General features: G+C 44.2%; 3 protein-coding genes across 4 annotated transcripts in view; all 3 read left to right on the top strand.

Moving 5' to 3' along the window:
• The window catches only part of LOC311311422 (phosphofurin acidic cluster sorting protein 2), a gene marked incomplete at both ends in the record, with an annotated part of 86132 nt that extends 77914 nt beyond the window's left edge, over nucleotides 1–8218 (top strand). The window contains 5 exons of the mRNA XM_084441131.1: nucleotides 4453–4495; nucleotides 5566–5704; nucleotides 6371–6594; nucleotides 7442–7555; nucleotides 8103–8218. Coding sequence (XP_084297257.1) covers nucleotides 4453–4495; nucleotides 5566–5704; nucleotides 6371–6594; nucleotides 7442–7555; nucleotides 8103–8218 — 636 coding nt within the window. The remainder of the gene's footprint in view (nucleotides 1–4452; nucleotides 4496–5565; nucleotides 5705–6370; nucleotides 6595–7441; nucleotides 7556–8102) is intronic.
• Nucleotides 8219–120771: 112553 nt separating this feature from the next.
• klc4 (kinesin light chain 4) lies at nucleotides 120772–273090 on the top strand. Of its 2 annotated transcripts, XM_084440853.1 has the most exons (15): nucleotides 120825–120843; nucleotides 121043–121099; nucleotides 126962–127234; nucleotides 129029–129259; nucleotides 130235–130313; nucleotides 212413–212641; nucleotides 213007–213094; nucleotides 226388–226489; nucleotides 226861–227034; nucleotides 264041–264140; nucleotides 266958–267007; nucleotides 267189–267250; nucleotides 267538–267646; nucleotides 268813–268926; nucleotides 270754–273090. In XM_084440853.1, exons 3-15 carry the CDS (start codon nucleotides 126986–126988, stop codon nucleotides 270757–270759), a joined length of 1593 nt encoding a protein of 530 aa, XP_084296979.1. In that variant the 5' UTR covers nucleotides 120825–120843; nucleotides 121043–121099; nucleotides 126962–126985; the 3' UTR covers nucleotides 270760–273090. The 2 variants fall into 2 exon arrangements, with proteins under 2 accessions (XP_084296978.1, XP_084296979.1); XM_084440852.1 differs by lacking the exon at nucleotides 121043–121099 and having other exon boundaries at nucleotides 120772–120843.
• A 913-nt stretch (nucleotides 273091–274003) lies between these two features.
• LOC311311617 (kinesin light chain 2-like) lies at nucleotides 274004–275211 on the top strand (the record flags this gene model as incomplete). Its single annotated transcript, XM_084441367.1, has 3 exons — nucleotides 274004–274143; nucleotides 274266–274329; nucleotides 274638–275211. The coding sequence occupies 3 exons, from the start codon at nucleotides 274004–274006 to the stop codon at nucleotides 274710–274712; spliced, it is 279 nt and encodes a 92-aa protein (XP_084297493.1). The 3' UTR covers nucleotides 274713–275211.
• Nucleotides 275212–288358: the final 13147 nt, after the last annotated feature.

The raw sequence follows: 288358 nt of genomic DNA, 5'->3' as shown, positions 1-288358 counted from the left end.
TTTTGTTTCCGAGCCTTACCTTGTCTTCCCGTCTTCTGGTGAGCCTTGTATGCCTCAATCAGAATGCGCATGTTTTGAATGAGTCCTTCATCAAAGCTTCCTGAAGACGGCCAAGGCTGTGACAACTCAGACCATCTCCGTGCCCAGCTTTTAGATATATCACCAATGCCCTTCACTAGTGGATCATCGCGTTCGAGTTGTTCCACCGGTGTGAGCATGGGCACGTTAACACCTATTACAGATGGCATCTTGAAATCCTCACAAATTAATAAACTGTTAACAATTCAAACTATTAATAGACTTCTTAAGAATCCAATACTATAAAATGAAGCTTTATCAATTATGTAATTAATAAAGAAATGAACACTCAATCACTCACGGACATGGGAATCTTCTTGCTCTGACTAAACTTCCTATCCAGATCTAATCTTGCTCAATCTCGACCCTAGTCTTCAGCACAGGGAGCGATCGGTCCCATTTAAGCACTTTTAATTGCTACAAATTAAAAACCACAAAGCCTGGTTTGACGCAAGCTAAGGGTATTTTGCACCAGAGGACAATCCCCTCATTAATCGCTGTATGCCAGAAAATAATAAATTAAAATAAAAAAGATTTTGGCATACACATCAAAATGTATACGCCACTTTGCCTGTACGCAAGTTGAGGCCACTGTCCGTCCACTCACAGTCCTTTCACACCACAATATGCAAAGCATAATATGTGTATGTAGATATATATCACTCTACTTAAAGCAAACCCATAAACCAATGCTTATTCTATCAAAGACAACCAAGGCACCTCTAAACCAACTATCAAACAGACCATTAATCACTCAAAGACCACAAAAATCAACACCAAACCATCTACATCCATTTATAATTAAACACCATAAAAACCATGTATCCTTATTGCCAAATCAAGTAATCAAACCAAATTACATCACCATATCATACAACAGAAAGCCTCATGCATATCAACAACTCGAAACAATTAAATCAGGTGATCAGTCTAGTTCAATTAATGAGCATTAATCAGCAATCAAGCTTACTTTTTGATGGATGGTTTTTGCAAAGAAGTCCCTCTAAGACGGATGGATGGTCTGGGATTGGTGACTGGTAAGGACAAAAACTATTCCGGATATAACTGCAAACAGATTTACTCAAAGGGGAAAGAAAAATTAATCACAAAGCAATGATAATTTAAAAATATATTTGCTATTAACAACCCATTATTCTAAAAATCAAAAGACTGTCATGTATGATAGTAAACACTAGATGGCAGCACTAGACAACCTAATATATTATACCTGCCATATACTTATAACAACCACTAGTGGGCGACATTGGACCACAGAGGTGAGAAGGATGAAAGATTTATTTATATATCGCTAAAATATAGCTAATGCTACACCGCTCCTCAATTTATTAAGATTGAAGAAGGGTTTCATTAATAAAAGTTATAATTGACTAGTGGATTGCTGCTAGGGTTTGAGTGCTGAGTAACCGATGTCTCGATCAGTGTCCACCTGGCCCAGGTTCAGCATCCACTTATGAATTGATAAATTAATATTTAACCTAATCCAGTCGTCCCATACACCGCACGACCCACTGGATGAATTATCTTTCCCTAATTTCTAAAGAGAGGAAAGAGAGAGAAATTAATGTGAAAGAAAGAAAGAGAGAGACAGATAGATAGATAGATAGATAGATAGATAGATAGATAGATAGATAGATAGATAGATAGATAGATAGATAGATAGATAGAGAGAGAGAGAGAGAGACAGTTGGGTGACTTCACTCCGTCCGCACAAGACAGCACAACCCCCCCTAATAGGCCAGTGAACGCGTTTCACTGACCCCCCTTTCACAGCTGTTTTATGAGGGCTAGGAATTTTGCTGCATGAACGGACATACAGCCTCACCCATAGAGGACAATTAAACAGAAATACCAGCAAATTGTCTTTGCATTAACTCAACTTTCAAACATACAATGGATCCAACCAACAAACACCAAACCACAACTTTACTCAAAACACAAAACCGCAACACACGCTCTCCACACGCTCTCCTCACGCTCTCCTTTCACACCGACACAGCCCCTGTGTCTCCTCACACAAAAGATCAAAGGCTCCACACACGCAGCCACTTTTACACACGTGGAAGAGAGAACAAAGGATCTCCCTTCCCTCACACATTCATTCAGAACGTAAGAATATCAACAAATAGTATCTACATTAAACTAATCTCAAATATACAATGGACCTACTAAACAATTACAAGAAACACGAAAGACAGAATGTAGCAGACAGCCAGACACACTTTAAACAATAGACACACGCGGAATCTCCGGTTTAGCCGCGCACACACAGTACCTTAATTTCCTTTTCTCTATACTAATATGCAAACTTATGCATTTAATTTAACCGGCTTTCTTTATAGACATTGAACTTCACTAAGCTCAAGTCTTCACCAAACTTGCGCAAACTTATGCGTCTTTTCAAACCTGCCCATAACAAACCACGCACCATCAAATGTGCATTGGCTTTTGAACAGATTTCGCACAAACTTGTGTCTTTTTATCAGTTTCTTGACCTGAACTTACAAGTCAGCGCAAACTATGCGTCTTAATTAGCCTACACAATTTAAATCTATTCTCCTTATTTATTGGAAGTTCTTTATGGCAATAGCAATCAAATTTTTTGGCAAGACAATTTTACCTCGAAAAGGCAATGCAGTGTCCTTTTGTCCCTTGTCGTCCTCCGGCCGGTAGGTTCACAGGAGAAGCCGCGGTCCTGCGTATCTCTCGAAGGTCTTGACAAAAGATGCTATTATCACCATCCCGTCCCCCGTCGCCAGAAATGTGGTATATTTCAGTTGTACACTTTTGGGTAAAAAAGAACTTCAGGAGAAAAATGCGGTCAAATCAACAATTTATTGAGCAAGCCTTTCACACAGGGTCAAATCTTCGGCAATACTAAAGTTCACAAGGTGGTATCCAAGTTTATATGTCCTGGCTTCAGGCCAGGTTTCACAAGACAAACACATTTGCATACAAGGGATGTTCATTAACACAGATCTGATCAACTAGTCTTGTAATTGGTCAACAGGTCACTGAGCTCTGCCCCCCTTCGGACATGGGGCAATTTTTGGTTCTTCCTGTGTCCTCCTAAGATCACGTTACAACTGTAGACTTCAGAGCTGTTATCTGTATTGACTCAGGGACAAAGGAATGTTTACTCAGGACAGGGCATCTGTTGTCATCAACATGTTAAACTACTTAAGTTAACACAGTTCCTACTGAAGTGAAGTTTATTCATTATTCTTAATAAAATGATTACTACATGAGAGTAATACAAATGTATTGATGTAATACAGTATGTTACAGTATAGTACAGTATAAAAATATACTACAGGAGCAAGTGGGAAAGCTTTATTTCGTTTCTAAAGACGTTTCTAAAGATCATATTACAGGGGCATGTGAAAACCACAACAAGCCCTCGCTCTATGGAAGCACAACTAGTGATTCATAAAAATAGATTGATGAAAACAACCGTTTCGTGGCAGAAAATAAATTTTTTAGAAGCTGCATTCTCGGTGCCCCGTCCACCGCCATTACATGGATATACTTGGCTTGCGCTGGATTTTAAATTTCTTCGACAGGCCTCCAAATTACACCAAAGTTATCTCGGTGAGTCAAACGTCTTATAATATGCCGTAAAGAGGTTCAGGTTGTCGAAAAAGAGCATTCTCCTTTAACTCTGGTCTTTGATGGCCTCTTGATGTGATGGCCAATTTTGTAGCCTGGCAACAACATACCTGTTTTAATCAGCTGTTCATAGTATTAAACGGGTGACCAGGACAAATGGATTCAAGTGTGTTCATGCTGGATCAGCTCCTGCAGAACCAGGGCTGCATTCAACTTCGGCGAACAGAGGCAAACGTTTGTGGCCAACGTGTTTTCTTAAAACGGTTAAATTTGTATGATATTGTAAAGACCCTCTATAGGCTAAGGCTCGTTAATAGCTCCGTTTAAGGAGTTAACTTTCTGAGTGTTGTGGTTAGCGAGTCAGGTTGGGGAGTGTGGGATCGATCCGCGCTTGGGGCGAGTTCAGTATGCCCCCCCTCCCCTGTTTGCAATGTATTTTGGATTGAATCCCGCTAATTAGTACATAGCGTGCTGCAATTCAATGCATTCGTCCAATCGTCCAATTCAGCTTTTCCTCAATCCAGTGTCCATTTTTGTTCACCTTTTCAGACCATTCATTTATGTTCGCAAATGTTTGCGGCAACCACAACACAAAGCTAACTGGAAAAAAAAGTTTAAAACAGTTTCGCGAATGTTTGTCATGTTCACTGAGTTTGAACATAGTAGCTTCTCTTCTTCCTGGTGTGGCTGATGTCATATCCCTAACCCTGAGGGTTTGTTGTGTCCCCCCTCCCTCGCCCTCCACAGCTGGTGAAAGTAGGCATTGTGGAACACAATCTCTCAACTTCAGGTAAGCGCTCTCACTTCCTCACCTCTCCCCGTTATGTACTACTGACTGTGTGTGTGCGTGTGTGTGTGTGTACACACACTACTCTATATTAGCAGTGCAAATAGAGATGAGCAGCACCCATTCCAACTCGATTGGAACTTGACTCCTTTAAACGCTTTAGCTTCACATTCGTGCGGTGTAGTCCGTCAAGTCTTACTGTTCTCTGAGAGTTTGCGTTCCAGGGTGAGCATTCTGGCAATGTTGTTATCCTCTTTACTGGATAGTTTACTAAGGAGAGACTGTAAGTGTTTGTGGAGGGGGGTCAGTGAGAGACCTTGGGGTCTGGGTCAGATGGCCATGCAGCAGAGACAGGTGTGGAGGCCATTAACTCTTCTAACACCTGCAGCCAGCTCTGGGCTCCACTGTACTGTGAGTAACCCTTTATAGAAGGTATGCAGTTGCTCAACCATCTACCAGCCACTCAGATGATTTATCCTTTATCTAAGCAGGTAGAAATGCTGAAATAAATATAGATTTGAAACAATTTAACAATAGACAAAAATACACAAGAAAAGGTGCATTCTTCAGAAAAACAAGTACATTCTTCAGAAAGCAGTTCAGACAGCACCCTGTTGAAATTCCCCCTAGGGACTCTAGGGACTCTAAAGCCTTGGTTATACTCACAAGCGGACAGCGGCGGACACCACGGACATGTAGTACTGTAGTTCTGTTTACACTACTTCCTGGAGTCTTCTTGGAGGGGACATGTTCCAGCGCAGTAGATCGGTGGCAGTAGATTATAGCATCGTGGTCACAAAAAATAATTAAAAAAATGGAGGCATGCAGCTACGTGCACATGGGTACACCCTCTGAGGACCCAAGTGCACCCTCGCGTGAAGTATAACCAGGGCTTTACTCTAACCAATCAATCAATCAATCAATCAAAGCTTTATTTGTATAGCGCATTTCATACCCAGAGGCAACACAATGCGCTTTACAGAGAACAAGGGAGGTGGGTATACGACCCACCCCTACACATGTTATATTCCATATAACACCTTCTTCAACCTCTTCCCCGATTCTCTCACCAGTGGACTCGGACGACGCCACCATGGTTAGCGTCAGCATGCTGGGCTCCCCGCCCCCACAAACAGGCACGCCTTATGGGAAGGACCTGGCCGGCACCCCTCCCCCCTCCCCCTCGGTCTCTGCCTCCCTTTCTGCAGCTGGGTATGTACGGTCACAACAAAAGCACTTCACTAGCTAGAGAGTGGTAAAGCCTACATACAGTTTACATCAAGTACAAGCTAACGTCATGCCGTGTTGTTGTTGTTATTTGTTTATTGTTTATAATAAACATGAGATTCATTATGAGTGTCACAAATGTGTGTGTGTATACATGTACATATCATAGCTAGATGCATTATATGTTCAGAATCTATAGTTCATACATTCTATAAGTACTTTATTAGTGGTTTCTTCCTCCACTCTGCGGACCCTTTACCAACCTCTTTGTTGTCCACTGTCGGGGGGTGAGGTGATGGACTAGCCCTAGTCTGACTCAGCGGATGGAGATTTTTGGAGATGAGCCTTGTCATTGGGAAGGCGGGAGAATCTCCCTGTGCCTCCCAATCCATGGCGGTGGGGAGATTCCCCCCCCCCCTAGTCATCGCTGTATCCGGGGCTCAGCTCTGCCCAAGATCAGATTGTCAGATTGTGATTGGTTTAAAGAAATGCAGCATATGCCCCCCCCCCCCCCCCCATCTCTGAATGGTCATGAGTCCAGCCAGACCTTTCTCCAGCACTGGCACAGTGTAAACGAAGCGTGAAGATTGGTCTGGCTATGAGAGAATAGACTTAACCCTACCCTTGACCCTCTCTGTTCCCTGGCTCCAGCTCTCCGGGGTCGGGCGGTGAGGTGATGGGGCTCCAAGTGGACTACTGGACGTGTCAGGGCGTGGAGAGGAAGAAAGAGGGCGAGAGGAGGGACGCGGGCGTCAAGAACACCCTGAAGAGCAACTTCCGCTCCCTGCAGGTGTCGCGCATCCCCAGCGGGGGCGAGCTGGCGGCGCAGCCTGGCATGGCCATGACCGTGGTGGTGAAGGAGAAGAACAAGAAGGGTGAGTGGGCCGGGCCAGGCCAGGCTATACCAGAGCAGGCTATACCAGGTCAGGCCAGACTATACCATGCAATACCAGACCAGGCTATACCAGACCAGGCCAAGCTATACCAGGTCAGACCAAGCTATACCAGGCTATACCAGGTCAGGAGAGGCAGGCCAGGCTATTAGACCAGGCCAGGCTATACCAGGCCATGCCAGGCCAGGCTATACCAGGCCAAGTTATACCAGACCAGGCTATACCAGGCTATACCAGGTCAGGAGAGGCAGGCCAGGCTATACCAGGCCAAGCTATACCAGACCTGGCTATACCAGGCTGTACCAGGTCAGGCCAGACTATACCAGGCTATACCAGGTCAGGCCAGACTATACCAGGCTATACCAGGCCAGGCTATAACATGCAATACCAGACCAGGCCAGGCTATACCAGGTCAGACCAAGCTATACCAGGCTATACCAGGTCAGGCCAGACTATACCAGGCTATACCAGGTCAGGACAGGCTATACCAGGCCAGGCTATTAGACCAGGCCAGGCTATACCAGGCCAGGCTATACCAGACCAGGCCAGACTATACCAGACCAGGCCAGGCTATACTAGGTCAGGCCAGTCTATACCAAGCTAGGTCAGGCCATGCCAGACCAGGCTATGCCAGGTGGTCCTTTCAGCGAATGGGTTTTCTGTGGCGGACGTGACCTGTGAACTGTGATCTGTGTATGCCGAAAGCCTCTCATCCTAACTGTCTCTGTGTGCCTGTTCGAAAACGGTCACTCATTGTTCTATACTAAAGATACCTCTCTCTCTGTCTCTCTCTCCCTCTCTCTCTCTTTCTCTCCCATGTGAACAATAGTCATTTTTCTGAGTAAGAAGCTGAAGGAGAAGGAGGTGGACTCTAAGAGCCAGGTGATTGAGGGCATCAGCAGGCTGATCTGCACTGCCAAACACCAGCACACCATGCTGAGAGGTAACGGTTGCACGTGCACACACACACACACACACACACACACACAGCACTTGCCCTCACCTTCACATCACATTCCAGTTGTGTGAACAATCTGATCCGTCCCAATTATACAAGACGAAATTCACTGATCTTCAGAAAACGCAATGCAATATTTGTTTTCTATTTCTAGTTTTCTCTTCTGAAATGATATGTCCCATATCAAATGAACGTCTCTCTCTCTCCATCTCCCTCTGTCTCTCTCTCTCCATCTCTTTCTCTCTCTCTCTATCTGTCCCTCTGTCTCTCCCTGTCTCTCTATCTTTGTCTCTCTCTATCTCTCCATCTCTCCCTGTTTCTCTCCATCTCTCTGTTTCTCTCTGTCTCTCTCTCCGTCTCTCTCTCCATCTCTCTCTATCTCCATTTCTCTCTGTCTCTCTGTCTATCTCTCATCTCTCTCTGTCTCTCCATCTCTGGCTGTCTCCCTCTATCTCTCTCTCTGTCTCTATCTCTCTCTCCATCTCTCTGTCTCTCCATCTCTCTATCTCTCTCTCTCTGTCTTCTTCCATAGTCTCCATCGATGGGGTGGAGTGGAATGACGTCAAGTTTTTCCAGCTGGCCGCCCAGTGGCCCACGCACGTCAAGCACTTCCCCGTCGGCATCTTCGGCTACACCAAGCCCATGTGACCCTCCACACAGAGCTGGCCGCTCAACAGTTCACTGCCATCAACATCCAAGAGCTGCTGGCCCCTCAACGGTTCTTATACACAGACAGAGAGCCAGAGCGGGGTGGGGTCCATTCCATTCTGATAAGTTGCTCCCTTAATCTGTTGCCTACCATCTTAACTTGGTGGGAGTATGCCAATATGGGAATGGGTCCCTGAGTCTTCTGATACAGTAGGTCCAAGTGTAGTTTTAGCCGTTCGTTGAGCTTTACGCCCGGGTTCAGACCGGAATGCGAAAAAGCCGTGAAGCGCAGCCAAAGTCAACTGTATTTATATACTGTAGCGCATGTTCATACAAGCAAATGTAGCACACAGTGCTTTACAGAATGAATAAAAGCATTGCTTATTAGTAGATGGTATTTAAGAAAAATAAAATAAGAAAATAAGACAGGACGAAACATATATGGTTAAAGAGAAATAGTAAAAACAGTTAAAAAAATAAATGTTAAAAAATCACCGCACCGCAAAAATGCACACCACAGCGATAGTTTCGCCGTCTGGTCTGGTATTTTTTTCCTGTGCGCCGCGAGCATTTTTGTGTGAATAAAGTGCAGAGCAGCAGAATAGCTTGGGGACCTGCATGGAAAAACACACCTCTAGTGTGAACAGCCAGGCTCCTGCTCTTCTGTTCTGAACAGCCAGGCTCCTGCTCTTCTGTTCTGAACAGCCAGGCTCCTGCTCTTCTGTTCTGAACAAACAGGCTCCTGCTCTTCTGTTCTGAACAGCCAGGCTCCTGCTCGTGTGAGAACTGACGCTTCACGGCGCTTACGCGTCCAGTCTGAACGCGGCGTTGGGGTGTAGAAACAGGACATTTCGTCACATCTCTTGAGGTGTTCCAAATGTTTGCAGTGCTCCAATCTATCTAATGAGTTGAGATGACATCTAGAAGATGTGTGTGTGGTTCTTTATCCCATGAATATGAAGATTATGGTGAAAGTCACGTCAGTTTGGAGTTGGGGCTGGTAGGTTTCCACTACATACAGGAAGTACACATCTGGACCATTGTTGAGGTATGAAAGAAGCTGACAAGCTACATTTTAAAGCGAACTGTCTTTTAAAATGTAGTCCTCTGGCATTTCTGCCTGCTGCACTCTCTCCGTTGTCGCCTGCAGGTAGTTAAAAGCTGCGATCAGTGATTTTATTTTACCAACATTTCAGCTAGATGGCATTAAGAGACTTGTTTACAAACGAATTGCTAACGCAAAAGGCCAGAGCCATATAAGGCATGGGGGGGCGGAGCAAAGGCACAACATAGATTTTGACAACTTAGGCAGAAATGCTGAAATAACAACAGACAGGCGAAGGGTAGGGATGAGTCATTGAAGTAGGACTCTGTGGCTCCATGAGACAATCTGATCTCAGGTGGTTTTAATTAGTTTTGACCATGTGAATAAAATCAATGATTGCAGCTTCAATGAAACATAAACAGATAAAGATGCAGGTAGTTTAATGGAGTAGTAAAGGGAAAATGCATGTTTAGCCCTGTTTTAAGGTTACTTATGATCATATACAATGGTTCAGATCAAAACGTTGACAAAACTAGCAATTTTGAGAAAGTCTGATAATTGCTCTACCACTGTTTTGGTCATACAATGGATGTTGGTGGACACCGTGAAAAATCTTTCAAAAACATGTTAAACTCTCGATTTCAAAGACAAGAAACTCACCGAGGGGGTAATTGGTGTCCGTTGGTGTTCTGACATCAAATTCGCCGCAAAGTATGAATCCCGTAGGGTTTTATTGATCATTTTCTGAAATCCATTGACTTGTATTGAAGCGACCGTTGTAGATGTGTAGATCAATCCGCAGAGGGGATTCAGGAAGTGGAACTACTTACGGTAGCTATTGTTATTGTTTATGTTGCTAGGCTACCTAGTTTGCAGAAGTTTACACACGTATGTGCTGCGACTAAATAGTTCTATGCTAAATATTTTAAAAAGCCTTTCCAGATGAATTAGAATCTTACTTTATGGCGAATTATATGTCAGAACGCCAACTAACACCTCGGTGAGTTTCTTGTCTTTGAAAGTGAGAGTTTAACGTGTTTTTTTAATGATTTTTCACGGTGCCCACCCACATCCATTGTATGACCAAAACGGCGGTAGAGCAATTATCAGACTTTCTCAAAAGTGCTAGTTTTGTCAACATTTTGATTTGAACCATTGTATATGATCATAAGTAACCTTAAAACAGGGCTAAACATGCATTTTGCCTTCACTACTGAAACACCAGTAGATGAAGATGGGACAACTTTTCAGTTTAGACCCCACCCCCCGAATCAAGGCTGCTCTGACCAAGCAAAAAAAACACACACACCCTATTCCACTTCCTGTGGAAACCGTTGAATTTCAAGCCTGTGTTCTTAGATAAGATGAATGTCATTGTCAATGTAACTGTTTTACACACCAGCAAAAGGAGAAAGAAAAAAAGCAGTTTTTTGTTACAGTAATGCTGCCTTTTAATTATCATACTATATATTGTGATTAGACATTTACAGCCACCAGTAGGCTGTTTGTTTGCACTTTGGTTACTTTTTTATTTTTTATTTCTGTGAAATCCTATGTGGTTTAATTGTTGTGTACTGTACTGTATATATGATGTAAGGGATTGGGGTCTGTGTGTTTCAGTTTGTGTGTGTGTGTGTGTTGACGTGATACAGCTGTGGAGGCAGGTGTTGTGTGTTGGTGATCTCAAGGTAGTCAGATGGAATGGGATTAGCTGTGAAATTTGCAGAGGATCCCTTCCTGCCGTGGAGTGATGCGTCGGTTCTCTTTTTAGTTCACTCCAGTTTTTTGATACTGTACTTTCTAGCTAGCATACTGTACTTTCTAGCTAGCATACTTGCCTTTCTTCATTTACAAGCACAGTGTATGGACAGTGAGGAACGGTCACCTTTGTAGCACTGTATAATGTCCAGAGATGGGCTAATTGTGTGAGGGGCACTGGTCTCTTCCATCCTGTAGATTTGAAGGGTTGATTTAAGACCCCACTCTCTTACTCTCCCCTCCGGTATAAAGCATTGGTGCTGCATCTGAGTTATTTGAAAACTGTGGGTAATTAAGGGTGACCGCCTCTGAGGTGACTCGTAGAAAGGGAGGACACTTTTGAACGTATCGGGACGTGACCCGCAGAAATACAGGCAGCATCTCAATAATATAAAGTGTCTCCTTTTCATTTTATAGTACAATAATGTGAGAAAAGGGTACAGGATAGACTTGTGAAGACACGTCCAACTCCCTCCAGGAAACCATGTCTACCCCTCTGTCCTAACACACTAGAGCCAGTGAAGGACAGTGAGTTGACTATCGTTAGTACCCCCCAGGGCCACAGGCTCTGTCTAAGGTCTCTGAAAAGGGCTCAGTGTCAGGGACTTCTCCATCACAGTGCTCTGTACTCTACTCTTTACCGGTGACTCTGACGTGGTTTTTGTTTTTCTACTTCTTTAACTCTGACGGACAAATCCCTTTACTAACTAGCGTGCCGTATTCAACAAGGAATTGCTGTGTACTGTCCTCTGTAGCTGTTTTTCTACTGTCTTTTCAGATAGACACACTCATGATGTTGTGATGAAAAAGGCTTGTCGGACTTATTGGCTCTGCGTTGTCAGGATACTGGGTGCAGTATGAGGGACTATATTAATGTAAGCAATCTCTTTTCTCTTTTTTTTCCTCCTTGATAACATTTATTTGGGATTTGGGAAAGTCGTCCTCTATGATGGGGAGATGGTTTGTAGTGAGAAGCAACCGCTTGTTCTAGTTTTTACTTGATACCAAAATTGTTTTTTATTGCATCCAAAATGTGTCTCGGAGATATGGAATTGTGTGCGTGTCCAAGGGTGTATGTGCTGTTATGGGATACTATGTAGCCCAACTGTCCATTTAAACTATGGGGAAACTATGGTTTCTCTTGTTATGTCATATGGTGTTCAATTGTGTATGTCTGTTCAGTTGTTAATGTCTTCACCAGATTAGCTGAATATTATTACAACAGTGTATGTATGCGGGCATCTGGACAGTTTTCTATACATTGTTGATGGTCAAGGTTCTGTCTTGTCTCTCCAAAAAAAGGACTGTTCTTTTTTGGTCCCCTTCAATCATGTCCACTGTTTCATGAAGCATTTCTAAAGCACTAATTCCAGAAGTTGTCCCTTTACTCGCAACCAGGAGAAACTGGATCGTTAAATGACTAACCTTTAAGTATGATTTCAAGATGTTTTGCACAAATATTATTTCAAACAGTGACAGTATTCATTTCTAACAAACCACTAAAGAATACAAGGTAAAACCCTTTTTCGTTGTATGTAAGCACGTATGTACAGAATGTTACTTAGTTCATAGGAGTTTTTATCTGCTGGCTAACAAGATGTTTATAGAAATGTTAATCCCACTTAACCAAATTCCTACTTGAAATGCTTAATGAAGCCCCAGACTGTAAGCAGTTAAAAAGCATTAAATGTATGTTTTTTGTAGATTCTACAGGGCTATAGATACTTCTCAACAATTTTATTCTTACATAAAGGGTGTATAACAGGGGGTTATAACAGATTAGATAAAGGGTGTTATAACAGGCTCTCACATCTGGTGCTTGACCAAGATATCTTTAGCACCATTTATATAGCATTGCATTTGCTTACTGATAGTTTGTGAAGACATTGTAGGCCTTATAGAATATAGGCTTTATCAACATTTGAAGTTGTGATAGTTTTCAGTGGGGCCAACATTTTATAGTTTGATTCAAAGGACCATACCGGTCTAAAGGTGATTTGATCTCCTAAAACTAGTCACCCAACATATATTACATTACCGCAATCCATTTTCCAAAGTAAAGCTCACATTAAAAGATATTTACATTTTTGTGTTTGACTTACATTTCAAAAGTTGAATTTGATGGCTTCAAAACCTGTTTTTAAATTGTCCCCTCGTTGCGCTGACAAACCTGCCCCGGTTAGTTTCAATTAATTTTCAGTAATTATTATTTTCGTTTCAACCCTCCTGCGCCAACGGTCTGTCTTCTTCCTGTTTACATGCAGTTGCTAGGAACGCTGGGTATAGAATCTAGTGTATGTTGATTAGAGAAATAGCACAGGAGTGAACGGATTCAAATGGAAATAATACAAAATAAAAACTACAAAAAAATATTTGAAACTAACTGGGGTGAGTTTGTCAGCGCAAAAAGGGAACCATTTAAAAATATGTTTTAAAGCCATCACGTTCAACTTTTGAAATGTAAGTAAAACGCAAAAATGCAAAGGTCTTTTAATGTGAGCTTTGCTTTGGAAAATTGATTGCGATAATGTGATATACGTTGGGTGACTAGTTTAAGGAGATCAAATCATATTTAGACCAAAACGGTCCTTTAAATCTTGTTTTTGTGTGGTCATTTTATTATTGAAATTCATTTTGAAAAGAGTTGACCTCTTTTTTGTTTAAGAAATACCATTTGGAAATAGAATTTTGAAGAGTTGCAAATGTAAATGAAAATATGATATTAAAGAAGTGTGTTCTATTCTATACTGAGTCAGAGTATGAATTGTGTTTACTTAAGAGTGGACAGATACTCCTTCACAACACTACACCTAGTTAAAGTAATGTCCAGGTAAGTACTGTACATATACAGTTCTCAGATGAGTAGGGGTGTAGGCTACACATAGTCTTAATATGTGAATGTATTTTAGTATTTGAATCAGTCCTTGAGCGTTGTGGCAGGGTACAGATGAGTAATATGATTTGATTTGAACTAACTTCACATGCTGCTTCCCATTTTTCTGTGCAGATGGGAAATGAAAGATAGAATGATAGATAAAAGTAGACTGATCATCCGTTCACCACTGAAGCTGTGCTGACAGTTTGTTCCATGGGGATTGTGTCTGGTTTGCAAACACCAGATGCATAGCTATAATTATGACAGCTGTCCATGGTTACGGTAGTTCAAAGAGCAGCATCATCATGAGCTGATGATTAAGGGTGTAGTGGTGACTATAGAAGGGGGTATACTCTAATGCACATATGTCAATAACGAGGCTCGCAGGCCAGACACGGCTTCACAACTTTTAATCAGGTCCAATAAATTAAGGTAATCAATTTAATGCGGCCCGTTTGCTGGTGTTTAAATTGACGTCCGTGACACAGTAGGCTACAACATTGAGATGCAGGATGAGGTGCTGCCACACTCCACTTAAAGCTGCATGAGATCACTTTTAATAGTTAAATATTCCAGATGTTCTGCTAATAGTTTATGAATTGGCCTTAGAAAGACCCCAAAAACATTCTCATGACATGAGACGGCATGAGACCCTGTGAATCTAATATTTTAGAATTTTCTATGTACTGGACACTGTACTGCTAGTATACTGCAGTTTTTATCACGACCAGAGGGGCCGCCAAAGTGCCGAGTTATCTCATGTAGCTCTGAAGTTCCACAGTGAACTTTATTCATTCATGGGGCTTGAATCACCGGCAATTCAAGGCTCTTTTAGAGGAGGAGAAACTCTGCACGAGGAGGGTGACGATGAGGTGCGCTGGTTTAGTCAGGGGGATGTGTTGCAAAGATTTATGTTATGATACCCGTGTTGAGATCGCTCATTTCATGGAAAGCTAGGGTGTGTTCGAAATGGCATACTAACATACTATTCATACTATGCATGACGTCAGTTTGAGTATGTAGTGCGTTCCCACTACATAGTATGTGGAATTTGTGTACGCGAGAAATGCCCTGATGTATACTAGATTCGCCAGAATTCCTGAGTATGGTGCGTGAGGTTACTTCTCCTACTCAACTTACCCAAAATGCATCACGTTTCTTCAGACTGCGCAATGGCGGACGGCGGAGCAGACGGTCCTGGCACTAGTCAACAAATCACATACAAATGTGAGTAACCAAATGACTTGTGGTCCAATATTTTGTGTTTGAGTTGGCTAATAACCCCCCTCATCTTAGATCCATGCTACAGACCCCTTTGTTCTAATTAAAGTAATACAATTATTAGGCTTCCATGTACTTATTTATGTTAGGGCGTATATCTGTTGTTGAACAGTGTCACCTGGGGGATTAAAACAAATGGGCAGCACTGCAGGGTTTTTAATTTAAAAGGGTTCATGAAAATGAAGGAGACAGCCAGTGCAATCAGAAACAGGTTTATTATTATATAGCCAGGGTAAGCAGCACTTTTTCCCTACTCTAAAAATAATCATGTTCCTGCAGTACAGGGATCAGGACATTGGGAGCAGGCACTGCAGCTGCAAGCCTGTTTCAGAAGGTGTCCCCAGACTGCTGGAGTGGCTCGTTGACTTCTCCGTCGACGCCGTCATCCTCATCACCATCACTACCTTCATCAGGCTCCAAAATGTCCTAATAGCTGATGCAGAGGTACTGGAGGAACAGGCAGTCAATAATGACCTCCACCTTCACCTCTAGCGCCTTGAGGGAGATGGACCGCTACCTTGTCTTCAGCACCCCAAATGCCCTCTCCACCACACACCTTGCCCTGGACAGGCTTGTGTTGTACCTTCTCCCCACAGCATTCCGGACAGGCTCACGGAATGGGGTCCTCAGGAAAATGGGTTGGGCCAAGCAGGGATACCCTCCATCCCCTATGAGGCACCATCCTGGAGGTGGGTACAGCTGGTGCACATACAGGGGGCTGCACCTGAGGACCCGGGCGTCATGCACGGAGCCAGGGAAGCCCACATGGACATCCAGAAAGCGACCCTTGTGATCGCAGATGGCTTGGAACTGGATGGAGTGGAATAGCTTTCTGTTAAAGTACTCAGCTGCAAACTGGCCCGGTGGTACAATTCGTACATGGCACCCATCGATGCTCCCGGCCACTTTCCCAAAAGCTGGGAAACCAGACAGCTGCTGGAACCCAGCCCCGATTTCCTCCAGCTCATCCCTGTTCGGGAAGCGGATGAGCCTCCTGAACACCCCTTGGATGCCCTTGCTGACCATCAGCATCATAAGTTATTAAGTTAGATTGATTATTAAAGATGATTGATGATTAAAGATGAATTCATTCATGAGTCTGTCAGTATAACTTCTGTTTTTTTTTAGTTTTTTTTTTATTTAATCTTTATTTAACCAGGCAAGCATTTTATGAACACATTCTTATTTACACATGCAGCCTGACCAAAAAGCAATGGCTCTTTGGGGAGGTGTGTGTGCTAAGCCAATTGCCTAGTCAGCTCCACCTCTGGTAAAACTGCCACATCATACATTGAAAAGATCATGCTGTTTTTACCGCAGTACTATAATGGCCGAAATCAAAAATTTGAGTGACTAGGCCGTTTCATTATTCTGTCTCCTGAAACACTTGAAAATAATATGACCAGGGTTGGGAAGGTTACTTTTAAAAAGTAATCCCTTACAGTTACAAGTTACTTGTGAAAAATTGTAGTCAGTAACGTAATCTGATTACCACAATTTAAAAGTAAAGTAAGGGATTACTTTCAGTTACTTTTGGATTACTTTTAATAAAATGTACTGTGTATTTCACCAGATATAAAATGTACTGTGTATTTCACCAGAAATCCTACATTATTTATTATTTTTCTGTGTTCTAGAGCTGACAACATAGCTAAACAGCAGTTGCCCAGCGCCCGCCCAGTTAGAGCAAGTGTTAATGCCAAGAGGTTAGGGTGCGTGTCATCTTGCCTTGGCTAGTTAATTGCAGTCTGCAAAACACGACACTCGTTGCTAATGTAGCTAACGTTAGGTGTAAACGTCGGAGCCAGCTAAACTCCAGCTCTAATGCATTCTAAGCAGCTGTGATTGGCGCTGTACAGCTTGCCAGTGGACACACAGCCTTATATATTAGCAGTTAGTTATAGCTCTTGAATAATGGTGCATTTGTTTATAACTGGGAGGTGGCAAATTGCGACTTGCTACTAGGAATGATTAAATAAAACGCTGCATGAACTCGCACTTCCTCGTCGCAAATTCAGATATGTTTCTCAGCCTCCAGTTGCCGGCTGATGTCAATATCATATCATATCATCATCGTATCATTCGCTATAGCTCGAATGCACACAGGTCGGAGGTAGGTATTTTGCCACTTGCCACCTCCGACCACAAACGAACGCACCATAACACCGATAGGTACTATTGAGTGAAAATAATCTGAATGGGCGCTTGGGTCTGGTTTTCTGGTTGAACATTAGTGCTATACTGTAGAAGCCTACTGCTAGCTAATTTAGCTGTCAGTGGAAGTAAGGTTAACGTTAGCTACCCTAACGTTTGACATTAACTTACCGGCAAATGTTTTTTCAGGTTGGACATTGAGTCCTTGGCCGTCGAGGCAGGTGGCTGGGAGGCACAGTTTACACTGTGCTGTAATATTGTTGTGGTTCTGTGACAGGTAAATAAAAAAATAAAAAAATGCTGGTATTTCCAGGATTTTGATGCACATTGCGGTATTTCTGCCATGATGCCCGTGCTGCTCGCTGTCTGTCTGGCAGCTGTGGTCCAACTAGCACATCAGTGGGAATCTTGTTGGCGCGCTGCGCGCAATTGGTATTACTAGCCTACTTCTTTTATTTTTTTTAAGCTATTTTGTAAAACTGATGAGGAGGCGAGGGGTGATTGTAATCACGCCTGTAATCCCCGTTACTATGCAAATGTAACTAATCTAGATTACATATTTTAAATTGTACTGTAACGGATTACAGTTACTGTTTTTTTGTAATCTGATTACGTAACGGCGTTACATGTAATACGTTACTCCCCAACCCTGAATATGACTTAGGCAATTACTTTAGCAAGGTGATGATATAGCCTACTGGGAGCTAGTGAGCTAGATAAGTTCATGTTAGGCTACTTACTTCGAGGTGAAAAATCATGTAGGCCTACATCTCAATCAAGCACCGCAGGCGACGAGCTGACTGCCTCCATCGTCTGGCTCTGGTAAGAGGCATGTTTGTTGGATCAAGTATTAAATGATAAAAAGATGTTTGAAGCAGGAGCTGCTATCTCGATCCACCCTATTAACACATGCAGGTTGCGCAAACGTTCTACATACGGCCGCTATAGGTGACGATTCATCCGCTCCACGTGCGGAAATTACGCGGCCATTTACGGAAACGTGAGATCTGCCGATTAGTAGCCACTACGTAAAAACGTCACGTCGTTCATAAGTCGCGGCCGCGTGCTAAAGACGCACGTGATGACGTGGGCAGGAACTTCCGCCATAGACGTACTTGGCTGAGACTTGATCTACACGTGAGCAGCAAGTACCGTCGTAGACTGACTTGGCTGAGACTAGATCTACAGGTATTTATATGACTTGGTCTGCACGTCTTTTTTGCACGGTGCAGATATGGTCACTTACTTACTAAACCCTGACCACTGGCCACATTTAGCATTTGCAGTACAAAAACGAATTAATGCTATATGGGTATATGGCAGCAAGCATTATGATACAAACTAAGATGAGACTGAACACCATTAACAGTTTAGAACATTTTATTAGGCAAACAAAAGTACATTGCAAAACAGACGGGCTGAAGGGCCTGGCTCACAGGTCCATCGCTCACAGCGCCTTAGTTCTAAGGGCCTGGGTGATGAACATCTACTGCTGAGTAAAGTGAGATGAGTAAATTAGTGAGATTAGTAAATTAGTCTTCAAAAAGTCCTGAGTTAACTGTCAGTGTGCAAATATGCATAGACATTTCACCAACACAAACATGCATGCATACCAGCATTGATAACTGGCAAAGCAGGCCTTCCGGCTCTGGCACCTGGCATAGCTGGTCTGGTCTGAGTTCTGCCGACCGGCTCCCTGGGCTCTGGAACATATAGTAGTTAACTCAAGTAGTACTCTTTTGGGACTGTTGAATGCACTTTATTATATTACCTTCGTCACTGGAGTCATAGCGTGTGTTGCGCTGTCTCTTCCTTGTGTCTTGGGAGTTAATCCATTGACGACTGCTGCTCAAACACCTTCACCAAGGCCCTGGCTACTTCATAATGCTCTGTGTGTTCCTCAGCAGAGACAGAGGTTGTCATGGCTCCTCTTGATGTGCTTGTGGAGGTAGATTTGGGAGGTGTAGGAGAATGGGCACTCAGAGCAGGAGAACACCCAAGTCTTGCACAACTCTAACATCACAGCTAGGAGAGCGAACGAGAGAGACCATTAAAAAGGATTCTCTCACCTGTAGTACAAGTTCAAATATAGAGTGATTATACGTCATTGTAAATGAGAGCTTACTCTCAATTGATTCACAAGTTTAAATAAAGATTGAATGAATATGTAGCTAGTGGGGGGTAACAACCACACAACTGTGGAGAGAGAATGAGACACTTTGTTCCCTCCTCTACTGGTGTTCATGGCCATGGCCACACACCTGGAATACTGAATTAGAAGGCATAAAAGTGGGGAACACATTCTTGAGACGGTTCCTAAAACTGGAGAAAAAAAAACGAACTCTACCCTGACAATGAGCTCGGTCTTGGAGGGCCTGTGTTGTAAGACATCAGCCTTCTGAGCATGTGTGGACCAAGCATGTTGTGGAGCTTCCTGATCTGGTCCTCTTTGGTGATGTCCGCAAACTCCTCCAAGAAGCCCTCCAGGTTACTGGACAGAAGAGGGTAGAATGATTCAGTTTGTACATTATTAGATGTTGACATTCATGAAGTTGGATATGTTTGTGTTTGAAACAACATTCTCATACACAACACTTTTTCCATTCACATCTAATCCACTTTCTGCCAGCAGACAATTTCATACACAGCACTTTAATTCATGTCTAATTCATTTTACAATCACACACACACACACACACACACACACACACACACACACACACACACACACACACACACACACACACACAGGGGTGTACTGACTTCAATCTCTAGGGGGGGAGGAAGTTGAGCAGGTGGAAGAGCTCCACCAGTTTGGCTGTTCTGAAGAGGGCCAGTCAGCAGTGGCAATACATGGGGTAGTGGCTCAGCACACAGGAGAACTGTGCACAGAGAGGAAGGAGGAGAGAGAAAACCAACAACAAAAAAGGCAAGAAGGGTTAATAACTGAGCGGATCTTGCAAGTTTGCACTACAGGGAAGCAATTCCTCAATTTCCCTGATATTGTGGCGTCACTAATGTCTTATGAATCTCACATGTCTACCGCTAACATTAACTCAATATCAATATTCCCATTTGTTTATCCCGTCCATGGAAACGTATGTGCATTAGGGTGGTCCTATGTGAGGGGTACATTTTCAAATTCATTTATTTTAAGCTCTAACCCCCGGAATTCATTGGAATAGTGGAGAAAAGTCTCCTGGTGAATTCCTTTCTCAATCAGACAACATTTACCCCTCCCTCATCGACCTTGAAGTTTCACCCTGAGGATCCCCGAGAGATACTTTTTATCAGGGAATAAATTGAGCATATAAGGATTAAAATGAGAATGAAAATAAAAATGAATAAAAACAACAATCCTTGACAAATTTTTGTGCAATTTATTCCCAAAATGTTAGCTTATAACACACAACATACAGTGTTTTAGAAATGGTTACCTCATTAAACAGTTAAATGTATTAAACTATAACAAAAATCTTAAGCAAAATGTCTTTCTACCTCAAATACTACATAGTTTGTAGCAGCTGTAGCCCAATGTAAATCAAGTGTAACTGCAGTATATTTTAACACAACATGGAAGTACAGATGTGGGAAGTTAGAAATGTCACATGCTGCAGCATTTCACCTTCGCCGTATTTGGCAGGGAAATCCTGTTGGAAATCTCGTGGGATTTCAGACGGGTGTTATTTCGTTTTAGTGATGCACCACCGCCAGGTGGCGTCTTTGAGTAGATTTAGCAGGCTGGGCTCAGTGTTTTTCTCCTATAGTCTACGAATGAAGCATCATTAAATTTCACATTCTTTAATTTAAAAGCTATGTTGTAAAGCACTTTGAGCTGAATTTATCTGTATGAAAGGTGCTATACAAATAACGTTTAATTGTTATTATTACCTTGTTCTCAAACACGTTTTCTCCATCTGGATGTAATGTAATTATTACGAACAGCTATATCTAGGCCTACAGTAGCCTATCTATCTCGGTAACTGACGTCGGGTCAAGATGTGGTGGCTGTTAAGTCAAATGCCCAAAATAACCGTATTGTAAATATATTTATTAGTAAAGATGTGGTGAACGTGAGGGTTTTGCGTTTTGTTTCTGGAACGCATTCAACTGGTAGGCTACTCATAAACCCCGGAAGTAAATTTGAAGACGGGGCACCAGTGTAGCCAAGTCTGAGCACAGTATGGCTTCAGCACGATACAAAGAAAAAATAATCTTGATCGGAGGTGTGGATCCATACAAAATTGACATAGTCGCCATGAGTAAAGATCACTCATTGCCAATCATATCCGGACATTAACTATTTTGTGCATAGCGGCAGGTTTGACAGTGAGTGCGTTCACATGCACACTATACGCCGATCAACCGATAATTGTAATAATGCGATTATTGAAATGGTCTTGTGAACGTTATCTGATTTCCAAAATCGGGGTAAGGTCTTAACACTAGAACCGCCAAAGACGTCCATTGGACGATTGTGGGTTTTCATTTGCACATAACTATATTTTAATAAAACATTGAAGTCCGCCTGTCAATGACTTTACCTAAAATTGTGTTCTGTTGCACCCCCTATTGTTAAATTATAAATTAAAAAAACCTACACAATATTTTGTTATTTGAATGATCTTGAATATATATATATATATTCAAGATCATTCAAATAACAAAATATCGTGTATGTTTTTATTTATTTATACCGGCCGCCAGCCGTTCAATGAACGGCTATAGGGAATGCGCAGTTTCGCGCTGGCTACAGCCTATTATATGCACAGTTTCGTGCTATGTAGGCTATTATAAATAAGTATTATTCATTGGGGGAGCTTGGACTCGCTGGGACTGGTGGAGAGGCGCAGAGCCTCCCCAGACGCGACATCCTCCAGTTGGCTGAAGAGCTGCGCGCTCTGGCGTCCAAACAGCCACCGCGCCCCTCGCAGTGTCCACAGAAGAATACCCCCCCAAAAATACCTGCATGGTGAAGACAAGCTGCAGCAAGAACAGAACTGTCTACCAATGCATGAAGTGCACCATAGCTGTCTGTGGCAGTTGCACTGCCAAGGTGCAGAGGATATGTGCGAAGTGTATTTGAGCTGCCGCCTCAACAGAGCGCAGAGCGGATCAACTCGTGTATAGCTACAACTAGTAGCCCATAGCCATTAAAAGGGCTTATTGTTTTATTCATATATCAACTAGATAATTCGATAATAATGAGTAGCCTAGTAGGCTATAAAAGGAATTCAATAGGGCCTAATAAGTTGTAGCCTAGGCTACAATACAAACACAAGACGCATTCTAGCCTACCGTAAAAAGCGTTGCGTTCTCATAGGCCTATATTAACTTAGACAATTATTAATTAGATAAGTATTATGTATCTATGTTCTATGCTGCATCTGTACAGTAGACTACTGTTTTATTTGGATCCTTGGCCAAAATGCTGTTCTTGTAGTCGTTTCTTCGATTATTCTCCTTTTGTGAAGTGTAGGCTATATTCTTGTTAAAGTGCGGCCTAGGCTTTATTAAAAAAAATATGAGAAAGGCGTCATAGGCCTACAGACACATACAAATCATATATTGCTTTTAGTAACATTAAAAACAAATGCAAATCATGCAAAGTTGAAGGCCACGACTTCATCAGTTAGGCTAGTGTTGGCATGATGCTCAGGTCATAATGTCCGTTGAAAATAATTCCCTCTAAGCACAATTTGAATTGTATTAAAATAGGCTAAAATTAAATTTCCACATATTCTGATTCCTTCTATATATAAAAAAACATTTGGGCCTATTAGCCTAGGCTATAGGCTACTGCGATGAACAAAACAGCCACAATGTAGCCTGCTTAGCGAGCGAGAGGGCAGTCTACCATAAAGTGTAGGCTATAGCCTAACCATAATGTAATATATCTAGACTACATGCATTAATAAACAGTTATGTCATCCTCTGAGTCCGAATGTAGGCTAATAGACCGGCAGCTCTAAATGCCTTCCCAATCAATGAGATGTGGTTGTAAAAATGATGTTTTATAGATGAAATGGGTAAAACTGAAAAACATGGAAAGAGTCATTGCATTGATCGATGCAGTCCGTTCAAATAGCCATCAAAAGATAAAGTAGGCCCATTTAAAATGACCAATTACATCTTCAAATCCCTTCTTATCTTGGCTTTTGATAGGGTTTTTCCCCGCCCTACTGCCAATTATATCCGGACATTAACTATCTTGTGCATACAGAGCACAAACAATGAAACAAATAGATTTCCTCACTGTCTGTCTGTGGCATTCGCTACCAGCAAACACTGAAAATACAGGTCCTCAATTTATTTAGATTAGACTAGCCTACCTAACTGGACCACTCCAAGGAATGTTGAACGTAGCCTACTTTTATTCTTTAGGTTTTACAGAATATGTCTATGTCCACACATGCATGCGCCATCTGACTAGCTCGCCACTCGCCAGCGAACCTGGACTAGACTATTGTAACCCCCCCTTCAAATTCTTTTATATTCAAATAAACTGGATGGACCGGTTTCCTAGCCCTGGATCGTGGGGGAGGGGGGTAGCCTACGTTAGCGGGTGCTTTGCCATGACCGGCCATTCCACAGGTGTTGGATTGAATTCGCTAGTTTGATTGATGGATGGATTTAACGTCCAAAGTATTGTGCAAGTATTGTATAGGCCCATGTGTAAGAGATGAATGGTTGTAACCATGAACTCAGCCAGAGGTAGGCCCTACTGTAGATTATCAGCATTATCACCAGTCTCAATTGATGCTTTCCTCTAGGCTACGTGTTGCCATTCATTTAAACCACCATCTCATCTAGACTACTTCTGTTGCTGCATTTTTACATTTATGCTTTCATGATTTTAGAGCGCAATCAACATTATCCAGGATTCCAATAAGTCCATCCATTCATCCAACTTTGTGCTGAGCGCAGTGCAGGCTGGTAGCCTACTGTCAAGGATCACGACTGATGCACTCCCTTAACACGTCACGCAACTCCCCAGACCATCAAGAGAATTTCAATATGAAAGACCTTTAAGTGGGGTATTCCAGGAGGTAGCCTAATGTAGCAAGTCGTCGGTCTTCATGACGCACTGTTATGCTTGTTTGCTGTGTAGATCCAGTCATAGAAGCGGGCATCTCGTCCGGCGATTTGAAACAGCTGGTCAATTCACCCCAACAAGAATAGCCAAGAGAAGGACAAAAATTAAACCACAAATGTTACTGCTGGTCTTGAAACAACTGTGTTAGCCTAGTTCCATATGAGAACACTCCTCGGTCCAATTCCGTATAGTAGATCAGCCTGTGCCCACGTAGTTGCTAGCTAACTGGTGTGTTCATACCATGAATATCCGAAGCAATTATTCCCTATGTAGTTCACTATGGGTAACACTACATAGGGAGTAGGGAGTGAGTGAACCATTTCAAACACATCTCTAGTCAGCCCCTACTTTATTAAACCTCTACTTGTCCCGATACCTTGTTCCATATGAGTTAACAGATACAGACCCGACGACAGTTACAGAGATAGATACTATAGATAGATAGGATTTGTTCGTAATAATTAAAATTACAACCAGACAGAGAACAAGGAGTTTGAGTTCACATAGCTAACTGGTACAGTTAGCTAGCTAGCTGACGTCTGTCCCCTGTGTCACGTGAATGGTGGTTGTTTACGTTGCAGTCTAGCCATGAGTCTATCTTACAATAGCTTGTCACGCCGTTCACTACCATTCCATATTTTTTCTGATTTAAGGTCCCATGACGGGTTTCTCTTCCTGCTTCTGCCTAAGCACTCCACAATACCACAATACAACAGTGTCATGTTTTACCGAAGGAGAAGTGAAGAAGACGGTAGCTATCAGTGGCTAAAGCAGTTAGCTAATGTTAAGATCATTCCTGTAGCTGCTTTGCTGCTAATGCGAGTTCGTCTCCGTTCCTGCCCGAGAAACAGAAGTTGAACTAATAGCATCAAAATCAAAATAGCTATAGGAATCATCATTGTAAAGTTAGCTATCTGCTTTTTAGCCACCGACAGCTACCGTTAATATTATGGAAGCTGCTGTGGTGAGCCAACTTGCTATCACGGTCTTATCGTGCAGCTCCACAGCCTGCTATTAGCATAGCAGCACTAAAGTTGACAAAATCACACTTGCACATCATTAGAATTCCAAACATTTATATGGAATTTATCATTCAACTACACATGGAACCTGAATACTACCTGATATTTCAACCTGCTGCCATCAGTGATCGGCGCGTCTGTTTGTTTGCGTCCTGAGTATCCTACGCAATGACATTCCATGTAGTGTCCCAAAACTGTTAAATCATTCCCTATGTAGTTCACTATGAGTAGCACTCAATACATACATGGTATCATGGTACATAGGGAATAGGGAGTGAGTGAACCATTTCAAACACATCTCTGGTCAGCTCTGTTAGCCATCTTACTCGTCCTGATGCCAGGTTCCATATGAGAACACTCAGTTAGCCTACTGTATTAAACTTCTACTTGTCCCGACACGAGTTAACAGATATAGACCCGGCGACAGTTACAGAGATAGAAACTATAAATAGATAGGCTTTGTTCGTAATAATTAAATTACAACCAGACAGAGAACAAGGAGTTTGAGAACGGTAGGCTCATCTAATGTGTGAGATGAGCTACAGCAATGGGTCAATGAGTAGCCTAGTATTACTGCGCCCACTATGGGCATGCGAGCGGTGGTGCGGAATACCGTAAAGCGCCTGTTAGAATACCGCGGGTCAAGTTACATTCTTATGTTCTCACATCTGTATCATTTTGGTTCCATGAACACAATCTGAGTCTCTTTAGAAGACTCTAACAGACTAGACGATCCTCAAGGATCCACAAGACTCCTAGGCACGTCCGATTTAGTGCTCCTGCTGGGCCGCCACACCAGCAGCCACGGTCTTCTTTCTGGAGTCCGGGAACTCCGCACGATGACGAGCGACAACTTGGAGGAGAAATTGCAGTTGCTCCTCATCCTGAGTTGAGGCCGTTTCAGACGAGGAGCGATATCCGCGCATTGTAATTCATTTTCAATGAGAGAAGCGAGCGGACAATTTGGGAGCCGCGAACAATCTGGGGCGGAGCGGCAAGCGGGCGCGACCCCGTTTCGTGCACATGCCCGCCCGCAACAAGAGTTGAATTGTAGTCAGCTTTCCCCGCTGCGCACAGGACGCGTGCGTCCCCCGCTGATCAGAGCGAGAACGCAGGCGGAATATCGCTCCCCGTCTGAAACAGCCTTTAGTCTTCAGTTGTACTCCTGGATGAGGGCAACTCCTCGCTCTGCGTGGTCGTTGATGACCGCTATCCCCTGCACGAAGGCCGCCGCTATCCGGAAGTCTTCCCGCTCCAGCCAGGTCACGAATGGTCCCGGACCTTCATATGTAGGAACAAGTTAATTTTTTAATCCTGTTCTTTTGCCAACTGCTAAGACAACAATATAGTAAGCTACTTTCGCTGCGTAAAGATTTGGCCCCCAAATCATTTTATTATGAGGGGTGGAAGTAACAAAAATTAATAAATAAATATGTGGTCGATTAAAATGCATCGAATTAAATGTGTGAATGATTAAAATGCAATCAAATTAAATTATTAATTAAATTAATCGTTAAACTGCACTTTTATCATTAGAGTGCGCTTTTATCATAAGGAGTGTGCTTTTATCATTAGAGTGTGCTTTTATCATTAAACTGCACTTTGATCATTAGCGTGTGCTTTTATCATTGGAGTGTGCTTTTATCATTAGAGTGCGCGTTTATCATTACAGCGTGCTTGCACTTTTGTCATTAGACTGTGCTTTTGCCCTTTCCCAACACACACCACTCTAACGATAAAGCCTTTATCATTAGACTGGCGTGTGTTGTATGTGTCAATCAACTGACCACGCCCACAGGTGTACATCCAGGCTATCCCTGTCGATTGGACATGTCTGGTCTCGCGACCGCGACCAGACAGGCCATTCTAGGGGGTGGCCCAGGTGCCACCCCTGTGATTTTGTCTGTATTTGTGTCATTTCTAATGAATGAGTCAGTGTCATAACTAAATTAAAATTGATTGAAAATATAGTCAGAGAAACTGATCTTTAATCCCCTAAGTAGTTGAGCCTCCTACACACCCCTTAACAAAATGTACAAAATGGTTTAGTCCTCCACAGAAGCTCACGGACACTGCTTTCTGCAGGAGCAAGCAGTTAGCTAACTTTACTAGAAGGTATTTGAACTTGGCTGTCTCACATATTCTTTTACTCCCCCTCAGAAAGGTAACACGATTTAATGAAAGCTAGCTAGTGTCATCATCGTCTCTCCACTTTCTTGTAAATCTAAAGTCAGCTAGCTAGCGTTATGATAGCTAGCTAGCTAGCTGAAATGCACATTAGCCTTCATGAAAAACATGTTACAAAAAACGAAAGTTTTTCTGATTGCTAGGCTAAATTTAAGGTAATCTGCTGTCCTGTCATGGGAGTGGGACTAGAATTGAACTCGGAGTATGATAGTCCATTTTGTCATCAGGTTGATAGTAGTAGGTATGCAGCTGCTACTCACACTCAAAGGTGGGTGGAGGGGATGAATTGGCTGTTTTTTAATCCAAAATTGGTCATTTGTTTGATTTGTGTATGGGTTTGCTCTTTGTCACCTTTTTCATCCCAGATGAGTTATCATCCCTGAAATGTGTTATAAAGTGATGTGTGTCATGCAACTATTTACAGTATGAAAATAAATCAGAGCATTCAAATGTAAGACAGCAGCCAGAGCAGCCAGCACTGTTTGTAGTGATGATAAGGATGACAGCCAGAGCCAGCTTGGATGTGTAGCTGGAGTCTCCAGCCTTACACATGGGTAGGCAAAATCCTGCTAGTTCCAGACTTCCCATTGGTAAACATATTTAATTACCTTGATCATCTCAATGAGATTGTGGTTAGTTTAATTTCAGAAAATGAACAGTTTCATTTTAACATTTGCTTGTGGATGGAGATTGGTTTATGGTGTCATTCGGGCTTGTTCTGCAGCAGTGCCAGGTTCTGCAAAATCTGGTTCCCGTGGTCCCGAAGACAAGGGGAGGTTACCGACAACAGTGCTGGCAATGGTGACTCTTTACATGCAGGCTGTGCACATCACTGTATGTAGCCTAGAACCTACAGGAAGTGGCAGGGAGCAATGCAAGTTTTGTAAATAAAACTGCATTTCGGCACTCTTTGACCTTTTTCAATTAACTGCTGTCTAGTGTAAGACGTATTCAGCTGCTGCAGTATTGTTGTTCATAAACTGGCTGAATGACGTGATCTGATGATTTTTTTTCAGAATTTTGCCTAAATATGGAGGTGCCATGTTGAAATAATAAATTATGGACATTGGACACTTGATTACATTTGTTTGGTGTCATGATTTTGACATTTGACAAAGGTCTAGAATCGCCACTGTCTGATGGTATTGGGGTGTACTCCAAGGCACTCAGCTATTCCAAAGGCAGAATAGCCGCAATTGACAAACCACTCCAACGTTTCCTGAGAAATGTTTAAACGTGGTCTCCCTACTAAACCACGTCTGTGTGCATGTACGTCAATGGGAAAAACTGGCTTCAGTTAGCTGTAATGTTAGAAGTTCGCTTGTAGCATCAGCTACTAGCTCGACCACCCTTGGATTTATTTGAACTCCGCTAGCCTGTGCATTAACAAGAAAACATTTTAGCCATTCCAAGTTGAAAAGGAGGACGTCGTCGCTTGGGCCGCTGATAGCAAGATCTCGACAGACTCAAAGTTTATTAACAATAAAACCCTGCACATCAGAGGCTGCCTGTGCCATTTTTTTTTTTAAACTGCGGTCATGCGCATGACATTTTTGAACAAAAGACATGTCCAATCGACAAGGATAGCCTGGATGTACGCCTGTGGGCGTGGTCAGGTGATTGACACATACAACACACACCAGTCTAATGATAAAGGCTTTATCGTTAGAGTGGTGTGTGTTGGGAAAGGGCAAAAGCGCAGTCTAATGATAAAAGTGAAAGCACACTGTTATGATAAACGCACAATCTAATGATAAAAGCACACGCAATGATAAAAGTCTAGTTTACTGATAAAAGCACACTAATGATGAAAGCACACTTTTAAGGATAAAAGCGCACTCAAATGATAAAAGTGCAGTTTAACGATTAATTTAATGACTAATTGAATGATTAATTTAATGAATAATTGAATTTGATTGCATTTAAATCATTCACACATTTAATTCGATTGCATTTTAATCGATCACACATTTAATTCAATTGCATTTTAATCGACAACATATTTATTTATACATTTTTGTTACTTCCACCCCTCATATTTTATAACTTGTTTAGCTATTTGTTCCGACGTTTCTGTAGAACCCCGCAGTAATTTATCTAGACTAGCGTTAGTAGGCTACCTATCAAACTTAGCCTACAAAAGTGGAAAACAAATGTCAGATCATATATCAACAAGTTATTTTGATAAACTGGCCACATTTTACATGTAATATGGACCGCTCGATAACTGTAATCCAGTTGCCAGTGAGGAACGTTAGGCTCGACTGTTCTGGCTCGGATGTAGAACCAGTGTTGCCAACTCTTCAGTAAGGGAAGTAGCTATTGGCTGTCCCAGAAGTCGCTAGAAGTAGCTAGATGGCAGGGGGAAGGGTACAAACTAACTATTTACATATTTACAAACTTGTTTTTTTTGTTGCTGTATAAAATTCTTTTTATTTTTTTTCCAGTGCAACCCTAATAGCCTACATCAGCCATGTGATGATGATGGGCATGGAACAAACAATCAAACTATTGACTTATTTACAAACTTGTTTTTTTGTGGCTGTATAACATTAGCTTTTTTCTTTTAAACAACGTAGGTCTGTAAACCAAAAGAATAACGGAAAAATAATATAGCCTACAGGGCTTAATTAAAACTTAACCTAACGTCGCAGTATCTAGGTAAACTAGCCGTTTCTGACAATACGATTGGTTGTTGTGGTAGGGATCCCAGCGCGTGTGGTGAGTGTGTGTGGGCGAGCGAGGGAGAGAGGACGTGAAGGCAGCTAAAAAAGTTTTCTCATGTGACTCGTGAGCTGAGCTTGCTTCCTTGTCAACACAATCAATTCCCCAAATGACCAGAAAAAGTAGCTAGATTTGTCACTAGTCGCTTTTCATGAAATAAGTCACCAGGGGGGTCTGGAAAGTCGCTAAATCTAGCCACAAAGTCGCTAAGTTGGCATCACTGTGTAGAACACCTAGTACTACGCCTGGCAGCCAGCGCCACCCTGTGGTAAATCTATACCAAACTCTTAGGGTACTACACCCCCTCCCCTCTGATAATACTAGTCTCTAAATTATCAACAACTCTTAGGAACAATAACAGCGTGACTAATCTATAAATCTAATGGCCAGAAAAACAAAATACAGAGCAGGAACATAAAAACTAAAACTAACTAAATACTTTTCAGAAACCTAGTTTGATGTACTAAAAACAGTATTATTCAACAATGTCTCTTTCTTTCAGTTTTGCTATATCCTACGCTACAGAACTTTTACCTAACTAGGAATTCCTGGGTGGACTACCCTACCCTCCAGTTAGTTACAGGGCCTATTCTGACCGTGTGGCTGGTTAACTCCCCACTAACTAAAATCTTTTAAGTACCCTGGAGGTCTCCTAACCCGCTCTGATCTTTTCAACTGAGATTGGTCTACAGTCACAGCCTCGACTGACCGTGATGCACCTTCCTCCGGTAGGCTGGGATTCCCTGGATAGGGGTTCTCTTCCATCTCTTGTGACATGGGAGCCTCCGGCACACTCCTTGGAGGACTTCATGCTGCCGGTGAATCGATTGAGGGCCCCTCACTTTGCCCAGGGATGGAGACTGTGTGTCTGCGTCGTACTTGGTCGATGTGTCTCCTCACTACCTTGCCATTCCCCAGGACCACCGTACAGGATACCGGTCCGGTCCTCTTTTCCACCTCTCCTGGGACCCAGGTGGGCCCCCCACTGAAGTTCCGTGTGTAGTGTTAATATATTTTCAATATACTTGGATTAAGAATAAGAGCACGCGAGTGGTCGATTCAAGCTGGTTTAAAAACAATTGACAATACTTTATTCTTCAATACGTTTGCAAGCGGTCTCTCACAACAGGAAGTGAATTTGAGTCAGAGAGCCCCGTCAATGAGAAGGCGGAGCCCTTTTAAAGGGGTAGTGTCGTGACGGGGTTGTGCCAGTTGGTCTGGCACAACAGATGGCAGTGAGAATGTAGTTAACGTCTGCTTTCCACAAACATTGTAAAACAATAAACTCAGAGAAAACAGGAACATAAATAGAGTAAGATAACAGAAAAACTATCTTGGAGTGAACACATGGGTGATCAGTTGAAATTCTTTAACAATTCCCCAATCTTGTGGGTAAAACATCCACAACAATAAAAATATAATTGAAAGGATCAACCATGTGGAATCAAATTATAAAATATCATAAAAATAGTCAAACAGATTTGGTAAAAAACTAATTCTACACATATGGAAAGGAAGTAATCTATTCTCCACTAGGTGGAGCATAATAAAGATTAATAAACTCAAGGTTATTTAACACACCAAGATTAATTTCTTCCCATATGCAATCACGTACCAAAACTCCTCACTTCAATTTGGCATAAGCAAGGTAAAAAGATAACATGATACTAATCTAATACAGATTTCATATATTCATGAGTGGAAAAAAAAACCTCTTTCTTTTGAGAGGAAAAAAACCTCTTTCTTTTGAGAGGAAAAAAACGTAACCAAGTTTAAAAACAATTCAAAATCCTTATTTCCGATGGCACAGACTTGACTAAGTTCTTGAGTTGAATGAAGGTCTAATTCAACTTCTCCTTTGAACATTAATGCAGTAATGGGCATATCTGTAACAGTATTCAAACACTTTCCAATACACTTAAGAACAATGCCAATAATAATAATAATCAAAATAATAATCATAAAAATGATACCTAGAGATCTGAGAATATTTCCAGAACTTGAAAAAGCATTATCGAAAATTCCCCAAGCATTAAACCCATGGACAGTCTTTAAGATCTGAATACCTTTCATGTTTGATTCATGGAACTCTGTTAATGTGGCATTTGGATCTGAGATGAACGAACAGCATTCTGACCCTACAATCGCGCATGTTCCTCCTTTACTAGCAAGAATTATATCTAAGGCAAACCTATTTTGTAGCACAACTTTCTTCATTTCATTCACCTCCTTAGCTAAGGCTGAAATTACTCTGTCCGATGCATTCAAGTGATCCGCCAAGACAGCGGAGAGAGTCATGAGTTCAGTTTGGGTGTTATACATGCCATAGTTAGGAAAAAATACACCAAAAATAAACTGAAAGGGTGATATAGCACGACGATGTCTATAATTTGATTGATGATGAATTACCTGCATTTCAGCGTGATCCACCTTCCTAATCATGGGAATTAAATGAGCAAGATAGCATCTTCCTACACTGTTGCTATTTAGGGTTGAATAAGCTGTATCGCCGCAGACTAAAAATACACCTTTTGGAAGGCCTATCGCTGAACCTGGATATAAGAATTTGTAGATAGGAGCAACGCAGGAGCTAGTGCCTAGATCATTAATTTGTGTCCTAATTTGTGTGTTGTATCTGAAAAGATCAATACAGGCTGTAACCTGTTGAAGAGGTACTACTTTGAATTGGTCGACTTGATTTTTTGTTCCATTTCTTGAGGATGCAATTTTGTTTGTGCTTTAATGATGCAATCGATAATTTGACATTTTAATCCAGAAATGGTAATTGAATTTCGCCAATTTACTGTAGTAGATACAGCTGTGCAAGCTAACCTAGTACTCGGTGCATGATTGTCTATTTGGACTAATATAACTTGAATATTGTGAACCAATCCCTGTCCAGCTATTTCAGAAAAGTGTGTAACCTTGAACAGAATAAGGCGGGAGAAATTAGAAGGTCTATGATTCTCATTAACCTCTAGTGTTAATTTGCTTAGAATAACCTCTTCAATCCCTGTATAGGAGTTACCTAGTCTATCTAATCCTACATGAAAATGACAAGCAGAGGATTGTCCAGGAGCAGAGAAAACATGAGTAGCTAAACCCTGCCAGTCATAGTGTGACCATTCTGCTTGGGTTAAAGGAATTGGATAAAATATGGGTGCAGAAGTACTAAGAGGTACATTTTGACAAATCCAACAGTTAGCGTAGTTCATTCTATGTGCAAAGTCTCTGACTATACTAATAGCTTCATTAGGATGCTTCTTTTCCTGTCCAATTGACTTAGCTGATTTGGTTAGGTGCATAGAGCAGTTAAACACAGTACCTTGAGGATAATCTGGAACAGATCTACAAATGTCCACTCCATAATTCTTTGTTCTTGATACTCGCATAACATCTTTAGTTAAAACACACCAATAAGGAGAGTCTTTTTCTACATTAACTTCAGTCACAGTTACAACAGTAGAACCTGGGAATCGTTTGTTACTTTCAAATCTCACATAAGCAGTATGCAGCATCTTCCATCCATCTTCGTCTATCGTATAGATCCAACAGTCAAGTGGAGTGCAACGCTCAACGGGACAAACGAATACTGGAGTGTGTTCTTGTCTTTTCCTTCGTTCAATGGTTTCAGTTTCAGGAGAGAACTGGTCCGAGTTCTCTTTCAAGGGGGGTGCGAGTAGGTGCGTGAGGGGGAGTGTGGTTGGATTATGATTGGGCGTTGCTGGGGCAGTGGTCAAAGTTGTCATCATGACAGCAATGAGGAAAAGATAGGGTGTGTTATCCTTGGTCTGATTCCTCAGATGAGGAGACCAGAGAGTGAGCTTTCGCCCTGGTGGTGACACCGGGTAATGCATCTTGGTTGTTGGAATCTTTTGGCCGGCTGGCCTCGTCTTGGTTTGGAACCAGCCTGCAGTGGGTGGCGTGTACCCAAGACGTCCTCTCAGCTACTTTAATGGCCATCTGGGTTGTCAGCAAGATCTGGTATGGGCCCAGCCAACGAGCACTATTCCACGCCTTCCGTTTCAGGTCCCGGATCACCACCCATTGGCCTGGCTGGAGGTGATGCAAGAAACCCTCTCTGGCATCCGGGATGGTCGCCTTCACTCTGTTGAAGAGATCTTTTAGAATGTTGTTGAGTGCCAGACAATACTGTACCATGTCCTGTTCACAGGACATCAGAGTCAGCTTGTTCTGGGGAAAAGGTTTGTTAAACATTCTCATAGGTCTACCAGCAATGATTTCATATGGGGAGAGCCCCGTAGTTTGGTGGGGACGGCCCCTCATGAACATCAAAGCTAAAGGTAAAATTTTCATCCATGACAGATTTGTCTCTGCCATCAGTTTGGTGATCTTAACCTTCAATGTCTGGTTAGCTCTTTCTACAATCCCAGCTGATGCAGCATGGTAACTGCAGTGCGTTCGGAGGTCAATTTGCAAACTCTTACAAATCTCATTAATCACATTATTCACAAAATGGCTTCCTCTATCAGAGGAAAGTTTCAAAGGCAATCCCCATCTGGGGATTATCTCTCGGAGGAGACTCCTGGCCACAGCGATTGCTGAGGCATGCCTGCAAGGGAAAACTTCAGTCCACTTAGAAAAAACATCAGTTAAGACAAGGCAATATTTATACCCTTCGCATGGTGTAAGTTCAATAAAATCCATCATCACATGTTCCCACGGAGACTCTGGTCTCGGGTGAGCTGACATTTTCATTTTAATACCTTTCCCAATATTGTTTTGCATACAGACGATGCATTTGGCACACCTCTGCTCTGCAAACACAGTGAACCCTGGTGCATACCAATACCTGTTCACGTCATCCACAACTCCTATTTTTGAAATATGATCAGGACCATGCGCTAGTTTGAATGCATACTGGAAACAAGAACGAGGTAAGACTGGTTTGTTATTAGGTCCTAGCCATAACCTGCTTTCATCATTGAATGTGCATTTGGTTTTCCACTTCTTCTTCTCATCAGGAGGAGCAGATTCCTGTAGGTCGGCAATGTCTTTCAGAGACATAGGAGGAGAGACCTGTGAATCCACAGATGAGAGAGAGAGCATAGACAACACAGGAGCGCAAGAGGAGAGTGCCGCCGCTTTAGCAGCTGAGTCAGCAGCCGTATTACCTATGGACACAGGATCCGAGGTTTTAGCATGAGCTTTACATTTGCATACTGCTAAACTGGATGGCAACAACATTGCTTGCAATAAATGGTTAATCAAAGTATTATGAGCAATGGGTTTACCACTTGAGGTAAGGAACCCACGATTCCTCCATAGCATCGCAAAATCATGGACTGTGCTAAATGCATATGCACTGTCCGTGTGGATAGTAGCAGACTTACCCTTGGCTAAAATACATGCCCTGGTGAGCGCAAATAATTCAGCAGCCTGTGCAGAGAGATGGTTAGGAAGTCTGGCTGATTCCAGCGCTGTATCAGCAGTGGTAACCGCATAGGCAACAACAGGCTCACCAGCTTGTGATCGCTGGGCAGAACCATCCACAAAGAGTTCAAAATCAGGGTTAGACAAAGGAACATCAGTGAGGTCAGGGCGTGGCTTACTGACTAAGTCAATAACAGCCACACAATCATGTGGATCTCCGTCATCTGGTGTTGGCAACAGTGTCGCTGGATTCAGGACAGTACATCTCTGGAGAGTAACATTAGACATGGTTAGTAACACATTCTGATAGTGTAACAGTCTCGCTGGATGCAGGTGTGAGGTCTTTGCCTGTAAAAGTAAAGCAGAAACAGCATGTGGAACATTCACGATTAGTGGTCGCATGGCTACCACGTCGACACATCCCAATACTGCTTCAGTGGCCGCCGCCACTGATCTTAGACATGGGATTAACCCTCTAACTACACTATCAAGCCTTTTAGAGTAGTATGCTACCGGTCTGTACCGGTCCCCATGCTTTTGGGTTAAAACGGCGGACATATAACCGTCCTTTTCATTTGTGAAAAGGTGGAAAGGCTTTTCATAGTCAGGGAGACCTAAACAAGGGGCTGTAGACAGCCTCTGTTTAAGGGCCGTTAGAGTCAGTCGTGCTTCGTCAGTCCAGGTGATTCGGTCAGAGGGAGAAAGGTTGCGTCCGTGGGCCAGATCGGACAAGGGTTGTGTGAGCTCAGCGAAATCCGGGACCCAGGCCCGGCAATAGTTTGCAGTTCCTAACAGAGACATCATTTGTTTTTTGGTTGTAGGCATGGGCAGAGCAAGGATAGCCTCCACACGGCTGCTACCTAAAGATTTTCCATGTTTAGAAATAACGTGACCTAGGTATGTAACCTGTTCACGCACCAGCTGGATTTTGTGTTTGGAAACCTTATGGCCATTCTCTGCTAAATAGAACAACAATGCGTTTGTGTCTTTGATACATGACTCCTTGTCTGAGCTAGCAACAAGCAAATCATCCATATACTGGACAATGATGCTATTCTGTGGTGGAATAAACCCTTCTAGGCTGCGCGCGAGCTCTGCATTGTAGATAGAAGGACTATCAACAAATCCTTGAGGCATAACATTCCACACATATGTTTTGTTCTTGAACTGGAAAGCAAACCAATGTCTGCTATCAGGGTGTACAGGTACAGAAAAAAATGCATTACTGAGATCAATAACACTAAAGAAAGCAGCTGATGAAGGAATGGAGGCAAGGAGGGTTACAGGATTTGGACAAAGAGGAGTCCTAGCAATGACAGCTTCATTAACACAACGCAAATCTTGAACAAAACGCCATTCTCCTGAGGCTTTGCGCACAGGGAGGATTGGAGAATTGACAGGAGAGCTGTCAACCTCAGAAATGGCTCCACGCTCTAACAAAGATGCATGTACCTCTGCAATACCTTCTATAGCCTCTAGAGGGAGCGGGTACTGAGCGCGCTTCGGTCGGAATGAACTTTTAGGGGTAACCACAACAGGATTCACGTTTCGAATTTTCCCTATATCGAATTTGTCCTTTGCCCATAATGAATCTGGAAGTCCTCGTAACACAGATAAATCTTGTGTGTCATCAGATTGTGTCTGGAAGAAACATGATCCTTGGATTCCCCTAGTGACTGGAATAGCCCAGGTGTAAGGAAATGCTCTTACCCCCGTCTTGGCGGAATACCTCATTTGATGAGGATTTCCGACCCAGTCCGTTATTGTCATTATGTCCATCAGCCACGCATCAGCATCCCTCCTATTAACAAACTCAGAAACAGCAAGAGACACATGAGGCACAGAATGACCATCATACAGCTGTTTCTGTGTACCGTTAAGGTCGACAGAAAGAACTGCATGATCCGGTCCAACATACAACACATTACACATCAATGTTTCATCAACTTGAGGCAACATCCAAGTGTCCTCAAACCCATGGTCTTGGCTTAAAAAAGATGTTGATGCGGTACAGAGCAAGTTATCATGAGGGCTGAGCGGAGCATCGTAGCTATAACATGTCCGTACTTTTGAAAACAACTTTTCCAAATGTTGTGATGTATGAGTGTTACAATCAACATACCAATTATAAGACCAATCGGTAGGCGCGTCGTTGTACATGGTTGTCACCTCCGGAGGTGTCATTGTTGATGATCTGAGTATGGTGACACCTTCTGAGGAGCAGGTCATCTGGAAACCTAGCTTACATAACAAGTCACGCCCACAAAGATTCACTGGACAACATTCACTCAAAATGAACTGGTGTGTTAGCTGACAATCATCTACTTCCACTTTCAATGGAACAGTCACTCTTTCAGATTTCACAATGCCTGCAGCACCAACAGTTTTAGCAAGCTCCTCAGTCACTTGAGGACGCTGTGTCACGCTAGCAGTACTAATTACAGAAGAATGAGCACCTGTGTCAGCCAAAAAAAACAATTTTTCCCCATTAACAGTCATAGTTACAGTTGGATTATCAGATGGTTTGGTATGCAGATTAAGGTATTGATGAATATGAATGATTCTCTCCTCACGTACACACTCACTATCCCTAGCTTTCCCTACTGCACTGTCTACCTGTCCTACATCTAGTCAGAAACCACTTCCCTGTGGAGAACTGACAGAGACTCCAGGAGGGGGTGCAGATCCCCATTGGTTAGGAGAAGACTTTTGCTGTTTAGCGTATTCTCTACATGTTCTCTGGAAATGTCCTCTGCGGTTGCAGTAATAACAGCGATCATCTGAACTGTTAAACCTGCTGTTTTGTTGTGAATTACCCTGATTCCCTCTATTCTCCCTTGATTGTTGACGCTGTCCATTCCTCTGCTGTGGCTCTGTGCGAGCATTGGTGTTGAAGTACCTAACCTGTGCAGCCTGCAGCTTCACGTCAGAGTCCTTCTTTTCAGCAGCCTCCCTTTGTTCCTTTAGTAGAGTGAAACGTTCTGCAAATCTGAACACACCCACGACCTGTTCTAGCGGTTGTGTCTCCCAGTTTACACACGAAGTCCTGACTTGGTCACTAAGGGCAGGGAGAACATTGTTCATTAATTGTTGTTTCAACACAGTCTTGTAGTCATTGGCATGTTTGTTCATGCCCGAGTGGAGAGAAAAGGTTTTCTCCAGGCGTTCATAAAAATCATCGAAAGATTCATTCAGCTTCTGTTTACAGGAGGAGATCAGGTCCCAGTTAGTTTGCGGAGGGAACCGGAGCCTGATTCTCTGCAGCAGCTGTATCACCTGAGGAGCAAATCCAGGATCATCAAAAGGCAATTTATCATCAAAATTTCCCCTTATATCAGCCCATTTGAGACGTAGCGCAAGCCTCATTACAGCCTCAAGTTCCTCAGAGTGCGGTCTGTACATCTGAATGACAGCATTCACATCTCTCTCAAAACTGTCAATGTCCTTAGCAGGATCAGGTAATGAGGAAGCAAGCTCCCGCAGCTCATCACAACGGAAAGGTCTGTAGACATCAGAAAAAGGGCTCCATGTGGCGTGACCTATTTGGCCCGGAGGTGGTTGAGGTACAGGATTAATGCATCTAATCATTGGCAATAGCAGCTTGCCTAATGCAGAAGAGAGTTGTTGTTCTTGAACTTGACCAGTAGACCTAAGACTATAATGTGGATGGCCCTCTAATGTTTCAAGAGCAGGGGGAGAAATATCAAGAGCAGGGGGAGGAGTAGTATCAGGGGGAGTCAATAAAGAAGGTGAGACTTTGGCTGAGGTGTCATCAGGAGTCATAGAGTCAGTCAATGAAGGGGATGGGCCAGCAGAAAGGGAAGTTCCAGGGAAGGAAATAGCCAATTTAGACTGACTAAAAGAAGTCCCTGCAGGAGTATTGCTATGAGAATAATAACCTGGAGGGGGCGACACCTGAGACAACCAAGGAGTTTGGGAGTGAGCTCCAAAAGGAGTTCCAGTAGAGGGAGAGGGGAGATGTGAAACCTGAGAGGGGACAGGTGACGGACCAGCAATAGGGGTCGTAAACCGTAACAATGCAGGAGCAGGGGGGGTGTGGTGAACCATGGAAGTTGGCTGAAGTGTCGGCACTAGAAGAGGGGGGGGCAGCACATGGCCCTGAGGAGGGACGATGACCTGCTGACTAGGGGCAGGAACTAAACCTGGCTGAGCCTGAGGGCCTGGAATAGGGCCGGCCGCATTTGGATCAGGATATAAACGACCCGGTTCTAAAAGGTCGTCGTTGTCTGAAGGAGGAATTAATTTCTTAACATAAACAGCTTTAGCAGTGACAGAGTTCTTCCTAGCCTCCCTTTTGTTGCGGGCAGTTTCAGCTCTATCAATTGAGTCATTTGCAGTCGTCTCCCAGGCAAGAAAGTGAGACCAGTTAATGGCATTCTCTGGCTTTTTTCCTAGCTTAGTTAATTGAAACCTCGTAAGCTGTCCCTTTACTTTTCCTAGCAACTTAACAGACAGTGTACCAGAGACAGGAGGAAAATCACTATTTTTAGCCCATAAAGTAATTTGCTCACACACACTCGGATCATATTTTAATGCCACTATCTTGGCAGCGCCCAGTAAAGGTTCCCGTTTTGGTGTACTAGCAGTAGTTCCCATTTTACAAATACAAACAATGCCAAAAGTACAGTAAAAACCAATAACTGCTGTGTTGAGAGGTTGTTGTTTTTTGTTTTTTTTCCTGTTACCTTTTTTCTTTTTTTTTCTTTTTTTTCCAAAATGGCAGACTTCAGAAACCAAAATGGTGGATCCTCAAAATGGTTGAGGAAAAACAGGACCTCTCTCTCTTTTTTCTTTCTTTCTTTTTTTTCACAAGCAGCAAAACAGGAAGTCAACCATGTGTGCACAAAGTTAGCTAAGCACGTGGGCTAATCAACATGTGGATGAACTAGCCAGCACAGGGAAGCCAAGCATTGAAACAAAAGGACAAAAACCACAGCTAACAGAAATACAAGATACGTAGCTTGGAGCAGAATTAAAAGAACAAAGGATGAGCACAGAGTGCCGTAGAAATCCCAAAATAACCCCAAAACTTAACACAAAACAAAGCCAGCACAACAGACACTTAAATGCAAAACCAAACCGTAGCTAGCATGTACAGAAGTTCAACACTAAGCAAAACCCAGAAAACAGGATCTGAAATCCCAAGACAAGACAAACAAAATGAAACAACTTAGCTCACTTAGCAAAATCACCCGGGGCGTCAAATAACCTCTCGAACTATCACAGCCATCCCCGTTGTTGTGCCCTCACAACTGGAGTAAATAAAAAAACCACGTTGAGTCGCGCAACCCCACGACACAGAACCAGGCTTATCCGAGGTAACAGAAACACCTGAAAACCTGCCGGTTTTCGTAAACAGTCATGCGGCCAACAGCCTACGTAACCTCCTTGTATAATGCAGAACAAAACAACCCGATGTAGTGCAGAACACAGAATCACATAACCGGTGCGAATAAAACTATGGTCAATGTCTCCAGCTGAAAAACACAACGTACCACTACGATTTAGATTCACAACGTACCAGTCCTTTAGCGAGCTGCAGAGGTGAAGAGCTTCGAGAAAACCAGCCAACAGTCTACGCTGGCTGCTCGAAGTTGATTCCACAAGAATCAAACTTGCCGCGGATCCACGCTTCGTCTCCGGAGCACGCGAAAAAACTCGTAGTTGTCCCAAAGAAAAACCGCAATTCGGTCTAAAGACACGTCGCCATATTGTTAATATATTTTCAATATACTTGGATTAAGAATAAGAGCACGCGAGTGGTCGATTCAAGCTGGTTTGAAAACAATTGACAATACTTTATTCTTCAATACGTTTGCAAGCGGTCTCTCACAACAGGAAGTGAATTCGAGTCAGAGAGCCCCGTCAATGAGAAGGCGGAGCCCTTTTAAAGGGGTAGTGTCGTGACAGGAGGTTGTGCCAGTTGGTCTGGCACAACAGATGGCAGTGAGAATGTAGTTAACGTCTGCTTTCCACAAACATTGTAAAACAATAAACTCAGAGAAAACAGGAACATAAATAGAGTAAGATAACAGAAAAACTATCTTGGAGTGAACACATGGGTGATCAGTTGAAATTCTTTAACAGTAGACTGGATCACCTTCCATCACACTCCTCTCTCTGGCATGCAATGTCTGAGGGGCATCAGTCCCCCTACTCCTACATGACCCCGTTTGCCACACTTGTGACCCCGTTTGCCACACTTGTGACACTGTTCATTAGCAAACCTGCATTCCGCTGCCGAATGTTGGCCCCTGCATCTGTAACAGGCCTGCTCCCTCTGATTGTTCCATCGGTCCGTTAGCTATCGGTGGCAAAAGCAGTTAGCTAACGTTACAATGATTCCTGTATCTGTTAAGCTGCTAATGCGAGTTTGAGTTTGCCTGCCGCTTATGCCTGAGAAACAGAAGTTGAACCAATAGTATCAAAATAGCTACAGGAATCATCATTGTAATGTTACCTAACTGTTTAAACCACCGACAGCTACCGTTAATGTCTTGGAAGCTGCTGTTGTGAGCTAACTAGCTATCACGGTCTTATTGTGCAACTTTACAGCTTGCTATTAGCAGACAGCACCATAGTTGACAAAACCACACTTGCACAAAATTAAAATTTCAACAATTTATTTGGGATTCAACATTCAAAACTGAATACTACCCGAGTACATTTCAACCTGCTCAGTGCCATCAGTGCTCGGTTTGTTTACATTACGTGCGCTGCTTGCGTCCATGAATATCCGACAAAATGGCTTTCCATGTAGTGTTCGAAAACCGTTTAATCAATCCCTATGTAGAACCATATGGGGAACACTACATAGGGAATAGGGAATGAGTGAACGATTTCCAACACAGCTACTGTTTACTTCCTGTGTTTACCGTCACTCTGATGTCAAACAATGGAGACGAGCAATAAAAGACTGCGGTTATCATATCCACACGCAACCGCTGAAACCGGAATTGTCCAAAAACTTCACCCTGGACTCCGGTTTCAAACGAACACGGTTTCAGGGGCCCGAAAGCGCGGTTGCATGTGGACGATCAGTGCAACCATGGAGACAAATACACGGTTGCAAAAGTACATGGGCTTGTGTGTGGACAGGGCCTTAGGTTTTGCGCAATTCTAGGTGTAATGGAAATGCGACTTGTGTCAGCGATTCTCCGTAGTTGCAGTCCTGAGCTAGTCTTCTCAGTTCCGCCACTGTTGCGTTCACTAGGTCTCAGTTGGGAAGTGGGAGGTATTCAAGGCTCTGAGTCATTTAGTGGGTCTTAATACACTTATTCTGTTCTGTATGGGGACCTCATATTTGTTTGCTTACCTGATTTGAAGCACGGGTAGCGGCCAGTGAAGGGTTAAAATCCATCCGGTTACCTGACAATTAGGTGGGGCTTCGGGTCACGACGTAGATATAAGCGGAAGAGACCTGAATTTAGACACATCCTATCGATTGTCAGGAGAGTCACGCGCCACCGGTAAGAGACTACTGTTTATTGAATTGTTGGTTTGTGTTACTCTGTTAGCTTTGGCTAGCTAGGCTAGCGGCGTAATATGTAATGTAGCACTAATGTAATGACAGCGTCTGCACTCTAACCTGGTGGTAAGATAGTCCGGTGGCTGTTTATAGTTGCACTAGCAGGCAACAGTTATTTATCGCATAGGCTACGGCTTGTAATGTTAAGTTGTTAGCTTCCAATCTAGTAGCCGGCTGAAATGCTTGTTGACATAGCGGGTTGTTTCTAGCGCCTTTTGATTTGTATCGCGGTTACACTTCCTTCCCGCAGTGCAGGCTGGGAGATGTAGTTCGGTTGCATTTCATTGTTACGGTTTCTCTACTGCTATGAACATCCACACATGTTGCTCTGCATTATGAAGTGTTTACCGGATGTCTATTGAATGTGTAAATATGTAAAGGTTTATCGTTTAAATGCAAATTATATTTATTATTTAGATTGTTAATTTAGGATGATATGTATATTGCTGTGAGGTTATATGAATATAAGACTGCAATTTTACATCCAAGATTTTCTGTCCCACAGGTTTATAACCTGTGGTAATCTGTGGCAGCTCATGCATAGTGTGGTCACTGAATAAATTAACCAAACCCCGAGTTATAACAACGCGTGCTCTTCTTGATACCCCGTTCGGTGGGGGAAAACAAAAAGAAACCGAACAGTTATAAACCGAGGCCCACTGCACCGGATTAGTGCAGCGAAGAACAGCCACGGACTGCAAAAAATTGGGCTCCGTCTCACCAAGGAGGCACAACCAACCCAGCGCCGGCCAGCCTCACGCTCCAGCAACTGACTGGAACAGACCGGGCCCCCCTGGGCTAAGCGGGGACACTTTTAGTCCCCCACCAATCGAATAATCGAGTCAAGTGGCCGATGAATTAACTTGATGTCGACCAGGAGCTTGCCCATGTAAACCAGACGTCAAAGCCCGTTGACCAAGGATAAAGGAGCTTGCCACATAACGCCAAGAAAGTGGGATAAAGTCCCCATTAAAGGACCCCATTGGTAGTAACGGTTGGCTCTCCAGTCAACAGAAAGGGAGTTGCAAGATGGAGATGGACTTGGACAAACTTAAGGTTATGCGGTCAAGAGCACAGGCTTCATTCACCAAAAGGGGTAATGCTCTCACCAAAATCGGACTCTTGGAACCAAGCGAAATTCTGAGTGAATGGAGGAGCTTCAGGGCGGACTTCTCTAAAGTCACCGATGGGGGGCTCGAGTATGCCGAAGCCCTGAGGCAATCGAATAATGGAAAGGTCGTAGCGTCTGCGGATCAAGTTGACGCGAAGACAGCTGAGTGCGAGGAAAGGTTCCTCGAAGTGAAACGAGCCGCCCAAGAAGCCTTCTGGGACGGCTACGCTGAGGCGGCGTTTTCCATGCAGGCCAAAATTGCTGAGTCGGCTACTACTCAGGCTGAAGAGGATGAAGTCAGCCCTCAGCGATCACTCAAGGACCGCAGGCTGAGAAATAAAGGTCCGGACCGAGAGGTTGAACTCGGAGAGATGCTGGGAGAGTGGAGAGAGTTGATTCCTGGTCCTAAGGCAGTGGATCTAAGGGCACGCTACGGGACACTAAGGAAGCGGCTCCTGGCATTGTCAGACAAGCTGGCGGAGGATGAAAAGGAGCAAGTGAATTGTGCAGCAGGGAACCTGGAGGAGCAGGGCGACGAGGCTGGCGACCCGCCAACGATTGCTGCGGGAGAAACAGCTCCCCCGTCTCTCCCTAATAAGCCTACCGGTCCCAAGCCGGAACTCAACACCGGCGAAGCACTGACCTTCACACCCAGCAGGCCCTCCATTCCTGGGATGGGAGCTTCTAGCACAAACGCCCTGCCCCGCTCACTGCAAAGCAGCCCCAGTGTGATCCAAGGAGCATTTGACCACAGGCCTCAAATCAGCCTTGAAAGAGCATGGCTACCCACTTTCTCCGGTGATATGAGGGACTACTACCGGTGGAAGGCCGAGTGGGAGGACTTACAGCAATTGGGAAACCCACAAGGAGCGGAATGCGTGAGAAAGTTCCACCTTCTGAGCAGCCTAAACGAAAGGGTCAAGAAGGATCTCGTCCTATCCAGCTGCGGCTCCGCTGACGATGTGTTCAGGCTTCTAGATAATAAGTATGGGAATAATGCAGATTGTTTTGCTGATCACCAACGAGGTCCAGGCTCTTCCCCTCATCAAAGGGAACAACCCCAGAAGAACGATTGAACTCATTCAGGCTGTGGAAAGAGCGCTGTGTAACCTCCAGATCCTCGGAGAAGAAGACGCCGTGAAGAACCGAGTGGTCACTCAGTCTCTGGAAAGCAAGCTTCCCAGCTCACTTAAGGAGTGGATCACGTGTCGTGTATTAATTTGATTAAGCCCTAATTAGACCCAACCCTTTGTTCTAATTAAAGATGATATTACACATGTCAACTTTATCTCATAAGAGGCAGACAGTAGGAGAGTTCTCATGACGGGGCGAGCAGACAGGAATGTGCAGATGGTTTGATACAATGATGCAAACAGACTAGGCAAATGGACAGGAATGTGCGAGTGATCAGCAGAAAAGTAGGATCTGCACGGAAGGAGAACGTATTAGAGATTAAGCACCAGGTGTCTTGTCTAAATGAGTGTTGTTGCTTCCTCTATAAAAGATAAAGTTGACACATGTCAAGATTATGTGCTATTTAAGTAAGTCTTATCTACTGAGGACGGGGTTGTTTTGACAAAACAGATGCACACGCCGTGTAATATTATTGTCTTATGGATGCACATGCCGTGTAATATTATTGTCTTATCTACTGAAGGCGGGGTTGTTTTGACAACCGGGTGCACATGATTTACAATGTTTCACATGCCCGGAGAGGGTATATAAGTTGTAACAGCCAGTCTATCTGTGTGTGTCATCTCGAGAATCCACCGGTTTTGTTGCCTATTCTGCTGAACGAGCAATAAAACCTGTTCGAACCCAAGTGTTAACAGTGCCTTATTGATTTGACTTCAACTACTGAAGAAAGAACTTTGAAGATTTTAATAACCTAGCTAAGGCGTTCAGACACGTCAAGTGGCGAGCCAAGCCAGGAGGACGTGGCACCTGACGGGGGTCCTGTTTCGCTCCAGCACACAATGCGCCAAAATTACAAGGTCAGCAGAGCCATTTCAAATTCTGCTGATTTTATATGTGTGACTGAATTGATCAGGTTCGCTCAGGTGACAGGTACTCACGGCGCTCCTCTGAAGAACCTAGAAAGTTATATTAAAGTTGCTTAATGAAAAGTTTTACCAAATTCTAATCATAAAATGCACTGTTGAAATTTAAGGTCCTATGCAATATATTGTCTGTCTTCTCTGTCTTTAATGTAATGTTTTCAAACACCATGGTGCGGAAAGAATGAATGACTAATTGTGAGAGAGCTGCATGCCCAACCTAATGTATGCATGGTTTCTGGTCTCAGTAGTACCTGAACAAGGAACTGTAGTACGGCGTATACAGATTAGGTGTGTGGTAAAAACAACTGAGTGTAGTGGAGTAACAATGAGAAGGAGTGTTGTGTTTGATATATTTCTGGTTGTAAGACAAGTTCAGTTAGAGAGTACGTCCTCGAGGTAAATCGAGAAGAGCTTCTCCGGTGGTCAAGCAGTGAGGTTGCTATAAATCGCTGAGTGAAGAGCGATTGCGCGCTGCCAGGTAAGGGCAAGATGCCTGATGTTTGTAGATTAAATTGTAGATAAGTTTTAAAATTGCAATTGTTGCGGGTTTTCCTCGAGGTAAATCGAGAAGAGCTTCTCCTGTGGTCATACAGTGAGGTTGCTATAAATTGCTGAGTGTAGAGCGATTGCGCGCTGCCGGTAAAGGCAAAAAAGACGTCTGATGTTTGTAGATAAAATTGTAGATAAGTTTTAAAATTGCCTAGGCATTAGTGAGATAAGATATCAAGACCTCGTATAAGTACGGGTGAGAGAAGTATCAAGACCTAATTCAAGGTAATTATTGTGGTGTAAAGTTGTTCATATCAATGTGTGTATATTAGAACTTGTATATATCGTAGTATTTTTTATGTATTGTAATATTCTACATGTAGCCAAGTATAACAGTGTTGTCAGCATATAAGAGCAGACTACAGTGACAAAGTTACAGGTTCTCGAGAGTGGTGTCTGGGAGAGACGCCAAATAGATGGTCCAAGTGGAATTTTGGATAGAGGCCAAGAGCACAGTGTATCAAAAAAGTTTTTTTTCTTAAGAAAATAGAGCAGTGTTGACCAGAGAGCGGAGGGCCGTGTAGTCAGTAGGGACAGAGGCAGAGAAGAGAGGCATCACTCATGAAGAAGACTTTAAGAGGAGATATAAAATACATGCGGATAGGGGGGCAGTTTAGGAAAATCAGTAGAAAACAACAGAAACAGAGGAAAGTGTACAGCAGCTATAGGATAGTGGAAGTGTTGGCTCATCGTGGCAATTACGGCAGTATTGTGGGCCCTGATAATCCTGGGCCAGACCAGCTGGTTGCATATACATACGCGTGGTTAACTGCATTGCTCACTGAAGTATTTTTCACCATTCTATCCCTTATTCCCCACCACACACACACACACACCCATAAGTTATACCATACGCATCTCACCAGCCTGTCTTTTATCCCCAGCAACATATCCTCATAGGCACATAAGCCACACCCCACTCGCCTCTCTCACTAGCCTTTATCCCTTGCAGAGCCAAAAACACACACATATACCCACCTACACACACACCCACACACGCACACACACACCCCTCGTACACACACACACACACACACACCCCTCGTACACACACACCCACACACGCACACACACACACACACAACACATACACATCCTCTGTGCACACACATCCAACACACACACGCATCCAACACACCCACACAACCATACACACACACACAACACATACACACACACCCACATACCACACACACACACCCACACACCATCACACACACACTCATACACGCACACACATACACACACACACCATCACACACACACTCATACACACACACATATACAGATGTGGGAAGTCAGAAATGTCACATGCTGCAGCATTTCACGTCGCGGTATTTGGCAGGGAAATCCCGTTGGAAATCTCGTGGGATTTCAGACGGGTGTTATTTCGTTTTAGTGATGCACCACCGCCAGGTGGCGTCTTTGAGTAGATTTAGCAGGCTGGGCTCTGTTTTTCTCCTATAGTCTACGAATGAAGCATCATTAAGTTTCACATTCTTTAATTTAAATGCTCTGTTGTAAAGCACTTTGAGCTGAATTTATCTGTATGAAAGGTGCTATACAAATAACGTTTAATTGTTATTATTACCTTGTTCTCAAACATGTTTTCTCCATCTGGATGTAATTTAATTATTACGAACACCTATATCTAGGCCTACAGTAGCCTATCTATCTCGGTAACTGACGTCGGGTCAAGACGTGGTGGCTGTTAGGTCAAATGCGCAAAATAACAGTATTGTAAATATATTTGTAAGTAAAGATATGGTGAACGTGGGGGTTTCGCGTTTTGTTTCTGGAACGCATTCAACTGGTAGGCTACTCGCAAACCCCGGAAGTAAATTTGAAGACGGGGCACCAGCTAATGTAGCCAAGTCTGAGCGCAGTAGGCTATATGGCTTCAGCACGATACAAAGAAAAAATAAGCTTGATCGACTTGTGGATCCATACAAAATTGACATAGTCGCCATGAGTAAAGATCACTCATTGCCAATCATATCCGGACATTAACTATCTTGTGCATAGATAGCGGCAGGTTTGACAGTGAGTGCCTTCACATGCACAATATACACAATATTTTGTTATTTGAATGATCTTGAATATATATATATTCAAGATCATTCAAATAAGAAAATATCGTGTATGTTTTTATTTATTTATACCGGCCGCCAGTCGTTCCATGAACGGCTATAGGGAATGCGCAGTTTCGCGCTGGCTACAGCCTATTATATGCACAGTTTCGCGCTACGTAGGCTCTTATAAATAAGTATTATTCATTGGGGGAGCTTGGACTCGCTGGGGACTGGTGGAGAGACGCAGAGCCTCCCCAGACGCGACATCCTCCAGTTGGCTGAAGAGCTGCGCGCTCTGGCGTCCAAACAGCCACCGGCTGTTTGTCTTCACCTGCATGGTGAAGACAAGCTGCAGCAAGAACAGAACTGTCTTCCAATGCATGAAGTGCACCTAGCTGTCTGTGAGAGGCTATAGCAGAGGATATGTGCGAAGTGTATTTGAGCTGCCGCCTCAACCGTGCGTAAGAGCAGAGCGCATCAACTCGTGTATAGCTACAACTAGTAGCCCATAGCCATTAAAACGGCTTATTGTTTTATTCATATATCAACTAGATAATTCGATAATAATGGTTGAGACATGAATGTAAAAATGATGTTTTATTGATGAAAAGGGTAAAACTGAAAAACATGGACAGTCATTGCATTGATCGATGCAGTCCGTTCAAATAGGCATCAAAAGATAAAGTAGGCCCATTTAAAATGACCAATTACATCTTCAAATCCCTTCTAATCTTGGCCTTTGATAGGGTTTTTTCCCGCCCTACTGCCAATTATATCCAAACATTAACTATATTGTGCATACAGAGCACAAACAGTGAAACAATGAAACGAAAAGATTTCCTGTCTGTCTGTGGCATTCGCTACCAGCAAACACTGAAAATACAGGTCCTCAATTTATTTAGATTAGACTAGCCTATCCAACTGGACCACTCCAATGAATGTTGAACGTAGCCTACTTTTATTCTTTAGGTTTTACAGAATCGGCCTACAATGTCCACACATGCATGCGCCATCTGACTAGCTCGTCACTCGCCAGCGAACCTGGACTAGACTATTGTAACACCCCCCCCAAAATTCTTTTATATTCAAATAAACTGGATGAACCGGTTTCCTAGCCCTGGATCGTGGGGAGGGGGGTAGCCTGCGTTAGCGGGTGCTTTGCCATGACCGGCCAATGAATTCGCTAGTTTGATTGATAGATGGATTTAACGTCCAAAGTAGATTGTGCAAGTATTGTATAGGCCCATGTGTAAGAGATGAATGGTTGTAACCATGAACTCAGCCAGAGGTAGGCCCTACTGTAGATTGACAGCATTATCACCAGTCTCAATTTATGTTTTCCTCTAGGCTACGTGTTGCCATTCATTTAAACCACCATCTCATCTAGACTACTTCTGTTGCTGCATTTTTACATTTATGCTTTCATGATTTTAGAGCGCAATCAACATTTTCCAGGATTCCAATAAGTCCATCCATTCATCCAACTTTGTGCTGAGCGCAGCGCAGGCTGGTAGCCTACTGTCAAGGCTCACGACTGATGCACTCCCTTAACACGTCTCGCAACTTCCCACACCATCAAGAGAATTTCAATATGAAAGACCTTGGGGTTCCAGGAGTCAAGGCCGTTTCAGACGGGGGGCGACATTCCGCCTGCGTTCTCGCTCGGATCAGCGGGGGACGCACGCGTCCTGCGCGCAGCGGGGAAAGCTGACTACAATTCAGCTCTTGTCGCGGGCGGGCGTGTGCAGCCTAGTTCCATATGAGAACACTCCTCGGTCCAATTCCGTATAGTAGATCAGCCTGTGTACTTTCAACGAATGTATTATTAGACATAATATCATAATAATATATATAGCCTTCAACGACCTCCTGAGCTGCCTGCCTGATGGTCTCAGGGCTAAAGAGACCGCGCGTCGTTTTCCTCACCCTAACTATTGGCATGCTATCAATGAAAGAAAATACATTGTAAATAAACATGGTTTTAGGCTATTGTTTTTATGTAGGCCTATAGGTTAAGCTATTTGTGTTCATAAGGTAACGTCATTGTAAATGAAAGTAGCCTATAGCCTATAATCCAATTGACTGGAACCAGGGGGTTTGACAAAAGTTAAGGGGCAAAATAATTTGTCTTGACTGCATTCAAGATGTATCTTTCACATTAAAACTAAATACAAAGCTGACCAATAGCATTAGAAAGATCTCTTCTAGAGCTTTCATTTCACCTGTTCATTCTGCCCAAATGTCACTCGCGCACCCCTGCAGCTATCATGTAGCCAGTAGATATGCTTAGAAAATTGCATATGTTTGCAAACTAAACAAGTGAACACAATTTTACAATCGAAAAATGCTTATGAGACCATTATTTTACTTATATGGGGCAAAAGTGGTTTCTCTTCCTGCTTCTGCCTAAGCCCTCCACAATACCACAACACAACGGTGTCATGTTTTACCGAAGGAAAAGTGAAGAAGACGGTAGCTAGCAGTAGCTAAAGCAGTTAGCTAATGTTAAGATCATTCCTCTAGCTGCTTTGCTGCTAATGTGAGTTCGTCTCCGTTCCTGCCCGAGAAACAGAAGTTGAACTAATAGCATCAAAATCAAAATAGCTACAGGAATCAACGTTGTAAAGTTAGCTATCTGTTTTTTAGCCACCGACAGCTATCGTTAATATTATGGAAGCTGCTGTCGTGAGCTAACTTGCTATCACGGTCTTATCGTGCAGCTTCACAGCCTGCTATTACTAAAGTTGACAAAATCACACTTGCACATCATTAGAATTCCAACCATTTATATGGGATTTATCATTCAACTAAACATGGAACCTGAATACTACCGGATATTTCAACCTGCTGCCATCAGTGATCGGCGCATCTGCTTGTTTGAGTCATGAATATCTTACGCAGTTACATTCCATGTGTCCCAAAACTGTTAAATCATTCCCCATGTAGTTCACTATGAGTTGCACTCAATACATCCATGGTAATAGGGAATAGGGAGTGAGTGAACCATTTCAAACACATCTCTGGTCATCTCCGTTAGCCATCTTACTCGTCCTGATGCCATGTTCCATATGAGAACACTCAGCCTAATGTATTAAACTTCTACTTGTCCCGACAGTTAACAGATATAGACCCGGCGACATTTACAGAGATAGAAACTATAAATAGATAGGCTTTGTTCGTAATAATTAAATTACAACCAGACAGAGAACAAGGAGTTTGAGAACGGTAGGCTCATCTAATGTGCGAGATGAGCTACAGCAATGGGTCAATGAGTGGTATTACTGCGCCCCTATGGGCAGGCGAGCGGTGGTGCGGAATGCCGTAAAGGGCCTGTTAGAATACCGCGGGTCAAGTTACATTCTTATGTTCCCACATCTGTACACCCACACCCACACACCACACACACACACATATACACACACACCCACACACCACACCCACACACACTCATACACAAAAACATATACACACACACCCACACACCACACCCACACACCATCACACTCACATACACACATACACACACACCACACACATGCACGCATCCACACAAACGCACATACACATACACTCAACACATACACACACACCCACACACCACACACACGCACAACACATACACATCATAACACGAATACATGAACACACAATATACATATCCCTTCATTTTTAAAGAAACCCCTACACAGGTTCAATCACTTATATCGTATTTTCACCGGAAGGGCGACTCATAGGGGTCCAAACCACTCAGAGAATTGTGTGTATACATCCAGAGGTGTCGGTGACCACGTACACAACCTTCCACGAAAACATACAGACTTTGGCAACTACCACAGGCTTTTACCAGACAGATAGGGACGCACCTGTTTTCCCTCCACACACTTGTGTTTATGTAGAGCGAACAGTAACCAGGCGTGGTGGCATCCCAGTACAAGTCGATATAAGGCACATTTATGGATGTGAATGTAGACAGTGACAACGAGATACTTAATACAGATCATACCACTGAAGGTGACCCAGAGACCAAAGGCATACAAACACATTTCTGGTTAGAACGCACATACATTGACGAAGACGGTTTTGAAGTGTGGCAAACGGAAGACGAGATTAGATTAAAACTTTGGCGTATTACTAAGTTTCTCAATTTAACACAGGTAGAAGAAGAATTTCCAACTGCACCTTGGAGGCTGGTTTTGAGGGCACTGTGGGACCCCCTGTGCCTACATCGGGTTTTAAGTCAATTGTGTGATAACCCAGGATCAGAGGCTGAGATTTCTTTAAGGCCATATTTTAGAATACCTGAAGGTTACCTAATAGGAGTAGTACACCGGGAGGCAATAGATCCACGGATCTGCATCACGATCACCCTCAGGCGAGTCAAGTGGGATACAGGCAAGTTTGCTTACATAAAACAAACACCACAGGCAGACGGATGAACTAAATTAGAGTACAACCCATACCAGCGCCCGAAGTTTAAAGTAGGTGTAACAGTAGGAAAGATAATAGTGCTAATCAGAACAAACGAACCAGGAGTAGCTGAAATCCCTAGATCCCTAGCTAATCAAGCAAGACAGGGATACATGGGGGCGAGCCAAGGAACAGTGAATGGGAAGGCCAGGGGCATCAAGGGAACAACCCCAGTCGAGTTAGTCGTGAAGAAGCACCCGACACACAAAAAACAAATTCTAAAATACATGCGGAAATGGCATGCTAGAAATCCAGCGTGGCCGAAAGATGGTACCTTTACAGTGGCAGGTTGTGACGAGATGGCACAAAACATAAAACACCATAAAGCGAAAGACAATAGTGACAGGAGAGCAGGGAAAAGAACCAAAGAAAGGGAAGTGCTGCAATGGTTCAGGATGGAGGGAGGAGGAAAAAAGATGGAGCTGGTCAAGCAAGAAACGACAGCCAAAGCCACACCAAAAGCAGAAGAAGACAATAAAAAAAGGGAGTCCAGCGACAACTCCCACGACCCCCACGGCTCCCACGTGGTACGTCGAGCCTCCCCCATATCCATGCAGACTGAACCCATTCGGCCAACCAAACCCATTCAGAGCAGGGCTCTACCCAGTGGTATCAGCGGGAGAAGACGAGACCAGAGAAGTACTGAATTGTGCGATCAAAGGGGACTTCACCCTGATGATGAGAGAACCTACACCTGCTCCAGCAGAACCAACAAGAGCATCCACGCCAGCTGCTGCATCCACCCATCAAAGAGCTGAGGAAGGAGGACCCGAGGAGGAAGCGGACAAACAGATGTATTGATTGCTGCAGATGGAAGAACAGCAACAACACCGGAGAGAGAGAGAAAGAGAGTCTCAACAAACTCCACCAGAGACTCCATCACGACGTCCAGAAAGCAGCATGGGGCCCGATCCGCCAAACACGACCCCCACTGAGCAAAGACGAAATGACCCAGATGAGTTGAACCACATGCCACCATCAAACCAACGGGAAGATCAAGCTGCCCTGTACCTGGAGAGCTCAACGGGGACACCAGCAAACGACAGACAGCTGATTAACCTGAACGAAACAATGCAAGACCTCATCTCAGTAAACAAAAGAAGATTACAAGAAGCTGAGAGGCAATGTGACGAGTTGGAAGAATTGCTCACACCGTCATCCCCGACCACAAGCTCTCACAGACCTCATAGAGGAAAAAAGAAGCATCCCGACCATCATGGAGAAATGGAAGTAAGGCTGACAGGCATCATGAAGCCATTGCACTCAACAGAACAGCCACAGTTTGACTCCGAAGAGGGAGAACGCCAGAGAGTGCCCAAACCCTGGGGTAAGAGAATGGAGGGGAATAGGAGTTCAAGCTGGGAGAGAGACCAAGAGCGACGGCTGACGAGACGAAGAAGGAGTGTCTCTCTGTCCCCTTCACTGGAGGGGTTGGATGAGAGAATTTGCCCACTAGTGGTCAAAGGACATGGACAGGCTCCTGCATATGTGCCATGGTCATTCATGGATATGATAGGTCTGGTTGCCCGACTGCCAAACGTCACCGAAGGGGCCAATAAATGGATAACAGCGCTAGAAGAAAGCACGGCAGGAGTAACCCTGGCCCTGGGGGACATAAAAGCACTACTGATGAACATGGCAGGAAAACAAGCCACGGACGAGATCTTCGAAGGAGCCAACCTACAAGGAGTGACGGCCGGAGCCACCTACAATGGAGTGGGTTTCAGAGGACATCGCACAGTGGTATGGGCAGAGCTCAGAAAGAAATATCCAGAAAAGCTTGGATCCATCCAAGCTCGAGGGAGAGAAGCTAAAAGATGGCAAATGTCCAACCAAGTTCCTGCATGACTTCCAATGAAAATGGCTCGACGAGACAGGGAGTGCCTGGAACGCTAACAGCACCTGCCAGAGCCTGTTCAAGCTGATGGTAAAGAAGGCCATGCCAGGTGAAGTACAGAAGAAACTGGATGGAGTGGTAGGACTGGTGAAGATGGAGTGGCCAATGTTCTCAGAACACATCGTCCATCATGTGGACATGTACAGAAAAGAAAAGCAAGATGCAGAAGAACTGAGCAAAGTGTTGGCCAACAAACTCACAGCACTACAACTTGGAGAGCTAACTCAGAAACAAAAGAAAGAAAAAGCAAAGGCTCAAAGCCCACTGATGGTGGGCACACCGACTCTATCTGCAGAAGAAACCCTCACCCAGGCCCCAGTCATACCCCAAGTTCTAACCCAACCACAAATAGGCCCAGGACCCCCCACTCAGACGATGCCAGGCTGTCTGCCCACAACTCAATCTGCCTATCCCCCCATCCATGTGCATGTCAACCCAGCAGCAGAATACCGTCGCCAGGATCTGGGAGGCCGAGGCAGGCCAATGCAGCGAGGACGTGGAGGATGGAGAGGAGGCCAGCAGCAACGGTACGGCCAACGAAACTATGCCCCCCAAAGACAACAGCAAAATCCACAAGCACAAGCACAAGAGCAACAGGGTGATCAGCGTCAACAGCAAACCAGACGTGCGCAGACAACACCAAATCTGGCAGAAGAACCCCAAAGACCGTCAAGAGAATGCTGGCAGTGTGGAGAAGTGGGCCACTTCAGAAGAAACTGCCCAGCGAATCCATGGTTAGGCCCCGCGGCAGACTGGGATTAGGGGTGCCTAGAGAAACCGGAGGGGAACACCATGACACAAATCATCTTGTTAAAACCACATGACGAGCCCACCATACCAGTAACAATACTTGGTAAACAGCACACATTCATGGTAGACACAGGGGCAACATATTCGTGTATTGGAAGTGACGGATGTAAACTGCCCCTTTCTAGCTCATCAATAAGAACTGTAGGTTTCTCTGGGAAGACACAAATTCTACCCCTCACCAAGCCAATCACGATGCTCATTGCCGATAAAGAAGTAGTGGCACCCATACTATATGCAGCTCAAACACCCCTCAACCTGTTAGGAAGAGACATTTTGTGCCCTCTAGGGGCAAACATCACGTGTACACAAGATGGACTAAGTATCTCCTTCCCTGAAGAACCACTCACGCACATGATGACTTTGACAACAGGTCATGATTACAAATACAGGCCCGGTAGAATTGTACAGGGTCGCACAACCATACACAAAGGCAAACACCCATTAGTTTATTGGGTAAAATTGTGTAAGCACAACTAGCGATTCATCAAGACAGATTGATGAAAACAACCGTTTCGCGGCAGAAAATAGATTTTTAGAAGCTGCATCTCGTTGCCCCCCCCACCGCCATTACATGGATATACTGGCTCGCGCTGGATTTTAAATTTCTTCTACAGGCCTCCGAACTACACCAAAGTGATCTCGGTGAGTCAAAATGTCGTAAATAAGGTCCAGTTTGTCAAAAACGAGCATTGTCCTTTAACAGAGTGTTAGCACAGGATTTACAGGATTTGCATGTTTCAAGCACATTATTGCAGTATGTAGATGACCTAATGATATGTAGTACTACTAAAGAGCAGTGTGAAATGGACTCTGTAGCAATACTGACACGGCTAGCTGAAGGAGGACACAAGGTTAGTAAGGATAAGTTACAGTTTTGTCAGCCTAGTGTAGAATATCTAGGAATGCAGTTGTGTAGTAACAAGAGACATATAGCTCAGTCTCAGATAGAGGCCATAGTGAAGACTCCCAAACCACAAACAGTAGGGCATATGTTGTCTTTCCTGGGGATGGCTGGGTACAGTCGACCCTGGATTTGTGATTATGCATTTAAAACAGCACCACTTCGCGCTCTTATACGTGCTGCTGGTCAACAGGACCAAAAGAGTCAGTTACAGTGGACAGAAGAAGCAGAAGGGGCGTTCGTGGCCCTAAAAAGTGATATGCAGTCAGCACCAGCCTTGGGTAACCCAGTTTACTCTAAACCTTTTCATCTGTATGTGGCAGAAAGAGCAGGATATGCTAATGCAGTGTTAATGCAGGACACACCGATAGGGAAGCAGCCCATAGCATACTGTTCAGGAATTTACATCCAAACACCTTAAACCTTTGTCCTCTCACTTCTCTTGTAATTCATCACCTCCCCCCAAGTATTCATCAAGTCCCCTGCAACCTCTAGTTTCAATCTCCCTTTTTGTAATTGTAAACACCTCAACTCTCCCTTTTTGTAATTGTAAACACCTCAACTCTCCCTTTTGTAATTATAAACACCTCCTCTGCCTCGCTCTTCCTCATCTCTTTGTTTAAGTCAGAAGGGCCACACCTTCGTCTTCCCCGTCCTGGCTCAGACCTTTTGTTTTCTTTGTTTGTCACATGTCTGTACTCTTGGCCACGCCTGCCATTTCATGACATGCAATGAGTTAGCCAATCACATCCTCAAAGCGCCGTACCTGTGTTTTGCTTGAATATAAGACTGGGCATGACAAGCATTGAATTCACTTCGCTGACTAACCACTCGTTGTTCAGGAAGTCCTTGCGCTCGTATGTTTTTCACAATAAACCAGACTTAACCTTTTGAGCGAATCTTGGTAAATTATTTTTGACTAGATCAGTTAAAATACGATCACAGTTGGCGAACGGGGATGATAGGGAGGACTGCCTGCGTGTTGCTTCGGGATTCCAGTGGATGAACTGATCGGCAGACGTGTCGGTCCATTATAGTGGGCGTTGGAAAATCAATCTTCTCTCTTGCGCCAGAGCGCACGCCGAGATTATTTCCTCAGTTCTTCCACTGGATTCTTGAAGCTCACAGGTACGTTTAAACGAACCCTCTTATGGTTCTGAGTTGTATTTGCCTTGTTTTAGTTTCGGATTGTGATGGTCTGGCGTATTGTTGAAAGCAAAACTCCCCGGGGAAGGTGGTGGCGAAAGGCGTTGTTTTTAACAATGGCAGTTTAGGATTGGTGATATTGCATTGTTCTCTGACTTCGTCCTTGTTTAGGCTACCGGGGGTTCTCTTCAGAAGAGGTGTAATTTTGGGTTTGGGACTCGCTCCCTTACAGTTGATGTAGACTACAGTTTAGATTGTTTGTCGGCTCGGCTGTAGTTAAGAAGTGAGAGTGCACTTCTAGGATAACGTTTTGGGTTGCTTTAGCTCGATGTTCCAGAATTAGCACAGAAGGGAACCTATTGAAGTTCGCAGATAGTGCGATTTCCACAGGGTTGAAGTTCGCAGATAGTGCGATTCCCACAGGGTTGAAGTTCGCAGATAGTGCGATTCCCACAGGGTTGAAGTTCGCAGATAGTGCGATTCCCACAGGGTTGAAGTTCGCAGATAGTGCGATTCCCACAGGGTTGAAGTTCGCAGTGAGTGCGATTTCCAAATGGGTTGAAGTTCGCAGTGAGTGCGATTACCAGCTAATCTCCGGAGTGTCTGTTTTTGTCGTATGTTGTCTTTGTTTGTCTAGCGCTATTTTCGCCGGCTCAGTGGCATTTTTGAGCTTCGGCTCTTGCTTTATATCGTAAGTATTTTGTATACTTTTCCAGTAGGCTAGCTGGTTGTCTGGGAGACGCAGGAAAACAACTGTCCCGGTGATCCGCCATTGAGCCAGAGAACAAAGAATTTCCTGACTGGGTGAGTACTAAGCGAATTTAATGTGTCTTTGTTTCTTTCGAAATTGTATTCTTTCCCGCCGTGAGTTAACTATAAGGTTTCCTTTCATTGCTGTTTTGGGGTTTTAGGCTGCGTCGTGTTTATTAGGGATTTTCGCAGTATAGCCTTTATTAAACTCAATTCCCCGCGCTGCCAAAGACAACATCCGGGTCATACATGCAACATTTTGGGAGCACCACTAGGTGTCCCTGTAACACCGGCTACTAACATATGGCTAGAGGATGTAACAGGATTCTACTGCTAAACTTGTCTAGCCTGATGAGATTGTTGCGCTGAAGCATTATTCTGCGAGCGTTTGTTGGCAGATTTCGTTATGCGCTAAAGCATTTTCGATTCCTTACATCCCCATCTGACATTTTAGTGTTAAATTCTAAGATTCGGGCTCAGCTAGAGGTGGTTGAGATGTCTAGGTTAAGGGAAAAGCCTGTTAATTCTATAGACTGGTCTGTTTTTAAGATTTGGGAGAGAGTAGCACGAGAGCGGGTTTTTAGGTCAGGAAGGAAAGATAAGGAGGTTCCGCAAACAGTCTCTCCGCCATTTCCCCAGCAGAATAACTCTGATTTAAAATTAGATCCCCCCCCCCCCTCGACTCGTTGCTCCGTGCTCACACCCAACCAGGCTGTTGTTCTTCCCCATTTTCATGCTCCCGCCATTAGCCACGCCCCTTCTCTAATTTCGCCCCTTTCTACGAGGTATAAGGAAGAATTGGCTAGAGCTATATCTGAGGCTAAGTTTAATTTGGAACAACTGCAAATGGCTAGAGATAGTCTGGAGGGACCGCAAATACACGCGCCTCTGATACGCTGCCCAAACCCTGTTCCATGCAGCTGGTTATGCGGCCTGGACTCCAGAGATTACGGTTTATAGACCCTGGCGCTCTGATGAACTACGTGAAATAGCTAAAACCTTGCCCGATCCAACCAAAGACATTGACGAGTTTGAAAATCTTTTTAACAGTTTAGTTCGTATGTATGAGCCTCACGCAGAGGAAATCGCCATGATCATGAGACAATGCCTTGGGCTAAAATGGGTGGATGTGAAACATCCGTTTGACATTGCATTGCCTTTTAATCATGCCGATTTTTCTGACCAAAACACTGCGCTGTTGAACAGAATCAAAACTCGATTCCCTAAAAAGATGGATTGGGACCGTATCACATATTGCAAACAAAATTCCGATCAACAGTTCGAGAAATTTTGGGAACGACTAGAATCAGTTTTCGCCGCACACAGTGGCATGGACAAAGCGAACGCCGATTATAAAAAGATTTTGAAACAACAATTGATGAATAACTCTCTCTCCTCTTTGTCCGACCAAGTTAGGTTGATGTGCCACACCTGGGAATCGACTTCTCTCGAAGAAGTTGTTGATCATTTCCGCTATGCGGAGCGTCTTCGTGATCACATTGAAAAGAGGGAGTTGAAAGAAATGAAGCTAGGTGCAGCCAGATTACAAGCTGCTCAGTTACAACAGCTGGACAATCAAACTGCTGGTGCGAGGTGGAACCAACAACGACCACAGTGGCGACAGAGAAACAATAGGAAGCGTTCTGGTAGGGTTAGGCGAGGAAAAAGGTATAATCGAAGTGAAGATAGAGATGATTCATGCTTCCATTGTGGTCAGTATGGCCACTGGATTGAACGGTGTCACAGTTACCGCAAGCTGAATGAAAAGGAAGAGCCTCAAATTTGGGGTCGAGCGCCACCTGCTGGAGTTCCCTTGAACAACCCATAAGGGAGATTTTAACTAGCCAAGATAGAGAGATATTTTTTTAAGGTAAATAAACAGAAGAAGACAGATGTAGCTGAGGACGTAAGGATGTTCTGTTTCTGTGAAGTTCTGTGTTGATGTTTTCAGATTTTCCTGGAGTGCATTGTGTGGGCTACCAAGGAGTGGTTGCCCCTCGCCAGCATGAAGCTATGAACTGTGTGGAGTCACGAATGACTTGAGGGTCATTCTTGGTCCAGCATGGAAAGAGGATATGAGACAGCGCTGAGGGCTGTTCTCTTTCGATGGGGCTATCTCTCTGGCCCCCGATTTGCTTTGCTGCTGTGTGATGATTTGGTTATTTGTATGTGTTTAATGTTTTTTTAAATATCTCATGTTTATAGTTTGAGGCACATTCATCAGGCCTGAGTGTTTTTTCTGAGTGTTTTTTTACAGACAACTGTCGTTCCGGGAGTGATGGGTGAATGCCGAACCAGGAGACGGGCACAGGACCGGAGGTGGAGATGGAGGTTACTGGCCTGTTTCCCTACAGATGGGCGATCTGGGGTTCGTGAGATGCAAGGCCAACGCCATGTCACCGACTCACTGTGAGCGACAGATAAGTATGAAACAGGGAAGAGACCATTTTGTCCGAAGCGGGGCCCAATACTCTGTCCTCAAATGCAGAAGAGGGAGGTTTTAGATATACAAATTTTAGCTATACAAATGAAGCTTTGATGGATTTTTTTTTTGATTAGTTAATTGTAAATGAAGCCAGTTCATTTTAGTGTCATTTTTCTTTGCCCCATCTCTATTTTTTATCCTGACTTCAGGAAATTTTGGTTTCACCCTTAGGGGGTGTTGTTTTGTTGAGACGAGAATGTGGTTATTTTATTTTATTTTCATAAAATCGCGAGAGAAATTCTAGAGCCAAATCCAATTGCCTTGATCATGACTGGGGACTGGGCGTGTTAAAGTCATTCTAACACTGCCCCTGATGTCACTGTAGGCTACTGCAGACTGGCTCTAAATGACACTTGAACAGACACCCTGTTTAAGTTTTCCTGACTGAATAACAACATTTTTTCCCCAAAGCAGGAGCTTGCGCTTAACCATGTTTCTGAGTATCTCCAACAGACTGCTGATAACCGTTCCTGACCAAGGAGGGGAACAGGGAGACCAGAGGACTCTCCTTTTGCTCTTCTGTTTTGTCTCTGTTGTCTCTCTCATCTGTGGATCCACAGATGGAGCACTTCATCAGCCTGTACTGGGGGAGTGGGAGCGACGAGGTGGCCCTCCAGCAGCACGACCCGGGCCGACCCTACGTGGAGCAGTACAGGGATGGACCGGGTTCAATTCAAGAGCCTGTACGTGCTGCTGGCGCCCTGGCTGTGTGGCGTCCACACGGACACCGTGTCCCATCGCACCTTCACCCTGCTGAACCAGGAGAGGGACTCCCTCCTCACCCTCCGAGAGCTCGCTGCAAAAGCTGCGGCTGTCTCTGCTTCCTCCCCTGTGCTTTCTATGCTCTCTGTACCATCCACAGACCCTGACAAGATTCCTCCACTGTCCCTGGCAGACATTTCTGACCTACAAGCATCTGCTCCACCTGCGGAGAAAAAGAAATGGAGGAATAAGTGCACATTCCACCACCAAACTAACCTGTATCTAGGGCCTAATGACAAACCTGTACTACCTCGTTCATGTTTTCATTATGCTTTCAAACTAGCCCACGGGCCAGATCATGTTTCAAAAACAGGGGTGGCGGAGGATGTTAACAGGTATTGGTATGCACCAGGTTTCACGGTTTTTGCAGAACAAAACTGTGCCAAATGCATCATATGCATGCAAAACAATATTGGAAAAGGGATAAAAATGGAACTGTCAACATATCCCCGGCCAAGTGGGCCATGGGAACATGTTATGATGGATTTTATTTGAACTCTCTTCATGCCAGGGGTACAAATATTGCCTAGTGTTAACTGATGTTTTCTCCAAATGGACTGAGGTATTTCCTTGCAGGCATGCCTCAGCGTTGTCAGTGGCAAAGAGTCTCCTGAGAGAGATCATTCCAAGATGGGGCCTGCCAACCAAACTCTCTTCAAATCGAGGGAGCCATTTTGTAAATAGTGTCATTCAGGAAATCTGCAATAGCCTACAGATTGACCTTAGAACGCATTGTAGCTATCATTCAGCAAGTGCTGGAATAGTGGAGAGAGCTAATCAAACTTTGAAAGTAAAGCTCACCAAGCTGATGGCAGAGACAGGTCTGTCATGGATGAAAGTTCTACCTCTGGCACTCATGTACATGAGAGGGAGACCGCACCAGACCACAGGGCTGGCTCCATATGAAGTCCTTACTGGTTGACCTATGAAAATGTCTAACACACCGTTTTCCCCAAAATAAGATTAGTCTCATGTCATGTGAAGATGATATGATACAATATTGTCTTGCACTGAATAACATTCTAAAAGATGTCTTCAACAGAGTGAGGACCGCCATTCCTGAGGCTAAGGAGGGGTTCCTGCATCACATCTCTCCTGGGGATTGGGTCCTGGTCCACGACCACAGATGAAGGAGCTGGAACTCGCCGAGGTGGCTCGGGCCGTACCAGGTTCTACTCACCACGCAGACAGCGATCTGAGAGGACTTCGTGGATCCATGCAAGCCATTGCCGACGGGTCCAAGCAGCAGAGGACGGTCCACCAGGGGATCGCCAACACCAGGAGATCAAGGATGCAGCTGAACCAGAGGGCTCAGAGGCCAAAGCTATGAGCTGCCACAACTGTCCTCTCCTCTGACGAGGAATCGGAGGAAAAATGACCTTGCTGGTCACCTCTTTCTCATGATCGTTATGATGGCAACATGGAGAAACTCCACAGCCATGACCTCACAAGATGCACCACACATGCACACACACCTACACACACTGCAACTAACATTGAACATAACTGATTCAAACAACGCGACATTGAAGTTGCGATCTAGAAGAGAAGACGCCTTGCATTCCCCAATGACATTCTATTGCCCAAAAGAGAAGTGTCACCTAAATGACTGTTGGATATACACTGTGAACAAGAGTGACCTTGACAGTCACCGCCACACTCTCCTCTCCTCTGATGAGCAATCGGAGACTGACCTTGCCGGTCACCTCCTTCTTGTGGTTGTGGTATGACAACATGGACAATCTCAACAACAATGACTGCACCTCTAATCGCACACACTGGAACCTACATTAAACATTCAGAGACGCACACATGGAAGCTATGTTCCATAGGACATCACATGCGATTATTCACAACAAGAGTAAATGAACTTTGAAATAATCTGAAAAATATCATATTTGTTTACAAGAGTTACAATGGTTGAAACATGAGTTGATAAATAAGTTTGGGTTTTTCCTCTAAATTGACCAAGAGGTTTTTTGCCCTTCTTACACTGGTAACCATTTTTTTTTTTTGCCTTGTTAAATCAAGTTTTTTGGTGAATGGTTGTCCACTCTTAGACTATAAATAGTATATAATCATGTCATCTTTTTTATCTTGTTTCCTGTCAAATTGAAACAAGGGGTTTTGGTGCGTGATTTTGCACGTGGAAAGAAAATAAAAATAAAAAATAAAAGTTTTTTTTTGCTCCACCTAGTGGAGAGATTATTTCCTTTCCACATGTATAGCATAGCTGACTGTTTACACTGTGTTTGGATTTTATATTTTATTTTTGTGTACCTGTTCAGGCACAAATGGGGGATTGTTCAGGAATTTACATCCAAACACCTTAAACCTTTGTCCTCTCACTTCTCTTGTAATTCATCACCTCCCCCCAAGTATTCATCAAGTCCCCTGCAACCTCTAGTTTCAATCTCCCTTTTTGTAATTGTAAACACCTCAACTCTCCCTTTTTGTAATTGTAAACACCTCAACTCTCCCTTTTGTAATTATAAACACCTCCTCTGCCTCGCTCTTCCTCATCTCTTTGTTTAAGTCAGAAGGGCCACACCTTCGTCTTCCCCGTCCTGGCTCAGACCTTTTGTTTTCTTTGTTTGTCACATGTCTGTACTCTTGGCCACGCCTGCCATTTCATGACGTGCAATGAGTTAGCCAATCACATCCTCAAAGCGCCGTACCTGTGTTTTGCTTGAATATAAGACTGGGCATGACAAGCTTTAAATTCACTTCGCTGACTAACCACTCGTTGTTCAGGAAGTCCTTGCGCTCGTATGTTTTTCACAATAAACCAGACTTAACCTTTTGAGCGAATCTTGGTAAATTCTTTTTGACTAGATCAGTTAAAATACGATCACAATACTATAGTACTCAATTAGACAATGTAGAGGCAGGAATACCTCCATGCCATCAAGGGTTAGCAGTAGCCTCCTTTGCATTTCAAAAAGCCTCATCTGTTACACTGTTAAACTGTTATGGGACATCCAGTGATTTTATACACCTCACACCAGCTGCATGCTCTACTCACTAGCCAGCGATTTGTACTGACACATGCCAGACGCACTGGTTATGAGGTTATACTCTGCACCAGAATTGACAATTCAGCGATGTGGTACAGTGAATCCAGCCACTAGAAAGGTGCTGCCAACAGATGGTACACCACATGACTGCATTTCAGCAACAAACACATTAATGCGTGCCCGTGATGATTTACATAACACACCGATCCCAGCTGATCTTACTTTGTTTGTAGATGGATCATGTTTCCGTGATGCTATTGGAAATCACGCCGGTTACGGTGTGGTACAACTAGAAGATGATGGTGAATCAATCAGAGACATTCAGAGCTTACACGTAGCACAACCATGTTCTGCACAACTGGCAGAGATTAAGGCATTGACTGCTGCATGTAAACTAGGTGCTGCGAAGAGATTAAATGTATATACTGATTCAGCCTATGCATATGGTGTCTGTCACATTTATGGCAACATATGGAAACAGAGAGGTTTTCAAAGAGCTGATGGTACTTCCATCATTCACGGAGATGCCATTTCACATTTCTTAGAAGCAATGCTTTTACCCACTGCGTTAGCCGTTGTCAAATGCCCAGCGCATCAAAAAACAAACACAATCATTGCTTTAGGCAATAACAAGGCTGATGAAGCAGCCAGGCGAGCCGCAACTGGTAGTGGTGCCACAACCCCATTGTGGCACTGTCAGGCCAAAATGTGTCCGGGGGAAAAAATGTGTCCGGGTGACGTAATTGCTTATCGTTGCTGTGGAAACGCATGACGCGATCGCATTCCTCGCATTCCTCGCATTCCCGAGTTGCTAATGGAGCTCCTGCGGTCGCTGTTGACTATAAATAAATCTGTCCTTGTAAAAAATATTTTTCTCAGAGATATCTTAGTTAAAACATGATTGAACAAACAAGCTAATTTTATCTTTATAAGTGTAGTATTTAAATTCAGTTATATTCAAACTAGCTAGCTAAATAAGACGTTAGCTAGTGCTAGTCCGAGGATTTATTTTCATATTTTATTACAAATACATTAGAAACGTCCAATATTTGAGATCAATAACAAGATAGCTAGCAGAGGAATACAGCCATTTTACTCACTTTAGTCAACTGAATTGTATAAACCAGCTCCGTCTGGAGCTAGTGCTGCAGTGATAGTGGATACTAGCTAAAGGTAGCTATAATCTTAAATCTAGCAAAAAACAAGGGTCACAAAATATTATTTGTGAACTGAGAAGGCTAAAAACTGGACCCAAGTAAACTAGACATACACCAGTTACAGTACAGTTCACCTTAATCCCGAAAACCTATATAATTTGGTTTAGAATGTACATGAATGGCCCATTATCTGAAATGAACTCCTTGTACCCACATATTTAGATTATATTCAACTTTATTGTCATTGCACATGTCACAAGTGCAAAGCAACGAAATGCAGATCGAGTCTAACCAGAAGCGCTTAAGCAGTGATTAAACATATGACACAGTATGTACAGAGTGCAAGGTATAAAATATGTGTATATATGTGTCTACATGAATGTATATTGCTACAGGTATGCACAGGCTATGAACAATGGTAAATGGTAAATGGACTGCACTTATATAGCGCTTTTCCACCTTAGCGGCACTCAAAGCGCTTTACAATGGCCTCTCATTCACCCATTCACACACACATTCACACACCAATGGCGGTAGCTGCCATGCAAGGTGCTAACCTGCTCATTGGGAGCAATTTGGGGTTAGGTGTCTTGCTCAAGGACACTTTGACATGTGGACAATCGGAGCTGGGATTCGAACCACTGACCCTTCGATCATTGAAAGACCCGCTCTACCAACTGAGCTACAGCTGCTCCTGTAGGCGAGGTATGACTATTACTACAGGTAATGTACATGCTATAAACTAGGTTATGACTATGGAAATACAGTATGAATGACTGCAGTTATGTACAAGATAGTACAGGGGATTAAATGATATGTGTATATGATTGTCTGTGCTACAGGTATGTACAGGCTATGGTATAACCATTATTACAGGTACAGGCTATGAACAGGCTATGACTATAGAAGTACAGTATGGATAACTATGTAGTTATGTACAATGGTAGTGCAAGCGGGAATGATTTACACATACAGTACTGCAATGATGCACGCAGCTGAAGGTGCAGTTAATAGTGAGGTTAACAGCACAGTGGTGCATAGAGGCGGGTGTAGTGAAGTGTATCAGGGGGGCAGAGTCAGGTGGGGCGTCGGGGGGCAGAGTTCAGCAGGGACACAGCTGTGGGAAAAAAACAGTTCCAAATCCAACAGGTATAACTCATTTCAAAAAACTGTGCCATGCCTGACTGAAGGGCACGACAATGAGGGGAGACGAATGCCAGGGTAAAGGAGTAACAAATTATAATTTATTCAACTAAAGCCCAACATAATAAAAAACAGAAAGGAAGGATGAGGTTTGTCCATCCGTAATCAGTAGTGTAGGGAGGGTGAGTGGGTGTGTGACTAGTGTGTGTGAGGGTGTTGTAATGTGCAAACAAGCCTGCCTTGACTGATCTTACCCTGAAGCATGAATCTCTCTGCCCCTCTCCGGATGCAACGCTTCTTTCCCTCAGAGACACCCTCCTCATACTTCTCTGCTCTGGACAAATAAAAGAAAATCTCATTGAGTGATGCCATATTAGATAGATAGCTCGTATTAAATTAATTAAATAAAGTAAAGTAATTAAATAGTAAATTATCAATTATTTAGCCACTAGCTAGCTAAGCAATTTAAGCAACAGTTGTCTAAACCAGAAGCTACAAGCACTTCAAAATAAATCTAACAGACTAACAACTAACAATTATTTATTGCATTATTATTAATAACTAGCAAGCAAGCAATATACTGTGGGCTAACCTTATCTAAGGCAACTAGCTATCTAATAATGTTTGCTAGCTAGCTAATTTGCCTAGTTTGTTACAGTAGTCTAGCTATCTAGCTAACTATAAACTTCTAAATAAAACGAACACGATCTAAAATCTAAAACAATATAAAAGGAAAATGATATAGAAGTTATCTGCTGTAGAAGTAGTGATCTTGTCTCGAATTCTGTTGTGAAATGTGCGCAAAATGTCCGGAAAACTGTCAATGTCAAGAATCGCGTGCAATCCTGAGGTAAATGCCTGAGGAATGTCAGGAATGTAAACACAAGCACGTGAAAGAAGTCAGGAACGCGATCGCGTCACGTTTCCACAGCAACGATAAGCAATTACGTCACCCGGACACATTTTTTCCCCCGGACACATTTTGGCCTGACAGCACCACTACCAGTTGCGGCTCGCCTGGCTGCTTCATGGCCCATGGTAATGGCAGAAGACATAGAACCACTCATAACCATTCCATCTCTCATATTAGCACAAGGCAGGGCGTCTCCTCAGGAGAAATCCATGTGGGACAAAAGAGGGGCTTCATACAAAGCCTCACCTGGTCCTCTGAGAGGGCTATGGCGCAGTCATCAGGGACATTTTGTGCTGCCCATTTCGAAACTTCGATTTGCTATTAGGAATGCGCATGGCATTAGCCATTGCGGCAGGGGGGAAGTTATTAAACGTATGCAAGAGAACTGGTGGTCACCGTATTTAGCTGCTACGGTAGACAGAACTTTAGCACAATGTGACGTCTGTGCAAGATTAAATGTTAGAAAAACTTTTACAGCCCCAATAGCACACATTCCAGTCCCGGATGGACCATTTCGGCATTTAATGATTGATTACGTAGACATGACAATGCGAATACAGAAAATGAGATACATTCTTGTAGTGGTTTGTAGATTTAGTAGATGGGTAGAAGCAGTTTCAACAGCAGGACAAGATGCACGATCAGTGGCAACATTTTTGTGTAAAGAAGTCTTCCCCAGGTTTGGTATCCCAGACACAATAAGTTCAGACAATGGTTCAGCTTTGTGGCAGATATAGCCAGAATAGCTTTCAGGATGCTGGGAATCAAGCAGAGATATGGGTGTGTATATCACCCACAGAGCCAAGGTAGTGTGGAACATGCAAATGGCACGTTCAAAGCAAAGATAGCAAAATTATACAAGACAGCCAGCTGAACTGGTTGCAAGCTCTACCAATAGCACTAATGAGCATGAGATCAAGTACTAACAGAATCACACACTTAACCCCGCATGAAATGCTAACGGGTCGAACCATGCCAGTGCCGCACACAAGAGGTCCCATCGAGGGGCCCTCTCTTGAGAAATTGGAAAGGGAGCTGCAAAGCTACCTACAGCATCTAACTCAAATACATAAAGCTGTATTCCAACAGGTGAAAGGAGTCACAGAGGAGAGAGGCAGAGATCTCCGAGGAACTGCAGAGAATCTCTCCAGGTGACTGGGTATACGTGAAGGTGTTCAAAAGAAAGTGGAATGAGCCCAGACGAGACGGACCCTTCAAAGTCCGACTAGCAACCAGAACAGCCGTAAAAGTTGACGGTAAGAAGTTTTGGTTCCACCTAAATCATTGCTGCAGAGCAGAAGATCCCGAGAGGACACTTGAGGCTTTCAGAAGAAGAGCAACTGTTCCTGGGTTGGAAGGGGCAGGTGATACCGCCCCGCAGGAGCATGAACAACACCAGGATGGGGAAGGCGATGCCTCCCCTCAGGGAGTCAGACGATCTCAAAGACTGGCCGGACGAGGGAGTGGAGAAAGTGGAAGCGCTTCAACTGAAAGCACTTCAACCAACAGCCCCACCAGCAGTGAATCCACTAGCAGTGGTCCAGGAAGGCAACAAACAGCAGACACTTAAGATAGAGCTAAATATAATATCGAAACCAAAGCCAGGGATGATGCAGAACAGCCAGGATCCAACCAGTCCAGGCAAGCCGCAGAACAGCCAGAAACCTAACAGGCCAGGCAAGCCGCAGAACAGCCAGAAACCTAACAGGCCAGGGAAGAAGCAGAACAGCCAGGGTTCAAATGATGAAAAGAAGGGTGAAGGTGACCTATGGGTGCTAGGAGTTAGCCTTTTTATGATAATGTCGGCAGTCGTCGTGGGATGATGCCTGATAATACTAGCATTCAGAATGCACTTTTCTGATCACCGTCAGGGCAGCAGGCCATCCCAGGAACCCATTAAAAAACCCTTGCCTGAAAGATTTCAAAATGGCACCTACATTGAGGAGGAGAAAGAGACACTGGCAAAGTGTGCTTTAGCCACAGGGGTACTGGCTGCAGATCAAGGGAAAATGGTCATGGGGAAAAAGACAAATTTGACATACACGAAAGTTGTCCCAAGATATCTGGCGCTGACTGTAACCTCAGACAAAACCAAAATCTATAGTTGGGCAGTAGGGGACAAATGCCCCACAATAGGGACAATAACCATTACTGTCATCTGCCGCCTGCCAACACACTGTGAGGACACACTTAATGGGAGAATCATGATGCTAGTAAAAGCTAAGAGAGTAGTCAAGCTTACCGGGATATACAGGCAGAAAAGGGATGTGTCAGGGGGTATGGCTGTCACCATCAACAGACTGAAAACATCACAATGGGGAGCCAATATGTTCTACCAGTGGCTAAACTACTCTGCCAGGCAAGTGAGTAATGAAACATGTGTGGCGTGTTATAATGCTAAAAGGTTGCCTAGCCTAAGACCAATACCTGGAAGTCAAATAGGAGAATGTCCAAAAATCGAACAATGTTTTGCACCATGTGCTATGTTTTTGGCAGGACGCCACAATCAAAAGAGCTCTGGTTGGAGCAAAAACACACAAGTATGTCCGGTCAGATTAAACATATCTGCGGCCACAAAAGAGGAATTCCCATTACCTCCAGTGGTAAGAATTCCACCGGACCTACAGATGTGGGAACATAAGAATGTAACTTGACCCGCGGTATTCTAACAGGCGCTTTACGTCATTCCGCACCACCGCTCGCCTGCCCATAGGGGCGCAGTAATACCACTCATTGACTCATTGCTGTAGCTCATCTCGCACATTAGATGAGCCTACCGTTCTCAAACTCCTTGTTCTCTGTCTGGTTGTAATTTAATTATTATGAACAAAGCCTATCTATTTATAGTTTCTATCTCTGTAAATGTCGCCGGGTCTATATCTGTTAACTGTCGGGACAAGTAGAAGTTTAATACATTAGGCTGAGTGTTCTCATATGGAACATGGCATCAGGACGAGTAAGATGGCTAACGGAGATGACCAGAGATGTGTTTGAAATGGTTCACTCACTCCCTCCATATTACCATGGATGTATTGAGTGCGACTCATAGTGAACTACATGGGGAATAATTTAACAGTTTTGGGACACTACATGGAATATAACTGCGTAAGATATTCATGACTCAAACAAGCAGACGCGCCGATCACTGATGGCAGCAGGTTGAAATATCAGGTAGTATTCAGGTTCCATGTTTAGTTGAATGATAAATCCCATATAAATGGTTGGAATTCTAATAATGTGCAAGTGTGATTTTGTCAACTTTAGTGCTGTCTGCTAATAGCAGGCTGTGAAGCTGCACGATAGTACAGCTGTAGCTATTTTGATGCTATTAGTTCAACTTCTGTTTCTCGGGCAGGAACGGAGACGAACTCGCATTAGCAGCAAAGCAGCTAGAGGAATGATCTTAACATTAGCTAACTGCTTTAGCTACTGCTAGCTACCGTCTTCTTCACTTCTCCTTCGGTAAAACATGACACCGTTGTGTTGTGGTATTGTGGAGGGCTTAGGCAGAAGCAGGAAGAGAAACCACTTTTGCCCCATATAAGTAAAATAATGGTCTCAAGCATTTTCGATTGTAAAATTGTGTTCACTTGTTTTAGTTTGCAAACATATGCAATTTTCTTAGCATATCTACTGGCTACATGATAACATAGGTTTCAAGTTTCGTGCGAGCAAGTCGTGCCTGCAAGCCAGGGAGAAATGACAGGAGACCGTGGCGGGGCTTAGAACCAGAGGGGTGCGCGAGGGACATTTGGGCAGAATGAACAGGTGAAATGAAAGCTCTCGAAGAGATCTTTCTAATGCTATTGGTCAGCTTTGTATGTAGTTTTAATGTGAAAGATGCATTTTGAATGCAGTCAAGACAAATTATTTTGCCTCTTAACTTTTGTCAAACCCCCTGGTTCCAGTCAATTGGATTATAGGCTATAGGTACAATGACGTTACCTTATGAACATAAATAGCTTAACCTATAGGCCTACATAAAAACAATAGCCTAAAACCATGTTTATTTACAATGTATTTTCTTTCATTGATAGCATGCCAATATATTAGGGTGAGGAACGACGCGCGGTCTCTTTAGCCCTGAGACCATCATCAGGCAGGCAGCTCAGGAGGTCGTTGGCTATATATATTATTATGATATTATGTCTAATAATACATTCGTTGAAAGTACACAGGCTGGTCTACTATACGGAATTGGACCGAGGAGTGTTCTCATATGGAACTAGGCTGCACACGCCCGCCCGCGACAAGAGCTGAATTGTAGTCAGCTTTCCCCGCTGCGCGCAGGACGCGTGCGTCCCCCGCTCCGAGCGAGAACGCAGGCGGAATGTCGCTCCCCGTCTGAAACGGCCTTGACTCCTGGAATCCCAAGGTCTTTCATATTGAAATTCTCTTGATGGTCTGGTAAGTTGCGAGACGTGTTAAGGGAGTGCATCAGTCGTGATCCTTGACAGTAGGCTACCAGCCTGCGCTGCGCTCAGCACAAAGTTGGATGAATGGATGGACTTATTGGAATCGTGGAAAATGTTTATTGCGCTCTAAAATCATGAAAGCATAAATGTAAAAATGCAGCAACAGAAGTAGTCTAGATGAGATGGTGGTTTAAATGAATGGCAACACATAAATTGAGACATAAATTGAGACTGGTAATAATGCTGATAATCTACAGTAGGGCCTACCTCTGGCTGAGTTCATGGTTACAGCCATTCATCTCTTACACATGGGCCTATACAATACTTGCACAATGTACTTTGGACGTTAAATCCATCTATCAATCAAACTAGCGAATTCGATGGCCGGTCATGGCAAAGCACCCGCTAACGCAGGCTACCCCCCTCCCCACGATCCAGGGCTAGGAAACCGGTTCATCCAGTTTATTTGAATATAAAAGAATTGGGGGGGGGGGTTACAATAGTCTAGTCCAGGTTCGCTGGCGAGTGATGAGCTAGTCAGATGGCGCATGCATGTGTGGACATTGTAGGCCGATTCTGTGAAACCTAAAGAATAACAGTAGGCTACGTTCAACATTCATTGGAGTGGTCCAGTTGGATAGGCTAGTCTAATCTAAATAAATTGAGGACCTGTATTTTCAGTGTTTGCTGGTAGCGAATGAATGCCACAGACAGACAGGGAGGAAATCTATTCGTTTCATTGTTTCATTGTTTGTGCTCTGTATGCACAAGATAGTTAATGTTCGGATATAAATGGCAGTATAGCGGGAAAAAACCCTATCAAAGGCCAAGATTAGAAGGGATTTGAAGATGTAATTGGTCATTTTAAATGGGCCTACTTTATCTTTTGATGCCTATTTGAACGGACTGCATCGATCAATGCAATGACTCTCCATGTTTTTAAGTTTTACCCTTTTCATCAATAAAACATCATTTTTACAACCATGTCTCATTGATTGGGAAGGCATTTAGAGCTGCCGGTCTATTAGCCTACATTCGGACTCAGAGGATGACATAACTGTTTATTGAGAAACAATTGCAGGCTGGGCTATATAAAGAAATACCACAATGCATGTAGTCTAGATATATTACATTATGGTTAGGCTATAGCCTACACTTTATGGTAGACTGCCCTCTCGCTCACTAAGCAGGCTACATTGTGGCTGTTTTGTTCATCGCAGAAGCCTATAGCCTAGGCTACACATTAAAAAAATGTTTTTTTTTAATATAGACCTAGAAGGAATCAGAATATGTGGAAATTTAATTTTAGCCTATTTTAATACAATTCAAATTCTGCTTAGAGGGAATTATTTTCAACGGACATTATGACCTGAGCATAATTAATAATTATCTAAGTTAATATAGGCCTATGAGAACGCTTTTTACGATAGGCTAGGCCTATGCGTCTTGTGATTGTTCTGTAGCCTAGGCTACAACTTAAGGCTTATTTGGCCCTATTGAATTAATTTAAGCCTACTAGGCTACTCATTATTATCGAATTATCTAGTTGATATATGAATAAAACAATAAGCCGTTTTAATGGCCATGGGCTACTAGTTGTAGCTATACACGAGTTGATGCGCTCTGCTCTTACGCACGGTTGAGGCGGCAGCTCAAATACACTTCGCACATATCCTCTGCTATAGCCTCTCACAGACAGCTAGGTGCACTTCATGCATTGGTAGACAGTTCTGCAGCTTGTCTTCACCATGCAGGTATTTTGGTGGGGGTATTCTTCTGTGGACACTGCGAGGGGCGCCGCAGGTGGCTGTTTGGACGCCAGAGCGCGCAGCTCTTCAGCCAACTGGAGGATGTCGCGTCTGGGGAGGCTCTGCGTCTCTCCACCAGTCCCCAGCGAGTCCAAGCTCCCCCATATTTATAATAGCCTACGTAGCGCGAAACTGTGCATATAATAGGCTGTAGCCAGCGCGAAACTGCGCATTCCCTATAGCCGTTCATGGAACGACTGGCGGCCGGTATAAATAAATAAAAACATACACGATATTTTCTTATTTGAATGATCTTGAATATATATATATTCAAGATCATTCAAATAACAAAATATTGTGTATATTGTGCATGTGAAGGCACTCACTGTCAAACCTGCCGCTATCTATGCACAAGATAGTTAATGTCCGGATATGATTGGCAATGAGTGATCTTTACTCATGGCGACTATGTCAATTTTGTATGGATCACAAGTCAATCGAGCTTATTTTTTCTTTGTATCGTGCTGAAGCCATATAGCCTACTGCGCTCAGACTTGGCTACATTAGCTGGTGCCCCGTCTTCAAATTTACTTCCGGGGTTTACGAGTAGCCTACCAGTTGAATGCGTTCCAGAAACAAAACGCAAAACCCCCACGTTCACCACATCTTTACTAACAAATATATTTACAATACTGTTATTTTGCGCATTTGACCTAACAGCCACCACGTCTTGACCCGACGTCAGTTACCGAGATAGATAGGCTACTGTAGGCCTAGATATAGGTGTTCGTAATAATTAAATTACATCCAGATGGCGAAAACATGTGTTTGAGAACAAGGTAATAATAACAATTAAACGTTATTTGTATAGCACCTTTCATACAGATAAATTCAGCTCAAAGTGCTTTACAACAGAGCATTTAAATTAAAGAATGTGAAACTTAATGATGCTTCATTCGTAGACTATAGGAGAAAAACAGAGCCCAGCCTGCTAAATCTACTCAAAGATGCCACCTGGCGGTGGTGCATCACTAAAACGAAATAACACCCGTCTGAAATCCCACGAGATTTCCAACGGGATTTCCCTGCCAAATACCGCGACGTGAAATGCTGCAGCATGTGACATTTCTAACTTCCCACATCTGTAGTATTTCCTTTCTGTATAATGAGAGGTGAAAACCTACGACAAGCAGTAACACGTACAACTCCAAAACTAACCGACCGAAAGAGTTTAGTACAGTGTAGAAACATAACATGGGTTTGGAACAAAAATGGGAATGGAAACAAAACAGAGTATCTCAAGGTATGTAATACCACGAAGAAGGCACAATTCCAATGTCAACAACTAGCAGTGAATGGGAAAAAGGTTATCTATCAGCTAGAGGACACGCAAATCTCACAGTATGCTATTCCAGATTATTCTGGGGGTACCGTTCCAATAGGGGACATGTTTTGGATATGTGAGAAAGATGAACAACTTCGAACTCACCTCCCAAATAATTGGGAAGGAATCTGTGCACCTACAATGTTAACAGGGAAGATAACCATTTTGGCCCCATCAACATTATCAGGCGATAGGAGAAGAAGAGACATTAGCCAACAGTGGAAGACAGATGATAAGGTCTACATTGCGTGGAATCAAGAACCGTTTGGTATGCCTGATGACCACAAAGCCATAAGCAAGTCGTGGATAGTTTCAGGACATATTGCAGGGTCAAAACCGTTATACGGACAAGCAGTTAATGCACAGTACCTCGCACGTACAGTAGGTGGATTAATTACATGTGGTACAACCAACAAAGATTTATTTATTTCACCATACGCGCACTTGAGGGGGTAAGAGAACAACTGCATGCTGTATCACTTATGGCTCTGCAAAATAGGTTTGAAATTGCAACACTTCTAGCCGAAGATCAGGGTGTGTGCCAACAAATAGGTGAGGAATACTGTTCAGTAATACCTATGCACACTGGAGAAGGAGGGAACCTCACAATGGCGTTGTCCAAACTCAAACTGCTACGAGATGAACATGTGATGAATTCCAATTGGAACACCAAAACTGAACAGTGGTGGGAATGGCTTAAAAATCTGTCATGGAGCAAGGTCTTAAGGGGTGTAGGGATAGTGGTAGTCTGTATCCTTTTGATTATATTAGTGACAGCATGTTGCGTAGTGCCTGTTGCTAGCCTAGCGTTAAAACAAGTATCAAAAATAACCATCGGACAATTTATGATACAGGTCCAACAGCGAAGATTCAAGTTGGAGGAAGTAAGCCAAATAGATCAAATGTCAATCTTACAATCAGACGATGCTATAGTCCAACCTCAAGCATGTGACAATTTGTATTCCAACATGGAAGAGCTTGACCAATGGTGGGCTTAGATTGATGGTTCAGAATGATTGATATCTCTGTGTATGACCAATGACTGCCAATCTAACTTTGAGAAATTGTTTGATAGAAAATCATGGACCAGGGCAACTACTGGAAGAACACCGGTGACCAACCCCATCAGTCCTATGACCAGGCCATGCAGTCCCAATCCATGCATTCCCAGCCCATGCCATCGCCCAGGGTAGATCTCAATCCGACCATATCCCAAACTGTATCCTTGACACCTGCTGTCTACCACAACCTGCAGCCAATAGAAAACCCCCCTTCTACGTCTAGCTTCGCTCCCCAGGGAGATCCACAGTTCTGGGCAATCCCCACATTTCCTAATCTAGGCCAATACCTGCCAGACATGAGTAATCTCCAGACCCGTATTCAGGGTTCCAGGGGTCAGTATGCCCCAGTCCAGGGAGAATTCATTCCACACTCACCAGCACCTGTCGGTCCTGGTGAAACGCCCCCAGTCCAGGTAGAAGCAGTGTATTCCCTAGGTAGGCGTTCCTACACCTTTACAGGGCGTACCACATGGAGCACTGGTGGCGCCGGTCCAGCCAACCAAGGATCTGCACCAGGTCGATCAAGGGCGGCCCCTTACCCGTCCCATCCAGCTACGCCATGGTCAACTGATCCTCCACCCTATCCAACACGCCCGACGACTCCCAGGCTGTCGGATGGACCACCGCGTCGCCAGCCCGCCAGAGAGAGACAGAGTCCATTCTTTACCGACTGTTGACTGATGATGCCCCAACCGCTGGGAGCGCTTCAACTCAACAGAGCGTTCGTGACAACATTACGCTGGGGGGGGGAGGGTACAGCCTCAGGAGTACCTCTGAGAGAAGGGTTCGCCCCGTGACCCCAGCAACACCTGGGGCCCTTACCTCTCCCATCTGTACCCCTACCAGCCCCGTCACTTCACCAGTCACCACATCTCCAGACCACTCTGATACAGATGAGGAGGCTGAGTCTGGAGTGAATGTGGTGATTCCATCAGAAGGGGAAGTGGATATGAATTACTTTCCTGACACCTGGCCAGTCAAAGAAGCCTTGGCCAAGCTGACACGATCCCAGTTCATCATGTTCACTAAGAGAATCCCTGCTTACAAAGACAAGGAAAAGGTGCGTTATATGCGTGTCTGAGGGAGGGCTCGTCTGAGGTACTACTAATCACATCCAGTCAGTGAGACCCCCACAGTGCTACAAGTCGTCAGAGAGCACCAGGGCGACATACGCTCTCTCGCCGTCAAGATAAACACGCTCAGGCAGGTCATCCAGAAGCTGTCTGATCGGGTGATGGGTGCTCTCGGCCCCGTCTGAAGAAAATCACCCAGTTAGGGGAAACTGTGGGACTATATTCATGTATCCTCACTTCACCCCACACTAGTATTCAATGTGTACTATAGCGTGTCAGGTCCACCACCACACATTTGAGTCATTATTAGTGCACTATGGCTTTAAGTTGTTCACGATATTTTTGTCAATCATTAAGTGAAACACTGCCAATGATGTCGTGCTCACTATAAGACATGTCATTCATTAAGAGCATACTGTGATTGCCATTAAGGCTATTTGGTATTACACTGTTTAATCTTGTATTCACACTGGTTATTACAATGTAAGCACTGGAACCTCAGTTACTTTGTGGTTTACAAGGCTTTTCGTTGGAAGGTTGCCGTAGTTGGCGGGGGTTTTCCAGGCAATGGGGGGTTTCTAGGAATCAAACCCGCGTGGCTCCGCCAGTGAAAGCTTGATGGTAAAGGGTGATTGTCATTGGGTAAAGGAGAGTCACTTGTCTGCCTGATGGCAAAAGCGTGGCTGGAAGACTAGTGCTACAGTAAACTATTTGCCTACAGGGTAACTGATGAAAATCTGAGTAAGCTATATCATATTAGTCTGTAACTCTGTACTTTTGAGGCCAATATGATTACTGTGTGATTACATTTGGTAGATGAGTATCATTGAAAATTGAGTTTTATCTGGCCTCTAGTTTGGTAACTTTTATGCTTAACTTTGGTTCTTTATGTGTTTTTGTGTTGTTTTTGTTTCATTCTGTTGTAATGATTTGTGACTTTTCAGTCACACAGGGGGGAAATATAGTGTATTCATTTGATTAAGCCCTAATTAGACCCAACCATTTGTTCTAATTAAAGATGATATTACACATGTCAACTTTATCTCATGAGAGGCAGACAGTAGGAGAGTTCTCATGACAGGGCGAGCAGACAGGAATGTGCAGATGGTTTGATACAATGATGCAAACAGACTAGGCAAATGGACAGGAATGTGTGAGTGATCAGCAGAAAAGTAGGATCTGCATGGAAGGAGAACGTATTAGAGATTAAGCACCAGGTGTCTTGTCTAAAAGAGTGTTGTTGCTTCCTCTATAAAAGATAAAGTTGACACATGTCAAGATTATGTGCTATTTAAGTAAGTCTTATCTACTGAGGGCGGGGTTGTTTTGACAAAACAGATGCACACGCCGTGTAATATTATTGTCTTATGGATGCACATGCCGTGTAATATTATTGTCTTATCTACTGAAGGTGGGGTTGTTTTGACAACCGGGTGCACATGATTTACAATGTTTCACATGCCCGGAGAGGGTATATAAGGAGTTGTAACAGCCAGTCTATCTGTGTGTGTCATCTCGAGAACCCACCGGTTTTGTTGCCTATTCTGCTGAACGAGCAATAAAACCTGTTGCATCGGACCCAAGTGTTACCAGTGCCTTATTGATTTGACTTCAACTACTGAACAAAGAACTTTGAAGATTTTAATTACCTAGCTAAGGCGTTCAGACACGTCACACGCACAAAACCGACCCTGCTGTTCTCTCCACTCAACCACTTTGACTGCCTCCTGAAATTTCTGAAGAGGCAGGAGGACATCCTCAAGGAATTGGACCAGTTGGAGCCGAGCCCTGCGGAGAAAGGCCCTGCAGAGAAAGGCCCTGCGGAGAAAGGCCTGGCAGACTATCCAGAAAGGAGGGTGAAGAAGGCTTTCACTAAGTCCACAGTGGGCCAGAAGGACGATCATCCAGGCTGCACTGTGTATGGAGATGATACGCATGCCGGCAGGCTGTTTGCATACGAGACCTTCAGGGAGCAAGACCTCTCAAGTAAAAGAGCCCATCTAAAGAAGATAGGGTCGTGCTCCAAGTGCTTGCGGCCTCACGCCAAGGATGGCAAAGGATGTACTCCAAGATACCTCTGCCCAAAAGTAGACTGTCGGAGAGGAGGGGTTTCAGATCACAACTATCTTCTCTGTCCCAAGCCACCTACCCCGAAGAAGGACTACGGCAGTGAGGAGCAGAGCACCACAAAGGTTGGAGGGAATAAACCTGGCCTAACCGACAAGCAAGAGGAATTCCTGGCTGAACTAGAGAAGCAGCAGCTTACTCCAGAACTGAGAGCAAAGTATAAGAAAGCATTCTCGAACAAAGTCTCGTCGACAGTATGCACCAATGCTGGAGATGGACTGAAGGAGCACCCAGTGGTGATGATGCTGCTGAAAGTGACGAACAACTCAGGCTGTCTAATCGGCACCCTAATCGATTTCGCTTCAGATACCAACTACATCACCAACGAAGCAGCCGAGCGCCTTGGACTATGCGGCGAGAGTATCAAGCTGATCGTCCAAGGAATCGGGGGGGGTGAGGAAGACAGTCGTGACAAAAAGATACACCCTGCTTCTGAAGGTGAAAACACCCAAGGGAAAGGTGGCAGAGCACAAAATTCTCTGCTATGGCCTGGAGAGCATCGCGGAGGTGAACCAATCAGTCTCACCCAAGCAACTGCAGAAGTTCTTTCCCGACGTTGCCACAGATGAGCTGGTCCGTCCCAAGAAAATCGACCTCCTTATCAGTCACAGGGAAGGTCGCCTGGTTCCCCAGCCAACTAAGGTTGTGGGAGACCTTGTCCTCTGGGACGGCCCACTGGGCAAGACTGTCGGCGGAACCCATCCCAACCTCATTGAGGTAGTCGACCTAGCTATGCACCGCTCTGACACTCACTTCGCAAGGTGTATGAGATCAGCCTCAAGGGCCTACAAATAAATCATCATAGCTCAAGCGGAGGAGGAAAATGCGCTTGTCCGGAGCACTGCGACCGCTAACAAAGAGATATTCGAGTGGTTCGGGTGGGACAGCATCGGAGCGGCCTGCAGTCCCCAATGTGGCGGCTGCAAGTGTGGCAGGTGTCCCCCCGGAGGGAAAGACATGACCCTCAGGGAAGAAAGAGACCTGGAGAAGATAAAAGATTGCCTCACCTATGTGCTGGCAGACAAGGACAGCGATTCCCCTCACTGGGACGCAGCGTATCCTTGGAAAGGAGACCCCGCAACACTGCCGGACAACCAGCGAGCAGTGGAAGCGACCTTCTGGAACACTGAGAAACATCTGGAGAAGGAACCTGTGTGGAAGGCTGCGTACGGAGAACAGATCCATGAAATCGTCTTAAGAGGAGCTGCCGCCAAACCCACAAAGGAGGAGATCGACAGCTGAAAAGGACCGAAATGGTACATTAGTCATCTGGTCGCGCCTAACCCTCACTCCACCTCAACCCCTGTGAGAATCGTGTGGAACAGCAGCCAAGAGTTCCGAGGGATAAGTCTAAACGATCTCCTTCACAAGGGTCTCGACGTCCTCAACCAAATCAGAGGAGTCCTTCTGAGGTTCAGGAGTGGATTGCATGCCGCACTAGGTGATGTAAAGAAGATGTATAAGTCAGTGTGGCTGAAGGATGAAGAAGTCCACCTCCACCGCTTTCTCTGGAGAGACAACCCTGAGGACGAGATTGAGGTCTTTGTGGTCATCAGGGTCAATATCGGCGATAAACCTGCAGGATGTATTGCCCAAGTCGCCATGAGAGAGACGGCAAACCTTCCCCAGTTCACTGACATGGTCGAAGAACGCCGAGCTCTGACTGAGGACAGTTACGTGGACGACATCCTGACGTCGCACAATGACCTTGAGACCCTGGAAAGGATCACCAAAGGGGTGGAGGAAATCTTGAAAGCGGGAGGCTTCTTCCTCAAACCATGGGTCCTGTCACACCAAAGTGGGAGGAGTGGAGCCCCTGCTGACACTAGCAGCGGCAAAACAACTGCACCCAGGACCTTGGTGCTGCCCAACCAGATGCAGGATGAGGAGAATAAAGCACTGGGAGTCGGCTACGGCTAGGGCTGAGACGGACAAGCTTCAGGTACTTACTTCTATCAACTTCTCAAAGAAAAGAGGTAAAATGAGGACGGGACTTGATCTGAGCGTGAAGGAGGTCAGAGAAGGCACCCCAAACCCCCTGACCCGGCGCATGCTGCTAAGTCAGGCACTGGATTCACTTCGTGGACAGTCAAACGATCCTAGGAGCCATCCAAAAGGACAGTTATGGCTACCAAACCTTTTTTGCAAACCGAATCGGTGAAATTCAGAAAGCTGGACCAGCTTGGAGGTGGATCGAAGGCAACCAAAACATCGCCGACATACTCACCAGGGGAGCGACCCCCAAGGAACTCGGCGAGGGGTTGGAGTGGCAGAAAGGCCCTGAGTTCCTGAAATGGCCGGACTCCGACTGGCCTATGAAGATGGCCAGCGAGATAACACACTCTGTCGCTGAAGACATCGGAAAACTTCAGCGGAAAGCGTTCCTGTCAGTGGTCACCAGGGCCCAGTTCAAAAGACATGACTGACCCCAGCGAGTCTGACATCAAGGCAGACTTCAAGGATGGAAGAGGCCCCCATGGCCCATGGTTGCCAGAAGGCCCAGGTCCAACGTCAGCGGCAGGCAGACGGAGAAGACCCTGGGGCGTTGGACTTGTGCACATTGTGGAGCCTCAATGGTTTAGTTCTCTGTCAAAGCTATGTGAAACCATCGCCTGGACTTGACGAGCCGCAGAGGCCTGGCTGAGAAGGAGGCGCAAGGCTCCGGACCTACTAGAGTGGGAGGCAAACGGCTCCATGCTGTCTGCTGAGGAAAGATCAGAAGCCTCCAAGACCTGGCCCTCGCAGCCCAGGACGGTGTTAAGTTCCACGACTCGACCCTGGACCGCTTGGTGGTCCACAGGGATGAGAAGACGGGACTCCTACTCTGTGGAGGCAGAGTCCAGTCCTGGAATGAAGATGGGACAGCTGTACCCTTAATCCCATTCCATTCGTGGCTAGTGACCCTACTGGCAAGAGAAGCCCACAAAGGGAACCACGAAGGTGTCGCTGCCACATTGCTGCGCACAAGGAGGAAGGCATGGATAGTACAAGGTCGGAGGACAGTAAAGAAAACTGTGAACAACTGCATCGCATGCCGTAAACAGAAAGGGAGGATGTGCCAGCAGATGATGAGTGACCTGCCGCCAGAGCGCTCACAGCGTGCTAACCCATTCAAATACACATCACTCGATCTCTTTGGTCCCTTCGAAATCAAGGACGCCGTCAAGAAGAGAACGGGAAAGAAGGTCTGGGGCATAGTATTCTGTTGCATGGCATCAAGAGCAGTCCATGCAGATCTTGTTGACAACCAGTCGTCTGAAAGTTTCCTCCAAGCTTACTCTCGCTTCGTAGCATTGAGAGGCCATCCAAAGAGATTGTGGTCAGACAGAGGAACTAACTTAATTGGAGCTAAACCTACTCTGCGCGAACTGCACAGACATTTAGCTAGCTTACAGAAAGCATCAATAGAAAACGAAGCCGCCAAAAATGGAAAAGAGTGGGCATGGGACTTTCACCCGGCAGACGCACCTCATCGCAATGGGGCCGCAGAAGCTGCGGTTAAGCTCATAAAGAGAGCACTCACAAGCCTTGGAGGGACGATGGGCTCGCTCACCTGGGGAGAACTCCAAACCCTCTTCTACCAGGCAGCCAACCTAACAAATGAAAGACCGATTGACGCTAGGGCACAAGAACAAGAAGACTCTGTCGAGTATTTGACCCCCAACTCTCTACTCCTCGGACGAGCCGGATTAGGAGGAGATACAAGCGGGCTTGACTTGTGCACCCATCCCTGGCGCCGACTCAGGGCCATCCAGATCAGCGTGGATAGGTTCTGGGCGAAATGGAGTGAACTTGCCGGACCTAATCTATTCGTTCGGCCGAAATGGCATCGGACAGAAAGGAATGTTGAAATCGTCAACAACGTATGGATTGCCGACCAAAACGCCCTGCGGGGGCAGTTCCGGCTCGGCCGGATCCAGGTGGTGTACCCAGACAAGAAAGGAATTGTAAGGGACGCAGCGGCAAGACGTGTGCCGGCCTCCCTGCCTCGCTGGCAGTCGGGCAACATAAGAGGAACTCCCAGCTGCTGACAACCGTCATACTGCGGAGAGACGTGAGGAGACTGTTGGTCCTCATCCCCGTGGTGGACCAGTGTCATCCTCCTAGGCATGACACTGCCCTCGTCGGCTGACACCGTCCAATCCCCCTGGTTCTGTAGGCACTGCCTCAGGACGTCACCGCCCTACCCCCTCTTTGGCTGGTTGGTATGTGTCTATGCTGCCTCCGCCACCATTTGCACCCAGTCTCACGAAGAAGGAAGATGAATACACAACCCCATAACTAAACCTGACAGAACACTACACCTCTGTCAGGGGAGGTGCCCGAACATTGACAATGACATCCTATTCTTCGTGATCAGCAAGTAGGGCTGGACTTTGGGCTGGACTGTATGTTTACAAAAAAAAAGACACTGGTGACTTGTGTTGTTGTGGTCTGTGACCTCCCTGAATCTTGTGATCAGTCGGTCAAGTGGGAGGTGTTGCGTTCACTAGGTCTCAGTTGGAAAGTGGGAGGTATTCAAGGCTCCGAGTCATTTAGTGGGTCTTAATACACTTATTCTGTTCTGTATGGGGACCTCATGTTTGTTTGCTTACCTGATTTGAAGCACGGGTAGCGGCCAGTGAAGGGTTAAAATCCATCCGGTTACCTGACAATTAGGTGGAGCTTCGGGTCACGACGTAGATATAAGCGGAAGAGACCTGAGTTTAGACACATCCTATCGATTGTCAGGAGAGTCACGCGCCACCGGTAAGAGACTACTGTTTATTGAATTGTTGGTTTGTGTTACTCTGTTAGCTTTGGCTAGCTAGGCTAGCGGCGTTATATGTAATGTAGCACTAATGTAATGACAGCGTCTGCACTCTAACCTGGTGGTAAGATAGTCCGGTGGCTGTTTATAGTTGCACTAGCAGGCAACAGTTATTTATCGCATAGGCTACGGCTTGTAATGTTAAGATGTTAGCTTCCAATCTAGTAGCCGGCTGAAATGCTTGTTGACATAGCGTGTTGTTTCTAGCGCCTTTTGATTTGTATCGCGGTTACACTTCCTGCCCGCAGTGCAGGCTGGGAGATGTAGTTCGGTTGCATTTCATTATTACGGTTTCTCTACTGCTATGAAGATCCACACATGTTGCTCTGCATTATGAAGTGTTTACCGGATGTCTATTGAATGTGTAAATATGTAAAGGTTTATTGTTTAAATGCAAATTATATGTATTATTTAGATTGTTAATTTAGGATGATATGTATATTGCTGTGAGGTTATATGAATATAAGACTGCAATTTTACATCCAAGATTTTCTGTCCCACAGGTTTATAACCTGTGGTAAACTGTGGCAGCTCATGCATAGTGTGGTCACTGAATAAATGAACCAAACCACGAGTTATAACAATGCAAGCTCTTCTTGATACCCCGTTCGGTGGGGGAAAACCAAAATAACCGAACAGCCACATAGGCAGCCATGTCCTCATCAGCCTTGCGCACCCTGGAATTAAACCTGAAGCGCTGCACGATTTCGCTGGGTTTTGGATTGAAATGTGCTTTCATCAGTTCAACCAGTTCCTCAAAAGTCTTTTCACCAGGCTTTTGCGGGCTCAGCAGACTCCTCATCAAGCAATAAGTGGTTGCCCCAACCCCACTCAGTAGAATCTTTCGGTCTTCCTCCTCAATCCCATTAGCCACAAAAAAGTAATCCAACATATCACAATATTCTTCCCAATTCTGTACCTGACAATCAAAGGGTGTTACTGCCCCCATGGTCGCCATGGCGATGGTAATGTTACCGCCCTCGACTGCTCTCCAAAACTGCGCAAGTCCTTCCAGTTTATCGCACTGCTCGCTAGTACACGTTAGCTTAGCTTTGTTCCACCGTCATGCACGCGACTTCCACAGCAATCTCGCCAAAGTCCATGTTAATCCTCGTCGCCAATATGTAATATTGTGGCGTTGTGGTGTGCTAGCAGACAAAAAATGGAGAATAGACGATAGTAGGAAAATAGCCGACCGGCCTGAATGTTTATTTCCCTGCCTCCTGGGCTCACAACTAACCGGGGTTGAGATATGTCCACAGCTACATTAACTTAGTCCTCCAAATATCATTCCCCTCGCTCTCCAAAACTACCCAACCAGTCGCTCTCCTTCTCACGGCTTCAGCTCCCCCAAAACCAAAACTCCCTCGCGTCTCATGCGCTCGCCCTCTCCCCCCCATCTAAACCACCACCACCCCCTAGTGGACTCCCCCCCCCCACAACAAACCTAACTAAACCCACTACCCATAATTAGACACAGCGTTACACTGCCCCCTCCTCTAAATCTCCTCGTCCCCGAGTTCATAGTCCTGATAACGCTGTGGGGGCCTACGTCTCCTCACAGGCCGGCTTGGCCTACCAGTGGCCCCATCCCCCTGTCCCTTGAGGAGGAACCACAGGCCCCAAAAGGCGTGACTTGCACATCACTAAACGGTGCCGGTGAGTGTTGTGGGGTCGCTGGAAAGTCCTGTGGCGGATCCACCCCCCTCCGAATAGGCAACTGGACTGATGATGGAGACTGGGACACTCGGCCGAACGACGGCTGAGCTGTGCCATGGTACGGGGCCAGGCGATCACGGTGCAACACCACAACTCGCCCCCTTGGCGCCAACTTCACTCTGTAGACCACCTCACCGACACGCTCCATGACCCGACAGGGTCCGATCCAGTTACTCTGCAGTTTGGGTGACTTCCCTTTTGTCCTCTTTGGTCCATAAACCCACACCAGGTCCCCCACCTGGAAGTGCGTCCCCTTGGTGTGCTGGTCATAAGCCCTCTTTTGCCGAGCTCCCACCCCCTCCGAGTTCCTCCTCGCAAACTCATGTGCAACTGCCAGCCTTTCACTTAACTGCGCCGCGTATTCTGGACTAGCCGGGCGCCTGTGGGGTGTCTGGAGGTTGACCGTAAGCCAACGCCGGTGGTGTTCTGAGTTCCCTACCGAGCATCAGCAGTGCAGGGGTGCAACCGGTAGTCTCCTGTGCTGTTGACCGACAGACCAGTAGGACCAGTGGCAGCTGCAGATCCCAGTCCTTCTGGTCCTTGGCAACCACCAGAATGAGTTGGGCCCCCAGAGTCCGATTGAATCTCTCCACCAACCCGTCACTCTGGGGGTGGAGTGGAGTGGTGCGTGTTTTGTGTATTGCCAGCTGCTTGCACATTTCCGCAAAGAGTTGGGCCTCAAAGTTCCTCAAAGGAAGGACTGCAGCTCCGACACAGTCCTGGGGACCGGCCAGTCTCAGACCGTAGCGACCTTTCCATCTTCAGTGGCGATCCCATCCCCACTCACTCGATGGCCCAAGGAGGTAAGCTCCCTTTGCATCAGTTTAAACTTGTCTGGGTTGAGCTTGAGGCCCGCCTGCTGATCTTTGGAGAGGGCCAGACGCAGTGCTGCCAAAGCAGTGTCAAAGTCCGCCCCATGGACAAGCACATCATCCAGATAAACTTGCCTGTTCTTTGCTGGGACCTCAGCCAACACCTTCTCCATGAGCCTCTCAAATGTAGCTGGAGCATTACACAGTCCGAAAGGCATGGTGGTGAACTGCCATAAACCGGAGCCAGTGGTGAAGGCTGTTTTGGGCCGTGCCTCAGCAGACAGTGGCACCTGCCAATAGCCACTCCTTAAGTCAAGGGACGAGAACCAGGCGGAGCCCTTAATCCCGTCCAGGGACTCGTCGACACGGGGTAGGGGATACGAGTCCTTGACCGTAATGTCGTTCAGCCTCCGAAAGTCCACGCAAAAACGCCATGAGCCGTCTTTCTTGGGCACCAGGACCATCGGTGACACCCATGGGCTCTCTGACGGCTATATGACCCCTGCTGCTCGCATCTCTTCCAGACATTGTTCTGCCACCGCTTGTCTCTGCATAGGTAGGTGGCGCGGGCGTTGATGGATGGGGTGAGCTGACCCTGTGTCGATATCATGCTCCACTACTTGAGTGCGGCCGACGTCACCACGGGAAGTGGCAAAAGCCGACTGGTACTCGTACAGCACATCCCATAGCTTCTGCTGCTGCTCCACAGACAAGCCCTCTCTATTCTGCTCCAGCACATCCCTAAGTCTCTTCTGTCGCAAGCTTCGCAGTTCCTCCATCCATAGCCACAGTGTTAGCTGCCAGATGACTGGACAACCGGGGATGATGCTCAGGGAGGTCTTGTGGCGGTGAAAGCTGCATCCCCGGCACCGAGTTCACTAGTGGGGGGTCAGGGACAGACACAGAGACGACAGTAGACTCCGACAGAGAGGGTTGGGGACTCACTCTTTGTTGTGGTTCTGAGGGAACTGTAGGCTTGAGGGGCTGATGAGAGACATCCAGTCCATCCTCTCGCTGTAGTAGTCCAGGCGTAGATTGTTATAGTAACTCGGTCGTGGCGTCCGCGCTCGCACCCTGCCCATCCAAAGCACTGAGCTCCTCAGCTGGCTCCAGGGCAAGTTTGCCACATGCCAGGGCCAAGGGGGGCCCGCCCCCCAAAGACACTGTGTTCTTTGTCAGGTCCAACACGCACCCGACAGCCCTGAGAAAATCTAGGCTCAACAGACATGGCTCAGCGATCTCCGCCACCCAGACCGGCTGCTGAAAGGTCTGGTCACCAACCTGGATAGTAACTTGGCAGCAGCCCAGTATGGCTGCTTTGTCGCCAGTCACTGTGAAGAGAGGGAGGTTGGTAGGGGACAGTGGCAGCTTCTCCGTTAACAGTTCTGGCCTTATGAGAGTCACAGTGGATCCTGTTGTAGAAGTTTTGATCTTAAGTCAAAAATAAAGTATTTGCCCAGGTTCGCACAAAAAGGTTCAGTCAGATTTATTAAGAAAACAATACGATTGCAAAAGGACCTCAAGATAAAACACAGAGTGGTTCATCAGAAAAGAAGTGAGCCCAAGCTCGTCTGTATGGAGGTAGATTTATATCATAAATACACACGTACGGAAGTATAATACGCAACCGTGTTTTGCTATCCATCCGCACACATCTCTCGAGTCGTGTGTCGTAAAAAGAATTCATGCGTGCGTAAACAGATCCACGCGCAAAACCCCCTTGTCATACGTGCATAAACAGATCCACACGCAAGCGTGTTTTGCTATCGACCCGCAAATATCTCTCCATTCGTGAACCGTGTTTTGCTATACACCCGTAAACATCTTTCGATTCGTGCTCAACACCCCTCTTCGTACATATGCAAAGAGAATCCGCACGCAAACACCCCAAACGCTTTGCTTGCAAACTGGCAAGACACGCTTGCTCTGCTTGGATTTACATATGTATTTTTGAGAGAAACATTTCCCTGTTTGTCCGTCTCGATTCGTAACTCGTAATATTCATTAGCTGATTATAAGGCGCTATCTGATTGGCCGGTGACTGCCAATCATTCTAGGCTGGAAGTGGAGGTTGTTTGAAAAGTTATCAAGGGTACGCCGGTCTGCTGAATAACTTTTGCTAGCCGCTAACTGGTGTGAATGACATTACGTTTGCCATCTTTACATCAACCAGATGATCGGTAGCCTACTGTAACTGGGAAAGACATGTATTGATTTGTGAGTAACGTTGTGTTGTGAGCTGGTTCTCTCTATCTTTATGTTAGGCTAACTAACGTCAGCTAAACCTGTTTACCAGAGCTGTCGGCATTGAATAGGATCATGACGTTGAACCAGCTTTGGGAGTATTTTGAATGGGCAATAGCATGTTAACGTTAGCATATTAGCTGACTAGAAAGCATTACATTCCAGATAATAGTTGATCTTTAAGCTTGATTAGCAATCAGCACCCCCCTGTGTTAGGGTACATTGTGCTAACGCGGTGCCCTCTCCAGTTCCGACTGCTGTCTGTTGAGATAACGCTGCCGACAGATTTCCACCCGGTCTGTCCATTGATAAGGTGTTGTTTTTCTCTGTCTCTTTCGCCTGGAAATGTAATTAAAGAAATCTTCTTACATTAATTTAGAGTGACTAGACCATGAAGTGTAATTTCATTTTGCAGGCTATTCCATGCAGATGGTGCCGCAAACATGATGGCCTACTTGACCAGTTCAACCCACACTGTCAGAACTCATAAGCATAGTATGTGGAAACAAAGTGAAACCATAACCCATAAGGTTTTCACATGTTCTAGTTCCCGCTGGCCACCTGTTCCCCCTGGCCACCTTATTCTATGCTTTTTCTAATGCATAGAATAATAATGCTTGTTTTCTTTATTCCACTTAGAAAAAACCTTGGTGTCATATAGGCTATAGCATAGCATCATACCATCAGCACATTGAGGGTTGTCAGGTGCTCTGTTGAATATTGAAAGCGGGTTAATGCAACTCACAAACAGACTGAGCAGAGCCAGGAGAGGTGAAGTATCAAGTGTCCCGTTTCAGCATGCCTTTACATTCATTTAGAGTGACTAGATCGTGGAGTTTAATTTAATTTTGCAGATGGCGCAGAAAACATGAAGGCCTACTCTCCCAAATCAGTCCAAACTAGTATCTTGACACCATAACCCATAATTGCCATGTTTTCTTTCTAGAAAGACATGACGTCTACCCAGAATGACCTTATAGATCACGCATACCAATGGCCAAGCCGAGGTATGGACAGAGCAGGCCATTGATTTTGGAATGCTACAGTAGAATACTAGACAGTATGGATTGAGGGCTCGACAGTTGAAACAACTTGAATGAAATTGGGGGAAAAAGCCATCTAGTAGCCTATACAACTCGGGGAGACAAGTGATGCATTGTAGGCTATAGCAGATCACCAGGCAAGGCCATTGATTCAAATGTCTGACATCAGGAGAAAAACGAGACTTAAATTACAACTTTTTCACCAGAATCGGTATGGTTTAAAAGAGGTGGACATTTAGGCCCACCTAACGTTAGCTGGTTGTGCTGGACACATTAGTAGACTATACCAGCGATTTAAATTAGCTGTCACAGAAAGTAGACACAGCTGTTCAATTTGCTTGACTGACTTACCTCACTAGGTTATACAGGACTCCATGCAACTCTACCTACAGTAAAGGATTTACACTGTAATCATTATCTTGTACAGTCATTCGTTTCGTAGACCTTCCAACAATGGACCTTTAAAATAACAGGTCAGCTGGCTCTCAATTATGTAGGCCTATGTTAATATACAAGTAGCCTATTGTCAATGCATATGGTGGGCTAGTAATCAGCAAATGTAGGCCTACCCAAACAACTAACAATTAAAAAGCAAACAATCATTGAGTGAAGATTTCTTTAATTATATTTCCAGGCGAAAGAGACAGAGAAAAACAACCCCTTATCAATGGACAGACCGGGTGGAAATCTGTCGGCAGCGTTATCTCAACAGACAGCAGTCGGAACTGGAGAGGGCACCGCGTTAGCACAATGTACCCTAACACAGGGGGGTGCTGATTGCTAATCAAGCTTAAAGATCAACTATTATCTGGAATGTAATGCTTTCTAGTCAGCTAATATGCTAACGTTAACATGCTATTGCCCATTCAAAATACTCCCAAAGCTGGTTCAACGTCATGATCCTATTCAATGCCGACAGCTCTGGTAAACAGGTTTAGCTGACGTTAGTTAGCCTAACGTAAAGATAGAGAGAACCAGCTCACAACACAACGTTACTCACAAATCAATACATGTCTTTCCCAGTTACAGTAGGCTACCGATCATCTGGTTGATGTAAAGATGGCAAACGTAATGTCATTCACCGCAGATAGCGGCTAGCAAAAGTTATTCAGCAGACCGGCGTACCCTTGATAACTTTTCAAACAACCTCCACTTCCAGCCTAGAATGATTGGCAGTCACCGGCCAATCAGATATCGCCTTATAATCAGCTAATGAATATTACGAGTAACGAATCGAGACGGCCAAACAGGGAAATGTTTCTCTCAAAAATACATATGTAAATCCAAGCAGAGCAAGCGTGTCTTGCCAGTTTGCAAGCAAAGCGTTTGGGGTGTTTGCGTGCGGATTCTCTTTGCATATGTACGAAGAGGGGTGTTGAGCACGAATCGAAAGATGTTTACGGGTGTATAGCAAAACACGGTTCACGAATAGAGAGATATTTGCGGGTCGATAGAAAAACACGCTTGCGTGTGGATCTGTTTATGCACGTATGACAAGGGGGTTTTGCGCGTGGATCTGTTCACGCACGCATGAATTCTTTTTACGACACACGACTCGAGAGATGTGTGCGGATGGATAGCAAAACACGGTTGCGTATTATACTTTCGTACGTGTGTATTTATGATATGAATCTACCTCCATACGTCTGGTACCGCCTTATATGTGCTCAAAACAAGGATGTGATGCTAGCAGACATTTAGTTGGCTGACTCATCTATATACGTCATAGTAAGGTGACGGATATCAAACAGTGGTCGAGGGATGCAAAGAAAAGCGCGGTACACTTTGAATATAGACAAAGGAACAAAAGGCCTGAGCCAGGACGGAAGGGTTGAAGTGTGAGGCCTTTCCTGTCCTGGTGAGGATACAACAACAGGGCTCTCTGTCTTAAAAGAGAAGTGAGGAAGACAGAGGTTCAGGAGGTGTTTGGAATTACAAAAGAGAGAGGGAACAAAGGTTTAAAGTGTTAACAATAGCAAAAGGCAGGGGACTGGATCAATAGGTTTTTAAGAACAGAAAGCTATCTGAATAGTCTTAAGACTAGTTGTAAAATTGACAATGACAATCCCGTATCCACAAGGGCATGGACCTGAGTTCCCTTCTACATTCACCAGCAACCGGCATCCATAAGGTAACTGTCTGTGTCACCAGGCAAGACTCCAGAACACACCTACTCAGTGCAGGAAAGCGGGGGGGGGGGGGGGGGTGGTCAGTGGTTGGGACAGAAATATTCCCCTCTACTCTGTCCCCGCTCCGTTTCCCGACAGCATTTGGGGGCTGAGGTTGCTGCTGGGGAAACTGGGGCAGTGGAATGTCCAGCAGGTCTGGTGCTGTGGGTCTTTGGGTGGACTGATAAGGGCTGCTGGGGTCCTAACCCCGTCCCTTCTCCAAGAATCTGCTCCACCTCCTGTGCTCTCTCCAGCGCATCCTCCCAGGTGAGCGGGTTACTGAGGCGGACCTGCAGATGAAGGGTGTGGGGGATCAGCCCACTGATGAAAGCCTCCTTGGCGAGGATGAACCGCTGCTCTTCATTGAACTCAGGGAAAGCTTTACGGCCCATGCGGCGTAGCTCTGCTGCATAGACCCCTAGCTTCTCTCCACTCAGGCGCACTCTACTGTTGAACTGTCGTCTAGCAGCTGCCTGAGAAGTTGGGTCACCAAACTGCCTCTCCACTGCTCGTGCTATGGTATGCGGGTCAGCCATATCCATGGAGGAGAGATCAAGCAGCACCCTTCTAGCCTCTCCATCCAGGGCAGCGGCCAACTGAACTGCACTTTCAGTCTTGTCCCACTGATTAGCTTTGGCTATGAGCTGGAATTGAGTCCAGTATGTTTCCCACCCCGTTTTTCCATCGTAGTGACCTACCTTGATCCGTGCCTTTCTCTGATGGGGCGCGCCTGCGGTCATCGAAGTAATCCCCGCCAGGGCAGCAGTAAATGCGTCAGCCAGGGTAGCTGCCAATATCTCTGTGAGGCTTACAGGAGCATGAGGGGCCTGAACTGGAACAGAGCTGGTTAGATTTAACCCTAAACTAGGAGAAGCTGGTTGCACACCTGGCTCTATCATGCTCTCTCCAGCACTGTTGGCATGAGACCCAGCAACATTTCTCACAGCACTGTCATTAAAAACCAATTGCTGTACAGCTGCGGGGGTACTGGGGGAGAGACCACGCCGAGTAACGTCAACTCTATGGGTATGGTACAAAAGCGAGGCTGCAGGTTCTGGCTCAGCATATATCATTAGGTTAACAGAGCTAGGTGGATTAGCCCCTGAGCTGCCAACAGTAGGCTGGGGCATGCTAGCATAGCTCATGCTAGCAGGGTCAATGGCAGGGACAGCTATACCACCGTCAACTGGGAACATAGTCTCCTCATCACACATCATCACTGGCAAGTTAGACACGAGCCTGCCTATGTCACGCGAGCTACTATTCGGATTCAGCCCCTCCCTTACTATTTCACGGTACCTTCTCTTCAGCCACATTTCCCGCTCACATTTTGCTGCTGCGGCCGAGCTCCACTGGGCAGCCGCGTCTGTGACATGAAAGCAGCTCCCCTACTAACACAGTACGTAAAACTGACGGGACACATTGGTGTAATTGTGGTAACTTTGCGATGGTACCAGCAGCGGACCTAGCTGACACCTAGCTGACACTTGCCTTTTCAGTCGCAAAATAACCAAAATAGCCGTCCTCAAGGACACTGTAAGGGAACGTAGCCGGCACTGCTGCTTAAATCCGTAACTACCCCTACTAACACAGTACGTAAAACTGACGGGACACATTGGTGTAATTGTGGTAACTTTGCGACGGTACCAGCAGCGGACCTAGCTGACACCTAGCTGACACTTGCCTTTTCAGTCGCAAAATAACCAAAATAGTCGTCCTCAAGGACACTGTAAGGGAACGTAGCCGCCACTGCTGCTTAAATCCGTAACTACGATGTAATTAAATAACGTGACAATGTGGTTACATCACAGTCCCAATCTGACTTTATTGGAAATGTGTCACAGTGGGTCAGAACATTTGTAAATTACTTAGGTTTTAAAATAAATTTTGAAGTCATACAGTTACAGAATTGTAATAATGAGGAGAAATCCTGCATGTCTGTTTTGTGTGTCATTTCTCATTTACAGTTAATATTAACACTAAAGATTTGCAGTCTAGGCCTAATAAAAATAATGATAAAAAATATGCCTATGAATAAACTCCTAATTTTGTAACCTAAATGTGAGCAATGAACGCTGAGCAGTGAACGTAGAATGCAAGGCATTGGGCTACTTTCTTAGGTGACACAATTGAAGAACTAGACAAACAAGTTACACACTCTGTGCCAGTAGGTGGCTGTATGCACATTAAAGTTGTTTGCGATCCGCCACTAAACCCAGCGAAGAAGAAGAAGAACGAGGACGGGTGAAACTTCCGCTCCGTTTGAAACAGAAACGATGGAGAAAGACCAACACGCTGTCTTTGTCCCCGCGACAACACAGATCCTGTAAGTATCTCAATTTCAATGTATACATACATACTATGTATTTTGGTATCGTCCCAGATAAAACACCAACGTTATGTGCAAGCTACCCTTTTGTAATGATTATCTATATGCAGATGCTCTCTTTCCAATGTTAGCTAACTAGCTAGCCAGCTAACGTGATTAGCCTATTATTTCTGTACATCATGGCTAGCTAAGTAGCCTACGTAAAATTACTCTCGCAATTATTGTTATAACTAGCTTTTGTGTAATTGTAGCTTAAATTATAATGTTGGCTTGGTAACTTGAGAATATTTCAGTTGTGTACACTATAACTTTTATGAAGTGTTGTCATTGGCCATTGTTTCCTAATTACGGGCAATGGTGGAGTCTTCTCAAGTCTAGCAGGCTCGCGCGAGCTCCTGCACGTTCGTACTGTTTCATCGCTTGGAATAAAATGCGATAATTAGCTTACTCATTGATTTCGCATTAACCCACGACACCGTTAGTATGTGTTTGTTTTTAGGCATTCATTTTTCCGAAGTTAACGTTAACAGAATACTAGAAGCCCCAACAACGGAGCTAGGCTAGCTAGCAGGATTTGTTATAGCAGCCATCTTGGCTCATTTGGTTACAGCAGCCATCTTGGTGGATTTCATGTTACTCTTAACTGTTGAAATGGTTGCTCATTCTGTCAAACGGGTAAAGAATTGTGTACTACGTTTTCACTCACATACAAATCCAAATTTTGCATAATAGGTACTCATGATGTGGACTACTAATATAGTGTCTTGCAAAATCTATTTAATTACCGAGTGTGAAGGGTGGTAGACATGTTGCCCTGTTCCTCTAAACGTGTCCTGTGGAGTGTGCATGTCAGCCTACGAGAGGGTCACCCCCCCACTCTCTCTCTCTCTCCCTCTCTCCCCTCCCATGCTCTCAGTTGCCAACCTCCCAGTTCTTGTTTGAACTGAGCAAGAAGCAGGTGAGCGGGACAGGAAGAGGCGCTAAGACGGGGACAGGCGTGGCCAGGGGCAGTCCTGGGACAGCACCACAGGCTCTGTGAGTCTTGTTCAGTTGAATGCCCTCATGAGTATTAACAGAAGAGCACCATAAACATATGCACACATACACTCTAACATGTCGCTCTCTCCTCAGCTCAGCCCAGTGGTCTCTGATGGTTCTGTCTGGCCAGCCCTTAGGTGGAGAAACACCTGATCATCAATATAGGCAGGCACACGTAAGTACAAATGCACATACGTTTCCATAGACGGGATAAACAAATGGGAATATTGATATTGAGTTAATGTTAGCGGTAGACATGTGAGATTCATAAGACGCATCACTGACGCCAGTGACGCCACAATATCAGGGAAATTGAGCAATTGCTTCCCTGTAGTGCAAACTTGCAAGATTCGCTCAGTTATTAACCCTTCTTGCCTTTTTTGTTGTTGGTTTTCTCTCTCCTCCTTCCTCTCTGTGCAGTTCTCCTGTGTGCTGAGCCGCTATCCCATGTATTGCCACTGCTGACAGGGTAGAGCTCAGCCCCATGCAGAAGTGAGTGATGAGGAGAGGGAAGATCATTTTCCCGTTTTTTTTCCCTCCAGTTTTAGGAACCGTCTCAAGAATGTGTTCCCCACTTTTATGCCTTTAAATCAGGGTTGGAGTATTCCAGGTGTGTGGCCATGGCCATGAACACCAGTAGAGGAGGGAACCAAGTGTCTCATTCTCTCTCCACAGTTGTGTGGTTGTAACCCCCCACTAGCTACATATTCATTCAATCTTTATTTAACCTCGTGAATCAATTGAGAGTAAGCTCTCATTTACAATGACGTATAATCACTCTATATTGAACTTGTACTACAGGTGAGATAATCCTTTTTAATGGTCTCTCTCATTCGCTCTCCTAGCTGTGATGTTAGAGTTGTGCAAGACTTGGGTGTTCTCCTGCTCTGAGTGCGCATTCTCCTATACCTCCCAGATCTACCTCCACAAGCACATCAAGAGGAGCCATGACAACCTCTGTCTCTGCTGAGGAACACAGAGAGCATTATGAAGAAGCCAGTGCCTTGGCGAAGGTGTTTGAGCAGCAGTCATCAATGGATTAACTCCCAAGACACAAGGAAGAGACAGCGCAACACGCGCTATGACTCCAGTGACGAAGGTAATATAATAAAGTGCATTCAACAGTCCCAAAAGAGTACTACTTGAGTTGACTAATCTGAGCTAATTTACCTCTACTATATGTTCCAGTGCCCAGGCAGCCGGTCGGCAGAACTCAGACCAGCTATGCCAGGTGCCAGAGCCGGAAGGCCTGCTCTGCCAGTTATCAATGCAGGTGTCCATGCATGTTTGTGTTGGTGAAATGTCTATGCATATTTGCACACTGACAGTTAACTCAGGACTTTCTGAAGACTCATGTACTCAGTTCACTAATTCGCTCATCTCACATCTCACTACTCGGCAGTAGATGTTCATCGCCCGGGTCCTTTGAGCCAAGGCGCTGTGAGCCCAGGCCCTTCAGCCCTTCAGACGTCCAGGCACGAGCAGCATGCATCAGCGATTAGCACCCCGGCCAGACCAGGTCAGGGTCTGACATGTCTCATGTCGAGTTGATTCTTCCCCTTATGCCAGAATCACTACGCCGCCAGCACCATAGTTTCCTGCTCATCCCTTTATCCTCTGGTTTTCAGGTAGTTCTCTGATGCCATCGCCTGTGAGACCAACAGCTCCAGCAGTGTTGCCATCAAGCTCTGCAGATGCTGGTATGCTGAATTTTGTGAACTACTTCATGCTGCATGTAGGGATATACTTTGAGTTGAATATCCATTATGGGACCGTACAATTACTTATAGCCACATCTGTGTTTAATATCCAGACTTCCAGAGGATGATGTGTCAGCAGTTCTCCAGCGTCATGCAGAGTCTGAGGGAGATGGCACAGACAATGATGAGGCTGGAGCAGAGGCTGGAGCAGAGACTGTCCGGCGAGTCTGCAGACAGCTATCGGGGAGCAGTACTGGATGACCTGCACCCTGCTAAAACGGAGGAGGAGCTGCTGGTCTTGGAGGAGCAGCTGAAGGACAAGGATCATCAAAGGAAGATGGTGAGTAACTTCAGGGCAGAACTTTGTTCCTTATTTTTGCAGGGAAGTGTTAAGGAAATGTAAAAGTAAATGATTGTCTTTATGTTTTGCAGACACGATATCCGAGTTCCATTGGCGGCAAAGATCTGCCAGATGTGGTCCGGCGGGTGCTGTCAGCCATTGCCATACACAGAGTGTGGTGTGTCTACAGCGTCCATGGGAAGAGGGGGAAGAAGCCTCTGAAGAATATGACCCTCTACAATGTCATATTACGTAAGGGATTGTTCATATTTTCGCAAAATAATACATTCTTTGCTTCATGCCATGTGCATTGAAACCATTCCCTTTTTGGTTAAAAGGTGCAGTTATGGCCTGTAAGCCAAGCACCACTGTGACGGAGGTGTCTGCCCAGCTGCAGGAGATGCTGAAACATGCCCCTGCTTGATTCAAAAAGGTATGTGATGTCAGGCAGTTAATTTTCTCATATCCAGTGACATGGCACGCTTCCAATGAACGTATGCGACTTGCTTTTACAGCCATTTCATTATGTCCTTAGGCATCTGCTCCAGCCCAGCTGACCTCCCCAGCCCAGCCCCTGACCGCAGCTCCAGCCCTGACCACAGTGGAGTATTCAGATGAGGATGACCTCTTCTGCCCAGACCCTCGATTCAGATGTGGGTGACCCCCAGCCCGTCTCCCTAAACCTGCCTTTCCAGCCTGCCAGGATGGATGCCTTTTTTGTAAATAGTTTTTGTAAATTGTAACCTTTTTTTTGTGGGATACAACGGTCTGTTCCCGGGCCTGCCACAGAATGCGCACTGTTTCATTTTTGTTTTTAGAACTTTTGCAATTGTCAGATAATGGGTTGCTAGCCAGAGCTTGTACATGCTTTTTTTTGCTTTTCTGGCTATGCGTAATGTGACAGACCGTAAACCTCATCCTTGTAAATATGTATACTTTTAATTTGTAATGTACTTTGTGTAATAAAATGTTCTAAACTGTTAATGGTGTTCAGTCTTATATTGGTTTGTATCATAATGCTTGCTGCTATATCCCCATATAGCATTAATTCGTTTTTGTACTGGTAAATGCTAAATATAGCCAGTGGTACTGCAAATGCTAAATATAGCCAGTGGTACTGCAAATGCTAAATATAGCCAGTGGTCAGTAAGTGACCATATTTGCACCGTGCAAAAAAGACGTGCAGACCAAGTCATATAAATACCTGTAAATCTAGTGTCAGCCAAGTGAGTTTATTACGGAAGTTCCTGCCCACGTTTTTTGCACGCGGCCGCACCATATTTGCACCGTGCGAAAAAGACGTGCAGACCAAGTCATATAAATACCTGTAAATCTAGTGTCAGCCAAGTGAGTTTATAACGGAGGTTCCTGCCCACGTGATCACGTGCGTTCTTTGCACGCGGCCGCAACTTCTGAATGACGTGTCGTTCTAACGTAGCGTCTACTAATCGGCAGATCTCGCGTTTCCGTAAATGGCCGCGTAATTTCCGCACGCGGCGCAGATGAATCGTCACCTATAGCGGCCGTATGTAGAACGTTTGCGCAACCTGCGTGTTAGTAGGGACGATGTAATTAAATAACGTGACAATGTGGTTATATCACAGTCCCAATCTGACTTTATTGGAAATGTGTCACAGTGGGTCAGAACATTTGTAAATTACTTAGGTTTTAAAATAAATTTTTGAAGTCATACAGTTACAGAATTGTAATAATGAGGAGAAATCCTGCATGTCTGTTTTGTGTGTAATTTCTCATTTACAGTTGATATTAACACTAAAGATTTGCAGTCTAGGCCTAATAAAAATAATGATAAAAAATATGCCTATGAATAAAGTCCTAATTTTGCAACCTAAATGTGAGCAATGAACGCTGAGCAGTGAACGTAGAATGCAAGGCATTGGGCTACTTTCTTAGGTGACACAATTGAAGAACTAGACAAACAAGTTACACACTCTGGTACAGTAGGTGGCTGTATGCACATTAAAGTTGTTTGCGATCCGCCACTAAACTCAGCAAAGTAGAAGAAGACGACGACGGGTTAAACTTACGCTCCGTTTGAAACAGAAACGATTGAGAAAGACCAACACGCTGTCTGTGTCCCCGCGACAACACAGATCCTGTTAGTATCTCAATTTCAATGTATACATAGCTAGCTATGTATTTTGGTATCGTCCCAGATAAAACACCAACGTTATGTGCAAGCTACCCTTTTGTAATGATTATCTATATGGAGATGCTCTCTTTCCAATGTTAGCTAACTAGCTAGCCAGCTAACGTGATTAGCCTTTTTCTGTACATCATGGCTAGCTAAGTAGCCTACGTAAAATTACTCTGTCGCAATTATTGTTATAACTTTCGCTTTTGTGTAATTGTAGCTTAAATTATAATGTTGGCTTGGCAACGTAAGAATATTTCAGTTGTGTACACTATAACCTTTATGAAGTGTTGTCGTTGGCCATTGTTTCCTAATTACGGGCAATGGTGGAGTCTTCTCAAGTCTAGCAGGCTCGCGCGAGCTCCTGCACGTTCGTACTGTTTCATCGCTTGGAATAAAATGCGATAATTAGCTTACTCATTGATTTCGCATTAACCCACGACACCGTTAGTATGTGTTTGTTTTTAGGCATTCATTTTTTCCGAAGTTAACGTTAACAGAATACTAGAAGCCCCAACAACGGAGCTAGGCTAGCTAGCAGGATTTGTTATAGCAGCCATCTTGGCTTTTTTGTTACAGCAGCCATCTTGGTGATTTTGGGATGTGATTTCATGTTACTCTTAACTGTTGAAATGGTTGCTCATGCTGTCAAACGGGTAAAGAATTGTGTACTACGTTTTCACTCACATACAAATCCAAATTTTGCATAATAGGTACTCATGATGTGGACTACTAATATAGTGTCTTGCAAAATCTATTTAATTACTGAGTGTGAAGGGTGGTAGACATGTTGCCCTGTTCCTCTAAATGTGTCAGAAATCACGTGGTCCTGTGGAGTGTGCATGTCAGCCAACGAGAGGGTCACCCACCCACTCTCTCTCTCCCTCTCTCCCCTCCCATGCTCTCAGTTGCCAACCTCCCAGTTCTTGTTTGAACTGAGCAAGAAGCAGGTGAGCGGGACAGGAAGAGGCGCTAAGACGGGGACAGGCGTGGCCAGGGGCAGTCCTGGGACAGCACCACAGGCTCTGTGAGTCTTGTTCAGTTGAATGCCCTCATGAGTATTAACAGAAGAGCACCATAAACATATGCACACATACACTCTAACATGTCGCTCTCTCCTCAGCTCAGCCCAATGGTCTCTGATGGTTCTGTCTGGCCAGCCCTTAGGTGGAGAAACACCTGATCATCAATATAGGCAGGCACACGTAAGTACAAATGCACATACGTTTCCATAGACGGGATAAACAAATGGGAATATTGATATTGAGTTAATGTTAGCGGTAGACATGTGAGATTCATAAGACGCATCACTGACGCCAGTGACGCCACAATATCAGGGAAATTGAGCAATTGCTTCCCTGTAGTGCAAACTTGCAAGATTCGCTCAGTTATTAACCCTTCTTGCCTTTTTTGTTGTTGGTTTTCTCTCTCCTCCTTCCTCTCTGTGCAGTTCTCCTGTGTACTGAGCCGCTATCCCATGTATTGCCACTGCTGACAGGGTAGAGCTCAGCCCCATGCAGAAGTGAGTGATGAGGAGAGGGAAGATAATTTTCCCATTTTTTTTCCCTCCAGTTTTAGGAACCGTCTCAAGAATGTGTTCCCCACTTTTATGCCTTTAAATCAGGGTTGGAGTATTCCAGGTGTGTGGCCATGGCCATGAACACCAGTAGAGGAGGGAACCAAGTGTCTCATTCTCTCTCCACAGTTGTGTGGTTGTAACCCCCCACTAGCTACATATTCATTCAATCTTTATTTAACCTCGTGAATCAATTGAGAGTAAGCTCTCATTTACAATGACGTATAATCACTCTATATTGAACTTGTGCTACAGGTGAGATAATCCTTTTTAATGGTCTCTCTCATTCGCTCTCCTAGCTGTGATGTTAGAGTTGTGCAAGACTTGGGTGTTCTCCTGCTCTGAGTGCCCATTCTCCTATACCTCCCAGATCTACCTCCACAAGCACATCAAGAGGAGCCATGACAACCTCTGTCTCTGCTGAGGAACACAGAGAGCATTATGAAGAAGCCAGTGCCTTGGCGAAGGTGTTTGAGCAGCAGTCATCAATGGATTAACTCCCAAGACACAAGGAAGAGACAGTGCAACACGCGCTATGACTCCAGTGACGAAGGTAATATAATAAAGTGCATTCAACAGTCCCAAAAGAGTACTACTTGAGTTGACTAATCTGAGCTAATTTACCTCTACTATATGTTCCAGTGCCCAGGCAGCCGGTCGGCAGAACTCAGACCAGACCAGCTATGCCAGGTGCCAGAGCCGGAAGGCATGCTCTGCCAGTTATCAATGCAGGTATCCATGCATGTTTGTGTTGGTGAAATGTCTATGCATATTTGCACACTTACAGTTAACTCAGGACTTTCTGAAGACTCATGTACTCAGTTCACTAATTCGCTCATCTCACATCTCACTACTCGGCAGTAGATGTTCATCGCCCGGGTCCTTTGAGCCAAGGCGCTGTGAGCCCAGGCCCTTCAGCCCTTCAGACGTCCAGGCACGAGCAGCATGCATCAGCGATTAGCACCCCGGCCAGACCAGGTCAGGGTCTGACATGTCTCATGTCGAGTTGATTCTTCCCCTTATGCCAGAATCACTACGCCGCCAGCACCATAGTTTCCTGCTCATCCCTTTATCCTCTGGTTTTCAGGTAGTTCTCTGATGCCATCGCCTGTGAGACCAACAGCTCCAGCAGTGTTGCCATCAAGCTCTGCAGATGCTGGTATGCTGAATTTTGTGAACTACTTCATGCTGCATGTAGGGATATACTTTGAGTTGAATATCCATTATGGGACCGTACAATTACTTATAGCCACATCTGTGTTTAATATCCAGACTTCCAGAGGATGATGTGTCAGCAGTTCTCCAGCGTCATGCAGAGTCTGAGGGAGATGGCACAGACAATGATGAGGCTGGAGCAGAGGCTGGAGCAGAGACTGTCCGGCGAGTCTGCAGACAGCTATCGGGGAGCAGTACTGGTAGACCTGCACCCTGCTAAAACGGAGGAGGAGCTGCTGGTCTTGGAGGAGCAGCTGAAGGACAAGGATCATCAAAGGAAGATGGTGAGTAACTTCAGGGCAGAACTTTGTTCCTTATTTTTGCAGGGAAGTGTTAAGGAAATGTAAAAGTAAATGATTGTCTTTATGTTTTGCAGACACGATATCCGAGTTCCATTGGCGGCAAAGATCTGCCAGATGTGGTCCGGCGGGTGCTGTCAGCCATTGCCATACACAGAGTGTGGTGTGTCTACAGCGTCCATGGGAAGAGGGGGAAGAAGCCTCTGAAGAATATGACCCTCTACAATGTCATATTACGTAAGGGATTGTTCATATTTTCGCAAAATAATACATTCTTTGCTTCATGCCATGTGCATTGAAACCATTCCCTTTTTGGTTAAAAGGTGCAGTTATGGCCTGTAAGCCAAGCACCACTGTGACGGAGGTGTCTGCCCAGCTGCAGGAGATGCTGAAACATGCCCCTGCTCGATTCAAAAAGGTATGTGATGTCAGGCAGTTAATTTTCTCGTATCCAGTGACATGGCACGCTTCCAATGAACGTATGCGACTTACTTTTACAGCCATTTCATTATGTCCTTAGGCATCTGCTCCAGCCCAGCTGACCTCCCCAGCCCAGCCCCTGACCGCAGCTCCAGCCCTGACCACAGTGGAGTATTCAGATGAGGATGACCTCTTCTGCCCAGACCCTCGATTCAGATGTGGGTGACCCCCAGCCCGTCTCCCTAAACCTGCCTTTCCAGCCTGCCAGGATGGATGCCTTTTTTGTAAATAGTTTTTGTAAATTTTAAGCTTTTTTTTGTGGGATACAACGGTCTGTTCCCGGTCTGCCTGCCACAGAATGCGCACTTTGTTTCATTTTTGTTTTTAGAACTTTTGCAATTGTCAGATAATGGGTTGCTAGCCAGAGCTTGTCCATACTTTTTTTTGCTTTTCTGGCTATGCGTAATGTGACAGACCGTAAACCTCATCCTTGTAAATATGTATACTTTTAATTTGTAATGTACTTTGTGTAATAAAATGTTCTAAACTGTTAATGGTGTTCAGTCTTATATTGGTTTCTATCATAATGCTTGCTGCTATATCCCCATATAGCATTAATTCGTTGTTGTACTGGTAAATGCTAAATATAGCCAGTGGTACTGCAAATGCTAAATATAGCCAGTGGTACTGCAAATGCTAAATATAGCCAATGGTCAGTAAGTGACCATATTTGCACCGTGCGAAAAAGACGTGCAGACCAAGTCATATAAATACCTGTTAATCTAGTGTCAGCCAAGTGAGTTTATTACGGAAGTTCCTGCCCACGTTTTTTGCACGCGGCCGCAACCATATTTGCACCGTGCGAAAAAGACGTGCAGACCAAGTCATATAAATACCTGTAAATCTAGTGTCAGCCAAGTGAGTTTATAACGGAAGTTCCTGCCCACATGATCACGTGCGTTCTTTGCACGCGGCCGCAACTTCTGAATGACGTGTCGTTCTAACGTAGCGGCTACTAATCGGCAGATCTCGCGTTTCCGTAAATGGCCGCGTAATTTCCGCACGTGGCGCAGATTAATCGTCACCTATAGCGGCCGTATGTAGAACGTTTGCGCAACCTGCGTGTGTTAGTAGGGTCCCGCCTCTCCTTCCCCCTCGTCAACTTCGGATTCGCCTTTCCACTCTCCCGACCGTTCCATCTCCTTCACCGGTCCACCGTGTCCCCAGCCCACGTTTCCAGTCGGCGCCTTCACTCTCCCTCCCGATTCCGGAGGGGTGAGCATTCCACTCAGATAATCATCCATGGCTAATGTCTCGGCTAGCTAGCTATCGGCAACGTAGGTTAAATCCAGAGCTTCTGATACCAATGTGGCATTGCGGTGTGCTAGAAGACAAAAAATGGAGAATAGACGATAGTAGGAAAATAGCCAACTGGCTTGAATGTTTATTTCCCTGCCTCTAACTAACCGGGGTTGAGATATGTCCACAGCTACATTAACTTAGTCCTCCAAAAATCATTCCCCTCGCTCTCCAAAACTACCCAACCAGTCGTTCTCCTTCTCACGGCTCCAGCTCCCCCAAAACCAAAACTCCCTCGCGTCTCACACGCTCGCCCCCCCCCCCCCCTCTAAACCACCACCACCCCCTAGTGGACACTCCCCCCCACAACAAACCTAACTAAACCCAATTAGACACAGCGTTACAATTAGACACAGCGTTACAATATCTTCCCTAGGAAGGAACCGCTCGATAACTGTAATCCAGTTATAATCTTTATTCCAGGTGTTAACAGTTAACTCCACAAAACTGGCCAGTGGGAACGTTAGTGCTAGGCTCGACTGTTCTGGCTCTGCCTAGGCCTGGATGTAGAACACCTAGTACTACGCCTGGCAGCCAGCGCCACCCTGTGGTAAATCTATACCAAACTCTTAGGTTACTACACTAAATGACTACTTTCTTGCCTGAAAAACTTAACAAAACTACATATCAACACTTGTAGACCCAAAATTACAACAGCTTTTAGCCTAATCTTTAAAATCCCCGCTATCACTGCCGGCCGGTGAGAAATGCATTCCGGGATACCTAGCTGCATACTTCAGTGTGAACAGTCTGCTGGTAATGGCATACTTATTATGAATTCAGTATGCAGTCCATACTCATTGAGTATGTAGTAGTAGGCAGTATGTTAATATGTAGCCTCGCGTCACCAGTCTCTCCTCGGGGAGAAGAGCCTGGTATCTATTTACTTCACTGCCTTAAAGGATTAACATGGTAATTCAATATAACACTTTCCAGATATCTTTAGGCAACAACAAAACAAATGTGTTTAACTATTTCAGAATTCATCCATAAAAATACTTTTAAAATATGTTTTTATAGGTCTGAATCTGCCACTCAAAAAGTTCACTCACTCAAAACTGGGCGTGATTCATAACAACTGATTGACAGTTCTCTGAGCAAATGACCAACTGGAATCATTATGATTGACAGGCGTGTGCCCCGTTACCATAGCTACCACCGCTCCGAGCTAGACAACACAAGAGCTAGATCGCGCAACAGCTCGATCAATAGCCATTTTTCTAGCTGCTAACCAGGGGCATTCACAAAGTCCTTAATATTATATTAACCCCCAAACATTATAAAGATACACGCTATCTAACAGGTCGTATCCTCGAATTTGCATTAGGCCTATTTGGGAAAAGTACGATAAAGGTATAACGACGACACGTCTCCCCCGCGACACCGAGGAAAAGCACCCTGCAGCCGGCCACGCAAGCTTGGAGGCTTGGGCTATTAGACTAGCGTTATAGCTTTCAGCCAGCTACGAACAGTACCTATTTAGTCAAATAATTGCATAAAATCATTTGCGCTGTGAAACCGACATAACATCCGCATTGTTCACCAGTCTAACGTTATTTATCTTAGTAGGTGTCCAACAAAGCCAGTTGAACACTGAAACGTTACTGTTCTGGGTTCAACATCTGTCAGTTGGGGTTATATAGGGAATCGAGCGGAATACCACTGCAATAACTGATTATTAGTCAGATCAATTAAATCAGTATAGCTCATTTCACATACAAAGGCAACACAATACATTTTGCAGAAAGGGGCTGGGGATGTAGCCTACATATAGGCTAGCCTACTGATCCTACTAATATGTGGCAGACTGCATGCGTAGCGCAGCGATTCAACATAATCGATGAGTTTGGAGACAGAGGGCCGTGCACCACGACTCCGTGAGCGCAGCGGTCAAGTTGTATAGCCTACTCCGGAGTCTGGAGACTAACAGGTCATGCAGTCAATAGATCTCGTTTTGAATGGTATTGTAATGCCCTCTGGTTATAATAGAATATCGCTACTGGAGCTGTTTAATCCCAAAATGCGCAATGCTTCCTGAAGTTGGGTCGGATCGAGATGCTGGGATGATCAACATTATGTGGAGCAGATGCCACAGTGATGATTAGGCTTGCACAACTTTCAGAATGTTTTGCAGAATTATAATTATTTGGAGTTGTAAATTATGAAAGGAACATAATAACTTGACTTAATATCTTCACCTCCACCCACCCTGAAATGCAATCATAATTTTAGCACAATAGCCTCTAGATGCGCATCACAACTGTTACGGCTCGCATGCCCTCGCCTCCACAACCGCCTCCCTCTCTCCCCTCTGGGCCCGCTGCGCGCTCGGGGCGTCCTACGCGCTCTACCGCACGTCGCATCGGCCCGGGCATACAACGCTCTGACTCTCCGGAGTTTCCCCCCACTGCCGGGCGTTCCCCGTCTCCGGCCAGCTCCGCGGACTCGGCAGTCTCCTCCCTCTCCGGTGACGAAGAGTCGGATCCCGACATGCCCAGCACATCGGCCCGTGCGCAAAGACAAGAACGGCGCGCTCGTCTCCGACGATGACGCGGGCGCGGCTCTACTCACCGGTTTCCATTTATCATCACCACACCTGTCCCTCGTTCTGCAATCACCTTCAACCTCTACAAGAACCTGGTCTACACTCCACTCATCGCCAGATCTTACCATAACCCACATGTGGTAAAGTATAGCCTAGCCTACAATCTCCTTACCCGTATTTTGTAGTGTTTTTTACCGTTCCCCGTTTGTGATTACTATCACTCACCCTACCTCTCCTCCTCGTCTCTCCAGTTCCTGCCTGACCCACGCCTGTACGATTACCCTGCTCCTGCCTGACCCACGCCTGTACGACAACCACGCTCCTGCCTGACCATCGCCTGTACGACAACCCCGCTCCTGCCTGACCATCGCCTGTACGACTACCACGCTCCTGCCTGACCATCGGCTGTACGACTACCACGTCCCCCTTTGTGTTATCTCATTAAATCGCCCCTCCGGGCTTTACCGTCCCTTGCCTCCTCCTTTCCTGTTGCGCCTGGGTCCCTAACCAAACCCTCACAACAACGCTGCAATACAAGACCTTAGGACAAACGATTCAGTACACAGCAGGTGTGTTTGATCAAGTTAAGATCTCAATGTGAGAATAAATAAATGATTATTTTCCGAGGTAATTGTTGCGCATACATCATGGCATTAAATTAAGACATAGGCTACTTTCTCATAAAACAGGGCGGTGTTGTAACATATTTATAATATCATTAGGTGACATTGGCTGCAATCTGTCCTCCAGGACCTGCACACCTCCAGAGCCCTGAAGCGCGGGACCTGGACCTCCCGAGTCCCAGTATTGGAAATGTAGTGATCGGGCTACAAGAAAAGGGGGCAAATTATAAAAGCGATTAGTAATAGCATCGTTATTTTGCATATGTAAAACAGCATAAATTAAAACAATAGGCTATTTATCAGTAAATCTAAATTATATCGAATTAAGTTTGAGCAAGTGATAATCGGGAGATTCTTGTGGAGACAAACTGATTTATATCCAACTTTGACTTCGTAACGTTGCCTATTGTATTGGCCTATACAACAAAGCACGCTCACAACAGTTATGGTAGGATATCGCTTCGGAAACCTGACAGCACAGTTTGCACCTGGTGCAAGTAGATTTTATGCCAGGGAAGAGTACAGTATGGGGCGCTGTGTTTCTGCCATTGCACAGGAGGGCTAACGTTACCAAAAGCAAATGCATTGAGAGCTAACGTTAGCATGCTAGGATAATTAACACAGCTAGCTGACATTCCAAACATTTGGCTAGCTAACGTCAACATGCTGGATAAAGACAGATAGCTAGCTGGATCAGACAGCTTTTTAAAAAATGTTGCCAATTACAGCTAACGTTATGGTTCGTTTATCTAACATTAGCTAGGTTGGCTACTATCAGACACGGAGATCATGGTAAAAACTTCCCAATATGTATGACAACCACAAATACAATTAGGCCTATAAAACGTACAAATTATATTAAAATAAGAGGTGGTCATATCATTGAGACTGCAACTATTCAATTATTCTCAAGATGAGAAAGGGTTCAGAGCGGCCTTAATTACCATGTTGGATAGATGGTGAAACGAGAAGGGTATCTCTGCAGGCCCGGAGACTTCGAGGGGGCGGGTCAACTGTCAATCAATTTCTACTTTGGCCAATCAGAGGCTGACAATCGTCTTGTCAATCAAAAACTAATTTCGCCTGAAACGGTTGTCAATCACTATTTATTTGGCGAATCGCCTTTCTCTTAGGAGAAAGGGTGTGAGACGCAAAGCTAATTTGTCATTAATAAGTGTCAGCTGCGGACGATCAAGCGAACATATTGGACGTCTTTCGAGGTAAGGGAGATTGACACAAGTAACATAACAATAAGCAGTTATTTTAACGTATTTTCAATTAGTTATAACATTGACAGCGCCTAAATGCTCACATTTAAGAACGTAGACGAAGATGCTGAGATGCCTAACGTTAGCTAAATAGCTAAGTTAGTGTATACATCCATGATCCTAGCCGTCACAACGTGGCTAGCTAGGTGTAGGCTATTCTCGACCCAAGTTAACATTAGCAAAGCGGTGTACCTGCGCACATGCACAAACAGAGCAGTGCTAATACAAAGAAATCTATCATGTTTATTTTCTCATGTAAACACTTGGCGTTTGGTGTTGCCAAGCAATTAGGCTCTTTGCACAAGCTCCACTACTTCCTGAAATTCTACAGGCATCCTTATTTCCTGTCCTATACCATTGGATGGAAGTTATTAATCAGGTGTGCCGCTTATATAGATAAACAAATGCCCAGCACATCGGCCCGTGCGCAAAGACAAGAACGGCGCGCTCGTCTCCGACGATGACGCGGGCGCGGCTCTACTCACCGGTTTCCATTTATCATCACCACACCTGTCCCTCGTTCTGCAATCACCTTCAACCTCTACAAGAACCTGGTCTACACTCCACTCATCGCCAGATCTTACCATAACCCACATGTGGTAAAGTATAGCCTAGCCTACAATCTCCTTACCCGTATTTTGTAGTGTTTTTTACCGTTCCCCGTTTGTGATTACTATCACTCACCCTACCTCTCCTCCTCGTCTCTCCAGTTCCTGCCTGACCCACGCCTGTACGATTACCCTGCTCCTGCCTGACCCACGCCTGTACGACAACCACGCTCCTGCCTGACCATCGCCTGTACGACAACCCCGCTCCTGCCTGACCATCGCCTGTACGACTACCACGCTCCTGCCTGACCATCGGCTGTACGACTACCACGTCCCCCTTTGTGTTATCTCATTAAATCGCCCCTCCGGGCTTTACCGTCCCTTGCCTCCTCCTTTCCTGTTGCGCCTGGGTCCCTAACCAAACCCTCACAACAACGCTGCAATACAAGACCTTAGGACAAACGATTCAGTACACAGCAGGTGTGTTTGATCAAGTTAAGATCTCAATGTGAGAATAAATAAATGATTATTTTCCGAGGTAATTGTTGCGCATACATCATGGCATTAAATTAAGACATAGGCTACTTTCTCATAAAACAGGGCGGTGTTGTAACATATTTATAATATCATTAGGTGACATTGGCTGCAATCTGTCCTCCAGGACCTGCACACCTCCAGAGCCCTGAAGCGCGGGACCTGGACCTCCCGAGTCCCAGTATTGGAAATGTAGTGATCGGTATCGCTTCGGAAACCTGACAGCACAGTTTGCACCTGGTGCAAGTAGATTTTATGCCAGGGAAGAGTACAGTATGGGGCGCTGTGTTTCTGCCATTGCACAGGAGGGCTAACGTTACCAAAAGCAAATGCATTGAGAGCTAACGTTAGCATGCTAGGATAATTAACACAGCTAGCTGACATTCCAAACATTTGGCTAGCTAACGTCAACATGCTGGATAAAGACAGATAGCTAGCTGGATCAGACAGCTTTTTAAAAAATGTTGCCAATTACAGCTAACGTTATGGTTCGTTTATCTAACATTAGCTAGGTTGGCTACTATCAGACACGGAGATCATGGTAAAAACTTCCCAATATGTATGACAACCACAAATACAATTAGGCCTATAAAACGTACAAATTATATTAAAATAAGAGGTGGTCATATCATTGAGACTGCAACTATTCAATTATTCTCAAGATGAGAAAGGGTTCAGAGCGGCCTTAATTACCATGTTGGATAGATGGTGAAACGAGAAGGGTATCTCTGCAGGCCCGGAGACTTCGAGGGGGCGGGTCAACTGTCAATCAATTTCTACTTTGGCCAATCAGAGGCTGACAATCGTCTTGTCAATCAAAAACTAATTTCGCCTGAAACGGTTGTCAATCACTATTTATTTGGCGAATCGCCTTTCTCTTAGGAGAAAGGGTGTGAGACGCAAAGCTAATTTGTCATTAATAAGTGTCAGCTGCGGACGATCAAGCGAACATATTGGACGTCTTTCGAGGTAAGGGAGATTGACACAAGTAACATAACAATAAGCAGTTATTTTAACGTATTTTCAATTAGTTATAACATTGACAGCGCCTAAATGCTCACATTTAAGAACGTAGACGAAGATGCTGAGATGCCTAACGTTAGCTAAATAGCTAAGTTAGTGTATACATCCATGATCCTAGCCGTCACAACGTGGCTAGCTAGGTGTAGGCTATTCTCGACCCAAGTTAACATTAGCAAAGCGGTGTACCTGCGCACATGCACAAACAGAGCAGTGCTAATACAAAGAAATCTATCATGTTTATTTTCTCATGTAAACACTTGGCGTTTGGTGTTGCCAAGCAATTAGGCTCTTTGCACAAGCTCCACTACTTCCTGAAATTCTACAGGCATCCTTATTTCCTGTCCTATACCATTGGATGGAAGTTATTAATCAGGTGTGCCGCTTATATAGATAAACAAATAGACAGGTAGGTGTGTATATATATACACAGTATGCATGATTATGTTCTGTTAAAAATATATAATTTGTTGACAGGAAACCAAGAGGTACAAGAGAGTGGAAGAGAGGGGACAGGAGGAGAGGACATAGAGATGAGAGTTGAGATACCTGATGTTAGCCAAAGAGACACTACATTAATTAGATCCTGGCAAGTTTCAAAAATAATGTGGATGGATGGGTGGGTGGGGGTGTGTGTGTGTTTATAGCTTATGTTTATGTTCTGTTAATTTGTGGACAGGAGATGAAAATGGACAACACAGTGGAGGAGAGGTGACAGGAGGAGACCAGCATGGACAAAAGACAGGAGGAGAGGTGACAGGAGGAGACCAACATGGACACCAAGGTGGAAGAGAGGTGACAGGAGGAGACCAACATGGACACCACAGTGGAAGAGAGGTGACAGGAGGAGACCAACATGGACAAGAGTGGAAGAGAGGTGACAGGAGGAGACCAACATGGACACCACAGTGGAAGAGAGGTGACAGGAGGAGACCAACATGGACATCAGAGTGGAGGAGGCCAGGCTGGGAGAGAGGTGACAGGAGGAGCTAGTCTCATGTTTCTAATAGATGGTGTGTTCTCATCAACATTCACTTAAGTTGTGTCCTCTCTGGATGACCTCCACTGCTCTCAGTTAAAGATGATATTAATCCAATATGATGCGTGTTGTTCTTTATAGATCTAGCCTCTTCATTTTGCTCTCAAAGTGCACCAGATTGAAGCACCACCTCTAAATGACCTCGGTATTACAAAAATCCTGCGTACAGCCCTGGTCCTGAATGTTTCAGAGGGCAGATGATAACCTCCTTCTAATCAAGGAGCAGGTGTTCATAACTCTGTCTGCATCACTACACTATGGTGACATTTTGGTTGTACCGTCTGATCACAACACTAAGAGTTCTAATCTAATTTTTTAACCTAATTTTTTAACCTATCTGTCTACATGTCTGTCTGTCCATCTCTATCTTTCATTGTCTGCCCCTGTTTTATTATTGTATCTGAGGCTTCACGTTTGGTGATGGGACCTCAGTGGGTGAGAACAGACATGCTGAATAGACATAAAGATCTAGGCATGGGCAGCATCTTTCCATCCGTTAAAATAATACATATTATTTTTAATGCCAACCTACATTCAGTCTAGCCCTAACCCTAACCTCTTAGAGTGCAGGAAGTGTCGGCCAGCTGTGTCGTGTGTCTCCATTCTCAGCGTCAGTACATCCAGTTTGATGGTTCACCTGGGCCAGTAGACTAAGCAGAGCCTCGACCCAAACAAGGTGTCCTGAATGGTCTCCCAGGTCCGCCTTGTACAACTGAACTGTCAGCCCAGTGTTTCAGTGTGGTCTACAAGCTATTCAATAAAACCTGGAGAAAATGATCTGTATCTTGTCTTTACACTTACAGCACACATGCTGCACAAATGATAACCTTAATTGTATGACACTTGTTTTGTCAAATGCACAAGGGTATCTCTGACTTGGCTAGACTGTGGATGTGGCGACTAGTCCAGGCCAGTCAGCATGGTATAAGCGTCATACAGGTGAGCGGAAGCTGAAACGCTTGTTCCTTGGCTAGGCCCAAGGCAGCTTGCCAGCAGGGTCAGGCCTGTGCCGGGAGGTCAGTACATTAGAACCCCCTTAGGCGGGCTGTATGTATCCTAGGTTCTCAAACTTATATTTGTGGTATAGAAAGGTAGAACTTGCTTGGTTGATTATGTAAGTGTGTGTGTGTGTGGGGTGCTGTTGATTTTCCTCCACACATCTCTCAGCCATATGTTTCCCCTATGTGGATCTGAAAACAGTGATGGGGATTAAATTAGGTTGCTAAGAGAACTGCTAGTCACCAGAAGCATTCAAGAACATAACCTGTGCTGGAATACTAGTGTATGAACAAATCAATCAATACAAGTAGAGCACATCTACTGACAGGCTGGCTGAATGACTAGAAGACTGACTTGGGACCTCCACTGAGGACATCCCAAACTGGCTATGGATCAGTAGTGATGCTCCCCTGCCCCTGTAGTCCAGGCATTTTATGACATAACCTTGAACAAATTGCAACAGAAATAATTTCAACTGTTGTAGTGTCATACATATGTTCTTTATAACATATCAGTTAGTCCCCCCAAATCCCAGTGGTGGAAAGTAATGAAAAATGCAGATGGAAGGTATGTGACAAATATACCAATTTCCAATTTTCGCCTATGTAAAAGAAAATGGTTTATGCATGTTTTCTTGTCTGATGTCCACACAACACTGTCCCCAATCAACCAGAAACTTTATAGGATGCATCACAGTGCATAAACAGAAATATATTTTTAATTCTATTGGCATTTGGTGAAGAGAAAAGGGGTGAATCTCACACATATTGCAACAGAAAATCTGACGTGTATTAATCAAATAGCTCAAGAGTCTAGAACCCTGGAGAGGACAGTCTACAACCCTGGAGAACAGTCTACAGCCCTGTAGAGAACAGTAGAACCCTGGAGAACAGTCTACAGCCCTGTAGAGAACAGTAGAACCCTGGAGAGGACAGTCTGAGACGTAGAACCGTCCATAGCAGAGCAGCCAGCACACACACACACACACACACACACACACACACACACACGATTAGAGGGTCCACTTCAGGAGAGAAGAGAACATGAGCAGGATGATAATAATAATAACTTGCATTCATCATCATCTTCATCATCACATGCCGCCTGATGTGAATTTGCACACCCTGATCCTTTACAGCTGCTACATGCAACAGAACACTCAAGGCCATGTTTCTTGCATGTGCACCTCAGGCTGCTGCAGTCTGTCTTGCAGGTGCATCTGAAGACCTTAAGAAGTTCTTATGGAGCTGGTGGTAAGTCCGTCTGGACAGGGACAAGCCTCCCATCATTCTCTTACTCTTTTTTTTACTCCATTATTCTTTTACATAGGCAAAAATTGGAAATTGGTATACTTTATCTGCATTTTTCATTACTTTCCACCACTGGGATTTTGGGGGACTTTTGATATGTTATAAAGAACATATGTATGACACTAAAACAGTTGAAATAATTTCTGTTGCAAATGTTTCCATATTGACCCCTTTTGTCTCATAAAATGCCTGGACTACTGGGCTAGTGTAGGCCATTGCTACACTCTACCCACAAGCCTCCATTACATTGATCATAAGCCTACTAAGAGAATACCAAGGGGAGTCTTGGTAAGGCTTTTATCATCATGATTTATTAAGTCTTTCAAGATACATGATTTGCATTAAAAATATAATCTCTCTCACACACAGTCATGTAATCCAGTAAATCTAACTCCATAACAAATTGCATTAGGCCTACGTAACTAGCAAGCTAACTATAGCAAACGAAGTAAATGTAGATAGCTAGCTACGTTATTAATTAGCTTAGCTAGCTACGTAACTAGCAAATGTAAATAGCTAGCGAACTAGCTATAGCGTAATTTCTACCACGCCCTTAGAGAAAGGCGATTCGCCAAATAGAAAGTGATTGACAACCGTTTCAGGCGAAATGAGTTTTTGATTGACAAGACGATTGTCAGCCTGTGATTGGCCAAAGTAAAAATTGATTGACAGTTGACCCGCCCCCTCGAAGTCTCCGGCCTGCAGAGATACACACTTGGGTGAAACGGCGCAAAGACAGCAGGTGCGCGAGCCACAGATTTCTGTTGGAGGCGGGTGCAGGGGAGTGGAGGCGGGTTTTTCAAACTTTAGGGTGACGTCAACAAAGTGAAAAACGTCACGAATTTGGAGCATTTTCACCCCGAGTCAAATTGGACTGAAAATGTTAAGCTTTCAGTTTCTTCAAAACTACAAAACGGATATATTTAATGTTTTTATTGTGTTCCTTCAATGTCCTATTGTGTAAATAGCACTTACAAACTCAAAAAAAGTGAAAATGACCATGTAATACCTTTAAGCCCGCACCATCATCCGGCTCGAGCCTGTTGAGCCCGCCTCCAACATCCGCTTGCTTTATTTTTCCTTAACCGGTAGTCGCATCTTCTTTTACAATTTTCGTCGGTGTTTTGCCTGGTGATGCCATCGTGAATGTTAAATACTCGAAACTTCACAATGTGCAGCCTACAGTAAAAACATTACAACAACTGTTCGTCTTCCGGTCCAGACCGGATGATTATGCGATGCGTCATCGCGCTTCCGCTCTAGACCCGCGAAACAACACCGAACGAGAAAGGCCCCTAGGCAAGGCAAGTTTATTTGTATAGCACATTTCAGCAACAAGGCAATTCAAAGTGGTTTACATAAGACATTAAAAGCATCAAGACAAAGTGCAACACATAAAAGGTCATATAAAATGAAATGCAGAAAAGTACATTTAAAACAAAATACAGGAAAAATCAAATACAGGAATAAAAGTTACAGTGCAGTGTATGAATAAATAACAACAACTGCATTGCAGAACCAATCCAAAGTATTTTGTTCTGCCACCCGATATGACTGACTGAGTCACATTCATACAGACAGGCAGACAGACCGGCAGTCAGGTAGAAGCATGGATGTATTAATAGAACTGGATACAGCCACTCCATTCACTGACCGCTATCAACAATGAAGCCCTATTGAACCGCGCCATCTTGGCAAATTTGTAGTCATTTGACTATTTCCGGTGACTTTTGTACTTGCGCAGTTGTGCTTTTCTGGCCTTCCGGTGACTTTTGTACTTGCGCAGTTGAGCTTTTCTGTCCGACGCGCGTCCACGAAAAAGTTCACCTTTATGTGAAATGTAGACGCACGTTCCCGGCTCTCTCGGCTCTCCCCGCTTTGATTTAGCAATGAAAACCGGCTTGCATATTAACCTGTTTTTGTCAAATATATCCATTGGAGAAATTATTTTTTCATCCAGGCATCTTATTTTAACAGGTTAAATATAACTGAACATGTTTTGTTTGCTAGTAGATGGTATTCATTCCGTTCGCGATAACGTTATTGCAGCCAGGCTAAATTCCTCCAGGGAGCCAGTGACCGGCGAGTTGAAGAGCTTCACTCCCCGCCAGCAGGAGCTTTGGCCGCTGCTACCGCATCTCGGATAACCCGCTGAGTTCGTGGCTGCTATTTCACATTCGCCCTTGATCAATCCCAATACCGATCCATGGTAATAATGAATCAATCGTTCAGATCGGCAGTGCTGCATGCATGTTACAACATCATTGTTAGCTTTATTAACATAACCATAGCCTACATTTATCTCTCTAACGTTAGGCTATCCATCTTACACCAGTCGGCCATTCGATAGCTAGAAGCGGTCAACGCCAACGTTGACTGAAAACACCCAAACTCAGTGTATCGTTTCATCTTTATGCCTACACATCAACTCCTTTCCATTGTATGTGAATAAATTACTGTTATTCTAAAAATATCCCATTTCTGTCCATTCCTGGAAAAGGCTAATAATTGCTGTCAAATGATCACTCCAGTTTATCACCGTATCCCACTACCATTTCAACTATGCACAAGAGGTTGTCTTGTGGTCATTTTCATTAAAAAATGATTAGCCTGATCAGTTTGTTGTATGTATTAAGCCCTTTTTGAGCGGTGTGCTTTGACTACTCTCCTTTTTTGTGGTCATTTTCATTAACACATTTGATTAAACATCCGCACTGGCGTATGAACGGCTAAAGATTCCCCAGGCAGAACTGGTTGATGCTGCTAGGGAAAGGGATGTCTGGGGCTCCCTGCTGGAACTGCTGCCTCTGCGAGCCGACCCCGGATAAGCGGATGACAATGGATGGTATTAAAAGACTTTAGCCGGGACCCCGTTGATGTTAGAATTAATAGGCTACCTTTATTTGTGGTACTTGAACTTGTGTCTGCGTTTCTGGCTTGCCATCATGGATGTATTGTTCATAGGCTATGTTTATCGGATGAGATGCAGTTGTCCGGGCAGGTCAGCTAATGTGATTTACGAATGGAAATACATGCTTGGGAATATTTAGACATTTCAAACTTCCTCTGTTAAGGTGGTGCTGGGGACAGCGCAGACAGCCTGCATGGCAGTAAATTATCAAAAATTAGGCAAAATCTATCTATGAAAATAACCTCAGATTGAAACATATTTTGTGGTGAATAAGGCGATATAGGCTTAATGTGTATTTATACGGAGATAAGATTCGATTGATCAAGGGCGAATGTGAAATAGCAGCCACGAACTCAGCGGGTTATCCGAGATGCGGTAGCAGCGGCCAAAGCTCCTGCTGGCGGGGAGTGAAGCTCTTCAACTCGCCGGTCACTGGCTCCCTGGAGGAATTTAGCCTGGCTGCAATAACGTTATCGCGAACGGAATGAATACCATCTACTAGCAAACAAAACATGTTCAGTTATATTTAACCTGTTAAAACTAAGATGCCTGGATGAAAAAATAATTTCTCCAATGGATATATTTGACAAAAACAGGTTAATATGCAAGCCGGTTTTCATTGCTAAATCAAAGCGGGGAGAGCCGAGAACATGCGTCTACATTTCACATAAAGGTGAACTTTTTCGTGGACGCGCGTCGGTCACCGGAAATAGCCAAATGACTACAAATCTAGCCAAGATGGCGCGGTTCAATAGGCCTTCACTTTAGATTTCGAATCCTGGGGGCTTGGGTAGAAGACAGGCAGGCAGGCAGGCACATAGACATTATAAAGAACTAGACTGGCCACGCCCCCTTTAGACTCGTCCGACGAGACCGCCATGTTATGCAGGGCATCATTTTGAACATGTTACTGTTGGGCTTCAGAGCTGCTTGTCATTTTGTTCGGTAAGTGACTAGTGACTCTTATTATATTTTAGTATCAGCCTAAATACAGTTAGACTAGCCTTTTAAGGTTTTATGAATACTCAGGCGTTTGCGGGAAGAGAATGGTAGCCTAATATGGGTATTGTAATGGTAATTATTTACTTATCTCACAATTAGTCTAGCTGCCCTAAGCTAACATTACACGGATAACATAATTTATTCCACAAACATCGACTATCAACACAGTTTTATATAATGTAGTTTATTGACTTGTTTTATGAGGGTATATAGAGATAGTCCCTCATATAGCTAATTGTCAAACTTGTATTTTGCGGCTTAACAGAATTTATTAATATTTAGGTAAAATGTCCAGTTGGACTCAAGGATTAACTGATTACATTGTGGGGGTCAAAGGTCAAGGGTCACTGACATCACAAAAGGTGTTTTTGGCCTGCTGAACATGATATCTCAAGAACGGCTTGACAGAATTTGTACATATTTGGCCAAAATGTCCAGTTGGATTTAATTAGATTATTTGGATTAGATTTTGGTATTCAAATGTCAAAGGTCAAACAAAAGGCACTTTTGAACCCTAACACTAGCTAGCTAATGCTAACAATAAAGCTAGCGCTAGCTAGCTAATGCTAGCTATCTAATGCTAATTCTAACATATAAGCATTAGCGTAAGCATTAGCGTTAGTGTTTGCTAGCGTTAGCTAGCATTAGCGTTAGTGTTTGCTAGCGTTAGCTAGCATTAGCTATTCTAGCTGTAATGCTAGCTAGCATTAGTGTTAGCTAGCATTACAGCTAGAATACCAGCAAGCTAGCGTACACAAGCACCATCCACATCAACACAGGGGCCCTCTCTCAAGACCAACTGAATGTTAAATGCAACTTGCATTGTTGGGCGGAGGCATTTAGCCGCTACGTGGTTTTTCTAGTTGATACTGATGCTAGTGAGAATCAGGGTTCCCATGGTCATCAAGACGTTATGGAAAAATCATGGAAAAGTTGTAATTTTTATTGGTAAAAATGAGTGGGAACCCTGGAGAATACACCAGATACAGAGTAGACATTAACAGTATACTGGCAGGGGAGGGGGGGCTGCATCTATAATCTCTTGGCAAGTCACAATAAAACATTTTTGTCACAATATAAATATACAAGCATTCCAGCTAATCCCAGTGATAGGAAATGCCACTTATGCACAATTACAGGGACTTTCTCCCAGATGATCTAACATCTACCATTTAAAATATACACAGTGAATCTGTGGGATCATTGACGTCACATAGTGGGATGCCCTGCACAAGATGGTTGCCACGTCGGACGTGAGTCCATTGGAATTCTACAGCACAATGTCCAGTCTAGTTCTTTATAATGTCTATGGGCAGGCAGGCAGGCAGGGTCAGCCACGCCCAGATGCCGGAAACGTCATGCAGAGTGACCGCTGGCGATGCCGGGAAGGACTGCTGATCAACGGAAGACATTTTGGTTTTAAAGGATCCCCCTGTTCCCCGGTAGAGCCGCATCTCTGCTCGTCGGTAGGTAGTGATAGACTCTACTGGTCAGTAGGTAGACTAGCTAATAAATATTAATTTCTATCGTCGTGTTCGTTCCGACATGCTAGTTTATAGACAGTCAGAGAACTCGTTCGTCAGTCGCGCCCGACGACATAGCGCTCGCCCGACTGGGCTTAGAAAAAAAAAAAGAAGCTGCTATAAAGTGTTTATTTTGTTCCAGCTAGCTAACGCTAGCGCTGGCCTAGCTGGTGCTGCCTGTGTGGAGGTTCTTCTCCGGGTGGGTTCGCCGCTGCCTGGCTGGCTCCTTGCTCCGCTAGAAAGCGGGGTGTAGTTGTCAACCAGCAAAGGAGAGATCTGTGTGTGTGCGTGTGCGTGTGTGTGCGTGCGCGTGCGCATGTATGTATGTATGTATGTATGTATGTATATATGTATGTAGTAAGCACTATCAACTTCACCGATCGTTGTGATGTTCATCTAGCAGGCTGGCTAGACCCAGCACACCGTAGCGCGTAGTGTCTTAAAGTGGATTTGCTGTGTTGTTGAGCCGTGATTGATGCGTGTTGCTGTTTGCTAGCGTTAGCGTAGCTAGCCAGTGCTACTGTATCTGTTGATGTGTCAGTTCCACATCCATTGATTCCGTGGGTTACTGTTGATCCACACTGAACACATTTTCTTTTCTGGATTGATTGTTTGGTACATAGATCTGACATAGACCTTAGTGGTTCCACTTTTCTTTTTATCTTTGGTTTTTATACTGGTTATAAATTTGAGACAGTCATGCGTATGACCTATGGACTGGTGACGTCTCCAGATATAACTAGGGTCGGAAGAGACAGAAAATTACATTTACTTTGTTACTGTTTCACTAGCTGCTAAGGAATTAGAACACACCCAGGCACAGTAACAGAGAAACACACACACACACACACACACACACACACACACACACACACACACACACACACACACACAGTGAATGGTTAAATGGTAATGCATTTACCATTTACACAGTAACATACATACCCCCCTCCCCCCCACAAACACACATCTATCACACATTTATCACACAGAGACACACTCAGGCTACAGTGTTGTGTTTGAATTCCATGATTGGCTGATGGTTTGCAGAGTCAGATGTCAGCTCATTTGCTGCTAATTGGTTTTACAAACAACTTTTATTATCATAGTGAAACGCATCACATGGTGATGAGGCAGCAACCTCAGTCTAGGCCTACTGTGTCCAGGGTTTAGGGTCTATACTGTGTCCAGGCCAGGGTATAGGGTCTAGGCCTGCTGTGTTCAGGGTGTAGGGTCTAGGCCTACTGTGTCCAGCGTGTAGGGTCTAGGCCTACTGTGTCCAGCATGTAGGGTCTAGGCCTACTGTGTCCAGGGTGTAGGGTCTAGGCCTACTGTGTTCAGTTTGTAGGGTCTATACTGTGTCCAGGGTAGGGATGAGACGGTATACCGTAAAACCGTGAACCGTGGTATAAAATGTCCACGGTATTAGAACCGTGACATTCCCTGTGTTTACGGTATTACGTTTACGGTATTACACAATAATGCACTGCTGAAACTTCACATTTCAAATTGTTTGCAACAGTTAATTTTGTAATTTAATATAAGCTTGCTATTAATAAACTGAGCTTAATTACAATAGTGTGTATTTTCCATCATGTGTTGCACTGTAGTTCCTTCAAAGTAAAATACTTGTTTTTTTTATGTGTTGGGGAGGTGAAATACCGTGAAATACCGTAAACCGTACCGTGTAACTAGATACCTTATCGTACCGTACCGTAATGCAAAAATCCATACCGTCTCATCCCTAGTCCAGGGTGTAGGGTCTAGGCCTACTGTGTTCAGTTTGTAGGGTCTGTACTGTGTCCCTAGTGTAGGGTCTAGGCCTACTGTGTCCAGAGTGTATGGTCTAGGCCTACTGTGTCCAGGGTATAATAATGTTTCACATTATACAGTGGTACATGTAAAACTAAACAACACTCTTATCAAGGACTTCAGTGTCTGTATTGCTATCATGCTATATACTATGATTCATATTGACAGAGACTCTCAAGACAGACACTTCCAAATTGATACACAAGAGCCATGTTGTAAAACTCTAGGCCTGGTATCATTAGTGGTCAAAGTTGAATTGCCGTTTGTGTCCCTTTCTCTCTGAGCACTGTGAGTTGTGTAGCCTCAGCCCTGTTGTCGTCTTCTACTTCAAGCTTTTTAGTAGGCATCATTTGGCGTCGAGTCAAAACCAGACCATGAAAAAAAAGCTTGGAGGTGTGGCCACTGGCTTTAGCCACGTCTAGTTTAAAGCGTGCTGAGAGTCAGCAACACAATGCATTCTCCTATGGCCTGGCTGTACCAAACCCACAAACCCTGAGATTGAAGCCGACTGAATTCTACTTGGCAGACTGACTTTCCCCTCATTGCCACAGCTCGCAGCCATCCTAGTGCAGAAGTTACAAGCTACTGCTTTAATGGTATAGTTAATTTAAGGGTGTCTGTAGGGCTGTAACGATTATGAATTTTGCTTAACGATTAATTGTCAGAAAAATAATTGCGATTATTACAATAATTGTCAGAGTTGTTGACCGGGGGGGTGGCTCGCATTACACCACTAGGGCCCCTTGCCAGTCTGGCACCCTAGGCGTCCGCCTACTTCGCCCATGCCACGGGCCGGCCCTGGCACTGATGCTCATGTCCGCATGATTTGAGTGAGAGTGTGTGTGTTTGAGAGAGAGAGAGAGAGAGAGAGAAAGACAGACACAGAGGGAGTGAGTGAGGGTGGGTGGGTTCCGGGTTCTGACAATTTTTTACCAGATAATGTAGGCCTAATAACACAAGTACTCAGCCTATGAAGTAAACCTGTGGTTTAAAACCACGCCTCTTTAATATCATGAATTTTAACATTTACATAGAACATATATCCTCAATAAAAAAAGCATTGAAAAACTAAGATTAAATTAAATTTGGAGTATACAAATAGCACATGAAGTGGACAATGCATCAGTGCTTCTTTACTTCTTTAATACAGTGTCTCTTGTCATTAGTTGCTATGAACGTATAGGACAAGTGCCAACAAGTTGAAGAATTCCATTGAACTAGGGTTGCTACCATATTAACTCTGCAACAGATTTGTATTTTATAAAAAAAAAAATATTGTGTCCGACCACAAGGCCATTTCAATGGAGCTGCCATTCCTGTCCCCCCTCGACAAACCCAAACGACAAATCAGTTTCAGGAACCTAAAAAACATCAATCCGGATACTCTGGCCGTGGACCTCCAGCATCTCTCCTCGGTCAATTTCCCATCAGTCATCGAGTCAGTGGACTTCTACAACACATCGCTGAGCGGCCTCCTGAACCTCCATGCCCCTGCCAAAACCAGAACAGTCACCTTCACATGCTCTGCCCCCTGGTTCACCACCGAGCTACGGAAAATGAAGAGAGCGGGGCGTGTCCTTGAACAACGTTTCATGGACTCAGGACTCACTGTTCACAAAATAGCCTATAGAGAACACCAGAAGGCCTACTCAAAGTCTCTGTGACGCAAGGTCCCGGTTCTACTCCAATATCATCAACAATAGCCCTGGAAACTCAAAGCAACTCCATCATAAATCATCTCCTCAAACCCCAAACTCCCCTACAATCGGACACCACACAGGAGCAGTGCAACAACTACATCTCTTTCTTTAGGAAGAAAGTAGATAACATCCGCTCCTCTCTCCAGCACCCCTGCCCCTCCAGTCCCAACTGTCGACTCGCAGCCTGGGACTTCCCAGCCTCTGTGTGAGGTTGAGGACATCATGAGGAAGATGAAACCCTCCACCTGTGTCCTGGACCCCTTTCCCTCAGCCCTGATAAAAACTCACTCTGCCATAAGTCCTATGATTACCAAAATCATAAACCACTCCCTCCAGGCTGGTCATGTTCCCACTGCCCTGAAAATTGCAGTCATCAAACCACTCTTTAAAAAGACCAACCTAGACCCAGAAGTGTTTGCCAACTACCAGCCTATGTCCAACCTCCCATTCCTATCTAAGGTGCTGGAAAAGGCAGTTGCTGCCCAACTTCATGACCATCTAAAAACCAATAACTTGTTTGAGAAGTTCCAGTCTGGTTTTCGCTCTGGCCACAGCACGGAAACTGCTCTAGTTAGGGTCACCAACGACCTGCTGATGACGGCTGACGCTGGCTCACCATCCCTTCTCATCCTCCTTGACCTCACTGCAGCATTTGATGCCGTTGACCACCGCATCCTCTTACATCGCCTTCACTCCATTGGACTCACTGACACTGCCCTAAACTGGTTCACGTCCTATCTCACCAAGAGAACGGCGTATGTCTCCCTGGGAGAGGCAAAGTCGGACACACTCTCTGTCACCTGTGGTGTCCCTCAAGGATCAGTCCTCGGCCCCACCCTTTTTACGCTCTACATGCTCCCCCTTGGCCGTATCATCAGCCGACATGGAATATCATTACATTGCTACGCTGATGACACCCAACTCTACCTGAAAACAAATCCAACCCCCTCTGCAGCCCTGCCATCATCCACACTAACCACCTGCCTAGAGGAGATAAAGGCATGGATGAAGCACAACTTTCTGCACCTCAACAGCTCAAAAACGGAAGCCATTCTCATTGGCACCCCACAACAGACCCGGACATCCACCATCACCAGCATTACCTTCTCTGGTCATGGCATCCACCTCTCATCATCATTTACTAACCTGCGTGTTAGAATGGACCCTCACCTGACCTTTGAGGCTCACATCATACATCTCTGCAAGACCTCCTTCTTCCACCTCAGGAACATTGCAAAACTCCACCCCACGCCCACTCTCTCAGATGCTGAAAAGCTTGTCCACGCCTTTGTCTCCTCCAGGCTGGACTACTGCAATGCTCTTCTCATCGGGATCCCTAGCAAGAACATCCAGAAGCTGCAGTACATTCAAAACAGCGCTGCTAGGATCCTGATGAAAGTGCGAAAATACCACCACATCACACCTGTCCTCAAATCCCTTCATTGGCTTCCTGTCCCACTCAGGATTGAGTACAAAGGTCTTTCAACTTGCAATACCCTCGTGGCCCACCAGAAAGGTATTTCTGGAGTTTATAGTTTTATTATGAACTTGATGTAGGTCTACTCTGTCTTTTGGTTTTGCAGTGGTGAGGTCCATTAATGATAGTCTGAAGGTTTTAAAGAAAAAATACATTACTGTGAAATTATTTATTTTTACATTTAAAACGTTTGTGTAAAACCTTTTTTTCTCTATAAAATCTATAATTTTTTTTGCCTATGTTTTGGCGGCCCACTTGCAATACCCTCGCGGTCCATAGGTTGAGAATCGCTGGGTTAGAGTGTCCGCCCTGAGATTGGAAGGTTGGGGGATTGATCCTCGGCCGAGTCATATCAAAGACTATAAAAATGGTACCGAATGCCACCCTGTTTGGCACTCGGCATCAAGGATTGGATTGGGGGGTAAGTCCCTGCGACATACTAGCATCATGTCCAGGGGGTGTACTTGTACATCAAGCCGCCTTACGCTAAGGACATAGGCTCCTGCCCTATGAGCCACTACGCTCGAGATCCATTGGTTCTCAAGGCTACTTACTTTTATTTTTAAAATAATTTTCTCATACATTGATATTCAAACCATGTAGCACAAGCAGTGACCATTCAAGTACTTCAAGGAATTATGTTTGTCCTTTGGATTTCGGCTTAGGCTACTGGTTGTGGTAGTTGACACCTCATGTTGGACATCGGTAAGCACACACTTGTCCAAATGCTGTGGATTTATTGAGAAGGCCGATGTTTCGGTCACAAGGACCTTTCTCAAGGTTGCCTGTCTTGAGAAAGGTAGCGGCAGCGGATGTCTATAATTAGCCTACTCACTTTTACTCTGCCTTTGTATCACCACACCCTGAAGAAGGCGCAGGCCGATGTGCGGTGGTTTGTTTTAAATTTCTCTACCCTATGAATTAAAGCCTTTTTACATTTTTGAAATCCACCTAGAGTGCCTAGACCTGGATTATATATGCCATTTTGGGGTCATAACTTCTCCTCTTCACGGTGTTGTTTATAGAAACCTTCTTCTTTGCCTACATTGTAAAGCAACTCTCTGTCCCCCAGGCTGGCAGTGTAGGCTGCAGGGCGATGTCCACCATGGTGTATCCCAGAGAGGAGCGTCTGGAGAAGCTCTCCCAGGAGGAGATTATCTCCAGCACCAAGCTGGTGATCCAGGGCCTGGAGGCCCTGAAGTGCGAGCACAACTCCATCCTGCACAGCCTGCTGGAGACCATCCGCTGCCTGAAGAAGGACGAAGAGGCCAGCCTGGTGCACGAGAAGTCCAGCCTGCTGCGGAGGTCGGTGGAGATGATCGAGCTGGGGCTGGGCGAGGCTCAGGTGAGACCCTGGATGGGTGGAGAGATCACTGTCAGGTGAGACTCTGGAGGGGTGGAGAAACCAGTGTCAGGTGAGACTCTGGATGTATGGAGAGATCAGTGTCAGATGAGAGGGGTTACGGGTTTATTATTATTTTTATTTTTTATTTTTATGAAACCTTTATTTTACCAGGTAAGACATGAAGAACAGTTTCTTATTTACAATGACGACCTGGCAAAAGGCACAGCCTTTTGAGGGGAAAGGGGTAGGGGAAAACAAGAAATACAAAGTTAAAAACAAGTAAAAAAAAATTAAAAATTAAGACAAAACATGATTAAACATGACTGGACAAACAGAACAAGAAACAGATTAAACATGACAGGACAAGGAACAAAAACAGCGCTCACATCAGTCTGAGAAGCAGTTGCATGTTTCGTTTAGAATGTCCATGAGAGAGAACTTGAAGGCAGACTTGGAGATGAAATTGTCCAGCTTTTTTGTGATTTGTTCCAGTCTGTGGGCATGACAGACTGAAATGACGATTGACCAATTGCAGAGTGTGTTTTGGGGATTTTTAGCATGATGAGATGTGCAGAGTGGGTGTTGTATGCAGCAGGTGCAGATTGCAACAGACTACACAGGTAGGGGGGTGACAGTCCAAGGAAAGTTTTGTAGATCAGCATGAACCAGTCTATTTCACGATGGGTGTGTAGAGATGGCCAGTTCACAGAGGAGTATAAAGTGCAGTGGTGAGTCCTGAATGGGACATTTGTAGCGAAACGGATGGCGGAGTGATAGAGCACATCAAGCTTCTGCAGAGTAGTTTTGCAGGCAGATCGGTAGATGGTGTCGCCATAGTCGAACATGGGTAGAATTGTCATTTTAACCAGGGTGAGTCTTCCAGGAAGTGTGAAAGAGGAGCGCACTCTGTACAGGAACCCAATTTTTGATTTTACCTTGGATTGTAATTTGTTGATATGCTGAGACAAGGACAAGGTGCAGTCCAGCTAAATACCCAGGTATTTATATTCGGAAACTTGCTCTGGAGTTGTACCACTGAGGGTTCTGATATGGGGAGGTGAAATGGGCACAGAGCTCTTTTTACTGAACCACATGACCTTGGTTTTAGAGCTGTTCAACATAAGACGTAGGGAAGAGAAGGCCTTTTGAATGCTGTCGAAACTAGACTGGAGTAACTTGAGTACGGCATCAGGGGAGGGGCCAGAGGTGTACAGAATAGTGTCATCTGCATAAAGATGGATGGCTGAGTCTCCAACAATACAGGCTAAATCAATATAAACAGAGAAAAGTGTTGGACCTAATACGGAGCCCTGGGGAACCCCCTTAGTGACAGGGAGGGGTTGTGGACAGGTGTTGTTCTGAGACACTCTGCACCCTATCAGAGAGGTAGTTGGTGAACCATGCCAGGGAGAGACCAGAAACGCTGATGCTGTGGAGTCTGTCGACAAGGATAGGATGATCAACTGTGTCAACCTTGGCTAGGTCAATAAAGATAGCTGCGCAGTGTTGTTTACGGTCCAGGGCAGATGAGATATCATTGATGACTTTATGAGTTGCCGTGACACAGCCAACGTCAGATCGGAAACCAGACTGAACACCAGAAAGAATGTCATGAACACTGAGAAATTCAGTATTCAGGGTTGTGGCATTCGTACAAGAACAGAGCTGTGTTGGGGTGAGTGTTAGAATAGAGCTGTGTTGGTGGTATTTTGTTTGGATTATAATGTAGATGTCACCACTTTTGCATGCGTGTTCAGTTGTGTTCAGTTCCCCTTGGCTCCTCCCGGTGTCCAGGTGATGATGGCGCTGTCGGCCCACCTGAATGCGGTGGAGTCTGAGAAGCAGAAGCTGCGTGCTCAGGTGCGGCGTCTCTGCCAGGAGAACCAGTGGCTGCGTGATGAGCTGGCCAACACCCAGCAGAAATTACAGAAGAGCGAGCAGAGCGTGGCCCAGCTGGAGGAGGAGAAGAAGCACCTGGACTTCATGAACCAGCTGAAGAAGTACGACGACGACGCCTCCCCCACTGTGAGTTATACTAACCCTAGTACCTGAGCATGCACACACGAGGATGTCTCTACCACTCTAATCTCAGTATCTGAACACACACACAAGGACGTCTCTCCCACTCTAATCTCAGTATCTGAACACACACACTCTCCATCTGAACAAACTCAAAAAGGCTATAGTGGAGATAGGGCTGGGTATCGATTAGAATTTGAAACTAAACTAACTAAATTAAATTAAATTTCAAGAATCGATTTGATTCCGATTCACAAGGTTTAGAATCAATTATCACAATTCGATTCGATTCAATATCGATTCGGTTAGTGTTACTAAAACCAGTTTGCTGTAACTTTAATTACATGACTGCAAAGTTATGCAACACATCAACAGGCCTACTACAGCTGGGTATCGATACTGATTTCCAAAAATGAATGAATGAATGAATCATTGAATGAATGAATGAACTATTCATTCCTTCATTTATTAATTCATTCATGAAATAAAAGATCGATTTTGGGATTCATGAATTAACGATTAATGGATTTTTTTTTTAACCCAGCCCTAAGTGGAGAGCATTTCCCCTTCCCCCCCTATACTGCACTGTAACTTTTATTCCTGTATTCTATTTGTCCTGCTGTTTGTTTAAATATCTATAATGACTTGCTTTTTGTTTTAATGCTTTTAATTTGTCCTGCCTTTTGTTTTAAATGTCTATAATGTCTTGCTTTTTGTTTTAATGCTTTTAATGTCTCATGTAAAGCACCTTGAATTGCCCTGTGGCTGAAATGTGCTATATAAATAAACTTGCCTTGCCTTGCCTTGCCTTGCCTTGCCTTGCCTTGCCTTGCCTTGCCTTGCCTTTGGTTCTACCCTATAATCCACTCACAAATATTTTGACATGATGACTTTATGAAGTGACTTAAGCTTCAGCTGCTGCCAGGAGGTCGCATCAAAGTGTGCCTACTGACCTTGGACCGATGTTGTTGTTCTATCCAGGAAGAGAAAGACGGGGAGCCTCCTAAAGACACGTTGGATGACCTCTTCCCCAACAACGAGGAGGAGCAGGTTCAAGGCAGTAAGCAGTAGGGCTGTATATCATCTTGGATTTCGCGATACGATACGCATCACGATACACAGGTCACGATTCGATACGTATCACGATACAGAGGTCACGATACAATACGATACGATACGTATTGCGATACACACATCATTTACTGAAAGATTTTAAGTGTTCAAGACTGAAAACTGAATGGCTCAAATGCACTATATAGATAACTCAAACTCAATGACTGGACAGAGAGCTAGCCAATAAATATTTTACATTTGATATCTTTGCTTTTTAAACTGTCAACATTGTAGTATTTATGGTTTTTCAAAATTATTTATATGTATGCTTTTTTAACTTAATATTGAAGAATATGCTTTTTAAACTGGATTTAAAAATTTAAATAAAAAAAATAAATATATATATATATGAAGAGTTTCTTTCCAAAACGAGATATATCCATTTGGAGAAATGTTGGTTATTTGACATTATTATTTAAGACATCAGCAATCAAATTCATTCACAATTTTTGTTAATTAAACTATGACTTGAACTAATTAAAGGCCAAGGACACATTTTTTTCAAATCCAGAATAAATATTTTTATTTTATAACCACAACTAGTTAATAAATAGGTCAAAAACATATCCATCTTAACACTGTCAACCATCTTAAATGGGTTAATATCTTAAATATATGGAATAGTATATACAATGATTGAATAATAATAATCATACAGACACATTAAATAATTAAATTTGGAGTTAGTGTTGGTCAGAACCTACACAATACAACCTTTTTTTTGCAAAACGCTATATATCCACCTTATACTGTAACACCATTAAGAAAAGCTAGTGGAGCAATGGTGTGTGTGTGTGTGTGCGTGTGTGCGTGTGTGTGACTGACTGTGTGTGTGTACGTGTGTGTGTTCAAACACATTCATAAAAGCATAGTTAACACCTATACATTAATGTCATTCACAAAATCCATTAAAAAAGCAGTGTACTATTTAAAAAGTGGAGTTATATAATAATAATTATTATAATAATATAATATAAAAGGCCATTCTGGTTATAGCATTAACCAGAGGCAATCCAATTAGATTGTCTACTCAGGTAGGGGATGGTAGAGTTGTGAATTTGTTTAGCTCATGTTTCCATCGACTGGACTGTGTGTGTGTGTGCGTGTGTGCGTGCGTGCATGAGTGTCAGCTGGGCTTCAGATGGCAGTGTGTGCCTTTTACTCTACTCTTCCTCACTGTGGACATCACTGGTCACAGCCAAGGCATGGTCGTAGAAGGCCTTGACGTGTGCTGGGGCACCAATGGCTTCCAGCAGGCTGATGATGTCCCTCTTCTTTACAGCCTTCACGGTGGTCATCATGGGCAGGGGGGCTGCTTTATACATGCCCCAGTTCTTGCCTCTCTTCAGGAGAGTGTGCTGGTAGGTGGGACCGTGGAAGGTGGTTCTCATCCCCAACCCTTTTCCATCGATCTCCAACACCCGGGCGTCGCTGATCTTGTACGACCTGGTGGACTGCATGAGAGCCTTTGTTGCAGCTTTGTGGTCACAACTCTCCCAATCCTTCCCATACACATAGACAGAGCCATGCTTCCTCAGGATGTTGGTGTACTCTTCCGGCAGGAGGATGGTGTCCTGCTTGCGAATATCCTGCTCAATTCTTCCGAAGACTCTATCAGCAGGCAGAAAACTATGGCCACGTACAGGGAAGTAGTACTCCATCTTCACGTCTTTGAAGATGGTGCTTCGTAGACTGGACAGCATGCCAACCATGTTGACGTTCTTATTCTGTCCGTAGCAGGAATCACTGAACAGCCTCAAATGGCCAGCCCGCTGGACATCTTCAGCTAGACTGGATCTCAGGCAGTGGTCCAGAGCAGATGCAGTCATGTTGCTGTCTTTTCTGTTTTAATTCTCAAGCCACACATAGAGATGTCGGTCACTCAGTGCCTGCTGGCTCCTCTCTCCATGGTGGACCACAACACCAAACACATACATGTAGAGCTGCCTGGAGTAATAGGTCTGGCCGATGGGAGACTTGGGCAGAGAGAGGTTCTGCATCATGTCAAAGCAGACTGTGACTGAATCCTCCACTGCATTCAGCAGGTTGTAGAATACCCGGGCTCTGCGTCGGTGGAGCATGAATGACACAATCTCTCTCTTCCTCTCTTCCTCAGTCAAGTTGGGATCCTTCATACGCAGCTTCGAGCTCATGCAGGTGGCACAGCAGTCTTTTGCCGGATGCCCAAACCCCAGGTTGAACCGGTGGCAGAACACGTTGTAGTACAGGGAGTAGCTGATGTCCCTGTGCTTCTGATCCTGGAACAGCTGGTGCATCTTGGCCACTGACAGCTCACTCGGCAGGTACTTCCGGCCAGGTGTGCCACGACGAGCATAGTGGCTGGCCTTGCACATGAAGGAGGACACATGCTGCACTACTGCCTCTCTCTTCTCCATGTTCTCATCCACTTTTCTGGCTCCACCCCTGCGCTCCGGTCTGGCTTCCCCATGTTCACTGAAATACTTCACCACCCTGGAGACTCTGTCTTTACTAACACCTATGGAGTATTTAAGAAAAAGGTGGTTTATTCAGTTAACAATCTGTCAATAGCAAGCTAGTAGTCACTACAAGCTAGTAGTCAGTATTCAGTCTGGTATTCTCTACCAGTTTATCATATTGGTACAGGGCTACACACTGTGGTAACCATCTGATAACCCAAACGCTACATTCTAAATAAAGAACCAACATAACCAAATTAGCATTATGAAAATCATTGTAGGCTTTGTCTTTTGTCTGACTGAAGTTTTTACGCAGCACCAATAATGCCATTTGGCATATGCCTAAATTGTGGGACAGTGTGTTGTGCAGCTGGGAAAAGACTGACAGCTGATTGGCATGATTTAAAACACACTTTTTTTTAATTATTCCTTTTATTTATGAGTGTTTCTGTGTTGTTGTTTTTTTTCCGTTATCTGAAAATCGGCATTCTAGGCTATACGTCTATCCTGGGCCTAGGCCTACATTGACAGCGGTCAACCGGCCCCCTCTGCCCCTATAAAATATTCTATTGTAGGATTTTGTCTACACTCTAGCCAAGGACACACTTTTGACAGCAATAATAATTAATTCAGAATAAAAAAAAACTAAATAGATAACAATGTATACTATTTTGTTTCAAAGACGTTATTTGTCCAAGAGAATCTCCTCAGACTCGGTGAATTCGCCAGCTGCCTGTGCGTAAAGTTGCGCACGGATGTTAACTAAGTCTACAGGCTATAGAGACTAAATAAATCTAAGTTTGCCCAAGATTACACAGGCCATTGATTTCTCATGGCACCGAAATGACTAGTGAATTTATTTGAAAAATAATCTTACCAAGGACACTTTGGAATGTCGCCTTGCAGACAGGTATCTTGGAGTGGGGAGGAGCGCTGGACAGGAGGCTGTATTTCGCGGTGACATCCCTGGGCTTCTGCCTGTCCTCGTCGGAGACTCGTTGCCTACTGACCTTATTTACAGTAGTCAGACGAAGGAGTATTTTGTCCTGCTCCACTTTTGTCTCGCTTTTGTAGAGTGTGGCGAAGTTGAAGGCCACATCTTCATTAGACAGTTTGTCGGCATGACAAAGACCAAAATTAGCTGCTGCACGGTGACCACAATTAACTCCAGGATGTTTCCCCTCTCCTGAATGCCTTATGATCTTGGCCTTCTCTTTTTGGTGGCTTGCCTTCGATGGCTTTCTCTTTCTCCCAACAACAGCTGGAATGACCGGCTCCGATCCATCATCGAAATCCATTGCTAGCTGGCGTTAGACCTGACTCGACTTGACTGACTTGATCGCTGACCTGATCGCTACGTTGCTAGCTATAGCCTACTTGACTTGACTCGACTCGACCGCAGCCGACAAAAACAATGAAACCTTACTGATGGATCTAGTTATTATTTCGTCCTCCTTTTATAATAGCCTATTAACCGATTGTTATTTTGTAGTAGTGTAGGCCTAGCCTAATCAGTGTCACTTCAGAGGTGCGCTTCTCAGTGACAGGAGACGCTCTTCTCAGGAGATGCTCAGATGCGCTCGTGCGCAGCGCTCTGAACGTTCTATTCCAGCTATATCGCGCTTTGAAAAGAAACTGGTCTGTCGGATATAGCGTTTTGTGGAAAAAATACATTTTAAAGTAGGCCTAAAATGTATAATCTTAAAATTCGTTAATGGCAATAATTCACACATACATTAAGGTACCTCTGAAGGACCATTTCCAGTAGTAAAATGCAAATGTCAAAAAATGGCGTTTATCGCGTTTTGGAACCAAACTCTTCATATATATATATATATTTTTTTTTTTAAATTTTACAGCGCCCGGCTGTATCGATACTCCGGGCTGAAAGATCGATACAGTATCGCGAGACTACGTACCTCGATGCATCGTTGTATCGATACAATCCTACAGCCCTAGTAAGCAGACTCTCGACCACATCCTGGGTTAGGGTTAGGTCATGGTTAGGTCAACGATGACAAGGAGCATGGTCAAGGTAGTAAGCAGACTCTTACTATCTTATATATATTTTTAAATTTTACAATACTTCTATATTGCTATGATAAATCGAGAGGGATAAGTGATTCAGCTCCTCTGTGAAAACCATGTCTTTGTAGACTGCTGTTTGGCTCTGCTTCAGCAATATACAACAATAATTATTGTAATTTGGTATCGGTTGACACCAGAGCATAAAATAAATAAAAATAAAAAAGCTTGGAGAGGCAAGGCCACACCTGGTTCAAAATGTGCGTGCGTGATGAGATCCAATCAGAAACGGCGTGGGCACCCCCAAACCTACAGATGGGGGAACTTGGCAGTAGTAACCTTACCCGCGGAATCTCAACGCACCGTCTGCGGCATTCCGCACCACCGTTCGCATTCCCATAGAGGGAGAAGTAATACTACTCATTGACCCATTGCTGTAGCCTCATCTGGCACATTAGATGAGCTTACCTTATTCTCAAACTCCTTGTTCTCAGTCTGGTTGTAATTTAATTATTACGCGCATAGCCTATCTATCTATAGTATCTATCTCTGTAACTGACGTTGGGTCTACAGTGGTGGCCAAAATTATTAGAACACCTGATGGATCTGAATATATTGACCTTTTTTGCCTCCAAAACATGATTTCATTCAATAATGTTCATGAAACATGTAGATGGTTGCTGTGAGCACAACAAATATCAGATGAAGTGAGTCCTACTGTTTTTATCCACTTTTAACTTTAATATTTGGTATGTCCACCTTTTGCAGCAATTACAGCAGCACATTTCTTTGGCATAGTGTCAATATATTTCCTGAGAACATCAACACCAATGTAATCCCATGCCTTCTGCAACTCAAGCCAAACAGTATAAAAATGAGTGTCTGTTGCCAACAGTTAAACACAGAGGGGGTAGTATTATGGTGTGGGGTGCCATTTCAGCCTCAGGAACAGGTGACTTAGTAAAAATTGATGGCATCATGGATAAGAAAGTATACCACAACATTCTGGTGAGGCATGGAGTACCATCTGGGAGTCATCTTATTGGGCCTGGATTTATTTTCCAAGAGGACAATGACCCTAAACATTCTTCTAACTATTGCCGGAACTACCTGCGATGGAAGGAATCTGCTGGACCATTGACGATGATGGACTGGCCCCCTCAAAGTCTGGACCTCAACCCCATAGAGCAAATTTGGGGCGAGTTGGAAAATAAAACTGGACAGATCTATTGTACATTCAAAGGAAAGCCTTTGGCTCGAGTTGCAGAAGGCATGGGATAACATTGGTGTTGATGTTCTCAGGAAATATATTCACTATTCACTCAGTCCAGTCCGTAGGCTATGCTTAACCACAGGCGACTCCATTTCTGAAAAGGCCGGTTTCCTCTTGAAACAAATAAAGTTTGTCACTAGAGCGCCGATTTGTAGCCTACACCCGTAGACGCAACAGCCAGACATATTGATGGTATATAAAATACTAGTCTTGCATTAAAATACGGCTCGCTCTGAACTCGTCTGTCTCCACCTGCTTCTGTTTCAAAAATGCCCGCGCATACATAGCTGGGTCTATAATGAACAAATATGACCCACGCTCTATTTGAACAAATGCTGGGTTTTGAAGCCTCAGCGCTACCAATAAATAACTTATTTAGACGTGTTCTGTCCGAGTGAAATAATTTTTCCGAGGTAGTCTTCTTCTGTGGTGGTGGCGGTGCTTTGAAGCTTCAACCCAGCATTTGTTAAAATAGACCCTTTTGCTTAGGTAAGTGAAGTTTCATGTTTATCTGACACTTGTAGGCTAAATATGAGCGCCTCTCCTAACTAGGCCGACACCGATTTATTTTGACGGAAAAGTGAATGGACCAGAAAAGGACTGTTGTCTGGCATGAGCGAGCGGAATGTGACAACGGGACTGAGAAGGGCTGCATTTGAACCAGACATTCCAGTGAAACCAGGTAGTCAAAATAACTTACCTGATATAAAATGGGCACCGCAAATGCAGGCATTTCTGATGATTTCCTCAGTCCAGTCCTTACGCTTAATAATGGCGATTTCGTCTGTCTTCAAGTCTGTTGTGTTTCAAGAATGCGCGCACATAGGCTACTTATGCTGACTAGGCTGTAAAAGGGTCTATAATTAACAAATTTGACCCACGCTCGTTACATAACTTCTACAACATCCAGTGACAAAATATGTCATGGTACCTTGGTATGTCCACACCAAGGATTGAACTCACAACCTTCCGGTGATAGGCAGCGCACTATCCACTCGGCCACCGCTGACCTGGGAATTCTGTGGAGTCTTTTGGTTTTGATGTTCTGGGACCACTGCCTCTTGTGGTAGCAACAATAGAACTGCAGGTCAACAACACCACGGAAAGAGGAAGGGAGCGACAAATAGGATTCCCTCTTCTTGGTGTGTCGGCTTACAGCCAACACACAAAAATGCAGCAACACAAAGTAGCCTAGATGAGATGGTGGTTTAAATGAATGGCAACACTGAGGAAAGTCCTCACGTGAACATCAATTGAGGCTGGTGATAAATGCTGATAATCTACCTGGCTGAGTTCATGGTTACAACCATTCATCTCTTACACATAGGCCTACACAATACTTTGGATGTTAAATCCATCCATCAATCAAACTAGCGAATGCAGCCCAACACCTGCGGCATGCCGGCAAAAAATGTAAATGGAATGAAGCGGTCATGGCCATGAAGCACCCGCTAACATGCCCCCCCACACACACAATCTATTAGCCCACTGAAGATTGGTGGGGCTAGGAAACCATCCGTCCATCCAGTTTATTTGAATATAAAATAATTTGTAACAGGGGGAGGGGTGTTGCAATAGTCTAGTCCAGGTTCGTTGCTGGCGAGTGGCGAGCTAGTGTAACATGTCAAGCCATGGATGAGCTAGTTGATTTATCAAACTCTCTGACACCCTAGCCAATGTCATTTAGAAGCTAGAATCCTAACCTAGAGAGACAATCAATAATTCACTACCGTCAAAATAACCCTGCAATATCAGAGACCAATGTAATTCCAAATAAGTAATGTATTTGTTTTGATGCATATTTTTCTTATTGACATAATTATATAATTATTATATAATATATATTATGTCTGAAGTCAAAAATCAATCCTATCAGAAAAATATAGGCCCTATCTTTTCACAATGAAAGTCATTCAGCCAACAGACACAAGTCAAAGTTACTTACAAACTTATTGTATTTTGTGTGTGACATCATTCTCACCAGGGCCAGTTGTTGATCGCTGCGTGTTAGGCTTTTTCAGTAGGCCTATTTCTTGTCGGATGGCACATACATGTGTGGACACTATAATTGTACAATAAAAGTACATTCAACATTCATTGGATTGGTCCAGTTGGATAGGCTAGCCTAATATAAATTAATTGAGGACCTGTATTTTTAGTGTTTGCTGGTAGTGAATGCCACAGAAAGACAGGAAGGAAATCTATTTGTTTGCGATGATTTAGTTGTTCAATGAATATCATTCAGTCCGTGGTCGCCAAAAGCCTATTAGATAACGACGCACATTCTCTCCTACTCCACTAGGCTAGCTATCCGAAATAGCACTCTAAATTACTTGCTTTTTAAACAGTAGGAAAATAAAAGCGTCACAATGTAAGAGGCTACATTTTAATAAATGCTATTTTAGCGAAATTGAAAGTAGGCTGTGGGCTATACCAGTAGCGAAAGAAAGACAGGTACAGTCTACTGTAGATAGCAAAATATGAATGAATGATTTGGTTTATTTCAGACATTCTTAATGGACCATAAATAAGCTATTTCAAATTGTGTGAAAGTACAGCAAAGAAAAACTAAACAAGAACAAAAACGGCACAACAACAACAACAACAAAAACATATCAAATGCATTTCACACAATGAAAATGTAAACAATTCTATGTCCTTAAGGGGAGACACCCCAGGTGAATAGGAAAAAAAAAAGCCTTAATAGGTATCACCATCAAACTCCCCCAGTTTGTTAGGTACATTAAGGAGCATCTTTTTTGTATTACAAGTTTTCTGAAATCTTATGGATTAATATGCAAATTAGGCATTATATGCGCTAAATATGCGCTAATTTGCATAATTTCGGGACATCAATTTTTTAAATTGGTTCAAGCCAGATTCAAAATTCTTGTTTCATTTTGTTCACATATCCCTATTCAAAACTTTGGCCAGGGGGATTTTTGATATCTCTTTTCTTCACTTCAGAAATCAGAAAATACTGTCAACAGTCATAAAAAGACCAATTTTCGCCATGTTTTAGGGATAAACTGTTATATAAATCAGGCTATGAATTAAATTTAAAAAATCCCCCTTGGACAAACCCTTCAGAATATGGATTGGAACAAAACTGGAAAGTTAGGTGTATGTAGGTGCTACTCAAGTGGTGGTTTTGATGTCCCTAAGATGAGAAATAACTCATTTTGAGAAAACGGGCTTTGAAAATTTGTATTGTAAAAAACCATACATTTGCATTGTAAACCAATATTTACAAACATAATATCCAATCACATCATTAGTAAAAACATTACACAACATCTGAAAACACATAGAAACTGAAAACTGAATAACACAGCATGTTGTGGATTCAAAATAGTCCAGGAGTAGACATTTTGTATAGAGAAGCAAGACCTGTTTAGTTGGAAGCCCACTCACCACGTCAAGGTACAGCCCACGAGTGGGGTGTTAGTAAGACGAGACTAGAGACGAGACAATGTAAGTAGGGAAGAGAACATTCCCTTTTAGAAAGCTTGTATTATTTTGTTAAACAGATCATGGACAAAGATAGACACATTTGACGAGGACATGCATGAGAAAACAGATTATCTAGCTTTTTGTGTTTTTTTTAAGCGTTTTACATGGAGAAAACATGAATGAATGAATGAATGAACATGAAGAGTAAGCTGATTCATAAATACACAGGACAAGATGTGGTAAACAATGCAGGGTAAACACCAATAGAAGCTAAATATAGATTGCCAAACAAACAAGTGATATAACCATCGTCAAAAGCAACACCATAGGAGACATCAAGCTACGCCGTCATAGGTCTACAGAGTCAGTCCTCAGATGGCACCACACTAGCTATCCACAAAACTTTTGTAGGCAGCTAGTTTGTAGAACCCACTCAGCTGGAGTTCACAAAACTGTCCTAAAACCACAATATGTTGCTTGTGCGCATGGGGTTGTCATCAGTGAAGCAGACTACCCCATATTGCCGCCCACTGAACGCTGGTTATTGAGAATTATTGTAATAATAATTGTGTAACATTTTGCATTTATTGGCAGTCAGTTTACCTACCTCTGGGTCCACATCTGCATATGCCTGCCTAATCTGCTCTCTGCTTCTGTGCAAGGACTCCAGACCTCTCTCTATTTCAGCAACTGAAATTAAAACAGTTTATTTGGTCAGTTTATGGATGCATGTAGAAATGCCACAGGTAGAGAGAGGGAGACTACTGTGCATATGTATAGGCTTCTGATATTGGCGAGAGAGAGAGAGAGAGAGAGAGAGAGAGAGAGAGAGAGAAAGAGGGAACACGTTTCAATAGCCTACCTGTCACCCTCTTGTCATGTTTCTGATACGTTTTCAGATGAAGCCCTGGGATCCCTAACACTTTACTAATCTTTTGGAGAGCTGCATACCCCAATCCTTACTCGTGCGCTAAGAGGACCATCCTCACATTAACATCAAATGCAACATCATTCCTAGTTGTATCATGAAGCCGAGTCGATGTGTAGACACTTTTGCGATAGCCATTTCTCACAAAGACTGCACTCTAAGAGCAAAGTACTACTTCTATTCTGAGGATCTATGTTAATTTTAAGACAAGTCCCTGCACAATTAGGACAAATCAACCCAGTTATCAGCTCATTCAAACACGCTGCATCTCTCTGCTGCTCACTGGACATGCTAACGCTAGCCTCATCTCCCTGCTGCTCACTGGACATGCTAGCACCGGCTAATGGCAACTTGCGCGAATAGGCACTTTATATCTCATAAATGTAAACCTTTCCATTTAGTTTATCTTGTTTTCTGTTCAACCTTGCGGGCAAACACTGTTGTCGTTGTTGCTTATTACGTTTAGAACGCTTTACAGACGGCATTGTTTGGATTAGATATCAGGAAATGGAAACGTGTCACATGACGTGCTGAACCAATCACATTCTCAAATCAACAACAGCCAATGAGATTTCACGCTTAGCATCAAACCCGCCTTTGTATTTCCACGATTGGTTGCTGATACAAATGAAACTATCAGGTTTGGTTGCGATAACATAACGCTCGAGAGCCAGATCTCTCTAATGATATCACATGACCGGGTCCAAATAACGCCCGCGGTTCGGCTCGTTTCGAAAGAAGGCTAACTTTTGGTGATTTTCGGTAGAATCTACAGACGCAAACGGACTAAATGAAGTAAAATAAACATCTAAATGCGTATTTTTGATGTTTTATTTCCACTAGTATGAAAGAAGACATGTTATGGAAGCAAACTAGCACAAAATCTCAAATTTGACCAGGGCGTTGAAAAACGATGTTTTCACCTACCGTGTCTCCCCTTAAAAGGAATAGGCAGAAGCCAAAGGCTTATTTAAGCCTCTCCTTTGCAATACAATAAAACACCCAGAGTATCTGCAACAAAAAGGAAAAATATATAAATAAGGCATTTAGGCTAAATTATAAAGTAGCATTATTTTGCTTTTTAGGGCTTTTCTAAATTTCAGTAGAGCTACACAATTTCAGGTCATCACAAAGGTTATTCCATAGTTTAACTCCTAGAACTGAGACACATCTGGCTTTAACATTAATGCAATACATTGCAATATTTGGACCTTTACAAACATGTCTGGTGCTAATTCTCCAATTAGATTTACTAAAAGTAAGCTGAATCGTCCAAACAATCTACTCAGAAAGATAATACATTGACATTTATTACCTTTTAAAACTTGCGCCCCCGAGACGCAGCATTCAGTCGAAGTGCGCATGCGCAACGTCATGCTTAAACAACACAGTAGTAGCTAACTATTCCGGAGTCTATGGATATCATGCGTTTTTTAGTTCAATGATATCATGGCGGAGGTGAGAAAACCGAATCGAAACATCACGGAGGAAGCCAGAAAAGGAAAAAGACAATCGGATAACTTTACAAAAGTGCACTTACTCGCAGAGCCTGTGGGGGCGCAGTTCCGAGAAAACCGGAGAAAACGCTATGTATTGCTTTAATCCTCGCTTTACCTGCTTTAACCCTCTTGGCTGTAAATGAAAATCTTACTTGGTTTAGTTTAGATTTCAAAGAACACGCTGAGTGGTCGGTCAAGCTGGTTTTAAACAAAGGCAATAGTTTTATTCTGTTACGATTCTGCAGAGTCGGACTCTAGCACAGGAAGTGAATCCGGGCAGAGCGAGTCAGATGTGGACGAGGTCGATAGGTTATACAGTGAAAAAGGAAGTGACATAGTTTCAGGATGAAGAGGACAGGGAAGTGATGTCACACAGGAAGAATTTGTAGTTTTAACAGACTGATCTATGAGAACGAACTACAAAGTTAGAACAACAGTCAAGTAGGAAAACAGAACACTTTGGTGAGACTTGAATTTCATTCACATGGCGCTTGTTTTTTTTTTTAAAATTCTATCATCTATTATATTTACATTTCAAGAGTGTGGCTTGAAAGTGGTTAGAGATAGAGACTCACTGTAAATGAGACAATTTTGAGAATGACCCAAAGTTTATGTTGGGTCTAAATTGATCCAACTAATTTGCATATTGTGATTTCATAGGGTGGCGGCCATCTTAAATTATGATTATTTTTTAAGGAAATATCTGATATTTTGAATCAATTTGAACTTATTTCAACATTTTTCCCCACGTCTGTCCATTGTTTTTTTTGGTATGTTATCCAAATATCAAATGAACAGGAAAACAGTAAATGGTAAGCCTACAGTAGTAAACAAACAAATGACTATGCCACATAGTAGCATCACTCACGTTATCAGAAGGCATCTCTTAGCCGCAGAGGCCTGTGTACCTATCAAGCCAGTGTACCTATCTATCATGTGACACTTTGAGTGTGGTACAACTCATTGCAAGGCATGCTCCATGCTAGCCCTAGCTACGCTGGGCAAAGGGTAGCTTTGGGTAGCTGCGCCATTGCTATGTGAGCTATCATCGTGACTGTAATCACTAGTCGTCTTCGACGACTGATCATTATCACAAAAGGCTAAAGGTACATTTTCCCCTTCAGAATCAGGATCTGCAAATATCATATCCAAAACCTGCTCACAATTGAACCTTCTGGCAGCCATTTGGCGTTTTTCCAACTCAATAATCTACTCAGACAATTCTGCTGACTCGCTCTCTCAATAACTGCTCCGCTCCGCTCAACCCACAACTGAATGAACCGTCATTGTGTGTATTTAAAGTAAACGTGAGAGAGAAGCAGGGTACAAGGACAAAAACATATCTATTATACTGTGCTTATTGTAACTGTACAAAATCATTGTTGTGATTGGTCATTAGTTGCGCACGCGTGATTCATTTGCAGGCTGTTCTTGCTCAGAGCGGTCACGGTGTCTGAGCTGGAAATTACGCTACTACAGTATCTAGTCAGACTGGCCGAGAGTGCTGTGTCATGGAGAGGATGAGTAGACTTGCCCTCAGCTCTGGTGAAGTCGGTTGTAACGTGAACCACGCAATGTGCAGGGCTTTGTCATCTCAATCATTCCCAAATGACCAGGAAAAGTCGCTAGATTTGTCAAGATTATTTTATTGTATGTGGGATGTGATTGTGAAAACTCAACTTTAGACGGTATCTTGCAATCGAACTCTCAGCTATGGCTGTCCTTTTTGAGTAGTTGTATATCCACAGGGATAGACGAAGTACTCCACCAGGCAAAGCAAATAACCTATCCGCATAGTTTACAACTTTGTGGTTGGACGTAATTACGGAAGTCGGCCACACATATGGATAAACCGAAGCTTGCCAGATAGCTCAATTTGTCTACTTTTACAGGTAAAAAAAACGCTTGTCTCTAGGTCAAACTATTTCAGAAATATGCCGTCCTAAAGAACATATGGTATTTAGGAGCGCTGGCGCGCCCCGTGTATATAAGAGGGAACTCGTAACGAGATTTTCTCAAATATATTGCATTGGAAGATGATGTCATACTGAATCGAGACCAAAGCTATACATGTCTGCCATCTAGTGGGGGCGGGAAAATCAAGGTTTCAGAGTGTAAATATTACAAAATGGCTGTTTAACTCAGTAACGCAGTTTGTCGCACAGCTGCGACTTTGGCGCCAAGAGGGTTAAAGACATATAAACCTCTTAAATTATAATTGCCTTTCCTTAACATAAACATATTTAGAATACAAACAGGCAGGCTTTGCCAATCAAAATACATTGATTGCATTGATTGGTTAGCTTACTGTAGATCTCTACAGTGACTGGTTCATCTAGCTAGCTAACCTCGCTAGTGGTGGTAGTAACCTAGCTAAAAGATGTATAGCCCGACTTCCGGTATGGCGTCTAGGCAAATGGCAGTGTAAAGTGAGAGCTCCTAGACAGGTCTTTTTATTCCCTACTTTAGTTCAATTTTCAACCCATTGGAATTTGAAAGTGATGATGTAGGGGGAAATGCATCGAAAGAATAGAGGAAAATCGTCCCAGAAATCTGAGAAAAGTGACAGACAGACATTGGGGAAAAATAACGACAGCGTCATGGATGAACACGAGGCCTATGGCTAGCATAAGCGCCATACATGCTGAGATAAAGGCTATCCGATCAGATGTGAAGACGGAGTTAGGCAGTTTTCAAGAGGCCTTCTCTAAAGACATCAGGGAAGACTTGGCGAATTTTAGAGATGACATCAATCGCAAATTAACTGAAATTGCCACCGATTTAAAGGATACGGTTGGAAGAGTGGAGGAAACAGAAGAGCGTGTGGCGGATATGGAGGAGTGGAGCACCACAGCAACCGAGGCGCTACGCCAAGCCTTAGATACCCAGGAAAATCTCCAAGCAAAACTGATAGACCTCGAGGCACGCTCCCGGAGGAACAACATACGCATATACGGCGTCCCAGAGGGTGCCGAAGGAGACGACATGGAGCAGTTCATTGGTGATTTCATCAAGACGGAGTTGGCCCTCACCGATACTGAACTTGGCATACAGCGCTGCCATAGGGCGCTTGGCTCCAAACCACCGCAAGGTGCTAATCCTCGGTCTATTGTGATTTATAGGTATAGGTACTGCATTTGTAATGCGCTCCCCATCCAGTTGTTACACTGGCCCGGAGCGCAGCCCGAGGGCAGAACGAAAGGGAGAGGAAAGATTGCACAAAAAAAAGGGAGGACAGTACACAGGGACAGTCTAGCACTCAAGCACACAGTGTGGGGGGAAAAATTTCACACAAACAACTCTCACACAACACAACAGAAAGTGAACCTAGGAGTCCGTTTTGGTGAACAAATGTGACCGCCGCTGGTAATTTGGTCCTCAACTAGGCATTTTCATTTTTCATTTTTTTACAGATTATGAAAGTGCAGATTGTAAGCTTTCAAATGAGGTCTCATACATTGAAATCTGAACATATTTGAAGAAGATATGCTTACTTGAATGCTAGTACTGCCAAATCAACTTAGCTGAGAAATCTCCCTCCAAAGTTCTCCAACATTTTCACACCTCTGACTGCCAGGTAATGGGCGTGAACAATAGCCTGGTAACCCCTCCCCCAGCCACTCCCCCACTGGGCGATCTGTCATTATCTGTCAGAGTGGCTGTCAACTTGGGGTATTACCTGAGAGTGGCTGCCAAGTGAGGTGCTCTCTCACTGATGACCCCACACTCTGAGTCAGTATTAATCTTGTGTTGTGAATGCAGTTAAGAACAATATAAGATGAAGTTCAAATTTAACGTTCTTTATTGTCACATACATGATATAAAGTACAAGCATAAGTAGTTAAGTGTACAAAAAAAGGCAACAGTCTAAGTGTTAAAGTGTACAGTCAGTTGTCTGTTTTATAGACAAGGTGCATAGTGTTCATTGTGATCAAGTGTACAACAAAGTAATAACAGTCCCCAGCTCAATACTCAAGGTAATAACAACAGTACTCAGCTCAGTATTCAATATTCTAACAATGCAGTCTGTGCAAGTGTGGGCAAGTCTGTGCAAGAGAACAAGCAACGCTTCAGTATACAAACAGGAAAACAGGAAAGGCTGTGGCCTTTCTCCTGCAGTGCTGTCCGTCCTGATGATCTGCAGTGAATCTACAAGCGGACAGTCTTGTTCTGAGCTGCTGTGGAGTTTGGCGGGGGACATGTGACGTCTCGTCCCTCATCAGAACAGAACTCTCTGATCTTGTCAAAGAGATACGTCTGTCTGGCCATGTCCAGTCCGGGTGGGGCTTGCACAAGAAGACCTTCTCTGGGGGGCAGGACATCAGGCTTGCGCAGCAGCTGAAACTCGACTGCCGGTGCATCACGGTGTTCTCTGGCCACAACCATGCCAGGTCTCTCAGCATCAAAACTGCAATAGAATAGAAGGAAGAAAGTACATGAAACTATTGCCCACAGTACTGGCAGTCCATATAGATAAAATAGTACCAGAATGTGTTGATTAAATAGACTAGCTAATGCATGATAGGATGAACGTATTCTCACCTGTTGTGCAAAATCAAAGCTGTAGTGCATAGTGATCTTCTTGCTGGCTGGTATGGAGGGGCCAAGGGAGAGCTGCAAATCCTCACCTTTTTGCTCATCCTGTAACCAAAACAAAAAACAAAGGTGTCAGACTACCATACCTCTCATGCTCTCATTCTGTTTCTCTCTATAATATAGCTACCTAGCTAGATATTAGCTGCCTCGCTGGCTAGTTTAGGAACAAAGGGCTAGCTCAGCTAACTAGCATTTTAGCTAACGTTAGCTAGCTAGCCTTTGTTAGTTAGTGCTAGTGCCTTTGTTATGCTAGCTAGACTTAGTCACTTGTTTAGAAAGGAGCTTCTGCTAAACGACTAACGTTAATGTAATGTAAACAGCACAGATAGTATAAAGATCAGCTTACCCCAAAGCAAAGCAGAATGCTTGGCGGTGGTGTGAATCTGGTACGTCGTTCGACGTTTCGCTTGGGCAACTTGGTAGCAACAAGTTGATACAGTCATCTCTGTATCACAGGTCATCAAGAATAAAACTCCGTATACGAACGAGTCCTGCTCTGCTGGAGTTTTAGCTGCTCTTAAAACTCTTTCCATGCCCTGGATGCCATCCCCGTCTTCTCTTTAGCAAAAGCTGGAGCATCCATGGTTAACTTGGGACTGAATGTAAACAAAGCCGGCGTGTTGGGGAAGGGTGGGGGGCGGAGAACCCGGAAGCAATAGCCAATGAAACCAAATCATGCTAATCGATCTGCCCGCCCCCAAGCCCGGCTCGAAATCAGCTAAAAACGAGCTTAGTTTGCAGACTAATTAAACGTATTTCGTGAACCTAAAACTGTTGTCTGTTATAGTAAGTGGGTTCTTCACAACTTCAACTTTGGTAATACACAAAAAAACAAAAAACGAAAAAAAACATTTTTTTTAAGTTATTTTGCCCCCTAGCGCATTTCGGGGTTTGCCGAGTTGCGGACCAAATCACCAGCCGCTGTCACAAATGGGTTTTTAACAATCCTTTAAAAGTCCCTATGGTGGGAGCAGACTTTATGTGATTGGGGAGCTTGTTCCACACTTTTGGAGCCAACACAGCAAAGGCGCGATCTCCCAGCCTTACTGTGTTGGATCGTGGAGGTCTCAGCCACATTTGGTGGTCTGAGTCCCCGCGAGCTGGAGGTTTTGTCCAGCAAATCCACGATGTAGGCTGGGGCAAGGCCGTTCAGTGCTTTGTAGACAAAGAGGAGGATCTTAAAAGATACTCTGTCTCACTGGAAGCCAGTGGAGGGAGACAAGGACCGGTGAAATATGGTCCCTCAACTTAGTCCCAGTCACAAGCCTAGCTGCCGCGTTTGGGACCAGCTGGAGGCGTTTGATGGTCCCATCAGCAAGTCCAGCATAGAGGGTATTGCAATAATCCAGTCGGGAGAAGATTAACATGAGCACTACTCTCACCAGGTCACTAGGAGAGAGAAAGGCTTAATCTTGGCGATGGTGCGTAGCTGGTAGAAACAAGACTGTACTGTGGCAAAAACCTAGACTATGGAAGTCATTTCCTTTGAGTGTATATTTTTGGTTTTTATGTTTGATCTTACTGTTTATAGTTATGTTTTCAGGTCATGGGTGTATTGTGGGATGAGATTCACAGTAGCATTACATGCTTCAGCAAGAATATAGTATAATCACACTTAACGTTAACGGGTTACAGAATCCCATTAAAAGAGGGAACTTCATAACTAAAATGAAAAGAGAGAATCAGCATATAATCTTTTGGCAAGAAACTCATATGGTACGAGAGGAACATGAAAAACTGAAAAAAATGGGATTTAGAAATACTTTTTATTCCTCTTATTCCCCAAAAAATGCAAGGGGTGTTGAAATACTGATTTCGAACAAGATAGCTTTCCAGTCCTCTGCACAGATAAGTGATAAGGAAGGTTGTTTTGTTCTGGTGAAGGGGACTCTTGATTCTAAGGAAGTGACACTGCTTAATGTTTACAGACCACCGGGACGGGATGACCCATTCATTAAGAAAATATTTGATATAATTGCCACAGAAGTTTCGGGTACTCTGATTTGTGGGGGGTACTGGAATGTACAGCTGCACACCACCTTAGATTCAACGAATCCGATGAAAAAGATTAACCCTGAGTCAATACACGTAAAAAGTTGCTTAAGGGGAGACACGGTAGGTGAAAACATTTCAACGCCCTGGTCAAATTTGAGATTTTGTGCTTGTTTGCTTCCATAACATGTCTTCTTTCATACTAGTGGAAATAAAACATAAAAAATATGCATTTAGATGTTTATTTTACTTCATTTAGTCTGTTTGCGTCTGTAGATTCTTCCTAAAATCACCAAAAGTTAGCCTTTTTTCGCAACGTCTCGCAGCGTTTCTTTCGTCGGGACCCAGTCATCCCAGGTATCATTGGAAAGCTCTCTCTCTCGAGCGCAATGTTATCGCAACCAAACCTGATAGTTTAATTTGTATCAGCAACCAATCGTGGAAATACAAAGGCGGGTTTGATGCTAAGCGTGAAATCTCATTGGCTGTTGTTGATTTCTGAGAACGTGAATGGTTCAGCGCGTCATGTGACACGTTTCCACTTCCTGATATCTAATCCAAACAATGCCATCTGTGAAGCGTTCTAAACGTAATAAGCAACAACGACAACAGTGTTTGCCCGCAAGGTTGAACAGAAAACAAGAGAAACTAAATGGAAAGGATTACATTTATGAGACAAAAAGTGCCTATTCGCGCAAGTTGTCATTAGCCGGTGCTAGCATGTCCAGTGAGCAGCAGGGAGATGAGGCTAGCGTTAGCATGTCCAGAAAGCAGCAGAGAGATGCGGCGCGTTTGAATGAGCTGATAACTGGGTTGATTTGTCCTAATTGTGCAGGAACTGGTCTTAAAAATAATATAGATCCTCAGAATAGTGGGTTCTGTAGTACTTTGCTCTTAGAGTGCAGTCTTTGTGAGAAATGGTTATCGCAAAAGTGTCTACACATCGACTCGGCTTCATGATACAACTAGGAATGATATTGCATTTGATGTCAATGTGAGGATGGTCCTCTTAGCGCACGAGTTAGGGTTAGGGTATGCAGCTCTTCAAAAGATTAGTAAAGTGTTAGGGATCCCAGGGCTTCATCTGAAAACGTATCAGAAACATGACAAGAGGGTGACAGGTAGGCTATTGAAACATGTTCCCTCTCTCTCTCTCTCTCTCTCTCTCTCTAGCCAATATCAGAAGCCTATACATACACAGTAGTCTCCCTCTCTCTACCTGTGGCATTTCTACATGCATCCATAAACTGACCAAATAAACCGTTTTAATTTCAGTTGCTGAAATAGAGAGAGGTCTGGAGTCCTTGCACAGAAGCAGAGGGCAGATTAGGCAGGCATATGTGGACCCAGAGGTAGGTAAGCTGACTGCCAATAAATGCAAAATGTTACAAAATGATTACAGTTATTGAGAATTATTACAATCATTCTCAATAACCAGCTTTCAGTGGACAACATGAAGGCGGCAATATGGGGTAGTCTGCTTCACTGATGAAAACCCCATGCGCACCAGGAACATATTGTGGTTTTAGGACAGTTTTGTGGACTGCAGCTGAGTGGGTTCTACAGACCAGGGGCCTCATTTATAAACGTTGCGTAAGTACAAAAGCGTGCGTAACCCATGCTGAGTAATTTTCTACGCAACTTTCAGTATTAATAAAAAACGAGCTGAGCGATAATTTGGCGGAAGGTGTGCGTAACTCTACGCACACTTCGACCCTCCTTTAACTACGATAAGCACGTTTCTGGAGAAAGGGGAAAACGCGACTCCGATGGCAGAGGGAGGAAACTCGGGAAAGTCTGCGAAACACATGACATATTGAATAATAAATACATCGGTCGCTGCAAGAAACCCTCCAATGTGTCACACAGTTTAAACGGAATCAATCGCAACCATAGCCTAATCACGAAATAATGTCGGCATTGCTTTGGATGTGTCTGTGAATTGACCCATTTGTGTCATTATGTTGTAGGCCTATTCATTTATAGGCTATCCCGAGAAGCATCACGGGCAGTAGCCTATGAAGAAAAGCCACATTACGTTGATAACACAACACGACACGAGCCTATAGGCTTATCATAGTAATGATTCCGTATATCGATAGCCTACAACTATAAGGCCTATACCGCACCAAACAAATGTTGCATTCGGCGTTAGAGTATATTTATTCAGTTAATCATTTATTTAGTTAATTATTTGTATGTTTAATTATCCACCTATTCATTCGTTAATGTATTTATGTATTTATAGCCGTTATTTGATTAGGCTTTTATGTAAACCCGAATGACCACTGAGGCAAGCCGCAATTACAATGATGTTGAGCGCTGAATGGAAATGTCCTACTTGAGGCAACTGTAGGCTACATTAGGCTATATTGTACATCATCATATATCCTCATATTGTCTTATGATTGTCATGTAGCAGGCATACGAGGAATGTGGGCCTAAAAACGCATGTCATCCCAATGCTCACATGCCGCTTTGGTAGAATTAGCTGTGCGCAAAACAGCGCATGGAGGTGATGCGTCTCCAAGTTGTAAGAACACAAGGGAGCAAGTTAGATTATTAATTTGCCGAATCGTCATGTGTGTAGCTATAATTACGCTTTATAGAATCACATGAAACTCATCCATGGACCCCATATATTTACAAGACCTCGATACAGGCACTGATATAGCTGGATTATAGTAGGCCATGACGCACGGGGCCTTGGATATGCCGGGACTTGGCACAGATGTTCTAATATGTGCTTGGCTATCCCGCAACATCCATTAGAACACGCAGCTTCTATATGCCTACAGAATGTTTTGAGAAAGTATGTGAAATGCATGATATCCCGTAAAATACACAAATTGGCTGCTGCAAAGAACCCTCAGATCTGTCGTACAGTTAAATTGGGGATACTTGCCTTAAGTAGTCACTATAGGCCTACATGTTTGCATTGTTATGGATGTCATTGTAAATTGACCCGTTTATACGTTGATAAGTTAGGCATTTTATTCATGTGCCACCCTGTGAAGCATTACGTGCAATATAGATCCAAACCCCATTACCCATGCAACAACACTATAGGCTTATAATGAGTCAGTTTGGACATAAGCAGCCACCTAATAAGGCCTACCGCACTAAACGAATGCCAATATAACCTGCATGATAGATAATTCATTATAATCTAAATGGGACCACTCAGGCCTAACAGGTGTTCTTATCAGTCGTGCACATGTGAAATCATCGTTCCGAAAAGATCCTTTTGCGGCGTCTCTACCTCGTTGACCAATACCTCCAACTCGCATCAGTAAAATGCATCTTTCTCTTTCTGCCTTTTGCACTCGGCTCCATTGTCGTTGCATATGTATAGGCGTATCACTGACCATTTATAGGCAATTGTGGGCGTTAATTGGGGTGTGATCAGAACGCGCGTTCACGTGCGCCAAGTTAAGTGTTGATTGTGATTTATAAAGGGCAGCTGGCATAGGCATGCCTGAGTGAACATGGGTTGTGATACGCAGCGTTTTATAAATCGGAGATTTTTTGTGCGTATATTTTAGTACTCACTTAGCTAAGCTAACTTAGTTACGTGGATTCTACGCAATGTTTATAAATGAGGCCCCAGCTGCTTAGAACAGTTTTGTGAACTGCAGCTGAGTGGGTTCTACAAACTAGCTGCCTAGAACAGTTTTGTGGATAGCTAGTGTGGTGCCATCTGAGGAGTGACTCTGTAGACCTATGACGGCGTAGCTTGATGTCTCCTATGGTGTTGCTTTTGACGATGGTTATATCACTTGTTTGTTTGTCAATCTATATTTAGCTTCTATTGGTGTTTACCCTGCATTGTTTACCACATCTTGTCCTGTGTATTTATGAATCAGCTTACTCTTCATGTTCATTTATTCATTCATGTTTTTTCCATGTAAAACGCTTAAAAAAACACAAAAAGTTAGATAATCTGTTTTCTCATGCATGTCCTCGTCAAATGTGTCTATCTTTGTCCATGATGAGCGAGCGACGCGCGAAGCAGAGAACGAGCAGAGTGAGAGAGAACGACATTTGATAGCTTATTTTGTTCAAAATGGAAAGAAGCAGGTCAGGAAGAACAATTAGGCTACCCCAGCGTTTTCTGGAGATGGACACGGATGAGGATGACAGCCAGTTGCCTGAGCTGGGAGAACAACAGGCAACTGCTCCGAGTCTGTTGTCAAGGTAAATGACTGGATATTAGCTGTATTGTGACGGATGAATGCAGACGGATGTATCTAGCTATATTTAGCCATATCATGTCTTAAATGCTATGTCACCTAACGTTAGGCTAGCCTGTACATACTTTGTATGCATCATGTTTGACGTTTATGAGGTAACTTTTGAGTGTAAGTTTTTTTTTTTGTGGTGACAAGTCAACATTGCTGCTGTGGGCTTGTAGCGCCTATGCGCTAACCGATAGCTAGCTGCATGATTAGAATACCACCTCAACATGTCTTGCACTGTGTGCGTGTGTGTGTGTGTGTGTGTGTGTGTGTGTGTGTGTGTGTGTGTGTGAAAGCAGGGATACATCTGTGATTTCTAGCAACTATTAGTTCTTTTGACCCTCTACAGTGAATGTAGGCCTAGTTATTGTAAGGCACTTTGGATAAGTGTCTGCTAAATGACTGTAATATAGTAGTAAATGAAAATATGTATGTGTGTGTGTTCAGAATCATAACAATTAGAGTAGATTTCACTTGTCTATGGTTTTCTCTATTACTTTCAGTGTGGTTTCTGAGGAGGAGGATCCATCCCTCTGTGGTCCCAGCCAGGGTCAGAGCCGGGGGCGTGGGCTCCGTCGTGGGAGAGGGAGAGGTGGTGCTGGCCGTGCTGGAGATGCTGGAGATGCATGCCGAAGCCACTCATGTTCAGGATGGAAGACGGAGGCAGATCCAGACGATCGGGTCCCTCAACGTCAGAGGTTCAACCCCAAGCGTACCACAGGCGTGCAGCCCCCTCTCACTGTGGGGAAGCCAACACCTGATGAGATCTTCTCCAGGTTCTTTGACGCTGAGGTTCTCCAGGCCATGTGTGCTAACACCAACCACTATGCAGCTAAGAGGCTGGAGGCTGGGAACAAGTTCATGTGGATGGATGTCACCCCAAAGGAGATGAGGCGCTACATAGGTCTGCTGCTCTACATGTCTGTGGTCCATCTCCCGAAGATCTCTGACTATTGGCGGCAGAACAATATCTTCAGCGTGCCCTTCCCTGTCACCATCATGCCCCGGGAGCGGTTCCAGGCCATCTCCTCCACCATCAAGATCAGCAATCCAGAAGAGGATGCCGTGAATGACCAGTGTAGGGGCACTTACGACCATGACCTCCTCCAGCGGGTCAGACCTCTTCTGGAGATGCTGAGGATCCGGTGCATGTCTCTGTACCACCCCAGACAGCACATCTCGGTGGATGAGAGGATGGTTCCCACCAAGGCTAGGATCCGGATCAAGCAGTACATGAGGGCCAAGCCAACTAAGTGGGGGCTGAAGTTTTTTGTGCTGGCAGATGCCAACGGCTACACAATTGACTTCAAGCTGTACCAAGGGAAGTCGGCGGAGGCGTCGGGGAAGGGGCTGTCCTTTGATGTGGTGTCACAGCTCGTCAACAAGGACTTCCTCGGGTCTGGGTACATTGTCTACTGTGACAACTTTTACACCTCTCCACAGCTCTTCCGTCATCTGAGCGAGCAGGGTTTCGGGGCCTGTGGCACCTACAGGCAGGGGAGAGTCGGCGTCCCTACCACGCAGGAGAACGCACTGCACAAAAGGTCACCAAGGGGCTCCATCCGGTGGATTAGAGAGGATGACCTTCTGTTTGGGAAGTGGATGGACACAAAGGAGGTCTCCCTGTGCACCACCGTTCACTCTGTCTACAGTGGTGAGACAGTGCTGCGCTGGAGGAAGACAGGTGAGGGATACCAGAGGATCCCTGTCCCCAGACCAACGGTTGTGTCAGAGTACAATAAGTACATGGGCGGCGTCGATACATCCGACCAAATGCTGGGCACCAACTCCGTCCACAGGAAGACCATGAGATGGCCAGTCACCGTCTTCCAGCACTGTGTGGACATCGCTGTGACCAACAGCTACATCCTCTACAGAAAGTTATATCCTGAGCCGTGGCACACGCGTCAGGCCTTCCAGGAGGAGCTCTCTGCCCAGCTCCTCGGAGTTCCCCTCCACAGCACGCCTCTGACCACCCCCAGCCGGGACCACCTCGCTATCCCCATCAGTACTGGACAGCCAAGTTCTATGGCAGCCACTGAAGGGCGACACCCTGGAAGTGCGAGGCATGGAACTGTTTTAGGGACTATCACAAGGGTGCAGCTGTGTGACTGAGTCCAATCCCCCCCATCTCCCCACCCCACCCCCCCAAAAATGTTTATATTAGTATATAGTTTGTACATAGTTATCATATATAGTTTGTATATAGTTCTCATTTTGGCTCAAACTTTAGTTTGTTTATAGTTTGTACATTGTTCTCATATATAGTTTGTATATAGTTTGTACATAGTTTTCATATATAGTTTGTACATAGTTCTCATATATAGTTTGTACATAGTTCTCATATAAAGTTTGTACATAGTTCTCATATATAGTTTGTACATAGTTCTCATATATAGTTTGTACATAGTTCTCATATATAGTTTGTACATAGTTCTCATTTTGGATCGAACCTTTTTGCACTGATGTTTCATTTACATTACATTACAGTCATTTAGCAGACGCTTTTATCCAAAGCGACTAACAATAATTGCATTTAACATAGAAAAAGCCAATGTACTACTACTTGCCAGAACTCACAAGTGCATCTCCTTTCTAAAACAAGTGACTGAGAGCATAATCTAGTGCTGGGCAAAGTGCAAGAATAGCAATCTCAAATGCAATAGTTGCATAAGAGGGAGGATCGTTGTAGTACTTCTTGAAGAGATGAGTTTTGAGCCTGCGACGAAAGATGGGCAGCGACTGCTGTCCTGTTTCATTATTTTCATTGTTCATCATTGTTTCATAATTTTACCTGTAAATCCTGTTTAAAAAAAACAACTTTATTGAAAACTAAAACTTCAAATCCAATTCCGTTTGTGTCATTTTCTTGTTATTACACTGTTATTACACATTGATTATACATACACTAGAGGTGTATTATAGCAAACAACTGCCATATATTGAAAGCTGAAGTCTTCTTGGTAAAATATGCAAAAGAAATTAGTCCTGAAACACGTTCTGCCCCTTTCATAGCCAAAGCAGTAATGCAAATCCAGACCATTGAAATTGTTTGTTTTGTTCCGCTTTCCCCACTTATCACTATAATGGTCATAACTTTTGAACAAAGGATGATATTTCTAATCAGTTTTTTATTCTGAATAGCCCACATAATTGTGCACATCTCATACAAGTTTAGATCTAGCTTGTTAGTAAAATTGTTAAAAATGCAGTTGTTTGATGAAATATGACAGCCGAAAATGATTTTGGTCAAAATTGCTGTGTGAAATCATATTAGTCATATATAATAATAATATATATTAAAAGATATGTTTTATATCATTTGAAAGCCCAAAGTCTTACCTTTCATATGGTATATAAAGTTCATATGTGGGACGTAATATGAACACACTACAAACAGGTTATATATTGGAAATCCATATTCATAATTCATATTCGGAATGTTGGGCACTGGACTTACTGTACTAAAAGGGTTAAAGAATATAATAAAAAGGAAATTGAGGAGTACTTCGAATTCAATACTAAGGAGGATATATCACCAAGCGTTTTATGGGATGCAGCGAAAGCAGTGTTGAGAGGGAAACTTATAATGTGGTCTGCCAGAAATAAAAGAAACTAGTGCTGCGAGCAGCAGTGAGCGGGCCCTCGCACCCCACGCGGGTCGGGGTGTGGCGCCGTTAAAGGGTGTGCTATTTCGGTGTCCAGTACTGACAGAAACTTCCTGTCACCAGTAGGTGGCGCTCTAAGCGTGACTCAATACCGACGCATAGATGTGTTCAGGACAGTACCTTCATGAAGCGTGAGAAATGTTGTGTAAATCGGACAAAGTATGTAGGAGTTATGAGGACTTCCTGTAAGCAGTAGGTGGCGCTGTAGGTATGACGCAATACTGACCTACAGATGTGTTCAAGATGCGACCTTCATCAAGCATGAGCAATTTGGAGTAAATCGGATAATGTATGTAGGAGTTATGAGTACTTCCTGTTTCACCAGTAGGTGGCGCTGTAAGTGTAACTCAATACCGACGCATAGATGTGTTCAGTGACCTTCATGAAGCGTCAGCAATTTGGTGCAAATCGGATGATGTATGCAGGAGTTATGAGGACTTCCTGTTTCACCAATAGGTGGCGCTATAAGTATGACGCAATACTGACACATAGATGTGTTCAGGACAGAACCGTCATGAAGCGTGAGATAAATCGGACAAATCGGATAATGTATGGAGGAGTTATGAGGACTTCCTGTTTCACCAATAGGTGGCGCTATAAGTATGACGCAATACTGACACATAGATGTGTTCAGGACAGAACCGTCATGAAGCGTGAGATATATCGGACAAATTGGATAATGTATGGAGGAGTTATGAGGACTTCCTGTTTCACCAATAGGTGGCGCTATAAGTATGACGCAATACTGACACATAGATGTGTTCAGGACAGAACCGTCATGAAGCATGAGATATATCGGACAAATTGGATAATGTATGGAGGAGTTATGAGGACTTCCTGTTTCACCAATAGGTGGCGCTATAAGTATGACGCAATACTGACACATAGATGTGTTCAGGACAGAACCGTCATGAAGCGTGAGATATATCGGACAAATTGGATAATGTATGGAGGAGTTATGAGGACTTCCTGTTTCACCAATAGGTGGCGCTATAAGTATGACGCAATACTGACACATAGATGTGTTCAGGACAGAACCGTCATGAAGCGTGAGAAATATCGGACAAATCGGATAATGTATGGAGGAGTTATGAGGACTTCCTGTTTCACCAATAGGTGGCGCTATAAGTATGATGCAATACTGACACATAGATGTGTTCAGGACAGAACCGTCATGAAGCGTGAGAAATATCGGACAAATCGGATAATGTATGGAGGAGTTATGAGGACTTCCTCTTTCACCAATAGGTGGCGCTATAAGTATGACGCAATACTGACACATAGATGTGTTCAGGACAGAACCGTCATGAAGCGTGAGATATATCGGACAAATTGGATAATGTATGGAGGAGTTATGAGGACTTCCTGTTTCACCAATAGGTGGCGCTATAAGTATGACGCAATACTGACACATAGATGTGTTCAGGACAGAACCGTCATGAAGCGTGAGATATATCGGACAAATCCGATAATGTATGGAGGAGTTATGAGGACATCGTGTTTTATGGCGAAATGTCAAACTTTGGCGGGGCGCCACGGCAAGGGTGTTTGGTGAAAACTCAATTTTTTTGATAACTTTTGATCACAAAGGTCTTAAGATGAAGCTGACCCGATATGAAGTTGATCGGATGAAATCTGTAGGAGGAGTTCGTCGAAGTACGAGGCATGGAAATGGTCAAAACAAGGACAAAATGGCACATTAAGAGCAAAATGGCGGACTTCCTGTTGCATGTTGGGTATAGCTCCAAGAGACATTTTAGTGTGTCTCGATGAAATACATGTGCCCTCCGAATTTCGTTCCCCTACATCAAACTGAAAGGTGGGGCTCGCCATTTTAAATTTTCCAGGGGGCGCTCTTGAGCCGTTTTGCCACGCCCATTTCCGTCACCCATGAATTATCAAATTTTTCACCGGGACTGACGTATCTGCAAAGTTTCATCCGTTTTCATCGATGTTTAGGCTGCCAAAAAGGCATTTGTTTTGGAAGAAGAAGGAGGAGAAGAAGGAGAAGGAGAATAATCCTTCGAAATACAATAGGGCCTCGCACCGCCAGTGTGCTCGGGCCCTAATAAACAGAAACATGTCGAGTCAAATAACCCCACAATATTAGAACAAATACAATTAACTAAACAAAGATTAAATAGGATACTTGATGAACAAATTGAGATTAAACTCAAATATATTAAACAGAGATACTATGAGGTTGGGCCTAGAGCTAAAAAAATGCTGCCGTGGAAATTGCGTAAACAGCAGACTGAAAGATCATTTTTTAAAACTAGAAAGTACATTTCCTGGAAAAAATGTGAGGTGGGCTAGCTGCTGCAGCTGTATGTAACAGCTACTGCTAGAACTACTATGGACCAGGCAATCTCCATGCACCCACCGGCGAAGACCGTGCGTCTCCAGCCCACTCAGGGGCTGAGTTGTGGGGTCTGTGGCGTGGAAAGTGGCATGGTGGTGAGACTCCACCCCCTCAGGTCAGAGCTGGTCGAGGACAGTGTACCCCTCTCTGGACCACCTATCCGCCCGCACTGGTGAAGACCATGTGTCTCTAGCCCAATCAGGGGCTGAGTTGTGGGGCCCGTGGCGTAGATAGTGGCATGGTGGTGAGACTCCGCCCCCTCAGGTCAGAGCTGGTCGTGGACAGTGTAGGCCATGCCGGGCTACGCACCTGCCTTCACCAGTGAAGATTGTGTGTCTCTAGCCACCTCAGAGGCTCTGTTGTGAGGTTCGTGGCGTGATGGCGAGACTCCGCCCCCTTGGGTCAGAGCAGGTCGCGGGCAGTGCAGTGACGTCCGGGAAAATATATTAATATGAGTTTGCAGCCTGAAAAAGAGTGTCATTCTGAATATTTCTTTGAATATAAGGAAGGAAAGAAAGAAAGAAAGAAAGATGGATGGATGGATGAAAGGAAGATAGAAAGAAAGAAAGATGGATGGATGGATGGATGAAAGAGAGAGAGGGAAGGAAGGAAGGAAGGAAGGAAGGAAGGAAGGAAAGAAGGAAGGAAGGAAGGAAATGAAGGAAGGAAAGATGGATGGATGGAAGTAAGGAAGGAAGGAAGGAAGGATGGAAGGAAGGAAGGAAGGATGGAAGGATGGATGGAAGGAAGGAAAGGAAGAAAGGATGGAAGGAAGGAAGGAAAGAAAGAAAGGAAGGAAGGAAGGAAGGAAGGAAGGAAGGAAGGAAGGAAGGAAGGAAGGAAGGAAGGAAGGAAGGAAGGAAAGATGGATGGAAAGAAGGATGGATGGAAGGAAGGAAGGAAGGAAAGAAACAAGGAAGGAAGGATGGATGGATGGATGGATGGATGGAAGGAAGGAAAGGAAGGATGGATGGATGGATGGATGGAAGGAAGGAAGGAAGGAAAGAAAGAAAGAAAGAAAGAAAGAAAGAAAGAAAGAAAGAAAGAAAGAAAGGCAGGCAGGCAGGCAGGCAGGCAGGCAGGCAGGCAGGCAAGAAAGGCAGGCAGGCAGGCAGGCAGGAAGGAAAGATGGATGGAAGGAAGGAAGGAAGGAAGGAATGAATGAATATGAATGCTACCACAATAGTCATAAAAGGGTGCCTGTACAGAGAGCCTGCACGTGTCCCCAAATTCAAATCCCAACTGACACTATGAGCATCCTCTCATTCACTTCAATGGAAAGGCATGTCCGATTCAGACAGCTCTCTCTCAAAAAGTATAAATGTCACAGCCTAGATATTGACACCGTAGAAATCCTGAGAAAATGCTGAACATTTTAGGATGTGATATGTCCGTGTAGCTTAAAAACTAGGCATGGCGACAAGTTAGAAAAAGGGTAAAAATGTAAAATTAGCAGCTCAAAAGGTAGAGTGTACAGCGAAAACTATAAGTCACACGGCTTAGATACTTTCATTGTACGAATCAGCACAGTTATGGGAACGTTTCGATATATAATATGTGTATGAGCTGTTGAAACTGTAGGCATAGCGACAAGTTAGAAAAAGAGTAAAAATGCAAAATTAGCAGCTCAAAAGCTAGAGTGCGGTGCCATACGTTTCAATGAGGAGCGTAGTTGCCGAACAAATCGTCATACAGCGAAAACTATAAGTCACACTGCTGAGATACTTACATTGTACGAATCAGCACAGTTGTGTGAATGTTTTGATGTTTAATATGTGTGAGCTTTCAAAACTGTAGGAGTGCCAGCTGTTTACAAAATGTGTGAATATTTTCAAAGCAACTGCTGCCACCACTCTAAAAACATAAAGATTCTGAACATTCCAAAAGCAGTTTCAAGCAGTTTCAATGGGACAAAAAATTGTTTTAAAAGTTACATTTCTAAGAAACTATAAAAAACATCAAAAATCTGAAGGGATTCGTTCAAGAGCTAAACATTATGAACATTTTAAAGTTTAAATGAAGTTTCTAGGACAAAGTATGAAGAACTAGTTAAGGTTCAAAAAAGTGGGAAGAATAATAATAACTAGAAAATTGCATTTCCTGCAGAAAATGCGTGTAAATGCTGAGCAGCTGAACGGAATAGCACAAGCATTGCTGAAAATGCATGAATGTGAAAAATCTGAAATGTCAAATGAATCACACCTGAATGGTTGAAAATCCTGGAAGCTGAAAAGCCTGGAAGCTGAAAAACCTTGAAGCTTAGCTGAACAGTGAAACTGGCAGAATTGGAAGCTGAAGTGCATTACATAAAGAAGCTAAGAACTTAAATACATTGCTATAAAATCTGGAAGATAAACTGTTACACTGTAATGATGGAATGTATTGCTAAAAAGATTGGAAGCTGAAAAACATGGAACCTGAAATGTGAAACTGGCAGAATTGGAAGCTGAATTGCATTGCCTAAAGAAGCTAAAAACTTAAATACATTGCTACAAAAGCTGGAAGAGAAACTGTAATACTGTCAAAGCTAAAACATGGAATAAATGATGGAATGTATTGCAAAAAAGCTTGTAGGCAGGAAAACCTGGAAGCTTAGCTGAAATGTGAAATTGGCAGAATTGGCACTGCATTACCTAAAGAAGCTAAGAACTTAAATACTTTTAAACTTTTCAACCTGAGTAGTTTAAGCCTTGAACTGAGCCTTTAGCTTGAAAGATGAGTAATAGAGTAATACTGTCAAAGCTGAAACATGGAATAAATGATGGAATGTATAGCTTAAAAGCTTGGAAGCCTGTCGGGGACAGTACAGTGACCTCTGGGCAATCTCTATGCACACAACGGTGAAGACCGTGTGTCTCTAGCTTACATGGGCTGAGTTCTGTGGTCCATGGCGTGGATAGTGGCGTGGTGGAAAGACTCCGCCCCCTCGCGTGAGAGCCGGTCGGGGGCAGTGCATTGACCTCTGGGCAATCTCCTTGCACCCACTGGTGAAGCCCGTTTGTCTCTAGCTCACTCAGGGGCTGAGTTGTGGGGTCTGTGGCGTGGATAGTGGCGAGGTGGCAAGACTCCGCCTCCTTGGGTCACAACCCGTCGGGGACAGTACAGTGACCTCTTGGCAATCTCCATGCACCCTCCAGCAAAGTCCATGTGTCTCTAGCCCACTCAAAGGCTGAGTTGTGGTGTCCGTGGCATGTACAGTGGCGTGGTGGTGAGACTCCGCCCCTTTGGGTCAGAGCCAGTAGTGGACAGTGTAGGCAGTGTCGGGCTACCCACCTGCCTTCATCAGTGAAGACCGTGTGTCTCTAGCTGCCTCAGAGGCTGTGTTGTGAGGTCCGTGGCGTGTTAGTGGCATGATGGCGAGACTCCGCCCCCTTGGGTCAGAGCCGGTCTTGGACAGTGTACGTCGCTCTGGGCCTCCCACCTGCCCCCACCGGCGATGACCCTGTGTCCTTAGCCCACTCAGGGTCGGAGTTGCGGGGTGCGTGGCGTGGTGGCGAGACTCCGCCCCCTTGGGTCAGAGCCGGTTGTGAACAGTGTAGGTCGCGCCAGGCTACCCACCGGCCTTCACCAGTGAAGACCGTGTGTCTCTATCCGCCTCAGAGGCTGTGTTGTGAGGTCCGTGGCATGATAGTGGTATGGTGGCGAGACTCCGCCCCCTTGGATCAGAGCCAGTCGTGAGCATTGTAGGCCGTGCCAGGCTACGCACCTGCCTTCACCAGTGAAGACCGTGTGTCTCTAGCCACCTCAGAGGCTGTGTTGTGAGGTCCGTGGCGTGGTAGTGGCGTGATGGCGAGACTCCGCCCCCTAGGGTCAGGACAGTGAACTGCTCCCCGGACCACCCACATGCACCCAACCGTGAAAACTGCGTCTTTAGCCAACTCAGGGTCTGAGATGTGGGGACGGTGGCGTGGATAGTGGCGTGGTGGCGAGACTCCACCCCCTCAGGTCAGAGGTTGTGGGGGGCAGGGCAGTGATTGCCAGGCCATCCCCATGCACCCCTCATTGGAGACCATGTGTCTATAGCACACCCCGGGTGGAGCAGTAGCTGTGGAGGTGTTGCAGTAGGTGTTTGTTATAAGTACTGCTAGTACTACACTCAAAAATAGATTAGACCACTCATCATAACTCATAGTTTTATTGAGTTCAATAGCTGAAAGAGGAGAAAATATATTAATATGAGTTTGCAGCCTGAAAAAGTGTCATTCTGAATATTTCTTTGAATATAAGGAAGGAAGGAAGGAAGGAAGGAAGGAAGTAAGGAAGTAAGGAAGTAAGTAAGAAAGTAAGAAAGAGAAAGAAGGAAGGAAGGAAGGAAGGAAGGAAGGATGGATGGATGGAAGGATGGATGGAAGGAAGGAAGGAAGGAAGGAAGGAAGGAAGGAAAGGAAGGAAGGAAGGGAAGGAAGGAAGGAAGGAAGGATGGAAGGAAAGAAAGAAAGGAGGATGGAAGGATGGAAGGATGGAAGGATGGAAGGAAGGAAGGATGGAAGGAAATGAAGGATGGAAGGAAGGAAAGGATGGAAGGAAGGGAAGGAAGGAAGGAAGGAAGGAAGGAAGGAAGAATGGAAGGAAAGAAAGAAAGAAAGAGGAGGAAGGAAGGAAGGATGGATGGATGGATGGATGGATGGATGGATGGAAGGATGGAAGGAAGGAAGGAAGGAAGGAAAGAAAGAAGGAAGGAAGGAAGGATGGAAGGAAGGGAAGGGAAGGGAAGGGAAGGGAAGGGAAGGATGGAATGGATGGAAGGATGGAAGGATGGAAGGAAGGATGGATGGATGGATGGATGGATGGATGGATGGAAAGAAAGAAAGAAAGAAAGAAAGAAAGGAGGAAGGATGGATGGATGGAAGGAAGGATGGAAGGAAGGAAATAAAGAAGGAAGGATGGAAGGAAGGGAAGGAAGGAAGGAAAGAAAGAAAGAGAAAGAAAGAAGGAAGGATGGAAGGAAGGAAGGGAAGGATGGAAGGAAGGAAGGGGGGAAGGGAATGAAGGAAAGAAAGAAAGAAACAAAGAAGGAAGGATAGGAAGGAAAGAAAGAAAGCAAGAATGAAGGAAGGAAGGAAGGAATGGAAGGAAGAATGGATGGAAGGATGGAAGGAAGGAAGGAATGGAAGGGAAGGAAAGGAAAGGAAAGGAAAGGAAAGGAAAGGAAAGGAAGGATGGATGGAAGGAAGGAAGGAAGGAAGGAAGGAAGGAAGGAAGGAAGGAAGGAAGGAAAGAAAGAAAGAAAGAAGGAAGGAAGGAAGGATGGAAGGAAGGAAAGGAAGGAAGGAAGGATGGAAGGGAAGGATGGAAGGAAGGAAGGAAAGAAAGAAAGAAAGAAAGAAAGAAAGAAAGAAGGAAGGATGGAAGGAAGGAAGGAAGGAAGGAAGGATGGAAGGAAGGATGGAAGGAAGGAAGGAAAGAAAGAAGGATGGAAGGGAAGGAAGGATGGAAGGAAGGAAGGGAAGGAAGGAAGGAAGGAAGGAAAGAAAGAAAGAAAGAAGGAAGGAAAGGAAGGATGGAAGGAAGGAAAGAAAGCAAGAAGGAAGGAAGGTGGAGTGGATAGTGGCGTGGTGGCGAGACTCCGCCCCCTCAGGTCAGAGGTTGTGGGGGGCAGGTCAGTGATTGCCAGGCCATCCCCATGCACCCCTCATTGGAGACCATGTGTCTATAGCCCACCCCGGGTGGAGCAGTAGCTGTGGAGGTGTTGCAGTAGGTGTTTGTTATAAGTACTGCTAGTACTACACTCAAAAATAGACTAGACCACTCATCATAACTCATAGTTTTATTGAGTTCAATAGCAGAAAATATATTAATATGAGTTTGCAGCCTGAAAAAGTGTCATTCTGAATATTTCTTTGATTATAAGGAAGAAAGAAAAGAAAGGAAGGAAGGAAGGAAGGAAGGAAGGAAGGAAGGAAGGAAGGGAAGAAGGAAAGAAAGGAAGAAGGAAGGAAGGAAGGAAGGATGGAAGGGAAGGATGGAAGGAAGGAAGGATGGGATGGAAGGAAGGAAGGATGGAAGGATGGAAGGAAGGAAGGAAGGAAGGAAAGAAAAAAAGAAAGAAGGAAGGATGGAAGGAAGGAAGGAGGGATGGAAGGAAGGAATGAAGGAAAGAAAGAAAGCAGGAAGGAAGGATGGAAGGCAGGGAAGGAAGGATGGAAGGATGGAAGGAAGGAAGGAAGGAAAGAAGGAAGGAAGGGAAGGATGGAAGGAAGGAAGGAAAGGAAGGAAGGAAGGAAAGAAACAAAGAAAGAAAGCAAGACGGAAGGAAGGAATGGAAGGAGGGAAGGATGGAAGGAAGGAAGGAAGGAAGGATGGATGGATGGAAGGAAGGAAGGAAGGAAGGATGGAAGGAAGGAAGGAAGGAAGGAAGGAAGGAAGGAAGGAAGGAAGGACAGAAGGAAGGAAGGAAGGAAGGAAGGAAGGAAGGAAGGAAGGAAGGAAGGAAAGAAAGGAAGGAAGGAAGGAAGGATGGATGGATGGATGGATGGATGGTTGGTTGGATGAAAGGAAGGAAGGAAGGAAGGAAGGAAGAAATGAATATGAATGCTACCACAGAAGTCATAAAAGGGTGCCTGTACAGAGAGCCTGCACGTGTCCCCAAATTCAAATCCCAACTGACACTGTGAGCATCCTCTCATTTACTTCAATGGAAAGGCATGTTGGCTTCAGACAGCTCTCTCTCAAAAAGTATAAAGGTCACAGCTTAGATATTGACACCGTAGGAATCCTGAGAAAATGCTGAACATTTTAGGCTATGATATAGCCTTTTGCAAGCTAGCCCACCTAATAAAGAAAGAAATAGTGGGAATATCACAAGTTGGGCTAGCTTCTGCAAGCTAGCCCACCTAATAAGAAAGAAAGAATGAAAGAATGAAAGAATGAAAGAATGAAAGAATGAAAGAAATAGTGGGAATGTCACAAGTTGGGCTAGCTTCTGCAAGCTAGCCCACCTAATAAGGGAACCCAATACCAATGTAATGTGTTACACCACAGAGGATATACAGCAGTCTTTTGAAAAATATTATAAGGAATTGTACTCTCAACCTGATGTGGCGGAACCTTCGATTATAGAACACTTCTTGGAATCCCTTGATTTGCCATCTATAGGTTTGGAACAAAATAAATTGATAACGAAGGAGATCTCATTAACAGAAATAGACAGTGCCATATCTAGACTGAAAACCAATACAGTATCAGGAGGAGGCGGCTTCCCGGCCGAATGGTACGAGACATTTAGAGAATTACTGTTAGTTGAAACACTTTTGAAGTGTAGCTATGTTCTTCTGGGTGGAGAGACCCCTGTGTCATGGAAACAGGCCATAATATCAGTGATTCCAAAGGCAGGAAAAGATAGGACAGAATGTAGTTCTTATTAGACCTATTTCTGTCTTGAATATAGACTACAGATTGTTTGCATCAATAATAGCGAAACGACTAGAAGACATACTTCCTGACCTGATTGACACAGATCAGACAGGTTTTATTAAAAACAGGCAGACGCAGGATAATGTGAGACGTGCTTTGTATTTGGTAGATAGTATGAGTAATAGCAATACGCAGTCTTTGGCCATTAGTCTAGATGCAGAAAAAGCCTTCGACTCACGATGGGAATTCCTATATCTGGTGTTACAGCGTTTTGGTTTTGATGACACAGTTATTAGGTGTCTTAAATCTTTATATTATTTACGACTGCCCAGATCAAAATGAATGGCAGTTTATCTGGAGTAGTTCATCTGGAACGCAGGTGCCGCCAGGGATGTAATTTGAGTCCCGCCCTCTTGACGTTATTCATAGAAGCACTTGCTCAAGCCATAAGAGAAGATGTCTCCATAACAGGAATTTCAGTTAAAGGAATGGAACATAAGATATCTTTGTACGCGGATGACGTGCTGGTGACTCTCTCCAACCCAGAATCCAGCCTGCCTATTCTCATGTCTTGTCTGGAGAAATATGGTTCGTATTCAGGATACAAGTTGAACATACAAAAAACCCAAGCCCTTTCTTTTAATTACTCACCACCAGAGAAAGTACGTAAACAGTACAATTTTAAATGGAACACTGCTGTTATTAAATATCTTGGGGTTAATATACCAAAGAAACTAACTGACATTTACAATGTAAACTACAGCCCTGTCACAAAGGAGATTAATATAGATTTGGATAGATGGGCACCCTTAACACTTAGTATGTACAGTATGACTGAATAGAGACTATAAAAATGAACATTCTACCACGGCTACTGTTCCTTTTTCAATCTTTACCAGTAGAGATCCCAAAGAAACAGTTCAATGACTGGAACCGACTGATCTCTAGGTTTGTGTGGAGAGGTCAGAAGCCTAGGGTGCGATTCAGTACGTTACAGTTACCAAAAGAACAGGGGGGAATGTCCCTCCCATGCCTGGAGGATTATTATAAAGCCGCCCAGCTAAGATATTTGGTATGCTGGTGCAATGATGATTACAATGCAAAATGGAAAGATATAGAACTGAGTCAATTGGATGTCCCCCTTCAATCAGTACTGGGTGATGTATCTTCTGAGATTGTACATTCAGATAAATTAAGTAATTGGACAAAGGTAGTTCTTAATATTTGGGTCAGAGAATGCAAAAACTTAAAATTGGAGAGAGACGCACAGCTTTTAAAATAGGTGGCATATGATAGAGATTTTAAACCAGGACAGATGGACTCCAGATTTATAAAATGGATTAGGAAGGGCATCACAGCATATTGTTTGATCTTATCCAGTACTGGTTTGAGGAGTTTCCAATTTCTTATTGATAATCACAACCTAGAGAAACAGGATTTCTACAAGTACTTACAGCTTAGGCATCACTTCGATAGAAACATAGAGAACAAAAAGGTATCTGAAATGAATGTCATCAACATCTTTATTGATGCGTACAAGGGAAGCACCCATAAGAAACTGGTGTCAAGAATCTACTCATGTTTACAATCCTCCAAGAACCACTCCACCTTATATGTTAGAGATAAATGGGAGAAGGAAGCAAACATAACCATAACAGAGGAAGAATGGTTGAATATATGTTATACACAATCCACCACCTCTAGTTCTGGGCAATGGAGAGAATTTTCTTGGAAGAACATTATCAGATTTTATGTTACCCCGAGAAGGATGTATTTACAGAGCGGTAGACCGGGAGCAGGGAATTGCTGAAGGAAGCAAACATAGCCATAACAGAGGAAGAATGGTTGAATATATGTGATACACAATCCACCACCTCTAGTTCTGGGCAATGGAGAGAATTTTCTTGGAAGAACATTATCAGATTTTTTGTTACCCCGAGAAGGACGTATTTACAGAGCGGTAGACCGGGAGCAGGGAATTGCTGGAGAGAGTAAAAATTCTATGGCTGATTGCTATCACATTTTTTTGGGTTGTCCAGCAATCTGATCCTATTGGCTAGAGGTTATATTGGAAATACATTTGATTATGGGGCTGGAGATTGGGGGTAGTTTTGACAATGTGTATCTAGGAAATATGCTACCCACATTTAACACTCAGGATAGGTACCTCCTTAAAATATTGCTGGTGGCTAGCAAAAAAGCAGTGACTAAGAAATAGTTGAACAAGGAACCCCCTACAAAAGGAGAATGGAAAGCAATAGTCCAGGGGATATTTGACATGGAGAGACTAACCTTCTCTCAGACTCAGAATAACTGTTGGTAAATTCTGTAAACTTTGGTCGAAATGGTTGCTATACAAGAAGATGGATACTGTCCCCACCCCTCCCATTTAGCTTTGTATTGATGGCTCATTGGTATTATCATAGGCAATAGGTCTCCATACGCTTTTGTTTTTATCATGCAGTTTTTTATTTACTATATTAATTCTGTCTTTGTGTTTTATTAGGGGGACACAGGGTTTTGTATGGATCCGCTAAGTGACTGTTGTTGAACAATAATCTTATTGACCACCTCTGAGGACAATTTGGGCTTAGATTGATATGGACTGGAGAACCACCTTGAAGCTATGTTACTGTGTTCCACAGTAGCACTTCTCCCCCTCTGAGGTTAATGGACAAAGTATGGATAGAGTAACCCACAAAGCAAAGCTAATTGCCCAGGATTGAAGTTAAAACTGTGATACCCATGATGACCTGTATGTTTGTTTTTGTTTTTTTGATGACCTGTCAGTGTTGTTGTTGTTGTCTTTTACTGTTTATGTAAAAGCTATTCCCAAAAAAATAAAGTATAAAAAAAAAAAAAAGAAGATGTATAGCCCGAATAAACTCAGCCATCCATCTTCCATCCATCTTCATCCGCTTATCCGAGGTCGGGTCGCGGAGGCAGCAGTTCCAGCAGGGGGCCCCAGACATCCCTTTTCCTGGCAGCATCAACCAGCTCTGCCTGGGGAATCTTTAGCCGCTACCAGGCCAGTGCGGAGATGTAATCCCGCCACCTAGTCCTGGGCCTCCTCCCAGCTGGACACGCCTGGAACACCTCCCTAGGGAGGCGCCCAGGAGGCATCCTCACTAGATACCCGAACCACCTCAACTGGTTCCTTTCGACGCAAAGGAGCAGCGGCTCTACTCCGAGTCTCTCCCGGATGACTGAACTTCTCACCCGATCTCTCAGGGAGACCCCAGCCACCCTCCGGAGAAAACTCATTTTTGCCGCTTGTATCCGTGATCTCGTTCTTTCGGTCATGACCCATCCTTCATGACCAGAGGTGAGGGTGGGGACGAAGATAGACCGGTAGATCGAGAGCTTTGCCTTTTGGCTCAGCTCTCTTTTCATCACAACAGTGCGGTAAAGCGACTGCAGAACCGCACCAGCTGCTCCGATTCTCCGGCCAAGCTCCCTCTCCATGGTTCCCTCACTCGTGAACAAGACCCCCAGATACTTGAACTCCTTCACTTGGGGTAAGGACTCATTTCCTACTCAGAGCGGACAGACCACCGGTTTCCTGCAGAGAACCATGGCCTCAGACTTAGAACCATCAATCAATCAATCAAAGCTTTATTTGTATAGCGCATTTCATACCCAGAGGCAACACAATGCGCTTTACAGAGAACAAGGGAGGTGGGCATACGACCCACTCTCTACATATTCCAGAGGGAAGCAAAAAAACAGTAATCACCCGGGGGCCAGATAAGTGAGCTGTAAAAATTATTCCCTGACCCCTCTCAACAAGGCGATCGAGCAAGCTCCAGGAGTATGTTTGTCTACCGGCTAAGAACATTTATAAAGCAATACATTACATAAAATTACATTTCAGAGTGAGAGAGGCTAAAAGCATCATAGGAGAGAGAAAATTCTACGGACATGCTACAACATCCACAGCAGACACAGGGGTATCTATCGGACTTCGGGAGGTCTGCTGGTAACAGTGGGGCATCCACTGGACCTGGTTAGAAGATAGGAGGGAGAGAGAGAGGCACTAGGGAGAGGGAAGGCAGAGGGAAGGCAGAACAGGGTTAGTAGCACATAGAGCCATACAGACCACGCAGATATTGAAACAGGCAACCTGGGGCAAGCTCCTGGAATATATTTGTCTAATGGCTAAGAACATTTAAAGAACAATAAATAACATTAAATTAAATTTTCGGAGCAAGAAAGGCTAAGAGCATCAGGTCCAGGCCTAAGCCGGATGTGGACTGATGTGTGTCTGTGTGTACGTGTGTGTGTGTGTGTACTAAATACTACGATATCCACAGCTCCGCAGCTGACACTGGACCTGGTTAGAGGATAGGAGGGAGAGAGAGAGGCACTAGGGGAGACAGAAAACGGTTAGTAGCACACTGATTCATTGAAGCAACACAGCAGTCAGAACAGAACAAGCCTGTTTCAGGATAACCAGCTTCTGTACACTACTTGATATACATACATTGCATAGCAGGATAAATACCAATATATACAGAGGATTCACAGGTAGGTTTGAGGCTGCCTTTCTGTGTCTCAAGGTCCTAGCTAGTGATTGTAGGCTAGGTCGAAAAGGTACGTCTTGAGGTCTCGCTTGAAGACCTCCGTTGTTTCGGCCCTTCTTAGGCACTCCGGTAGGGTGTTCCAGAGGTTGGGGGCATAGAAACTAAAAGCTGCCTCTCCGTGTTTCTTGGTCCTGGCTTTTGGAACTGTTAAAAGTTCAGTGCCTGAGGATCTAAGTGGTCTGTTGGGCATGTACTTAAAAAGCATGTCTGAAATATATTCTGGTAAGTGACTGTGGAGAGATTTATAGACTACACTGTAAAAACAAATCTGTAAATTTTACGGAAAAAAACTGGCAGCTGAGTTGCCAGAATATTTCCGTAAAAAATACAGTAAAAATGTAAACATCTTTACAGAACACCCTGTAAATTGTACATTATAAAAATGTAAAAAATAACATTTTAAAGTGGTAAATTCAACAGCCCTTTTCTGCTGAATGAGCCTGACCATGCTGCTAATTAAACTAATTATTTCAGTAAGATTTACATGCAGTTGTTGCTTATTGTACATTGAATCCCATTCAATTTCACTGAAAAATACAGACCAAAAAACATTAAATTCTGTAGTTTTTACAGAAAAAAGGAAAAAAATACAGTAAACATGTAAACATCTTTACAGAACACCCTGTACATTTTACAGTATAAAACTGTTGTGGTTTACAAAAAAAGATGCTAATTAAACTAATTATTTCAGTAAGATTTACATGCAGTTGTTGCTTATTGTACATTGAATCCCATTCAATTTCACTGAAATATTACGACCAAAATATTGTTTCACTGTTAAAGCCCCATCATATGGCTGTCATTTAACAGATTTTTTCTGCACATTTTCCTGAAAAGTTGTTTATAATATACTGTCATTTGCAGTATTATTGACAAGAGTTTCACAGTGAAAACAACATACAGATGTGGGAAGTTAGAAATGTCACATGCTGCAGCATTTCACCTCGCGGTATTTGGCAGGGAAATCCCGTTGGAAATCTCGTGGGATTTCAGACGGGTGTTATTTCGTTTTAGTGATGCACCACCGCCAGGTGGCGTCTTTGAGTAGATTTAGCAGGCTGGGCTCAGTGTTTTTCTCCTATAGTCTACGAATGAAGCATCATTAAATTTCACATTCTTTAATTTAAATGCTCTGTTGTAAAGCACTTTGAGCTGAATTTATCTGTATGAAAGGGGCTATACAAATAACGTTTAATTGTTATTATTACCTTGTTCTCAAACCCATGTTTTCTCCATCTCGATGTAATTTAATTATTACGAACACCTATAATATATCTAGGCCTACAGTAGCCTATCTATCTCGGCAACTGACGTCGGGTCAAGACGTGGTGTCTGTTAAGTCAAATGCGCAAAATAACAGTATTGTAAATATATTTGTTAGTAAAGATATGGTGAACGTGGGGGTTTTGCGTTTTGTTTCTGGAACGCATTCAACTGGTAGGCTACTCGTAAACCCCGGAAGTACATTTGAAGACAGGGCACAAGCTAATGTAGCCAAGTCTGAGCGCAGTAGGCTATATGGCTTCAGCACGATACAAAGAAAAAATAATCTTGATCGGGGGTGTGGATCCATACAAAATTGAAATAGTCGCCATGAGTAAAGATCACTCATTGCCAATAATATCCGGACATTAACTATCTTGTGCATAGCGGCAGGTTTGACAGTGAGACATCAACCGATAATTGTAATAATGCGATTATTGAAATGGTCTTGTGAACGCCTTTATCTGATTTCCAAAATCGGGGTAAGGTCCATAGGACGATTGTGGGTTTTCATTTGCACATAACTATATTTTAATAAAACATTGAAGTCCGCCTGTCAATGACTTTCCCTAAAATTGTGTTCTGTTGCACCCCCTATTGTTAAATTATAAATGAAAAAAACATACACAATATTTTGTTATTTGAATGATCTTGAATATATATATATATATATTCAAGATCATTCAAATAACAAAATATCGTGTATGTTTTTATTTATTTATACCGGCCGCCAGCTGTTCAATGAACGGCTATAGGGAATGCGCAGTTTCGCGCTGGCTACAGCCTATTATATGCACAGTTTTGCGCTATGTAGGCTATTATAAATAAGTATTATTCATTGAGGGAGCTTGGACTCGCTGGGGAATGGTGGAGAGACGCAGAGCCTCCCCAGACGCGACATCTCCAGTTGGCTGAAGAGCTGCGCGCTCCGGCGGCGCCCCTCGCAGTGTCCACAGAAGAATACCCCCCAAAAAATACTTGCATGGTGAAGAACAGAACTGTCTACTAATGCATGAAGTGCACCTAGCTGTCTGTGAGAGGCTATAGCAGAGGATATGTGCGAAGTGTATTTGAGCTGCCGCCTCAACCGTGCGTATAAGAGCAGAGCGCATCATATAGCTACAACTAGTAGCCCATAGGCATTAAAACGGCTTATTGTTTTATTCATATATCAACTAGATAATTCGATAATAATGAGTAGCCTAGTAGGCTATAAAATGAATTCAATAGGGCAAGCCTTAAGTTGTAGCCTAGGCTACAGTACAATCACAAGACGCATAGGCCTAGCCTATGTAAAAAGCGTTGCGTTCTCATAGGCCTATATTAACTTAGATAATTATTAATTATGCTCAGGTCATAATGTCCGTTGAAAATAATTCCCTCTAAGCAGAATTTGAATTGTATTAAAATAGGCTAAAATTAAATTTCCACATATTCTGATTCCTTCTAGGTCTATATAAAAAAAAACATTTTTCTAATGTGTAGCCTATAGGCGATGAACAAAACAGCCACAATGTAGCCTGCTTAGCGAGCGAGAGGGCAGTCTACCATAAAGTGTATAACCATAATGTAATATATCTAGACTACATGCATTGTGGTATTTCTTTATATAGCCAATTGTTTCTCAATAAACAGTTATGTCATATTCTGAGTCCGAATGTAGGCTAATAGACCGGCAGCTCTAAATGCCTTCCCAATCAATGAGACATGGTTGTAAAAATTATGTTTTATTGATGAAAAGGGTAAAACTGAAAAACATGGAGAGTCATTGCATTGATCGATGCAGTCCGCTACCATCAAACACTGAAAATACAGGTCCTCCAGCGAACCTGGACTAGACTATTGTAACCCCCCCCCCAAATTCTTTTATATTCAAATAAACTGGATGAACCGGTTTCCTAGCCCTGGATCGTGGGGAGGGGGGTAGCCTGCGTTAGCGGGTGCTTTGCCATGACCGGCCATTGAATTCGCTAGTTTGATTGATAGATGGATGGATTAACGTCCAAAGTAGATTGTGCAAGTATTGTATAGTCCCATGTGTAAGAGATGAATGGCTGTAACCATGAACTCAGCCAGAGGTAGGCCCTACTGTAGATTATCAGCATTATCACCAGTCTCAATTTATGTCTCAATTTATGTGTTGCCATTCATTTAAACCACCATCTCATCTAGACTAGGCCTACTTCTGTTGCTGCATTTTTACATTTATGCTTTCATGATTTTAGAGCGCAATAAACATTTTCCAGGATTCCAAAAAGTCCATCCATTCATCCAACTTTGTTCTGAGCGCAGCGCAGGCTGGTAGCCTACTGTCAAGGCTCACGACTGATGCACTCCCTTAACACGTCTCGCATCCCCAGACCATCAAGAGAATTTCAATATGAAAGACCTTGGGATTCCAGGAGTCAAGGCCGTTTCAGACGGGGAGCGACATTCCGCCTGCGTTCTCGCTCGGATCAGCGGGGGACGCACGCGTCCTGCGCGCAGCAGGGAAAGCTGACTACAATTCAGCTCTTGTCGCGGGCGGGCGTGTGCAGCCTAGTTCCATATGAGAACACTCCTCGGTCCAATTCCGTATAGTAGATCAGCCTGTGTACTTTCAACGAATGTATTATTAGACATAATATCATAATAATATATAAAGCCTTCAACGACCTCCTGCTGCCTGCCTGATGGTCTCAGGGCTAAAGAGACCGCGCGTCGTTTTCCTCACCCTATTGGCATGCTATCAATGAAAGAAAAAACATTGTAAACTAGGGCTGCGAGCAGCAGTGAGCGGGCCCTCGCACCCCATGCGTGTCGGGGTGTGGCGCCGTTAAAGGGTGTGCTATTTCGGTGTGCAGTACTGAGAGAAACTTTCTGTCGCCAGTAGGTGGCGCTCTAAGCGTGACTCAATACCGAAGAATAGATGTGTTCAGGACGGTACCTTGATGAAGCGTGAGAAATGTTGAGTAAATTGGATAACGTATGTAGGAGTTATGAGGACTTCCTTTTTCACCAGTAGGTGGTGCTGTAGGTATGACGCAATACTGACTTACAGAAGTGTTCAAGATGCGACCTTCATCAAGCATGAGCAATTTGGAGTAAATGGGATAAAATATGTAGGAGTTATGAGTACTTCCTGTTTCACCAGTAGGTGGCGCTGTAAGTGTGACTCAATACCGACGCAAAGATGTGTTCAGAAGGTGACCTTCACGAAGCGTCAGCAATTTGGTGCAAATCGGATGATGTATGCAGGAGCTATGAGGACTTCCTGTTTCACCAATAGGTGGCGCTATACGTATGACGCAATACTGACACATAGATGTGTTCAGGACAGAACCGTCATGAAGCGTGAGATATATCAGACAAATTGGATAATGTATGTAGTAGTTATGAAGACTTCCTGTTTCACCAATAGGTGGCGCTATAAGTATGATGCAATACTGACACATAGATGTGTTCAGGACAGAACCGTCATGAAGCGTGAGATATATCGGACAAATCCTATAATGTATGGAGGAGTTATGAGGACTTCCTGTTTCACCAATAGGTGGCGCTATAAGTATGACGCAATACTGACACATCGATGTGTTCAGGACAGAACCGTCATGAAGCGTGAGATATATCGGACAAATCCGATAATGTATGGAGGAGTTATGGGGACTTCCTGTTTCATCAATAGGTGGCGCTATAAGTATGATGCAATACTGACACATAGATGTGTTCAGGACAGAACCGTCATGAAGCGTGAGATATATCGGACAAATCCGATAATGTATGGAGGAGTTATGGGGACTTCCTGTTTCACCAATAGGTGGCGCTATAAGTATGATGCAATACTGACACATAGATGTGTTCAGGACAGAACCGTCATGAAGCGTGAGTTATATCGGACAAATTGGATAATGTTTGGAGGAGTTATGAGGACTTCCTGTTTCACCAATAGGTGGCGCTATAAGTATGACGCAATACTGACACATAGATGTGTTCAGGACAGAACCGTCATGAAGCGTGAGATAAATCGGACAAATCGGATAATGTATGGAGGAGTTATGAGGACTTCCTGTTTTACCAATAGGTGGCGCTATAAGTATGACGTAATACTGACACAGATGTGTTCAGGACAGAACCTTCATGAAGCGTGAGATATATTGGACGAATTGGATAATGTATGGAGGAGTAATGAGGACTACCTGTTTCACCAATAGGTGGCGCTATAAGTATGATGCAATACTGACACATAGATGTGTTCAGGACAGAACCGTCATGAAGCGTGAGATATATCGGACGAATTGGATAATGTATGTAGGAGTTATGAGGACTTCCTGTTTCACCAATAGGTGGCGCTATAAGTATGACGCAATACTGACACATAGATGTGTTCAGGACAGAACCGTCATGAAGCGTGAGATATATCGGACAAATCCGATAATGTATGGAGGAGTTATGGGGACTCTCTGTTTCACCAATAGGTGGCGCTATAAGTATGACTCAATACCGACACATAGATGGGTTCAGAAGGCCACCTTCATGAAGCGTCAGCAATTTGGTGCAAATCGGATGATGTATGCAGGAGTTATGAGGACTTCCTGTTTCACCAATAGGTGGCGCTATTAGTATGACGCAATACTGACACATAGATGTGTTCAGGACAGAACTGTCATGAAGCGTGAGACATATCGGACAAATGGGATAATGTATGGAGGAGTTATGAGGACGTACTGTTTCACCAATAGGTGGCGCTATAAGTATGACGCAATACTGACACATAGATGTGTTCAGGACAGAACCGTCATGAAGCGTGAGATATATCGGACAAATTGGATAATGTATGGAGGAGTTATGAGGACTTCCTGTTTCACCAATAGGTGGCGCTATAAGTATGACGCAATACTGACACATAGATGTGTTCAGGACAGAACCGTCATGAAGCGTGAGATATATCGGACAAATTGGATAATGTATGGAGGAGTTATGAGTACTTCCTGTTTCACCAGTAGGTGGCGCTGTAAGTGTGACTCAATATCGACGCATAGATGTGTTCAGAAGGTGACCTTCACGAAGCGTCAGTAATTTGGTGCAAATCGGATGATGTATGCAGGAGTTATGAGGACTTCCTGTTTCACCAATAGGTGGCGCTATAAGTATGACGCAATACTGACACATAGATGTGTTCAGGACAGAACCGTCATGAAGCGTGAGATATATCGGACAAATTGGATAATGTATGGAGGAGTTATGAGGACTTCCTGTTTCACCAGTAGGTGGCGCTGTAAGTGTGACTCAATACCGACACATAGATGGGTTCAGAAGGCCACCTTCATGAAGCATCAGCAATTTGGTGCAAATCGGATGATGTATGCAGGAGTTATGAGGACTTCCTGTTTCACCAATAGGTGGCGCTATACGTATGACGCAATACTGACACATAGATGTGTTCAGGACAGAACCGTCATGAAGCGTGAGCTATATCGGACAAATGGGATAATGTATGGAGGAGTTATGAGGACTTCCTGTTTCACCAATAGGTGGCGCTATAAGTATGACGCAATACTGACACATAGATGTGTTCAGGACAGAACCGTCATGAAGCGTGAGATATATCGGACAAATTGGATAATGTATGGAGGAGTTATGAGGACTTCGTGTTTTATGGCGAAATGTCAAACTTTGGCGGGGCGCCACGGCAAGGGTGTTTGGTGAAAACTAAATTTTTTTGATAACTTTTGATCACAAAGGTCTTAAGATGAAGCTGACCCGATATGAAGTTGATCGGATGAAATCTGTAGGAGGAGTTCGTCGAAGTACGAGGCATGGAAATGGTCAAAACAAGGACAAAATGGCACATTAAGAGCAAAATGGCGGACTTCCTGTTGCATGTTGGGTATAGCTCCAAGAGACATTTAAGTGTGGCTCGATGAAATACATATGCCCACCGAATTTCGTTCGCCTACATCAAACTGAAAGGTGGGGCTCGCCATTTTAAACTTTCCAGGGGGCGCTCTTGAGCCGTTTTGCTACGCCCATTTCCGTCACCAATGAAATATCCGTTTTTCAGCGGGTCTGATGTATCTGCAAAGTTTCATCCGTTTTCATCGATGTTTAGGCCGCCTAAAAGGCATTTGTTTGGAGTAAAGGAGAAGAAGGAGAAGGAGAATAATAATCCTTCGAGTTTCAATAGGGCCTCGCACCGCCAGTGCTCGGGCCCTAATAATCTTTCGAATTTCAATAGGGCCTCGCACCGCCAGTGCTCGGGCCCTAACTAGTGCTGCGAGCAGCAGTGAGCGGGCCCTCGCACCCCACGCGGGTCGGGGTGTGGCGCCATTAAAGGGTGTGCTATTTCGGTGTCCAGTACTGACAGAAACTTCCTGTCACCAGTAGGTGGCGCTCTAAGCGTGACTCAATACCGACGCATAGATGTGTTCAGGACAGTACCTTGATGAAGCGTGAGAAATGTTGTGTAAATCGGACAAAGTATGTAGGAGTTATGAGGACTTCCTGTAAGCAGTAGGTGGCGCTGTAGGTATGACGCAATACTGACCTACAGATGTGTTCAAGATGCGACCTTCATCAGGCATGAGCAATTTGGAGTAAATCGGATAATGTATGTAGGAGTTCAGTACTTCCTGTTTCACCAGTAGGTGGCGCTGTAAGTGTAACTCAATACCGACGCATAGATGTGTTCAGAAGGTGACCTTCATGAAGCGTCAGCAATTTGGTGCAAATCGGATGATGTATGCAGGAGTTATGAGGACTTCCTGTTTCACCAATAGGTGGCGCTATAAGTATGATGCAATACTGACACATAGATGTGTTCAGGACAGAACCGTCATGAAGCGTGAGATAAATCGGACAAATCGGATAATGTATGGAGGAGTTATGAGGACTTCCTGTTTCACCAATAGGTGGCGCTATAAGTATGACGCAATACTGACACATAGATGTGTTCAGGACAGAACTGTCATGAAGCGTGAGACATATCGGACAAATCGGATAATGTATGGAGGAGTTATGAGGACGTACTGTTTCACCAATAGGTGGCGCTATAAGTATGACGCAATACTGACACATAGATGTGTTCAGGACAGAACAGTCATGAAGCGTGAGACATATCGGACAAATCGGATAATGTATAGAGGAGTTATGAGGACGTACTGTTTCACCAATAGGTGGCGCTATAAGTATGACGCAATACTGACACATAGATGTGTTCAGGACAGAACCGTCATGAAGCGTGAGACATATCGGACAAATCGGATAATGTATGGAGGAGTTATGAGGACGTACTGTTTCACCAATAGGTGGCGCTATAAATATGACGCAATACTGACACATAGATGTGTTCAGGACAGAACCGTCATGAAGCGTGAGATATATCGGACAAATCGGATAATGTATGGAGGAGTTATGAGGACATCGTGTTTTATGGCGAAATGTCAAACTTTGGCGGGGCGCCGCGGCAAGGGTGTTTGGTGAAAACTCAATTTTTTTGATAACTTTTGATCACAAAGGTCTTAAGATGAAGCTGACCGAATATGAAGTTGATCGGATGAAATCTGTAGGAGGAGTTCGTTGAAATACGAGGCATGGAAATGGTCAAAACAAGGACAAAATGACACATTAAAAGCAAAATGGCGGCCTTCCTGTTGCATGTTGGGTACAGCTCCAAGAGACATTTTAGTGTGGCTCGATGAAATACATATGCCCACCGAATTTCGTTCGCCTACATCAAACCGAAAGGTGGGGCTCACCATTTTAAATTTTCCAGGGGGCGCTCTTGAGCCGTTTTGCCACGCCTATTTCCCTCACCCATGAATTATCAAATTTTTCACCGGGACTGACGTATCTGCAAAGTTTTATCCGTTTTCATCGATGTTTAGGCCGCCAAAAAGGCATTTGTTTTGGAAGAAGGAGAAGGTAGAATAATAACTAGTGCTGCGAGCAGCAGTGAGCGGGCCCTCGCACCCCACGCGGGTCGGGGTGTGGCGCCGTTAAAGGGTGTGCTATTTCGGTGTCCAGTACTGACAGAAACGTCCAGTCACCAGTAGGTGGCGCTCTAAGCGTGACTCAATACCGACGCATAGATGTGTTCAGGACGGTACCTTGATGAAGCGTGAGAAATGTTGTGTAAATCGGACAAAGTATGTAGGAGCTTTGAGGACTTCCTGTAAGCAGTAGGTGGCGCTGTAGGTATGACGCAATACTGACCTACAGATGTGTTCAAGATGCGACCTTAATCAAGCATGAGCAATTTGGAGTAAATCGGATAATGTATGTAGGAGTTATGAGTACTTCCTTTTTCACCAGTAGGTGGCGCTGTAAGTGTAACTCAATACCGACGCATAGATGTGTTCAGAAGGTGACCTTCATGAAGCGTCAGCAATTTGGTGCAAATCGGATGATGTATGCAGGAGTTATGAGGACTTCCTGTTTCACCAATAGGTGGCGCTATAAGTATGACGCAATACTGACACATAGATGTGTTCAGGACAGAACCGTCATGAAGCGTGAGATATATCGGACAAATCGGATAATGTATGGATGAGTTATGAGGACTTCCTGTTTCACCAATAGGTGGCGCTATAAGTATGACGCAATACTGACACATAGATGTGTTCAGGACAGAACCGTCATGAAGCGTGAGATATATCGGACAAATTGGATAATGTATGGAGGAGTTATGAGGACTTCCTGTTTCACCAATAGGTGGCGCTATAAGTATGACGCAATACTGACACATAGATGTGTTCAGGACAGAACCGTCATGAAGCGTGAGATATATCGGACAAATTGGATAATGTATGGAGGAGTTATGAGGACTTCGTGTTTTATGGCGAAATGTCAAACTTTGGCGGGGCGCCACGGCAAGGGTGTTTGGTGAAAACTCAATTTTTTTGATAACTTTTGATCACAAAGGTCTTAAGATGAAGCTGACCCGATATGAAGTTGATCGGATGAAATCTGTAGGAGGAGTTCGTCGAAGTACGAGGCATGGAAATGGTCAAAACAAGGACAAAATGGCACATTAAAAGCAAAATGGCGGCCGTCCTGTTGCATGTTGGGTATAGCTCCAAGAGACATTTTAGTGCGTCTCGATGAACTACATATGCCCTCCGAATTTCGTTCGCCTACATCAAACTGAAAGGTGGGGCTCGCCATTTTAGATTTTCCAGGGGGCGCTCTTGAGCCGTTTTGCCACGCCCATTTCCGTCACCCATGAATTATCAAATTTTTTACCGGGACTGACGTATGTGCAAAGTTTCATCCGTTTTCATCGATGTTAAGGCCGCCAAAAAGGCATTTGTTTGGGGAGAAGAAGAAGGAGAAGGAGAAGAATAATAATAACTAGTGCTGCGAGCAGCAGTGAGCGGGCCCTCGCACCCCACGCGGGTCGGGGTGTGGCGCCGTTAAAGGGTGTGCTATTTCGGTGTCCAGTACTGACAGAAACTTCCTGTCACCAGTAGGTGGCGCTCTAAGTGTGACTCAATACCGACGCATAGATGTGTTCAGGACAGTACCTTGATGAAGCGTGAGAAATGTTGTGTAAATCGGACAAAGTATGTAGGAGTTATGAGGACTTCCTGTAAGCAGTAGGTGGCGCTGTAGGTATGATGCAATACTGACCTACAGATGTGTTCAAGATGCAACCTTCATCAAGCATGAGCAATTTGGAGTAAATCGGATAATGTATGTAGGAGTTATGAGTACTTCCTGTTTCACCAGTAGGTGGCGCTGTAAGTGTAACTCAATACCGATGCATAGATGTGTTCAGAAGGTGACCTTCATGAAGCGTCAGCAATTTGGTGCAAATCGGATGATGTATGCAGGAGTTATGAGGACTTCCTGTTTCACCAATAGGTGGCGCTATAAGTATGACGCAATACTGAGACATAGATGTGTTCAGGACAGAACCTCATGAAGCGTGAGATAAATCGGACAAATCGGATAATGTATGGAGGAGTTATGAGGACTTCCTGTTTCACCAATAGGTGGCGCTATAAGTATGACGCAATACTGACACATAGATGTGTTCAGGACAGAACCGTCATGAAGCGTGAGATATATCGGACAAATCGGATAATGTATGGAGGAGTTATGAGGACTTCCTGTTTTACCAATAGGTGGCGCTATAAGTTTGACGCAATACTGACACATAAATGTGTTCAGGACAGAACCTTCATGAAGCGTGAGATATATCGGACAAATTGGATAATGTATGGAGGAGTTATGAGGACTTCCTGTTTCACCAATAGGTGGCGCTATAAGTATGACGCAATACTGACACATAGATGTGTTCAGGACAGAACCGTCATGAAGCGTGAGATATATCGGACAAATTGGATAATGTATGGAGGAGTTATGAGGACTTCCTGTTTCACCAATAGGTGGCGCTATAAGTATGACGCAATCCTGACACAAAGATGTGTTCAGGACAGAACCGTCATGAAGCGTGAGATATATCGGACAAATTGGATAATGTATGGAGGAGTTATGAGGACTTCCTGTTTCACCAATAGGTGGCGCTATAAGTATGACGCAATACTGACACATAGATGTGTTCAGGACAGAACCGTCATGAAGCGTGAGATATATCGGACAAATTGGATAATGTATGGAGGAGTTATGAGGACTTCCTGTTTCACCAATAGGTGGCGCTATAAGTATGACGCAATACTGACACATAGATGTGTTCGGGACAGAACCGTCATGAAGCGTGAGATATATCGGACAAATTGGATAATGTATGGAGGAGTTATGAGGACTTCCTGTTTCACCAATAGGTGGCGCTATAAATATGACGCAATACTGACACATAGATGTGTTCAGGACAGAACCGTCATGAAGCGTGAGATATATCGGACAAATTGAATAATGTATGGAGGAGTTATGAGGACTTCCTGTTTCACCAATAGGTGGCGCTATAAGTATGACGCAATACTGACACATAGATGTGTTCAGGACAGAACCGTCATGAAGCGTGAGATATATCGGACAAATTGGATAATGTATGGAGGAGTTATGAGGACTTCCTGTTTCACCAATAGGTGGCGCTATAAGTATGACGCAATACTGACACATAGATGTGTTCAGGACAGAACCGTCATGAAGCGTGAGATATATCGGACAAATTGGATAATGTATGTAGGAGTTATGAGGACTTCGTGTTTTATGGCGAAATGTCAAACTTTGGCGGGGCGCCACGGCAAGGGTGTTTGGTGAAAACTCAATTTTTTTGATAACTTTTGATCACAAAGGTCTTAAGATGAAGCTGATCCGATATGAAGTTGATCGGATGAAATCTGTAGGAGAAGTTCGTCGAAGTACGAGGCATGGAAATGGTCAAAACAAGGACAAAATGGCACATTAAGAGCAAAATGGCGGACTTCCTGTTGCATGTTGGGTATAGCTCCAAGAGACATTTAAGTGTGGCTCGATGAAATACATATGCCCACCGAATTTCGTTCGCCTACATCAAACTGAAAGGTGGGGCTCGCCATTTGAAACTTTCCAGGGGGCGCTCTTGAGCCGTTTTGCCACGCCCATTTCCGTCACCAATGATATATCCGATTTTCACCGGGACTGATGTATCTGCAAAGTTTCATCCGTTTTCATCGATGTGTAGGCCGCCAAAAAGGCATTTGTTTGGGGAGAAGAAGGAGAATAATAATAATCCTTCGAAATACAATAGGGCCTCGCACCGCCAGTGCTCGGGCCCTAACTAGTGCTGCGAGCAGCAGTGAGCGGGCCCTCGCACCCCACGCGTGTCGGGGTGCTGCGCCGTTAAAGGCTGTGCTATTTCGGTGTGCAGTACTGAGAGAAACTTCCTGTCACCAGTAGGTGGCGCTCTAGGTGTGACTCAATACCGAAGCATAGATGTGTTCAGGACGGTACCTTGATGAAGCGTGAGAAATGTTGAGTAAATCGGATAACGTATGTAGGAGTTATGAGGACTTCCTGTTTCACCAGTAGGTGGCGCTGTAAGTGTGACTCAATACCGACACATAGATGGGTTCAGAAGGCCACCTTCATGAAGCGTCAGCAATTTGGTGCAAATCGGATGATGTATGCAGGAGTTATGAGGACTTCCTGTTTCACCAATAGGTGGCGCTATACGTATGACGCAATACTGACACATAGATGTGTTCAGGACAGAACCGTCATGAAGCGTGAGCTATATCGGACAAATTGGATAATGTATGGAGGACTTATGAGTACTTCCTGTTTCACCAATAGGTGGCGCTATAAGTATGACGCAATACTGAAACATAGATGTGTTCAGGACAGAACCGTCATGAAGCGTGAGATATATCGGACAAATTGGATAATGTATGGAGGAGTTATGAGGACTTCCTGTTTCACCAATAGGTGGCGCTATAAGTATGACGCAATACTGACACATAGATGTGTTCAGGACAGAACCGTCATGAAGCGTGAGATATATCGGACAAATTGGATAATGTATGTAGGAGTTATAAGGACTTCGTGTTTTATGGCGAAATGTCAAACTTTGGCGGGGCGCCACGGCAAGGGTGTTTGGTGAAAACTCAATTTTTTTGATAACTTTTGATCACAAAGGTCTTAAGATGAAGCTGACCCGATATGAAGTTGATCGGATGAAATCTGTAGGAGGAGTTCGTCGAAGTACGAGGCATGGAAATGGTCAAAACAAGGACAAAATGGCACATTTAAAGCAAAATGGCGGCCTTCCTGTTGCATGTTGGGTATAGCTTTAAGAGACATTTTAGTGCGTCTCGATGAACTACATATGCCCTCCGAATTTCGTTCGCCTACATCAAACTGAAAGGTGGGGCTCGCCATTTTAGATTTTCCAGGGGGCGCTCTTGAGCCGTTTTGCCACGCCCATTTCCGTCACCCATGAATTATCAAAATTTTCACCGGGACTGACGTATCTGCAAAGTTTCATCCGTTTTCATCGATGTTTAGGCCGCCAAAAAGGCATTTGTTTGGGGAGAAGGAGAAGAAGGTAGGAGAATAATAATAATAATCCTTCGAAATTCAATAGGGCCTCGCACCGCCAGTGCTCGGGCCCTAACTAGTGCTGCGAGCAGCAGTGAGCGGGCCCTCGCACCCCACGCGGGTCGGGGTTTGGCGCCGTTAAAGGGTGTGCTATTTCGGTGTCCAGTACTGACAGAAACTTCCTGTCACCAGTAGGTGGCGCTATAAGTATGACGCAATACTGACACATAGATGTGTTCAGGACAGAACCTTCATGAAGCGTGAGATATATCGGACGAATTGGATAATGTATGGAGGAGTTATGAGGACTTCCTGTTTCACCAATAGGTGGCGCTATAAGTATGACGCAATACTGAAACATAGATGTGTTCAGGACAGAACCGTCATGAAGCGTGAGATATATCGGACAAATTGGATAATGTATGGAGGAGTTATGAGGACTTCCTGTTTCACCAATAGGTGGCGCTATAAGTATGACGCAATACTGACACATAGATGTGTTCAGGACAGAACCTTCATGAAGCGTGAGATATATCGGACGAATTGGATAATGTATGGAGGAGTTATGAGGACTTCCTGTTTCACCAATAGGTGGCGCTATAAGTATGATGCAATACTGACACATAGATGTGTTCAGGACAGAACAGTCATGAAGCGTGAGATATATCGGACGAATTGGATAATGTATGTAGGAGTTATGAGGACTTCCTGTTTCACCAATAGGTGGCGCTATAAGTATGACGCAATACTGACAAATAGATGTGTTCAGGACAGAACCCTCATGAAGCGTGAGATATATCGGAGAAATCCGATAATGTATGGAGGAGTTATGGGGACTTCCTGTTTCACCAATAGGTGGCGCTATAAGTATGACGCAATACTGACACATAGATGTGTTCAGGACAGAACCGTCATGAAGCGTGAGATATATCGGACAAATCCGATAATGTATGGAGGAGTTATGGGGACTTCCTGTTTCACCAATAGGTGGCGCTATAAGTATGACTCAATACCGACACATAGATGGGTTCAGAAGGCCACCTTCATGAAGCGTCAGCAATTTGGTGCAAATCGGATGATGTATGCAGGAGTTATGAGGACTTCCTGTTTCACCAATAGGTGGCGCTATTAGTATGACGCAATACTGACACATAGATGTGTTCAGGACAGAACTGTCATGAAGCGTGAGACATATCGGACAAATGGGATAATGTATGGAGGAGTTATGAGGACGTACTGTTTCACCAATAGGTGGCGCTATAAGTATGACGCATTACTGACACATAGATGTGTTCAGGACAGAACCGTCATGAAGCGTGAGATATATCGGACAAATTGGATAATGTATGGAGGAGTTATGAGGACTTCCTGTTTCACCAATAGGTGGCGCTATAAGTATGACGCAATACTGACACATAGATGTGTTCAGGACAGAACCGTCATGAAGCGTGAGATATATCGGACAAATTGGATAATGTATGGAGGAGTTATGAGTACTTCCTGTTTCACCAGTAGGTGGCGCTGTAAGTGTGACTCAATATCGACGCATAGATGTGTTCAGAAGGTGACCTTCACGAAGCGTCAGTAATTTGGTGCAAATCGGATGATGTATGCAGGAGTTATGAGGACTTCCTGTTTCACCAATAGGTGGCGCTATAAGTATGACGCAATACTGACACATAGATGTGTTCAGGACAGAACCGTCATGAAGCGTGAGATATATCAGACAAATTGGATAATGTATGGAGGAGTTATGAGGACTTCCTGTTTCACCAGTAGGTGGCGCTGTAAGTGTGACTCAATACCGACACATAGATGGGTTCAGAAGGCCACCTTCATGAAGCATCAGCAATTTGGTGCAAATCGGATGATGTATGCAGGAGTTATGAGGACTTCCTGTTTCACCAATAGGTGGCGCTATACGTATGACGCAATACTGACACATAGATGTGTTCAGGACAGAACCGTCATGAAGCGTGAGCTATATCGGACAAATGGGATAATGTATGGAGGAGTTATGAGGACTTCCTGTTTCACCAATAGGTGGCGCTATAAGTATGACGCAATACTGACACATAGATGTGTTCAGGACAGAACCGTCATGAAGCGTGAGATATATCGGACAAATTGGATAATGTATGGAGGAGTTATGAGGACTTCGTGTTTTATGGCGAAATGTCAAACTTTGGCGGGGCGCCACGGCAAGGGTGTTTGGTGAAAACTAAATTTTTTTGATAACTTTTGATCACAAAGGTCTTAAGATGAAGCTGACCCGATATGAAGTTGATCGGATGAAATCTGTAGGAGGAGTTCGTCGAAGTACGAGGCATGGAAATGGTCAAAACAAGGACAAAATGGCACATTAAGAGCAAAATGGCGGACTTCCTGTTGCATGTTGGGTATAGCTCCAAGAGACATTTAAGTGTGGCTCGATGAAATACATATGCCCACCGAATTTCGTTCGCCTACATCAAACTGAAAGGTGGGGCTCGCCATTTTAAACTTTCCAGGGGGCGCTCTTGAGCCGTTTTGCCACGCCCATTTCCGTCACCCATGAATTATCAAATTTTTCACCGGGACTGACGTATCTGCAAAGTTTCATCCGTTTTCATCGATGTTCAGGCCGCCTAAAAGGCATTTGTTTGGAGTAAAGGAGAAGAAGGAGAATAATAATAATCCTTCGAGTTTCAATAGGGCCTCGCACCGCCAGTGCTCGGGCCCTAACTAGTGCTGCGAGCAGCAGTGAGCGGGCCCTCGCACCCCACGCGTGTCGGGGTGCCACGCCGTTAAAGGGTGTGCTATTTCGGTGTGCAGTACTGCGAGAAACTTCCTGTCACCAGTAGGTGGCGCTCTAAGCGTGACTCAATACCGACGCATAGATGTGTTCAGGACGGTACCTTGATGAAGCGTGAGAAATGTTGTGTAAATCGGACAAAGTATGTAGGAGTTATGAGGACTTCCTGTAAGCAGTAGGTGGCGCTGTAGGTATGAAGCAATACTGACCTACAGATGTGTTCAAGATGCGACCTTCATCAAGCATGAGCAATTTTGAGTAAATCGGATAACGTATGTAGGAGTTATGAGGACTTCCTGTTTCACCAGTAGGTGGCGCTGTAAGTGTGACTCAATACCGACACATAGATGGGTTCAGAAGGCCACCTTCATGAAGCGTCAGCAATTTGGTGCAAATCGGATGATGTATGCAGGAGTTATGAGGACTTCCTGTTTCACCAATAGGTGGCGCTATACGTATGACGCAATACTGACACATAGATGTGTTCAGGACAGAACCGTCATGAAGCGTGAGTTATATCGGACAAATTGGATAATGTACGGAGGAGTTATGAGGACTTCCTGTTTCACCAATAGGTGGCGCTATAAGTATGACGCAATACTGAAACATAGATGTGTTCAGGACAGAACCGTCATGAAGCGTGAGATATATCGGACAAATTGGATAATGTATGGAGGAGTTATGAGGACTTCCTGTTTCACCAATAGGTGGCGCTATAAGTATGACGCAATACTGACACATAGATGTGTTCAGGACAGAACCGTCATGAAGCGTGAGATATATAGGACAAATTGGATAATATATGGAGGAGTTATGAGGACTTCCTGTTTCACCAATAGGTGGCGCTATAAGTATGACGCAATACTGACACATAGATGTGTTCAGGACAGAACCGTCATGAAGCGTGAGATATATCGGACGAATTGGATAATGTATGTAGGAGTTATGAGGACTTCCTGTTTCACCAATAGGTGGCGCTATAAGTATGATGCAATACTGACACAGATGTGTTCAGGACAGAACCGTCATGAAGCGTGAGATATATCGGACGAATTGGATAATGTATGTAGGAGTTATGAGGACTTCCTGTTTCACCAATAGGTGGCGCTATAAGTATGACGCAATACTGACACATAGATGTGTTCAGGACAGAACCGTCATGAAGCGTGAGATATATCGGACAAATTGGATAATGTATGGAGGAGTTATGAGGACTTCCTGTTTCACCAATAGGTGGCGCTATAAGTATGACGCAATACTGACACATAGATGTGTTCAGGACAGAACCGTCATGAAGCGTGAGATATATCGGACAAATTGGATAATGTATGGAGGAGTTATGAGGACTTCGTGTTTTATGGCGAAATGTCAAACTTTGGCGGGGCGCCACGGCAAGGGTGTTTGGTGAAAACTCAATTTTTTTGATAACTTTTGATCACAAAGGTCTTAAGATGAAGCTGACCCGATATGAAGTTGATCGGATGAAATCTGTAGGAGGAGTTCGTCGAAGTACGAGGCATGGAAATGGTCAAAACAAGGACAAAATGGCACATTAAGAGCAAAATGGCGGACTTCCTGTTGCATGTTGGGTATAGCTCCAAGAGACATTTAAGTGTGGCTCGATGAAATACATATGCCCTCCGAATTTCGTTCGCCTACATCAAACTGAAAGGTGGGGCTCGCCATTTGAAACTTTCCAGGGGGCGCTCTTGAGCTGTTTTGCCACGCCCATTTCCGTCACCCATGAATTATCAAATTTTTCACCGGGACTGACGTATCTGCAAAGTTTCATCCGTTTTCATCGATGTTCAGGCCGCCTAAAAGGCATTTGTTTGGAGTAAAGAAGAAGGAGAATAATAATAAATATAGCTGCAAGCAGCGATGTGGGGGCCAAGCGGGACGCACGACCAGCGCATCAAAGACAACAAGCAAAACATGTCAAAAGCCAGACATGGTTGAACAGGATTCGATCTCTGTACCTGCGGCTTGCAAGGCCGACACGCTAACCACTGTGCTACGCAGGATGTTGCGAAAGTGAACCACCCTAGTCCACAAGGCATGTGAGCCTTCCCTAACCCCGTGAGTCTGAGTCCTGAGCACTTAATTAATATCACCTGGCAGGGTTGCTTCCTCTCGGTAGAGTGAGAGGGGGGGGTGTCGTTGTTTAAATTGGCACACAGCGAAAAGTATACATAGCATAGCTCAACTATTTACTTCTTCAGAATCCAGACAATCACGCGAACATTTCCATGTATAAAATGTCCTTCGGTCTTCAGAAGTGTAGGAGAGGTGAAGAGTTAGAAACAGTTAGAGATTCTAGAGCGAAGAGAGATTTTCTAGAGCGTGGCTCCATTGATTTCAATGGAGGGGGGGGAGTCATTATTCGAACTGTCCCAGAGTGAAAAATATACATCGAAGAGCTTAGCTTTTTTGATTTTATGAATCCCAAGAGTCGTGTGAACGTTTTGATATATAAAATGTGTATGAGCTGTGAGATTTAGAAGAGGGATGGCAGTTTAGAAAATGTGTGACTTTTTCCAAAAACCTCTGAAACTGGTGAAATTGTGCAGAGGACAAAAAGTGTTTCTTTCATTCTGCAATCAAACAAATGAAGTAATAATGAAACCATGGGGTGTTTTGAACTCGGCATGAGCCAGGGAATCCATTGCTACCATCATTTTGAAGATTGGACATACAGTTCAAAAGTTACTGGCATAAACGCAACTCCAACTTTGACACGCTGGTGGCGCTAGAGTGCACGAGATGTCAACGTAAGGCTTGGTGACAGATGTCATGGGTGTGTCCCGGATGAGTGTGCCAAATGTGGTTTTGATAGATTAAAACATTACTGAGATATGACCCCAGTTCCTGTTTTGCAGCTTTTCGGCCAATTTTGATTGGCTGTCACGAGGGAACGCAATGGACAATCAAAAATCCCTGTAAGACTTTTGTGGACATCGGTCTATAGATTGTGCATACTGCGTGTGGTGCAGAATGGTGAAAAAACCTAGGAGGAGATACATTTTGAGTGTTTTACACTAAATCCAATATGGCGGGAAATCCAATATGGTGGAAAATGATGTCATAGGGTGCGTTGAACTTGGCTTGAGCGAAGGAATCCAACGCTGCCTCGTTTTTGAAAATCAGGCTTACAGGTCAAAAGTTGCATGCACAAATGCACCTCCAACTTTGACACGTTGGTGGCGCTAGAGCGTTCAAGCTGTGGACATGGGTCTTGGTGAGAAGACTTTGGGGACTGTCATGAATGAGTGTGCCAATTTTCCCAACTTTTTACCATACGGTTCTATGGGCTGCCATAGACTCCAATGGCAGAAGAATAATAATAAATAAATATAGCTGCAAGCAGCGATGTGGGGGCCAAGCGGGACGCACGACCAGCGCATCAAAGACAACAAGCAAAACATGTCAAAAGCCAGACATGGTTGAACAGGATTCGATCTCTGTACCTGCTGCTTGCAAGGCCTACACGCTAACCACTGTGCTATGCAGGATGTTGCGAAAGTGAACCACCCTAGTCCACAAGGCATGTGAGCCTTCCCTAACCCCGTGAGTCTGAGTCCTGAGCACTTAATTAATATCACCTGGCAGGGTTGCTTCCTCTCGGTAGAGTGAGAGGGGGGGGTGTTGTTGTTTAAATTGTCACACAGCGAAAAGTATACATAGCATAGCTCAACTATTTACTTCTTCAGAATCCAGACAATCACGCGAACATTTCCATGTATAAAATGTCCTTCGGTCTTCAGAAGTGTAGGAGAGGTGAAGAGTTAGAAACAGTTAGAGATTCTAGAGCGAAGAGAGATTTTCTAGAGCGTGGCTCCATTGATTTCAATGGAGGGGGGGGAGTCATTATTCGAACTGTCCCAGAGTGAAAAATATACATCGAAAAGCTTAGCTTTTTTGATTTTATGAATCCCAAGAGTCGTGTGAACGTTTTGATATATAAAATGTGTATGAGCTGTGAGAATTAGAAGAGGGATGGCAGTTTAGAAAATGTGTGACTTTTTCCAAAAACCTCTGAAACTGGTGAAATTGTGCAGAGGACAAAAAGTGTTTCTTTCATTCTGCAATCAAACAAATGAAGTAATAATGAAACCATGGGGTGTTTTGAACTCGGCATGAGCCAGGGAATCCATTGCTACCATCATTTTGAAGATTGGACATACAGTTCAAAAGTTACTGGCATAAACGCAACTCCAACTTTGACACGCTGGTGGCGCTAGAGTGCACGAGATGTCAACGTAAGGCTTGGTGACAGATGTCATGGGTGTGTCCCGGATGAGTGTGCCAAATGTGGTTTTGATAGATTAAAACATTACTGAGATATGACCCCAGTTCCTGTTTTGCAGCTTTTCGGCCAATTTTGATTGGCTGTCACGAGGGAACGCAATGGACAATCAAAAATCCCTGTAAGACTTTTGTGGACATCGGTCTATAGATTGTGCATACTGCGTGTGGTGCAGAATGGTGAAAAAACCTAGGAGGAGATACATTTTGAGTGTTTTACACTAAATCCAATATGGCAGGAAATCCAATATGGTGGAAAATGATGTCATAGGGTGCGTTGAACTTGGCTTGAGCGAAGGAATCCAACGCTGCCTCGTTTTTGAAAATCAGGCTTACAGGTCAAAAGTTGCATGCACAAATGCACCTCCAACTTTGACACGTTGGTGGCGCTAGAGCGTTCAAGCTGTGGACATGGGTCTTGGTGAGAAGACTTTGGGGACTGTCATGAATGAGTGTGCCAATTTTCCCAACTTTTTACCATACGGTTCTATGGGCTGCCATAGACTCCAATGGCAGAAGAATAATAATAAATAATAAGAAAAGGTACAAGAACAATGGGTGCCAGCGCTTAGCGCTTCGCTGCTTGGCCCCCAATAAGAAAAGGTACAAGAACAATGGGTGCCAGCGCTTAGCGCTTCGCTGCTTGGCCCCCAATAATCCTTCGAGTTTCAATAGGGCCTCGCACAGCCAGTGCTCGGGCCCTAATAATAATAATAATCCTTCGAGTTTCAATAGGGCCTCGCACCGCCAGTGCTCGGGCCCTAACTAGTGCTGCGAGCAGCAGTGAACGGGCCCTCGCACCCCACGCGTGTCGGGGTGCTGCGCCGTTAAAGGCTGTTCTATTTCGGTGTGCAGTACTGAGAGAAACTTCCTGTCACCAGTAGGTGGCGCTCTAGGCGTGACTCAATACCGAAGCATAGATGTGTTCAGGACGGTACCTTGATGAAGCGTGAGAAATGTTGAGTAAATCGGATAATGTATGTAGGAGTTATGAGGACTTCCTGTTTCACCAGTAGGTGGCGCTATAAGTATGACGCAATACTGACACATAGATGGGTTCAGAAGGCCACCTTCATGAAGCGTCAGCAATTTGGTGCAAATCGGATGATGTATGCAGGAGTTATGAGGACTTCCTGTTTCACCAATAGGTGGCGCAATAAGTATGAAGCAATACTGACACATAGATGTGTTCAGGACAGAACCGTCATGAAGCGTGAGATAAATCGGACAAATCGGATAATGTATGGAGGAGTTATGAGGACTTCCTGTTTCACCAATAGGTGGCGCTATAAGTATGATGCAATACTGACACATAGATGTGTTCAGGACAGAACTGTCATGAAGCGTGAGACATATCGGACAAATCGGATAATGTATGGAGGAGTTATGAGGACTTCCTGTTTCACCAATAGGTGGCGCTATAAGTATGACGCAATACTGACACATAGATGTGTTCAGGACAGAACCGTCATGAAGCGTGAGATTTATCGGACAAATTGGATAATGTATGGAGGAGTTATGAGGACTTCGTGTTTTATGGCGAAATGTCAAACTTTGGCGGGGCGCCACGGCAAGGGTGTTTGGTGAAAACTCAATTTTTTTGATAACTTTTGATCACAAAGGTCTTAAGATGAAGCTGACCCGATATGAAGTTGATCGGATGAAATCTATAGGAGGAGTTCGTCAAAGTACGAGGCATGGAAATGGTCAAAACACGGTCAAAATGGCACATTAAAAGCAAAATGGCGGCCTTCCTGTTGCATGTTGGGTAAAGCTCCAAGAGACATTTTAGTGTGTCTCGATGAAATACATATGCCCACCGAATTTCGTTCACCTACATCAAACTGAAAGGTGGGGCTCGCCATTTTAAATTTTCCAGGGGGCGCTCTTGAGCCGTTTTGCCACGCCCATTTCCGTCACCCATGAATTATAAAATTTTTCACCGGGCCTGACGTATCTGCAAAGTTTCGTGAGTTTTCATTGATGTTTAGGCCACTATAAAGGCATTTGTTTGGGGAGAAGAAGGAGAAGGAGAAGGAGAATAATAATCCTTCGAAATACAATAGGGCCTCGCACCGCCAGTGCTCGGTGCTCGGGCCCTAATAATCCTTCGAGTTTCAATAGGGCCTCGCACCGCCAGTGCTCGGGCCCTAATAACTAGTGCTGCGAGCAGCAGTGAGCGGGCCCTCGCACCCCACGCGGGTCGGGGTGTGGCGCCGTTAAAGGGTGTGCTATTTCGGTGTCCAGTACTGACAGAAACTTCCTGTCACCAGTAGGTGGCGCTCTAAGCGTGACTCAATACCGACGCATAGATGTGTTCAGGACAGTACCTTGATGAAGTGTGAGAAATGTTGTGTAAATCGGACAAAGTATGTAGGAGTTATGAGGACTTCCTGTAAGCAGTAGGTGGCGCTGTAAGTATGACGCAATACTGACCTACAGATGTGTTCAAGATGCGACCTTCATGAAGCATGAGCAATTTGGAGTAAATCGGATAATGTATGTAGGAGTTATGAGTACTTCCTGTTTCACCAGTAGGTGGCGCTGTAAGTGTTACTCAATACCGACGCATAGATGTGTTCAGAAGGTGACCTTCATGAAGCGTCAGCAATTTGGTGCAAATCGGATGATGTATGCAGGAGTTATAAGGACTTCCTGTTTCACCAATAGGTGGCGCTATAAGTATGACGCAATACTGACACATAGATGTGTTCAGGACAGAACCGTCATGAAGCGTGAGATAAATCGGACAAATCGGATAATGTATGGAGGAGTTATGAGGACTTCCTGTTTCACCAATAGGTGGCGCTATAAGTATGATGCAATACTGACACATAGATGTGTTCAGGACAGAACCGTCATGAAGCGTGAGCTATATCGGACAAATTGGATAATGTATGGAGGAGTTATGAGGACTTCCTGTTTCACCAATAGGTGGCGCTATAAGTATGACGCAATACTGACACATAGATGTGTTCAGGACAGAACCGTCATGAAGCGTGAGATATATCGGACAAATCGGATAATGTATGGAGAAGTTATGAGGACATCGTGTTTTATGGCGAAATGTCAAACTTTGGCGGGGCGCCACGGCAAGGGTGTTTGGTGAAAACTCAATTTTCCTGATAACTTTTGATCACAAAGGGCTTAAGATGAAGCTGACCGAGTATGAAGTTGATCGGATGAAATCTGTAGGAGGAGTTCGTTGAAATACGAGGCATGGAAATGGTCAAAACAAGGACAAAATGGCACATTAAAAGCAAAATGGCGGCCTTCCTGTTGCATGTTGGGTACAGCTCTAAGAGACATTTTAGTGTGGCTCGATGAAATACCTATGCCCTCCGAATTTCGTTCGCCTACATCAAACTGAAAGGTGGGGCTCGCCATTTGAAACTTTCCAGGGGGCGCTCTTGAGCCGTTTTGCCACGCCCATTTCCGTCACCCATGAATTATCAAATTTTTCACCGGGACTGACGTATCTGCAAAGTTTCATCCGTTTTCATCGATGTTTAGGCCGCCAAAAAGGCATTTGTTTGGGGAGAAGAAGAAGAAGAAGAAGAAGGTAGGAGAATAATAATCCTTCGAGTTTCAATAGGGCCTCGCACCGCCAGTGCTCGGGCCCTAATAATCCTTCGAAATTCAATAGGGCCTCGCACCGCCAGTGCTCGGGCCCTAACTAGTGCTGCGAGCAGCAGTGAGCGGGCCCTCGCACCCCACGCGGGTCGGGGTGTGGCGCCGTTAAAGGGTGTGCTATTTCGGTGTCCAGTACTGACAGAAACTTCCTGTCACCAGTAGGTGGCGCTCTAAGCGTGACTCAATACCGACGCATAGATGTGTTCAGGACAGTACCTTGATGAAGTGTGAGAAATGTTGTGTAAATCGGACAAAGTATGTAGGAGTTATGAGGACTTCCTGTAAGCAGTAGGTGGCGCTGTAAGTATGACGCAATACTGACCTACAGATGTGTTCAAGATGCGACCTTCATCAAGCATGAGCAATTTGGAGTAAATCGGATAATGTATGTAGGAGTTATGAGTACTTCCTGTTTCACCAGTAGGTGGCGCTGTAAGTGTTACTCAATACCGACGCATAGATGTGTTCAGAAGGTGACCTTCATGAAGCGTCAGCAATTTGGTGCAAATCGGATGATGTATGCAGGAGTTATGAGGACTTCCTGTTTCACCAATAGGTGGCGCTATAAGTATGACGCAATACTGACACATAGATGTGTTCAGGACAGAACCGTCATGAAGCGTGAGATAAATCGGACAAATAGGATAATGTATGGAGGAGTTATGAGGACTTCCTGTTTCACCAATAGGTGGCGCTATAAGTATGATGCAATACTGACACATAGATGTGTTCAGGACAGAACCGTCATGAAGCGTGAGATATATCGGACAAATCCGATAATGTATGGAGGAGTTATGGGGACTTCCTGTTTCACCAATAGGTGGCGCTATAAGTATGATGCAATACTGCCACATAGATGTGTTCAGGACAGAACCGTCATGAAGCGTGAGATATATCGGACGAATTGGATAATGTATGTAGGAGTTATGAGGACTTCCTGTTTCACCAATAGGTGGCGCAATAAGTATGACGCAATACTGACACATAGATGTGTTCAGGACAGAACTGTCATGAAGCGTGAGATATATCGGACAAATCCGATAATGTATGGAGGAGTTATGAGGACATCGTGTTTTATGGCGAAATGTCAAACTTTGGCGGGGCGCCACGGCAAGGGTGTTTGGTGAAAACTCAATTTTTTTGATAACTTTTGATCACAAAGGTCTTAAGATGAAGCTGACCCGATATGAAGTTGATCGGATGAAATCTGTAGGAGGAGTTCGTCGAAGTACGAGGCATGGAAATGGTCAAAACAAGGACAAAATGGCACATTAAGAGCAAAATGGCGGACTTCCTGTTGCATGTTGGGTATAGCTCCAAGAGACATTTAAGTGTGGCTCGATGAAATACATATGCCCTCCGAATTTCGTTCGCCTACATCAAACTGAAAGGTGGGGCTCGCCATTTTAAATTTTCCAGGGGGCGCTCTGAAGCCGTTTTGCCACGCCTATTTCCGGCACCCATGAATTATCAAATTTTTCACCGGGACTGACGTATCTGCAAAGTTTCATCCGTTTTCATCGATGTTTAGGCCGCCAAAAAGGCATTTGTTTTGGAAGAAGAAGGAGAAGAAGGAGAAGAAGGAGAAGGAGAATAATCCTTCGAAATACAATAGGGCCTCGCACCGCCAGTGTGCTCGGGCCCTAATAATCCTTCGAGTTTCAATAGGGCCTCGCACCGCCAGTGCTCGGGCCCTAATAAACATGGTTTTAGGCTATTGTTTTTATGTAGGCCTATAGGTTAAGCTATTTGGGTTCATAAGGTAACGTCTTTGTAAACGAAAGTAGCCTATAGCCTATAATCCAATTGACTGGAACCAGGGGGTTTGACAAAAGTTATGAGGCAAAATAATTTGTCTTGACTGCATTCAAGATGTATCTTTCACATTAAAACTACATACAAAGCTGGGAATGCTAAGAAAATTGCATATGTTTGCAAACTAAAACAAGTGAACACAATTTTACAATCGAAAATGCTTATGAGACCATTATTTTACTTATATGGGGCAAAAGTGGTTTCTCTTCCTGCTTCTGCCTAAGACCTCCACAATACCACAACACAACGGTGTCATGTTTTACCGAAGGAGAAGTGAAGAAGACGGTAGCTAGCAGTAGCTAAAGCAGTTAGCTAATGTTTAGATCATTCCTCTAGCTGCTTTGATGCTAATGCGAGTTCGTCTCCGTTCCTTATTTCAACCTGCTGCCATCAGTGATCGGCGCGTCTGCTTGTTTGAGTCATGAATATCTTACGCATTTATATTCCATTTAGTGTCCCAAAACTGTTAAATCATTCCCCATGTAGTTCACTATGAGTCGCACTCAATACATCCATGGTAATAGGGAGGGAGTGAGTGAACCATTTCAAACACATCTCTGGTCATCTCCGTTAGCCATCTTACTCGTCCTGATGCCATGTTCCATATGAGAACACTCAGCCTAATGTATTAAACTTCTACTTGTCCCGACAGTTAACAGATATAGACCCGGCGACAGTTACAGAGATAGAAACTATAAATAGACTTTGGGGCTTTTAGGCTTTGTTCGTAATAATTAAATTACAACCAGACAGAGAACAAGGAGTTTGAGAACGGTAGGCTCATCTAATGTGCGAGATGAGCTACAGCAATGGGTCAATGAGTGGTATTACTGCGCCCCTATGGGCAGGCGAGCGGTGGTGCGGAATGACGTAAAGCGCCTGTTAGAATACCGCGGGTCAAGTTACATTCTTATGTTCCCACATCTGTACTAAACTAAATACTGCAATTGAATTTCCTGTAATATATATTCATTTTATATTCATTCTGGCATAAAACCCTGTTGTATGACTCCTAATAACCTCAAATAGCCTATAAACTGTATGTGTCTAAAAGTATTTTTCCCTCACCGGTTTATTGCTTACTGGAAAATAGCAACTGATAGTATCTTATATGTTTGTACTTTACCAGAAATGTGGAAAATGTAACCCCGATTAAAACCTGAAAAGCAAAGCTAGATACCATAAGAGTTACTATACTGAAAGATTTAAAAACAAGTCCAAAATTAACTTGCCTTTCCAATAATTTATTCATGTCAAAGCAATGAACAAACATCTGCCATTTCTCAACATACTACAGTATATATGTAATATGTACTTTACAAACATAAAATTAGAGAGCATGTAACAGATTGGTGCTCATCTTTGTGATAGTGCAGCACTACGAAATTTAGACTAATCTTTACCATTTAAAGGCATAACATCCTGTTCTGACTCCTATCTAATAACAAAATAGACAGTCTACAGTATTTTTCCCTTGCCAGTTCAAACTGAGGTACAGGAAAATGGGGAAACAGCAAAAAACAATTGCTTGCAAACTAACAATTTTGTCTCAAACATTTGCTTTTGAAGATCTTACCTTGAAGATCAGAGCAGATAATGAACTGAAACAGACCTCAAAACTGAGTGGGGCATCACATGCCATGAGTTAAGTCCATATTCAAACATCTAGCCTCTCGTGATCCGAAAGTTCCTGGATCAAGGTGAGGACTCTTGGGTTCACGTGAAGACGGGATTTGTTTTTCTGCTCCACTTTAGTGCCCTTCTCTGGGTTGATGGAGAAAAGACACCTTGGGAAATAGAAGAAAAATAGACACCTGTTAAGTCACCATCTATCACTGAATGAGTAAACACAATGGAGATTGAGTCTATGGTCCACTGGTGAAAAGCCTTTCATTTTCAGTATTACAGCATTTATGAACCGGGTGATGAGTCAATATAATTTTTACTTCAGATGTTTGAGTTCAATAAATTGAAAATGTTGGATAACGCCAATCCAAAAAGACATACCTCTGCAGAAACTCCAGGGTCGATGCCAGCTCTGATGGGTAATGGATGTTAAAGCAATAATAGCCCCCAAACATCATGCACAAGGCAGAACTGAAGGATGGGATGTTGTCGTGAACGATGTTTTGATCCACACTCAGCATGTACCGCTTGGAAGAGTAGCAGGATCGTCCTGAAAACTAAAAAGAAAAAAAATCAATCAAAATTAAAACCCGACTTGTTTCCTGAGACATTTCACAAAACAGTTTGAGCATGTTTTTAAAACTGTTTACCATCAACACATACGTCAGTGTATGTGCAGGTTTAAGGTTAGTCAAAGACTACTTGACTAACCTTAAGAGCTTACATGAACTAAAAACATTGTGCAACATGAATTTGTATCCAAATAGACAGAAAAGAGAGAAAGAAAAGGAAGAGAGAAAAGAGTAAGAGAGAGAATAAAATAAAGCTAAACTTACCACACACAACAATGGTGGGAGTCAAGGGAACTTGGTCCATTTGTACTTCCCCTGCCAAGCATGTGTCCTCCACATAACAGAACATGGCGTCTTCCTTCTCATCAAAGTAGGCCAGCAGAAGCAGCACCATCTCTTTGATGTCTTCAGAGCATCCATTTAGCTCTCCTCTCATCACTTTAACCTTTGTCACAGCCTGTCGGAACTTGTTGTTCTTCACACAAACCGTATCCATGTAGTTCAGGAGGCGTTTCCCCTTCAGATCCACATTCCGTGTGAAAGTTTCTTTAAGTCCAATTCCAGTGAGTTCCTTGAAGTGGACTGCCATCCCAAGTTCGTTGAACCAAAATGGCCACTCTTCCAGGAGGTCTTTTATATTTTTCCCCTGGTTGACTTGTTGACGTTGTGTGTAGAAAGTCGACTTCATTAGAAGCTTGACCTCCTCTGGATTAGCAGAAGTTTGCTGAGACATCATCTTCAGTTTTTCTTTCTTTGCCTGCTGGCTCTCTTGTGTCTCTCCACGGGGCAGGAACTTCAACTGCCAGGTAATGCACCCATAGGTGTCCTGGATTGCTGCTCTCTTTTCTGGAGGGATTTCGTCTGTGTCGTCTGAGTCATCAACGTGATGCTTTCGTTTCCTTATTTTTGGGATTGTAGATCGCTTCACATTCTCGATCCTGTTTAGAAACTGCTTGACTAGAGAGTGGTAGCCTGGCCCGACCACATCTCCCCCGATCACGTCTTGCAGAGATTGGGGATATTTTGCGACCATCTTTTTGGCAACTTCAGTTGAGCTCCTTTTGTTTGCAGAACCTTTTTTCATCATTTCACCAACTACAATGCGGACCATCTCCCTTCTCAGTCGTGGACTTGGTCGTTTTCCTCTGTCCAGTGATTGCATCAGTTCCACTGGGAAGTTCTCCCATGGTATCATAAAGGTATCCACCCAGTTCATATCACCAGAGCTTTGGCAGCTGTTGGAAGAGGTTGAGGGTGAACTCCTGGGTGAAGGAGACTGCAAGGATGCGGGAGGTCCTGGCGAGGCATCAACAGATGAGCTGCTGGTTTCCAGAGTCTGGCCTGCAAAAACAAACACACATACACACAAAAAAGAGGAACAGGTGTGCATCAGGAATACAATGTGAATTTTTCAATATTTTTCTAAATGTTCTTTTATGCAGGCTACTTTGGACACTGGTAGCGTGCTGTACTGCAATACTTGACTTACCTCTCAGTTTCCAAACAGCAAGGACTTTTCGGGCTTGAATTGGCCTCAACGCTGAGAGCAAGTCGGCTTCCTGAACAAACTGAAAGTCATCATATGTCTCCACCCCCAAGGGACTGTAGGGTCTCTTCTAGAATCTCTTTTTGCATCTCTGGAAGGTCAGGCAAGACCTCAGTGATGGCGCTACGTAGAAATGGTTTCTCCAAGTCGGCCATTTCTGGAATCAAGGAAGAGTGAAAGCCAAAGTAATAAACTGTTGTCACTTTCTTACTGTATATTTCAAATAGTATTATCATTTTACTAAGCATACAAGTGCATTTTTAGTATGGTTTCTCCATTGCAGTGCCAAGATCATGTTTATTTTGACAGCACACTGTGTTTCAGTGGAATGACTTGGTGTCCGTCAACAATGTATGATGGCAACGGATAAAAATCTACCAAATTGTTAATGTTAAGACATTGCAACCTTGTACTCTGTTTTGTTACGGAGTACAGATGGTATTCAGAATGATAAATAGCTTCATGTACATCCATCACAAAATACACAGCTGCATCATTTTGAATTAAAATAATGACAAGTTCTCCAAACTCCATGGACTCATAATTTTTTGACACAAGGAAATGCCCCTTTTTATATGATGTACCTTTATACTGTATGTCAGTGGAAACTGTAGTATTGTTTTCTGAAAAACCAAACTCTCTCACCGCATGTTTAATTGCATCACTATAAAGGCTGGAGTAAAAAGTACAACTGTCTTTGACTTGCAGAAGCTGACTGCATCCTGGCCCAGCTGACAGATATGCCTGAAACATCTGATGTCTTTCAGATAAAGTTAGGCAGATGTTTTTAAAATTTTTCAAATGCCTGGCACATCTCTTAAAGTAGCAGTGCTTGCTTTCAAAACGCATCGTCCATAGTCTGATTAAGGGGCCAAATTTCAAAATCAGTGCTGGATAGTGCCGCAGGAAATGGTGTTTCGGTTTTAGTGTACTGTACTCAGGAAATAAATGTTTTCTAGATTCCAAATATTCTTGGATTATATAATGTCAAGATAGGCTACCTGTGACAATGAAATCTTTTGTGCACAAACCATATCAACAATATCTTTAAGCTGGAGAGTTAACTGCCACACACCATCTTCTGGATTTTGCACTTTGTCACCAATTAATACAGGCAGCAACCTTAAGAAGTTCCAGTTTTGAATGGCTTGACCCGAAAGCTTGTCAAGCGCAGAGTTGACAGCAGCTGGTTTTGTGAGAGCATCAGATCCTTTGTACTTGAACTGCTTGATGCGTCGGTTCAAAAGTGAATATGTAAGCCATTTCTTATTCTTAATGAGATACTTCAAGTACAATGCAACATCATAGGATAAGACACCTTCAAATATGTCATGGCCGATACAAGGTGGGAGACCAGGCTGGCAAACATGAAAAGATTTCAGATCATTGAAAACAGAGTTTACCTTTATGCCTTTTATGTGTTGACTGTCTTCAGCCTGAAGATCAACAACAGCAGAATCGTAACCTTCAGGAGTGCGCTGTGGACCACAAACATTAGGATCAACACTCTGAAACTCATGTCGTGTGATTTCACAGTACCTGCAAAAGTACTCAGAACGACTAAAGTTTTCAACAAACCCACCAATGCCGTGTGAACATAAATTATCCCCAGCAATACAATACAGAGCCCCTTTGACTGTTTTATCACCTGTAGTTATTCCATTTTCCTCTAAATCGTTTAAATCCACTAACATCTCAGAGAAAACCTTAGCACTTCCAAATTGTTTTAGGTCATTCTCAGCACACAATAACACAAGGGACATGTGATCAGTATTGGACCGCACATGAGCAGGTATATTTGCCACAGAAAGATAGACTGCAAGAAGTTTGTGTTTCTTCTTGGCAGAGCCGAGGGGATTGACAATTTCAAAAGCATCCTGGTACAGGATTAGCTTCAGGCATCCTGGATTTTCAAGGAAGAACTGGTTGGACTTAAAGTTTTGTCCATCACTAATGTCACCCAAAACATCTGAGTCTGTTTCACAAGACTGTTGTGACACTGAATTCTTCCATAATTCTGATTCTAAGAAGTTACTTAGTGTTTCTTTAATAGGAATGTAGTAAGCAAACCTTTCTGTCATGTGTTCATCATTTCCTAATGTTTCTTTTTTAGAAATGTTTCTTTTTCTCTTTTTTCTATGTATTTGAACATCTTTTTGAATGTCTGCGCTCTTAAATATGTTGTTCTCAGGGGTCCCTGGTGACAGACAGAGAACAGATCTGACTCCTTCACACAATCACAGATTTTAGCAATTGCATCATCAGTTAGAGACATGTCATCTTTCAAAAGTGAACGTAGTTTACTTAAAGTGTAATCCTGTCCCAACTCATGCACATTTTGCATCTCTTCAACAATTGTCTGTATTGTTGAAGCTGGAAGAAGGAGCTGTCCTTGCAGTTTTAGATAGAATAAGCATACATTCCTAAGAAAGGTCTCGCTGAAATCCTGTGGCAAATCAATACTTTCATTTATCATTGCATCGTTTGAGCTTTGAGAAGCATCTTCACAGGCCATGTCAGCAAAAGGCTGTGAAATTTCCCTGTACGTGTCATTTATGCTATCCACCGAACATGCTCTATGTTGCCTGGACATATGAGCAGTAAATGATGATTTCACAGTGAATGTTTTCTTACAACCACTTACTGGACATGCAACAGGTCGGCCCTCCATGAGATGCTCTCTTAAGTGGGATATAAGTTCTTTAACTGTGTGAATTTGGCACCCACACAGCGGAATGGCACATTTAAAATCTTCAACAACGGCCCTGACAGTAAGAGAGGGTGACAGATTGTGAACCCGATAGAAATGAGCTTTAAATGCTGCATAAGTACAAAATGTCCGCTTGCAGTCGGCACCAACACATTTGAATAAACAATGGGGTTCGTTCCTGTGAACTCTACAGTGCAGCACATAACCCCTCAGTGTCTCTAGTACTTTACTACAAAAACAGCAGGTAATCATCTTTTTTGCGATATAGTGCCTGTTTTTCAAGGTTCTTACCCTGCTATGCTGCAAGAGTAGCAGAGTAATTAACCCTCAGTCACATAAGCTAGTTAGCTAGTACGCTTTTAGCTTCAAAACGGTCGTCTAGTTTTGAAATTAGCTTACCGTAGCTAACAGCATGAAAAAAAAACGAACTTAAAAGAGTTCAACATTAAGCATGAAACAGCTAGTAAGCTATTTCTACAGATGTGGGAAGTTAGAAATGTCACATGCTGCAGCATTTCACCTCGCGGTATTTGGCAGGGAAATCCCGTTGGAAATCTTGTGGGATTTCAGACGGGTGTTATTTCGTTTTAGTGATGCACCACCGCCAGGTGGCGTCTTTGAGTAGATTTAGCAGGCTGGGCTCAGTGTTTTTCTCCTATAGTCTACGAATGAAGCATCATTAAATTTCACATTCTTTAATTTAAATGCTCTGTTGTAAAGCACTTTGAGCTGAATTTATCTGTATGAAAGGGGCTATACAAATAACGTTTAATTGTTATTATTACCTTGTTCTCAAACCCATGTTTTCTCCATCTCGATGTAATTTAATTATTACGAACACCTATAATATATCTAGGCCTACAGTAGCCTATCTATCTCGGCAACTGACGTCGGGTCAAGACGTGGTGTCTGTTAAGTCAAATGCGCAAAATAACAGTATTGTAAATATATTTGTTAGTAAAGATGTGGTGAACGTGGGGGTTTTGCGTTTTGTTTCCGGAACGCATTCAACTGGTAGGCTACTCGTAAACCCCGGAAGTAAATTTGAAGACGGGGCACCAGCTAATGTAGCCAAGTCTGAGCGCAGTAGGCTATATGGCTTCAGCACGATACAAAGAAAAAATAAGCTTGATCGGAGGTGTGGATCCATACAAAATTGAAATAGTCGCCATGAGTAAAGATCACTCATTGCCAATCATATCCGGACATTAACTATCTTGTGCATAGCGGCAGGTTTGACAGTGAGACATCAACCGATAATTGTAATAATGCGATTATTGAAATGGTCTTGTGAACGCCTTTATCTGATTTCCAAAATCGGGGTAGGTCCATAGGACGATTGTGGGTTTTCATTTGCACATAACTATATTTTAATAAAACATTGAAGTCCGCCTGTCAATGACTTTCCCTAAAATTGTGTTCTGTCGCACCCCCTATTGTTAAATTATAAATGAAAAAAACATACACAATATTTTGTTATTTGAATGATCTTGAATATATATATATATTCAAGATCATTCAAATAACAAAATATTGTGTATGTTTTGCTTTATTTATACCGGCCGCCAGCTGTTCAATGAACGGCTATAGGGAATGCGCAGTTTCGCGCTGGCTACAGCCTATTATATGCACAGTTTCGCGCTATGTAGGCTATTATAAATAAGTATTATTCATTGAGGGAGCTTGGACTCGCTGGGGAATGGTGGAGAGACGCAGAGTTTCCCCAGACGCGACATCTCCAGTTGGCTGAAGAGCTGCGCGCTCCGGCGGCGCCCCTCGCAGTGTCCACAGAAGAATACCCCCCAAAAAATACTTGCATGGTGAAGAACAGAACTGTCTACTAATGCATGAAGTGCACCTAGCTGTCTGTGAGAGGCTATAGCAGAGGATATGTGCGAAGTGTATTTGAGCTGCCGCCTCAACCGTGCGTATAAGAGCAGAGCGCATCATATAGCTATAACTAGTAGCCCATAGCCATTAAAACGGCTTATTGTTTTATTCATATATCAACTAGATAATTCGATAATAATGAGTAGCCTAGTAGGCTATAAAATGAATTCAATAGGGCAAGCCTTAAGTTGTAGCCTAAACATGGAGAGTCATTGCATTGATCGATGCAGTCCGCTACCATCAAACACTGAAAATACAGGTCCTCCAGCGAACCTGGACTAGACTATTGTAACCCTCCCCCCCCTCCCCAAATTCTTTTATATTCAAATAAACTGGATGAACCGGTTTCCTAGCCCTGGATCGTGGGAGGGGGGTAGCCTGCGTTAGCGGTTGCTTTGCCATGACCGGCCATTTAATTCGCTAGTTTGATTGATAGATGGATGGATTAACGTCCAAAGTAGATTGTGCAAGTATTGTATAGGCCCATGTGTAAGAGATGAATGGCTGTAACCATGAACTCAGCCAGAGGTAGGCCCTACTGTAGATTATCAGCATTATCACCAGTCTCAATTTATGTCTCAATTTATGTGTTGCCATTCATTTAAACCACCATCTCATCTAGACTACTTCTGTTGCTGCATTTTTACATTTATGCTTTCATGATTTTAGAGCGCAATAAACATTTTCCAGGATTCCAAAAAGTCCATCCATTCATCCAACATTGTTCTGAGCGCAGCGCAGGCTGGTAGCCTACTGTCAAGGCTCACGACTGATGCACTCCCTTAACACGTCTCGCAACTTACCAGACCATCAAGAGAATTTCAATATGAAAGACCTTGGGATTCCAGGAGTCAAGGCCGTTTCAGACGGGGAGCGACATTCCGCCTGCGTTCTCGCTCGGATCAGCGGGGGACGCACGCGTCCTGCCCGCAGCGGGGAAAGCTGACTACAATTCAGCTCTTGTCGCGGGCGGGCGCGCAGCCTAGTTCCATATGAGAACACTCCTCGGTCCAATTCCGTATAGTAGATCAGCCTGTGTACTTTCAACGAATGTATTATTAGACATAATATCATAATAATATATAAAGCCTTCAACGACCTCCTGCTGCCTGCCTGATGGTCTCAGGGCGAAAGAGACCGCGCGTCGTTTTCCTCACCCTATTGGCATGCCATCAATGAAAGAAAATACATTGTAAATAAACATGGTTTTAGGCTATTGTTTTTATGTAGGCCTATAGGTTAAGCTATTTGTGTTCATAAGGTAACGTCATTGTAAACGAAAGTAGCCTATAGCCTAATTGACTGGAACCAGGGGGTTTGACAAAAGTTATGAGGCAAAATAATTTGTCTTGACTGCATTCAAGATGTATCTTTCACATTAAAACTACATACAAAGCTGGGAATGCTAAGAAAATTGCATATGTTTGCAAACTAAAACAAGTGAACACAATTTTACAATCGAAAATGCTTATGAGACCATTATTTTACTTATATGGGGCAAAAGTGGTTTCTCTTCCTGCTTCTGCCTAAGCCCTCCACAATACCACAACACAACGGTGTCATGTTTTACCGAAGGAGAAGTGAAGAAGACGGTAGCTATCAGTAGCTAAAGCAGTTAGCTAATGTTAAGATCATTCCTCTAGCTGCTTTGCTGCTAATGCGAGTTAGTCTCCGTTCCTTATTTCAACCTGCTGCCATCAGTGATCGGAGCGTCTGCTTGTTTGAGTCATGAATATCTTACGCAGTTATATTCCATGTAGTGTCCCAAAACTGTTTAATCATTCCCCATGCAGTTCACTATGAGTCGCACTCAATACATCCATGGTAATAGGGAATAGGGAGTGAGTGAACCATTTCAAACACATCTCTGGTCATCTCCGTTAGCCATCTTACTCGTCCTGATGCCATGTTCCATATGAGAACACTCAGCCCAATGTATTAAACTTCTACTTGTCCCGACAGTTAATAGATATAGACCCGGCGACAGTTACAGAGATAGAAACTATAAATAGATAGGCTTTGTTCGTAATAATTAAATTACAACCAGTCAGAGAACAAGGAGTTTGAGAACGGTAGGCTCATCTAATGTGCGAGATGAGCTACAGCAATGGGTCAATGAGTGGTATTACTGCGCCCCTATGGGCAGGCGAGCGGTGGTGCGGAATGACGTAAAGCGCCTGTTAGAATACCGCGGGTCAAGTTACATTCTTATGTTCCCACATCTGTAGCTAATGACAAAAAACGGTCGTGTATTTCAAAATTGAAGAAGTTAGCTTACTGTGCAAGCGATAATTCTCCATGCAGCAGGGACACAGCTCACAGCTCCATGCGGTGAGAGTGGACGGAGTGGGCGCGCATTCAGCCTTGAGCCGTTACTTCGTCAGCTGGCAGCAGCTTGTGATAAAGTAGTCCAATGAAAGTGCAGAAACCAACCGACTCTACTGCTCAAGTAGCCTTGCGTCGCAGGTTTACTTCAATTAACGTTGTTTGTTGATGTTCCGGCCGCGCTGGACAATAACGTTCCTAAGTTCAAAATCACTTCCTGGTAGCTAGTAGCTACTAAATAGCTACGATGGAAGACTGTGGAGTATGTATATAGGTACAGCATTTCATATGTCCCGCCACAGTCTCAAAATGAACCGATTTTTCTATTTATTTAATCAGTCTCACTCCATCAGATCGCTATAGCCGCGATGCTAATTTCCACTATGTTAAACCCCATTTACCTATGCTAAAATCGTTAGCGAAGTCCGCTAGTTTGAGCATTAAAACCAGGGGTGTAGTGGAGGGTAAACCCAAGTAAACTAAGTTTACCCACCTCTTCAGAATTAGGCTGAGAGCTTACTCACCTATTTTCTGATCAACTGTATTAATCAATGAGGGGGAACAAGGTTGGTAAACTCTGCACACAACAGAGTTAACCCACCTGTATTTACCACTAGCCTACACCCTGATTAAACAAATATTTATTTTTGGCCTGGCGAATCCTGAGACCAGTGAAGATACACAGCCCTAATCGATAGTCACACTTTTTGTCCTCATTCGACTCACTTTCCTATTTCATTCAAACTGGACAGTTTGGAAGGTTGGAGTTTGGCTACTGCGCACATCCATGCTACTGCGTCCAACCAAAACCTTTCCCTGGATTAAGGCAATCATCACTGTTTCCCATTATTTATTATGTAAAAAATACAGATATAACTATCTGTAAAGTAATTTAAAAAATGTAATACAGTTTATTTCTGTATAAAAAACAATCTATATGACAAAAAACGTTATTTGAACACTGCAATTTTGTAATTTTAACTGTGTTTTATTGCTTTTTCTATTACAGTTTTTCGATGTTTAAACTACAATAATCTGTCAATTCTACAAATAAATATGATTTTTAAAACATATTTATACTTTAAATTGTACAGTTGTGAATGGTTAAGTATTTTACAAAATATTACTGTAAATTAAACACTGCTTCAGTGTTTGTCTTTTTACAGTTTTTTTATGGTATGATTTTACAGCATTTCACTGTAAATTTCACGGACATTTTTCAGTGTAGTAATAGTATTTTAAAGTCTATTCTAGAGTTGACTGGTAACCAGTGTAGTCATTTTAACGCTGGTGTGATGTGTGCCCTTCGTCTAGTCTTAGTGAGGACTCGTGCTGCAGCATTCTGTATCATTTGTAGCTTAGAGATTGCTTTCTTTGGTAGGCCTGATAGTAGAGCATTGCAGTAGTCCAGCCTGCTTGTGATGAAAGCATGCATTAATCTTTCGGTGTCAGCCTGAGAGAGAAAGGGTTGCACCTTGGCAATGTTCCTTAGGTGGTAAAAGGATGTCTTTGTAATATTCTTGATGTGGTTTTCGAAATTAAGATCTGAGTCAAGTATGACACCTAGGTTTTTAGCCTGGCAATTTGTGTCAATTTCCAGAGTTTTTAAGTGTGCTGCTAGTTTCTTTCTTTCAGCTTTTTCTCCAATGATCAGTTCTTCTGTTTTGTCCTGGTTTAGTTGGAGGAAATTATGTGACATCCATACATTTATATCTGTAATACACTTGACAAGGCAGTGCTGATTCTTATCCCAGCCGCTTCACACTCGGTTGCGAACCTATCCAGAGTGCTGGAGGTCGCAGGCAGATGATGCCATCAGGACCACATCATCTGCAAAAAGCAGCGATGTGATGTCCAGCTCACCCAACTGCAACCCCACCTCCGCGCGGCTACGCCTCGATATCCTGTCCATGAAAATGCCAAACAGGATTGGTGAAAAAGCGCAGCCCTGATGGAGGCCAACCCCCACCGGAAAGGAAGACGACTTACTGCTGAGGACACGGATACAGCTCTCGCTCTAGGTGTACAGGGATTGGATGGCCCTAAGTAGGGATCCCCTCACCCCATACTCCCGTATAACCCTCCACAAGACCTCTCGAGGGACCCGGTCGTAAGCCTTCTCCAAGTCCACAAAACACATGTAGACAGGTTGGGCAAACTCCCAAGCCCCCTCCAAGATCCTTGCGAGAGTGAAGAGCTGGTCGGTGGTTTCACGACCAGGACGAAATTCGCATTGTTCCTTTTCGATCTGAGGATCACCTATCGGCCGGACCCTCCTTTCCAGCACCTTGGAGTACACTTTCCCTGGGAGGCTGAGTAATGTGATGGCTCTATAATTGGCACACACCCTCTGGTCCCCCGTTTTAAATATTGGGACCACCACCCCAGTCTGCCACTCCTTTGGCACTGACCCGGACTTCCACGCAATGTTAAAGAGGCGTGTCAACCAAGACAGCCCCTCAACACCCAGCGCCTTCAGCATTTCTGGACAGATCTCATCAGTCCCTGGGGCTTTGCCACTGTGGAGTTGTTTGACTACCTCAGTGACCTCCTCCAGGGAAATTGACGATGAACCCCCATCATCTTCCGGCTCTGCCTCGATCGTAGAGGGTGGATTAGTCGCTCCTTCCAACGCTCAACAACCTCCTCAGTTGAGGTCAGCAGTGTCCCTTCCTTGCTGTATACAGCTTGGATGGTTCCCCGCTTTCCCTTCCTGAGGTGTCTGATGGTCTTCCAGAAACACTTTGGTGCCGACTTAAAGTCCTTCTCCATGGTTTCTCTGAACTCCTCCCAACCTGCTGCTTTGCCTTGGTCACGGCCGAAGCCGCAGCCCTCCGGGCCAGCCGATACCCTGCAACTGCTTCTGGAGTCCCCCGGGCTAACATATCCCGGAAGGCCTCCTTTCTTCAGTCCGGCGTCCCTGACCACCGCTGTCCACCACGGTGTCCTAGGGTTACTGCCCCTTGAGGTACCTATGACCCTCAGGCCGCAGCTCCCAGCCGCAGCTTCAGCAATGGAGGCTTTGAACACCAACCACTCATGCTCGATGTCCCCAACCTCCACAGGGAAGCCAGTGAAGCTCCGCCGGAGGTGGCAATTGAAATCTCTCCAGACAGGCTCTTCCTCCGGACGTTCCCAGTTCACCCTCACTACACGCTTGGCTTTTCCAGGTCCGTCCAGAGGTTTCCCCCGCCATCGAAACCAGCTCACCACCAGATGGTGATCAGTGGACAGCTCTGCCCCTCTCTTTACCTGAGTGTCCAAAACACATGGCCTCAGATCGGCTGATACAATAACAAAATCTATCATCGATCTATGGCCTAAGGTGTTCTGATGCCAGGTGTACTTGTGTTCATCCTTGTGTTCGAACATGGTGTTTGTTATGGACAAACTGTGACTAGCACAGAAGTCCAACATCAAAAAACCCCTTGGGTTCAGATTGTGGTGGCCATGCCTCCCAATCACACCCCTCCAAGAATAAACTCATGTCCACGGAATTCTTCTGAAGTGGAGGGGAGAACGTGAGGCAGGGAATCCCTTCTAATACAAGAGTGTCAAAGCTGTCGCTCTGCAAGCGGTGGTGCATCACTAAAATTAAATAACACCCGTCTGAAATCCCAAGATTTCCAACAGCATTTCCCTGTCAAATACAGTGATGGTGAAATGCCACTGGATGGATAATTTCTAACTACCCCCAACTGTACAGACCATGAGGGTTGAAGAAGACACAATTCACCCTAGCCCCGCGTCACCGCCTGGTTTCTATCCGCTTGGTTTCCGGTCTAGAGCCCGCTGGTATCCTGTCACACAAACACCGAATGAAGCAGCCTAGTCTCGCCAGTCTCTATGAATTAGAATAAAACATGAACATACCAAACGAAGTAGCCTATTCTAGAAGTTGTTCTTGCTGCATCGCATTGTACTGTATGTTTATCGGTAGGCCTGTTTTTGGACAGGGGGATTTCTATCCACTTAGACCGGAAATCACAACTGCAAAGCAAATAGGTCCCAGGCTAATTCACCCTAGCAGATGGAACTCCCCCTTGCCGCTAACCGGTAACAGGCTCGTAGCAGGTGGGTGTAGGCTACATATTGCAGCTTTAAACCAGAGTGGGTGTAGGTTACATACTGCAGCTTTAAGCCAGTGTGGGTGTAGGTTACATACTGAAGCTTTAAACCGGTGCGTCTCTCTCACTCAGCGCCCCAACAGCACAGCAGCGCGGCGGTGGCCGCGGCCCAGCAGGGCGGGTATGAGATCCCGGCCCGCCTCAGGACCCTCCACAACCTGGTGATCCAGTACGCCTCGCAGGGCCGCTACGAGGTGGCCGTTCCCCTCTGCAAGCAGGCACTGGAGGACTTGGAGAAGACCTCCGGACATGACCACCCCGACGTGGCCACCATGCTCAACATCCTGGCCCTCGTCTACAGGTCGGGCTCTTAATGTTTGTGTGTTATTGTGCCTGTGTCATTGTTGGTGTGTTATTGTTTGTGTATTAGGTTAGCATGTGTGGTCATTCTGGCTCTCGTCTTCAGGTTTGTGTGTTATTGTTTGTTTGTTGTTGTGCCTGTTACATTTGTGTGTTATTGTGTGCATGTATCTTCATGCGTGCACTCTTGCCATCACCCAGTTAGTCGTTACACCTTCCTGTTTAACTAGATACTCGTTACACCTTCCTGTTAACTAGAGATACTCGTTACACCTTCCTGTGTAACTAGAGATTGCACTGCCTCTCTTTAGCACTAATGTATGAGCTTGGTCTTTTAGTTTGAGCAGCAATACGTTTTAATTTCAGGGACCAGAACAAATACAAAGAGGCTGCTCACCTGCTGAACGACGCCCTGTCTATCCGGGAGAAAACCCTGGGAAAAGACCACCCAGCAGTAAGCCACGCCCCTGTCTCTACTGCATTCATCTGATGAAGGATGGTCAGGTCAGCCACGCCCCTGTTCCTCAGGTGGTTCAAACCTGGCTCATTAGGGGCCGGGAAGCTTCAGCTGCCAGTCTCTCTTGTATTTCTTCTTCTTCCCCTTCTCCTTTTCCTTCTCCTCCTCCTCCTCTGACTTCCCATGCATGAAAAATCACCAAATTTTGCACAGTCTTGTCCTATGCCAAAAGTCCTCAACTGGCATTGTGGGCCAGTAATCCTGATAGTGGCGCTACAGCAATAGTCTAAAGTTTAAAACTTAAAAAATATAACAATTCAGCTGTACGTGCTATCACTTTGCAACCACCACCAAAACGTAGGCCCAAGTGAGTAGAAATGTCCATATGCTTCGAGCTGGCAGGATTTATGAAGTCCATCACTCTTTTTGTACGTGGCTGTAAGCCAGCGCACTAGGATAGTAAATGTCCGGTTGTGAGTCCCTCCCTGGCTTCCTCCCTGGCTTCCTCCCTGGCTGCCTCCCTGGCTGCCTCCGTCCCGTTGTTGACCTGCAGTTCTATGTTGCTACCACAAGAGGCAGATAGACTGCATTTACCGATTTCACAAAGATTTTTTCTCCTTCTCCTTGGCACAGCTCAAGCTGTCAGCGCGACCACTCACTCCCTACATATTTTCAAATGAAAAATATGACTATACTGGAAAATAACAAAACATGTATCTGTATGCCTTCATACTTGACATGCATCAAATAAACTAACCTCATATTGTATGCAATGCATGCATGTATTATTCAGTGTAGTTTGCCACATTATTATTCTTTAGTTTAGAAATAAAAACTAGCCCATAGTTGGCCAGCCAGACGTCCAGTTTATTTCAATCCAGACTAAAATAATGTGTGGTTTTAGTAAGCTATATCACTGTCAGCCTTAGCTTCAAATGGCCTAAAACTTTAATTAATTGATTTGAATTGCGAGGACGGGATGTGCCATATGATAAGGGATTGTGCAAATGCAATCCAGGAATTACATTAAATATTGCCTCGCTACATACTAATCTGCTTTGCTAGCTCAAAATTTAGAAACAAATACAGAAGAATAATAGGCTACTGCGTGCTTTAAAGGCATTGATGTGAGAGCACTCGGCTGAATGTAGGTCTACTGCACTTTTCACAACACTGGTGAATATTGTTACACGTTGTAAACTGTCTGTCTTTGAGGAGGCATAGGGCATACTGTCTTTCTATGACAACAAACAATATATTTACAAAAAGACTGTGAAAGCAGCAAGTCTCTATAACACTTCATAAACCTTAATTTCAGCATCTGCTATGTTGCATTGCTAGGATATTACAGTGGAAACAAAATGCATTAAAAAGCCTACGTTTAGTGTCCTTGTAGTCTCGCATAGCCAGATTGAATCAGATATACAAATAAAAAGTAAAAGGCTCCAGTTTCCGATCTTATTTATTAGGGCTGGGACGATATGCTTTTCTGCCGATTCGTTTCTTTACAATTTTGTGGGTGCCGATTCGATTTAAATTGTGATTCTTAATCTTACAGTATTGCGATTCGATATTGTGATTTTTTGTTAGCTTTTTTTAACACCAAACCATGGTAAAAAGTTGAATGATGATGATGATGATGTCTACAGACTATATCATGAGCCATATTTCCCAATAAAATGCACATCACATGTGAGTCAGATTTTTAAGATTTATTCAGCAGCAAGCCAGCAACTAAAAACTGCTACATTTAGCTGTTTGAAAACGCTTTTGAAAAGCCTGGATTCTGCATATAAAAGACAAAAAAATAAATATAAAAAATATACACTTTCCTGAAGTATGTAGCTTAATTAGCTGATCTTGCTCACGCTAGTGCTTTAAGAAAACTGTGCAAAATGAAGAGACTCAAATGTGAGCATGAATTTGAAAAAAAAAGTCCTTTAAAAACCCTGGACTTGATACAACACAAATATGAATATATAAATTAACTTATTAAAGTTAACTTAAACTCTTTTTTTCAAAGACTGGACTGCACATAAAAGAGGTAAACAAATGTATGTATGTGTACAATATATATATAAAAAAAAACTTTCTCAAGTCCTTAATATTTAGCTTATTTAGCTGTTCCTGCTCAGTGCTACAGAAAAATAAATATCAGACCAAAATGAATAATAAAATGGAAACTCAAATCTGAGCCTTTAACTAAAACTGTTCTTTCAAAAGCCTGGACTTCAAAAGTAGTACAATACAATGAACAAAAAAATACTTTTTCAAGTAAACTGGGAACTGCTACATTTAGCTATCCTCTTCAGCAAGCTAGTGCTTGGGAATGTCAAGATTATTGTGCAAAAACAACAGCTGGTCAACATGCTCTGTGGGGAGGCTGCTCCTTTGAGTGGTGACAATGTCCCCGGCTGTAGAGAAGACACATTCAGAAGAGACGCTTGTCCCTGGTACACACAAGTACCCCTTGGCTAGTTTGGCCAGGAGAGGGTACTCATGATGATGATCGTTCCACCAGTCTAATGGGTTTTCAGACAGTGGCAAAGGAGCAGCTCCTTTGTAATCTTTCACCTCCTCCTCGGCACTGTCAAAGGCCGACTTCATTGGTAGTGCTGGTGCCTGCCTGGCATCCCCAAAAGTGTTCCCAAGTAATTCAGCCAGTGCACAGGACACTCTTCTTTTTGCAGATGGGGGGCCCTGGGAATCTGTCTCCTCCTTTATTCTGGCCCTCTTCTGCTGCAGCTGCACAACCACCAAGTTCCTGCTGGTCCTGCCCCACCTCTTCCTAGTTCCTGCTGGTCCTGCCCCACCTCTTCCTAGTTCCTCCTGGTCCTGCCCCACCTCTTCCAAGTTCCTGCTGGTCCTGCCCCACCTCTTCCAAGTTCCTGCTGGTCCTGCCCCACCTCTTCCTAGTTCCTCCTGGTCCTGCCCCACCTCTTCCAAGTTCCTGCTGGTCCTGCCCCACCTCTTCCTAGTTCTTCCTGGTCCTGCCCCACCTCTTCCAAGTTCCTGCTGGTCCTGCCCCACCTCTTCCAAGTTCCTGCTGGTCCTGCCCCACCTCTTCCTAGTTCCTGCTGGTCCTGCCCCACCTCTTCCTACAACAAATAAAACAGTGGTACAAAAAATAATTAGTACACTATATACTTCTGTCTTTGACACAATTGATATTAATTAATTACATTACAACACATGACAATATTAGCAAAGTGTTCTACATACTATTACTACTATTGTACAGTGGCGGGCCGTGCATTTCACACCTAGGCCTTCAGCGATGTCCTACTTAGTCCGACTTCAATAAATACCTCTCATAATACCATAATTTATGACACCACGTGACCACGGCTGGAGAAATAGTAATGATTTATTTTCATCTGTGCTCTCTTCTTCATTTGCCCTCTCTTCCCCTCCTCTCTCTGCAATTGTTCTCTCTATTACCTCAAATGAGCAAAGTTCACCCAGCAACGGGCTCATGCTCCGATGCCCTTCTATGTCTATTCGAGAAGAGCAAGATTTTTTTCATTTTTAGTATATTTGTAATTTTAGTTCGTTATCATTGGTTTGATATGAACGAAATAAATTATAAAAACATATTAAACGTAAACATATGAAAAAATAAATAAATAAAATGTTTGCACTGACCAAAACGGCTGTCCTCCAAAACACTTATTTCAACACAAAATCCATTCTCCTTTCTTTCCTCAAGAAGACCTCAATGACTTGGTTGTACAGTTTATCTGTGAGTTTCAGTTCCAACAATAAATCCCTTTCTATTGACATGGAGGCCAATGCTGAAAGACGCGTCTGTCCAGTCGTGTTTCTTGCATATGTTTTAATTCGCTTCAAGGCCGAGAATGACCTCTCGACAGAAGCGGTGGACACAGGGATTGTCACAGCCAAACAAGCCAGTGCATAAAGCTGTCCCATACTCTCACTTAGTTCTTTGTTCCTAAGAAAATCAAGGAGATCCGCTGGATTTTTCCCTTCAAAATCAGTCATGGCATACATTAGTCAGTTCTGTTTTTAGTCGGGGCAGGTCGAACAGTGCGCAGTGACTTTCTGTTAAGCTGGAAAAGGCTGTTTGCGGAATCTTTCTCCGGTATGTCTGAAAGTGCTGGGGGTCGAGAAGGGAGAGAAACAATAACTTTTCGTGGTCTTGAAATCGATTCCGTATCTGGCAAAGAATGTTGTCCAGAATGTTGCTGTGGAGTTGTTGGTAGTGTGCGCGAAGGTCGCCTTGCGCCGCGCCCTGGCCTCTGCGAGCGCTTGACCCCCTGAGATGCTCACCGTTTCTTCATAAATCTGATTGAATTCGCCCTTGGCGCGCTCAACTGTGTCATAGAACTCGTTCACCCTTGCCATGCAGAATTGTACATCCAGTGTTTTCTTCTGTAGTATTCCAAAGCTTACATCAGCATGCTCAAAAAGCCCATTTAATGTGTTGAGCAAAAAACAAAACTCAAAATCATCCAGACGCTTAATAAATCCATTTGCACAAAGCACAGTGTCCTCATCATACTCATCATGATGTTCCAGTATGTGATCAAACAACTCCTTTAGCGCAATCCTCTTCTCGTAGACTGCATTCACCAATCTCGATGCATATTGCCATCGTGTTGGTGCAACATGAGGAAGACGCCGCTTGCACATGTCATCCAGTAGCTGAGTGCGCTTAGGGGATCTGGAGAAGAACGCAGCGAGGCCATTCAGGTTGGCAAAAAAGACCTTGCATGCTTTGAGGCCCCTTGAGTCAGTACTAAATTAAGACGATGAGCATAGCAGTGAATGAATAAGGCCATAGGTGCCCTCTCTTTAACTTTCGCTTGCACCCCATTTAGTCCAGATGCCATTACCGCTGCGCCATCGTAACACTGTGCCACAACTTTGTCCAGACAACATTCATATTCCTTGAGGAAACGGAAAATAAGAGAGAGCAGCAATGTCATCAGCTCGCTTGCCACTAGTTACATCCTCATATTTGACAAAACGCTCCTTGACACCTGGTGTCGTTACATAGCGCAGGACAAGTGCGAGCTGTGCGGCATTACCCACGTCTGTTGTCTCGTCCGTCATTACAGCGACGAAAGGTGCTTTTCTGATCTCCGTTTTGATCTCTTCTCCCATCACTTCAGCAATAGCATAAATTAGGTCATTTTGTATTTTCCCAGATGTCCCAGTAAACACTATGTTAGTGGACAGGTGGTAATGTAAGTCTGTGTCATGCTCAGCAAGAAAAGAAAGAAGTTCCATGTAGTTGCCTCTGTTTGTGGACTGACTGCTTTCATCGTGTCCCCTAAATGAAAGTTCTTGTTTACCCAAGAACACGACACAATCAATCAGTCTTTTCAATATCTCCCTATTTTTCTTCGCCATTTCATTGTGCAGCTCTCTTTCCCTGCGCACCTGTTCGTTGAGCTGTGTATCCACTCGGGTCTCCCCAAAAGATTTTAAAAGCACCGTAGCTTGCAAGTGTCCAGTCGTGCTTTGGTGTCTCGTTGCTGCCTTAGTAAACAATTTAAGTTCGCAAATCCAGTGTAGCTCCACACACCAAGTCGATCCTTTGCAAACAAAAGGCATTCCCAGCAGAACAATTTGCAGCACCCATCGGAAACCGTAAGCCAGGGGTACCGCTCATAGTTGGTTGATTGGAAATGGCGGACAAACCCTTTCCCCGGCTGGGACAGGTTAGCTAGCTCGGGGGTCGGCCGTCCTCGTCTCACGAGATCTAGCTTCTCTTGAAAGGTCCGTCTTGAAAATGGCTTTGCAAGTATATCTGCAACCAAATCAACGTTTTGCCCTCCTTCAGCCATTGTGGGTTAAAAAAGCGAGTAGATATATTAGATTTCTCTCTCTGCTAACCGGGTGTGGCTCCGGTGCGGCGATCTTGATCTGCGTTGAACTCGAACAAGTGAGTAGGCTATCCTTCTTCTTGCGTACATGTCACGTTCAACGTGAGGCCAGCTAGAAGGCCTGCTGTCAACAACTCGTGATCTGATTGGCTATCGCAAGTTTCGCAACTGTCTATCAACTGTATGTGCCCGTTCACTTACATTGCACAGACGCCCGCATTGTTGATTCTGAAGGCCTCAGGCAGATTTCATACAGCCTGGCAACACAAACTAGCTGAATTCTGATTGGATAAAAACTAACTTAAAAACAACATGAACATGAAGAGAATATGAAGAATATTTTTATATATTTAGGGAAAGTAAATTAAATTAACCTTTATCAAATTATGATCCTGATTTATGTTAGGCCAGCAGAGAAGGCCTTGCTGGCCCTGACGGCCCACAACTGCTATTGCATATACTTTTTTGCGATATATATTGCGATATGTAAAACAAGGAGTGGTTGCAGGGCTGCTGAGCATCATTTAAAAACTCAACTAAAACTAACTACAATTGTGATTGGTCTGAATCAATAATTTTTTGTCAGACTTACTACCATATAGTGTTCGATATAGTCACGATACCAAAATTACAACTTCGATACGATACCTGCTAAAAATATCTCGATACCGATACTGAAACGATCCCACACAGCACAAACCTAAAACATCAGGAAAAGTAGGCTAATGTAATAATACAATGTCAGGTGTAGCCTGCTGATCTCAGTGTTTGGTGTCTGCTGAGGCTGAACTGTTTAAACGAAATAAATTACATATTTAACTGTATTATTGTATTCATTAAATTCATTTAAAAAAAAAACTCTTCTTTGTAAAATAATAAGCTTGGTTTGCTACAATTATAAGCTGAAAGTATCTGCTCTGCTCCACTAGTCAGATTGAATTGCTATTCAGATTCAGGGGTGGGAGCCAGGCTACTGATCCTCTCATTCACTCTGTCCGCGCGCAGCAGAGTGGGACACAGCCCCGCAGCACAAAGCAACGGTGTTCACGTTACGGCATGACGAGCTCCAGAGTTTACAGATTGCCTCATTGATGTTATGAGGTTCCCCAGCTATTAGCATATTTAAAATAGCCGCTTTTGCTTTTGGAAATCCTCCACCGCCGTCTAGAGTCCAACTGAGCAGCCCGCAGCCCTTTCACTTTCCTTGTGAACGTTCTTTGCAAACTACAAAAAAAGACAAGAAAAAAATAGGCTATATGCTATACAACATTGATAAAATAGACTATGAGTTTCCTAATTATATGATTTATAAGACTGATGACTGATTGCTTCCATACATCAATCAATCAATCAATCAAAGCTTTATTTATATAGCGCATTTCATACCCAGAGGCAACACAATGCGCTTTACAGAGAACAAGGGAGGTGGGCAGACATCCCACCCCTACATATTCCAGAGGGAAGCAAAAAAACAGTAATCACCCGGGGGCCAGATAAGTGAGCTGTAAAAATTCTTCCCTGACCCCTCTCAACGAGGCGATCGAGCAAGCTCCTGGAGTATGTTTGTCTACCGGCTAAGAACATTTATAGAGCAATAAATAACATTAAATTACATTTTCAGAGTAAGAGAGGCTAATAACATCATAGGAGAGACATGGCAAACATCGGTGTATGTCTGTGTGTGCATAAATGTGCCTGGGCCCAGATAGAGGCAGGGGTTGGGGTAGGGTGGGGGGTAGGAAAAGGATACGGACCCGGGTTAGGGTGAGGGGAAGGGGATCTGAGCCCAGGACTGGTGTCTGTCAGTGTGTGTGTGAGTGTGCCTGGGTCCAGGTAGAGGCAGGGGTCAGGGGTAGGGTGGGGGTAGGAAGAGGATACGGACCCGGGGTAGGGTGAGGGGAAGGGGGTACTGGACCCAGGCCTAAGGCCGGAAGTGGACTGTTGTATGTCTGTGTGTGCGTGTGTGTGTGTTAACTAATTTGCTACGACATCTGCAGCAGACACAGGGGTATCTATCGGACTCAGGGTGGTCTGCTGGTGACAGTGGGGCATCCACTGGACCTGGTTAGAAGATAGGAGGGAGAGAGAGACGCACTAGGGAGAGGGGAGGCAGAACAGGGTTAGTAGCACACGGAGCCATATATAGAGCAATACATTACGTCAAACTACATTTTCAGAGCAAGTAAGGCTAAGAGCATCATGGGAGAGGTGTGGCAAGCACTAATGTGTGTGTGTGTGTGTGCGTGCCTGGGCCCCAATAGAGGCAGGGGTTGGGGTAGGGTGGGGGGTAGGAAAAGGATACGGACCCGGGTTAGGGTGAGGGGAAGGGGATCTGAGCCCAGGACTGGTGTATGTCAGTGTGTGTGTGAGTGTGCCTGGGTCCAGGTAGAGGCAGGGGTCTGGGGTAGGGTTGGGGTAGGAAGAGGATACGGACCCGGGTTAGGGTGAGGGGAAGGGGTACTGGGCCCAGGCCTAAAGCCGGAAGTGGACTGTTGTATGTCTGTGTGTGCGTGTGTGTGTGTTAACTAATTTGTTACGACATCTGCAGCAGACACCAGGGTATCTATCGGTCTCAGGGTGGTCTGCTGGTGACAGTGGGGCATCCACTGGACCTGGTTAGAAGATAGGAGGGAGAGAGAGAGGCACTAGGGAGAGGGGAGGCAGAGCAGGGTTAGTAGCACACAGAGCCATATATAGAGCAGTACATTACATCAAACTACATTTTTAGAGCAAGAAAGGATAAGAGCATCATGGGAGAGGTGTGGCAAACCCTGATGTGTGTCTGTGTGTGTGTGCGTGCCTGGGCCCAGATAGAGGCAGGGGTTGGGGTAGGGTGGGGGGTGGGAAAAGGATACGGACCCGGGTTAGGGTGAGGGGGAGGGGATCTGAGCCCAGGACTGGTGTATGTCTGTATGTGTGTGAGCGTGAGTGTAGGTGTGCCTGGGTCCAGTTAGAGGCAGGGGTCGGGGGTAGGGTTGGGGGTGGGAAAAGGATACGGACCCGGGGTAGGGTGAGGGGAAAGGGAACTGGGCCCAGGTCCAGGCCTAAACTGGGTGTGGACTGGTGTGTGTCTGTGTGTACGTGTGTGTTAACTAAGTACTACAACATCCACAACTGACACGGGGGTATCTATTGTCTGCGGGCGACAGTGGGGCATCTACTGGACCAAAATCCTCTCTAAAATAGAGGATTCACAGGTAGGTTTGAGGCTGCCTTTCTGTGTCTCAAGTTCCTAGCTAGTGATTGTAGGCTAGGTCGAAAAGGTACGTCTTGAGGTCTCGCTTGAAGACCTCCGTAGTTTCGGCCCTTCTTAGGCACTCCGGTAGGGTGTTCCAGAGGTTGGGGGCATAGAAACTAAAAGCTGCCTCTCCGTGTTTCTTGGTCCTGGCTTTTGGAACTGTTAAGAGTTCAGTACCTGAGGATCTGAGTGGTCTGTTGGGCATGTACTTAACAAGCATGTTAGAAATATATTCTGGTGAGTGATTGTGGAGAGATTTATAGACTAGTAGTAGTATTTTAAAGTCTATTCTAGAGTTGACTGGTAACCAGTGTAGTGATTTTAAGGCTGGTGTGATGTGTGCCCTTCGTCTAGTCTTAGTGAGGACTCGTGCTGCAGCATTCTGTATCATTTGTAGCTTAGAGATTGATACATAGCCGCAGGAGTGTATTTTGAGTAGGATGCTGCTGACCAAAGTCCAGCCCAATCTCTCTAAAATGCAGCATTCTTAAAAGTAGGCCATTCTGTATTTCATTTTGTTAGGATATTCTATTCGATTTGAATATGTTCTGCTATTCTAAGCTGTTATCTCTGTTATTCTTTTAACCATTATAATAGTCAAAACACAATTTCCAAAGGTCAGAGTAGAGAGATAGAAAAAGGCAGCTGGTATCGATAGTGCGGAAAGTATCAATACTGCGGAAAATTAGTAGGCTATTGAATTTAGAATTATCATGACGTGTTTGAGTTTGAATACATAGCAGGAGAAAAATTGCAGGCCCAACGGTGTGACTATTGAGCAAGCGCACATCGCAATGGCGATGCGTAAACGATATATCGTACAGCCCTACTACATGCATTATTATTCATAATCATAAAATGTTTTAAATAATCACACACACACGTACACACAATTACATTGTAAACCAAAGACTGCTAGAACATATCTCTAATGCTATATTTATTTATTTGTATTATATTTATTTACCTGAAAATGCTCCACAGTGGCTGCAGCTTCAGCGACCATTCTTGCGAATACTTCTTGCCTCTCCTCCTCAGGCAGGAATGGCAGCACTTTAAACCTTGGATCTAGCGCTGATGTTAGATTAAGTGTGGCCCTCTCCACATCAGATGCGTACCTCTTACTTAGGTCTTGGTGAACGTCAGTTATCAGTTTGTGCGCGGGGAGCTCCAGCAACTTCTGCTTTTGCTGCAAAACATGAAGTGCTGTGGAACTTCTATGGAAAAATCCAGTCACACGCCGTACTCGTCCGACTAATCTTGCTATAGCCGGCAGCTTTAGGGCACGCTGAGAGGCGAGGTCGAGGGTGTGCGCGTAGCACTTGACATTGAGAAAGCCGGCTAACTCTGCGGCAACAACCATATTAGCCGCATTATCTGTGACTTAAGATAATTAGATGCCCCACTCGGTCCCTACATTACCAAGCAGCTCTGCTACGTTTGAGCCGGTAGGAGACTTGTCTTTGGCATGTGATGGGCTGTTACCGTGACATACGACTCGGTTGCTCGTGAAGTCCATGCGTCGCAGGTGAGAGCAACACATTCAGCTCTGCTGAGTTCTTCTTTGACTTTTATCTCGTTGTAGATTTCAGCCACTGCCGTTTGAGAGAAATACTTCCTGGAAGGTATCACGTACCTCGGCTCCAGCGTGAAAAACATGTTCCTGAATCCCGTATTCTCCACGCCACTATACGGCCGCAGGTCTTTGCAAATAAAGTCAGCAATTGACTTTGTTATGCGCCGTGCTTTTTCAGAACCGCTGGGTAATTTGTTCAACGCTGCTTTGAGTGTCTGCTGGCTTGCAGGTCGTTTAGCTAACTCCGCACTTAGCTCAGGGTGGTGTCTTGCTAGGTGGGCAGTAAGGTTTGTCGTGTTTCCGCAGTATGCGACTTGTGCGGTACAGACTTTACAAATCGCTTTCGACATGTCCAGCTCTGCCTTTCCATATAAAGCAAAAAATCCTAAATGTGTCCACACCTTCGAAGTTGGATGGTGGAGGTCTTAACTCCGCGCATTTTCTTCTCACATTGTCCGCCATTCTTCTCTTTCACCTTACACCTTCACCAAAGACATTTCGACCTCTGCTGGAGAAAAGTGGTAACTTTTTTTCACCTCGGCTTATAAACGCGATTCTGATGAGAATCTATTTTCCCCCACTCCTATTATTTATTGCACCGTTAGTGACGTTTTAAGCATGAAGCTCTTCATCAGACTACCATATCACCGTCATCATCACCACCAAAATACGATCAAGTGTCGACTTTTATTAAACCCAAATACACTAGAATGCGGTGCACGGTTGGAGCGACCAATTAAATTAGTTCGGGGCATGGTAAATGCAAATCATACCGTTGCTGTCCTAGGGAAAAAAATCTTGCGGACCCCACAAGTCAGCCCCTGAGAGGGCTAGGGAAGCACGGTCTTCACCGGTGGGGGCAGGTGGGTAGCCCGGAGAGGGCTCCACTGCCTCCGACCCAATATGACGTGAGGGGGCGGAGTCTCGCCACCACGCCACTGTCCACGCCACGGACCCCACAAATCAGCCCCTGAGGGGGCTAGAGAAACACGCTCTTCACCGCTGGGGGCAGGTGGGTAACCCGGAGAGGGCTCTACTGACCCCGACCCAATATGATGCGAGGGGGCGGAGTCTCGCCATCACGCCACTATCCATGCCAAGGATCCCACAACTCAGCCCCTGAGTGGGCTAGAGACCCACGGTCTTTGCCAGTGGGTGAAAGGAGATTGCCCAGAGGTCACTGTACTGCACTCAATCAGCTCTGATCCAAGCGAGCGGAGTCTCGCCACCACGCCACTCCATGCCATGAACTCCACAACTCAGCCCCTGGGCGGGCTAGAGACACACGGTTTTCACCAGTGGGTGTATGGAGATTGCCCGCAAGTAACTGCACTAAACCCGAACCGCTCTGATGGAGGGGGCGGAGTCTCGCCACCACGCCACGGACCCCACAGCCAATGGGCCTAGATTATAGACAATTAACTACCGGTGGAATGGTGGTGGAGCATCCATCGGGGACCCGCTGTAGGTCCGCTAGCCTTGTGTTATATTCCGCCGGAGGTCCGCCAACTCGTCCATCGGGGACCCGCTGTAGGTCCGGTAGCCTTGTGTTATCTGGGTTTATCCCTTACCTTTGTCCAGAAACAGAAGTTTAGTTGGAGCTATCTGAAGCCAGCCATGCTCATAATCACTGAAAGATCTCCACATGTTCATGAAAAAACAACATTACACTGACATTGTAGATGTAGTGTGACATTTTTCAGAATGATACAGGATCTCAAATACAATTTGACAGTATTTTGAATTCTGACCTCATCCCGTCCCCCTCAAACTATTGCTATACTATAAACTCGAACTAACTAAGCTCTCATATGGAAAAAAAAATACACTCCCCACAATCATATAGTGTAACAGCGCGAGCTCCACCAATCAGAGACGTTGCTGTTGGCAACCCCACCCATCCCTCGCATTGGACTACAACCGGCCAAATTAATTGATTGGCCACTGATTGAGCACAGCCGCTGTTACTCCCCAGACAGTTTGTCACTCATGAAGATGACATACATACATACATACATACATACATACATACATACATACATGCATGCATACATACATACATACATGCATACATACATACATACATACATACATGCATACATGCATACATGCATGCATGCATGCATACATGCATACATACATACATACATAAGGCTGCCATATGCCTCGTGTGATTTACGTTTGTTTGAGTTATTTTTCTAGAACTTCAGAAGTTTTATTAGAAGCTCAACAAGAACATGACCTTTCCTTGGTGTCTATGGTTGTGAGTTCAAGTCCCGGATGATGCAGAATAAACATGCTAATGGCTACTCAGGCATTGTACTGTTTGGATTTTAGGCACATGATTTTAAAAATATTTTTTAATTTAAGAAGTTTTATATAATAATAGGGTCTGGGCAGAGACCCTCGTGTATTTGTCATTTGTCTCCTTCCTCTTCCTCCTCAAAACGACCGGTCCCGATCCAGTGCTGCGCAGCAGCTATAACTTCCTGTTCGTCCTGTTCCTCAGGTGATTCAAACCTGGCTCATTTAGTCCTGTTCCTGAGGTGATTCAAACCTGGTTCATTTAGCCCTGTTCTTCAAGTGGTTCAAACCTGGCTCATTTAGTCTGCCCTATTCCTCAGGTTGCAGCAACACTGAACAATCTGGCCGTACTGTATGGGAAGAGGGGGAAGTACAAGGAGGCGGAACCACTCTGCAAGAGAGCTCTGGAGATCAGAGAGAAGGTAGGTCATCCATAGAGAGCTCTGGAGATCAGACAGGACGTAGGTCATCCATAGAGAGCTCTGGAGATCAAACAGGACGTAGGTCATCCATAGAGAGCTCTGGAGATCAGACAGGACGTAGGTCATCCATAGAGAGCTCTGGAGATCAGACAGGACGTAGGTCATCCATAGGTTTGATGGTAGGTCTGTCCTTCTAGGAAAAATGTAAAGAAAATCTAAATAAATAAATGTATTAACTATAAAAAAAATCTGTCTCTGGTGTATTTTTGTATAGCTGTGTGTCAGGGTGTATTACACATCAATAGTGCAGTTCGTTTCGTAGCGTTGCCACTGTGCTGGTTCAATCTCTTCCTGCTTGCTGTGGTACGAAGGTACTGGGGAAGGAGCACCCGGACGTGGCCAAGCAGCTGAACAACCTGGCTCTGCTGTGCCAGAACCAAGGCAAGTACGAGGAGGTGGAGTACTACTACTGCCGCGCCCTGGAGATCTACGAGAGCCGTCTGGGCCCGGACGACCCCAACGTGGCCAAGACCAAGAACAACCTGGTGAGACCTCATCCTAACACAACTCCTGTAGAGGCAGGGACTCCATGTTCGCGTGGTTATGACGCAGCGCCAGGCAGACTGATCTTACAGAGCAACGCACTGGTTCCCCGCCTTCATAACTCTTGACCAGTAGTGGAGGGAGTGGGGGGGCCAAAGGGCCGCCTGCCCTGGGCCCACCTTGGGCCCAAGACTGAACATGCATTTTTGTTGTTGTATAGTTGAATATTTTTTATAAAGTGTGTTTAGTGTATCTTGATTGTGGCAAAAAAGTCAAATAAATAAAAATGTTTGTTCTGTCGTTGACACCCCTTAGTAGCATACCCCCTTAATAGGGGCCCCGCCTATCTGAGACGCTCGTGAGCAGTGACCAGTGCAGTGCAGTGCTGCGATGATCGGTTAGACTTGAGCTGTTGCTGTAGAAGCGTTAGTAGTAGCCCTATTCTGTGAATAAAATGTTGAAATGCAAAAAATACAAGCCAGGCGCACTGACGCATAAAGAGGAAAGGCAGAGGAAAAATCTGGTGGCCTCATGTGTTCCTCTGACAAATTTATTTTCCACTACTCAACCCTCCAAGACTGCTGCTAGCATTAACCAAGCAACCGAAGCAAGGGATGTTAGCGAGGACGAGGAGAACGCGGCAGCTAGCAATGTACAGGTAGCAGTGGAAAACAATTTAGATTTTGATGAGATAAATTAAGAAGACACAGATGAGGAAAATGTTGTGATGATCCTGATGATAATGATACAGCTGCTAGTATTAGCCAAGCAAGGGAAAATGTTAGTGGTGGTGATGAGGATGATGATGGTGACGTTCAAGATGATAGTATGGAAACTCCAGTGGCTAGGCTGAGGGAACAAGCACCCCCCCTCTCCTACAATTACTCCCCTGAATCTTGTAATACAGTACATTGGATGCTGGCAATCTGGCTACCTTTTTCAAAAATGTTGCTGCTTGTGTTGTAGACCGCTGTGTCTTCTTGATTATTGTTATTATTGTGGAGACATTGCTTGAACACTTAGTAGTTTGTTGTGCGTAGGTGTGGCTTGATTGTGTAGACTATACGGCTGTGTGGCTGGACACCCAACAACATCATTGGATATTAAACTGTATTTGCCTGCTATCCTTGGTTGACCACTAGTTTAGTCTGCTGTATTTTTCATCTTTTATCTGACTGAGGTTTGTGCAAATGTGACAGCGGCTGGTGATTTGGTCCGCAACTCGGCAAACCCCGAAATGCGCTAGGGGGCAAAATGAATAAAAAAACGTTTTTTTTCGGGGGGGTTTTTTTTTTGTATTACCAAAGTTGAAGTTGTGAAGAACCCACTTACTATAACAGACAACAGTTTTAGGTTCACGAAATACATATAATTAGTCTGCAAACTAAGCTTGTTTTTAGCTGATTTCGAGTCGGGTTTGGGGGCGGGCAGATCGATTTGCATGATTTGGTTTCATTGGCTATTGCTTCCGGGTTCTCCGCCCCCCCCACCCTTCCCCAACACGCCGGCTTTGTTTACATTCAGTCCCAAGTTTAACCATGGATGCTACAGCTTTTGCTAAAGAGAAGACGGGGATGGCATCCAGGACATGGAAAGAGTTTTAAGAGCAGCTAAAACTCCAGCAGAGCAGGACTCGTTCGTACACGGAGTTTTATTCTTGATGACTGTATCAACAAAGCAAGTTGCCCAAGCGAAACGTCGAACGACGTACCAGATTCACACCACCGCCAAGCATTCTGCTTTGCTTTGGGGTAAGCTGATCTTTATACTATCTGTGCTGTTTATATTACATTAACGTTAGTTGTTTAGCAGAAGCTCCTTTCTAAACAAGTGACTAAGTCTAGCTAGCATAACAAAGGCACTAGCACTAACTAACAAAGGCTAGCTAGCTAACGTTAGCTAACTAGTTAGCTGAGCTGTCCCTTCGTTCCTAAACTAGCAAGCAAGGCAGCTAATATCTAGCCAGCTGTCTAGCACAGGGACATGGCTAGCTAGTGAGCTATCCCTTTGTTCCTAAACTAGCCAGCAAGGCAGCTAATATCTAGCCAGCTACCTAGCACAGGGACATGGCTAGCTAGTGAGCTATCCCTTTGTTCCTAAACTAGCCAGCGAGGCAGCTAATATCTAGCTAGGTAGCTGAGAGAAACAGAATGAGAGAGCATGAGAGGTATGGTAGTCTGACACCTTTGTTTTTTGTTTTGGTTACAGGATGAGCAAAAAGGTGAGGATTTGCAGCTCTCCCTTGGCCCCTCCATACCAGCCAGCAAGAAGATCACTATGCACTACAGCTTTGATTTTGCACAACAGGTGAGAATACGTTCATCCTATCATGCATTAGCTAGTCTATTTAATCAACACATTCTGGTACTATTTTATCTATATGGACTGCCAGTACTGTGGGCAATAGTTGAATGTACTTTCTTCCTTCTATTCTATTGCAGTTTTGATGCTGAGAGACCTGGCATGGTTGTGGCCAGAGAACACCGTGATGATCCGGCAGTCGAGTTTCAGCTGCTGCGCAAGCCTGATGTCCAGCCCCCCAGAGAAGGTCTTCTTGTGCAAGCCCCACCCGGACTGGACATGGCCAGACAGACGTATCTCTTTGACACGATCAGAGAGTTCTGTTCTGATGAGGGACGAGACGTCACATGTCCCCCGCCAAACTCCACAGCAGCTCAGAACAAGACTGTCCGCTTGTAGATTCACTGCAGATCATCAGGACGGACAGCAATGCAGGAGAAAGGCCACAGCCTTTTCCTGTTTGTATACTGAAGCGTTGCTTGTTCTCTTGCACAGACTTGCCCACACTTGCACAGACTGCATTGTCAGACTATTGAATACTGAGCCGAGTACTGTTGTTATTACCTTGAGTATTGAGCTGGGGACTGTTATTACTTTGTTGTACACTTGATCACAATGAACACTATGCACCATGTCTATACAACATACAACTGACTGTACACTTTAACACTTAGACTGTTGCCTTTTTTTGTACACTTTACTACTTATGCTTGTACTTTATATCATGTATGTGACAATAAAGAACGTTAAATTTGAACTTCATCTTATATTGTGTTGTGAATGCAGTTAAGAACAAGATTAATACTGACTCAAAGAGTGTGGGGTCATCAGTGAGAGAGCACCCCACTTGGCAGCCACTCTCGGGTAATACCCCAAGTTGACAGCCACTCTGACAGATCGTCCAGTGGGGGAGTGGCTGGGGGTGCGGTTACCAGGCTATTGTTCACGCCCATTACCTGGCAGTCAGAGGTGTGAAAATGTTGGAGAACTTTGTAGGGGGATTTCTCAGCTAAGTTGATTTGGCAGTACTAGCATTCAAATAAGCATATCTTCAACTATGTTCAGATTTCAATGTATGAGACCTCATTTGAAAGCTTACAATCTGCACTTTCATAATCTGTAAAAAACTGAAAAATGACCTTTGCCTAGTTGAGGACCAAATTACCAGCGGCGGTCACAAATTATTACTCTAAAATCCATGGTGCCGACCATGGTGCTGAAAAAGCCTATCAGCAGTTGTGTTGCTTGAATATTAGCAGGCAACCATTTATTGATAAATCCACGGCACTGTTATGAAAGTATTTATATACTTGGTTTAAGGTAGATTTCAAAGAACACGCGATGTGGTCGATTCAAGCTGGTTTCAAACAAAAGACAATAGTTTTATTCTATGTTACGATTTGCAAACCGGACTCTAAACAGGAAGTGTATCCTAGTCAAGAGTACTGGGACTCAGCTGTGAAGACTCTTTTATAACATCGTATAGAGGGAGGTGACGTGCACTCAGACAAAGGGTAAAGGGGAGTGACGTCACAGACCAAATGCTCTTTCTAAACAGAGGGATTCTCTGGGAACGGATGAAAAGGAAGGTTCACAGAGGTCTGTAGGAAAACAATAAGAAACAACTTGGGTGTAACACATTGTAGATACTTGAATTTCATTAACACTGTCCATGGTGCTGAATTAGAACACCTAATTGTTATCTGCATTTCTTTCCATTCCGTCTACGTAACTTTCACCTTGGATCTATCTCTCATCTCCATACAACCTATAGGGGCCCACTATGAGGTCCCCGCCCCCTCTGTAATGAACCATTGGCTCCTCCCCTGCTCTTGACACACTTGTTTGTTTATGTCTTTAGTTTTAATTTGTTCTCCTGACTAGGGCTGTCGCTGTTTGCGGTTAACTGCACAACCACAGTCCTGTGAAGCAGACCGCGGCGCTTTACAGATGACCGCATCTACCGCGGTCACAAAGGTTATTTCATTTTATTAGGCCTATGTTCCATGGGGCTTTCCAAGGGCTGTCAAATACATATTCAACCATCGACTGAGATAGAAAATACGTCTAGCCTAATCGTTGTAAAAAAAATACCGACTAGAAAACGGAGATTCTTATAGCTTAGGACTACGTCCGCGAAGTTGAAGGAACGCATTGCACGGAGCAGAACGAGAATGATATTCGATATAAGTTAATCAATTTCAAATGGAAATGTATTTCCATTAGTAAAAATCACGTAGGCTATTTGCAATTATGCATTTAAAAATTAACATTGGCATTCAGCTGCGTAGACAGTGGTAAATGAAACGGACCATATAGGATAGGCGGTGTTCAATCTGCCTGCCGCTTTCGTCTTTCGTTTTAAGATTAGCCTACTTTAAGCCTTGATAGCCTAATTCATGGATGTGATATGCATATGCCACATATTTTACACAGTTTAGTTTACGAACACCTTAGGCTATAGCCTACACAATTGCCAAAAGACAAGTTCAAGTTGGATTAGAAAGCTGTAGCTGATCGCGCCTAAAAGTATGTTTCCATACATAGCCTACCCATTCAGCCCAGAGATTAAATCTTAAATGGTGGTGGTGTAGCCTACTTCATTGTAGGAATAATAGGTATGGCTGGTATTTGCCTGTTTGTGTGCTGCGCGCACCATCGCATTCCTGTACCCTCATTTATTTAATGTATTTCGTTTGATAAAAACGAATAATGTAGGCCACAACTAGGCTACACACATAGGATATAGATACAATGTAGTGTAAAACTAAATTAAAAAAAACAGCGGTAAAACCGCAGACCGCGGTTGAAATCTATCAATTTGAATCGCTCAGGATAATTCCTAACTGCGACAGCCCTACTCCTGACAGACTAAAAGATCCGTACGAGGAGCCTCCCACCACCTAACGCTAACAACGTGGACGATGCGTACCGAGAACTTAACGGCATACTGGTGAAAGCGGCTAAAAAATCCATCCCACGTGGACGTCGCAATAGCTACAAACTGCGGATGCGGAGTGCGAGAGTCTCTACTGTGCCTTCCTCCAGGCCCCCCCAGGAGCTGAGTCAGACAGACTTGCCTCAGCCCTTCTGTCTAGACTCAGCCGAAGGAGATGTACGCTGGTAGGAGGCCATAAATTCAGGGCTTAAAGCAGGAAAAAATCATGTGCCTGAATTTTTTTTTTAGAAACTGGAGGGGGGGGGGGGGGGGTGTAAAGCAATTGTAGCCTATATCAATATATCATATTATTTCAGCTGCCACCCCTAGACTGGCAGTGGACGCTTAAATAAAGCAAATGTAGGCCATAGTTTTTAAGTTTCAGGTTGGAGTAACCTAGACAATGTGATATCTCTATACAAGAGGAACTAAAAGATGCTATTAAGATGGAAAAAGTGGCATTGGTGCCATCACAATTCAATTAAAATGTAGTCTACTTCTCTTTGTTCCTAGGAACAGGAGGATAGTCTAATAAATCATCATTAAATACTTTTTTTTAAATGAGTGTTTTTACTTGGTTCTCCGCATCACCCACAGCCTACACGAAACTGCAGGTAGGCTAAATGCAAGCCAGCGCATTGTCTACGACTGTAAATGCACAAGTCGTAAAGGCTCAAGCAGCTGTCATTCTGCAATTTTTCATATGATACCGGGGAAAGCCAAAAAGGGTTTGTTGGTTGTAAAAAGTGTTCTTAAGAAGCTCTCACTGTTCGCGCCCTGCAGATTATTTTTTAATTCGCACACTGAAGTTCGATATAGAATCTTAACGTCCATATGCCTTTTTCCAAGTGAATTGATCGGTCAGCGGGCAGTGCTTCATACGTTTTGATCCTTAATCTGGAACTTAACCTGCCCCGGTGCAGGTTAGCTCGACAGCATAAATTACCGTGTCGATATAGCACGGTGAAAAGTGAACCACCTTCGTGGTACGGATAAACCAGCCTTGAACCTGAAGTTATCGCACTAACCCCGTAATCCTGTTTCATAGTACAGGGCCCTGGCATCCATCCTCCTGAGCTAGCTGCTAGCCAACGTCAGAGATTTTATATAGAGAATATTTGCTAATGTCAACTCGGAGCTTCCTCGAGTGTTGCGCACCTGACTGAATGAGAGACTACGAAAACATGTTTAAGGCCCGCCCTACTCTGCCTCTGATTGGCTAGAACTCCGTTACCTTGAGTAATGCGATTATACCATTGGTAGTTGGAACTATCCCTTCGCTTTGCTTTAAAACGACGGAAAAAAAAAATCCTGCACCAGAATATTCCTGCGCCGGAATTCCGGCACCGTGCCGGAGAACTTTAAGCCCTGTAAACTCCATTGACTTCTCACACTCCAGCCGCAAGGCATGGAGCATCCTTAACAACCTCACTGGTAGGTGTTAAGGAAAAAACCTTGAGTTGGTTTAGTTTAGATTTCAAAGAACACGCTGAGTGGTCGTTCAAGCTGGTTTTAAACAAAGGCAATAGTTTTATTCTGTTACGATTCTGCAGAGTCGGACTCTAGCACAGGTAGTGAATCCAGGCAGAGTGAGTCAGATGTGGACGAGGTCGATAGGTTATACAGTGAAAAAGGAAGTGACATAGTTTCAGGATGAAGAGAACAGGGAAGTGATGTCACACAGGAAGAATGTGTAGTTTTAACAGACTGATCTATGAGAACGAACTACAAAGTTAGAACAACAGTCAAGTAGGAAAACAGAACACTTTGGTGAGACTTGAATTTCATTCACAATTCCCTGCTTTGTGGATTAAATATCCACAACTATAATAGAAATGAAAGGATCAACAATGTGGAATCAAATTATAAAATATCATAAAAATAATCAAACAGATTTGGTAAAAGCCTAATTCTACACATATGGAAAGGAAGCAATCTATTTCTCCACTAGGTGGAGCATAATAAAGATTAATAAACTCAAGGTTATTTAACACACTTTAAGATTATTTTCTTCCCATATGCAAACCACATACCAAAACTCCTCACTTCAATTTGGCATAAGCAAGGTAAAAAGATAACATGATTACTAATCTAAGACACATTTCATATATTCATGACTGAGTGGGAAAAAACCTTTCTTTGTTTTAGAGGAAAACCCTTAAATTCAAATTAGAACCAACAGATTATGTATCAAAATATTCCAAATATTCAATGTCAATGGCACAGACATCATTAAGGTCTTGAATTGAATTAATAGTAAATTAAACTTGTTCTATTATCATTAAGGCAGCATAGGCATATCTGTAACAGCATAGACTTAAGAATATTTAAAAAAATAAAAATAATAATAAGCGGCAGTGGCTAGTTGCAAAACTAGAATGGAGAAGTAAGACGCCTCCTTCCCTCCACTAGTCTGGGGGTCCACCTTGGGCAAGTGGTAGTACCCCCTAGCCCCCCTACCTGGGGTTACAGGTAAAATCCTGATGAAAGAACAACTAAAAGGAAGAGAGACCCGGCCCGGAGGAAGCCCGGGGCCCTCGTCTGGAGCCAGGCCCAGACGGAGGGCCCGCATGCGAGCGCCTGGTGGCCGGGCTTACCACGGAGCCCGGCCGGGCCCAGCCCGAATAAGCAACGTGGAAGCACCATCTCCTCCTCCATCGTCCCGTGGACCCACCACCCGTGTGAGGAATTGTCGGGGTCGGGTGCGCTGCCAACTAGGTGGCGGTGAAGGCGGGGGGCACCGATGGACCGGACCCGGGCGGCAAAGGCTGGCTCTGGGGACATGGAACGTGACCTCGCTGGGGGGGAAGGAGCCGGAGCTTGTGAGGGAGGTGGAGCGATACCAATTACACCTGGTGGGGCTAACCTCCACGCACAGCACCGGCGCCGGAACCAAACTCCTGGATAGGGGTTGGACCCTGTTCTTCTCCGGAGTTGCTCACGGTATGAGGCGTAAGGCAGGTGTGGCTATACTAGCTAGCCCCCAGCTGAGCGCCTCTGTGCTGGAGTTCACCCCAGTGGACGAGAGGGTCGCCTCCCTGCGCCTTAGGACTGTGGGGGGGGGGGACTCTGACTGTGGTTTGTGCTTATGCACCGAACAGCAGTTCAGAGTACTCAGCCTTCCTGCAGACCCTGAGTGGAGTCCTTTTGGGGGCTCCTGCAGGGGACTCGAGTGTCCTACTGGGGGACTTCAATGCACACGTAGGCAATGATGGAGAAACTTGGAGGGGCGTGATTGGGAGGCATGGCCACCACGATCTGAACCCGAGTGGTGTTTTGTTGTTGGACTTCTGTGCTAGTCACGGTTTGTCCATAACAAACACCATGTTCGAACACAAGGATGCCCACAAGTACACCTGGCATCAGAACACCTTAGGCCGAAGGTCGATGATCGATTTCGTTATCGTATCATCTGATCTGAGGCCATGCGTTTTGGACACTCGGGTAAAGAGAGGGGCAGAGCTGTCCACTGATCACCATCTGGTGGTGAGCTGGTTTCGATGGCGGGGGAAACTTCTGGACAGACCCGGAAAACCCAAGCGTGTAGTGAGGGTGAACTGGGAACGTCTGGAGGAAGAGCCTGTCCGGAGAGATTTCAATTGCCACTTCCGGCGGAGCTTCTCAGGCATCCCTGTGGAGGTTGGGGACATCGAGCATGAGTGGTCGGTGTTCAAAGCCTCCATTGCTGAAGCTGCGGCTGGGAGCTGTGGCCTGAGGGCCATAGGTACCTCAAGGGGCGGTAACCCTCGGACACCGTGGTGGACAGCGGTGGTCAGGGAAGCCGTCCGACTGAAGAAGGAGGCCTTCCGGGATATGTTAGCCCGGGAGACCCCAGAAACAGTTGCAGGGTATCGACTGGCCCGGAGGGCTGCGGCTTCGGCCGTGACCAAGGCAAAGCAGCGGGTGTGGGAGGAGTACGGAGAAACCATGGAGAAGGACTTTCGGTCGGCACCAAAGTGTTTCTGGAAGACCATCAGACACCTCAGGAAGGGAAAGTGGGGGACCATCCAAGCTGTATACAGCAAGGAGGGGACACTGCTGACCTCAACTGAGGAGGTTGTTGAGCGTTGGAAGGAGCACTTTGAGGAACTCCTGAACCCGACTAATCCACCCTCTACGAACGAGGCAGAGCCGGAAGATGATGGGGGGTCGTCAATGTCCTTGGAGGAGGTCACTGAGGTAGTCAAACAACTCCACAGTGGCAGAGCTCCAGGGACTGATGAGATCCGTCCAGAAATGCTGAAGGCGCTGGGTGTAGAGGGGCTGTCTTGGTTGACACGCCTCTGTAACATTGCGTGGAAGTCTGGGTCAGTGCCGAAGGAGTGGCAGACTGGGGTGGTGGTCCCCATATTCAAAAAAGGGGACCAGAGGGTGTGTGCGAATTATAGAGGCATCACATTACTCAGCCTCCCAGGGAAAGTTTACTCCAAGGTGCTGGAAAGGAGGGTCCGGCCGATAGTCGAACCTCAGATCGAAGAGGAACAATGCGGATTTCGTCCTGGTCGTGGAACTACCGACCAGCTCTTCACTCTCGCAAGGATCTTGGAGGGGGCTTGGGAGTTTGCCCAACCTGTCTACATGTGTTTTGTGGACTTGGAGAAGGCTTACGACCGGGTCCCTCGAGAGGTCTTGTGGAGGGTTATGCGGGAGTATGGGGTGAGGGGGTCCCTACTTAGGGCCATCCAATCCCTGTACACCCAGAGCGAGAGCTGTGTCCGGGTCCTCGGCAGTAAGTCGTCTTCCTTTCCGGTGGGTGTTGGCCTCCGCCAGGGCTGCGCTTTGTAACCAATCCTGTTTGTGATTTTCATGGACAGGATATCGAGGCGTAGCCGGGGGGAGGTGGGTTTGCAGTTCGGTGAGCTGGGGATCACGTCACTGCTTTTTGCAGATGATGTGGTCCTGATGGCATCAGCTGCCTGCGACCTCCAGCACTCTCTGGATAGGTTCGCAACTGAGTGTGAAGCGGCTGGGATGAGAATAAGCACTTCTAAATCTGAGGCCATGGTTCTCAGCAGGAAACCGGTGGCCTGTCCGCTCCGAGTAGGAAATGAGTCCTTACCCCAAGTGAAGGAGTTCAAGTATCTGGGGGTCTTGTTCACGAGTGAGGGAACCATGGAGAGGGAGTTTGGCCGGAGAATTGGAGCAGCTGGTGCGGTTCTGCAGTCGCTTTACCGCACTGTTGTGACGAAAAGAGAGCTGAGCCAAAAGGCAAAGCTCTCGATCTACCGGTCTATCTTCGTCCCCACCCTCACCTATGGTCATGAAGGATGGGTCATGACCGAAAGAACGAGATCACGGATACAAGCGGCCGAAATGAGTTTTCTCCGGAGGGTGGCTGGGGTCTCCCTGAGAGATCGGGTGAGAAGTTCAGTCATCCGGGAGAGACTCGGAGTAGAGCCGCTGCTCCTTTGCGTCGAAAGGAGCCAGTTGAGGTGGTTCGGGCATCTAGTGAGGATGCCTCCTGGGCGCCTCCCTAGGGAGGTGTTCCAGGCGTGTCCGGCTGGGAGGAGGCCGCGGGGTAGACCCAGGACTAGGTGGCGGGACTACATCTCCGCACTGGCCTGTGAGCAGCTAAAGATTCCCCAGGCAGAGCTGGTTGATGCTGCTAGGGAAAGGGATGTCTGGGGCCCCCTGCTGGAGCTGCTGCCTCCGCGACCCGACCCTGGATAAGCGGATGAAGATGATGATGATGATGAAAATAATAATAATAACGATGAAAAACATACATACAAATGATACACACACATTTGAGAATATCCAGGACTTTCCATTTAGGAACATTATTTAAGATCTGAATACCTTTATTGTTTGCTTCATGGAACTCAATGTAGCATTTGGATCTGAACTAAAAGAGATCCAATAGCAGATATAGCCAGTATTATCTCTAAGGGAAGTCTATTTTGTAGCACAATCTTTTTCATGTAATTTACAGATGTGGGAACATAAGAATGTAACTTGACCCGCGGTATTCTAACAGGCGCTTTACGGCATTCCGCACCACCGCTCGCCTGCCCATAGGGGCGCAGTAATACCACTCATTGACCCATTGCTGTAGCTCATATCGCACATTAGATGAGCCTACCGTTCTCAAACTCCTTGTTCTCTGTCTGGTTGTAATTTAATTATTACGAACAAAGCCTATCTATTTATAGTTTCTATCTCTGTAAATGTCACCGGGTCTATATCTGTTAACTGTCGGGACAAGTAGAAGTTTAATACATTAGGCTGACTAAGTGTTCTCATATGGAACATGGCATCAGGACGAGTAAGATGGCTAACGGAGATGACCAGAGATGTGTTTGAAATGGTTCACTCACACCCTATTCCCTATTACCATGGATGTATTGAGTGCGACTCATAGTGAACTACATGGGGAATGATTTAACAGTTTTGGGACACTACATGGAATGTAAGTGCGTAAGATATTCATGACTCAAACAAGCAGACGCGCCGATCACTGATGGCAGCAGGTTGAAATATCAGGTAGTATTCAGGTTCCATGTTTAGTTGAATGATAAATCCCATATAAATGGTTGGAATTCTAATGATGTGCAAGTGTGATTTTGTCAACTTTAGTGCTGTCTGCTAATAGCAGGCTGTGAAGCTGCACGATAAGACCGTGATAGCAAGTTAGCTCACGACAGCAGCTTCCATAATATTAACGGTAGCTGTCGGGGGCTAAAAAGCAGATAGCTAACTTTACAACGATGATTCCTGTAGCTATTTTTATTTTGATGCTATTAGTTCAACTTCTGTTTCTCGGGCAGGAACGGAGACGAACTCGCATTAGCAGCAAAGCAGCTAGAGGAATGATCTTAACATTAGCTAACTGCTTTAGCTACTGATAGCTACCGTCTTCTTCACTTCTCCTTCGGTAAAACATGACACTGTTGTGTTGTGGTATTGTGGAGGGCTTAGGCAGAAGCAGGAAGAGAAACCACTTTTGCCCCATATAAGTAAAATAATGGTCTCAAGCATTTTTCGATTGTAAAATTGTGTTCACTTGTTTTAGTTTGCAAACATATGCAATTGTCTTAGCATATCTACTGGCTACATGATAACATAGCTGCAGGGGTGCGCGAGTGACATTTGGGCAGAATGAACAGGTGAAATGAAAGCTCTCGAAGAGATCTTTCTAATGCTATTGGTCAGCTTTGTATGTAGTTTTAATGTGAAAGATGCATCTTGAATGCAGTCAAGACAAATTATTTTGCCTCTTAATTTTTGTCAAACCCCCTGGTTCCAGTCAATTGGAGGCTATAGGCTACTTTCGTTTACAATGACGTTACCTTATGAACACAAATAGCGTAACCTATAGGCCTACATAAAAACAATAGCCTAAAACCATGTTTATTTACAATGTATTTTCTTTCATTGATAGCATGCCAATAGTTAGGGTGAGGAAAACGACGCGCGGTCACTTTAGCCCTGAGACCATCAGGCAGGCAGCTCAGGAGGTCGTTGAAGGCTATATATATTATTATGATATTATGTCTAATAATACATTCGTTGAAAGTACACAGGTGGATCTACTATACGGAATTGGACCGAGGAGTGTTCTCATATGGAACTAGGCTGCACACGCCCGCCCGCGACAAGAGCTGAATTGTAGTCAGCTTTCCCCGCTGCGCGCAGGACGCGTGCGTCCCCCGCTGATCCGAGCGAGAACGCAGGCGGAATGTCGCTCCCCGTCTGAAACGGCCTTGACTCCTGGAATCCCAAGGTCTTTCATATTGAAATTCTCTTGATGGTCTGGGAAGTTGCGACACGTGTTAAGGGAGTGCATCAGTCGTGAGCCTTGACAGTAGGCTACCAGCCTGCGCTGCGCTCAGCACAAAGTTGGATGAATGGATGGACTTATTGGAATCGTGGAAAATGTTGATTGCGCTCTAAAATCATGAAAGCATAAATGTAAAAATGCAGCAACAGAAGTAGTCTAGATGAGATGGTGGTTTAAATGAATGGCAACACGTAGCCTAGAGGAAAACATAAATTGAGACTGGTGATAATGCTGATAATCTACAGTAGGGCCTACCTCTGGCTGAGTTCATGGTTACAACCATTCATCTCTTACACATGGGCCTATACAATACTTGCACAATCTACTTAATCCATCTATCAATCAAACTAGCGAATTCAATGGCCGGTCATGGCAAAGCACCCGCTAACGCAGGCTACCCCCCTCCCCACGATCCAGGGCTAGGAAACCGGTTCATCCAGTTTATTTGAATATAAAAGAATTTGGGGGGGGGGGGTGTTACAATAGTCTAGTCCAGGTTCGCTGGCGAGTGACGAGCTAGTCAGATGGCGCATGCATGTGTGGACATTGTAGGCCGATTCTGTAAAACCTAAAGAATAAAAGTAGGCTACGTTCAACATTCATTGGAGTGGTCCAGTTGGATAGGCTAGTCTAATCTAAATAAATTGAGGACCTGTATTTTCAGTGTTTGCTGGTAGCGAATGCCACAGACAGACAGGAAATCTTTTCGTTTCATTGTTTCATTGTTTGTGCTCTGTATGCACAAGATAGTTAATGTTCGGATATAATTGGCAGTAGGGCGGGAAAAAACCCTATCAAAGGCCAAGATTAGAAGGGATTTGAAGATGTAATTGGTCATTTTAAATGGGCCTACTTTATCTTTTGATGCCTATTTGAACGGACTGCATCGATCAATGCAATGACTCTCCATGTTTTTCAGTTTTACCCTTTTCATCAATAAAACATCATTAGGTGGGCTAGCTTGTAAAAGCTAGCCCAACTTGTGATATTCCCACTATTTCTTTCTTTCTTTATTATTATTATTATTCTCCCCAGATTTTTGGCCCTTAACTACTTCTTCATACTTTGTGCTAGAAACTTCATTCAAACTTTAAAATGTTCATCGTCTTTAGCTGTTTCCCGGATGTATTCAGATTTTTGATATTTTTTATAGTTTTTTAGTAATTTAACTTTTAATAGTAATTTTTGTGCCATTGAAACTGCTGGTGGAATGTTCAGTATCATTATGTTTTTAGAGTGGTGGCAGCTGTTGCTTTGAAAATATTCACACAATTTGTAAACTGCTGGCACTCCTACAGTTTTGAAAGCTCACACACATATTATACATCAAAACATTCACACAACTGTGCTGATTCGTACAATATAAGTATCTAAGCCGTGTGACGTGTGTCAGTTGGGATTTGAATTTGGGGACACGCGCAGGCTCTCTGTACAGGCACCCTTTTATGACTATTGTGGTAGCATTCATATTCATTCATTCCTTCCTTCCTTCCTTCCTTCCTTCCTTCCTTCCTTCCTTCCTTCCTTCCTTCCTTACATCCATCTTTCCTTCCTTCCTTCCTTTCCTTCCTTCCTTCCTTCCTTCCTTCCATCCTTCTTTCCTTCCTTCCTTCCATCCTTCCTTTCTTCCCTTCCTTCCTTCCTTCCTTCCTTCCATCCATCCTTCCTTCCATCCTTCCTTCCATCCTTCCTTCCTTCTTTCCTTCCTTCCTTTCTTCCTTCCTTTCTTCCTTTCCTTTCCTTTCCTTCCTTCCTTCCTTCCTTCCTTCCTTCCTTCCATCCATCCTTCCATCCATCCTTCCGTCCTTCCTTCCTTCCTTCCTTCCTTCCATCCATCTTTCCTTCCTTCTTTCCTTCCTTCCTTCCTTCCTTCCATCCATCCTTCCTTCCTTCCTTTCCTTCCTTCCTTCCATCCATCCATCCATCCATCCTTCCATCCTTCCATGTTTCCTTCCTTTCTTTCCTTCCTTCCTTCCTTCCTTCCTTCCATCCTTCTTTCCTTCCTTCCTTCTTTCTCTTTCTTTCTTTCATCCATCCATCCTTCTTTCTTTCTTTCTTTCTTTCTTTCTTTCTTTCTTCCATCCATCCTTCTTTCTTCCATCCATCCTTCTTTCTTTCATCCATCCATCCATCCATCTTTCTTTCTTTCTTTCATCCATCCATCCATCCATCCATCTTTCTTACTTTCTTTCTTTCTTTCATCCATCCATCCTTCCTTCCCTCCTTCCTTCCTTCCTTGCATCCTTCCTTCCTTCCTTGCATCCTTCCTTCCTTCCATCCTTGCTTCCTTCCTTCCATCCTTCCATCCCTCCTTCCTTCCTTCCATCCTTCCTTCCATCCTTCCTTCCATCCTTCCTTCCTTCCTTCCATCCTTCTTTCTTTCTTTCTTTCTTTCTTTCTTTCTTTCTCTTCGTGGTGGCGTGGTGGTCTCGCCACCACGCCACAGACCCCACAACTCAGCCCCTGATTGAGCTAGAGACACACAGTCTTCACCAGTGGGTGCAAGGAGACTGCCCGGAGGTCTTCATGGTGGAGTCAGGTAGGTGGCCCGGAGAGGGCTACACTGTCCCCGACTGGCTCTGCCACGGGCCCCACAACTCAGCCCCTGAGTGTGCTAGAGACACACGGTCTTCACCGGTTGAGTCAGGTAGGTGGCCCGGAGAGGGCTACACTGTCCTCGACCAGCTCTGACCTGAGGGGGCGGAGTCTCACCACCATGCCACTGTCCACGCCACGGCCCCACAACTCAGCCCCTGAGTGGGCTAGAGACGCACGGTCTTCGCAGGTGGGTGCATGGAGATTGCCTGGTCCATAGTAGTTCTAGCAGTAGCTGTTACATACAGCTGCAGCAGCTAGCCCACCTCACATTTTCTCCAGGAAATGTACTTTCTAGTTAGGTGGGCTAGCTTGCAGAAGCTAGCCCAACTTGTGATCTTCCAACTATTTCTTTCTTTCTTTCTTTCTTTCTTTATAATTATTATTCTCCCTGCTTTTTTGGACGTTAACTAGTTCTTCATACTTTGTGCTAGAAACTTCATTCAAACTTTAAAATGTTCATGACGTTCAGCTCTTGAACGGATCCATTCAGATCTTTGATATTTTTTATAGTTTTTAAGAAATTTAACTTTTAAAACATTTTTTTGTCCTATTGAAACTGCTTGAAATGCTTTTGGAATGTTCAGAAATTTTATGTTTTTAGAGTGGTGGCAGCAGTTGCTTTGAAAATATTCACACATTTTGTAAACTGCTGGCACTCCTACAGTTTTGAAAGCTCACACACATATTATACATCAAAATGTTCACACAACTGTGCTGATTCGTACAATGTAAGTATCTAAGCCGTATGACTTATAGTTTTCGCTGTATGACGATTTGTTCGGCAACTGCGCTCCTCATTGAAACGTATGGCAACACACTCTAGCTTTTGAGCTGCTAATTTTGCATTTTTACATAAATATTTTTTTACATATATGCAGTATTTTTCTAACTTGTCGCAATGCCTACAGTTTTTAAGCTACACGGACATATAATAGCCTAAAATGTTCATCATTTTCTCAGGATTCATACGGTGTCAAAATCTAGGCTGTGACGTTTATACTTTTTGAGAGAGAGCTGTCTGAAGCCAACATGCCTTTCCATTGAAGTGAATGAGAGGATGCTCAGTGTCAGTTGGGATTTGAATTTGGGGACACGTGCATGCTCTCTGTACAGGCACCCTTTATTGACTACTGTGGTATCATTCATATTCATTCCTTCCTTCCTTCCTTCCTTCCATCCTTCCATCCTTCCTTCCTTCCATCCTTCCTTCCTTCCATTCCTTCCTTCCTTCCATCCTTCCCTTCCTTCCATCCTTCCTTCTTTCTTTCTTTCTTTCTTTCTTTCTTTCTTTCCTTCCTTCCTTCCTTCCTTCCTTCCTTCCTTCCTTCCTTCCTTCCTTCCTTCCTTCCATCCTTCCTTCCTTCCTTGCATCCATCCTTCCTTCCCTTCCTTCCATCCTTCTTTCCTTCCTTCCATCCTTCCTTCCCTTCCTTCTTTCTTTCCTTCCATCCTTCCTTCCTTCCTTCCTTCCATCCTTCCATCCTTCCCTTCCTTCCATCCTTCCTTCTTTCCTTCCTTCCTTCCTTCCTTCCTTCCTTCCATCCTTCCTTCCTTCCTTCCTTCCTTCCATCCTTCCATCCTTCCCTTCCTTCCATCCTTCCTTCTTTCTTTCCTTCCTTCCTTCCTTCCATCCTTCCATCCATCCATCCTTCCTTCCTTCCTTCCTTCCTTCCTTCCCTTCCTTCCATCCTTCTTTCTTTCCTTCCATCCTTCCTTCCTCCTTTCTTTCCTTCCTTCCTCCTTTCTTTCCTTCCTTCCATCCATCCTTCCATCCATCCATCCTTCCTTCCTTCCCTTCCTTATTTCTTCCTTTCCTTCGATCCTTCATTCCTTTCCTTTCCTTCCTTCCTTCCATCCTTCCTTCCTTCCCTTACTTCCATCCTTCTTTCTTTCCTTCCTTCCTTCCTTCCATCCTTCCATCCTTCTGTCCTTCCTTCTTTCCTTTCCTTCCTTTCCTTCCTTCCATCCTTCCTTCCTTCCATCCTTCCTTCCATCCTTCCATCCTTCCCTTCCTTCCTTCTTTCTTTCTTTCCTTCCTTCCATCCTTCCTTCCCTTCCTTCTTTCTTTCCTTCCTTCCTTCCTTCCATCCATCCCTTCCCTTCCTTCCATCCTTCCTTCTTTCCTTCTTTCCTTCTTTCCTTCCTTCCTTCCATCCTTTCTTCCATCCTTCTTTCCATCCTTCCCTTCCTTCCATCCTTCCTTCCTTCCTTCCATCCTTCCTTCCATCCTTCCTTCCTTCCATCCTTCCTTCCATCCTTCCTTCCTTCCCTTCCTTCCATCCTTCTTTCCTTCCTTCCATCCTTCCTTCCTCCTTTCTTTCCTTCCTTCCTCCTTTCTTTCCTTCCTTCCATCCATCCTTCCATCCATCCTTCCTTCCTTCCCTTCTTTCTTCCTTTCCTTCGATCCTTCATTCCTTTCCTTCCTTCCATCCTTCCTTTCATCCTTCCCTTCCATCCTTCTTCCTTTCTTTCTTTCTTTCTTTCCTTCCTTCCTTCCTTCCTTCCTTCCTTCCTTCCATCCTTCCTTCCTTCCTTCCTTTCCTTCCTTCCTTCCTTCCATCTTTCCTTCCTTTCCTTCCTTCCCTTCTTTCTTTCTTTCTTTCTTTCTTTCTTTCCTTCCTTCCTTCCTTCCTTCCTTCCTTCCTTCCTTCCTTCCCTTCTTCCATTCCTTCCTTCCTTCCTTCTTGCTTTCTTTCTTTACTTGCTTTCCTTCCTTCCATCCTTCCTTTCCTTCCTTCCTTCCTTCCTTCCTTCCATCGTTCCTTCCTTACATCCCTTCCTTCCATCCTTCTTTCCTTCCATCCTTCCATCCTTCCTTCTTTCTTTCCTTCCTTCCATCCTTCCTTCCTTCCATCCATCCTTCCTTCCTTCCTTCCTTCCCTTCCTTCCATCCTTCTTTCTTTCCTTCCTTCCTTCCATCCTTCCTTCCTTCCTCCTTTCTTTCCTTCCTTCCATCCTTCCTTCCTCCTTTCTTTCCTTCCTTCCATCCTTCCTTCCTTCCCTTCCTTCTTTCTTTCTTTCCTTCGATCCTTCATTCATTTCCTTTTCTTCCTTCCTTCCATCCTTCCTTCCTTCCCTTACTTCCATCCTTCCTTCTTTCTTTCCTTCCTTTCATCCTTCTTTCCTTCCTTTCCTTCCTTCCATCCTTTCTTCCTTTCCTTTCTTCCTTCCATCCTTCCTTTACTTTCTTCCTTCCTTCCATCCTTCCTTCCTTCCTTCCTTCCATCCTCCCTTCCATCCTTCCTTCCCTCCCGTCCTTCCATCCTTCCTTCTTTCTTAACTTCCATCTTTCCTTCCTTTCCTTTCTTCCTTCCATCCTTCCTTCCTTCCTTCCTTCCTTCCTTCCTTCCTTCCATCCTCCCTTCCATCCTTCCTTCCCTCCCATCCTTCCTTCTTTCTTTCCTTCCATCCTTCCTTCCTTCCTTTCCTTCCTTCCTTCCATCTTTCCTTTCATTCCATCCTTCCTTCCATCCTTCCTTCCTTCCTTCCATCCTTCCTCCCTTCCCTTACTTCCATCCTTCCCTTACTTACTTCCATCCTTCCTTCTTTCTTTCTTTCCTTCCTTCCTTCCATCCTTCCTTCCTTTCCTTTCCTTTCCTTTCCTTTCCTTCCTTCCCTTCCTTCCATCCTTCCTTCCTTCCTTCCTTCCATCCTTCCTTCCTTCCTTCCTTCCCTTCCTTCCTTCCTTCCTTCTTTCCTTCTTTCCTTCCTTCCTTCCATCCTTCCATCTTTCCTTCCTTCCTTCCTTCCATCCTTCCTTTCCTTCCTTCCATCCTTCCTTCCTTCCACCTTTCCATCCTTCCTTCCATTCCTTCCTTCCTTCCTTCTTGCTTTCTTTCTTTCTTTCTTCCCTTGCTTTCCTTCCATCCTTCCCTTCCTTCTTTCTTTCTTTCCTTCCTTCCTTCCTTCCATCGTTCCTTCCTTCCATCCCTTCCTTCTATCCTTCTTTCCTTCCTTCCTTCCATCCTTCCTTCCATCCATCCTTCCTTCCATCCTTCTTTCTTTCCTTCCTCTCTTCCATCCTTCCTCCTTTCTTTCCTTCCTTCCATCCTTCCTTCCTCCTTTCTTTCCTTCCTTCCATCCTTCCTTCCTTCCTTCCATCCTTCCTTCCCTTCCTTCTTTCTTTCTTTCCTTCGATCCTTCATTCATTTCCTTTCCTTTCCTTCCTTCCTTCCTTCTTTCCTTCCTTCCTTTCTTTCTTTCTTTCTTTCTTTCTTTCTTTCTTTCTTTCTTTCTTTCTTCCTTCCTTCCTTCCCTTACTTCCATCCTTCCTTCTTTCTTTCCTTCCTTCTGCCCGGAGGTCTTCATGGTAGAGTCAGGTAGGTGGCCCAGAGAGGGGTACACTGTCCCCGACTGGCTCTGATCTGAGGGGGTAGAGTCTCATCACCACGCCACTATCCACGCCACGGGCCCCACAACTCAACCCCTGAGTGGGCTAGAGACACAGTCTTCATTGGTGGATGCATTGAAATTGCCCAGAGGTCACTGTACTGTCCCCGACTAGCTGTGACCCAAGGGGGCGGGGCCTAACCAGCACGCCACTATCCACGCCACGGGCCCCACAACTCAGCCCCTGAGTGGGCTAGAGACACACGGTCTTCACCGGTTGAGTCAGGTAGGTGGCCCGGAGAGGGCTACACTGTCCCTGACTGGCTCTGACCTGAGGGGGCGGAGTCTCACCCCCATGCCACTATCCACGCCACTGCCCCACAACTCAGCCCCTGAGTGGGCTAGAGACGCACGGTCTTCGCCGGTGGGTGCATGGAGATTGCCTGGTCCATAGTAGTTCTAGCAGTAGCTGTTACATACAGCTGCAGCAGCTAGCCCACCTCACATTTTCTCCAGGAAATGTACTTTCTAGTTTTTACATTCATGTCTCAACCATTATTATCGAATTATCTAGTTGATATATGAATAAAACAATAAGCCGTTTTAATGGCTATGGGCTACTAGTTGTAGCTATACACGAGTTGATGTGCTCTGCTCTTACGCACGGTTGAGGCGGCAGCTCAAATACACTTCGCACATATCCTCTGCTATAGCCTCTCACAGACAGCTAGGTGCACTTCATGCATTGGTAGACAGTTCTGTTCTTGCTGCAGCTTGTCTTCACCATGCAGGTGAAGACAAACAGCCGGTGGCTGTTCGGACGCCAGAGCGCGCAGCTCTTCAGCCAACTGGAGGATGTCGCGTCTGGGGAGGCTCTGCGTCTCTCCACCAGTCCCCAGCGAGTCCAAGCTCCCCCAATGAATAATACTTATTTATAATAGCCTACGTAGCGCAAAACTGTGCATATAATAGGCTGTAGCCAGCGCGAAACTGCGCATTCCCTATAGCCGTTCATGGAACGACTGGCGGCCGGTATAAATAAATAAAAACATACACGATATTTTCTTATTTGAATGATCTTGAATATATATATATTTAAGATCATTCAAATAACAAAATATTGTGTATATTGTGCATGTGAAGGCACTCACTGTCAAACCTACCGCTATCTATGCAGAAGATAGTTAATGTCCGGATATGATTGGCAATGAGTGATCTTTACTCATGGCGACTGTCAATTTTGTATGGATCCACAAGTCGATCAAGCTTATTTTTTCTTTGTATCGTGCTGAAGCCATATAGCCTACTGCGCTCAGACTTGGCTACATTAGCTGGTGCCCCGTCTTCAAATTTACTACCGGGGTTTACGAGTAGCCTACCAGTTGAATGCGTTCCAGAAACAAAACGCAAAACCCCCACGTTCACCATGGCCGTGTCCGAAATGCATACTACTTGCTATATAGTAGGCGAGATGCAGCATGCTACATCAAACTGTGCATACTGTATTTCGCCTACTATATAGTAGGTACTATATAGCAGGCGAAATCGGCGAAAAAATGGCTGAAAATGTAGCATAGTCCAGAGCATACTGTTCCGGAAGTCGAGACGTGATACGTCACTGGGCAGTGAGAAAAATAAAAAAAGATGGCGAACGTAGAGGTCACCGGGACCGCAGCGGGAGTTTTCAAATGTAAGTATTGACTTAATTTGTCGATGAAAAAATTATTTTTTCTGACAGATATCTTAGTTATAACGACACAGAGCTACAAATGCAGTTTTGTGTATATAGGTGGGGTAGAAATGACATTTCGAAAAAGAACGTCATGATAGCTAGCTGCTTGCATTGATCTCTGTGGTGGACGTTACGTTAGCTAGCTAGCCCAGCTAACGTTAATAGGCTACTAATGTTACAGGTGTTCAGACGGCTCTTGCTCAAAACGCATTAATGTCATAGCTTAAATGTTATTATAGCTAGAATCAAGACAAACAGAGTAACATTTCCATGTAATATGACCATGATTGCTCAATAAATGTATAAGAAATGTCGAAATTGTGATGAGTTGTTAAATGGCTAACCTAAGCCACCGAGCCTAACGTTACTTGAAGTTGTTTAAACAATTGTCTGTTCATTCCATGATTTAAACGAGTTCAACTGTTCATATATCATATATTAATATATTAGTATTCATTGTCCCATGATACTTCTGGATGTATTACAGGGACCAACGACCACTCCAGGTACGATGATCCTCTGGAGGACAGCCAACTCCTCCCTGTTTACGGTGTAACCGCATGGGTGGCCCCCATCGCCTCTTCCAAGACCCCGTACCACTTCCACGAAGCGGCTGTGGCCTCCCCTCCCTCTGTGCTGACCCCAGTTCTGGGGCTCTTTAGGTCCTATGAGGTTAGATAACAGTTTTCTAGTGTCATACAAACTGTGACTCCCTATCAATATATTTGCTATCATGTAGCCTGTAGATCAAAATCACCTTGTACATGGCTACAAGGTTCTCTGTGTGCTTTATCCAGGCTGTCTCCGTCGTCCCCTGCAGCCCAGCTTCTAAGATGTAGGTCCTACATAAATCAATATCCAAAATAAACAGACCGCTGGATTGCTTCTGAACAACAATGCATACGTTAGTTAACTTACTCCAAGCCTTTCAGCGTGGTGTTTCTCTTCCCCGTAAACAGGGAAGAGTTGGACGTCCTCCAGAGGGAGGACCGGCTGATGTTGAATGGGGGAGAGAGAAGGCAGAGATGAAGGCTGAGTGGAGGGAGTAAAGGGGGTTGTTTAAGGAGAGGGAGGACCGGCTGATGTTGCTTCTAGAAGCCTCAGTCAAAAAAAACTGTTTTATCTTGTTCCATTATTGTTTTTGTTATTTTTTATTAAATGTATTTTCTTGAATTAAATTGGTGTTTGTGTGTCATTCCTTGTAATGTATTCCCAGTCAAAGAACAAATGTCCCTATACCTAAAACCAGTCATTAGAGTAAAAGAACATTCCTAATGGACATTGTAGTTTGCAATTAGGCATAAAAGACGGAACACACATGTTGGTTCACAATGCTTCATTGGAATTATTCAGAGACGGTTATGAAAGCATCACTGTTTAATGTGTCTGACTAACGACTACTTGATAAGGGAGTTACATGTCCAAAGCGCTCTGCGTGTTGTGTTAAGACCTTCCAAGTTACTGTACATGACCTGTAGACATATCAAGACAATGTGTCTGATGTGTAGATATTACACTTTGTTGAAATGTTAATACATCAAGAAGTAACCTTTACATGTATAATGGAAGAAACACAACCATAAACATTTCTTGGATATTTTTATTACACAATGGTCTTCAAATATACTTTTGACTTGCTTATATTTGGTCAGATCATTAGCTTTCCTTGCAAAAGGTACTGACAGGAGAACGCGGATCTGTTGTCTCCCCCCAAAATACTTAAACTGATTACTATGTACAGTGTTACACATACATTTAAATACAAATACATTTAAACAAATGCCTCAAGGCTGCCTATAACCAACTGATCGGTGTTTAAAGCCTCAAGGCTGTCTATAAGGAACAAGGCAAAGCACACTCATGAACTGATAGACTGACTACTTATGGCAGGATGGGGGTAGTCGTGCTCACCAAGAGCTGCGATCCAGGCAGCTTGTGCTGGTGCTGATGCTGCCGCTGCGAGACACTTTCTGAGGCCATCTCCAGGGTTGGGATGATCTGCAGCAGCAGGACCATGGCAATAAATGACTAAGGTAATGCTGGACAAAAGTGTCTGCTAAATGACTGATGTAATGTTACCTCCAAAGACTAGCACCTGTCTGTGAATGACAAGACCATTGTAAAGGGTGAGTACTGAGAAAAGCTCTAAATGCAATGAATTATTATTATTGTTATTGCTATTATTAGCACCTCCATGGTCTTGCCCCATCCTCCTGACCATCACCAAGGTTCCTCTGTGTCGATTTTGACAATCTGAAGTCCCTCCTTGTGTCCGCGCCGTCAAAATAGGTCCTCAGCAGGGACGTGGAGGTTGACTTGGTGAGGACCTCTGTCTTCCATGTGAGCCTACAGGGGGAATATTATTAGGGCAAACTTTAACTCATTTGTGCGTATGGCATATACTTGTCTTTACAATATGATAATAGATAGATGTCATTATCTGTAGAGCTAAAATGTAACATTACAAAGCAGGCGTTTAGTGATGAGTAAACCCAGGTAAACTCAGTTTACCCACCTCTTTAAAATGAGTTGAGTTTTATTGTTTTGCTTACCTGCCTCTCAGAATCTATTTAATATAACATCCCTGGTACAAATGTAACAGTATAGCTAGCCCCAAGCCAGCACATGCGGGGCTATCAACTAACCTAGCTAACTAGCGTAGCTAGCAAGCTAACGTTCAATATTTACCTCAACTACAAGCATGTCGAGAAGATCTCATGACGGCTCTTCTCCTTGCAGCGTTAACACGACTTCTCCTGGCGGCAGCAGCAGGAAAAGGCTAAATTTTTGTGGATAATACACAAAATGATCACAGAAAACACCAGATAATTGTACCACAGCTTCGCGGGAGTAAACAGTATCGTATCCCGTCACTTCCGCTGGATGACTCGAGTAGCATGCTGTATTTTCTTGCATACTACACGCGTTTTGTGGAACAGTAGGTACTATATAGTATGTAGTATGCCTACTATATAGTGCCTACTATATAGCAAGTAGCAGGTAGTATGCATTTCGGACACGGCCAATATCTTTACTTACAAATATATTTACAATACTGTTATTTTGCGCATTTGACCTAACAGCCACCATGTCTTGACCCGGCGTCAGTTACCGAGATAGATAGGCTACTGTAGGCCTAGATATAGGTGTTCGTAATAATTAAATTACATCCAGATGGAGAAAACGTGTTTGAGAACAAGGTAATAATAACAATTAAACGTTATTTGTATAGCACCTTTCATACAGATAAATTCAGCTCAAAGTGCTTTACAACAGAGCATTTAAATTAAAGAATGTGAAACTTAATGATGCTTCATTCGTAGACTATAGGAGAAAAACAGAGCCCAGCCTGCTCAATCTACTCAAAGACGCCACCTGGCGGTGGTGCATCACTAAAACGAAATAACACCCGTCTGAAATCCCACGAGATTTCCAACGGGATTTCCCTGCCAAATACCGCAACGTGAAATGCTGCAGCATGTGACATTTCTAACTTCCCACATCTGGTGGCCTCATGTGTTCCTCTGACAAATTTATTTTCCACTACTCAACCCTCCAAGACTGCTGCTAGCATTAACCAAGCAACCGAAGCAAGGGATGTTAGCGAGGACGAGGAGAACGTGGCAGCTAGCAATGTACAGGTAGCAGTGGAAAACAATGTAGATTTTGATGAGATAAATTAAGAAGACACAGATGAGGAAAATGTTGTGATGATCCTGATGATAATGATACAGCTGCTAGTATTAGCCAAGCAAGGGAAAATGTTAGTGGTGGTGATGAGGATGATGATGGTGACGTTCAAGATGATAGTATGGAAACTCCAGTGGCTAGGCTGAGGGAACAAGCACCCCCCCTCTCCTACAATTACTCCCCTGAATCTTGTCATACAGTACAGTAGATGCTGGCAATCTGGCTACCTTTTTCAAAAATGTTGCTGCTTGTGTTGTAGACCGCTGTGTCTTCTTGATTATTGTTATTATTGTGGAGACATTGCTTGAACACTTAGTAGTTTGTTGTGCGTAGGTGTGGCTTGATTGTGTAGACTATACGGCTGTGTGGCTGGACACCCAACAACATCATTGGATATTAAACTGTATTTGCCTGCTATCCTTGGTTGACCACTAGTTTAGTCTGCTGTATTTTTCATCTTTTATCTGACTGAGGTTTGTGCAAATTATTACTCTAAAATCCATGGTGCCGACCATGGTGCTGAAAAAGCCTATCAGCAGTTGTGTTGCTTGAATATTAGCAGGCAACCATTTATTGATAAATCCACGGCACTGTTATGAAAGTATTTATATACTTGGTTTAAGGTAGATTTCAAAGAACACGCGATGTGGTCGATTCAAGCTGGTTTCAAACAAAAGACAATAGTTTTATTCTATGTTACGATTTGCAAACCGGACTCTAAACAGGAAGTGTATCCTAGTCAAGAGTACTGGGACCCAGCTGTGAAGACTCTTTTATAACATTGTATAGAGGGAGGTGACGTGCACTCAGACAAAGGGTAAAGGGGAGTGACGTCACAGACCAAATGCTCTTTCTAAACAGAGGGATTCTCTGGGAACGGATGAAAAGGAAGGTTCACAGAGGTCTGTAGGAAAACAATAAGAAACAACGTGGGTGTAACACATTGGAGATACTTGAATTTCATTAACACTGTCCATGGTGCTGAATTAGAACACCTAATTGTTATCTGCATAAATTTCCATTCCGTCTACGTAACTTTCACCTTGGATCTATCTCTCATCTCCACACAACCTATAGGGGCCCACTATGAGGTCCCCGCCCCCTCTGCAATGAACCATTGGCTCCTCCCCTGCTCTTGACACACTTGTTTGTTTATGTCTTTAGTTCTTATATCTTTAGCTAAGGCTGAAATTACTTGGTATTATGCGTTCATGTGTCATGCGTTCATGAGAGAAAGAATATACCGAAAACAAATTGAAAATTCGAGATAGCTCTATGGTGTCTAGTTTGATTGCTGATGAATTACCTGCATTTGAGTGTGATCAACCTTCTTAATCCTGGAAATTAAATGAGCAAGATAACCTCCATATGACACTGTTGCAATTTAAAGTTGAATACGCTATTTCCCTATAGCTCAGAAATACGCCATTTGGAATGGCTCTCTGAACCTTAATCACAAATCATAAATATGCTTAGATCATTAATTTGTCCTAATGTGTGTGTTGTATCTGAAAATATTAATACATGCTGTGATATATTGAAGAGGTCACTTCAAATTGTTTAACTCGCTGTTCAAGTTCAGCCCTGTGGATGCAATTCTGTTAGGCTTTATTTTAATACTTCGTTGATGTAGTTAGGTGCAGAGCAGTTAAACACAGTTAAACACAGTATCCCTGAGAATAGTCTGGAACAGATCTACAAAGGTCAACTTCATAATTATGAATTTTCAATACTTGTATACCCACTCTAAACCAAACTCCAGTCACAGTTACAACAGTATAACCTGGAAATCTTTGTTGCTTTCAAATCTTATATATGCAGAACGTAGTATTTTCCATCCATCTTCGTCTACCGTATAGACCCAACAGTCAAGTGGAGTGCAACATTCAAATAGGACAAACGATTACTGGGGTGTGTTCTTGTCTTTTCCTTCCTTCAATCGGTTTCAGGAGAGAAATGCTTTGAGTTACTTTGGTGTCCTAGTGAGTGTGGGGTGTATGCTTATGAGATCATGGCTGTGGAGCTTGTCCACGTTGCCATAACGATCCTGGGAAGGAGGTGACAGGCAAGGTCACTTCTTTCAATAGCTCCTCCTCAGAGGAAGCCACAGTGGTGGCCCATGATTGTGTTTTGCTGAAGTGGCGGTCAGAGTTGTCATCCTGACAGCAATGAGGAAAAGGTAGTGTGTTATTTTTTGTCTGATTCCTCATCTGAGGAGACCAGAGAGTGAGCTTTCGCCCTGGTGGTGACACAGGGTATTGCATCTTGGTTGTTGGAATTCTTGGACCGGTTGTGCTCGTCCTGGTTCGGAACCAGCCTGCAGTGGCTGGCGTGTACCCACGAAGTCCTCTCTGCTACGTCTGGGTTAGCAGCAGGATCTGGTACGGGCCCAGCCAACGGGCACGGTAGTTTCAGGTCTCGGATCACAACCCACTGGCCTGGTTGGAGATGATGCAGGAAGCCCTCTCTCCGGAATGGTCGCCTTCCCTTAGTGAGGATTTCATACGGGGAGCAGAGTCTTTCAGGTCGGCAATGTCTTTGAGAGACATGGGAGGAGAGACCTGTGAATCCACAGATGAGAGAGACAGCATAGACAAAACAGGAGAGCAAGAGGAGAGCACCGCAGCTTTAGCCATACTACCTATGGACACAGGATCAGAGGTTTTAACAGGAGCTTGGCCTTTGCCCATTATGTTACTAGATCATAGAAAATATTACACATTAAGTTTACCAGTTAACGTGATAAAATCCTTCATTACCCCTGTTTTTTGAAACATGATCTGTTCAGTGTGCTAATTTGAAAACATCATGAAAGCATGGAAGATGCAGTATAGGTTATGCTAACTATGAAATGAGCATTCATTCAAAATCAGGGTGAGAGAGGAGAATATCTGAGAGGTTTGAGCGTGGCTTATTTGATTTCCTTCACTATGTCGACAGTCATGTTTCTCCACCTCCTGGAGGAGGAAGCAGAGTTAAGAACAGTGCATCTTTGAACTGCACGGTCAACAGTACATTCTGATAGAACAGCAGCCTTGCTGTGTGCAGGTGTGATGTCTCTCCCTGTAAAGGAAGAATAGACACAGCATGCAGGACATGGACAAAACAGCGTGCGCAGTGCTACTAGGTCATAGCGGCAGTGTTAGCTGCTGCTGATTTCAAGTAGGACACGAGTCCTCTTAACAGAGTCAAGTATTTTTGGAGTCAGAAATACTTAAACAGGGTGTATTAGTCAGTCTCTGTTTAAGCGCTGTGAGAGAGCCAGTCGGGCTCATCAGTCCATGTAATCTTGTCAGGGGGAGCTAGCTTTTGTCTAATGAGAAATTCTATGGCCATTTCCTAAAATAAAACAACACTTTCGTGTCATCAAACCATGAGTCCTTGTTTCTAACAAGAAATTTATCATTTACAAATGGGAGATCCTGGAAATTATGTAAAACAACGCCCTCTAAGGGTGAAAGCAAAAATTCCCTTAAGTCAGGGTGAACAAATGGAAAAAATGCATTACTCAAACCAAAATAACATTAGATGAATAGCTTCATATGCGATTCTCAAAGTCTGAACAAATATAATTTATCTAAACCGTTCTCAAGAGAACACTAGGGGTGTTGTAAGTTGAGCTCTTAATTTCAATAACCACATTTCTGTATTTGAGGACAGAGAGTTTTGAGCACGCTTCGGACGTGATGGTTCCTTGGGTCTGACAACCGCTTGGTTACTATTCTTAAATCTAGTCTAGGTCATATCTATCTCTTACCCACAGTCAGTCGGGCAACGTGGGAGTGAGGTGTTTGACCAGCATCCCACGAACCAAGGTGTCAGCCCATCTGTATGGGAAGTCGGTTAACCCGGTTGCTGGAGAGTCACCTGGTGTGAGTATCCAATTCCTGGTGTAGCCTCCATCTCTCGTCCCGTGCCTGTGTCTACTCTGTAAACAAACTTCAGAAATAATACGTGACACATTTGTTTTACCATGCAGCTGTCTCAGTGGGCCGTCAGACGCACAGACAGAGCTGCATGGGCAGTTTACATACAATAAAAGACAGACAAAATAAAACAGACAAAATAAAAGACAGACAATTTCTCATCACACTTGTGGGTAACATCAGGTCTTCTTAGAAATTATGCACCGGAGGTACATAAACACAACAAAATAAATCATAGAAAACAGTTTTGATAAATTGGAGTGCTGTCTTTTTTTTTTTCTCTCTTTTTTTTTCAAGAATATGTCCAATTAGTTAAAGGCCATGAACCATGATATTGCAGTGTGGTGGTTTTACCTTCTTAGGATGGATGATATCAATTCCGTTGGAGTCACACCTCCGAAAACTAGTTTGCAAAGCAGATCTGAGCATATTAAGTTAATATGACAAAACAGTGAATTGAGTGTGAAGTTAGCATCATCTAACACAACTTTAATTGGCAGTCATTTCAAATTATTAAAATACTTGCGGTTCCAACCGGTTTGGCATTTATCCGGTAGTCCAGGAACGACAGTTGTCTGTAAAACGTAGAACCAATGAATGTGCATCTGAAATCAGCTATAACATGACATTTTAAACGGAACAAATAAAAATAAATAAATAAATTGGGTTGTTAGACAATATGTATCAGACTAAGATATTGGCAAATATGAATGATTTTTTTTTCTTTCTCTTTCTCTTACCCCCCTGTCACGTACACCCTCACTCTCCCTACACTTTCCCTACTGAAATATCTATCTTATCTAGTCAGAATCCACCACACTGTGGAGTATTAACAGAAGACTTTTGAATTTTAGCGTATAGTCTACACTCCCTCCGGTAATGCCCTTTGCGGTTGCAGAAATGACAACACTGATTAGATTTGTAAACCCTGCTGTTTCGTTGTGAATATACCTGGTTATCTCTGTAGCCCCCAGATTGTTTTTTCTGTCCACCCATCGGTTGTTGCCCAGTGCGAGCGTTGTTGTTGAAGTACCTAAGATGTGCAGCTTGTAGTCTCACAGAGTCCCTTTTTATCTCAGCTTCATGTTGTTCACTGAGCAGACGGATTATTGGCAAGCATAGTTTACCAAACGCAGTAACCAGATGTTCAACAGAATCAGCAGATCTAAGATAATAACCTGGACGGTCATCTTGTGAGTTAGAAGCAGGAACAAAGGGATAGGGCAGATTTGGTGTGGCAGTGTCAAAGGTGTGATCAGGGGTCACAGAGACACCAACTGGAGGGCGAGACACAGCAGGAGGGTATGACACAGGGAAAGCAACCATATGGTCAATGGAAGAGGGCCCAGAGGGAGGGGTGTCAGAAGAGTAATAACCTAGAGGGGCCGATATTTCAGACATCCAAAGAGTTTGGGGTAAGGGGGCTCCAAAAATAGTACCAGTTAACGGCAAGGGAGTTATCTGAGACGTAGCAGGCGCAGAGGTGACAGATGGCTGAACAACAGGAAGGGACGTAACAGGAGCAAGGGATGTGGCCTGAACCAAGGAGGTTGGGGGTGGCCCAACAGTTGTTTGGACAGGAGGTGTTAGAACAGGAAGGGGGGCCTCATGCATAGGGCCTGGAGTGGGGGCTGGTTGCGCCTGGGGGCCTGCCACGTGTGAATCAGGAAACAGCCTACATGTGTTTAGTAGATCATCATCATTATCTAGCTTAGTTAATTCAAACTTCTCCAGCTGTCCCTTCACTATTCCTAGCAACTTAACAGATAAGGTAACTGACACAGGGAAAAATTCACTATATTTAGCCCATAATTGTTCACTAATAGAAGGACCAAATTCCATTGCAACAGTCCTGGCAGCACCAATTAAAATGTATTTTTGTGGTGTGCTAGGAGTAGTGCCCATTTTCAAAGAAAGTATGAGAACGAAATACAGACAATGTAAAAAGTACAGTAAAATGAAAAGACTAAACACGTTCACTCAACCAAATCACTGCTGTACTGACAGATTCTTTCTTTTTTCTTTTTTTTTCTCATTATCCTGTTATATATTTTTTTTCCTTGTTCAACAAAATGGCCGACTCAGGAGCCAAGACAGTTGTAGAACCAAAATGATGGACCCACAAAAGGGTGGACCACGAGGGAAAACAGGAAGTCTCTCACTTTTTCTTTTTTTTTTCACACAAGCAGCAAAACTGGAAGTTAACCACCTGTGCACAAAGTTAGAAGAAATTACTAACACGTGGGCTAATCAACACGTGGACGAACTAGCTAGCACGTGAAAGCTAGCATTGAAACAATAGAACAACGAAAACCATAGCTAACAGAGAAGATAGCTAGTTTGGAGCAGAACAAGAACAGTCCCCTAGCTAGAATGCAGCCAGCATGAAAATTAATCACAGAAACGTACACAAACCAAAACCAGCATAAAAAAAACACCCAGCATAAACATGGGTTTAACAGTAAACACAAAACAGGACCTCAACTCCCAATACAAAATCAACAAATACAGATCTAACTTGGTGTAGACTCAAACATACAATGGATCCAATATCTAAGAAGCCTCAGCTTCACATGAAACACAAAACGCAGGACGCAGCAAACAGCCAAATGTAGACTACCCACCGACGAAAGACACCGTCTACCACAAACACACATATCCAAGTCAACAAACAAAACGAAACAAAATAAGGCTACGACTTGGGTACGACTTACCTAGCTAACCCCCCCCGGGGATTCCAAATAAACTCTCGAAGTGTAACAGTCATCTCCGTGTTGTGCTCTTCACAACAGGAGTATAATAGAAACAAAAACAACGAGCCTCAGATAACACAAAGCCCCCTCGAGTCGCGGCAACCCCCACAACGCAGATCCCAAAACAAAAATTCAAAAGAGAAGGCTTTACGAAAGTGAAGTACTTCACGTTGTGTAGTACTTCACGACGTTCTAAATGCAAACGCTAACAAAAACCCAACCCTGGTTGAGTTATATAGGTTTTTTAAGCGGGCATGCGGCTCAAAAACCGGCTTTAGCTAACCAGGACACACGTGTGCAACACCGGCTTGAATAAACACTATTGTCTAAGTAATCACAGCTGAATAAATAAAGGGACCACTATAAACTAGATTCAAACGACGTACCAGATTTCAGCGAGTTCCAGACTGACCAGGGCCTCGGGGTAAACCCTACCAGCAACGATGGCGTCCCCGAGGTTGAACTCCCGCATCCTTGAGAAAGCACGCCACGCGTCCGTGTGATCAGCCCAAACAAGCCGAAAACCGAGCAGCCGTCCCAAAGAACATTCTCGTCGCCAAAATTGTTAAGGAAAAAAACTTGAGTTGGTTTAGTTTACATTTCAAAGAACACGCTGAGTGGTCGGTCAAGCTGGTTTTAAACAAAGGCAATAGTTTTATTCTGTTACGATTCTGCAGAGTCGGACTCTAGCACAGGAAGTGAATCCGGGCAGAGTGAGTCAGATGTGGACGAGGTGGATAGGTTATACAGTGAAAAAGGAAGTGACATAGTTTCAGGATGAAGGGGACAGGGAAGTGATGTCACACAGGAAGAATTTGTATATTTAACAGACTGATCTATGAGAACGAACTACAAAGTTAGAACAACAGTCAAGTAGGAAAACAGAACACTTTGGTGAGACTTGAATTTCATTCACATAGGTCTAGACACTCCCCCCGTCACTGCCCCAGGCCACAACTCCTAGCGGCGGTAACATCTCCGGTGAATTCACACCGGAGGAGTTCGCTGCTGCCCTCCAGCATGTAAAGCCAGGGAAAGCTACGGGACCTGATTTAATCTGCCCGGAGCTTATACTCCATGCCGCGCCTCCCTTGAAGTCCTGGTTAAGAGTGTTCCTCTCTTCCTGCTTGCGCCAATGGGATCCCCAGTGGGATCCCCAAAATCTGGAGAAGAGCCCTGGTTGGCGCGATCCCTAAGCCGAACAAGCCTGAAGGAGACCCCAAGAGTTACCACCCCATCTCTCTGTTCTGCATCCCCTTCAAGATCCTTGTGCGTCTCATCTACGCCCGCGTCAAACCAATCATCGACCCGCTGCTCCCACAGGAGCAGGCCGTGTTCCGACACAGGAGATCAACCGTAGATCAAGTCACTTTGATGACTCAAGAGATCGAGGACAGCTTCTCGGTTAAAATGAAGGCCAGAGCCATCTTCATAGACCTGACGGCTGCCTACGATACCGTATGGCACCGTGGCCTCACCTGCAAGCTGCTCCCCCTGCTGCCGGACAGGCACATGGTCAGCATGATCATGAATCTTGCCCGAAACCGCAGCTTCACCCTCACCACCGGTAGCGGACAGCGAAGCAGGTTGCAATGCCTTAAGAAAGGCATCCCACAGGGATCTGTCCTGGCCCCCCTCCTTTATATCATCTACACCTATGACCTGCCAATCACAGTCTCCAGGAAGTACGCCTACGCAGATGACCTTGCGGTGGTGTACTCAGCTGGTGTACATGCAGACACTAGAGGCATACCTCCGGAAATGGAGATTGAAGCTCAGCGAGGCAAAGACGGTGTCAGCGGCCTTCCACCTTAACAACAAGGAAGCCAAACGTGAGCTCCGAGTGCTCCGACCACGCTGGGGCGCCGGGGCAAAAACACTGCGTACGGCAGCCCTATCCCTGGTCTACTCCACCAGTGAATACTGCGCACCAGTTTGGTGCTGCAGCGCTCACACCCACCTAATCGACCCGCCTGTCAACAAAGCCTTGCGCATCGATTCGTGACAGGATACCTGCATCCAGGGGTGTTTCTAGGATTCAAAAACATTAGGGGCTAAGGGAAAAGCATCAGGGGCTGAAGTTCAGATCAGATGCCACCATGCACCAAACACGCACACCATAAACAGTGTTTCCCACAGGATTTTGGGCAGCTATGGGGGGTGGACCTCCGACTCTCTAGGGGGGTCGGGGGGCATGCCCCCCCGGGAGAATTTTTTTAACATTGTTAATTTAAATGCATCAATTTGACGCACTTTGAGAGCAAAATCAAGAAGCCATAGCAATTTAATCATCAGACCACATTTGGTAATGAAAGGGGATGGCAAAGAAGTAATCATACACAAATCATGGTAAACAAGACGGGACTTGTTTGGATCAATATTAAATAGCATCCAGTGTCGTGCCCAGTCTTTTTGAATGAGAATACAGGTAACACCCTGACAGACAACTCAATTTGCCACATTTCCATCTACTGTACAAAATACTATTTAATGCAACATACTGCGGGACATGAGCCCTTAAAAAATGTCAGTTCTGAAAAAGAAAAGTCTGGGGGAAAAATGTGCCAGTGGAAGCTGAAATGACTGCAGTTGCTAAAAGAGCCAGCTGACCATCATCTAATAGAGATCCCTCAGAGATGGCAATCATGCAGTCTGAACGAGGCTTCCCCTCTGACACCAACAGCTGCCACACACCAGGGCAGAGGGCCTGGACATCTCACTGGTCTAATATATCTCCCACCCTCTGAGCACAGCACAAAACACAACGGCGTTCAAGTTTTATTTTTAATGAGAAGTCAAAACTTTTGATAACCAGTGGCATCTGGTGGGTCCTAGAACCGGGTAAGCCAGGACCAACGAAACACGCGTGCAGCACGCACCATTTTTTTTGGGGGGTGCGCTTTCAAAGCATGCCCTGATGGGAGGTTTCACAGCACCAGAAGGGCGCTGAGCAGTGGCATTTTATATGTAAAAAAAAACATACAGGAAAACTACAGTAGCCTAGGCTACTGATGTTTTTTTAACATGTCAACAAAGGCCAATAATTTGACAGCAAGTGAATAAGAGGGCAATATTTAGGCCGAAACAAGCAAGCTTTTAGGGACACACTAAATAAACTACAGAGCCATTATATGACAACAATGGCCAAACACCATGAAAAGGAATGACAGAACGATAAAATACACCCCCTTATGGCACAGCACTCAATAGCCTACTTCACTAATCAGTGTTTACTACTAGGCTTATTAGCCCACCGCTCCAGGAAGCAAAGTTCACGCTCTCGAGTGCTGATTAAATCCACAGTAGGCAAAGCAAAACAACACAGCCATAACAACTGGCAATTAATCACAAAAGACCTACCTTATATCGTAACCCAAACTCGTTTAATCCACTTCATTTTGGAATCAACTTTTAACAAATACACAAGATCTCCGTTTTCCATGTTCATTGATGCTGCCAGTAGTAGCTAGATAGCTAAAGTGGGTAACGTGATTGACAGGCAATGTGAATGATGGGACAGTCATGACAAGTTTTGATGGATATGGGCCTACCGTCCCAATGTTAAAATGTCAATGGGAATTCACTTCGAGAACTGGCTTACTAAACTTACTACAGCTCTGGCATGTCGAGGCAAGTTCAGGCAACTTCTCCCGCTTTGGAATCTGTCTCGCGACGCGCAGTGACTTTGCACACATGTAGCCTACTGGACTCTCGGGGGTGAGGGGCGAAGGGGGCGGGGGCCGGGCTGTAGCTATAACATACGACCGACACGTAAGAGTTGTGACTGTCGACTCGATTTTGGAGTGGAATTGGTTTTGCGTCCATTTCTTTATTAAAAGATGTACTTTTTGCTGGGAACTGGGGGTAAAAAAACGTCCGGGGCTAGATGAAAAACATTCGGGTCTCGAGCCCCGGAATCCCACGGCTCCCGACGCCAATGCCTGCGTCCCACTCCTGTGGACAACCTTCCCATCCTTGCAAGCATCCAGCCCGCTGGCCTCCGCCGCACAAGAATCACAGCACGTCTAGCGTGGGTGAGGGTTAATCGCCTCCCGACCGGCGTCGGATGCTTCCGCTCATCGATGCACAGATGGGGCTTGGTATCCTGTGTGGCGTGCAAGTGTGGCGCCGAGGAACAAACCGCAGACCATGTCATCCAGGACTGTCCGATATATCGGACACCCAATTGAATGCATGGCCTGACGAAACGGTGACATGGCTCCTGGAGGTGTGCCCGGATATATAGCCCGGGTGACCCCTCAGGCTCGGGGTGGTAAAAGGATAGCCCCTTTGCCCCAAGCCTGGGGGGGAGAGAAACATCGAAACCCACACGAAGAAGAAGAACCGCTGTCGATATGTTCTGAAAAAACAAGTGATAATCAAATTTTGTACATCCTGAAAAACACATGGAAACACTATCTCTATTTCCAAAACATTTGGAAAAGCCGATAAATCATAGATTTACCTCATTATTTCCTCTCAAAAACAACACACAACAGCAGCTAGACAGAAATAAGTGTTCACACCTGCCTGTTTTGCACATTGGGCCGATACCAATATATTAATACCGATATTGATATATAAAAAAATGACTAACATCTGTCGATGCCAATATATTTGTCGATATATCATGCATCCCTAGTGTAAACACTCATCTTTTGAAGTTGCTTTATTGGGTAAAGATGTCTGTTATTGTTTAGTCTAGATACAGTCCCACCTGTACAAAGCTGGCTAACTGAGTAAGCCTGACTTCTGCACAAAGTCAAAGCTGGAAAGCTATTTTTTACTTCAGTCCATGTTCCAGATTTGAAGAGTTTCCAGGTTTTACTTTGTACAGAAGTCAGGCTTACTCAGTTAGCCAGCTTAGTGAAATTCCCAGGTCACGTGGTGTGTTTGTTTTGTCTTTGTGCTGTGAGACCTGAGTGTCTGGCTGGTAATCCAGTGTTCCTCCTCATCTCCAGGCTTCGTGTTACTTAAAGCAGGGGAAGTACAAGGAGGCAGAGGTGCTGTACAAGGAGATCCTCACCCGGGCTCACGAGAAGGAGTTTGGATCTGTGGACGGTGAGCAAACTAGTCCCACACTCGAAAGAGCCACAACAAACACATGGGCATGAACCCTCCCACCCAGCCCTCATTCTGTAAAACAGCATCTAATCCCAGAAGGTGAATCCCATGTTCTAGTATGGGGTTCAGTTCTCAATGCCTCATTCCTTCAAGGTCAACGTCATTCATTAGAAGTCATATGGTGACTTGGAACTGAATTATTGCAGTTTTAGCTGATATATATTTACTACAAACCATATTTAGTTGTCGTAACGATTGGTCATGGCACTTGTTTTTAACAAAGTAGGGCTGACTACTTGATGAGACTACCAGTATAAAACAATATTGTATATCACTTGTAGGCTCATATGTTTGATTTCTTAAGATTTTTGTTTTTAGTTGGCTCATTCCTGTCAGCTTTGACAGCAATACCACATGATCATATCAATATACGGCATGCATGTGTGATTTAGGGATGATTGATTTTAGCTCAGCCAGGGAAGCTGAAGTGCATACACTTCAGTAAACCCATATCTTGTGTAACCTACAGTATAAACTCCGTATGCCAGCTTCACCCTAATGAATGCATTAGAAACTTAACTGGTTTCCTGTGTTGACTGAGTATTTGCAAGCTGTTTTTTTTTGTGATGCAAAATTATTGAGCCTTTCTCATAATCAAAGTCATAGATGTGTCTAGTACCAGATGCCTCAAGGCCTGAATGTGTAAGGATGGTAAAGTTACAGAGGTTGAGAAAGTGAGTTACGGGTTTGATGGGTTTCCTACCGAAAGGATGTTTCAGTTTAAAAAATAAAAAATAAAAAATGCAAGCATTAATTGAGCAAGGTATTTATTTTATGGACCGCTTTTTCCTCTTACTTATAAGAATATGAATAGACAGTAAAGCTTCAATCCAAACAAGTGATGTTTGTCTTCCTGTCTGAATGCATGAAATTATATAAACGTTATGTTGTCTGTTGTCATTTACTTTCTGTCCTGTTGTTGAATGTCTTGATGTATGCTGATTTTGATTTTGACAGTGGGCACATGCTTTTGACTGTGTGACTCCTGTGGCCTCTTCGCTTCACGCCATTTAAGGGACAAGCCAACTTTTGGGGGGCCATCTTCCCCAGAGTCAGACGAGAAGAAACATACCCTTCTCTTCTCTGTGCGTGCAGTAAGTAGTCAGCGCAGAGACACGCGCCATTAGCCTAGCTTAGCGCAATCACTGGAAGTGGTTTATACAGTTAGCTTAGCTTAGCCGCAATTACTGGAAGTGATTTATACCAGTTAGCCTAGCTCCCTCACTTTCAAACAACTCCAAATCTTTCATATTTACATCTTGTGACTGGTGTATTTACCACATGTAGAAATAACAATGTTAAATGAGACTGACATTGTAATTTTATGTATTCATGTCTGACTCTTGGGAAGATGGCAAATAAGCTAATTTACCCCCAAAGTTGTCGTGTTCCTTCAAATGTTTGTCTTCATTTCACAAACCTTCCTGTGTGCTTCTCTTGAGGCAGAGACTGCCTCAGAAGAACTATCTGCTGAACACTGCCACAAGTGTGACATATCATCGTGACCGCCTATGACGGCTTATGACATCCGTTAATGACAGCCGACACAACTGTGGTGTCATGCGGTCTTGTGCATTAAACTGGTTGAGTCAGTCCAGTTTTTTGGGTCTGTCATAAGCTGTGAAAGGATGTGATGATATGGAGGGTGGCGTGTTGTCCAGATACAATGTCCAGCCATGTTACATAATCCGTTAGGCTACTTTATCCTTTCTTTTTATTTTCTCCAAAATGTCATTTATCAACCTTTAAGTTCCCTCTATTGACTGTGTGCTGTAATCAAATGCTATTTATGATTTATGTGTGTGTGTTTCTATTCATGAGATCTTTGTCTTGATTTGCTGTTGCTTTTTTATGAAATCTTTTATAATTATTTTATATATCCCACTTCTTTTTTCATTCATTATCAAAATTGAAAACGTTCACTTGTTTATTTAATATAGTTTATTTGCCCATGCCTTAGGAAGCCCACTTGATTTTTCCCGTTCCCATGCATTCCTTTGTCTTCCAATAAATGTGTTGCTGAGGCAGAACTGTTGCTTTGTCTCTTTGGTGTGTTTCTTCAATCTGACGCGCCTGACGGTTTGCTTCGCATAAGCATCTGGGAGCTCTCCATTGGAAACTGTTTGGAAAAATGAAGGCAGTTTCAAAAATACTTTGCAGGTGATTGGGTGAACCATCTGTCTATCACCGGTTAATTTCAGCCGCTCCTCGCTGTCGTCACACCTAAACCCGCCCAGCGTAGCCGTTGGTATTTTCTCTTAGAACGCTGATTGGCTGGATCGTTTTCTTATCTGTCACAAACGGATCTCTACGGAGAGTATCCAGACTGATTTGCGAGAGAAACAGAATGTGAGCTGGCAAGATCAGGATGGTGTGACGAGGCCAGTATTTCTTGGCAATTAGTTGGCAGAATTATCAAATGGCTTCTAACTCCCCAGACCAAGCCCACCGTTCCCTAGAAGCTAATTAGGAGAGAAGTTTGGAAGTCCTCACCATTCTGTTGTTGAATCCAGTACAGATACTGGATGCAGGAGATCCAAACTGAGCCTGGTTTTTATCCATGGTTTTTAAACTGTGCCTGGTTTTTATCCATGGTTAAATTAAAACTTGAAGAGCCTTTCATTTTTCCAATACTTATTATGGATAAGTGCTGTTTTATGGTGATAGGTAGTACGTGGTATTTCAGTTATGCCAGTCAGTGTGTGAAGTTTGCCAGCACACAGCACACCTCTCTGTCTCTGTCTGTCTCTGCAGCTGAGAACAAGCCCATCTGGATGCATGCCGAAGAGAGGGAGGAGTGCAAAGTAAGTGTGAGTTTGTGTCTGTGAGAGAGACTAGGTTTTGGCACAATCTCTTGAACTGCCAGTGCTTGTGTTTATTTCACAGGCTAGCTGGTACAATGTGAAAGAGTTGTGAATGTACTGTATGGAATATGACTTTGTCCTGCTGATCATGGAGGAAGGACGTCTCTGTCCCTCTCTGCAGGGCAAGGAGGTCCCTCCCTACGGGGAGTATGGAGGCTGGTACCGAGCATGCAAGGTGAACAGGTGAGAGTATTAGCATGTGTGACTAAACTGAGACCGAAAGGGAAACAGGTCTTCATCTGAGACAGCAGATCACTCTGCTGACTGGAGTCCTGCTACAGGTTGATGCAGGTCAAAACACCATGGCTATTAAAAAAGGAATATCATATTTGTTCCTCTATGATATCTGACACTGATATCAAAGTGTGTGTGTGTGTGTGTGTGTGTGTGTGTGTGTGTGTGTGTGTGTGTGTGCGTGCGCGCGCGCGCGTGTGCGTGCGTGCGTGTGTGCGTGCGTGTGCTATGCGCAGCCCCACAGTCAACACTACGCTACGTAATCTTGGAGCTCTGTACCGCCGGCAGGGCAAGATGGAGGCAGCAGAGACCCTGGAGGAGTGTGCCCTGAGGTCCCGCAAGCAGGTCAGACACACACACACACTCACTCTCGCATGATTTGGGATCCAGAGTACAGTAGGACCCCACTTATCCGAACCCAACGGGACTGAAGGTCGTTCGTATCTCTGAAATGTCCGGATGACTGAAACTTATGTTAAAATGCACCAAATTCAATAAGTGGTATACTTGTTTCATATAGACTCATAATACACCGATAAATAGGCTACCATTAATTACTTGTGAAAATGCATCAAAATTGCAATCAAATAGCCAACTAAACTCATACAGCTTAGCCTATAATAGGCCTAGAACAAAATAAACGAATTTCCACTTGAGTGCATGCTTTGATCAAATACAGTACTTTATTCTCAAATGAGGCCTACGCTGCATCGATAGGCTACTGTATTCGCAGAACAAAATGGTATAGCCTAAAAACAACCCAACACTAGAACAATTAGAGCAAATGATAATCAATTAGTTAATTAATTAATTAATTAAATGACGGACAGGTTGTCGTGTCTTAGGCTATTGCAGCCTAAAGGAAAGTCGCTAAAACAACCGATGTAGGCTAACGGCTATAGGCTGTAGGCTATTATTTAACAAATAGGCCTAGTAGGCTAATCTACATGCAACACGTCTGTGTTCCTGAAGTCCATTAACTGGGAACGAAAAATGACTCGATGCTCCTCTGCTTCAGGTTGCTGACACGCTTTCTGGCTACAAAGGAATGCAGCTCTCGCAGTAGACTCGTTTGCGTTTTGCGCTCGACATTAAAGTAACAAAGAAATTAAACGTGACAGTAGGCTACAGCCTACAGGCAACATGTACAGTAGGTCTACATACAGTTCTGTTTTTATTCAGAGTAGGATACAGTAGCCTACATGTTTATTATGACCGATTTAAATGCAAGTAGGCCTACAGTACTGTTATGAAAATCCCACCAGTAACCAGATAGCAGGCTCAAAAAAAAAAGAAAAGTTTTTTAAGGCTGTCCGGTAGACCGGGAGGTTCGGATCTCTGAAGTTCGGATGAGTGGGGTCCTACTGTACTCCAGTACAAGTACTCACCCATGTTGCCTGTGTGTGTGTCTGTCTGTGTGTGTGTGTGTGTGTGCGTGCGTGCGTGCGTGCGTGCGTGTGTGCGCGCGCGCGTGTGTGTGCATGTGTGTGTGTGTGTGTGTGTGTTCTCAGGGAGCGGAGGTCCTGAGGGATGGAGACAGGAGGAGTAGCAGGGACAGTCTGAGCAGCATCCGCTACGAGTCATCCTCCGAGACCGGGGAGGACGGCAGCGTGGACTGGAACGGGGTGAGCTGTCCTCTCCTCTGTCCACTCCTCTGTCCTCTCCTCTGTCCTCTCCTCTGTCCTCTCCTCTGTCCACTCCTCTGTCTACTCCTCTGTCCTCTCCTCTGTCTACTCCTCTGTCCTCTCCTCTGTCCTCTCCTCTGTCCACTCCTCTGTCCACTCCTCTGTCCTCTCCTCTGTCCACTCCTCTGTCCTCTCCTCTGTCCTCTCCTCTGTCTACTCCTCTGTCCTCTCCTCTGTCCTCTCCTCTGTCCTCTCCTCTTTCCACTCCTCTGTCCACTCCTCTGTCCTCTCCTCTGTCCTCTCTGTCGTATTTGGTTTGGGTTCATGATGATTGTTTAGTGGTTTCTTTGATCAAATAAATCAAACAGTTCAGTTTAAAGAGACTGCCCACATGTGTTCAGACGTCAGAAGGGCTTCATCCTGATGCTTTATCACACATTCACAATGACCATATTTTACTCATGCGGCCCAATGTTGGTCATAACCAAGGGTGCCAACAGTTAATTCAACAGTCCACAAGCAGTTTTTTTATACACCTGGGTGTCTTTGAAAGACTCTCTTGGTGGGAAACGACAAGGTATTTTACTCTTGGCAGGAATTTGGACACGTTTCTAGCTCATTCTGTTATTCTAACATATAGCTACTGTCAGAATAGGACTAGTCCCTAGAGAGCTTGTAGTATTGCGTTAATAGGACTGGTCCCTAGACAGCTTGTAGTATTGCGTTAATAGGACTGGTCCCTAGAAAGCTTTTAGTATTGTATTAATAGGACTGGTCCCTAGAAAGCTTGTAGTATTGTATTAATAGGACTGGTCCCTAGAAAGCTTGTAGTATTGTATTAATAGGACTGGTCCCTAGAAAGCTTGTAGTAATGCGTTAATAGGACTGGTCCCTAGAAAGCTTGTAGTATTGTATTAATAGGACTGGTCCATAGAAAGCTTGTAGTATTGCGTTAATAGGACTGGTCCCTAGAAAGCTTGTAGTATTGTATTAATAGGACTGGTCCCTAGAAGCAGGGCAGAGTCAGCAGAGCGCCACGATGTGCACTCCAGTCACACTGCGATCCAAATGATGTCACCGTGTGCTGACTCAGCAACAGCATAGCGTGTGTTTGTGTGTGTATTTGTGTATGCTTGTTAGTGTACCGTGCCAGTGCATATTTCATTTCCATCTAGGGCGGCACATTTTACAAGAAACTTAAATTATATCTATTAATTATTGTCTAATTAATGACCTCACAGCTAATCAAACCTTTTTCAGATAAATACAGTTAATGACTGGTTGGTCTAGATCAAAGTCAAAACTTTACTTCACTTCATCCATTTTAATTCCAATTAGCCTCTTTTCCTTAGCTTTTTACAATACATAACATGCAGAAGTCATTAGGTAAACAAATCCACATTAGCAAAACATTTCTTTAAAATAAAGTGTTTGAATTTGCAATCAACTCTGATTCTGTTGTATTGCTCTTATCTCTCAAGGCTTTTAGACCCAAGTGTAACCTCTTTCTTCTCTCATATTTCTCTCCCTCTCTCCCTACCTATCTCTCTCTCTCCTCCCTCGTTCTCTCTCTGTCTCTCTCTCTCCATCTCTCCCTACCTATCTCTCTCTCTCCTCCCTCGTTCTCTCTCTGTCTCTCTCTCTCCATATCTCCCTACCTATCTCTCTCTCTCCTCCCTCGTTCTCTCTGTCTCTCTCTCTCTCTATCTCGGTATACTGTATCTCTGCTCTTTTCTCTTTCCCTTCTCTCTCACTCTTTTCTTCCATTGTCTCTCTCCATTCTTCCCTCTCTCTCTCTCTGTCTGTCTCTCTGTGTCTCTCTCTCAGGCATAAATCACCGTGATGACCTTCCTCCAACTCCCTCTCACTTCTTCAACAAAATCAAATCAAGCCGATCGAATCAAAATGGATGCCTGTCGTTTCCTCTGGCCACCTTGTGTGGAACCTCTCTCAGCCTCCTCCATCTGCACTCCAAACTCTGGCAGAAAAACGCTCTCTCTCACTCGTTAAAGATGGTTTCCTCCCCTGCCCTCCCCACCTTCCCCTCCTCTCTCTCTTCCTCTCTTTCTCTCTAAGTCCTGTCCCATTTTAAGCCATCCCTCTCTTCCTTTGTCTCCTCTCCCTCCCTCATTCCTTCTCTCTCTCCTTTCTCTTGCCATATGTCTCTCATTCTCCTCTCATCCCCCCTTTTTTCATGCTTTTAACCCTGCCTGTCTCTCTCTATCCCTGTCTCTCCTTATCCCTGTCTCTCCTTATCCCTGTCTCTCTCCATCCCTGTCTCTCCTTATCCCCTTCTCTCTCCATCCCTGTCTCTCCTCATCCCTGTCTCTCCTCATCCCGGTCTCTCTCCTCATCCCTGTCTCTCTCCATCGCTGTCTCTCTCCATCCCTGTCTCTCTCCTCATCCCTGTCTCTCTCTATCCCTGTCTCTCTCCTTTTCCCTGTCTCTCTCCTCATCCCTGTCTCTCTCTATCCCTGTCTTCCTTGTCTGTCATCTTCACGCGTTTGTATTCATTGTGATTCTGTTGAATGCTCCTGAAATTTCCCGCAAGCACAGTTACTCATTCATTTCTGAAAATTCCTACAGCCAATCAAGACAAAATGAATCGAGGCATAGTTAGAAACCAGGACAAATCATGTTTTGCAGATTTTGTGGGCATAGAAGTATGTACTATTGTATAGCAACATTTGCATCGTCTTCTTTGTTTTTGCACAGTCCTGTTTAGATTAGAGACGAGGTTTTAACTACCTAGGTGCCTTTGATTTTGTTTGTTTGTTTGTTTGATAACCTGCAACTTTCAGTGACCCCTGATAAATACATGTGTTCATTGTTAAAGTATATGGGGGCTAATTTTGCCCCCATATATGTTGCAAAACTATATATTGTGACACTTAAGTTACGTTGCACCTGTTACTGTATGTTTACACACTAATTGCTCGTTTGTTTCATTGACACGATATGTTATAGTTTATATTTCATTTCCTACATTTTATTTATATCCTGTTTCATATTGTATTTTTTACATACAGGGTAGTGCTCAATATTGATCTTTGCAGTGTCCCTGTTGGCAATCATTGGTAATAGTTTAAGCTATTATTGTACAGTAATAGGATCACTATGTTGGAGTCAGTGCCTGGCTTTAATTTTTTCTTTTTTAATTGTGGCATCAGTTGTACAACCCAGTGGCTTTTGTCTCCAGCTTTGAGAACGTTGTTTGGATGTTTTGACATTGGCAACACAAGACACATGGTGACACACAAACATAACATGAATATGTGTCCTGACTTTGTATTGAACAAAGTAACATTTGGAGAGCTCACTTGATTGTTGTTATTTTGTCCCTTCAACACAGCTTACTATTAGTATGAGAATAGTCATAACAGCTGTATCTTAGTATGGCATAACACAGGCTGTATTTTAGTATGACAGTCATAACAGCTTTGTTAGTGTGACCACAGTCATAACAGCTTTGTTAGTGTGACCACAGTCATAACAGCTTTGTTACTGTAGTATGACACCAGTCATAACAGCTTTGTTACTGTAGTATGACACCAGTCATAACAGCTTTGTTACTGTAGTATGACACCAGTCATAACAGCTTTGTTAGTATGACACCAGTCATAACAGCTTTATGTTAGTATTACAACAGTTATAACCGCTTTGGTAGCTTGACATAACACAGTCATAACCGCTCGCGTCAGTCCATGACACCTATCTGGAAGGAAGGTCATGAGGATCGTCTCCTGTCAGATGGAGCAACGGCTCCGTCTGCTCTGATGTCGCATTAGAATGATATGAAATGACCATGAGATCATGAGCTATGAAATGACACGAGTTAGCTAGTTTGTCAGCCAACATCCTAGTTAGCTACAGCAGCACAGGGGAACTCATACACCACAAACTGATATATAATGGACCATACAGATGCGTTTGACTTTTTTTTAAAAAGTTTTTCATAAAGGGGATCTATTTAACCATATAAATAAAGCTGTTGGATCTAACCATTATGAATAGTAAGCTGTCATTTCAGTGTTTACTGTATGTGGACCCGAATGTAAACCAATTCGCAAATGTTCTGTTACTTTAATCATCTGCTCATTGATGCATCATACTGTAAGTGTACACTGTACCCCTGTTCCCTATTTCCCACTTCTGTCATTTACCTTAAATACAAAGCGGCTGCATTTTAATCTGTTGTTTCTGCACTAACCATGCATGTAATTACAGTACACCACTGTTGTACCGGTTCATGCAAGTACACAGCATTGGACATTAATCTGCTCCACATTCAGTACAGCTGCACTAAACGTGTGACTTATGCACAGCTGTGAGTCATCACACTATTGTTGCTAAATATTCTATTCCATGTAACTAATTTATATAGCATTCTGGTGACTCAGGTAGAGAGAGCTTCACCATTTTAAGTCCTAAATGGAAATAGTGGACCTGGCAAAATATGGAAGTGTGCTGGTTTCTGAGTGTTTGTGCAGTATTTATGTAGACTTTATAAAGGGTTTCTGAGTGCGTCATAAACCCCTGGAGTTGTTTTTAAAATGTTTCCATGCAAGTGCAGTGAAACAATTTTGTGTAAATGATGCTTTTAGCCTCTTATATGAGGAGATACATTGTACAACATATCTTATTCTATTAATTATAAATTAATTTAAGATAATTTAGTTAATCCAGTCTATACTGTATTGTATAGTAATGGAATATTCCTGCCTCCAGACCTCACCTAACCCTTCCTTGTTGGGAAAGTTGTGTGGTTTAGCATTTGCTCTGCTGCCCCCTGCTGGAGAAGCTCTACTAGAGCAGGCGTAATGTCAATTATCAAATTAACAATAGTTGGTTCATCAATAATATGAAAAGGTGATGCAACTAGGGTTAGTCAGTCAGTAAAGTGTTTGTGTGTGTGTGTGTGTGTGTATATATTTTATAGCAGTTATTTGTGGAGTGGGTCGCTACATCATGGCCAAAGCTCACTGTCGTTTCTGTGTCATTTCTCAACAACTTTGTGTTGGGGTTGGGGGGGGGGGGGGGGGGGGGGTCTAGTCTGTATTGAACTAACTGGGCTGGCATGGTGTTCTGTCAGGATGGCAGTGGGGCTCTGGCCAGGAGTGGTTCCCTGGGCAGCATAAGAGCCATCCTACGCAGAAGCAGTGAGTTGCTGGTGAAGAAACTACAGGGGAACATACCCCCTGAACCCAGAGACCCGCGGTACAACACACACACACAACACACACACAAACACAAATTGTTGCCATCAATATTCACACTAAACTATTGGCACTAGCAGTATCAGTTTAACTGTGTACTCAGAAAGCTCCCTATCCCTGCAGGATGAAGCGAGCCGCCTCCCTGAACTACTTGAACAAGACCAGTGGCAACGATGACTCCTTTCAGGTAGGGCTCCTCCTATTGGACACAAGGTATATTATGCTGTCATTTTATCAGCTACCAATCACTTCTCTGAAGAGCTCTTGTGAATGCCTTTCAATCATTTTTGTACATTTGTAATTGAGTATTAGAGTTTATCTGCAGCATAATTTTGGAGCCAGCAGCAACATTTTCCTGTGACTGAACACCATAATTTAAATGTGACGAATAAAGGAATCTTGAATCTTCTCTGTCTCTCAATCTTTCTCTCTCCCTCTCTTTCCCTCTCTCTCCCTGCCCCCCCCCCCCCCCCCCCCCCCCAACACACCCTTTAGAGTCCAGAAAGCGTGAGGTTAAGACAGAGCAGGACGCTGAGTGCCAGTACTGTGGGGCTCTACACTGGGAAATGACCCCACACAGGAACACTGCGGAGGTGCTGGGCTGCAGGTCATGGTGCTACAGCAGGGTTGTTGCATGAACGCCTTTTCCCAGAACGGGACTCGTGCCTGAATGTCTGCTGAGTTCAGATCTCAAGTCATAATTAATTTGTAGCACTATGAGTGAATGAAGTTCACTGCTATGGCTGCTCTATTGAACATGTAATAATGACAGACTGATGAAAGATAGAAATGATTTCAGTAATGAACAGACCTAAAGTTATCTGAATCATAGTGTTGTTACTGTATGTGTGAAAAGAGGCATGTTTGTGTTAGTCTTGTTAAGCTGTTCTGTCCAATTGAACACAGTTTTTGGGGGTGAATACGTTTAAACCTGGAGACCAAACCTGGATCTGTTTTTAACTGAAGCTCTTGCTGACGATGTCAAGTTTATTAGTCACACACTTCATACAAGTTCGAGTAATGAAAGGTTTTTACCGTTAGCTCCTAGATTGTGCACACACTAGGCCATGTAGAGAGGTGATAAAAACAATACAATATAAGTTGTTAATGATTTAATTACTATTTGTTAAATCAAGCTTGTTTTTGAGCGGCTGTAAATGTAAATGGTTTTATTCTCTGGTTTTAATATGATAGAATCTCATGCAATCATTTAAACTGAAGTGGTTCATTTATTAAATGGAATAAAATAAAACTGAATAACCAGACAAAACTGAGTGTGTGCTTAAATTAAAAGTATGTAGGTATATGTATATATATATATATAGCATGAACGTAGTAACAGATTGTATGAATGTTATTGTTACGGGGCTCATGCTCTTGGGACCCAAAAGCTGAACTCAGGGAGGCAGTCGAAGGTGAAACCCAAACGGGTTGGTTTAATGGAGGCACACGAGGGAGAGAGTTCTTTCTTTCTTTGTTCATTTGTTACCTCAAGGAAGAAAATCCGAAAAATGTTATTTATTTGTTCATTTAATTCATTCTTTCCAGAGGCAGAAGGACGACCAGCATCCACCAGAAGGTGGCGTTAGGCTTGTTTACATATACTGTATCAAACTGGGAAGATGCAATACATCAGACAGCATATATAAAACAGAGACATTGTATCAGACAGATCTTCATAGACCAAATCAATTTTCTTATACTCAAAACAAGCAAGAGTTAGATCAATTGTAGACAACTTTAGTACAGCTTTAATGTTATTTTCCATTAATCAATCCACTCCGGTATATCCAAAGGATTCACATCTCTTTTACATTTTCTACCAAGGTCAAGTATGATTTAATACCCAAACTGTATACTCAACATATTAGCATCAAGAACACTGAATAGCTTAGAAGTGTGCACTCGACAAACACATTCAGTGGATTTCACACCCATGCGGTCCAGCCATATACTAGGTTTTTACATACACCTGGAACTATAACTTGAACACCAAATATTTATTTTCCCAACAAAATAGTACTTGGCAGCTCGCCCGAGTGCAGGCTAGTTTGGAATATTTTTATTCTAAAAACATTAGTACTAAGCCATACCATGACTTAGATTTTCATGCTATACATACTATACTGTTTGAATTTTCACATTTAACTTTTCTACTGCTTGCAGAAAAAAGAGATATAGTACAGAAAGAAAGAGTTTAGTTTATTTAGTCAGGGACCATGTACAAAAAAGAACACAAATCTCAATGAGAGAAGATGCATTGCACCAGAGTATGTATAGTCAAGTATATGTTATTGTCATTTCAACTACATACAAGTACAGTATACAGCAGAACAATGTTATTCTCCAGTGGGTGCTAACACAAAATATGGACATGCCAGAACACAAGCAGTTAACAATAAAATAACTGGATAAAACCATAGTCTAAAAATATAAATACAATAGAAGGCATAGACATATGAAACAAAACAATAGAGATAATTAATAAAATGCAGTTAATGAAAGTGCAAGGTCATAGACTGTGTCCATTTGTTGGGGGGGGGGGGGGGGGGTGCGTGCATGTGTGGGATCAGCATGTACCTGGTGAGGTGAGATGTGCATACCAAAGAACTTGGTGCTCCTGACCCTCTCCACTGTGGAGCCATTGATGACCAGTGGAGAGTGATCAGCCGGCGTCCTCCTGAAGTCAACTATTTTCCCTTGTTTTGCTTTGTTTTATTGAGAGGGAGGCTGTACCAGCTCACTGCTTTGTATTCTGTTTCTTTGTTGTTGCTGATGACGCCCATCACTGTCGTGTCGTCAGTGAACTTGATGATGTGGTTGGATTCGAACTTGGCAGAGCAGTAGTGGGTGAGCGGCATGAACAGCAGTGGCCTGAGCACGCCGCCTTGAGGGACGCCCGTGCTCAGTGTGATGGTTCCTGACGTTCTGCTGCCAGTGTGTACTGTCTGGGGTCTATCCAGAATCCAGTTACCAATCCTAAAATCCACTCCTCCCCTAGTCTGGTAGACCATCATGGCTGACCACCCCAGCCTCCCAAAGAGAGATATAGTACAGAAAGAAAGAGAGAGATATACAGTAGAAGCCCTACAGAAAGAAAGAGCCATAGCAAGTCAGTTTCCATCTAGATATTTAAGGTCAAGTCCCTACCCCTCTGTTTCTTCCCTTCTCAATGCCGTTTGATATTAAATGCACGACGGTGAGTTGGTACATGCAACATGAAGAATGTATATAAAGGAATATAATATATCAAGGAATCTTGAATCTTGTATTTGGAGGGGTGGGGCCATATCCCAGCCAGGGTGAGCCACAAGCAATGCTGCTCCAGGGACGACTGTGTGCCCAAACCTACTTAGGCCTTTGATTTCCCTGAGGTACACAGCCCATTGATGAAATCCCTCCATCCTCTCCAGTCTTGTGCCCTCCAATGCAGTTGTAGCCATGACAGCACCCACCCCCCCAAGGCAGCCACCAGGTGATGCTATTCTCGGGACCACTGACCACTGTGGCCCGGTCATCAGGACCAAAACCCAGAGACCAAGCCACACTCTGCTCCCATACAGTTTCTTACTTGCCCCTCAGGCTGGCCCCTTGTCTCCCCCCACCTGTCCATGATGGCATGTCTTCACACCCAAAGTGCATATTAAATGGTAAAATAAATCGATATACTTATATACAGTAGTGGTCTTAACCAAAGCACTTTACAATGGCCTCTCATTCATCTATTCATACACTAATTGTGGCAGCTGCCATACAAGGTGCTAGCCTGCTCTTTGCGAGCAATTTGAGGTTCAGTGTCTTGCCCAAGGACACTTCTACATGTGGACAGGAGCCGGGAATTGAACCAGGAAGCTTCCGATTCCTAGCTGCCATGGAAACTTGGATGGCTAAAGGAGGTCCTCTCTGAAACAGGGGAGATATAATATAAGGGCTTCTCTCTAGTCCACAGAGAGTAGAATGATTTGAACTAGCTTGCCTATAAATGTATTAGGCTACTACAATGAAACAGGTGTAGTGGTGTAGCATATTTTTATACTGTATTATACCGTATTACATCAATCACATCTGTATTACTCTCATGTAGTAATCATTTTATTAGAATAATGAAAATCCTTCACTTTAGTTTGAACTGTGTTCATTCAAGTCTCAACAGAGGTCTTTGCCCCTGAGTCAGCATTTTTCTGTCCTGAGTCAGCAGGACCTATTATTCACCTCTAGAAGTGAGTAGCCTTGTAACGAGATCCTAGGAGGATACAGGAAGAACTCAAGCAGCTGTCCGAAGAGGGGCGGATCTCAGATAACCCATTGACCATTTAGAATACTAGTTCAACCGTTTGTGACCACAACTGGAGTTTATGAACATTGCTTGTATGCAAATTTGTTTGTCATGTGATTCCTGGCCTGAAGCCAGTATAAGCTCGGCACCTCATGACAACGACAGTAAGATTGCTTTTAACCTCTGGAAGGAACTTGGATCTACAGCCTGAACTAGAACCTGCTAAGTATAATTTTCTTACTCTAATAGGTAGTGCTAAGTGCTAAGTCAGTGTCGTTGTGAAGCTGCTTTGTTAGTCAATAGGCCTACTATTGTGAGAGTTAGGCCACGTTTACACGACAACGAATTTTCCAAAACGGGCAAGATCTTCTTTTGCGTTTCCCTAAGGCATAATGAGGAATTTGTGTTTTATGGCGAAATGTCAAACTTTGGCGGGGCGCCACGGCAAGGGTGTTTGGTGAAAACTCAATTTTTTGGATAACTTTTGATCACAAAGGTCTTAAGATGAAGCTGACCGAATATGAAGTTGATCGGATGAAATCTCTAGGAGGAGTTTGTTAAAGTACGAGGCATGGAAGTGGTAAAAACAAGGGGAAAATGGCACATTAAGAGCAAAATGGTGGACTTCCTGTTGCATGTTGGGTATAACTCCAAGAGACATTTTAGTGTGTCTCGATCAAATACATATGCCCTCCGAATTTCGTTCGCCTACATCAAACTGAAAGGTGGGGCTCGCCATTTTAAATTTTCCAGGGGGCGCTCTTGAGCCGTTTTTCCACGCCCATTTCCGTCACCCATGAATTATCAAATTTTTGACGGGGACTGATGTATCTGCAAAGTTTCATCCGTTTTCATTGATGTTTAGGCCGCCAAAAAGGCATTTGTTTGGGGAGAAGAAGAAGGAGAAGGTAGGAGAATAATAATCCTTCGAAATACAATAGGGCCTCGCACCGCCAGTGCTCGGGCCCTAACTAGGGCTGCGAGCAGCAGTGAGCGGGCCCTCGCACCCCATGCGTGTCGGGGTGTGGCGCCGTTAAAGGGTGTGCTATTTCGGTGTGCAGTACTGAGAGAAACTTTCTGTCACCAGTAGGTGGCGCTCTAAGCGTGACTCAATACCGAAGCATAGATGTGTTCAGCACGGTACCTTGATGAAGCGTGAGAAATGTTGATTAAATTGGATAACGTATGTAGGAGTTATGAGGACTTCCTGTTTCACCAGTAGGTGGCGCTGTAGGTATGACGCAATACTGACTTACAGAAGTGTTCAAGATAAGACCTTCATCAAGCATGAGCAATTTGGAGTAAATCGGATAACATATGTAGGAGTTATGAATACTTCCTATTTCACCAGTAGGTGGCGCTGTAATTGTGACTCAATACCGACGCATAGATGTGTTCAGAAGGTGACCTTCACGAAGCGTCAGCAATTTGGTGCAAATCGGATGATGTATGCAGGAGTTATGAGGACTTCCTGTTTCACCAATAGGTGGCGCTATAAGTATGACACGATACGGACACATAGATCTGTTCAGGACCGAACCATCATGAAGCGTGAGATATATCCATGGATGTATTATATAAACTGGATACAGCCACTCCATTCACTGGCCGCTATCAACAATGAAGCCCTATTGAACCGCGCCATCTTGGCAAAATTTGTAGTCATTTGACTATTTCCGGTTACTTTTGACTTGCGCAGTTGAGCTTCTCTGGCCGACGCGCGTCCACGAAAAAGTTCACATTTCTCTGAAATGTAGACGCGCGTTCCCGGCTCTCCCCGCTTTGATTTAGCAATGAAAACCGGCTTGCATATTAACCTGTTTTTGTCAAATATATCAATTGGAGAAATTATTTTTTGATCCTGGCATCTTAGTTTTAACAGGTTAAATATAATTTAACATGTTTTGTTTGCTAGTAGATGGTATTCATTCCGTTCGCGATAACGTTATTGCAGCCAGGCTAAATTCCTCCAGGGAGCCAGTGACCGGCGAGTTGAAGAGCTTCACTCCCCGCCAGCAGGAGCTCTGGCCGCGGCTACCGCATCTCGGAAAACCCGCTGAGTTCCTGGCTGCTATTTCACACTCGCCCTTGATCAATCCCAATACCGATCCATGGTAATAATGAATCAATCGTTCAGATCAGATCGGCAGTGCTGCATGCATGTTACAACATCATTGTTACCTTTATTAACATAACCATAGCCTACATTTATCTCTCTAACGTTAGGCTATCCATCTTACACCAGTCGGCCATTCGATAGCTGGAAGCGGTCAACGCCAACGTTGACTGAAAACACCCAAACTCAGTGTATCGTTTCATCTTCATGCTACACATCAACTCCTTTACATTGTATGTGAATAAATTCCTGTTATTCTAAAAATATCCCATTTCTGTCCATTCTTGGAAAAGGCTAATAATTGCTGTCAAAAGATCACTCCAGTTTATCACTGTATCCCACTACCATTTCAGCTATGCACAGGAGGTTGTCTTGTGGTCATTTTCATTAAAAAATGATTAGCCTGATCAGTTTGTTGTATGTATTAAGCCCTTTTTGAGCGTTTTGTGTGTGTGCATTGTTAAGTGTAAGCTTATGCAGCCTACTCCAAACTTTAATGGTTACAGCAGTCTTGTCGTCTACAAGCAACAGTCTCTGGCTTTGCATGGCAATTTATGTAGTATCATCCGAGTTCTACAAATGCTGTACTTTTTTGTACTGTAAGTAACCCCTCAATTATTCAATTTTACTGGGGAGCAGTGACCATAGCCTACTTGCCAACCCTCCTGACTTCCGCGGGAGATTCATAAATTTGAACTAGGTTGTGTAGTAGATAGGCTACAATAAATTAGGACAGATGCACATTTACTGAACAGCACAGACAGAAGTCGGACATTAAAAACAATTGCTCCATACACACATAGATATATATATATATAATGTTTCACATTTCGTTTTAATGCTTTTAATGTCTAATTTGTAATGCTTTTAATGCCCCCCCCCCGCAATTTGGTTTGGAAATGCTCCCTATTTCTGAGGTCCCAAGGTTGGTGAGTATGGCAAGCTATAAGCTATTAATACAAGCATACCGCTCAAAAAGGGCTTAATACATACAACAAACTGATCAGGCTAATCATTTTTTAATGAAAATGACCACAAGACAACCTCCTGTGCATAGTTGAAATGGTAGTGGGATACGGTGATAAACTGGAGTGATCATTTGACAGCAATTATTAGCCTTTTCCAGGAATGGACAGAAATGGGATATTTTTAGAATAACAGGAATTTATTCACATACAATGTAAAGGAGTTGATGTGTAGCATGAAGATGAAACGATACACTGAGTTTGGGTGTTTTCAGTCAACGTTGGCGTTCACCGCTTCCATTTATCGAATGGCCGACTGGTGTAAGATGGATAGCCTAGTGTTAGAGAGATAAATGTAGGCTATGGTTATGTTAATAAAGGTAACAATGATGTTGTAACATGCATGCAGCACTGCCGATCTGATCTGAACGATTGATTCATTGTTACCATGGATCGGTATTGGGATTGATCAAGGGCGAGTGTGAAATAGCAGCCAGGAACTCAGCGGGTTTTCCGAGATGCGGTAGCCGCGGCCAGAGCTCCTGCTGGCGGGGAGTGAAGCTCTTCAACTCGCCGGTCACTGGCTCCCTGGAGGAATTTAGCCTGGCTGCAATAACGTTATCGCGAACGGAATGAATACCATCTACTAGCAAACAAAACATGTTCAATTATATTTAACCTGTTAAAACTAAGATGCCAGGATCAAAAAATAATTTCTCCAATTGATATATTTGACAAAAACAGGTTAATATGCAAGCCGGTTTTCAATGCTAAATCAAAGCGGGGACAGCCGAGAGAGCCGGGAACGTGCGTCTACATTTCAGAGAAATGTGAACTTTTTCGTGGACGCGCGTCGGCCAGAGAAGCTCAACTGCGCAAGTCAAAAGTAACCGGAAATAGCCAAGTGACTACAAATCTAGCCAAGATGGCGCGGTTCAATAGGCCTTCACTTTAGATTTCGATTCCTGGGGGCTTGGATATATCGGACAAATTGGATAATGTATGGAGGAGTTATGAGGACTTCCTGTTTCACCAATAGGTGGCGCTATAAGTATGATGCAATACTGACACATAGATGTGTTCAGGACAGAATCGTCATGAAGCGTGAGATATATTGGACAAATTGGATAATGTATGGAGGAGTTATGAGGACTTCCTGTTTCACCAATAGGTTGCGCTATAAGTATGACGCAATACTGACACATAGATGTGTTCAGGACAGAACCATCATGAAGCGTGAGATATATCGGACAAATTGGATAATGTATGGAGGAGTTATGAGTACTTCCTGTTTCACCAGTAGGTGGCGCTGTAAGTGTGACTCAATACCGACGCATAGATGTGTTCAGAAGGTGACCTTCACGAAGCGTCAGCAATTTGGTGCAAATCGGATGATGTATGCAGGAGTTATGAGGACTCCCTGTTTCACCAATAGGTGGCGCTATAAGTATGACACAATACGGACACATAGATCTGTTCAGGACCGAACCGTCATGAAGCGTGAGATATATCGGACAAATTGGATAATGTATGGAGGAGTTATGAGGACTTCCTATTTCACCAATAGGTGGCGCTATAAGTATGACGCAATACTGACTCATAGATGTGTTCAGGACAGAACCGTCATGAAGCGTGAGATATATCGGACAAATCCGATAATGTATGGAGGAGTTATGGGGACTTCCTGTTTCGACAATAGGTGGCGACATAAGTATGATGCAATACTGACACATAGATGTGTTCAGGACAGAACTGTCATGAAGCGTGAGATATATCGGACACATTGGATAATGTATGTAGTAGTTATGAGGACTTCCTGTTACACCAATAGGTGGCGCTATAAGTATGATGCATTACTAACACATAGATGTGTTCAGGACAGAACCGTCATGAAGCGTGAGATATATCGGACGAATTGGATAATGTATGTAGGAGTTATGAGGACTTCCTGTTTCACCAATAGGTGGCGCTATAAGTATGACGCAATACTGACACATAGATGTGTTCAGGACAGAACCGTCATGAAGCGTGAGATATATCGGACAAATCCGATAATGTATGGAGGAGTTATGGGGACTTCCTGTTTCACCAATAGGTGGCGCTATAAGTATGATGCAATACTGACACATAGATGTGTTCAGGACAGAACCGTCATGAAGCGTGAGATATATCGGACAAATTGGATAATGTATGTAGGAGTTATGAGGACTTCCTGTTTCACCAGTAGGTGGCGCTGTAGGTATGACGCAATATTGACTTACAGAAGTGTTCAAGATGCGACCTTCATCAAGCATGAGCAATTTGGAGTAAATCGGATAACATATGTAGGAGTTATGAGTACTTCCTGTTTCACCAGTAGGTGGCGCTGTAAGTGTGACTCAATACCGACGCATAGATGTGTTCAGAATGCGACCTTCATGAAGCATCAGCAATTTGGTGCAAATCGGATAGTGCCTTGGGATTTTAAGTACTTATGAAGGGTGCGGTGACTGAAAAAAAGAAACGCTGGTATATATAGTGTGGCTCTGAGTGGTACCACAGTCATTTTTGTGGCTCTTAGTCTCTGACTGGTTGGCCACCCCTGCTCCACAGGCATATTTCTTTCCTGTCCTATACTATTGGATAGCAATTGCGATGAATCCGGTGTGCAGCACACCTGATCAATCACTTCCATCCACTAGTATAGGACAGGAAAGAAATATGCCTGTAGAGTGTCAGGAAGTAGTCGAGCTTGTGCAAAGAGCCTATTAATGCCATAGTCAATGCAGCAAGCAAAATTATGGTACAAAAAGTATGACACAACACCATTAACAGTTAAGAACAATTTATTATATCAAAAAAGTACAATTTCACACTATGACTATCCAGACAAAAAAGTACACACATTGTCTGGCCTGCAACATAATTAACAAGTTCTAAAAACAAAAAGGATTTAAAAAAAACATCCTGTAAAAAAAAATAAGTTATTTACAAAAAAGTTATTTACAAAATAATGACAGGCTGTTCTCAGATAGGCTGGGGGGGGGGGCTGTGCTCAGATGGGCTGCGGGTGGGCGTCAGATGGGCTGGGGGGCAGCTAGGAAGGGAAGTCTTCCTCATCAGAATGCTCAGATGGACTGTGCTTGGACGGGCTGTGCTCAGACGGACTTCTGCAGATACCTAAAGACATAATGAAATGGCTGTAAATACACAACGCACATACATGCACAAAGTGGTACACAATCATTGGAACCATGCCGTGTCACTGGGTAGGAGAAACAAAAAAAAAAGACATCACTTACCCTTCTGCATTTAGCAGGGGCATGTTTTAGTGTCTCCTGCAGCTGGGCTGCCACCTCCGCCATCGTAGCCTTTGGCATCGAGACGATAACTGCACCTTTAAGTAATCAAGAAAGGTAATGGTTTCAGTTCACATCGGTCATGGAACAAAGACGATGTATTAAAAAATATTAAAAATATGAACCATTTCTTACGTGTTAGAACATTGGAGAGTGTCATACTCTTCAGTGGCTTCGTCCCCTTCTTCCTGTGCACACTGTAGGCGCTCCACACCGCATGTGTGGCAACAGCTGACAGCACCCGCCGGACTGTGTCAGCCAAGTCTCTGCCACCAATGGCACCTAGGTATTGTGTCTGCAAAACAAAGACAGTCATTTACTGTACCCTTCCCTGCAAAAATAAGATAAAGTTCTGCCCTGCAAAAACTCACCATCTTCCTCTGATGCAGCTCCTCCTCCGTTTGGGCAGGGTCCAGTGCATCCAGCACTTCTCCCTGGGCCAGCTCCCTCACACTCTGCGCAAGCTGCGCAAGGAGTTGCTCCCGCAAGTCCGAGAACTGCTGATGTACCGACCTCTGGAAATCTAGATAAACACAGATGTGGCTATAAGTACATTGACATAAAACTAAATTAAACTCAAAATATATCCCTGCATGCAACATGAAGTAGTTCCTGAAATTGCACATACCAGCATCTGCAGAGCAGCATCGATTGGGTAGAGGGGTACATGGAGTCAATGCTGCTGGAGACGTTCTCATGGGCGACGGCATCACAGACCTAACTGAAAACCAAAAGGGATAAAGGAAAGGGATTAGCAGGAAACTTTATGGTGTTGGCAGCATGCTTTGGCTTCTGGCATTTGAAGGAAAATTAATTAAGACATTAACAGGTAGACATCACAACACCACAGCAGTACATGCCACTCTTACCTGGTCTGGCTAGGGTGCTATACATGAGGCCTGGGCTCGTATGGTTTTCGCTCACAGTGGATGAGCTCGGAAAATCTGCAAGATGAGTAAAATGGTATTCAAAATAAATAAAAAAAGTCCAACTATCAGTGTGCAGTAGGCATAGACATTTCATTAATTTCATTTCAACACAAACATGCATACCTGGATTGTACAGCACACGTTGATTGTACTGGACAGCCGGCAGAGGCCTTTCAACTCCGGCACCTGGCATACTGTCTTTGGCCTGCATTGTGGGGACCAATGGCTGCCCGGGGATTGGAATATCTAGTGGAATATCAGTAAATTAGCTCAGATTACTCGATTTCAAAAGTACTACTCTTTTGGGACTGTTGAATGCACTTTAGTATATTACCTTCGTCACTGGAGTGTTGCGCCGTCTCTTTCTAACGTCTTGGCACTCGTCCATTGACGACTGCTGCTCGAAGACCTTTGCCATGAGCCTGGCACCTTCGTAATGATCTGTGTGCATAAAGTACCATAATCAATACATTTCAGCCATCCTTTTTCCTCAGAATAATGAGTCATGATCTTCCCAACCCCCCCCCCCCCATCAGTATTTTTTAACAGCTTAAAATGCAAACAGTACCAGTTGTGGACTTTGGGAAAACCCGGACTCTGTGGAGCGCCCAGCCAGGGTTAGGTTCCACACAGCTCTTTATCCGTTTGCTAACTTTGTTCATTGGCCAGGAACACATCTGCAACTGTGAGTGAAACCATGTTAGTACCCGCTTCCCTGTACAATTGAAAAGTAGCACACCATTCAGAAACATTGTTCACACAAACATGTTCTTACCCCATCCTTTTTGGAGAGCCAGGATACTGGGACAACCGACACAGTGTCCCCCCCCAGAAACTCCATGCTGCAATACAGTCTGCCCAATAAACAACAAATATTAAGGTTATAAACACATAAGGACCTTATGGGAAAGTAGGCAGAGGGGAAGAAGCGACTAAAACTGAACAATTCAACAAGTCATTACAGCCGATAAGTAATAGGTGACACGCCACTAGGGGGAGTTGGCAGGCAAATAGCATTGTTGTTTGATTCTCTGCCGGCATCTGCCCAGGACAGATGCGGTCAATGGCGGTCAATCATCAGTGTGCGAAACATGAAGCTAGTTTAGGTATTAGCCACTGCAGTGCACAGGTTAAATGTATAAGGCCCGTGAATCACGCTTTACTACTCGCAGTTTTAACAGGAACGCCTGTTTTTGACTCGTGAACTCAAACAATACACACCGATACTACTAATGTGGCAAACAAAGCTGCCTCCATCTTTGTTTCGAGCTAACGTTATTGTCTATGGTACCGCGGTTACCTCATGGGTGGCATTATTCTCAGTCTCCCACTTTCCCTACAAATGGAAAATACATAAAGCATTATCTTGGCTTCGCCTTCACTGTTGCCTATGTAATATATTAGCCTAAGATTCGTGCTGGCCTTAGAAAGCCTGACACGAGCCTGACATGAGCGAGCTCCCAATGTGAGTCTCAAATTCAGCAGAGTCAAACAAACAAACAATTCACATTTTCCTCAGTCCAGCGGCCATTTTAGAGTAACGTTAACTAACACAAACTAACAGCTCAGACCGTTCACTTATGTTTCTGCAAATGTTCGCGGCGAAAACGAAGCCATCAGTAACAGAAAAAAGGTTTGCAATAGTTTGTCGGAGTATTTGCAATATTGTTTAAACGTTAGCCAAGTTCGGGCCTTGAGTTAGCTAGCTAACACTAGGTAGCGTGCTAGCTAGCATTGGCTAACGTTAGCTAGCTATCAGCGATATCCGCGCATTGTAATTCATTTTCAATGAGAAAGGCGAGCGGACAATTTTGGAGCCGCGGACAATCTGGGGCGGAGCGGCAAGCGGGCGCGACCCCGTGAAATTGTCGCGCGCGTGCTTGTTTCGTGCACACGCCCGTCCGCGACAAGAGCTGAATTGTAGGCCCTTTTCGAATCCAGCTCCTCTTCCCTCGCCCTATGCACTCCCCCTCGGTTTGCGCGTTCACGCGGAGGCCGCGCCATATTAAGTGCCATCCGAAACCAATTCGCGCCGAGTGGAAGTGGCTTATAACACCCTCGGTAGCGAGTCTGCACCGATGCAGGCTCGATTCACATGTGCAGCTGTTTTTATTGTCCGAAATGGAAAATGCGCCGTACAAATGTAAGTTCCTCACAAATTATACGACATTTGCATTGTATTTCGCATCAAATTCCGTTCTCCAGTTCAGAACAGCTAGATTATGTTCATTTGATTGTAATGTAAAGTGGTGGCTGGTGGATATTTACCAGGACTGTTGTTCAGACTAAACAGCTGATCAAACTGAGAATGGAAAATAAAAAGTTGTCCACAAAAAAACGAAACAGCACTAAAGAAGCTTGGGAGTAAGTTTTTTCATAGGTTTAGTCCATGGCCTGCCACTCACCACAAAACACATCTTTTTACACGTAATGTAGACACTCAACCAACAAGCAACATTTCAGTGAGATATAGGACAAGTGATTTGTCTTTAGATAAATGCATCTTCTTCCAAACATTAAGCAAAGTTTCACTTGTTCCATTGGCAGATTTCACTGATTAGGCCTACAACCAAAAACACCTTAATGTTTAAG

This window comes from Borostomias antarcticus (genome assembly GCF_949987555.1).
Source record: "Borostomias antarcticus genome assembly, chromosome: 7".
NCBI classification, from domain to species: Eukaryota; Metazoa; Chordata; class Actinopteri; order Stomiiformes; family Stomiidae; genus Borostomias; species Borostomias antarcticus.
The sequence above is the reverse complement of the archived record's forward strand: the minus strand, read 5'-3'. Positions and strand labels throughout refer to the sequence as shown.

Excerpts from the sequence above, each read along its gene's own strand:
- klc4 (XM_084440852.1), top strand. The coding sequence starts at position 126,986 with ATGTCCACCATGGTGTATCCCAGAGAGGAGCGTCTGGAGAAGCTCTCC. Across the intron at positions 226,490-226,860 it reads CTCTGGAGATCAGAGAGAAG|GTACTGGGGAAGGAGCACCC; the intron begins GTAGGTCATCCA and ends TGTGGTACGAAG. Across the intron at positions 267,008-267,188 it reads AAGAGAGGGAGGAGTGCAAA|GGCAAGGAGGTCCCTCCCTA; the intron begins GTAAGTGTGAGT and ends CCCTCTCTGCAG.